At 43.4% G+C, this 288,358-nt stretch overlaps 7 protein-coding genes and 1 long non-coding RNA gene across 27 annotated transcripts in view; 3 read left to right on the top strand and 5 right to left on the bottom strand.

Annotated features, from left to right (window-relative positions):
- LOC131190397 (acetylcholinesterase-like) overlaps nt 1–1,442 on the bottom strand; it is a 9,795-nt gene extending 8,353 nt beyond the window's left edge. Inside the window, exon 1 of the mRNA XM_058167716.1 lies at nt 1,321–1,442. The gene's annotated coding sequence lies outside the window, so the exon portion shown is untranslated. The remainder of the gene's footprint in view (nt 1–1,320) is intronic.
- Nucleotides 1,443–59,627: 58,185 nt separating this feature from the next.
- LOC131191697 (uncharacterized) lies at nt 59,628–82,707 on the bottom strand. Of its 2 annotated transcripts, none has more exons than XR_009153558.1 (3): nt 82,625–82,707; nt 60,268–60,395; nt 59,628–59,764 (listed from the first exon to the last, which is right to left on the bottom strand). It is a non-coding gene; the product is annotated as an uncharacterized LOC131191697 (long non-coding RNA). The 2 variants fall into 2 exon arrangements; XR_009153559.1 differs by lacking the exon at nt 82,625–82,707 and adding an exon at nt 76,122–76,243.
- Nucleotides 59,643–76,554, top strand: LOC131191692 (C-type lectin domain family 2 member D-like). Of its 3 annotated transcripts, XM_058170102.1 has the most exons (7): nt 59,643–59,782; nt 60,291–60,365; nt 61,823–61,921; nt 64,584–64,676; nt 65,731–65,921; nt 71,272–71,372; nt 76,245–76,554. In XM_058170102.1, exons 2-7 carry the CDS (start codon nt 60,347–60,349, stop codon nt 76,366–76,368), a joined length of 627 nt encoding a protein of 208 aa, XP_058026085.1. In that variant the 5' UTR covers nt 59,643–59,782; nt 60,291–60,346; the 3' UTR covers nt 76,369–76,554. The 3 variants fall into 3 exon arrangements, with proteins under 3 accessions (XP_058026085.1, XP_058026086.1, XP_058026084.1); XM_058170103.1 differs by lacking the exon at nt 61,823–61,921; XM_058170101.1 differs by lacking the exons at nt 59,643–59,782; nt 60,291–60,365 and adding an exon at nt 60,418–60,617.
- A 51-nt stretch (nt 82,708–82,758) lies between the features above and the next one.
- Nucleotides 82,759–151,076, top strand: LOC131191688 (C-type lectin domain family 2 member D-like). 10 transcript variants are annotated; one of them, XM_058170087.1, is made up of 10 exons: nt 82,769–82,845; nt 84,077–84,296; nt 84,390–84,534; nt 97,797–98,114; nt 98,735–98,796; nt 100,611–100,709; nt 104,913–104,999; nt 118,175–118,359; nt 141,421–141,524; nt 150,012–151,076. In XM_058170087.1, exons 4-10 carry the CDS (start codon nt 98,038–98,040, stop codon nt 150,133–150,135), a joined length of 738 nt encoding a protein of 245 aa, XP_058026070.1. In that variant the 5' UTR covers nt 82,769–82,845; nt 84,077–84,296; nt 84,390–84,534; nt 97,797–98,037; the 3' UTR covers nt 150,136–151,076. The 10 variants fall into 10 exon arrangements, with proteins under 10 accessions (XP_058026075.1, XP_058026077.1, XP_058026078.1 ...); XM_058170093.1 differs by lacking the exon at nt 150,012–151,076 and adding an exon at nt 141,842–141,977 and having other exon boundaries at nt 82,766–82,845; nt 84,077–84,534; XM_058170088.1 differs by having other exon boundaries at nt 84,077–84,534; nt 97,966–98,114.
- Nucleotides 142,303–184,443, bottom strand: LOC131191679 (C-type lectin domain family 2 member D-like). 6 transcript variants are annotated; one of them, XM_058170067.1, is made up of 6 exons: nt 183,993–184,443; nt 177,396–177,476; nt 172,068–172,160; nt 169,668–169,852; nt 169,465–169,567; nt 163,523–168,667 (listed from the first exon to the last, which is right to left on the bottom strand). In XM_058170067.1, the coding sequence occupies exons 2-6, from the start codon at nt 177,412–177,414 to the stop codon at nt 168,480–168,482; spliced, it is 588 nt and encodes a 195-aa protein (XP_058026050.1). In that variant the 5' UTR covers nt 177,415–177,476; nt 183,993–184,443; the 3' UTR covers nt 163,523–168,479. The 6 variants fall into 6 exon arrangements, 5 of the variants coding, with proteins under 5 accessions (XP_058026049.1, XP_058026050.1, XP_058026052.1 ...); XM_058170069.1 differs by lacking the exon at nt 183,993–184,443 and adding an exon at nt 180,754–180,774; XM_058170068.1 differs by lacking the exon at nt 183,993–184,443 and adding an exon at nt 179,523–180,357.
- A 9,679-nt stretch (nt 184,444–194,122) lies between these two features.
- LOC131190396 (C-type lectin domain family 2 member D-like) lies at nt 194,123–202,072 on the bottom strand. Its single transcript, XM_058167715.1, has 6 exons — nt 202,054–202,072; nt 201,063–201,152; nt 199,338–199,424; nt 197,341–197,525; nt 196,460–196,507; nt 194,123–194,767 (listed from the first exon to the last, which is right to left on the bottom strand). Exons 1-6 carry the CDS (start codon nt 202,070–202,072, stop codon nt 194,660–194,662), a joined length of 537 nt encoding a protein of 178 aa, XP_058023698.1. The 3' UTR covers nt 194,123–194,659.
- An 11,024-nt stretch (nt 202,073–213,096) lies between these two features.
- On the bottom strand, nt 213,097–237,256 carry LOC131193265 (C-type lectin domain family 2 member D-like). Of its 2 annotated transcripts, XM_058173266.1 has the most exons (8): nt 236,752–237,251; nt 234,183–234,258; nt 233,099–233,203; nt 231,965–232,060; nt 230,440–230,526; nt 223,852–224,042; nt 216,264–216,367; nt 213,097–214,412 (listed from the first exon to the last, which is right to left on the bottom strand). In XM_058173266.1, exons 2-8 carry the CDS (start codon nt 234,199–234,201, stop codon nt 214,289–214,291), a joined length of 726 nt encoding a protein of 241 aa, XP_058029249.1. In that variant the 5' UTR covers nt 234,202–234,258; nt 236,752–237,251; the 3' UTR covers nt 213,097–214,288. The 2 variants fall into 2 exon arrangements, with proteins under 2 accessions (XP_058029249.1, XP_058029250.1); XM_058173267.1 differs by lacking the exon at nt 233,099–233,203 and having other exon boundaries at nt 236,752–237,256.
- A 25,385-nt stretch (nt 237,257–262,641) lies between these two features.
- On the top strand, nt 262,642–277,284 carry LOC131192465 (uncharacterized). Of its 2 annotated transcripts, XM_058171636.1 has the most exons (8): nt 262,642–262,722; nt 265,080–265,202; nt 267,282–267,584; nt 269,196–269,261; nt 271,111–271,398; nt 271,653–271,718; nt 273,821–273,865; nt 275,767–277,284. In XM_058171636.1, the coding sequence occupies exons 1-8, from the start codon at nt 262,704–262,706 to the stop codon at nt 275,814–275,816; spliced, it is 960 nt and encodes a 319-aa protein (XP_058027619.1). In that variant the 5' UTR covers nt 262,642–262,703; the 3' UTR covers nt 275,817–277,284. The 2 variants fall into 2 exon arrangements, with proteins under 2 accessions (XP_058027619.1, XP_058027620.1); XM_058171637.1 differs by lacking the exon at nt 271,653–271,718 and having other exon boundaries at nt 275,767–277,283.
- Nucleotides 277,285–288,358: the final 11,074 nt, after the last annotated feature.

The following is a 288,358-nucleotide window of genomic DNA, read 5'->3' as shown; positions in this document are numbered from 1 at the left end:
TAAAGTGGTACTAACACTTCACGTGATCTTTATTCTATCCCTCTGTTTATGCAACCCAGAACTGTGTTGGCTTTTTTGGCAGCTGCTTCACACAGATATGCTGGCTCATATCTAAATGGTTGTCCACTAGGACTCCAAGAACCCTCTAACAGTTACTACTATTGAGCAAGGTACCACATATCCGGTACCTGTGCATTTTGTTTTTTTTGGCCTAAATGTAGAACCTTACATCATCATCATCATCATCATCATCATCATCATTATTATTATTATTATTATTATTACAATGCTTCAAAATGCAACAAGTGAAGAATGGTTAACAGCTGGCTGGACATACTCGATAATGAAAGATCCAAAAAAGGGTACAGAACCAAGCAACTATCGCCCAATTAATTGTCTGCCAACAACATTCAAACTTTTTACAAGAGTACTGGCAAATTCAGTATTCAATCATCTGATGGAAAACAGTTTGTACCCAGTAGAACAAAAAGGAAATTACTTTTTTCACCACTTAATGAAAAGTGTTTTCACTATGGATGAAACATGTAACAGTGATACCCATTGTCATCTGGGCACTTGGTACCATGTCCAAGAATTTTACAAAACACATCAAGAAATTGCAGCTTCCTGCAATAACACCAGCAGAACTGCAAGAAAACTGCGCTACTCGGAACATCATATTAATCTGTATTTATATGTATTTTAACTGCCTGTGAACCGCCCTGAGTCCTTAGGGAGATAGGGCGGTATATAAATTTGAAAAATAAATAAATAAATAAATAAATAAATATATTTTAAGAAAATACTTGGTTGATACCTAGGATGCTGGCAGCAACCCGTATCAACCATTAGCACCAGTCAATCGTATTTGTGACACATTTTTAAATGTTCAGTTGACTTGAGTTTCATGTTTAATGAATAAAAGAGATGGTGATAATAATAATAATAATAATAATAATAATAATAATAATAATAATAATAATAATAATAATAATAATAATAATAATAATAGACAAATTCACCATCAGTCAATTGCAAAAGGCAGCTTCACTCGGAGCAGCTGACATCCTGTGACGATACCTCTAACATCATAAAACATCAGTATCTGCCTATCCCAGGTCCTTAGGAAGGATTTGATAAGTTGACAAAAATCCCAAATCCAGTCTGAACATCTGGCTAACTGTGCGATGAACCAGTAATAAAAAGTGTCTAATCCAGCCTAAACATTCACCTGACTATGCTTCGAGCCATAATATATTAAATAATACATTCCATTCAAACATAATTGAGTTAGTGAGTCTTAGGGTAAAAGGTACTTACAGACTGTAGACTGTCAATGGCAATGCTTGGAAGAAGATTTACTGATGCTATGACATTAGCAGCTACGTAAAGTGCTCAAAACACTGTGATTCACAAGTCAAGAGGATGCATTGGAGAATGCTTTTATACTCTAACCTTCCCGCCTACACTTTTATCCTCCCCGCCCATTCTAATTATACTTAAAACAAGGAACAAGGAAATCAATTATTTTGCATTTACACCCACGAGGAAATCACATGAAAAGAACATATCTAATGGTGGAATTCAAATAATTTAGCAACCGGTTCTCTGCCCTAATGACCAGCTGGGTAGGCGTGGCTTGGTGGTCATGTGACCGTGTGGGTGTGGCCAACTCAACATCACTCACGTCGATGGGTGCTTTGCCTTAGCTGTTACAATGTAATAAGGGTTAACCAGAGAGGCAGTTTCTGTAAGCAGGACAATAAAGGTTAGGCTAGAAACAACACCAGAATGTTTCCTTCCTGCTTTCTTTACAGGATTAGCCCTGTAAAGGGGGGAAAAAAAACAACCGGTTCTCTGAACTGCTTAGAAAGGTAGCAACCGGTTCTCTCGAATAGGTGCGAACTAGCTGAATCCCACCACTGAACATATCAGTTCTGAGAGTTATTCAGGAATTTTAGATGCTGCTTATACATCTGGAAAGGGACATAGTGGCTCAGTGGCTAAGACACTGAGCTTGTCGATTGAAAGGTCAGCAGTTCACCTGTTCGAATCCCTAGTGCTGTATAATGGGGTGAGCTCCCGTTATTTGTCCCAGCTTCTGCCAACCTAGCAGTTCAAAAGCACTTAAAAAATGCAGGTAGAAAAATAGGGACCACCTTCGGTGGGAAGGTAAAAGTGTTCCGTGCACCTTTGGCATTTAGTCATGCCAGCCACATGACCAGGAAGACATTTTCGGACAGCACTGGCTCTTCAGCTTTGAAATAGAATGAGCATCGCCCCCTAGAGTCGGGAACAACTAGCACATATGTGCGAAGGGAACCTTTACCTTTTTTTATACATCAGACCTAATTGTAAAATGAAAATAAGTTTCAGTTGACTATCCTGTCATTTCACATCCAAATTCCTCTTCCAATAATCAAAATAGTGATTAAAATCAAAAAGATTGAGCAAGCTGACAAGGAATTTTTGGAGTTAAAAGTCCACACATTTTAAAGTTGCCAAGGTTGAAAAACACTGATCTATAGGAACCTTTCGCAATATTTTTATCCTGGATGAACCCTTATAATAAATTTCAAGTCTTGAGGAACCCCTGCATAAAGATCACAAAAATATAAAAACATTGCACATATAGATTTCACAGAAGATAATGTTGAAAAAGCTCTTCGCAAACTGAATCCATCCCTATCTATTGGACCAGATGGACTATGTGCATACTTCTTAAAAAAGCTTTCCACTAATATAGCAGAACTCCTAAGCATAATTTTTGAAAAAGCTTTCACGACCAGTTCCCTTCCCAAACTTCATATCCAAAAAGCTTCTTCAGCTCTGACTGGATGGTGGGGAAAGGAAGGATTTATATTCCTTGCAGACAGCTGGTCCTTTGCATTCTTTTAGAGAGTCATTCAGGTCACCTGGAGGTTTATCTGTATACTCAGGGTCACCTGAGTCTGCGATCCTTTACAGCATCCTCATGGTCACATGATCAGTATTCAGATGCTTGGCAATTGACATATATTTAAGAGGATTGTAAGCAACCTGGGGCCACATGATCACATTTGCGACCTTCCCAGCCAGCTTCCAACAAAAAAAGTCAATGGGGGGGAGAGGAGCGGCATTTGCTTAATGACCACATGATTCCCTTAGCTGCAGTGATTTGCTTAACAACCATGGCAAAAAGGTTGTAAAATTAGGCACGACTCACTTAACAGCTGCCTTGCTTTACAGTGGAAATTCTGGTCCCAGTTGTGATCCTAAATCAAGGATTATCTGTAGATAAAATCTTGTCTCCTCTAATAATTTGGAATCCAGAGGCAAAGCCACTTTCTCCTATCTTCCTTGGGAAATCCAAATTCTTGTAAATATGGAAATGGTTGAAGGAAGAGAAAAAGCTCTTTTTTTGTTTCCCACACCATGGCTAATTAAGCTGACAAGGTGTGTCTAACAATTATTATTATTATTATTATTATTACTATCATCATCATCATCACACAGGGAATTTCCCAACAGGAATCTGTAGATTAATTTACACTTTCTACAGTGTAGAAAGGAGTGTTGCAGGAAGGAGTATCTACACTCTAGTCAGCAAAAGCTGTTGATGCTTTGGTATTGACCTCCTCCTTCCTGTTCTTCTCATAGGTGCCCAAACCACAGAGTCAAAATGCTCCTGGTCTCTCATATTCAGAACCTGCTGTTTCTTCTTTGCCCTTCTCAACTTACACAGAACCTCTTCCTGGGAAATCAAATGGCTCTGGGACCTGCTTGGCTGGTTCAGATGTACTTTTGCAATTTAGGCATTTAATGTTCCCAAATGTTTTCTATTTATTTATTTTATTTATTTAATCAAATTTATATACCGCCCTATCTCCCGAGGGACTCAGGGCGGTTAACAGCCACGTAAAATATACATAAATACAAGTTAAAACCCCAATTAAAAAACTTATTACATACGGCCGAATATTAAAACCCCAATAGAATAATAAAAACCCCATTAAAACCAAATTTAAAAATTTAAAATCCTAGTCCAGTCCTGCGCAAATGAAAAGATGTGTCTTAAGCTCGCAGCGAAAGGTTCGAAGGTCAGGAAGTTGACGAAGTCCTGGGGGAAGTTCGTTCCAGAGGGCGGGAGCCCCCACAGAAAAGGCCCTTCTTCTGGGCGTCGCCAGCCGGCAGTGCCTGGCTGACGGTACCCTGAGGAGTGCCTCTTTGTGAGAGTGTACGGGTCGGTGGGAGGCAATCGGTGGCAGAAGACGGTCCCGTAAGTATCCCGGCCCAATGCCATGAAGCGCTTTAAAGATAATTACCAAAACCTTGAAGCGCACCCGAAAGGCCACAGGTAGCCAGTGCAGTCTGCGCAGGAGAGGTGTCACATGGGAGCCACGAGGGGCTCCCTCTATCACCCGCGCAGCTGCATTCTGGACAACTGGAGCCTCCGGGTGCTCTTCAAGGGGAGCCCCATGTAGAGAGCATTGCAGTAATCAAGACAAGATGTCACAAGGGCATGAGTGACCGTGCATAGGGCATCCCGGTCTAGAAAGGGGCGCAACTGGCGGACCAGGCGGACCTGGTAAAAAGCTCTCCTGGAGACAGCCGTCAAGTGGTCTTCAAAAGACAGCCGACCATCCAGGAGAATGCCCAAGTTGTGCACCCTCTCCATTGGGGCCAATGACTCGCCCCCAACAGTCAGCCGCAGTTGCAGCTGACTGTACCGGGGTGCCGGCATCCACAGCCACTCTGTCTTGGAGGGATTGAGCTTGAGCCTGTTTCTCCCCATCCAGACCCGTACGGCTTCCAGACACTATATGAATGTAAGAAAGAAAATAGCTTTTCATGCTATATATTCTTCTTCCAAGCATATAATTCATTGGTACCAAACCTGATGCCATCCATCAAGACAGTTTGAAAAAAGGCCAGACACATTCATGGGCATAAATAAAGCTTCTGTATTTATTTATTTATCAAATTTAGAATTCGCCCATCTCCCTCACAGCTCTGTATTCAAAACTTAGGAGGAAGTAGGAAGAAGGAAATGGAATGATAGGATCTACTTCCAGAGCTGGGTTTCAGCAGGTTCTGACCAGTTCTGGAGAACCGGTAGCGGAAATTTTAAGTAGTTCAGAGAACCGGTAGTAAAAATTCTGACTGGCCCCGCCACCATCTATTCTCTGCCTCCCGAGTCCCAGCTGATCAGGAGGAAATGGGGATTTTGCAGTAACCTTCCCCTGGAGTGGCGAGGTAATGGAGATTTTACAGTATCCTTCCCCTGCCATGCCCAAGCCATGCCACACCCACCAAGCCACACCCACAGAACTGGTAATAAAAAAATTTGAAACCCGCCACTGTCTCCTTCCATAGAACACTGAACTCAGCCCATATAATGTTGAAAATATCTGTCATCAACTTGCAATTCAGCCTTCATTTTCAAGTACTCAAAGATGAACTTGAACTGTGAACCCTGGGAGCAATAGAGCAGGTCCATGACCTTAAATTCTCGACTGGAAAAAGTATCTGCGTGGTTTCTGTGGGAAGTCAACTATGGACTAATTCAGCAATGGAGCACCATTTTCTAACAAGGGTCAAACAGAAGAAAGTAGGCAGCAACCACATCAATTAGGTGGTGGAGTTAAGAGATGAGTGGTACATAGATATATATGAGAAGTCAAGATGAAATATCTCAGTTCTAAGAGATTAATACTTTGCAGGGGGGCTTGCAAATCTTTCTCAGCTGAAGGCTGCATTTGACCTTTGAGAGGAATGTAGGGCAGAGGAAGATAAAAGAGTGTAGGTGGAGTCCAAACCAACAGCATGTTTTAATTCACACTGAAACACTTACATTAAGCTCATATTTTTTTCCTGTAATTCTGCTAGGAAGTAGAGAGTTATCTCAAGACACCTCAAGGAAGATTCCAGTGGTACCCAGAAGAATTCATTATGCCGTCACATGCTCATCGGCAATGGAATCCTGAGGCAGGAACAGTCCCATGGCCACAGATTGGACTGATTCTTTCTATCACTGCTTTGTCACAAGGGAAGAAGCAGCAGCCACTTCCCAACTAGTCACCTGACCTCTTCTTCAAGGTCAGATGGTGGTGAATTCCTGGGGTTATATGCATTGTAGCAGGCTGAGAAGACGAACCAGATCAGAGTTGGGTTTCAGCAGGTTCTGACCAGTTCAGGAGAACCGGTAGTGGAAATTTTGAGTAGTTCAGAGAACCGGTAGTAAAAATTCTGACTGGCCCCACCCCCATCTATTCTTTGCCTCCCGAGTCCCAGCTGATCGGGAGGAAATGGGGATTTTGCAGTAAGCTTCCCTTGGATTGGGGTGGGAATGGAGATTTTACAGTATCCTTCCCCTGCCACATCCACCAAGCCATGCCATGCCATGCCATGCCACGCCCACCAAGCCACACCCACAGAACCGGTAGTAAAAAAAAAATTGAAACCCACCACTGAACCAGATAGAAAGATCAGGAATGGATGGATCTCTGCCGGAATAAGGCTGAAAGCATCTAATTATCTCGTGACCATCCTCAGATCAGAACTGGCCTACAGAATCCCAGTTGTCTATAATTGATTATTATTAAGGGAAATCTTTACTGGTATGAAAATTGGTTTTGTCAATGCATTAAATCCTAATGATTTTAGAAATGACCTCTAGTACTTTGCATACATTTAACTAAAGTATTTATTTTGACTAAAGCAGTGTTTTATGGTACTGGGTTAAATTTATACTTACACAATACTTTCTGGTGAGAATTATTTAATTTATTTATTTATTAGATTTGTTTGGCGCCCATCTCACTTTGAGGGGAGATTTTGAATCTCTTTTCCCCTGTTTATTAAGCTGCATAAAGGATTTCAGGACTGATAATAGCAGGCAGCATTTGCAATCTTCAATAATCAGGTTTGCTCAGGAAGGGCAGGATAGTTACCATGATACGCAAACATTGACAATAAAGGAGAACTCAGGCAGCAAATAAAAATTAAATGCCATGTAGGCTGCCAGATGTAGAAAGTAAAGGAGGATCTAATTCCCCTTCCAATGAGTTTACGTTTCGATGTGTGGCACATAGAGGTCTGGAAGAAGGGTGAGGCAAATATTAATGCAAATACAGATCCAGAAACGAACAAGCTGCAACAATACTTTCTTCCAAAGAATTTTGCAACGAAAGCAAGAGAGAACTTGCATTTAGAGTGAAGCAGGCAGAAATGGTGTCATCTTTAATACAAATCTCTGTGTGTGTGTGTGTGTGTGTGTGTGTGTGTGTGTGTGTAGGTCTTTGGTTATTCGAGCTTTCTCTCGCGTAAAATTGGAAGTCTTGGCGACGTTTCAACGAACTCTCATTCGTCATCTTCAGGCTGGTGTTTACAGCTTCGTGCTTCTAGGAGCAATGCTCCTAGAAGCACGAAGCACGAAGCACTTTGCTCACATAAGAACAAAGCCAAAGCCTTAAGATAATGAGTGAGATCTCATCTAAACGTTGCCTAAATATTTCCAATCTTACACAGGAAAAGACCCGAACATATCAAAACCTGTATATATATATGTGTGTGTGTGTGTGTGTGTGTGTATGTGTGTGTGTGTAGGTCTTGGCGTATTTGGGTCTTTTCCCATGTAAGTTTGAAAATATCTAGGCGATGTTTCGATGAGGTCCCACTCATCATCTTCAGGCTGGTACTTTTGGCTTTGTGCTTGTGCGAGCAAAGTGTGGTTGGAGCTGCCGTCTCTCTATAAATACTGATGGGGAGGTGTGGAGTGCTGGCTTTGTTGCTTTAAGCCGGTTGGTTGGCTGTGTTGTTACATCTTGATTGGTTGGTGGAGTTATGTTTGCAGATTGGTCAGCTGTTTCGTAGCATCCTGTGTGGGTGTGGTCTTAGCTGTGTGCCCATTAGTCTTAACGACCTGGGTAATGGACTGTGCTGCAACATCTCAGGAGAGCTCAGGATGTTGCAGCACAACCCATTACCCAGGTCATTAAGACTAATGGGCACACAGCTAGGACCTACATACCTATACCTGTGAAAACCTACGAAAACACACACACACACACACACACACACACACACACACGAGTCCCTCAGAGCTCTCTACTCTCTTCACTTCTTTCTAACGTTTACATGAAACCATGTAAAACTGCGGAAGGAGTGAAGTGATTTACTGGAGTGATTTTGCTGGATCAGGAGTTGCCAGCTATTTTCTGGGTTCAACTCCAGGTGCTACATTTCAATGATTCCATAGATGTGTGTCTGTGCAGTCACCAGTTATCCTCAGTTTGAGGCATCCCCATCTGACCATGTGACTAAAAAGTGAGCAAGCAAGAAAGGAAGCTAGAGGATTCTGCGGTCAAATGAGGCTCCCACATCATTGGCAATGCAGAAGGTTCGGAAGACCAGGTCATTCTCCCCGGTAAATAATTCTTAATCTCTTTCAAGATTTAAAGGACACTGTATTTTGCTCAGAAAATAATAACTGATCTATGGAACAAGTCTTTCAGCGCAATTCTGATGAGATATTAATATTATGCACCAGATATAGTACCCGGAGTTTAGCTTATCTTGAATGTTCTTATATCTTCAGCTTCCTGGCTCTGAAAGCAGCATCAGTGATAATTGCTCTGGTGATTCTAGAATATTTTATTCAAGCATTCCTGATTATCAGAACTGTTAACAATAAATCACACCTTGGGTCCTTGGAGATTATACTGCACTCCATGTGGGATATTTGAAATTTTCAACTGGAGCAATTGATTTAAAGCAAACATCTGGAAAGCATTTTGTGGAAGAAAGCTACCGTATTTTTCGGAATATAAGATGTACCAGAATATAAGAACCACCTTAGTTTTGGGGGAGGAAAATGGGGGAGCGGGAAATTCTGCCTATCAGGTATTCATCTGGCTAATCCTTAGCCTGGTCAGCTTCAACACATTAGTTCGCTTGCTGCTTTTGAGGTTGGGGATGGTTGGGGTTATGTGTTCTGTCCCCTGTCGCCTCCGTCCGAGCGATGACTTAATTAGCCGGCACTATCAGCTCTGGCAGCAAAATAGCGAGCGTCTGCCAAGTGTCTCTGTTATCTCCCTCGATGCCAATGCGTCACCCAGGAACAGACTTCAGCTCTTAGTTAATCAATTGATTTGCCTGCTACGAAGAGGCACAGCAGCTCTTGCTGCCTTTATATCCTGTGGGGTGGGGCTCCATGACTCAGCACTTCCTAGGCCTGCCCCACTCTTGTTTCTGTTATTCCCGCCTCTCCTGCCTATGAAACCTAGGGTCCAGCCAGGCCTGATTGCCATCAGCTGGGTCTGGAGGCGTGGCCTGGGGGGGAAGAGTCAGGGGACAGAGGCCTCGTTATCTCTTCCACCTGGCCTGCCTCTGGCTCCTGGAGCTGAGCCAGGGAAGCCGGTGCTCCCGAGGTAAGTCCTGATGGCCCTTCCCCCTCACTTTCCAAGTCACTTTCTGGCAGGAGGCCCGGCTCAGGGGGCGCAGACACAACACTATGCTTCTAAAGCACAGCTGATCTTCGGAGGGAGCGCCAGTGACTAAAGCAGGCAAAGTGGGGAAGAGGTAAGAGAAGGCAGCAGCAGTTATGGGTAGCCATTTTGGGCACCGCGCGTCTGGAGTTTGGAGGCTGAAAACACAACATGCAGGGCCCCAAAATACAAGCTATTGTCAGTGGCAATTTCTGCAGCCAGGAAGAGGATGTGTGGAGGCCGAAGGGTAGGGGCCAGTGGGTAGGCAGGGCTACATTCAGAGTATAAGATGCACCCAAATTTTCAGCCTCTTTTAGGAGGGAAACAAGTGCATCTTGTACTCTGAAAAAATGAAATAGTGCATAATGGCAAGCTCTAGTCATGAAATCCTATTTTGATGCCATGTCCATTCTGGTCTTTCCATGCTTTCCAACATCTTTCCACAATTCATGGCATCCAGTAGTTTTCCCAGAATATTTATGTGGCTCAAACAGTGGGGCTATAATTGAATTCCTCTATAAACTCCGAAAACCCCAATTCCTGCTCATCCATTGGCACTTTTATGTTTGGGAAAGTTTTTGTATACTATTCATAGTATGTGCATGCTAGCTGGCTGAGTTAGTTCACCTTGAAGGCAGATATAAATATCCTACCTGTCAGCCCTGGAGTCATTTTGATTGGCATCTTCAGGGTTGCCATAGCTGTGGCTGGGAGACCTGTGGGAACAGGCTGGGGGAGATAGAGATAACGAGAGCTTTGTAACAGAAATAAGATTCTTTCTTATTTTTGTTACAAACATTTTTGTTTCCTCTGAGAGCCAAGAATGTTCCCACCAGGTGTGAAGAGGCAGGGAGTGAGTTTGGATGAACTTTGAATTGTGATCTGATTGAGCCACGTGATGGTCTGAAGAGGTTTTTTACTAGAGAGAAACCCGGGGGATTTTAGATTCGGTTTTCCCCAGATGTGCCAATATGACATGCCTAATAAATCTGTGCTTTGAGGAAGATGTCTGCAGTGTTGGTTCCATTGTGGGTGTTACTTGGATACCACCCCTTTCCCAAAATGCCCCAATTCCAGGAAGGATTTCAACATCACAAATTAATTTCATCAGATTATATAATATGATAATCAATCATTACATAATGGCCAATTTGCACAGCTAATCTTCCCTTCATGGAGAAGAGATTTCATTAAAATGAAAGTTGCAATCATATCACTGCTGTCCTAGATGGGCAAAAACAATTACAGGGTGGTCCTCAACTTACAACAGTTTGTTTAGTGACCATTCAAAGTTACAACGCCACTGAAAAAAATGACTTATGACCATTTTTCATACTTAAGACCGTTGAAGCATCAGGTGATAAAAATTCAGATGCCTGGCAACTGGTTCCTATTTATGACGATCGCAGTGTCCCAGGATAATGTAATCCTCTTTTGTGACCTTCTGACAAGCAAAGTCAATGGGGAAGCCAGATTCCCTTAACAACCTTGTTACTAAGTTAAGAACTTCTGTGATTCACTTTTAAACAACTGTGGCAAGAAAGGTCCTAAAATGGGGCAAAACTCATTTAACAACAGTCTTGCTTAGCAACAGAAATTTTTGGCTCAATTGGGGTCGTAAACTGAGGACTACCTCTACTGCAGTCACAGTGAGGGGAAACTCTACTGCACTGAAATGACAGAAAATATTTTGTTACTAACACGCCTACCAATTTTATTCTTACGTAAACAAAAATGTGGTAATTTTCGCTGCAGTGAAATTGCCCACAAATATGGAGTTCACACTGAAAGCTTTTCGATCATTCATTAATAACTGAGACAGTTCCATTTGCAGTGAAGAGACCAAGAGAGCACCGCCATTCGGCCCAGCTGCCTGCTGCCAAAATGATCAGCGCCGAGCTGTGAACCATTGGAGCCCGCCACTCAGGCCTCTAGTTGAGTGCCACCTTTCAGCCTGTCTGGCTGCTGCCCAGCTGATCAACCTGGCACTCTGGTGTTTTCAAATTCCACTGCTCCTCCTACATTAATTTCCAATTAATTTAATTAATGTAATTTAATTTAAATTTTAATGTAATGTAATTTAAATTGTAATCTAACCCCTCACATCCTGGACATAAACTCTTTCAACTCCTACCCTCAAAACGACGCTATAGAGCCCTGCACACCAGAACAACTAAACACAAGAACAGTTTTTCCCCGAACGCCATCACTCTGCTAAACAAACAATTCCCTCAACACTGTCAAACTATTTACTAAGTCTGCACTACTATTAATCTTCTCATCGTTCCCATCACCCATCTCCTTCCACTTACGACTGTATGACTGTAACTTTGTTGCTTGTAGCCTTACGATTTATATTGATCAGTGGTGGGTTTCAAATTTTTTTACTACCAGTTCTGTGGGTGTGGCTTGGTGGGCGTGGCAGGGGAAGGATAGCATAAAATCTCCATTTCCTCCCCAATCCAGGGGAAAGTTACTGCAAAATCCCCATATCCTCCTGATCAGCTGGGACTTGGGAGGCAGAGAATAGATGGGGGCGGGACCAGTCAGAATTTTTACTACTGGTTCTCCGAACTACTCAAAATTTCTGCTACCGGTTCTCTAGAACTGATCAGAACTTGCTGAAATCCATCTCTGATATTGATATTGTTTCCTGATTCCTTATTTGTAGCCTATGACTATCATTAAGTGTTGTATCATTAAGTGTTAAATTTGTACCCTATGACTATCATTAAGTGTTGTACCTTATGATTCTTGATGAATGTATCTTTTCTTTTATGTACACTGAGAGCATATGCACCAAGACAAATTCCTTGTGTGTCCAACCACACTTGGCCAATAAAAAAATTCTATTCTATTCTATTCTAATTACATGAAGACATTTGTAATTGGTGGATTGGGAAAATACTCTGGACGTAATTTACTTGGTCAGTAAAGCATTTGATAAAGTAGACAGCCTTCATCTAGGTAAGACTGAAAAATGTGGGATAGACAGCATCACCACCAGATAGATTCGTAACTGGCTGACCAATCATACTCAACACACAGTCCTCAATGGAACTATATTTACATGGAGGGAAGCGTGAAGTGGGTTATTCCAAAGGTTTGCAAAGATCACTGCTGCAAATCATCAGTATTTCTTCTGCAAAAGGTGCTATTGCAGGTAGTCCTCAACTTACAACAGTTCGTTTACTGAATGTTCAAAGTTACAACAGCACTGAAAAATGTGATTTATGACTGTTTTTCATAGTTGCAACCTTTGCAGTATCCCCATGATCATGCGATCAAAATTCAGGTGTTTGATAACTGGTTCATATTTATGACCGTTGCTGTGTCCCAAGGTCATATGATCACTTTTTGTGAACTTCTGATAGGCAAAGTCAATAAGGAAGCCAGATTCACTTAACAACCAAGTTACTAACTTATCAACTACAATGATTCACTTAGCAACTGAGACAAGAAAAGTCATAAAATGGGGCAAAATTCACTTAACAATGTCTCACTTAATAACAGAAATTTTAAGCTCGATTATGGTCATAAGTCAAGGACTAGTTTGGCAGATGGAATCTCAACAGGCTCAAGGTTGACTCAGCCTTCCATCCTTCTGAGGTTAGTACAATGAGGAGCCAGATTGTTGAGGGAAATATGCTGACTCTGTAATTCGCTTAGAGAGGGTTGTAAAGCACTATGAAGCGGTATATAAATCCAAGTGCTATTGCTATTGCTATGACCAGGCTATCGGGTGAACTGACTCTGGAGCATGCCACATACAACTGGCCAACTGGGGGAAACAGTCACTCCTCAGATGCACACCAGCCACTTTCAAAATCTGTCCCTGTGCCTTATTGATGGTGATAGTGTAGCACACCTTAATGGGAAATTGTAGATGTTTGAACTTGAAGTGGTAGTCTGATGGGATCAGAGGAATTTGGTGTATGAAAACAGTTTCTCACTGACTGACGCCTGTGAAAATTGTGGCTTCAATTATGTGTTTGTACAGAGTCTTCATTTGAAGCCTGGTGCCATTGCACAGTTTCGGAGGGGTTAGATTGCGTAACAGCATGATTGGAGCGCCAACCTTGAGGTAGAGGACATGAGGTGGTAATCCTGGTGGGTTGAGAGTGTGCAAGAACTCTACAGGGTAATGTACAGCATCCTTGGCCTCCATTACCGAGTCCACAGATTCATACTTCATATGCTCAATCCACTCCAACCTGATGAATGTTGGGGTATATTCTATCAATCAAGCTGAACAGATCTCTCACAACATCGCAAAGGTTACTTGGAATAGTTATTCTTCCCTCCTCTTCCAAAAGCTTGCCATCACCAATATCAAGTAATAAGTTAGAAAGCTCTTCTGCCCTCAAATCATGTTGAAGGTAACACATGTTAACTCTCAAGGACAGGACTTTGACTTGAGACAGGCCTTGACTTCATCTGCATGTGTTGCTTGTAGCACAACAGGCAACGTCTGTCTGAAGTCACCAGCCAAAAGCACCATAACTCCCCCTCAAAGACGGTTGCTGCCCCTAATGTCCTGGAACATCCTGTTTTGAGCCTCAATACCTCCTTTGTGAGTCATGGTGCACTCAGCCCACATGATAACTGTGGCTTCGTGTTAATATAAGGAAACTGGCAGTTGGGACAGAGTTCCTTTCAGGTGCGGAGGGGGAATAGAACGTCTAACTCCTTAGCATTATAGTATGTTAATATAATACTGTATATAAAATACTAATGATGTGATGGTAATTTCAAAAAAATCCTTTCTTAGCGAGCACCTGGAAGCCAAGAGGAACATACGTGCCAAATTTTAAGTTTGTAGGCTTTACAGTTCTGGAGAGTTTGTGATGAGTGAGTGGTATTTGACTTTTATATATATTCCTGGTTGGGTGTGTGGGTGTATAATGGTCATCAGACCATTATATCCAACAACATCCTTGAGTTTGGTGGCATCCTGGCTAACATTTATGGAAGTTGGTCTCCCAGCCCAATCTGTGACTTTCACTTTGTTCCATGTTCAATTAAAAAAATATATTATCAATGCCCTACATAAACTCTGTTTATGAAGACACATGCATATTTTAGACGTTTGAACTCGAAGCTGTAGTCTGATGGGATCTGTTTGTCACTGAGCCAGGAAGGGTCCCATGGCCACAGATTGGACTGATGCTTTCTCTCACTGCTTTGTCACAAGGGAAGAAACAGAAGATGCAGCAACCACTTCCCAACCAGTCACCTGACCTCTTCTCCAAGGTCAGATGGTGGTGAATTCCTGGGGCTATATGCACTGCAGAAGACTGAGAAGAGGAACCAGATGGAAAGATCAGGAATGGCTGGATCTCTGCCAGAATAAGGCTGAAAGCATCTAATTATCTTGTGAGCATCCTCAGATCAGAATTGGCCTACAGAATTTTATTTTGCTTTTTAAGCAGCAAATAAATAGCATCCCTGATTGTACAAGCTTTTTAAACCAGGGGTGTCCAAACTTGGCCTCTGGTGGCTCAGCAGACTAAGTCTGTCTGTTATTAACACAGCTGCTTGCAATTACTGCAAGTTCAAGTCCCACCAGGCCCAAGGTTGACTCAGCCTTCCATCCTTTATAAGGTAGGTAAAATGAGGACCCAGATTGTTGGGGGCAATAAGTTGACTTTGTATATAATATACAAATGGATGAAGACTATTGCTTAACACAGTGTAAGCCACCCTGAGTCTTCGGAGAAGGGCGGGATATAAATTCAAATTAAAAAAAAAAGACTGTTGGACTTCAACTCCCAGACTTCCCCAGCCAGCGTGAGCTATAAATATGAGCAAGTTGCTGGCTGGGGAATTCTGGGAGTTGAAGTCCACCACTCTTCAAGGGATCAAGTTTGGACATCCCTGCTTTAAGCTTTCAACAACAGTCAGTAGTTTTGTATTGTTATTAATACTAATAATATAATCATTGTGGTCACTAATTATAAAAGATGTGGGTCTTTAAACCTAGAAGCAAACAATTCCAGAGAGCAAACTGAAACATCTTCCCACCTCTGTGTAAAACAATTTTTTTTTCACAGGCTGTGTTGTTATCTAGAGTTGGTAGGTGTCCCTTCATGGTGATTATCAGGTACCAAGGGGGAAAAATGACTATGAATTCCTGCTCTGAAGAAATTACATTTTTAAAAAAAAAAAAACCATACTGGGAGTGGCATTCATTTAATAAGAGACTGACCGCTATACAGAAAGAGATAGTGGTCAGGTTTATGAGAATAATGTTTTCTGTTTGCAAAATAGCTTTTTAAGCCTGTCTTTTTTTTTCTGACCAGAATTAGAGCTATCGTATCTTGTGATGCACAGGAAATAAGAACTGTCGTTCCAAAATGTGCGGTTTGAGCCAATGTAGCAAAAAAAAAAAAAAAAGTCTGAGATATTTCAGCAACTGAGAACTCTTTAGAATCTCTCCATGACTGTAAAAAAGCAAAGAAAGATCTGAAAAACAGCTGCTCTTATTCTGGTCAATGCAGGGCTGGCTTCCTAAACGCAATTCAGGCTTTGCCGGATGTAATATAACACGGTTAAGCAGCCCTAACACATCCCTTGTCTGATGTTCTGTTTCATTAGGACTGCGATTCTCAAAAATGCCCAATTAACAGAGTTTTTGTGCAACTGTTTTATTTTCTTGATCCAAACCATCGTCCAATTATAGTGTTGGGATCCCAGGGCCTGTTGAACCACAATTCCCAGCATTCCTTGCCTTTGGCCATGCTGATGGAGTTTGTGGGGAGTGATTGGACATCGATTTGAAAGTTTCTTCTCCATATTTATTACAGTTGAGGGCAGGGGTGAAATCTACTTACTTTCCCTACCAGTTCGGAAATGTGCATCATGTGAGATTTTGGACCCTCTGTGCATGCGCAAAGCCTTCTGCGCATGCACAGAGGGTAAAAACAGGTTACTTCTGTTGTATCTCGTCCGATCTCACCACCACAGCCGGGGTCTGCTTATCTGCTTCCGAACGCTGAAGAATGTCCTAGCAGGCCTCCCGGCCCCAGCCCTGGCTCCATGCCCAGACAGGCTGAAGAAGAGCAAGTATCTCCAGCCCCAGCTCTGGCTCCATGCCCAGGCAAACGGAGCAACTAGACCCCTCCTCCTCCTCCACAGCATGTGCGCCTGAGGAGGGTCTATTACCAACAGCTGCCGATTGGAGTGACCCTCGCTTCAGAAGGATTGATAGGCGGCGGCGTCAGAAGGAAGGGAGGGGCAGGCCTGGATAAGTGCTGAGTCATGGAGCCACACCCCATGGCCTATATAAAGGATCTGCTTTCTGGCAGTCTCTGAATCAGGCAAAGTCTAAACATATCTTGCTGAAGTCACTTTCTGATCTCCTGCCTGCCCTGAGGACTTTGCTAGGACTTTGGCAGAGCTGCAGAGGCACGCCTGATTCGGATTTCCCTGACCCGGCCGTCAGCGGAGGAGTGGGACACGACAACTTCCTGGTTAAAACCAGGAAGTAATGACATCCAGGCAGGTGGGCAGAGCTTTGCACTGCCACCGTTACCAGTTCACCAAACCACACGCCACTGCCATTACCGGTTCGCCCGAAATAGACAAATAACAGCCACTCGTACTCAATGGGCACATCATACTGGGTGGATGAAAATGGGGAGGGTGAAAATGAGAAAAGAAGAGATCAGATGAAATGGCATGTCCTAGATTGGGGTATGGTTGCCATCCTGGGCTACTGTAGTTTCTTTTGGGTGGGTGGGTGCAGAGGAGTCTCACCTGTTGAACCTCCTCGCCTGTTACTGCAGATCACAAACATAGAGAAAGGACCAAAAAATGAACTTTTAATTTTAGTTTCCTTTGTAAATTGCAACAGGGACTGTTAGCTTCATTTGCACTGTTGTCTGGAAACCACCTAGAGAAGAACACATTTTATTACAGTCGTTTTCTCTTAGAGATTTTCCTCCTTTCAGCGTAGGAGCACATAACCACAGCTGTACATGGGCAGAAAAAATATAGTTAACACTTAGGAGTAGTAATAGGTAGTGTAGATCAGCAACACTTCCGTTACTCATATGCGGGCGTATTAAGAACACCTCACTTACACCTAGCCCGTCTATTTTGGATTGCAGTTGACCATGGATACCGGTCTAGTCTATGCAGACATCAAATGCTCTGAAGATTCCTCATCCAGAAGAAGTGCAAATTTCATTGTTGTTCAACAGGCAGGTAAGTTCATTTATTTCAGGAAAAGCCTCTCAGACTGAAAAAGGCAACATACTTTGAAAAGTCCTCAGCTTTTTTTTATATACAGACTCTAAGTAGAAGCCCACAAAGCCAGTAGGGATAAGGGGTGCAGATAAAACCCCATATTAAAGTTGGCTGCAAAGTTGACTTGTTGACTTTGAGCCAGTCACAATATTTCCCAGGTCAATTTCTCCCCAAAGATTGTTGCTGTGTAGATAAAAGTGGGATGGCCCACTATGTATGTGTATTTAGCTTGGACAAAAACCATGAGATATAATGCAATATTGATTGTAATAACAGAAGCAAGTACAATATCTGAAATATTGCACGCAAGACTGGCTCTGCTTTGTTGCATCTTCTCATAGAGAAAACAGAAGGAAGTTCTTTGCACTGGACGTCCTGCAGGCTACCTTTGCTCCCAAGCAATTGTACAAAAGTTAATCATAGTTTAGGGGCCTTAATGAACCCAGTGACACAGAGCGTTGCAGACCTCAAAAAAACAAAAAAGGGGTTGCATTGTTTAGCCATGTATGAAAACACGAAGGATCGTTGGTAATGTGGATCTATAAAAAATCTTGTAGGAATGCAATGGGGACTAAGTATCGAGTGCGATTTGAAGATAGTTCTGTGTTTGTTAGCTTTGTGCTAAAAGTTAAGGTGCATTTTATTTTCCTTGTGGTTTTACAGATAAAATTCTAAGGGCTGCCAACCATTAACTCTAAAGGTTTATGTGGCTTGGAACAATAGATAGTTCTAAATTTCTGTTCTTCACCCACCCACGCCCACTTCACACAAGAAGTTTGATCGAAAGGCAGTTCAGCAGGGATCTTCCTCTCTGTCTTCTGAGGAAGATAGAGAGCCTTTCTCGTTCTTTTTCTTTAATCTCTGTCAGTTCAAAAATTGGTTCTCTGCTGCTTTCATTACAATTGTTTCACGTGTGCTTATTTATGTCTGTGGAGATTCTCAGTCATCCAGGACCTGGTTGCCCCAAAGGCAACTGGAGTTTCTGGTTTATTTTTTCTTTGAAGACGTTTCGCTTCTCATCCAAGAAGTTTCTTCAGCTCTGACTGGATGGTGGGGAATGGAAGGATTTATACTCCATACCTTGGAATAGTTCCAAGAAGGCTCCACACCCATTTGCACCACTCAGGTGACCTTGATGACACAGATAAACCTCCAGGTGACCTCAATGACTCTATAAAAGAATGCAAATGACCAGCTGTCTGCAAGGAGTATAAATCCTCCCATTCCACACCATCCAGCCAGCACTGAAGAAGCTTCTTGGATGAGAAGCGAAACGTCTTCAAAGAAAAAAACCAGAAAGTCCAGTTGCCTCTTGAGAAAGCACCTTTGGGACATGTGCTTATTCAGTTATTAAATTTACATACTGCCCATCCTAGTCTTGAGCAACTCTATCATTTATTATGATAAGATTAGGTTATTTGAGAGCCACTTCTCTCCCATAGTTTCCGCTTCTCCAGTAAGATCATACAGAGTGAGTGTACTTCAGAACCCTTTGATTAAACAGCATCAGGGTTCTGGGAAGTAAATCTTGACACCCATAGCATCTGTCTTGAAATCTCACGTTCAATCAGCTTGACTTGGCATATTAGCAAAAACTAAGAAAAATGTAACTGTCATGCATTTCAACCAAGCAAGATCTAAAATTCTCTGTCCAATACAGAGTGCCGTATAAACTGCAAAATTACTTGGCATGTGTTGATTTATGAGCAGCTCCTAGAAATTGTAATATAATGTTGTTATTTCTGATAACCCTTAATGGACTTTTGCTGTTTAATAGAAGAGGGATGAGATAGAAATTGGGTGAGGTATGAAATGAAGAAATACTTGGTTATATTTTAAGGGATGGTAATAAGCTGTTAGGGGACAAGGTGGCTCAGAGGCTAGGACATTGAGCTTGTCGATCAAAATGTCGGCAACTCGGCGGTTCGAATCCCTAGTGCTGCCGTGTAACGGGGTGAGCTCCTGTTACTTGTCCCAGCTTCTGCCAACCTAGCAGTTTCAAAAGCACGTAAAAATGCAAGTAGAAAAAATAGGGACCACCTTTGGTGGGAAGATAACTGCGTTCTGTGCGCCTTTGGTGTTGAGTCATGCCGGCCACATGACCACGGAGAGTCTTCGGACAGCGCTGTCTCTTCGGCTTAGAAACGGAGATGAGCCCCATCTCCTAGAGCTGAAAACAACTAGCACGCATCTGCGGGGGAACTTTTACCTAATAAGATGTTAATGTAGATTATACTTGCTTGGAATGAAAAGGGAGGGTTTTTTTCTGTTTTTTCTTTTTTCTCTCTCTTTTCCTTTTTCTGTACTTTTTAATTAATTCTGTAGTTGGCTAAGTTTTACTTGTATAATATAATCTTTAAGATAATTATTAGAGGGGAAAGAAATTTGACTATAGCCAGTACCATTGTTTGGAAATTTATTTATTTTAATATCTTTTATGTCCTTGCTATTTACTACACAGCAATGTACAACTAACATTCAAATTTAACTATAATTTCAACTGGGACACTGTGAGCATCTTAAACCCAGCCAAACCTGGCTCAGTGGCTAAGACGCTGAGCTTGTCAATCAGAGAGGGCGGCAGTTCAGCGGTTCAAATCCCTAGTATAGGTCTCCTGTGTGAGCAGGGGGTTGGACTAGATGACCTCCAAGGTCCCTTCCAACTCTGTTACTGTTATCATTATTAAGTCTAAAAACTCTAGGGAATTCTGGAAGCCTGGCATTCAGACAAATTAGCCATCAACAGGCACATAAATATAAACAACATTTGTATGCCACTCAAAAGAGACAGTCAAAAGCTAAAAACGGAACATCATCTCCTCAGCCAACAATCAAGATATAGATAAACAGGGATTAATATCAGAATTAATACCACACCAATAATCAAGCAATAAACAATACCCCAATTAAGGAATAACTAACTCAGATAAACAATCAAGTCCTAAACAACAGTTTAATCAAGAAACTAACAAGAAGAGAACAATATTCTCACGAACACTGACGGGGCAAGCCATTGTATATAAACAGAGAGCAAATCCTACTTCTTTCAGCACTGATGATGTTACCTACGTCAGTAATGAAATGTCTGCAAGAAAACAACCATGCTCAGAGAGCACCACGGGTGAAATCTACTTACCTTTCTTAACAGTTTGCTCGTCACATGCACGCGCAGACCTACTGAGCATGTGCAAAACCTGCGCCATCACAGAAGGTAATGAACACTACTTCTTGGTTAAAACCAGGAAGTAACAACACCCAGGCGGGTGGGTGGAGCTTCACTCCACCATCACTACTGGATCGCCGAACCAGCCACCAAGATTGCTACCGGATCACCCGATCCGGGGCAAACCGGAAGGATTTGACCCCTGGAGACCACCACGAATTCAACAATTCAACCCTGAGCTGCAAATATTTTTTTCTATTGGCAACATCTGGATTAAATAAAATGGATTAAAAGCGTTAAAAAAAACTTAATACAGGACAAAATGCAGTCTGCTGGGGAATACATAAATATTAAAATAGCAACCAATCAAGTGATTCATAAATCACCCTGATTCAATACTGCAGGGGAAAACCAAGTTTTTTGAATTATATTTTTATTCATGAAATAAAAAAAGCAAAAAGGAAGAAAAGGAAAACAAAGGCTTATACATATGTAATATAAACCAAGTTTTTAACACAGATTGGGGTGAAAAAGAGACAACAAAGTAGTAACAAAGAAAGCATGCCTACAACATATATTTTTAAAGGTGAGTGGCAAAATGAGAAGGAGGAAGCTTGTAACATTCAGAAAGAGAATCTGGAATATGGAAAGCGAAAGTTTATTTGGCAAAGGCTTGGAATATCACATGTGTGCAATGGAAGGTCAAGAGAACATGCTGGGCTGAGAGATTCAATAACTTGCCTTTCTAATATGACTTTGTTATAAGTGTCAGGCGATCTACAAAATACATAAGATAGAAGCTCCTACCCACTTACGTTAGAGTAACATTCCAAATATTTTTGCTTGAACTTTGCAGATCACAGAATATGCCATCATTGGCATTGGATTGTTCTATGGCTTTCCTGCACTGGGAATCTTCTCTTGACAGTGGCAGTGATATTGATGGGGGTTTATGGTAAGTATTGTAGGAGGAGAAAGCATGACGAAGCTCCATAAGCAAGAATCAAATGTACTGAGGAGACACTAAAAGATTCAAGGGTTAAAAGCAGTAGTAGTCAACCTGGTCCCTACCGCCCACTAGCGGGTGTTCCAGCTTTCATGGTGGGCGGTACGGGTTTTGTCCGATATTGAAGCACTTTCCTTTTTTTTAAATTTAATTGACTTTTTAAAAAAATTTCATAGCATTATTTAAAAACATTTTCATTAAGTTTTCATAAAATTCCCCATGACAATTTAAATTTCTGAAAATATACTATTTATATCGCCCGCACATAAGTTTAGTTCACGTTACCTAAGTGAAACTAAATGGCGCTATAGTGCGACCACAAACAAAAGAGCCTCGTCCCAGAATAGCTCGCACATCTCCCCCCCACACCACCCAGCTGTAACAGACAAGCAGAGCTGGTAACCGGCGCCCCCCCCCAAACCCAATCCACGATGCGTGAGAGGCATGCGCAGACGATGATACACAGCGCATTACTGTGGAACCGGTGGGCGGTTAGAAAATTTTACTACTAACAGAGATAAAAAGGTGGGCGGTAAGTATAAAAAGATTGACTACCCCTGCTCTAGATAGAGTGCAGAGAAGAGCAACAAAGATGATTAAGGGACTGGAGGCTAAAACGTACAATGATCAGTTTCAGGAACTGGTATGTCTCATCTAAGAAAGAGAAGGACTTGATAGATTTCCGATATCTGAGGGGCTGCAAGAGAAGAGGGGGTTGATCTATTCTCCAAAGCACCTGGGGACAGGACAATAAGTAATGGATGGAAGCTCATCAATGAGAGATCCAACCCAGAATTAAGGAGCAATTTCATGATAGTGAGACAGTGGAATGGCTTGCCTTTAGAAGTTGCTCCATCTTTGGAGGCTTTTTAAGAAGAGATTGCACAGCCACTTGTCTAAAATGATATAGGGTCTCCTTCATGAAGTTGGACTAGAAGACCTCCAAAGACCTTCCAACTCTGTTATTTTATTCTAAAATGAATTGACCCTGAGTGGCCACAGGTGGGAGAATCAGACAGAAACCAGTGACCCAATGAATAACATTGTTTACATTCAAATCTCAAAGATAATATAGCTGCCATTCAGACCTAGTAGGATGGGATAAATAATGAGAAGGCTATCCAGGTGGGAATATTAAAAATATCCCAATGTCATGCTGTAATTTCCACCTTGTTTACCTCTTTTTCATTGTTTGCAGGCTTAATACATTTATGTTGAAGCTTCAAAGTGATTTGATCGCTTTAAGCAAGCCAGGTTTTTGGCCACAACAATGTAAAACAGGACAATCGCATCTTAATATTTGACCATTCTTGCAGACAATCCTCTCAGTCTTTCTCCTAGTCCCTTGATGGCGAACCTATGGCACTCATGGCATGCAGAGCTCTCTCTCTGGCACGCGCGCTGTCGTCCCAGGTCAGATCTCTGTGGCGTTTCTTTTGTGAGCGTCTATTTCCCTGCAAATGACGAAGCAGAAGCTCATGAAAGAAAAAGATCTTACCTCTTGCCATGCTGCCCATGTTGAGATGCCCCGCCTCCCGCCGGCCAGCTGGTCTTCGGGTCTCTGCTGCGCTTGTGCGCATGTCCGCGCATGTGTGCGTTCACACGTATCTTTAGGTTTGGGCATGCGCACGCACTGTTTGGGCACTCAGTGTCTAAAAGGTTCACCATCATTGTCCTAGTCCATCGTCTTTTTCCTCAGGCGCTCAACTTTCTTAGTAAAGAGGTCAGGAGAACGCGAACAATTGCATGGTGTTTTGTGGTCTCTTAATTCGTTTAATGAAGAAATTGCCCCAAGTGAAAATACTAAAGCACCAGTTTGGTGTAGTGGTGAAGGCATTAGGCTAGAACAGTGGTCACCAACTGGTAGTCCGTGGACCACTTGTGGTCCACAAGAAAATTTTGGTGGTCCACAGAAAAATTATTTGCATTTTTTATATTGCACTAAATTTATTTATTTATTTATTTATTTATTTATTTATTTATTTGATTTCTATACCGCCCTTCTCCCGAAGGACTCAGGGCGGTGTACAGGCAAGAATAAAACAGACGGTACAATATACAAATTTAAAATGCAGTTAAAAAACTTATTTTAAAAATTGGCCTGAGAAGTAAAATATATAATAAGCTAAAAAACCCCATTTAAAATTAATTACTAAGAATTTAAAAATTTGTTAAAATCAATTTAAGCCAGCCCCGCGCGAATAAAAAGTTGTGTCTTCAGTTCATGACGGAATGTCTGAAGGTCAGGTATTTGGCGAAACCCGGGGAAGTTCGCTCCAGAGTGGGAGCCCCCACAGAGAAGGACCTTCCTGGGGGCCGCCAGCCGACATTGCTTGGCGGACAGCACCCTGAGAAGTCCCTCTCTGTGAGAGCGTACGGGTCGGTGGGAGGCATATGGTAACAGCAGGCGGTCCCGTAAGTACCCAGGCCCTAAGCCATGGAGCGCTTTAAAGGTAGTAACCAACACCTTAAAGTGCACTCGAAAGGCCACAGGTAGCCAGTGCAGTCTGCGCAGGAGCGGTGTTACATGGGAGCTACGCGGAGCTCCTTCTATCACCCGCACGGCTGCATTCTGGACTAACTGAAGCCTCCAAGTGCACTTCAAGGGGAGCCCCATGTAGAGAGCATTACAATAATCCAAGCGAGAGGTAACGAGCGCATGAGTGACTGTGCATAAGGCATCCCGATCAAGGAAGGCGCAACTGCGAACCAGGCGAACCTGGTGGAAGGCCCCTGGAGACGGCCGTCAAATGATCTTCAAACGACAGCCGCTCATCCAGGAGGACACCTAAGTTGCGCACCCTATCCTTTGGGGCCAATAACTCGCCTCCAACAGTCAGCCGCGGCTGCAGCTGACTGAATCGGGTGCCGCATCCACAGCCACTCCGTCTTGGAGGGATTAAGCTTGAGCCTGTTTCTCCCCATCCAGACCCGTACGGCTTCCACACACCGGGACAGCACTTCAACAGCTTCATTGGGGTGGCCTGGGGTGGAGAAGTACAGCTGGGTGTCATCAGCGTACAGCTGGTATCTCACCCCAGAGCCACTGATGATCTCACCCAACGGTTTCATATAGATGTTGAACAGAAGGCGAGAGAATCGACCCCTGCGGCACCCCACAAGTGAGGTCCCTCGCGGCCGACCTCTGCCCCCCTGTCAACACCGTCTGCGACCGGTCAGAGAGATAGGAGGAGAACCACCGATACACGGTGCCTCCCACTCCCAATCCCCCCAACCGGCGCAGCAGGATACCATGGTCGATGGTATCAAAAGCCGCTGAGAGATCTAATAGGACCAGGGCAGAGGAATAACCCCTGTCCCTGGCCCTCCAGAGATCATCCACCAATGCGACCAAAGCTGTCTCCGTGCTGTACCCGGGTCGGAAGCCGGACTGGAACGGGTCTAGATAGACGGCTTCATCCAGGTATTGGGGTAGCTGTCACGCCACAGCACTCTCTACAACCTTCGCAACAAAGCGAAGGTTGGAGACTGGACGATAATTACCCAAAATAGCTGGGTCCAGGGAGGGCTTCTTGAGGAGGGGTCTCACCACCGCCTCTTTCAAGGCGGCAGGGAAAACCCCTTCCAACAAAGAAGCGTTGATAAGCCAGCCTCGTGTCACCTCCTGAGTGGCCAGTACCAGCCAGGAAGGACACGGGTCCAGTAAACATGTAGTGGCGTGAAGTCTCCCCAACAACCTGTCCACGCCTCGGAGCCACAGGGTCAAACTCATCCCAAATGGACTCAACAAGACGTGTCTCCTCTCCTCGCTTGGATCATCCCAATTTCGGTCCAGACCATCCCGAGCTGAGCGATTTTATCGTATAGATAACCACTAAACTCCTCAGTACATCCCTGCAACGGGTCATCCCGCACCTCCTGATGAAGGAGGGAGCGGTCACCAAACAGGGCGGCCGGGCGGTTATCTGCCGACGCAATGAGGGTGGAGGCATATGGCGCCTCGCCTCCTCATTGCCACTAGGTAGGTCCTAGAATAGGACCTAACTAGTGTCCGATCAGCTTCGAACGGCTGGACCTCCAGGTGCTCTCTAGACGTCTTCTCCGGCGTTTCATCTCCCTCAGCCCCTCGGAGAACCAAGGGGCCAAACGAGATCTGCGCCGGGTCAGAGGTCGCAAAGGCACGACACGGTCCAAGGCCCCAGCCGCGGCCCGCTCCCAGGCCGCAACTAGTTCCTCAGTCGTGCCGTGGGCCAGATCCTCAGGGAATGGCCCAAGCTCCGTCCGGAACCTCTCAGGGTCCATCAGGCGCCTGGGACGGAACCACCATATAGGTTCCATCTCCCTGCGATGGTGGATGGCGGTTCGGAAGTCTAGTCGAAGGAGAAAATGATCGGACCATGACATCGGTTCTGTTACTAAATCATCTAATTCCAGATCATTTAACCACTGACCAGAGATATAAATCAGGTCCAGTGTGCCTCCCCCCATGTGCGTGGGGCCATCATTTACCCGAATCAGGTCCAAGGCCGTCATGGAAGCCTGGAACTCCCGAGCTGCAGTCGATAGCAAGCCAGCCGATGGCAAGTTGAAATCCCCCATGACTATGAGTCTGGGGGTCTCAACCGCCACAGAGGCAAGTACCTCCAACAGCTCGGGCAGGGCTGTGGTCACGCAGCAAGGAGCCAGGTACGCGATCAACAAGCCCAACTGATTCCTATGGCCCCACCTCACATAGAGGGATTCACAACCGGCAATCTGAGGAACAGTGGCCTCCCTCGGTTCTAGATCTTCCTTAATGACAACCGCCACCCCCCCACCCCTACCTTGGGCCCTCGGCTGATGAAATGCTCGGAAACCTGGAGGGCACAGCTCAACGAGGGGAACCCCCCCCCTCCGGACCCAACCAGGTCTCCGTAATGCCCATAAGGTCCGCGGACTCCCCCTGAATAAGATCGCAAATCAGGGGGGCTTTATTAGCCAGGGGGGCAAGTAGGTCAGCCGCAGTAAATGTTCGCATCACTGAGAAGGTCCGGCAAAAGGCCCATCCTGGGCTGGTCAAGATGATAGCAGATGACAAAGCAGATGGTAAAGTGACCATGACCAGTCTGTCCTGATGGGAAACAGAGGTAATCCATGTGCGGTAGATGACCAAACCGCTGACTCAGTCAATTCACCACCCCATACAAGCAACCCGGGGTGGACTATGGAAGAAGGGGGGGAGGAACGATGATAAAGATGTTATTTAGAGATGTTAAATAATGGAGGGGTATCCGCTGGGCCCGTGGGCCTTCCTCAGGCGCCACCAAATCAGGGGTCCTCAAGCTACATCCCCTGGGCTGGATACGTGCAATGAATGTTTGTGTTGCTGCAGAGAGTCTCCCCCTTTGGGGTCTTTTTGTGTGGGTTGGAGGGGGGCAGAAATTCTGACTTGGGGTCTGCTTGGCCTTGCTTTGGGCGAATGTTGGAGGGAAGCACTGCTGGTGGTGAAGAGCCAGAGGGTCTTATTCCAGTGGGACTGTCTCATGTCCTGGAACTGGCTGACCATCTCAGCCCACTGAGCCTCCAGGCGCCGGTACCTGGCCTTGCACTCCCGCAGGTCTTCCCTCTGTTTGGAAAGCCTATGCTCCTAGTCCTCAGCGAGGTTCTTCTACTGAGCCTCCTTCTTGGCCAAATCCAATTTGAACTGAGCCAGCTGTTTTGCCAACTCTTTCTTGTGGTGGCTGCTTAGCTCCAACAACTGCTTACTGTTGGGGCCCTAAGGAGCCTGGGTGGGCAGGCGAGGAGTGGCTGGGGCGAGTAGAGGCTGGCAAGGCACATGAGTGGCATCAAGTTGGCCACGCCCATCCAGTCACATAACCACCTAGCCACGCCCACCCAGCCGGTCATTAGGCAGATCATATTAGTGGTCCACGGGATTTAAAATTATGAATTTAGTGGTCCCTGAGGTCTGAAAGGTTGGTGACCCCTGGGCTAGAAACCAAGAGATGGTGAGTTCTAATCCCACTTTAGACATGAAACCCAGCTTGGTGACTTTGGGACAGTCACTCTATCTCGGCCCAACCCACTCACAGGGTATTTGTTGTGGGGAAAATAGGAGAAGGAAGAAAAGAAATATTGTGTGTGTTCACTGCCTTGAGTTATTTATAAAAATAATAAAGGCAGGATATCAATAAAATAATAAAGCTTGTGAGAAGCTATCAAAAAGGGCTAAATGGAGACTTAGTACTGGTTGAATATTATTATGAATCCCTAGCAGAATCCAGGTGGGACTCTCTCTTTATCCAGAATACAATATCTGTGATATTGTGCAATTTTAATTATGTAACTATAATTCTGGCTTAATGTTTTATAGGCCTGGGCTGCGGTTCCTCAACAGCGACAAACAGAAGCTCGCAAAACTCCCAGGAAATGGCTGGAATTTCAAATGCACATCATTGCAAACAAGATGAAAACAAAGCAAATAGCGAATTAGAAAAACTCAAGACTTGTCTAAGGCAACATTTGTGTGAGGCTACAAATGCATCTACAGGTAACTCTTTCTATTTTTTATTGATTGATTTTGTCAAGTATGTATTAGATAACATGTATAAACATGATTATGAATACATGAAATGGATATGAATAAAAGGGGATATTTGGACAGGGACAGTAGACACACTGGTGCTCTTATGCACACCCCTTAAAGACTTCTAAAGAATGGGGTGAGGTCGACAGTAGACAGTCTTAAGTTAAAGTTTTGGGGGTTGGGGAAAGAAACCACAGAGTCTGGTAGTGTATTCCAGGCTTTGACCACTCTGTTGCTGAAGTCATATTTTCTGCAATCAGGTTTGGAGCAGTTTACCTTGAGTTTTTATCTATTGTGTGGTCGTGTATTGTTGTGGTTGAAGCTGAAGTATTCATTGACAGGTAGGACATTGTAGCAGATATTTTTATGTACTACGCTTAGGTTGGACTGAAGACAGCGAAGTTCTAAGTTGTCTAAACCCAAAATTTGGAGTCTGGTGGCATAAGGTGTTTTGTTGCGAGCAGAGGAGTGGAGGACTCTTCTTGTGAAATATCTCTGGACATCTTCAATTGTATTAATGTCCGATATGCAGTGTGGGTTCTGTATTCTGGATATGCTGTATTCAAGAATTGGTCTAGCAAAAGTTTTGTATGCCCTAATTTGCAATTCAATATTACTGAAATGTTCCTATGACCCTTGTTCTACTTTCTCGGAAATTTTTATCTCCAAATATATCTATCACCTCTTACTGATTGTTTAATTGCATTTCTGGAATGCCTATTTCCCTCAGGGAGGCATCATCTACCTACTTTTGTTTTTCCCCTGAACTCTAACAGCTTTTTGTGCATGTCTGGCCCCTTTCTCAGGACTACATGCTATCTACTTCAAGCCAACTAGGATCTACTAACATTTAGGCAGCGATAAATTGATAAGCCTTGAAGGAGTCACCAAAAACAGAAAGAGAAACAGAGGGAAGGAGAGAAATCTCATAGCTATGTTGATGCAGTTCAGAGTCCATGATTCTGAAGATTCAGGGGTTGCCAGAAAGAAGAGGGAGTCAAACCTGAGGTGAAATGCTCCCGGTTTGGACCAGATCGCCCAATCTGGTAGCAATGGCAGCAGGTGGTTCAGAGAACCGGTAGCAAAAATCCCTGCCCCCCTCCTTCCCCCCGCATGCCCGCTGAGCTGCGTAATCATCAGAAGTTTTTTTTACTTTTAAAAGCATTTTTTCTTCGGCTGAAAAAATGCTTTTAATTTTTTTTAAAAAAAAGCCTCTGATGATCATGCGGCTCAGCTGGGATGTCAGAACCCTTTCAAAGCATTTTTTCTACAACCTCTTCAGCCGAAAAGGCTGTAAAAAAATGCTTTGAAAGGGTTCTGATGATCAGACAACTCAGCTAGGATCGTCAGAACCCTTTCAAAAAAAATTTCTACAAGCTGTTCGGCTGAAGAGGCTGTAAAAAAAAGCTTTGAAAGGGTTCTGGAGATCAGGCAACTCAACTGGGACCATCAGAACCCTTTCAAAGCATTTTTTCTACAAACTCTTTGGCCGAAGAGGCTGTAAAAAAATGCTTTTAAAAGGCTCCTCTGGATGCTTTTTTTTTTACTTTTAAAATGTTTACAAAAGTATAAAAAAAAGTTGGCCACACCTACCCAGTCACATTACCACCACCACCACCAAGCCACGCCCACAGAACCGGTAGTAACAAATTTTACATTTCACCCGAGTCAAACTATTCTCCAAAGCACCTGAGGGTAGGACTAGAAGCAATGGGTAGAAACTAATCAAGGAGAGAAGCAACTTAGAACTAAGGAGAAATTTCCTCACAGTGAGAACAATTAATCAGTGGAACGACTTGCCTCCAGAAGTTGTGAATGCTCCAACACTGGAAGTGTTTAAGAAAATGCTGGATAACCATTTGTCTGAAGTGGTGTAGGGTTTCCTGCCTGGGCAGGGGGTTGGACTAGAAGACCTCCAAGGTCCCTTCCAACTCTGTTATTATTATAAGATGAAGTGGAGGAAATCAATAGGGCTTAATCTGCCTTTCTAGCCCCACAGACCATCCCCAGTGGTGAGGGATCCCCATGCCTGCAAGCATACTAAGCCATGGACTTCAAACCCCTTTCTTGGACCTATGAAGCTGGCTCCCCATTGTGACTTGGTGGTCTATTTTTTTTTTTATTTATTTGTCATAACAATATATGTAGGTATCATACAAAAAGATTATATAATATATAAACACATATATGGGTAAATATAAGGAGGTATAAGCATATATGTATATAGGAAGAAGAAAAGAAAAACAATAGGACAGGAATGGTAGGCACGTTTTGAGCGCTTATGCACGCCCCTTATGGTCCCCTTAGGAATGGGGTGAGGTCAATAGTAGAAAGTTTTTGGTTAAAGCTTTTAGGATTATGGGAAGAGACCACAGAATCAGGTAAAGTATTCCAAGCACTGATGATTCTGTTACAGAAGTCATATTTTCTGCAATCTAGATTAAAGCGGTTGACATTAAGTTTAAATCTATTGGTTGCTCTAGTATTATTGCAATTGAAGCTGAAGTAGTCTTTAACAGGAAGGACATTACAATAGATGATTCTGTGAGTTAAACTTAGGTCTTGTCGTAGGCGACGGAGTTCCAAGTTTTCTAAGCCTAGGATTTCAAGTCTGGTGGGATAAGGTAAGGTCTACTTCAACCACCTCACAGCTGTAAATAATCCCAGTGATTTCATACTTGAAAATGCAAAATCTATGCACAAAGGTAGAAGGAAATGTGAATTCCCATAATTGGGAGAAATGGATTATGAAATTAATGGAGCTGGAGGAGATGACAAAATCAACTTCAGTTAAAGTTAATAATTTGACTGCTTTTCTGGAAACCCTTTTGGGCTTTTTGCTTGATAAAGAGAAAAATGAAGTTTTGACTTTGGGATCTGAAAATTAGATATGTTTTGGTTATATAAATCTTGTATAATGTTGTCTAATTTTAAAGAATGTTTTATTATAGATTTTTATTATTGTAGAAATATCTAGTAATAACATGTTTTGGTATTGATAATATAAATAATTTATGAACTATGTGTTTAATTCAAATGAAGTTTAAATTATATATTGTTGCTGTTATTAGTTAATTGTTTGATGTGTATATCTTTATAATTTTATATTTCTATCTTTTTCTTTTGTTAAACTAAAATAAGAGTGTATTTTATTATATGTCTATACTGAAGAGAGATGGAACTAATCTTTTTTAATGTTATTTTTGGTGTGTATTTTTTTCCTTATGTCACTTTGAAACTTACCCTGTTGTTCTCCTCTCCCACCTTTCCTTTTTGTTGTAATTTTATATATTTTAACCTTTTTATTTTATGAAATCTAATAAAGTTCTTTTAAAAAAAGGAAATGCTAACCTATGCAGATTCACCATGATATTGAGTGAATAACCCTAACCCAGTAAAAATTATCATATTTTTAAACGGGAACCTCTCCTTACCTTTCAAAGTAACTTTAAAGAGTTTGAAATATACCCATAGAGTTGATTACAAACATGCTTTTTAAAAAAGAAAATCTTTGTTTTCCTTCCTAGAGAATAGATCCTGCAGTATATGCCCTATAACATGGCTTCCGTATGAAGACAAATGCTACTGGATTTCTACTACAATCCAGTCCTGGAACCAAAGCCACAAGGACTGTGAGACAAAAAGATCTCAGCTATTGGTGATTTCTAGTACAGGAGAACAGGTAAAAGAATTTGTCACAGATGAAGAATCCATAAATTTATTACTTTTTCTTTTTTAATTTTAAACAGAAAGATTTAAGTGGATGGGCTAGTGTTTACTAGCAGGCTTCAGGTGATACTTCAGACGAAGTGGCACCAGACAAATGAATACATAATATGGACTTCCTCTGTTAACTATCTTGTCGTCTATTCCATCCTTTTCTACCTGAAGAATAAACAGATGTGGCAAAATTCACCTGCTAAGCTTCCCCATAGCATCAGAGGCATTATTGGGAGGAAGTTGGAGATTTATTTGGGAGGCTAATTTATTTGGGGAAATTTAACACAAACTGTAATAGAACATGGTTAGGGATTCCAACAGCCAACCTTGTAATGAAAATAAAATGATATTTTACAGGAATTCATCCAGAACAAAACAAACATGAGGGCATGGATTGGGCTCAAATTAAACTTTCCAGAGAAGAAGTGGATGTGGATCAACGGCTCACCATTAAACCAAACACGGTGAGATTTTAAACATCCAGAATTTATACTCAATTCGACAGACAACTCTGATGTACAAACAAAAAGGTTTATTGAATTGTGTTTGCAAAGGCAGGCCTCCATGTCCCTTCCCAATGTTGATTGAGATCGTGAAGCGCGCTTTTCAAGTTTCACACCATGCATTTATACATTTCCACACAATATACGTCACGCCTAAGATCCCTTACATTCTGCGTTTATGACAAACGTGATTACCCCTGCTTTGTTACAACAGGATCTATCTCAGTGGTTCTCAACCTTTATAGTGCTGCGACCCCTTTAATACAATTCCCCACGATGTGGCGACCCCTTTAATACAATTCCCCACAATGTGGCGACCCCATCCGTAAAATTATTTTCGTTTTGAATTTATCGCGCCTGAAGCCGTATTGGCTAGCGATCTGAACTGCTTGCGATTGCCTTGAGAACGGAGGCATTAAAGCAGAGACTCCTCCCCTATTAAGTTTATTGTGCCTGAAGCCAGATTAGGCTAGCGATTGGGAGTGAGAGGGAGACATCAGAGCAAAGATTTCTCTCTTTTTTAATTCATCGCGCCTGAAGCCGAATTCGGCTAGTGATTTGAAGGCCTGCAGCTAGCTTGTGGAGTCAACCATTGGAGCGTGATTCTTCGACTCGCAAGTATACTTCCCATATTTCCGATGGTCTTAGGCGACCCCTGGCAAATCGTCATTCGACACCCAACGGGGTCCCGACCCACAGGTTGAGAACCGCTGATCTATCTTGTCTTTTACTGTTTGTCCTTGAACATTCAGATTGAGCTGACACACATTGATTAGCTGTTTATCATTTGTGGTTTTTATTTGGCCTTGCTACTGAGGCTTGCAGTAAGAGTTATTGATTTAACATATTTTATACTTCTTCTGATACATTTTATAAAAGAGTAACTTTCCATCCATTCTCACAACATTGAGTATTAATATCTTTCTAGTACAAAGGAAACCTTCTGTAATGTAGTGTTTTTGCGGAAAAAGAGAGAAGTATAGATAATATAGATATCTAGAGTTTCCATGGAATCTAAAAGCAATTTAAAATGATTATAGGGTCAGCTTTCTCTTCATCAGGGAACCACTTCACAAATGAGGCAAAAATATATATGTCCCAGGCAGTAGTGAAATCCAATTTTTTTTACTACAGGTTCTGTGGGCATGGTGCGGCTTGGTGGGCGTGGCTTGGTGGGCGTGGCAGGGGAAGGATACTGCAAAATCCCCATTCCCTCTCCACTCCTGGGGGAAGGATATTAGAAAATCTCCATTCCCACTCCATTCTGGGGCCAGCCAGAGGTGGTACTCAAAATCACTGCTACCAATTCTCCGAACTACTCAAAATTTCCGCTACCGGTTCTCCAGAACCTGTCAGAACCTGCTGGATTTCACCCCTGGTCCCAGGATAACGTTGCAGGATCTAATCTGGGTCGGTCACAGGGACCAGAGGTTTAGTCTTCAGAGCTTTCAGATTCGTGCTGGAGCTGACCCTAAGGGAACTTCTCTCTACTGGAATGTATGCTTGGGGCTGTTCTGTGTGTGGTTTTTATGTGGTGCCTTCGTATTGGTTGATTATTCTGTTGATGGCCAGTGATTGGCTGTTGTTTCCTTGTGCTGCCAAGTCCTTGGCTTCTAAGTACTCTTAAGTACTTGGGAGCACAAGGAAGCAACAGCCAATTGCTGGCCATCAACACACTAGTCCTGCCTTAGGCATGAAATCTGGCTAGATGACTTTGGGCTAGTCCCTTTCTCTCAGCCCAATTCACCTCAAAGGGTTGTTGCTGTAGGGAAAATAAGAAGTGGGAGGAGTATTTTATATTTTCGCCACCTTGAGTTACCTAGGCATAAAGGCAGGATAAACTTGTAATAATAGTATTTTGCTTCCTTAGTTTATTGGAGGTCCAACAACAATGAAGTCTCTGATTTTGTTGGAAGAAATATCCATCTGGGTTCAGTTCCAAGTGGGGACAAAGACACTGGAAACATGGAGGCTGCTTGGAAAGATGGTTTAATGGTGGTCAGGATCACATGGCTTGAGTTCCTGAACAGAAAGGGGCTGAGATCCTGTGTGCTCCCTGGTTTTATGCTTTTTCTGAGCTTTGACCTTTCTGGGGCACAGGAAGAGTATCCTGATTGGTTGTCAGACTCCCAGGGGGTGGGGGTCTTAGCTAGCCTTGCTGGCTGTCTCTCAAGCTTGCTTGAGCCTTGCCATGTGGTGAGTTTCAGTTGTATTGTGTTGCAAATCATGGGGGGATTGAGTGAGCTTGGTTGAAGCCTTAATTGCCCATTGACAAAGGTGGGAGAATGAGTGAGCTTAGCTGAGGCTTTTAATGGCCCATTGACAAAGGTGGGGAGTCAGGAAGTTGCAGGAGCTCCTTTGTCTTTAAAATATGTTTCTCCATTTCTCATCCAGGAAGGTATAATATTCTGCTTTTAAAATATTTCCTAGAATATTTCATTCTTCTAGGAGGGGGGTGGGTGCTAAATTCCTACAATCCCTACTTTTTTTTTTTTTTCAAAATGTGAGTTTTGAAACATGCTCTTGGCAAAAATTAAAATTGATCAAATCAGTGGGTACTTTTAATTTTCCTGATGCAAACGAAGCCATTGATAGAGACAACAGAAAAAAAGATTCCTTCAGTGGCTCCCAAAAGCTTTCAACCATGAAGGTCTAGCAGCCAGGGGAAAAGTTCTGGTAAGAATTTTACAGTATCCAATTTTCTATGCCAATTAATTTCAGCTGTTAGATATCACTTTCTGAGAGCTTCCAGTCAGGTTTCAAGCAAGCACACATCCCAAAATTTTCACAGCCATGGTTTTCCTTTAAATTACAGGCTGTCCATTTCCAAGGGTTGGTTACTAAACCTGCCCTAGCTCTTACTTTAGTCTATCCAAGATTTTTTCCAGTCCAAATTGAGGTTAATCAGTGTGCAATCCAGGCTTTTTCCTTTCTTTTTTTTTTTTTAAAAATTACACACAATGAGCCCTGGGACTTCTACTCATGAGACCACCAGTGCAACATATCTTGCTTTACTGGGCAACTGGGCAGCATCATTTGTGAGTCATAGTCAGGGCTTGGGTTTTGGATATCACTTTTTCTGCTATCTCTTCAAGAGAGGAATTGCCTGAGGGGATGCCTCCCCATGGAATTAGCAGGAGATCTGACTCCTTGGGCTTTTAGTGCCACAGAGCAAAATCAACCTAAAAGTCTTGTGTGGAGGTAAGTGAAGGAATAGACTAATTCTGAATGGTGTGTCTCTCTGTGTGTGCCTGTGTATGCAGCTACTTTTACAATACAGGCAATACAAACATTTTGGACATATTTCCTCCCACCAGACAGAAATCTAAGGTGTTCAGAACTTGCTGTGGTAGCCATTCAAATACAATCCTTACATGAGTACTTTAGACTGATTACAATGTAAATGAGACAAGAAAGAAAACATTACAATGAATTTCCCACCCTCCCCCATAGTCTTTCCAGTTATCTTCTGGGAATTGAAAAGAGTCTTTTAGTCTTTACTTGTACATCTCAGGGTCCTTTCTTTCATATCTTTTGGGTGGCATGCTTGGTGGTCAGTCAGGTTTGGAAAGGTCTGCTCCAATCTGGTTGCTGTGATGACTTTCAGTGGGGGCTGGATTCAAACTCAATTCCTGGCTCCAACAAATGGAAGGTCTCCTCTGGGGGCAGCATCTGGAACCATGTGCTCTGCTTCCACAGTTGCAGAGTCATCTTTTCAGGGCTGAAAGACATTAGAACAGGATCTCCTCCCCACTTTTGTGGGTAATCTTCTCAGGAAAGGCATTGTAACAGGATTAAAAAAAGGAGGAGGGTAGATATCTTGCAGGCAGAGTTTGAAAAGAAACAACACATCAATATTGCAGTTACTAAAATATAATGCAGTTTCAACAAAATGGAGACACAACTGATGAAAAAGGAAAAAAACTTCACATACTTCAGGAAGAGGATGAACAGGTAAAATCATTTAAACACACAGTAAATGCAAGACTGAATTTTTTTTTTCTCTTGTAAGTGAACTTAAAACGTTTCCTCATAAACTTATCTTGTAAGTGAACTTAAAATGTTTCCTTATAAACTTGAGTTGTTACTTTAAGATAAAGAGGAGGAGAAAAAAGCAGAAATGAAAAGTTCTGTACCCTATTCCCGGTGGCCACACGAAAATAGGGCAAAGGCTTTCTTTCTTTTCTCTCTCTCTCTTTTCCCTATTTTATTGCTTCAACCTTTTGTTTTTGTTTTTCCCTAACAATTTAAAATTCTTGTCTCTAGAGATCAGATACATTTTACAGTTACAATTACTTCAAGGGCCCACAAAGACAGACATACACACATAAAAACAAGGAGGACAGAGAGGAAAACAAAACTCTGAGATTTACACACACACTGATCATTCCCGCCATAAATCTTAGGGAAGGCACAAATCTTAACAGACAGACCACGTGGTTCCATAGAAGACAGAGAAAGAGACAAACAAACAAAACAAAAACCCAAACATTCCTATTTATATATTTCCCTTTTCTTTTAAGTACCTTTATTTAGCCAAATTTGTTTCCTATTCTCATCTTTATTACACAATTTCCTCAATTTCTTTTTCCGCATACCAGGTAAAACTGGCAGCCTCCGGGCACTCCAGGCCCCAGCAGGTCTTCCAGGGATTTCCTCCACCCTCGAGCTACTGCTTCCCATGTTTCCTCTCCGATGTGAGGTTTTATTTTCACTTTGGCCTAGCCGGTGGATCCTCCTACAATTTTCAGAAAAAGGTTCTGGGAAGGACTTGACTCCTTCTGTCAAGTATGGGCACCTTCCTGTTAAGGGAGCTCCGTTTGGATCAAAAGGTGATCCCAGAGGACCTACTGCCCTGCCAGTAGGTACGAGCACCTCTTCAACACTGCTTCCTGCTTCCTTTTTAGCATACCAGGCAGTACTGGCAGCCTCCGGGCATCCAGGGCCCCAAGCAGATCTCCTGCTTCCTTTTTTTTTTCCTTTTCTCCTTTTTTACTCTCTTAATTGCTTCATTCACACTTACTTTCCTCTCGCTCGGCTTCCATTTCCAATAAACACAAAGTTCCACATTTGGCTTCCCCCCCTTGCTTTCTCTATCCTACCGGTCACGGCTCGGTGGAGCTAGCAGTAGGCAGAGGTGCGGCTAGAGGTTGCTCAAAGAGGTGGAATCAGACTGTTTCCCTAGGTGGAATCCCACTATCACACTTCTTCCTTCCCTAACAGAAGGTCCTGTGCTCTGGCAAAACCCCCATGCTCTCCAGACTTTTGGTCTTTCTGCGGTTAGGAAATGCACAGAGGATGCAAGATCCAGCTGTGATTGGGAGCAGGGCTCTCTCATTCACACACATGCAGGCATACACATATTTCCCATGCTTTTCCATGCTTAAAATTAAAATTTAGAGGTACTCACCTTCTTTCCAAGCAGTCTTTGTGCTCAAACTCAAAACCCTTTAAAACCTAGTTCCAAATGGCCAAGGTCCAGGAAAACTTACCCACAGACTCAATGGGTCTGCTGCTAGCAAGGAGGCTTACCTGGGCCAGGTCCATTGGTTAGGTTAGCTTGGAGTCCCATCTGGGGTGCCAATTGTTGGAAGAAATATCCATCTGGGTTCAGTTCCAAGTGGGGACAAAGACACTGGAAACATGGAGGCTGCTTGGAAAGATGGTTTAATGGTGGTCAGGATCACATGGCTTGAGTTCCTGAACAGAAAAAGGCTGAGATCCTGTGTGCTCCCTGGTTTTATGCTTTTTCTGAGCTTTGACCTTTCTGGGGCACAGGAAGAGTATCCTGATTGGTTGTCAGACTCCCAGGGGGTGGGGGTCTTAGCTAGCCTTGCTGGCTGTCTCTCAAGCTTGCTTGAGCCTTGCCATGTGGTGAGTTTCAGTTGTATTGTGTTGCAAATCATGGGGGGATTGAGTGAGCTTGGTTGAAGCCTTAATTGCCCATTGACAAAGGTGGGGAGAATGAGTGAGCTTAGCTGAGGCTTTTAATGGCCCATTGACAAAGGTGGGGGGGAGTCAGGAAGTTGCAGGGAGCTCCTTTGTCTTTAAAATATGTTTCTCCATTTCTCATCCAGGAAGGTATAATATTCTGCTTTTTAAAATATTTCCTAGAATATTTCATTCTTCTAGGAGGGGGGTGGGTGCTAAATTCCTACAATTTACTAAATGTAGCATATTTATGGAGGCCTCGCCTTTCTATATATGACCATTTTGCATGTGTTTGTGTGCCTTTATGTGTGTTTGTGTGCGTGTATGTGGTGGGAGGCTGTAAAAAGCAGGTGTCTTTTGATGGAACAGGTGGCTATTGTTTACCCTTTTTTCTAAACTGAAGGTACTTTTCTCTTTCCCTTCACAGATCCCAAACCTTAACGGCCAACTGTGGTACAATAGGAAAGAAGGGAATGGCTTCTGATATGTGCAGTACAGAACTTTACTGGATTTGTCAGAAACCCTCTTTATTCATCTGAGGATTTGCATGCAGAATTAAAAACAGAATCCTACCCACACCAGTAAATGTTGGCTGCCTTTTTCAGCAATGGCTGTTCCACCTCAGAGCAAAGTGGTACTATCTGAGGAAACATCTGCTAAATCTTTATACCAGCCTGTTGTATGTGAGAAAAGAAGCTTAAAGGGAAGTGACTTCTAAATGAAGAAGATTTTTTGGCATCCCCAGCCTATTAAAAAAGCCTGTGCATTATCGGTTCTGATTTTTCTTTCCCCAATGCGGTCGTTATCGATTTTTGGTTCGTAGGTGAAGCTGTTTTGGGTGCAGGAATTGTCGCTATTTTTTTACCTACTTTAGTTATAGTCCGCAGTAGTTGTCACTTTTATCGCTTGGGTGAAGTACTTCCATTTTTGCATATAACAATATATGGCTAGATATTCTGTTATTTAAATATTTTTCACACAATATATTCTATATTTAAATACACAAATATTTCTAATTGTTAACACTCTTTATATCTCTATTGTCTCTTTGTGAAATGATTCCTTTTCTCCTCCTACACTTTAGGTCATGTCCATCTAATTTGTATTTTATGTTTTGATTTTTTTTGCCAATGTGCAAGACAGAGCATTTGTTGGTTGAGATTTGAAGTTGCCACTTGTTAGACCAATCTGACACATAGTCAAGGTCTTTTTGAAGGGTAGTTGCATTGTTTGTAGTGTTGAATAGTTTAACATCAGCAGCGAAGAGAACACAATTGTTTTTAATATGATCACAATGGTCATTTATGTAAAGTATGAAGAGTGTTGGACCTAAAACACTGCCTTGGGGAACACCACTATTAACAGGATTTGATAGAGCGCTTCCTATTTTGACCTCTTGTTGTCTGTTTGATAGGAAGGCAGCTATCCATTTATGTAGAAGTCCAGAAATGCCATAGGATTTTAGTTTTAGAAGTAATTTGTCATATACCACCGAATCAAAAGCTTTATAGAAGTCTATGTAAACTGCGTCTATTGCTTTGCCCTGATCGAGATGTGTAGTCCATATGTTTTTGCAATGTAGTAGTTTTGGATTATAGGATAAATTTTTTCTGAAACCAAATTGCTTGTTAGAAAGTAGGTTGTTTGTCTGCAGGTAGAGGGTAATAGATTGGTTAATGATTGATTCCATGACTTTGCAGGTGATGCAGCATAAAGAGATTGGTCTGTAATTTTCAACTAGGCTAGGGTCTCCCTTTTTGAAGATAGGTATGACCTTGGCTTGTGACCACCTTGGTAGGGCAAGGTGCTGGTACTGAAAGATTTTTCAAAAATTCTAGCCTGGGAAAGATAAATAAGGTAGAACAGGGAAGTCATAATAAAACTCTTGTTTTAAATAAAGGAAATAGCTTCAAGATAAGAAGTATGGGAGTATGTAAATGCACCATCTGGCATCAAACAGCAAAAAAACCTGAACATTTTCTCATTATACAGTTCACTAGCAGCTGATACTGAGATATTTCCATTACAAGTATGATTAATAATGGTATGAAGCCAAGCAGCCACTTCATGAATTCAACATGTCCAGGAGGTTGAAGATGAAACATCCGTACTGGGTCGGAGTAGCACAAGACACATTAGATTTAGTCTTGTACAGATAGTCCTCGACTTACGATCACAATGGAGCCCAATTTTTTTTGTTACTAAGTAAGAGAATTGTTCAGTGTTTTGCCCCATTTTACAACCTTTCTTCCCACTGTTAAGTTAATAACACTGTTGTTAAGTCTATCTGGCTTCCCCATTGACTTTGCTTGTCAGGTCGCAAAAGACCATCATAAATATGAGCCAGTTGCCAAGCATCTGAATTTTGATCACGTGACCAGGGGGATGCTGCAACAGTCATAAGTCACTTTTTTCAATGTTATTGAAACTTTAGTCATTAAATGAATGACTGAAGGCAAATATACATGTCTGAGGATAATGTTGAAAGATCAAATCTGGGTAAGTCACCGGGACCAAAGGTTTAGTGCTCTGAGCTTCTGGACTCGTGCTGGAACCCATCCTCAGGGTTAGTGACCAACTCAGATTGGATCTTGCAATTAAGGTAAAAGTTCCCCTCACACACATGTGCTAGTTGTTTCCAAATCTAGGTACAGTGCTCATCTCTGTTTCAAAGCCGAAGAGCCAGCGCTGTCTGAAGACATCTCCATGATCATGTGACTGGCATGACTAAATGCCAAAGGCGCATGGAATGCTGTTACCTTCCTACCAAAGGTGGTCCCTATTTTTCTACTTGCATTTTTTACGTGCTTTCGAACTGCTAGGTTGGCAGATGCTGGGACAAGTAACAGGAGCTCACCCCGTTATGCAGCACTAGGGATTCGAACCACTGAACTGCCGATCTTTTGATCGACAAGCTCAGTGTCTTAGGCACTGAGCCACCGCATCCCTTGATCTTGCAATTAGATGAATTCAATTAGATGAATGACTATCAGAATACAGACAGTCCTCAACTTATGACTCTCAGTATTCTGAATATGCAGAAAATACCTGATTGGGATAAAGAGAATTATAGTGTTGTTAGCATAAAGCAGCAAATAAATCAGGCTAAAATTTTGGTAAGCAGACGATGCTGCATAGGTAACACATGAGCCATAGCACATATGTAAAAATTAAATAGTGGTGAGAATGCCCAAAGGTGCTTCTGGACTTTCTTGGTTTTTCTTTGAAGACCTTTCACTTCTCATCCAAGAAGCTTCTTCAGCTCTGACAAGATGATGGGGAATGGAAGAAAAAGTAAAAAAAAAACACCAGAATGTCCAGTTGCCTCTTGAAAAAGCACTTTTGGAATAACCATGACCTGGATGATTGAGAATCTCCATAGACAAGTGTTGGGAATGCAACCTTGTTTAATACTTTTTTGGGGTTAGAATTGAATGCAAATGGTGCAACTTCAGGACCATCTTTTATTCATCTCTGATTAGATTTTATACCTCTCACATCCATCCCACACTCAGCTGGGGAGTTCAATGCTTGGAGTAGACCTAACAAAGAGATTTCTATTTATACTTTAAAGCTTCTTCCTGTTATTTAAGCAAGCTGCTCTAGTTCAGGCCTCATGATCCCAAAGATAAAATTTAAAAACAAGAGGTTGGAGATTAAACCTTGTGATTATGAAATTTATTTACCCTTCAGAAACCAGACAATTCTTGAAGAAGAGTTCTGTAGAACTTCAAGATTGTCCATTTTGAGATCTGCTCCAGGCATTGTACACATATCGATTTTGTCTTTGCTTTTTTCTTCAGATCAACATTGGTATTGCTTTGGGGCAGGGGTGAAATGTAAAATTTGTTACTACCGGTTCTGTGGGCGTGGCCTGGTGTGTGGGTGTGAGTAATGTGACTGGTGGGCGTGGCCAACTTTTTTTTTTTACTTTTAAAAGCATTTTTTCTACCACCTGTTTGGCGGAAAAGGTTGTAAAAAAATGCTGTTAAAGAGTTCTGACGATCCCAGCTGAGCCCTGCGATCATCAGAGGCTTTTTTTTTTACTTTTAAAAGCATTTTTTGGCCAAAGAAAAAATACTTTTAAAAGTAAAAAAACCCCAAACCTCTGATGATCGTGCGGCTCAGCTGGGCATGGGGGGGGGGCAGGGATTTTTGCTACCGGTTCTTCGAACCACCTGCCACCATCGCTACCGGATCGGGCGATCTGGTCTGAACCAGGAGCATTTCACCCCTGCTTTGGGGGCACTGATCAGCCTATAAACAAGGGGCTGCACACTACTTGGCCTTGGATTAGGAAACTCCCAGGCTTGGGGAGGGGTGAAGGGAGAGCGCTCTAGGGCTGTGTTTCCCAACCTTGCTAATTTTAAGATATGTGTACTTCAACTCCCAGAATTCCCCAGCCAGCATGGGGGCTGAGGAATTCTGGGAACTAAACTCTACACTTCTTTAAATTGACACGGTTGGGAAACAGCGCTCTAGAATCATAGAGCACAGAATCACAGGGTTGGAAGGGATGTCAAAGGTCTTCTAATCCAGGGGTCTCCAACCTTGGTCCCTTGGTCAACTCTGGGAGTTGAAGTCCACAAGTCTTAAAGGGACCAAGGTTGGAGACCCCTGTTCTAGTTCAATAGAATACCTTATGCCACCAGACTTGAAATTTTGGGCTTAGACAATTTAGAACTATGCTGCCTTTGGTCTGATCTAAGCAGACTACATAAAATTATCTGCTGCAGTGTCTTATTGGTCAATGACTACTTCAATTTCAACCACAACAATAAACGAGCAAACAATAGATACAAACTTAAGGTAAACCGCTCCAAACTCAATTGCAGAAAATACGACTTCAGTAACAGAGTGGTCAATGCCTGGAATGCACTACCTGACTCTGTGGTTTCTTCCCCAAACCCCCAGAACAACAACATTAGACTGTCTACTGTTGACCTCACACCATTCCTAAGAGGTCTGTAAGGGGCATGCATAAGAGCACCAACGTGCCTACTGTCCCTGTCCTAATGTACCTTTTTATTTGTATCCATTTCATGTATTCATAATCATGTTTATACTTTTAGCTGTTATCTTACGTACACTTGACAAAGAACAGAACAGAATAACATAGTTGGAAGGGACCTTGGAGGTCTCCTAGTCCAACCCCCTGCCCAGGCAGGAAACCCTACACCACTTCAGACAAATGGTTAGCCAACATCTTCTTAAAAATTTCCAGTATTGGAGCATTCACAACTTCGGCAGGCAAGTAAAATATAAATATCAATTATTTTATATAAAACCAAATAAATAAAAATAAATAAAACTCCCAACTCAAGGCAAGATCTTATTCCATCTCGATCGAATGATGGGTCCAGTCTATTTCTGAAGAACTCCAGCGATGGAGCACCCACGATTCTGGGAGGCAAGCCGTTCCATTAATTGTTCTCGCAGAAAATGTCTCGTGACTTCCAGATTGGCTCTCTCTTCAACACGCTTCCACCCGTTACTTCTTGTCCTGTCCTCTGTTGCTTTATGGAATAAATAACCCTGAAGCTTCTTCCTACAGTAGTTTTAATGGGTAGGGCGGTGCCTAGGCATCGCCCACCCTCACAACAGTTCCCGGATTTGGCAGGCTCCAGCTTGTTCTTTCGGTGACGGGTCCGCGAGCTATTAAGTGTGGCGAAACGTGAGGAGAGAAAAGCCCTCGGGAGTTGCAGGCTCAGGTGAGGAAAGCGGGGGGGCTCGGCTTTGGGTGTGCAGCGGGTGGGGAAACTTCCCTGGAGGACCTCGGGAAGGCCAGCCCTGCTCTTGGCGCCTGCTGTCTGGGCTGTCGGCGGAGGGGTTTCCCCGCGTTTTCTCCCGCTGCGCTTCACGATGCTGCGTCAACTTTTCCATTCAGAGGCGAGAAGAAGAGAAAAGCGAAGAAGGGTAGAAAACTCCGTCCCTGACCGATTTTTGGTAGCCGCGTTAACCGCTCTGAGATCTGCTGAAGAGGCTCAGGAGCTGTAAAAGGCAGCAGATGGTAGGTGTTGACCGCAGGAAGGAAGGAAGGGAGAGGCAGGTTACCTTGGTAGCATCGACAGCTGCAAGATGGGGAGATCGAGCGGTTGCTTTCTCTCCGGGACTGAGAGTAAATATTATGAAAGAACCGGGATGGGCTGGCGTCTGTTTGGGGCGGGGTGGGGGTGGGGGAGGAGAGGATCAGGCCTAACAAGACCTCCCATATCGAGTGTATTTCATAGCTGACTTTCAGTGGAGTAAGTTGTACGGCTCCCTTTGAAGCTTGTGCAGAACCGTTCCTGCCCCTTTGCCTGAGGGGGAGTCGCTTTCCAACCACAACTTCGTGATGAGGAGTGAATTCATGCAGGGTTCCTCCGGAGTTGGGGGTTTGATTTTGCAAGCAGCGGGTTTGCTTCTTAACTGCCAGCAGGTGCACTAGGTTGGGTCACGCATCCGTGCTGCAAGCGCTATTAAGGACACGTGTAATGCGATGATTGTGACCATTACTTCATTGCATTTTGGTGTGTACGTGTCTTGTGATAACTTTCATGCTGTGGGAGGCATGAAGGAGGAGTGCGACAGGGCTTTGTAGCTGTTGGGCTGTGGAGGAAAAATTGTTCTTAAAACTTTCGATCTCTTCTTCCCATATCCCATCTCTTTATAAAGAAACCATAAAACCTTGTCATTAAGTCCTGGTCAGCAAAAACTATTATGGTATCTAACTTTGATTCAATAAAACTACATACCTTTTATTTTCAAACATCTTGATGCTTAATCCTTTCAATGTACTAGAACTTGATTTCTTGTTTTATTTTTATGGTTTTACCCAGTGGTAGGCAACGTGGTCCCTACCACCCACTAATGGGCGTTCCAGCTTTCATGGTGGGCGGTAGGGGTTTTGTCCAATACTGAAGCACTTTCCTTTTTTTAATTTAATTGACTTTTTAAAAAAAAATTCATAGCATTATTTAAAAACATTTTCATTAGGTTTTCATAAAATTCCCTGTGACAATTTAAATTTCTGAAAATATACTATTTGTATCGCCCACGCATAAGTTTAGTTCACGCAGTGGTGGGATTCAGACAGTTCGCACCACTTAGGGAGAACCGGTTGTTAACTTTCTGAGCAGTTTGACAAACTAGTTGTTGGAAGAAATCATTAGGCAGAGAACCGGTTGTTAAATTACTTGAATCCCACCACTGAGTTCACGTTACGTAAGTGAAACTAAATGGCACTATAGTATGACTGCAAACAAAAGAGCCTCGTCCGAGAATAGCTCGTGCATCTCCCCCCATACCACCCAGCTGTAACAGACAAGCAGAGGTGGTAGCCGGCGCCCGCCCCCCCAAACCTACTTTATAAATCACCATTACTGTGGAACCGGTGGGCGGTAGAAAATTTTACTACTAACAGAGATACAAAAGTGGGCGGTAGGCAAATCTCAAAAACCGTTACTGAAATATATGCAACCAAATAAAAACTGAATGCACAAATTGAAACACCAAGCAAGAAGAGAACCTTCTGCGCACAAATTCCAATCGTGCCTTTTATAATTTTGTTAACAATAAACTTAAAGACTCAAGATCCAACCCACCACTAAAAGATTCTAACAACAAAGAATGCAATGACGAAACAGTTAAAGCAAACCTCTTCAACATTTTCTTTGGCTCAGTTTTTGTTAACTCCGATAACACATATCCGACATTCCACAAACGTACTAGCAATGATTATGATGACTTAACTCATATAGATTTCACAGAAGATAACGTTGGAAAAGGTCTTCATAACCTAAAACCATCGCTATCTATTGGACCCGATGGACTATGTGCATACTGCTTAAAAAACTTTCCATTAATATAGCAGAACCCCTAAGCATTATCTTTGATAAAGCTTTCACTACCAGTTCCCTTCCCAAACTTTGGTCACTAGCCACAGTCATCCCTATCTTCAAAAAAGGAGACCCCAGCTTAGTCGAAAATTACAGACCGATCTCTCTGTGCTGCATCACCTGCAAAGTCATGGAATCAATCATCAACCAATCCATTACCTCACACTTAGAAACTTACAACCTACTCTCCAATAAACAATTTGGTTTCAGGAAAAAATTATTCTGTAACTTACAACTTCTCCACTGTAAAAACATATGGACTACAAATCTTGATCAAGGCAAAACAATAGATGCAATCTACATAGACTTCTGCAAAGCTTTTGACTCAGTAGTACACGATAAACTTATCCTAAAACTAAAATCCTATGGCATCTCAGGACCCCTTCACAAATGGATATCTGCTTTTTTGTCTAACAGACAACAAGTGGTCAAAATTGGCAATGCTCCATCAAATCCTGTTCCTGTCAAGAGTGGCGTTCCTCAAGGCAGCATCCTTGGACCAACACTCTTTATACTATACATTAATGATCTTTGTGACCATATCTCAAGTAATTGTGTTCTCTTTGCTGACGATGTCAAACTATTTAACACCACAGACATTACATCTATCATTCAAAATGACCTTGATCATCTAACCGCTTGGTCTAAAACTTGGCAGCTCCAAATCTCAACCAGCAAATGCTCAGTCTTACATATAGGAAAAAAGAACCCAAACACTAAGTACATACTAGATGGACATTACCTTACAGACGACCCCCATTCCGTTAAAGACCTTGGAGTTTTCATGTCAAATGATCTAAGTGCCAAAGCCCACTGCAACTACATAGCAAAAAAAGCTCTAGGAGTTGTAAACCTAATCTTGCGTAGCTTCTTTTCCAAAAACACCACACTACTAACCAGAGCATATAAAACATTTGCTAGACCAATTCTAGAATACAGCTCGCCTGTTTGGAACCCTCACCACATCTCTGACATCAATACAATTGAACGTGTCCAGAAATATTTTACAAGAAGAGTTCTCCATTCCTCTGAAAACAACAAAATACCTTATCCTACCAGACTTGAAATCCTAGGCTTAGAAAACTTGGAACTCCGTCGCCTTCAACAAGACCTAAGTTTAACTCACAGAATCATCTATTGTAATGTCCTTCCTGTTAAAGACTACTTCAGCTTTAATTGCAATAATACTAGAGCAACCAATAGATTTAATCTTAATGTCAACCGCTTTAATCTAGATTGCAGAAAATATGACTTCTGTAACAGAATCATCAGTGCTTGGAATACTTTACCTGACTCTGTGGTCTCTTCCCATAATCCTAAAAGCTTTAACCAAAAACTTTCTACTATTGACTGTTAAGTTCGGGAAGTAACGAGGCTGGAGACCAGGGTAGTGACAACAGCTCTTTAATATATGGTGAACCCAGCAACCAGGCTGGGGAAAAACCTCTCCTTATATACAGTTCTACCGGCGGCTTTAACCAATCAGCAACGTGCTTGTTTCCCGCCAAAACCATTTAAAGATACATTACACTCCTTCCCCCCAGAAAACACTTTACCCATATTTACATGATATTTACATATTATTTTTCAACGTAATCACGCAAATAGACTGGGCGTCTCCTGACTCTTTCGGACCTGCGCAGTACATTCCTGGGAGTGGGTCGAGCTGACCGGAGGGGCTGTTTGCTCCTCTCAGCCCTTTCTCTAGGCCATCCGGCCCTGGATTATTAGCAGAGTCGTCCCTGCTGTTTTCTACTGGAACCTGTGGGCGCCGCTGGACCTCCGGAATTTCAGCTAAGTCCTGCGAGTTCTCCGGTTTTGAGTCAGCTGTGGAATCAAACATTGTGTAGTCGGGGCCCGTTTCTATTGATTCAGATTGTTCAGCTATGCGTCAGATTTGGTCTATGTGGCGCCCATACTCGGCCGTCCCTTAATTCTACTAAGTATGATTTGGGACCTGTTCTGTTTAGGATTTGTCCTGCTATCCAGGTTGGGCCTTCACCATAGTTGTGTGCCCACACCGGTCGCCTATGTCCATTTCTCTTGTTTTCCTATTTCCCTTGTAACCCTCCGCGATAGTTTGGATGTAGACGGTCTAGGGGCACCTGAGCTGCCCATTAACAATTCGGCTGGGCTTCTGCCGGTTGTGACACAGGGGGTTCTGTGTTGGACTGCCAGGAAAATATCTATTTTTGTTTGCCAGTCGCCTGGCTTAAGTCTGGACAATGCCTCTTTAGCGCTCCGGACGGAACGCTCTGCAAGGCCATTCGTCGCAGGGTGGAAAGGCGCCGAGAGGGCATGTCGGATGCCCTCCTCTGCCAAGTATTCTTCAAATTGGGTTGCCGTGAATTGTGGACCGTTATCGGACACTAGCGTGTCGGGCAACCCATGGGTTACAAATAGGTGCCTTAGGACTGAGATCACGGCCTTGGCTGTCATGGATCTCATGAGAATGATTTCCAGCCATTTGGAATAGGCGTCTCCCACTTTGCGTGATCGACTGGCACCAGAATCCCCTGACTGATGAGCTTGTCTATCTCCTTGTCAATCTTAGGTTTAAGGGCAAAAGGGACTCTCCTTGCCTTTAACCTAATGGGGGCTACCTGGGGGTCTAAATTGAAGGAAATAGGGGTCCCCTTGTACTTGCCCAGGCAGTCCTTGAAGACATCTTCGAACTCGTTCATGAGTGTGTCTTTTAGGTTAAAGTCACTTCTGTAGATGCCAGTCACTCCCATGCCCAATGCACGGAACCAGTCTAGTCCCAACAGACTTGGCAGTGTCCCTTCGACTATCGTGATGGGCAGGGTCTTCTTGTGTGGTCCGTACTCGACACGGACGGAGGTGGTCCCTCGAACAGGGATGCGATTCCCTTGGTAGTCGTGCACTCGTAGCCGTTGTGTTTGCAGTTTGCGTTTGGCGATTCTCGGCAAAGCTTTTGCAAAAGTGTCCCAGGACATGATTGTGATCGCTGACCCGGTGTCCACTTCTAGTCGGCACGGCACTCCTTCGATTTTTGGTTTAGTGAAAATTTTCTTCTCGACGCGGGTTGCTGCACGGCCTATGATCACGGTCGTTCGATTTGAGTTCGCGCCCTTTTTGTTTTGACCAATCGCGGGTCGCCTTGCCGATCCCGTGCTCTGATTGGTTGGTTTGAATTTTCGGCGGGAAGGTTGGCGTGCTCGACAGACTTGAGCCAGGTGCCCCTTCTTCTCGCACCGCCGACATGTAGCGTCCTTGAACTTGCATCGTTGACGCTGGTGTTGCCCTCCGCAACTTCCGCATTCATCCCGGTCTTCTTTTCCCCTTCTCTCGGTGAGGCAAACTCCTTCCTCATCCTCGCCGTCTGACTCGGGCTGGATTTCTTCACTATGGACCGGTGTTGATTTCGCGCTTGTGCTCGCCGTTGGCGAGAGTGGCTTTTGCAGGGTTTCCGCCGCTTGGGTGGACATCTCATGAGCTCTGGCCGTCCAGGCGTTTGCCAGCGTTAGATTGCTTTTGATAGCAGCCGCCTCCATAGCGCATGTCTCTGACCCCACGGATGAGTTGCTCTAACAGCTCCTCATCCAAGTCTCGGTACCCACAGTCCTTGGAGGCTTTTCGCAGGGCGGCCATGTAATCGCTGATGGATTCGCCCTCTTGCTGTCTGCGCTCCCCAAATTCAAAACGCCGTACGTATTTGGACGGTGTTGGCGCGAAATGGTTCTTCAATAGATTTTGCAGAGTTTGCCACGGTACCGATTGTACCGGCGTTGGCTCTGCCAGGGCTTCCGCAATGTCAATGACCTCAGGACCGCAGTGGCTCAGGAAATATGCCCTTTTGCGGTTGTCTGGAACTCCTTGCAGTTCGTTTGCTTCTAGGAAACTTTCGAAACGGGTCATGTACGTTCCCCATTTCTCCCTGGCTGGGTCAAACGGTGCGGGTGGAGTGTAGCTGGCCATCTCCGCGTTTCTGCCCTGAGTTTGCTGGGTTCGGTTCTCCGTGCGTTCAGCTCGTTCCTGGTGCTCTTAGCCTCGAGATCCCACCTTCGTCGCCAGTGTTAAGTTCGGGAAGTAACGAGGCTGGAGACCAGGGTAGTGACAACAGCTCTTTAATATATGGTGAACCCAGCAACCAGGCTGAGGAAAAACCTCTCCTTATATACAGTTCTACCGGCGGCTTTAACCAATCAGCAACGTGCTTGTTTCCCGCCAAAACCATTTAAAGATACATTACATTGACCTCACCCCATTCCTAAGAGGACCATAAGGGGCGTGCATAAGCGTACAAACGTGCCTACCGTTCCTGTCCTATTGTTTTTATTTTCTTCTTCCTATATATAGATATGCTTATACTTCCTTATATTTACTCATATACTATATAATCTTTTTGTATGATACCTACATATATTGTTGTGACAAATAAAATAAATAAATAAATAAAATAAAATAAAATAAAGTATAAAAAGGTTGACTACCCCTGGTTTTACCTAAGGAAATTTCTCCTTAGTTCTAGGTTGGTTCTCTTCTTCATTAGCTTCCATCTATTGTTTCTTGGCTTTGGAGAATAGTTTGACTCCCTCTTCTTTGTGGCAACCCCTGAGATATTGGAACACTGCTATCATGTCTCCCCTAGTCCTTCTTTTCATTTTGCTTGGCAGTTCCTCCAACCATTCGAATGCAATAAGATTTGTTTGACATGATCTTTTTTTGACAAACCCATATTGGCTTCTAGTTATAACTTGTAGGTGTTACAGATTGGTTGCTTATGTTTTCTATGAGCTTCCCAGGTATTATTATCAGGCTGATTGATCAGTAGTTTCCTGGATCCATTTTTCCCTTTCAGCTCTTTTCTAGTCCTCTGGTAAATTCCCTGGGGCTCCAGAATATTTGAAAAATATGGTCCAGTGGTTCCAACATCATGTTTTTCAGGTCTTGCTCCTTCAGGACTCAGGGTGGCTTACACTATGTTAAGCAATAGTCTTAACAAATCCATTTGTATATTATATACAAAGGCCATTTATTGCCCCCAACAATCTGGGTCCTCATTTTACCTACCTTATAAAGGATGGAAGGCTGAGTCAACCTTGGGCCTGGTGGGACTTGAACCTGCCGTAATTGCAAGCAGCTGTATTAATAATAGACTGTCTTAGCAATCTGAGCCACCAGAGACCCTACAAGTTTAACTTGTATCCCTAGTCTGTCTTTTACAGATTTCCTGTTGGTAGTTGAATATGCTAAAACCACATTCAGTAAAATACATATTATCCAATCTCAGTGCTATAGAAACTTCCCAGCATCTGAATATCTAACCTGAGGCTTTCATAGCTGCTATGGGGAATTACCTGAGGATTGGGAAAGAGGTGATGTAGTTCCCATCTTCAAGAAAGGGGAAAAAACAGACCTAGGAAACTACAGACTAACATCAGCCTAACATCAGTCCCTGGGAAGATACTGGAAATGATAATCAAAAAGCAGATCTGCAAACAACTAGAAGCAAACAAAGTTATAACTAGTAGCCAGTACGGGTTTGTTAAAAACAGATCATGCCAAACCAATCTTATTTCATTCTCTGACAAAGTGAGTGCCGTATTTTTTGGAGTATAATACGCACCTTTGTCCCCCCAAAAAGAGAGTGAAAATCTGGCTACATACTCCGAATGTAGCCCTGCCCAACTTCTCAAATGGAGGTTTCAGAGGCTGAAAAAAACATCAGAAACGGAGCTTCAGAAAAAAAGCCCCAAACAGAGCTACAGACTTTTCAGAAAAGAAACTCCCAAATAGAGCTTCAGAGGCTTTCAGAAGCAGAAAAAAGTTTTTTCTGAAACAGAGTTTCAGAGGCAAGAAAAAAACCCCCCAAAAAGCAAGGAACAGAGCTCACAATCAAGGAACCTGTTGCTAAAATTCATCTCTGGGAAGAGCTGATTGGGGGTATTCTGGGAGGTCAATCCACCTGCCAATCAGTTTCTTTTTTCTTATTTTCCTCCCAAAAAACTAAGGTGCATCTTATACTCGGGTGCGTCTTATTATCCAAAACATATGGTAAATTAGTAGACCAGAGAACTGCTATGGACATAATATACTTAGATTTCATAAGGCATTTGACAAAATAGACTACAACCTACTTGTTGGTAAGTTAGAAAAAAGTGGGATAGATAGCGTCACCACCAGATGGATTCGTAACTGACTGACAAACCATATTCAACAAGTAGTCCTTAATGGGTCTACATCTACATGGAGGGAAATAAGCAGTCAGGTACCACAAGATTCCATCTTAGGTCCAGTACTCTTCAATATCTTCATAAATGACTTAGATGAGGGAATAGAAGGGGAACCTAATAAATTTGTGGTTAATACTAAATTGTCAGTAATAGCCAACAGCCCAGAAGACAAGCTCAGGATCCAAAAAGATCTTGACAGACTTGAACAACAAAATGAAATTTAATGTGGAGAAAAACAAGGTTTTACACGGCAGGAAGAACCAAAGGTATAGGGTGCAAATTAGGTGAAACCTGGCTCAAAAACAGTAACTGTGAGAGGGACCTTGGAGTCCCGGTAGATGATTGTTTTAATATGAGCTAGCAGTGTGTGGCAAAAGCCAAAAAAAAACTAATACAATCCGTGGTTGTATAAACAGAGGCACAGAATCAAAATCACATAAAATATTAGTATCACTTTATAAAGCCTTAGTAAAACCACACCTGGAATACAACATCCAGTTTTGGTCACCACATTGCAAAAAATATGTTGATGCTTTGGAAAAAGTGCAGAGAAGAGCAACTAAGATGATTAAAGGCCAGGAGACAAAAATATATGAAGAATGGTTGCAGGATTTGGGTTTGGCTAGTCTAGAGAAAAGAAGGACTGGGGACATGATAGCAGTATTCTATTATTTGAGAGATGGCCATAAAGAGGAGGGGGTCAATTTATTTTCCAATTCCAGAGAGTAGGAGAAAAAACAATGGATGAAAACTAATCAAGGAGGAGACGCAACCTGGAATTAAGGAGAAACTTCCTAACAGTGAGAACAATTGACCACTGGAAAAGCTTGCTGTCAGATTGTTGTTGGGGCGTCATCACTGGTGATTTTTAAAAAGAGACTGGACAGTAACTTGTCTAAAATAGTATAAGGTCGTCTGCTTGAGCTTGGGGTTACTAGAAGACCTTGTAGGTTCCTTCCAGCTCTATTCTGATTCTGATTCTCTACCAAGTACTGGTCTGAGACTAATTTGTTGACTGCTTGTCTATGGAGATTTTCAGTCATCCAGGTCATGGTTGTCCCAAAAGTGCATTTTCAAAAGGCAACTGGACTTTCTTTGTTTTTTTCCTTGAAAACGTTTTGCCTCTCACCCTTGAAGCTTCTTCAGTTCTGACTGAATGGTGGAGAATGGAAGGGCTTACATTCCTAGAAGTCATCTGGTCATTAGTACTCTTTCTGAGAATCATTGGGGCCACTTGGAGGTTTATCTGTGCCCTCAGATATACAAGAGCAAAATGTTCCAGAGGGCAGGAGCAATAGCAGAGATGGGCCCCGCCAACAAGAATACTCAGGCTGCAGTGGTGGGTTTCAAATTTTTTTACTACCGGTTCTGTGGGTGTGGCTTGATGGGCGTGGCAGGGGAAGGATACTGTAAAATCTCCATTCCCTCCCCAATCCAGGGGAAGGTTACTGCAAAATCCCCATTTCCTCCCAATCAGCTGGGAATTGGGAGGCAGAGAATAGATGGGGGCAAGGCCAGTCAGAATTTTTACTACCGGTTCTCCGAACTACTCAAAATTTCCACTGCCGGTTCTCCAGAACAAGTCAGAACCTGCTGAAACCCACCTCTGTCAGGCTGACTGGATCCACAGCATGCCTCCTCTGCTGGCACAAATGATACGGGCCAATCCCAGTAACCATGCCATGAAGGGCAAAAAAAATGCTTTTAAAAGAAAACAAAAGCCTCTGACGATCAGGCAACTCAGCTGGGATTGTCAGAGGAGCCTTTTAAAAGCATTTTTTAAACAACCTCTTTGGCTGAAGAGGTGGTAGAAAAAATGCTTTTAAAAGTAAAAAAAAAAGTTGGTCATGCCCACCCACATTACCCACCCCCACCCCACCAAGCCACCTCCACAGAACTGGTAGTAACAAATTTTACATTTCACCATGGAATCAAACCATTCCCAGATAACAGGACAAGACCACTCACACGGGCTTTCTCCATGCATGGTCCAAATTGGAAATGAATTCAAGTGACTTTGTCTACCAGGTGCCGAACAACTCCTCTGCCCATCCCTGCAAGAGATCGCCTGAGCCCCCCTGACCTAGGAGGCACTCTGAGGACGCAATAAGAAAAATACTGCTGTTTCGCCACGAGGTAGGCCTTAATAGCGACTCTAAGTCATTTCTGGTTGGGATCATCCCTTGTCTTCCTCAAGTGGGGCTCTAGGTCAGGGGTCTCCAACCGTGGCAACTTTACGACTTGTGGACTTCAACTTCCAGAATTCCTCAGCCTGCATGTGCTGGCTGAGGAATTCTGGGAGTTGAAGTCCACAAGTTGTAAAGTTGTCAAGATTGGAGACCGCTGCTCTAGGTGTCTCTTGGCCCTTTTCAGAACTTGTAGCTCTTCCGTAAACCATGGGGAGGGTTGGGAACAACGAGTCGAGAGCCAAATGGGCGCCATCTTGTCCAAGGCCGTGTCTGCCCTTAAATTAATTAATTAATTAATTTATTTATTTATTTATTTATTTTGTCACAACAATATATGTAACTATCATACAGAAAGGTTATATAGTATATAAAGGTATAGAAGAAAAGAAAACAATAGGACAGGAACGGTAGGCACGTTTGTGCGCTTATGCACGCCCCTTATGGTCCTCTTAGGAATGGGGTGAGGTCAATAGTAGAAAGTTTTTGGTTAAAGCTTTTAGGATTCCAGGCTGCTGCCAGAGCTTCAGCACAACTGTGCAGCAACACCTCTGGGATATCTCCCAGTTCCCTCTGGAACCCATCGGGATCTATCTGTTGCCATGGATGAACCATCCAAATGAGTCCAGCCTCCCTGCGGGGGTGGGGTGGGGGCAGCATGCAAGAGCTTCACGGACACCAGGGCGTAATCTGGTCACGACAAGAGGAATAATCTTACTTCCCCCACAAAGTCATGTTGCCATTGCTCTGATAAACAAAAAATCAAGTATGGGTATGTCTAGTTTAATAAAAAGAAGGACTAGGGGAGACATGATAGCAGTGTTCCAATATCTCAGGGGTTGCCACAAAGAAGAGGGAGTCGGGCTGTTCTCCGAAGCAATGGATGGAAACTGATCAAGGAAAGAAGCAACTTAGAACTAAGGAGAAATTTCCTGACAGTTAGAACAATTAATCAGTGGAACAACTTGCCTGCAGAAGTTGTGAATGCTCCAACTCTGGAAATTTTTAAGAAAATGTTGGATAACCATCTGACTGAGATGGTGTAGGGTTTCCTGCCTAGGCAGGGGGTTGGACTAGAAGGCCTCCAAGGTCCCTTCCAACTCTGTTGTTGTTGTTGTTGTTGTTGTTGTTGTTGTTGTTGTTGTTGTTATTATTATTATTATTATTATTATTATTATTATTATTATTATTATTATTATTATTATTATTATTATTATTATTATTATTATTATTATTAAGTCTAGCGTGTGACCACTGTCTTGAGCAGGGTGGATTTGATTTATATCAAGTTGATTTAAATCCTTTAAGTAAAAAAGGCTTGATTTAAAACTACTCGATTTAAATCATAATTTTTAAAGAGCAACTGTCATCTCTCTCCCGCAGCAGCTGCTCTTCTGACCTGCTGTTGACTCACCAACAATCCCAATATTGCAGAATATATAGCCTCCTGCTACGTAACTAAGCTCCAGTTTCATGCTGAATAAACTACATTATTAATGTATCTTAAATAGAAAACTATCTTTAGACAGATTTTTTTTACTCCAAAAGCATTTTATTAAAATAAATTTGATAAAAATTAGAAAAATCAGATTTAAATTTTAAAAATCTGATTTAAATTTTTTTTAAAAATCATTGATTTTTATCCACCTTAATCTTGAATCAGGCCAGTTATAATCTGAGATAGGCCAGTGACCACCATGGGCCACGAACTCCTGAGCTGCTAAGGAGAGGCAGCACCCAGGGGTGGCAGATTGAAGTCCCCCAGAACCATAAATCTGGGGAACTCCACAGCCAGCCCCAAGTTGGCCTCCAACAGCTCAGGCAGGGAGGTTGCTACATATCAACCAAGGTGGAAAGGAGGCCAGTCTTCGGGGCTAGGAGCCGTTGGGTCTGGCTTGGCGGGGGTGGGGGGGTCAGGCTAGTCAAGTGCTGATCATCGGAGCTTTTTTTTAACTTTTTAAAGCATTTTTTACTAGTTAAAAATGCTTTAAAAAGTAAAAAAAAAAGTTAGCCACGCCCATTCAGTCACATGACCACCACCAAGCCACACCCACAGAACCGGTGGCGAAAAAAATTAGATTTCACCACTGGATTAGGGGGAACATGATAGTAACATTTCAGTATTTGAGGGGCTGCCACAAAGAAGGAGGGGGTCAACTTCCAAAGCACCAGAGGGCAAGATAAGAAACAAAGGATAGAAACTAATCAAGGAGAGAAGCAACGTGGAATTAAGGAGAAACTTCCTAACAGTGAAAACAACCAGTGGAACAGCTTGCCTTCTGAAGTTGTGGGTGCTTCATCACTGGAGGTTTTTAAGAAAAGACTAGACAACCACTTGTCTGAAATGGTATTTCCAGCTCTATTCTGATTGATTGGTTAGAATTTGCTCAGGGAAATTTTAAAATTGAGAGGATTTTGACATCAGAAGAGAGCCAATTTGGTCTAGTGGTTAAAGTACAGGGCCAGAAAGTGGGAGATTGTGGGTTCAAGTCCTGCCTTAGCCATGAAAACCAGCTGAGTGACTTTGGGCCACTCACTCTCTCAGCTCAACCCACCTCACAGGGTTTTGGGGTAAAATAAGATGAAGGTGTGTTAGATATGTTATAGCCTCCGATCATTCCATGTCGTCTGTGGGGGGTGGGGGTTGTCCCTGCTCCGCCATTACAGATTTTGATGAAATTTTGTGTGAACATGCACACATGTCCCCAATGAACATTGGTAAAGTGTTACATGTGCTGATGCAATAATTGCGAAGATATAGCCATTTGTGTGACCCCAGACCACAGCCATCTACCGTATGACTCTGAAGTTCCAGCAACTCTGAGACATAATAACTCCGGCAATATTTTGTTGAGAGGCAACAAAACTTGGCCATCTTGTACAACTTTTCTGAAATCAGACCGCTTGACATGGAATGACCCCCCTTGAGTTATTTGTAAAAATAACAAAGGAGGGATACAAATGATGGAGGTATTTGCAATTATTAGAAAGATGAAGATGCAATGTGATGTGCTCTAAAGATAAGTTATATCTTTGCTCCACCAGGAGTCCTGCCAAACTGCTCCCTGGTTTTCTGTGGGGTAGTACCACCCCATCTAGTACCAAAGGCAAGTCACCAGATCTCATGAGCAACCAGGGGTGAAATGTAAATTTTGTTACTACCAGTTCTGTGGGCGTGGCTTGGTGGTGGTGGGTAATGTGACTGGATGGGTGTGCCAACTTTTTTTTTATTTTTAAAAGCATTTTTTTACAACCTCTTCAGCCGAAGAGGCTGGTAAAAAAATACTTTTAAAAGCCTCTGATGATCAGGCAACTCAGCTGGGATCGCCAGAAGAGCCTTTTAAAAGCATTTTTTACAGCCTCTTCTGCCAAAGAGGTTGTAGAAAAAATGCTTTTAAACGGTTCTGACGATCCCAGATGAGCCGCACGATCATCAGAGGCTTTTTTTTTTACTTTTAAAAGCATTTTTTCGGCTTTTAAAAGTAAAAAAAAAAAACCAACCTCTGATGATCACACAGCTCAGATGGGCATGGGGAGGCAGGGATTTTTGCTACGGGTTCTCCAAACCACCCTCTGCCATTGCTACTGGATCAGGTGATCAGGTCCGAACCGGGAGCATTTTACCCCTGCCTAAAACCCAAAGCCACTTGGTCTTCTTAGGGTTGAGCTGAAACCTGTCCTTTTCCACCCACACCAAAGCCTCCAAACCTTGAGAGAAAGCACCTTAATACAGGTAGTCCTTGAATTACAATAGTTCATTTAGTGACTGTTCAAAGTTACAATGGCACTGAAAAAGGGATTTATGACCATTTTTCACAGTTACGACCTTTGCAGCAACACCATGATCATGTGATCAAAATTCAGGTGCTCAGCAACTGGTTCATATTTATGGCCATTGCTGTGTCCCAAAGTCATGTGAACACCTTTTGCGACCTTCTCACGAGCCAAGTTAATGGAAAAGCCAGATTCACTTAACAACTGGTTTACTAATTTATCAACTGCAGTGGTTCACTTAACAACTGTGGCAAGAAAGGTCGTAAAATGGGACAAAACTCACTTAACAACTGTCTCACTTAAGAACAGAACATTTTGGGCTCAATTGTGGTCGTACGTCGAGAACTATCTATTATCATTTGGTTGGCACGGGCAGAGATATGTAACTGAACATAGATGGGACCTCAGAGATCATCTAGCCCCTCCTATTAGCCAGCATCTTTTTTTTTAAAGAAATGTGGGCATTTGATCATTTAAACTTTGGGAAAGATTGCTTTGAAGACAGCTTACAACTTTATTTTTTGAAGAAAAAACCCCCAGATAAATGAAAGTTGGTGCTTTGTCATGTGTTGACCTTCACAGTTGACCTTTATAATGAAAATAAGCTTGACTAACATAGTCAGCTGCTTTGTGAGGAGGCTGGCATAGCAGGAAATGTTTTTTTTTTAAAAATGCACCCATTTAAAACGTTACCCACCTACACTCTGAAATCTTCAGGGGTAACGGAAGCCTTTTTGAGAAGGCGTTTGGCTTAAATCTAGTTTGCATTCTGTTTTCAGTCATCACACAGAAAACACAGGAAAATGTTAAATATACACAAGATATTATGGCTCACATGGATTTGTTAATCAGAATGGGTTTATTGTTAAAGATGATGGGGTGGGGAAGGGGAATTTGCAAGGCAAATTCCTGTAGGCAAACAACGCAAGTCTTCTTCTTTTCTGTATTTGCATGAATTTTCTATCATTGTGCATCCTGCTCCTTAGGGTATACAGTACTGATTCATTAATTCATTTCCAGAGAGTATGAAACAATGAGGAGAAGGCTAGTCTGATGCAGCCTTGGAATTTAAATCTCTGGTCACCCACGGTTTTCGTTTGTTGATCTTTGGAATAGCTGCAGTCCGTCTCACTCAGAGGATCATCTGAAGGGTGAAACTGGAAACTAGAATGGGAAGATCAGGTATGTGAATTATTTCGGGTAGAGGAATACTTGAAGAAAAGGTAGAGCATGAAAATTAAGAGATAAATACTGTGTTTCCCCCCCAAAAAAGACCTATCCCAAAAATAAGACCTAGCACGTGCCTAATATAAGCCCTACCTCCAAAATAAACCTTAGTGAAGGAGGGTGGGCGTGGCCAGCATAGGTAATGAGTGCACAGAAGCCGATGGGTGTCTGGCAGCAGCCGCTGCCCACTCAGCACAGCAGGCGGAAATGTGGAGGAGGCAGGCAATCCTGACATGCCACTGAGGTGGGCCGGAGCGACAGGCAGCATGAGGCTCGTCTTCATGCGGCGATACAGGCAGCAGACAGAGGCAGAGGCAGAAGGGGAAGGCAGGCGATCCAGCCACGCAAACCACAGGAAAGCCAAGCAGTGGTGGGCCAGAGCAGCAGTATCTTTTCTATATTATCTCAATAATACATTCCAGTGCACGAATGAGTAATACCAATTTCTTTTCTTTCCATACAGTCTGAATCCTGATTTTTTGGGGGAGGCGGGGATGGGATGACCAGAAAGCTTGAAAGATGTCAGGAGGAATTACAGGTGAGGCCTTCAGATCTTTCTTTCATCTAGCTGAGAATTACAGAAATCAGGAGAAAAGCCCTAAGAGTACTAATGAAGTCAGAGAAAAACTCTTAATTGATTCTATGGCTAAAAACATTGGTTTCTATTCTAAGCAGAGGAATCACAATCAGTAAGGCAGGCATGAGTTGAAAAAGCAAATTTGAATGGGCCGAAGTTTTGATCTGCAACATTTGGAGATAACTGGACTCAAGCTAGAATTAAGGAGAACTGGTAAGAGAACTGGTTACCAGTAGCAGTGGTGGGTTGCTACCGGTTCACCCCAGTTCGGGAGAGCTGGTAGCGGAAATCTTGATGTGTGAGTGAACTGGTTCGCTCCACTCGTCAATTGGGCCCTCCCTCCTGCCCCACGCTATTCCTTTGTTTTTAACCCAGCGGTAAGGCGCAGCAGAGTAGATTGCCATGCCTCCGTTGTATTTTTATTCAATGCGCTTGTGCAAAACGTGCACGAAGCGAACCGGTGGTAAAACTGGTTAGAACCCACCACTGACCAGTAGGATTGTTTTCTTCCTTGGTTCTTCTGATAACAGGTGCACTGGGAGCAAACACTCAAATTCCAACCAACCAGGAAGAACATCTGAGAAGATTCTGCCAGATAATCTTCTAAGCTTTAAGAGTGTCAGCTTTGGAAGCCACACTAGGCCGAAGGCTTCCACACGCTGTCACTTTCTCCGGTGTGGGAAGTAGGAGAGGGGGGGTGAGGGTACAAGGGGTATTGGACATAACAACATTCTTCCTGCCGGTCAAGGTCAGGCCGGGCTCACATCTGGAGAAGGAGTGGCCGGAGTGATGCTTCGACATGGGACGGTTGAGGATTGGAGCATGTGACCGGCAGAGGGGTCATGAGGGTGGAGATTTTGGCGTTTGTATTACTGAGGGAGGAACCCGAATCCCCAGTTTCGGTTTTCATCCAATTGTGCCAGTTTACCTATGCTAGTAAAAGAACTTTGAAAGCTATTGGCTTCGGAGTCTTTTCCGCAGGAGGGGTTTTCTGGAATGCTGACAAAGAGGCTCTTTGAGTAAATCAGAGAGTTTCATACCTGAGATTCTATGTGGAATGTCAGCTTCAGATATAATTCGGCAATATACATCCCTGCTTGTGCAAAAGCAAGAAGGTCTTCCAATGTGCACCACAAAAGCAGTGGAAACACCCCAGATCCACGCCCAATTTTGTCCTATGACATGGGTGCCACCCCCTATGATACTCACCTAAAACATTGTAGTTCTGCCAGTGAACATTCAGTACTTCAAAATTTCGGGATCTTTATGGGTTTCGGCTACTTAAAATATTTCTTCAAATTGTTTTGACTGGGAAAGAGGGAGTCCTGGTTGGGTATTGTGGGCAGCGTCTTCTCAATAGCAAAACTAGACCATATCTCTATTTATTGCCATACTTGTGACGCTCTGCCTTTCTTTAGGGGAGGGAGATTCTGGATGTTGTGATAATCTGACTCCTGAGGTGACAACTGAATCTTCTGCTCGAAGGTCTGCGGAGCAGAAGAGGGCAAGAAATGCTGGTAAAAATAAAAATAAAAGCTAATGCCTGCCTGGGGACCTTTGTAATCCTGGAGGGGGAAGTAATGAAACACAGTGGGTGGAGCTGGGCCACATGAAGGCAAAAAAACCCAGGATCCTTTATCTTTTTTCCTCCTGGCTTTAAAAAGAGGAAGTTGAGGCTGTTCCTTTTTTTGAAAAGAAAAACTTCAGACCAAGCCAATTTTAGGGTAACCTCTGGTCAGTTTTCCATGTCACCACGGGTGGGCTCCTGGGGGTTCGGCAGGGTTTGGCTGATCCTCTAGCCAAGGATCGCCGGAGTTCAGCAAACCCCCAAATCTCCCCCCTGGCTAGCCACACCCACCCCGCCCCTCCCAGGAATCTCCACGTGGCCCGTTCATCATTCCAGGTGAGTATAGGGGCCACGTAGAGGTTCCGGAAGTCTGAAAACGGGTCTGTTTCTGGCCTCCGGAACCTGGGGGAAACAATTTTTGCCCTCTCGGGGGCTCAAGAAAAGCCTCCGGAGCCTGGGGAGGGCAAAAAATGCCCCGCTCCTGCCATGGTACAGGTGGCCAACTAGGCCACACCCATCATGGCCATGCCTACCCAGCAACAGGGCAGCAAACCTGTTGCTAAAGGATCTGAAGCCCACCCCTGCACATCACCTTCGTGAGTATTTTCAGGAGAGAAACCCTGCCATTGACTTTGGGCAGTGGGTTTGGAGGGGGAAATCCAGGTCAGCCATCAGAAGGGGAAGAAATTGATGTTAATATCTTTCAAAAGAACAAGATCTGGTTAATTGATGTTGGAGAAGATGAGGAGGTTGCATTGGAATGCTCTGTTTTTCACGGTGGTTTTCTGTGCAACATGGTTTCTCTTCTAAATATTCCTTCAAGCGCCTCTACTTCCCTCTTCCTCTTCCTCAGTTGTTTCCCATAACAAATTGTGTTGCCATGCAGTTGAGATTCCTTAGAACTGCTTTGCAAAGGGCAAGCACCTTTGCAGAGAAGATTTTTCTGGTACCTTTATACTACCTTTTAGCAAGGCAAAGTAGAGGTGCACTTAATTCCAAGTATGTTACTTAGAACTGCAAGGATGCCTCATTTGCTGGGAAACCCCTCTTAAGGAGGGCCTTCAAGGCAGAGCTGGGGCCTATGAACATCACTGCATTAACCAGGAAGGAATATCTATAATACTATAAAAAAGATGTTGAGACTCTAGAAAAAGTGCAGAGAAGAGCAACCAAGATGATTAGGAGGCTGGAGACTAAAACATATGAAGAACAGTTGCAGGAACTGGGCATGGCTAGTCTAGTGAAGAGAAGGATTAGGGAAGACATGATAGCAGTCTTTCAATATTTGAGGGGCTGCCACAGAGAGAAAGGGGTCAAGCTATTTTCCAAGGCACCTGAAGGCCAGACAAAGAATAATGGAGGGAAACTGATCAAGGAGAGATTCCACCTAGAAATAAGGAGAAATTTTCTGACAGTGAGAACAATCAACCAATGGAACAGCTTTGCCTTTGGAAATTATTGGAGCTTCATCACTGGAGGCTTTCAAGAAGGGATTGGACTGCCATCTGTCCGAAATGGTGTAGGATCTCCTGCTTGGGCAGGTGGTGGTGGACTAGATGATCTACAAGGTCCCTTCCAACTCTGATAATCTGTAATCTGCCACTGCCTGTACCCAGGATTCCTCAGTAGCACATTAGAAATATTTGATTGTGTGTGAAAAGTCTTGTATTTGCGTTCAGACATGCCCTGTCTTGTTTTATTGTCTCGTTTGCAGCTGATGTTTGTTTTTGTTTTGCCTAGCCTATTTTTCCAGCTCCTCCCTCCTGCATGTGTTCATTGTTGTCAACTTCCTTCCCACGTTGCCTTATGGAAAAAATATTTGCAGCTGTGGAAAACAGTTACTGGGAAATATATTTTGGGATATTACATTTTTGGACTTGACAGTCTCCCAAGGTGTTGCCAGCCTTTCCTTCTGGCAGGACCGTTGGGCATTTAAGAGTGGTGGGATTCAGATTAACTTTGTGTCTCCTATGAGAAAGATGGAGGATCCTAGCCACTCGTGATCTGCTTGATCTGTTCTGTGGGGAAAGAAACCTGAAAGCCACACGCAATAGACAACAAGGCTGTGTTTCTGGGCTCCTTCGAGTTACACTAACTGCTGCCTTCTGTCTTTCCTTGCGAAGGGATGGAGATCAGGGTTTATTTGTGAGTCAGACCAAAAACTTGAAGTGTCAACACATTAGACACTAATACATTAGTGTCTAATGTATTACATTAGACTTTCAACATTAGTGTCTAATGTATTACATTAGACTTTCAACCAAAAGCTGTCCAAATATTTACAACTTCCTTTCCCAAATTCCCCTGCCTTGCAGTTTCATATGCCAGCTGCAACTCACAAAACTGAAGATTCTAAGTTGTAACATACAGAGCACAAAAACTGTTCATACAAATTACAGCCAGTTCTTTGGGGTAAATGTTTGGTCTCTGGCATTAAGAGTAGCTGATCCTTTCCCTCTGCCTGTCTTAGTATGCCATAGTATCTGCCTGTCCTACATAGCCACTTATAGTATGACTACAACCTGGGCAGTTTACAAGACACCAAAACAAAACAAAAAATCGCAATAAAATCTTGAACTTCATCTCCTGATATTTTCCTGTCTGTTTTTCAGATCTCGTACATAAGTACATTTCAAAGAAAAAAATCATTATAGCAGCTGTTATTCTGATCATTGTTTTGATTATCATTATAATTTCATTGGCTGGTAAGTAGTGAGACATTTCTATTTAACTTTATCCATAGTTTCTATTGTTTACATCAAGATCGCTACATGCATTTAAACCATAGAATGATTTGGAAGGAAGTTGGCAGCAACTGTGTGTGTGTTTGTCAAATTGTTAAAAATGATGCTTTCTGCAGTGCAACTGAAGCTAGGACTTCTGTCTAATGTTTCCTTCTTATCCACAAAGGGAAGGATTTTATTGTACTGCTGTGATTGCCATCTTTTTTGATACTCTTAAAAATGCTCCAGGAAGGAAACATTGTTATATGAAAGGTAGGACAAACCAAGACTGTCTGGCTTTCCAGCTGACAAGATCGGCATCTTTAACTGCTGAGCCATGAAGCACCTGTATTTTAACTAAATGCAAGCTAAGATCTCTAAATTGGGGACTATCTTGCAAGCTAGCAAACAGTTGTTTGCATCAGGTAGGAGTTACAAGAAATGTACTGATACCTGTATTCAGGATTCAAATCTAAAATTACATTATAAAGTTGTATATGTATTTGTGTATAGATACATATTGTGTGTGTGTATGTGTGTGTGTGTAACATACATTCCGCAATTGTTCAAAGTTATGACCGCTCTGAGTAAGGAGATATGTGATCAGTCCTTGAAGTCATGGTATCACAGCATTCCCAGCGTTACATGAAAGCAATTTGGGCACTGGACAAATAGCGCATGTTTACAATGGTCACAGAGCTCCATCGTCACATGATCATCATTGGTGACCTCCACCGCCAGATTCTGTAGAGCAAAGTCAGTGGAGGAGCTAGCAGGAAGTTGCAAGTCGCAGTCACATAACCTTGCCCTTGATGAGCTGTGAATATTTGCTCAACAGCTGCAACCAGAATTGCCAGCCCCAAATGTGGTTGGTAAATGAGGACCACCTGTATTTACAGCTTAACTCACTTGGTTTCCTTAAACCCTGGAATTACAATTTAAATGAGGTAGCTTAATGTTGACTATTCAAACTTTGTTGTCAGAAATTATTGTTAATTGTGAGCTCTACGATTTGTCCATTTTGTTTTATTTCCAGTTAAACAGACAAAAACATGTCCGTCTTGTCATTCCCTTGCAAGCCAAAGTGTTGCCTGCCCAGATTCCTGGATTGGATACAAAGAAAAATGTTTCTATGCATCAAAAGAAGAAATGAATTGGTCTCTCAGTTTAACAACCTGTTCCTCATTTAATGCCTCCTTGGCTGTGATTGATAGTCAGACAGAATTGGTAAGGAATAATTAGACATCATGATTAATTCCATAATTGTCCCAAGATTCACAAATGTAAAAAGCAGTCAAATTATATTTGTTATATTTATTATCTATATACTGCTAAAATTCTCATGCTTATCTGTTCGTCTGTTCGTACCCTCGAGTATTACACTGCAACGATTTTTGAATCAAAGGTACCTAAAATCTGCTAATTTAGGAATTTTTTTTTATTTGTCAAGATGTATAAGATAGCAGATATAAGTATAAACATGATTATGAATACAGGAAATGGATATGAATAAATGGGGACAGTAGGACAGGGATGGTAGGCACGTTTATGCGCTTATACACGCCCCTTACAAACCTCTTAGGAATGGGGTGAGGAATGGGGTAAAAATTCCACCAATTACTCCTGTGGAATTGAAATTTCTGCGATGTCCAGGCCAGTTTTATTCACAAAGTTATGGTCTTTGCATCATCCCTATGCTCACATGAGTGTGGTTTCTGGTGTTCCTTGCCAGCTTTCCATAAGCAAAATCATGGGGAAGCCAGTAGGAAGTTAGAAGTCTCTCCCAGTACCATTGTTTTTTTTTGCCTGCCATTCAGATTAATCTCTTTAGCTAAATAAATACATTGACTTATTATTGAAGTTCATTTGCCACTACAATTATTTTTTTATTAGTGTGTGTGTGTGTTCTGGTCACATTGGACTGCATTTATTTTCTCAGAAAAATGATTGAACAGGTAAGTTGTTGTTTTTTTTATTTAATTTTGTCACAACAGTATGCATAAACATTGTCATAGTAAAAAAAGAAAACATATCATGAAATTATATATATATATATATATAAGTAAAGGATATGCATAGCTATATTAATTAGATATAATAAAGAGAACAATAGGACAGGAACGGTAGGCACTTTTATGCTCTTATGCACGCCCCTTATAGTCCTCTTAGGAATGGGGTGAGGTCAATAGTAGCCAGTTTTTGGTTGAAGATTTTGGGATTTTTTGTAGAGACTATGGAGTCAGGTAATGAGTTTCAAGCATTAACAACTCTGTTGCAGAAGTCATATTTTCTGCAATCAAATTTGAAGCAGTTGACATTAAGCTTGAATCTATTTTTGCTCTTGTAATATTGCGATTGAAGCTGAAGTAGTCATTTACAGGAAGGATATTGCAATAGATGATTTTGTGTGTTAAATACAGGTCATGTCGAAGTCGACGTAGTTGTAAGTTTTCTAATCCCAGGATTTCAAGCCTGGTGGCATAAGGTATTTTGTTGTTTTCGGAGGAGTGAAGAACTCTTCTAGTAAAATATTTCTGGACGTGTTCTATTGTATTTATGTCAGAGATGTGGTGTGAGTTCCAGACTGATGAGCAGTATTCAAGAATAGGTCTGGCAAATGTTTTGTATGCTCTAGTTAGTAGTGTAGAGTTTTTGGAAAAGAAGCTGCGTAAAATTAGGTTAATTACTTTTAGAGCCTTTTTTGCTATGTAGTTGCAGTGGGCTTTGGCATTTAGGTCATTTGATATGAGCACTCCAAGATCTTTGACAGGGTGAGGGTCGTCAGTAAGGTAATGACCATCAAGTTTGTACTTATTGATAGGATTCTTTTTTTCCAATATGTAAAACTGAGCATTTGCTGGTAGAGATTTGGAGTTGCCAAGTTTTAGACCAATCGGAAACTAAGTCGAGGTCTTCTTGAAGGGTAGAAGTATTGTTAGTGGTATTAAATAGTTTGACATCGTCAGCAAAGAGAACACAATAACTTGAGATGAGGTCACAGAGATCATTTATGTATAGTATGAAGAGCGTTGGACCAAGAACACTACCTTGGGGAACGCCACTTTTGACAGGAACAGGATTTGATATAGCGTTACCAATTTTGACCACTTGTTGTCTGTTTGACAGGAAGGCATTTATCCAATTGTGAAGAGGTCCCGAAATGCCGTGGGATTTTAGTTTGAGGAGTAGTTTATCATGTACTACTGAATCAAAAGCTTTGCAGAAGTCTATGTAGATTACATCTATTGCTTTACCTTGATCAAGGTTGGTAGTCCATATGTTTTTGCAATGAAGAAGTTATACGTTACAAGATAATTTTTTTCTGAAACCAAATTGTTTATTAGAGAGAAGGTTGTTTGTTTCAAGGTGGAGTGTAATGGATTGGTTTATGATAGATTCTATTACTTTGCATGAGACACAGCATAGAGAGATAGGTCTGTAATTTTCAACTAGGCTTGGATCTCCTTTTTTGAAGATAGGGATGACTGTGGCTAGAGACCAGAGTTTTGGAAGGGAACTAGTTTTGAAGGCTTTATTAAAGATTATGCTTAAGGGTTCAGCTATATTAATTGAAAGTTTTTTTAAAAAGTATGCACATAGTCCATCTGGTTCAATAGATAAAGATGGTTTCAGGTTGTGAAGGGCTTTTTCAACATTATCTTCAGTGAAGTCTATATGTGTTAGGTTGTTGTTAATATTATTGGTACAATTGGGGAATGTTGGATATGAGCCATCACTGCTTACAAAGACTGAGCCGAAAAATGTGTTGAAGAGGTTTGCTTTAACTGTTTCGTCAGTACATTCTTTGCCGTTAGGTTCTTTTAGTGGTGGGATGGATCTTGTTTCTTTAAGTTTATTGTTCACAAAATTATAGAAAGCACGATTGGAATTAGTGCGTAGAAGGTCTTCTTCTTGTTTGGTGTGGTAAGTGTTACATTCTGTTTTTATTTGGTTGCAAATATTCTTGTAGCAGTTTTTGAAGTTTGCTACATAACCCATTTTTTTTTCCAGAGGGATTTTTTTTTGGATTGCAGTTTTTTTATTGATATGGGTAATTTGCTTTTCTTTTTGATTTTGGTGGTGATTTGTGGTACGTATAGTTTGATGATTTTATTGATTTCAAGTAGGAATACTTTATAGTAGTCTTCTACAGTGATACAGGTTGAGAATAGATTTTGCCAGTCAAGAAATGAGAGATCATTGTTTATAAGGTCATAGTTGGCTTTTTTAAAATTGTAGTTTGGAGTACTATTGTTGTGATGATTTATGCGAGGGCGTATGTTTAGATAAAAGTCTATCATGCAGTGGTCACTGTTGGAAAAGGGTTCTTTTACTTGTAGTCCATAAATTGAGTTTGCATTATTACAAAAGATGAGGTCAAGGCAGTTCATGAGTCTAGTATTGTTAGTTACTAGTTGTTCAAGACCTAGGTTTGTAACTGCGTTGTATAGTGTAGTATGGATTGGTTCAGTTGTATATTCATTTGTTATCCAGTTTATAGAAGGTAGATTTAAGTCTCCCAGAAAGATGAGAGGATATGGGCAAGAGATAGCCCATGTTAGTAGTGAGGTTAACATATTTGCATGAGTGATGTCGTAGTCAGGGGCTCTGTAGCATAGTATGAATCTAAGTGTGGTGTTGGTGGACAGGTCACTTACAATAGTTTCAGGTAGAGAGAGTTTATGTGGAACTTGAATATTTTTTAAGTTCAGTGTTTTTAAGTTTGTTTTTAAGTTTGTCAAGTTATTTATTATTATTCCAGGGATGAAATGTAAAATTTGTTACTACTGGTTCTGTGGGCGTAGCTTGGTGGGGTGAGGTAATGTGACTGGGTGGGCGTGGCCAACTTTTTTTTTCTTTTACTTTTAAAAGCATTTTTTCTACAACCTCTTCGGCCGAAGAGGTTGTAGAAAAAATGCTTTTAAAGGGTTCTGATGATCCCAGCTGAATTGCCTGATCACCAGAACGTTTTAAAAGCATTTTTTTACAGCCTCTTCGGCTGAAGAGGTTGTAGAAAAAATATTTTTAAAGAGTTCTGATAATCCCAGCTGAGCCGTGCGATCATCAGAGGCTTTTTTTTTTTTTTACTTTTAAAAGCATTTTTTCGGCCAAAGAAAAAATGCTTTTAAAAGTAAAAAAAAAAAACCTCTGATGATCGCGCGGCTCACCTGGGCATGTGGAGGGGGCTGGCAGGATTTTTGCTAGTGGTTCTCCGAACCACCCACTGACATCGCTACCAGATCGGGCGATCCAGTCCAAATCGGAAGCATTTTACCCCTGTATTATTCTCTGTTCACAACAATGTGAAATAACAACTGCCGGTTCTTTAGCTGGTTTATATATGCATGTAAAGCAGTGGTGAAATCCAAATTTTTATACTACTGGTTCTGTGGGCGTGGCTTGGTGGGTGTGACAGGGGAAGGCTACTGCAAAATCCCCATTCCCACCCCCTTCTGGGGTCAGAGGTGGTATTTGCCGGTTCTCCGAACTACTCAAAATTTCTGCTACCGGTTTTCCAGAACCTGCTGAATTTCACTGCTAATATAAAGATCTTTCCATGAACCTAGGAAGTTGTCAGTATAGTATATATGCAGATCCAAGCAAGTGTGGCCCAGGGGTGGAATTTACTTACCTTTGCTACCAATTCGCAAATACGTTCGCATGCGCCACCTCCGTGCATGTGTAGGGCCTTCTGCGCATGCGTAAAGGGTAAAAAAACCTCAATAAATGGGACGTGATGATGTCCAGGCAGGTGGGCGGGGCCTCCTGCAGCCGCTGCTACCGGTTGGCCTGAACCGGATAGAACAGGCCAGTGGTGGGATTCAAATAATTTAACTACCGGTTCTCTGCCCTAATAATTTCTTCCAACAACCAGTTCACCAAACTACTCAGAAAGTTAACAACTGGTTCTCCCGAAGTGGTGCGAACTGGCTGAATCCCACCACTGGAACAGGCTAAATACCACCACCGATGTGGCCTTTTGTAATTGACAGATCCTCCCAGAGAAGTCAATCTAAGAGAACACTAAGTGTCAATATCAGCCTGAATGCACATAACCAAATAAATACATTAGCTACATAAAAGCTACCTAATATTTTTTTTGTTAACTTACTGAGTTATTAATAAATATTTAAGGAGGGGTATCATTATGAGTAAGAGAAACTCATATATTCTTGCTGAATCCTGGGCAATACATTTAAAGTTAATTTAAATTTAAAGTCATACATTTCTGCTGAAACCTGTGCAATGCATTTAAATTAAAGTTAAATACAGAGATATGTATCTCATTGCAGTACAAAGCTTAAATTAATGGACCTGTTTTAGCAGACTTTGGATACAAAAGACCCAATTTTTGTGTAGAAACCTCCCTAAAATAATGGACAATCCCATTGTATCTGAAATAGTTCTGACACGGCAGTTACATATACATTAATTTTACCTTAATTTTATGATTTTATACAAATGAAATAATTTGACACAAATGATGTATATTGGCATTCAATAGATAGTCAACAGACTTCTATCCCAATTAGTTTGCTGAATGGGGATTTTATATATATTATTTCCCTTCTCCTAGGAATTTTGGGTAGGAATTTTCAAACGCTTCGATTACTGGTTTGGTCTCTCAAGAGAAAACAAGATCTGGAAATGGTCTAATGGCACAGAGTTTAAAAATCAGTAAGTATGTTTTATTTGTTTATAGGACTTAGAGCTATTTACCTATTCAAAGCATTTATAGTTAGTACACTTCAGCTTGAGTGGCTGAAAGAATAATAAGAATCGAGATAATTTTTGGTTAAGCTTTTCTCCCCAACATATAAGACACAGAAAGGGGAGGAAAAAAGAAGAAAATTGTTCAAGCAATAGTATGTAACATCTGGTGGTCCCTGAACTGCTGGCCAGGTGAGATGGATTGAGAAGTACAGGATGGATGAGTGATACACCATCTCTAAGAGCAGATGCATCTGGTGCTAATTTTTATATTTTTGTATGTAGGGAGGAAGAGCTCATAAAATTGGAGTTTTCCCTGAACGGCAGTATCTATAAGGCAGGGTTCTTAAACCTGACAACTGTTGAAATCCACACCTCTTAACGTTGTCTCAAGATTGAGAGACACTGTGCTAAAGTATTAACAAGGAAATAGTAAAATAGCAAATGTGAGCTTATGAGTTAAGGATGGTACTGTATGTATGACGTATCATACTACCTCTGATCTGATTCAAATCCTTCATTCAAAATGTTGACACAGCATTCTTTGAAAAAAGAAACTTATTTGGAAAGCAAACAAATCAGGCTGATTTGACAATTGAATTAGGTGAAGGGATCTGATTTGGAGAGTCAGAATTAGAACAGAGAGCTGGAAGGGACCTTGGAGGTCTTCTAATCCAGCCCCCTGCTCAAGCAGGAGATCCTATACCATTTCAGGTAAGTCACTGTCCAGTCTCTTCTTAAAAACCTCCAGTGTTGAAACACCCACAACTTTTGAAGGCAGGCTGTTCTGTTGGTTAATTGTCCTCATTGTTACAAAGTTTCTCCTTAATTTTAGGTTGCTTCTATCCTTGATTAATTTCCATTCATTGTTTCTTGCCCTGTCCTCTGATGCTTTGGAAAATAAATTGACCCCCTCTTAATAATAATAATAATAATATTTTAATTTGTATACCGCCCTTCTCCCGAAGGACTCAGGCAGATAAAATATAAATACACACAGTAATTAAAAACATCCCTTAAAAAACTAATTCAAATGCCCAAAAATGTTAAAAAACGTACTCCCCCATAAAATAACAAAATTTTAAAAACCCATCCAATAAAAATAAAAATCAGGCTAGTCCAGCCATACGAAATAAATAAATTTTAAGTTCGCGGCAAAAGGTCCTAAGGTCAGGTAATTGTCGAAGTCCGAGGGGAAGTTCGTTCCACAGGGTCGGAGCTCCCACAGAGAAGGCCCTCCCCCTGGGGGCCGCCAGTCGACACTGTTTGGCTGACGGCACCCTGAGGAGTCCCTCTCTGTGGGAGCGTACCGGACGATGGGAGATGGGAGATCTTCTTTGTGACAGCCTCTCAAATACTGGAATACTACTACCATGTCCCCCCCAGTCCTTTTTTTCTCTAGACTAACCAAACCCAATACAATACAATTTATTACTATAGTCTTAGACCAGAACACTATTACTAATATTTCACGTGATCTTGATTCTATGCCTCTGTTTATACAACCCAGGATTGCATTAGCTTTTTTGGCTGCTGCTGCACATTGCTGGCTCACATTCAAATGATCATCCACTAGGACTCCAAGGTCCCTCTCACTCTTACTGTTTTTGAGCCAGGTCTCGCCTAATCTGTATTTACTGTATACTTTTGATTTTTCCTGCCTAAATGTAAAGCTTTGCTTTTCTCCACATTAAAATTAATTTTGTTGTATAGCGCCCATTGTTCAAATTTGTCAATAACTTTTGGATCCTGAGTTTGTCTTCTGCAGTGTTGGCTATTCCTGCCAGTTTAGTATCATCTGCAAATTAGATGAGTTTCCCTTCTATTCCCTCATCTAAGTCATTTATGAAGATATTGAAGAGTACTGGGCCTAAAATGTAGCCTTGTGGTACCCCACTGCTTACTTCTCTCCATGTGGATGTAGTACTATTAAGGACTACTCGTTGAGTATGGTTTATCAGACAGCTACAAATCCATTTGGTGGTGATATTGTCTATTCCACTTTTTCCTAACTTACCAAGAAATAGATTGTGGTCTACTTTGTCAAATAAATGCCTTATGAAATCTAAGCGTACTATGTCCATAGCATTTCGCTGATCTACTAATTTAGTGACTTTATCAAAGCATGAAATAAGATTGGTTTGGCATGATCTGTTTATAACAAATCTGTGCTGGCTACTAGTTATAACTTTATTTGCTTCCAGTTGTTCGCATATCTGGTTTTTTTTAATTATTATTATCTTTTCCAGTATCTTCCCAGGTATTGATGTTAGACTGATTGGTCTGTAGTTTCCTGGGTCTGTTTTTTCTCCTTTCTTGAAGATGGGAAACACATCACCCCTGTTCCAATCCTTAGGTACTTCCCCTGTGCTCCAGGATTTTTGAACGATTTGGTACAATGCAGTGATGAAATGTAAAATTTGTTACTACCAGTTCTGTGGGTGTGGCTTGGTGGGGGGTGAGGTTAATGTGACTGGGTGGGCATGGCCAACTTTTTTTTTTTTTTACTTTTAAAATCATTTTTTCTACAACCACTTTGGCTGAAGAGATTTTTGCTACCGGTTCTCCGAACTACCCACCGCCATCACTACCGGATCGCGTGATCCGGTCCGAACCGGGAGCCTTTCACCCTGGTACAATGGTTCTGAAATAACACCTGCCAGCTCCTTCAGAACTCTGGGATATAATCCATCAAGTCCCGATGATTTATAGTCATCAAGATCAGACAGTGACAGTGAGAACAATCAACCCATGGAACAGAAGTTGCCTTCAGAAATTGTGCGAGCTTCATGATTTTCAAGAAGAGATTGGACTACCATTTGTCAGAAATGGTATAGGTTCTTCCGCTTGAGCAGGGGGTTGGACTAGATGACCTATAAGGTACCTTCCAACTGTTAATCTGTTAAAAACAGGTGTTATTTTACCATTTTCTTGTTTATTTTAACTTTTATATCTAGTCTGTCTGTCAGAGTTATGTTTTTGGTAGGTTGGCTTATAGTTTCTTTTGGGTGAAGAGTGATGCAAAGAATGAGTTCAGCAGCTCTGCTTTCTCTCTACTGCCTGTTTCTTCCTTGCTATCTTCTCTTTCAGTGGACTGACTGTTTCCTTTACTTTTTTCTTGTTATTTATATGTTGAAAGAAACTTTCTTTAATTATCTTTGACTTTTATTGCAAGTCTTTGTTTATTCTGAGCCTTTGCTTTCCTGACTTCATCTTCATACCAATCCTGCGCAGTCTGCAATGGCTTCCTGTGGTCTTCCAGGTGCGCTTTAAGATTTTGGTTACCACCTTTAAAGCGCTCCATGGCTTAGGGCCCGGGTACTTACGGGACCGCTGCTGTTACCTGATGTCTCCCACCGACCCGTACGCTCACACAGAGAGGGCCTTCTCAGGGTGCCGTCCGCCAAACAATGTCGGCTGGCGGCCCCCAGGGGTAGGGCCTTCTCTGTTGGAGCTCCCACGCTTTGGAACGAACTTCCCCCTGGTTTACGTCAAGTGCCTGATCTTCGGACTTTTCGCCGTGAGCTGAAAACGCACCTATTTATTCAAGCGGGACTGGCTTGAAAGTTTTAAATGTCTTATTAATTTTAATTGGGGCTATTTATAATTTTAAAATTTTAAATTGTTTTAAATTCTCGGCCATTTGTAATATGCTTGTTTTAGTTTTGTTTTTAATGTGTATATTGTGGGCTTTTTAATATTTGGCTGTACACCGCCCTGAGTCCTTCGGGAGAAGGGCGGTATAAAAATCTAATAAAATAAATAAATAAATAAATCTTTGCAGATTCAGGCAAACTGCTGATATTCTGCCTTAGTTATTTATGTGTCCCTCTTTCCATTTTTTTGTACTTATCCTTTTTGTCTTTCAGTTTATCAGTTTATCATGTATTATGTGACACAGGGAAACAACACAATCTAGTTTGGATTAGCTGCTCTTGTGGCCCGCCAGCGGCTAGCAGAGCTGGCAGCAGATTCAGACAGTGAGGAGGTTGGGAAGGAATGTGGGCCAGTCCTGGAATCTGGGATAGGCTCAGATAAGGGCTCTTGAGTCAGAGTCAGAGAGGCGGCCAAAGCCATCTGGTAGTTCTTTGCTGTCTCAGGAGTCTGACATCAGCGAGGAAGAAAAACAGCAACAGCCTGTTCCCAATGGACAGAGCTGACAGAAGACAGGAACAATTAAGAAAACAGAGTCGACTTGGGAGTAAGGCTTGGAGATGATTGACCCCTCCCATAAGACATAAAAGAGGAGCGAATGGGATGTGAGCTTTTGCAGGAAGCAGTTAGTTCATCTGGTCGGTAAAAGCTTTGGAAAAGCTCTGTTTGACTCTGTGTTAAGTTTGCCCTTGCCTTGCGTGTGGCAATTAGTTCTCTGGCAGCATTCCAAGGGAGATAAAGTGAGTGTTTGTAAATACTCCCCAGACAGACTGTTTGAGAAGCCTTTTTGGACAAGAAATGACAATAATGCACAGCCGTTTGAATTAAAGAGGTTTGCTGGGACTAAGATTGTGCTGTATACTTTGTAAGGAAGCCTAGATCAGAACAGCTACCATGTTACAACTAGCAAATCGTTTATATTTGTCAAGTGAGATTTTCCTTCTCTCTGAAGCTGAGAACATGATCACCGTATGCTGTGCAAACATTCTAAGCATGAGAGATCTCTTCAAATGATTCTTTGTGTTTTGGGTTTGTGTCCCTGTGTATGCATATTATTTTTACCTTTTCTCTATGCTCTGTAAAGCTGGGAATCTTCTTGGAAGGATCATTCCTGCAACATTAATTAGAGTTATGATTGCCATGCAGATAGTAACTCCTTATCCATTATTCTTTTTTCTTTTGCAGGTTTCCAGTGCGAGGAGAAGGCTTCTGTGCCTATATAAATGAAAAAGGGGCCAGTAGTACCATATGCTCCATGGAGAAACTTTTTCTCTGCAGCCGGCCAGAAAACTGTAGGAAACCTGGATGAGACAACCTCATCAAAAAAAAAGAGGAAGCGTTTCGCTTCACAAGAACTTACCGGAGAAGCAAAAGTGTATGTAGTCTCTTTCGGCATACCTGCATTTGGTACTTGCCCTATAGAGAATCCATCTTCACATACTAGCCTAACAGAGTTTTCTGTTCCCCATTTCACCAATATATTTGCGTTACATCATTGCTTCGCATAGTGTTACGTTTTTGTCTGTATAACAGCAAATACCGCTTCACAGTGCTTTAAAGCCCTCTCTAAGTGGTTTACAATGTCAACATATTGCCCCAACAACCTGGGACCTCATTTTACCGATCTTGGAAGGATGGAAGGCTGAGTCAACCTTGAGCCCAGTCAGGATCAAGCTGCTGGCTATGGGCAGAGTTTGCCTGCATTCTAACTGTGCCACCATGGCTGTATAATAATAATTTATCTCTCTTGTGCTCCTCTGCATCATCCTCCAAGAAGCTGAGAGGTTACATCAAGAAGGGCGGCTGGTTGGATGGACCTCTTTTGTCCCAGCAGAAGACTGTCTCATTTCCTCTACTGCAAACCAAGATGTAATTTTTGCTTTTGTGGGCAAAGAGCCAGAAAGTCTGTGCATTTCAGATCTCTTTCTTTATTTTAGAAGAAAGAATATCTTTTTTTTACACTAAGTATTTGACTTTTCCTAAATTATTATTTTTTTAAAAAAATAATTTTTATTAAACTTTTAACTTTAAAAATAATAATAAAGAAAAATACAACAAAAAACAAAAACACATTAAAAACACATAACAGACATAACGTTATTATTTCCTCTCCTGGAACATTGTTTTGTTTCCATCCATATGCGACAATGATCCTTGCTGCCGTTAATATATGAAGTATTAGGTATTGCAAAGATGTGTCTATTTTTGGGTTAATTATTCCTAATAAATAGAGTTCCTGTTTAAATTCCATTTTTAGTTGGGTAATTCCCTCCAGCCAATTTTTAATTTTTTGCCAATTTTTTTTTTATCTTGGGGCGCATCCACTACTTATGGTTGTTATGTGCCTAGTTTGTAGCCACATCTCCAACAATTCGGTGGTAAATTTGAGAACATTTTGGCCAATCTCGCTGGTGCCAAATGCCATCTATGAAACATTTTATACAAATTTTCTTTATAGGCTACTGCCATTGTTAATTTATAATTTCTATCCCACAATTTGTCCCACTTTCCTTTTCTTTTCTTTTTTTTAATTTTATTTTTATTACGATTTTTTTCATAACAATTGTACATATTCAGCAGAGCTGTGACATCATTGTATATTTCAGATCTACCTTCCATATAATTTCTATATATATTATATACATCTAATCATCAATAGCCTTATATATATATTATTTTCTATTTCTATTGATTGTCCATGTGTACCGGTTTTCCCAGACTGCATAGTATTCTGAATCTTTTTCTTGTAGTTCTATGGTAAGCCTGTCCATTTCTGCACAGTCATATACTTTTTGGATAATCAGACTCTCTGGTGGTATGTTATCAAGTTTCCAATATTGCGCGAACGCAATTCTTGCCGCTGTTAGAATGTGCAAAATCAAGTATCTTGTTTTTTAATCTAATTTTGTCTTAAACATTCCCAAAAGAAATGTTTCTGGATTCAGTTCAATTTGGCATTTTGTTATCTCCTGTAACTATCCCTGTATCTTAATCCAGTACTTTTTTGCTTCGGGGCACGTCCACCAGGCATGAAAGAAGGTGCCTTGATGTTGATTACATTTCCAGCACTTTGGACTTAGGTTCGGGTACATTTTGGCCAACCTATCTGGCACTAGGTGCCAGAGGGTAAAGCATTTTATATTGATTTTCTTTGTAAGCAGTAGATTTGGTTAATTTTAAATTTTTATTCCAGATTAATTCCCAATTATCTAAATCTATATTGTGCCCTATATGCTTTGCCTATGCAATCATTGGTTCTTTCACCACCTCTTCCATTCTATCAAACTTTAGTAGGTATTTATATAATTTAGATATTAATTTTCCTTCTGGGCCTATCAATAATTTGTCTAGTTGATTTGGTTCCAAATCAATTGCAAATTCTTCCATGTCTTTCTTATATCTGGATTGCAATTGTAAGTATGGCCACCAATCTATCGATATTCCCTGTTCCTTTAATGTCTAAATGTTGTTAAGTTTTCCCTGTTTGTCTAATATTTCCGAATATCTTGGCATTTTATTTATGTCTAGTGTATTGGGGTAGATCATCGCCTCCATAGTGGATAACCAACCAGGAATTTTCATATAGTGTTTTTTCCTTATGTTTTGCCAATTCCATACCAATGCATCTCTTATTCTATGTCTGTAAAAATATGAATGTGTCTTACTTCCTTTATCCCACATGAAAGCGTGCCACCTATTTTGTAAGTCATGGCCTTCCAATGCTATAATTATTCTATTATTTAAATTGACCCATTCCCTTATCCAAGCCAAAGATGCTGCTTTGTGGTAAAGTTCCCATGCTGGAAGTCCAAAGCCATCTCTATCTCTACTATCTTGAAGAGTGGATAATTTAATTCTTGCCTTCTTTCCTGCCCAGACAAATTTTGTGGTAATTTTATTAAGTTCTCCAAAGAATTTTCTGTCTAATAATATGGAACTGTCTGGAATAAGTACAGCAATTTAGGTAGGACATGCATCTTAATAACTGCTATCCTACCTAAAAGTGATAGTTGTAACCTCCCCATCTTTCCAAATCAATCTTTAAATTTTGAGCTAAAACCATATAGTTGTCCTCCTTAAGTGATGAACATTTTGTTGTTAGCCATATCACTAAATATTTGATTTCTTTTACAATTTGTAAAGCCATTTCCTTTTCCAATTCTTCCTTCTGTTTGGTTATTAAATTTTTAACTATCATTTTAGTTTTCCCTTTATTGATTTTAAGTCCAGACACTTCCCCATATTTTTCTATTTCTTGTATTAGGGTGGGACCGGATTCCAAAGGCTCTTCAATGAGGACTACCATATCATCCGCGAAGGCTTGTACTTTAAACTCCTTTAACTTTTGTTCCTTTTATTCCTCGATTTGTTCTTATGCTATTTAGAAATACTTCTAATGTTAGGATAAAAAGAAGTGGCGACAGTGGACATCCTTGGCGTACACCTTTGGTTATTTGGAAGGTGTTGGTGGTACCTCCATTTATTATTACTTTTGCCTTTTGTGTCGAATAAATTGCCTCTATCATATTTTCGAATTTAGTTCCCATTTTCATATTTCTAATTTGCCTTATTTAGTGATTCGGCCAGTAAATATTTGTTCTTAATTGTTTTTAAATATTGTTATTATATTTATATTGTATTGGTGTGGGTATTTTAATATAGTATTTGTGCTAAAATAGGAATGGGAAAGCTTATAACTGTTTGTAGACCTGCTATATAAAGGGGAGGAGAAATGTCTTTTTTCCCCAACATCCAGCTGGGGTGGATTCTGTATGTTTAATGTTAAATTTATTTGATACCTGGGTCGTTTTCCTCCTTTTTTGTACGGCAATCTTTTTTTGTTGTTGTTATTAGTGCTGGATGCATATGAGGTAGATGGAGATGTTTCCTCTCACACTGCATTCATTAAACTTCTGTGGACTTGTATAAACCATGTTGTCAACCAATTTTATGTTTTCTAGATGTTTGTCAACAGGTTTGTTTGGCTTCTATCACAGTGATGCTATCTGAGTTCACTATTAAATTCAAATGTCTGGACAGTTTGCAGTTTTCCTGGCAAGATTTGGAAATGGTTTGCCCTTGCCGCCTTTTTCTTCTTCTTCCTAGGGCTGAGGGAGAAGGACTGGCCCAAGGTCATCCAGCTGGCTTTGTGCCTAAGGCAAGACTTTTTCTGACAGTGAGAACAATCAACCCATGGAACAGCTTTGCCTTCTGAAGTTGTGGGAGCTTCATCACTGGAGGCATTCAAAAAAAGATAGGACTGCCATCTGTCAGAAATGGCGTAGGGCAGGTGTCAGCAACCCGCGGCTCCGGAGCTGCATGCGGGCTCTTTGGGCCCTCTGCTGTGGCTCCCTGTCCCTGTCCGTCGCTCTTGCCTGCCTGACTCTTGTGGAGCTTCTTTCCGACCTTGTTGGTGCTGGGCGTGCCTCGGTCGCTTGAGAAGGCAATCTGCTCTCTGTCCCGAGACACTGGCCTGACCCCGCCACGACTGAAGCCGCCCTTGCTAACACGAGGGCTGGCAGAGTGGGAATGGGATCTGGGAGGATGGGACGCCGGAAAGGGGGACGGGCCTGCCGCGCCCAGTCACGCCTTTAAGAGGTTCAGGGCAGCGGGGAAAAAGGAGTTGGCTCCGCCAAACCTCACATGCCCACCCTGGGGGCCAGGCTCGGAGAAAGCCCTCCCCACAGACGCTCAAGCATCAGCCGATCTCCCCCCTCCTCTGTGTATGTATCTCTCTCACACTCTATTTCTGTCTCTGCGTTTTCTCTCCCTCCCCCCCTCTTGCCAAGTGTAGCAAGTTGACACCAGCATGCTCTCCTTCGGCGCTTCGCTACTTTTATTTTATTTTTTTGAAATCCGGACTGGCTCTCCTTCAGCCAACCCTTCTCCTCCTCCTCCCCCTACTTCTCATCTCGTGACCCCCCGGCTGGTGGAGGTAGGGCTGGGAGGGTGTACATGCGCGGGGGGAACCCTCTCCAAGCGGCACCCAAAGTGCAACAAAGGCGCGCGCGGGGCAGCCGGCTGCTCGCTTTTTTTTTTGTTGTTGTTGCATTTATATCCCGCCCTTCTCCGAAGACTCAGGGCGGCTTACACTATGTTAAGCAATAGTCTTCATCCATTTGTATATTATATACAAAGTCAACTTATTGCCCCCAACAATCTGGGTCCTCATTTTACCTACCTTATAAAGGATGGAAGGCTGAGTCAACCTTGGGCCTGGTGGGACTTGAACTTGCATTAATTGCAAGCAGCTGTGTTAATAACAGACTGTCTTAGCAGTCTGAGCCACCAGAGGCCCTGGTGGCTTAAGGAAGGTTTTAAAAGGACGCAAAAGGACGCGGCTTCTCTCCTGCACTAAGGGTCCCACCATTGCCTTGCCATGTCTTCCCCACCCCACCCACGAGAGGAGGGGGAGGAGGGTCGCCAGAGAGTGCAGGAGTGAAGCGGCCCTGTACCTGCCTTCGCGACACATTTGCGCGTGAGACAGCCTTCGCTTCTTGCCGCTTCGGGATGGAGTTCGCGTCCTCTGCACTCGGCTGAAGAGCTGGGGGGGAGAGAACACGGCAAGGTGATGACCGGAGCCTTTGTGCAAGAGAGAAGCCGCGTCCTTTTGTGTTAAAACCCTCCTTAAACGAGTGGCCAGTTGCTGCGCACGAGAGAGAGACAGATGCACACGCGCACAAACAAAGAGGGGAGGAGAGAGAGAGAGATACACACAGAGTGATACACAGAGAGAGGAGGGGGGAGAGGGAGAAAGCGATGAGAAGGAGGGAGAGAGAGAAAGATGAGAGAAAGGGAGATAGGGAGAAAGAGAGATTGGAGAGGGAGGGAGAGAGAGAGAGAGAGAGACCTGTTTCCCATAGAAAAGAAAACCTAGGGAGCCACAAAATCTGGGTATGCGTGTCTGGGGGAGGGTCATGTGACTCAGTGGGAGTGAGTGATATCGATTTGGCCGCTCTGAGTGTTTAAGGTTGCAGACCCCTGGGGTCTCCTTCTTGGCCTGGGGGTTGGACTAGATGACCTACAATGTCCCTTCCATCTCTCATAAACTGTAATCAGCCTCCCCATTTCTATCCTTGTATCTCAACTACCAAACTGAGAAAGTTAATGCAGAGATGAAAGGGCCATCTGCCTGGGATGCTTTAATTCAGCTTTCTAAAGGAGCCTCAAGTTTGCCAGTTCTTAGATTTGGCCCCATAAAAGGTATTGGCCACGCATAGATTTTGTCTTTTTCTCTCCCCCCCCCCCGCCGCCCGCCCCCACATCAGCAAGGGTATGACTTCTTTGTGGGGGGAGGAAGCAGCCTATAACTAGGGGGGCTGCAGACTATTTTTTTAATAAATAATTTTTATTGTAGTTTTTCTTTTCCATAACTAATATAGTTAATTCTAAGGTTAGTTTATTCATTTCGGCACATTCAAATATTTTCTGAATAATCAATCCCTCTGGTGGTAAGTTATGGTGGGGGGGGGGGCCTGCAGACTAATTAGCTTTACATTGTTCCAAGTGGGGTCAGAAGTATTCGCGGAGAAGGCACGAATGAAAGGAGAGCAGCCTTTGCCAACCTTAAGCCGGAGGGTCTGGGACGTTCTGGCAACTGAAATCCCAAATCTTGACAACATTGGGAAGCGCAACTCGAAGGAGAATCGCTTCTGTTGCAAAAGGAAAAGGGACGGGGATTGGAGGAGGAGTTATTGGGGAGGGAGAAGGGGAAGGGAGTATGATTTAGGACCAAAGCTGCAAAACCCGGGGAGAGGAAAGAAGCCCTCGGACGCCGCACGCTCAGGTGGGGAAGGGGCTCGACTCTGGGTCTGACCGGGTGGGGGGTGGGAAAGCTCCCCTCGCGGTCCTCGGGAAGCCAGCCCTGCCCTCGACGCGGGAATGTGGCAGCTCCGCTCCGGCCGCGCTTTTATAGGCAAGTCGGAACAAGGGCGAGGCGAAAAAGTTTTCCAAAGCTCCCTCCCTCGCCAAGCAATTCTTTTTCCTGCCAGCCGCGTTAATCAGTGTGTAAGATCTGCTGCAGGAGACCTAGTATTAAAAAAGGGGGGGGCACGCAGCACAATTGGTCGGAAAGGAGGGGCGCGTTTCCTTTTTTAGGCTAAGGTTGCCTAACCTGTTAGGGCTGCGTGGATCGTACTTCGGGGCTTTTTTGGCCTCCTTTGAGGCTTATGCAAAAAGCCTGCCCGTCCTTTAGCGCAGGAGTCTCCGATATTGGCAACTTTTAAGCCTGGAGGACTTCAACTCCCTGAATTCCTCAGCCAGCAAAGCTGTAAATGCTTTTTGCTTTGCCTAAATTTACTTGGTGTTTTGTATTTCCAAGGTGGGAGGGGCCAAAGGGCAGGATTTTCAAAGCCCCCTCTCGTAGGCCTGGCAGAAGTGACTTCTGCAACAGTTATTAACACTTGGAACACACTACCTGACTCTGTGGTCTCTTCTCAAAATCCCAAAAGCTTTAACCAAAAACTGTCTACTATTGACCTCACCCCATTCCTAAGAGGACCATAAGGGGTGTGCATAAGAGCACAAAAGTGCCTACCGTTCCTGTCCTATTGTTTCCTTTCATTATAACAATTTTTTTTTAATTTACATTTATATCCCGCCCTTCTCCGAAGACTCAGTCAGGGCGGCTTACATTGTGTAAGGCAAAATTGTTGCATACTTTTTTTTATAGTTGTTGCATACTTTTGCTCACATATATGCTTATATGATATATAGTTGTTTTATGTTGATGCTTGTGTATATTGTTGTGGAAAAAAAAGGGAACCCTTGTGCAGGGAACAGGAAGAGAAAAGTTTAACAGTTCTCAAAGAGGCCCTCATGCAAGCTCCTAGGTTAGGATTACCAACTGTTTGCAAATACAAAGGAAAATGTAACAGCTGGGGAGGGTCTTACCCAGAAAACAGGAATCGTCTGGTTTCTTATCTGTTTAATGCTGATGTGTTGTTTTTTTCAAGTTCTATCTGCAAGCTATCTATCCCACCCCTCCTAATCCTCCAACAATGCCTTTTCTCACCCAGAAAGGGAGGAGGAGGGGACCCCTTCTCATGTCTTTTAGCCCTGCAGATGACTCAAACCTGTGGAAGCCAAATAGATGGATCAAGATGCTTTCCCCAAAAGAGACATTCCATCCATTTGAGCCAGTAATTGGATTTGGATCAGCCTCCACTGAAAGTCACCAGAACACCAAAGTGGAGCAGAACTTCCCAATGAAGAAATGGACATGTAATGATTGGACATGTAAGGATCAAAAGACTTTTTTCAATCCCCAGATGGGAGAAGGGTGGAAATTCATTGTAAGGTTTTCTTTCTTGTTTTATGTATTCATGTAAGGATTGTATTTGAGTGACTATCTGCAGCAAGTCCTGAACACCTTAGATTTCTGTCAGATGGAAGAGAAACTTGCCCCGTGAAAGAACTCTACAAGCGCCAAGTGATTCCTGGAGACCAATTGAGAATGAACATTTTCAAAAATGTGGTATGTTGATATGCATGAGTTTTGTTTGGGATTTTTCTCTTTGCAGGAGAAACAATTTTTGTTTTTCTGACCTGATTGGTAGACTCTTTTACTCCAGAAGATCCAAAAGCAGCTGTGCAACCTTGCACTCTACAGATTGTGTTACTGAATGCTGTTGCTATTATTGTTGTACTTGTGAACTGCAACACTGTGATTAATATCATCCTCAGCTTCCTATGTCTGTATATGGTGTTACAGGTATAGATGTTAAAGGAGTGGAGGAGGATGCGGGGAAAACCCCAACTAAAAGATAAAATTCGGGACTGGTGTCAAACTGCGCTTGATGGTCAGGATAGGGAAGATCAGATCTCAGGGAGGTCTGGGATTGTGGCAAAAACTACAATCGAGCAGGGGAAACAGGCAAACTTATCTTTGGATGTTTGGATGTTTAGGGTTTCCCAAAAAGGGGTGTGTGGAGGTCTCGATTGGGAACGAATTGATATGTTAAATGGCAAATCTGCATGCTTAGAGCAGCTAGAAAAACTGAAAGGGGATTGTGACAATCTGGATTATAATGTCCATGAGTTAGAAATAGTTATTTGTGATGTTAAAATGGCGAAAGGAGCAGTATCCTCCCTCCCTGTATACCCCCCTTCTTTTTTGCCTTGGAAGAGAGAAGTAAGAAGGGGGGGTGCGGTTTGTTCTCTCTTTTACACATTTTTTCTTTGCCGAGCCTGTCTGAGAGAGAGGTAGGGCAAATGGGTAGCTTGTTCCTGCAACGCTGCATGCATATGGCAGCTAAGCAGATATATTTTCAATCCTGCTCTGAATTGCGATTCTGATTTTATTTTTTAAATGTTTGAGGTGTTTAAAATCACTTTAGATAACAGAGACTTGATGTTAAAGTTTGGGACAAATATATTTCAGAGCAGAGACCCAAAAATACCTCATGTAAGTGATTTCTTTTAATTTTGGGGGGGTGTTCTTTTTATCATCCTCTTTTATGTTTGTATGTCTGTGTGGGGTTGAGGAAATTTCTACGATAGTCTGGATATTTTAGCCTAGTGTTACCCGGAGGAGGGGATGGACTTTGAGGATCTTAACCCAGAGGTATGAAGGAAAAAGACAACTGGGCTTATTCCTCAAAAAAGAAAAAAAAAGAAAAAAAACTCTTAGATCCTACCTTAATGGATGTTCCCTTAAGGAGAGATTATTTTGTTTATGTGGATGGAAAAAGAAAATAGTAGAAGGTAGGGATGGATGTTTGGTTTGGCTAGCTAGGAAGCTTGTGATCCACTTACAAGTCTGTTCAGGTACTTATAGCTGGTTTAGCTTAGAAGAGTGTCTGGAATGATGGTATTGAAAGCTGAACTAAAGTCTACAGAGAGGACCCTTACATAGATCCTTGGAGATTCAGTAGTGCAAAGCCATATTAACAGCATCATCTGTTGATCTATTTGCTCAGTATACAAATTGCAAGGGGTCTAACATAGCACATCTCTAGTGATTTATTGAAGATAGGGGTGAAGATAGGGGCCAATTGGTCAGCAAAGACTTTTAAGCAAGAAGGAGTTATCTTGTCTGGACCTGGAGCTTTTCCTGGCTTTTGTCTGTGAAATAGGTCCTGCACTTCCTTTTCTGTGATCACTAGGGGTTATGATGGGATGGGGTCAGTTGTAGGAGGCTTGGCTGGTGTTGGTGTTGTTGTTGGTAAAAACAAGTTGTGCATTTCCTTGAAGCTTGAGGCAATGGTGTAGCTGGCTTATGATAGAAATGTAACACCCCTCAAGTTGGGTATTTATCGATGATAGGTAAATACAGTAATAAGGAAAAAGGGGGTTACTTTCCTGTATGAGGAATTGCTGAAAGAAGAGTCATGGGAAGTTGTTTGGAAAGAAAAGGTGTTAAAGAAGGAAGTCTTTTCACTCGTTTGTAGCACTGGAAGAGGGTGTTATGAAGAGGGTGTTGGCCCAGATATGAGCTGGGAAAAAGAAACCTGTAGTGTTTTTGTCTAAATGGATGGATTCTGTAGTGAGAGGTTGATCTTGTGCATGCAAGCAGTAGCTACTACCGTTTTTTGGTGGAGGAAAGTAGAGAATCAACCTTTGGTGGCATTGGTGGTGAAAAAGTCCACATCAAGTGCAGACAATTTTAATGCAGAAAGCCCAAAGGTGGCTTACCAATGCTGAGCTTTTGAAATATGAGGTTATCCTGTTATCACAAGAGGATTTAGTTCTCTCGACTGATAGAAATTGCAATCCAGCAGAATTCCTGTCAGGGGAGAGAAAAGAATGGGATAATGTGGAACAAAATTGTGTGGAACCAATCAATTTACAAGCAGAAGTCCAAGAGGATTTGGAAGATAGTCCTATAATGGGTGGTATCAATGTATTCATTGATGAGCCTTTCCAGGTGGAAAAGGGGAAGAGGCTGATCGGTCATGCAGTGGTGAATGGAGACACTACTGAGGTACTGGAAGCAGAATGGTTGCCATCTGATTGGTCAGCACAGATAGGTGCAATGTTTGCTTTATTATAAGAGTGAAAGTTGTTAACAAATGAAGTGGGTAATGTTTATACTGATTAAAAGTATGCGTATGGAATATTACACTCCTTTGGAGGATCTGGATAGAACTAAAGCAAGTGAATTTTATAATAACTTTATTTAGAAGAAAAAAAGGGGGGGGCGGTAAAGGCCCAGAATGGCTGGTTATAATGCACATTGAGGCACATAAGAAGGGTAATAGATTAGTAGATGAAGCTGCAAAGACAGCAGCATCATTAGGGGGGAATTGATGATCTGAATCCCTGCTTTGGAATTTGATGTGAAACCTGTATTCACTGATAAGGAAGGAAAACAAATGGTGAAAGAAAGGGTGAAACAGGTAGATGATAAATAGATAACAAAGGAGGGATTGCAAATCGTGAACAAACATGTTATGAGAAACATATTGAAGAGTGAACCTATTTGGGAATAAAAGTGTTACTAGTTTTGTTAAAAGGAAAACCATATATATATTTGTAAAGGCATGTAAACAACAGCCATGCAAGTGGGAGGTGGAACCATCATGGGAGAAAAATGGCCTTGGGAGGCACAGGAATTGAACTATTCTGTAGTGTTAGACATGGAACAGCAAGGTAACCTAACGGCCACCTCCGGAAAAGATGGTAATTGGGCCCTAACCTCGAACTTAGTGGGATCCGTCTGCTACACCCGAAACCGTACTACCGATTGTCACCAGGTAGGATCTTTATGGTGTTTATCCACCTGGAATAATGGCGAATGGTGGTCAGGTAAGGGATACCAGCCCACAAAGGAGGCTATGGCCCTCTCTAATGTCTCCATCCTCAGCTCATATATCGCCAAGCAACATAACACCTCCCTTGTCTGGTTAGCCCCTGATGGAATGTATTGGATTTGTGGAAAATTTGCATATGCTCAACTCCTAGCCAATTGATGTGGAGCATGTGTGCTTGGAATAGTGAGACCAGGATTCTTCCTGTTACCCCTCTGACAGCATCAAGTTTTAGGAGTAAAGAAAGTGTTAAATCCAGGCTTTATATTATGCGGAACAGATTGGCTCTGGACTATCCTCTGACTAAGGAAGGTGGGGTTTGTGGAAAGTTCAATCTGTCGAATTGTTGCATCGAAATAGACAGTGGAAAGGTTATCCAGGAAATTACTGATAAAATGGTAAAGTTAGCACATGTACCGGTTCAAACATGGAAGGGATTTAATCTGGGGGAGGTCTTCTTTGGATGGTTCCCTAAGCTACCTATATTTGTTAAAACTATATCCAATAGTATTGGATAGTGCCTTTTATTGGTTGAAAAGAGATCCACGGCCCAGGCTATGGTATTATGGGAATATGAACAGGTTAACACAGATGAGCAATGTTCTCTGGATTATGAGTTTGAGACTACACGTTAATCTAATGATAATAGTGTAGTCACAAGAGGGGGGAATGAAGCAAGACCCCAATGCTTTATAATACAAGTGCTTTATGTTTATTTGTTAGGATTATAACAAGATCAGATATTACCAACTTGTATAAAAGTCAACGTGTCACTTAGAAAGCAGAAGTATACTATTGGGCAGATATATGGTGGTGCAATGCAGTTTTTCCCTGGTGGGCTTCTCATGAAATGAGCCGAATAATGAGGGACATCACACAAGATTTCCTCGGGATGAGAGCGCAGAGTCAAGTCCAAAGCTCCCTTTTATTATAATTCATACAAGGGGATACATACATGTAGCATCATGATAGGTCAGTGAAGATGCATGTACAATAAAACAATATATGATTGGCTGAGGTGCTGCCTATTCAATGAGTGCTAAGCTGAGATAGATACCTGCTATGATAGAAAATTATTTATGTCGTTATATCTCTCGGTACCAGTGTGTGTCAGGGTGTTTGCAAGGGCAGAGATTCCTTGGGGATGAGTCATAGGTAGAGGCTAAGATTCTACATGGTCCTCTGTTTTTGTTTTTTCAAAATAGTCCTGCTCGGTATAGCAGAATTCACGAGTTGTATCTGCACTCAGGTGACTGACTGATGTTATCCTTTGCAGGTTCCATGCTTTCCAGCGGGAGGGAGATGAGGTCTTCGCTGTTGTTGTCCAACTCTTTGATATGTAGAAATGATGTTTTTGTATAAATTTGTGGCCTTCTGTACCGTGTAGCATTTGTGCAAAGTCAAAATACAAATCGGGAAACCATGAGCCTGGTACCTGAAGTGCTGAGGTGGAGTTAAGAAGGTCATGATACGTATCCAGGACAACCCAAGTCAGATTCTGCGGTTGATGGGCAGAATTTGATGTAGCAGGTGGGAAGTATGACAGCACCAGGGCGGATTGAAAGGACAAAAGGGAAAGTATCCGCATGATGAGGTGTCTCCCGTAGGAAGAGAGTCAATTGCTGGTATGACTCAGTAGGGAAGTGTCAATCTTTTGATGGTAGGGACGGATATGTCGATCAGGGACCGACAAGGTCTCACCGTTGGTTTGGATGGCAGCATAGCCCCGTCCCCAGGTGATGAGTTCAGCAGGACTTTTCAAATACAATCCTTACATGAATACATTAAACAAGAAAGAACCAACTGTCTTCTGGGAATTGAAAAAAAGTGTTTTGATCGTTACATGTTTAACAGACATGAGAAGGGATCCCCTCCTCCTCCCTTTTGGGTGAGAAAAGGCATTGTTGGAAGATTAGGGAGAGGGCCAAGGGGGAATAGATAGCTTGCAGGTAGAACTTGAAAAGAAACAACAACGTATCAGCATTAAACAGATAAACTAGTACAATATATTCTCATATGAGAAAAAGTAGCTGGATTCACATGCTTCAGGAAGGAGATGACAGGTGAAATCATTTAAACAAAAGTACAGAGAAGAAAGAAAGTTGAACTCTGTTCACCTGGGCAAAAAGTCATTTTTCTTCTTTCCAGCACTTTTAAAATTCATACCCACACAAAAGCAGGGACAAAGAAGAGATGACACAACTTGGGGAGGTGGTTTACATACAAATCTCAGTTTTGTTTTTTAACAAAGGTACTATGTGGAAGACAGAGAAAAAGACAAACAATCAATAAAAACCCAACTCCCACCCTTTTTAATCATGTGTGGAAGTTGTTCACTAACAAAATCCATACTATCAAAATCTTCCAAAAACAAATCACATTATATCTTAGCAAAATCACCATCTGTCTTACTTTGCTCATACTTTTCTAAAATCTTCTCAGCACTAGTATCTGAACATCCTCCTAAATCTCTCTTCACATCCTATAACTTTCTAACTTATTACGTCCTGTAACTTTCTAACTTATCTCAGAAATAGTTCCTAAAACAGGGCACATCTTGTGCTGCTAAAAAAGAAAAATAAACAATACAAACAGCAAATAAGGGGCACATTGAGTCTGATTCAAAAAAAAAAAACATTTTGTAAGCTTTTGGGTTTGTCTGTTTGTCTCAGGAAAAGCTGAGTGCATTTTTCAAAGAACAGATTTATGCTTAAAAAAATATGCATTCATACATAAGAATAGAATAGAATAGAATTTTATTGGCCAAGTGTGATTGGACACACAAGGAATTTGTCTTGGTGCATATGCTCTCAGTGTACATAAAAAAAAAGATACGTTCATCAAGGAACAACATTTACAACACAATTGATGATCAATATATCAATATAAATCATAAGGATTGCCAGCAACAAGTTATAGTCATACAGTCATAAGTGGAAAGAGATTGGTGATGGGAACTATGAAACGATTAATAGTAGTGCAGATTCAGTAAATAGTCTGACAGTGTTGAGGGAATTATTTGTTTAGCAGAGTGATGGCCTTCGGGAAAAAACTGTTCTTGTGTCTAGTTGTTCTGGTGTGCAGTGCTCTATAGCGTCGTTTTGAGGGTAGGAGTTGAAACAGTTTATGTCCAGGATCGAGGATCTGCAAATATTTTCACGGCCCTCTTCTTGATTCGTGCAGTATACAGGTCCTCAATGGAAGGCAAGTTGGTAGCAATTATTTTTCTGCAGTTCTAATTATCCTCTGAAGTCTGTGTTTTCTTGTTGGGTTGCAGAACCGAACCAGACAGTTATAGAGGTGCAAATGACAGACTCAATAATTCCTCTGTAGAATTGGATCAGCAGCTCCTTGGGCAGTTTGAGCTTACTGAGTTGGCGCAGAAAGAACATTCTTTGTTGTCCTTTTTAATGATGTTTTGATGTTAGATGTCCATTTGAGATCTTGCGATATGATAGAACCCAGAAATTTGAAGGTTTCTACTGTTGATACTGTGTTGTCAAGTATTGTGAGAGGTGGAAGTATGGAAGGGTTTTTCCTAAAGTCTACCACCATTTCTACGGTTTTGAGTGTGTTCAGTTCCAGATTGTTTTGGTTGCACCACAAGGCTAGTCGTTCGACCTCTCGTCTATATGCGGATTCGTCATTGTCTCGAATGAGACCAATCACTGTTGTGTCATCTGCGAACTTCAGTAGCTTAACAAATGGATCATTGGAGATGCAGTCATTGGTATACAGAGAGAAGAGAAGTGGGGAGAGCACACAGCCTTGCGGGGTCCCTGTGCTAATTGTACAGGTATTTGATGTGATCTTGCTTAGCTTCACCTGCTGCTTCCTGTTTGTTAGGAAGCTTGTGATCCACTTACAAGTCTGTTCCGGTACCTGTAGCTGGTTTAGCTTAGTTAGAAGAATGTCTGGAATGATGGTATTGAATGCTGAACTAAAGTCTACAAAAAGGACCCTTGCATAGGTCTTTGGAGACTCAAGATGTTGTAGGATGTAGTGCAGAGCCATATTAACAGCATCATCTGTTGATCTATTTGCTCGGTATGCAAATTGCAAGGGGTCTAAGAGCAGATTTGTGATGGTTTTCAGGTAGGAAAGCACTAGCCTTTCAAAGGTTTTCATGACTACAGATGTTAGAGCAACTGGTCTGTAGTCATTCAGTTCCTTGATGGTGGGCTTCTTCGGCACTGGGATGATGGTAGAGTGTTTGAAGCAAGAAGGAACATAGCACATCTCTAGTGATTTATTGAAAATAAATTTATTGATTTATTGAAAAGAAGATAGCCATGTGTCTGAAATGCTGTAGGGTTTCCTGCCTGGACAGGGGGTTGGACTAGAAGACCTCCAAGGGTACCTTCCAACTCTTATTATGTATGTTAACAGCTTCAAAAATACAAAGCTAAATGACACATTTTGAGCCAACTCTGTGCTTTGAAAACATTTATAAAGGTATAGGTTTAATCAGGCAGTTTAAACCTCAAAAAGTTCCAGAAAAAAGAAAAATTAAAAATTAAAATCAAAATCAAAATTGTTTTCATGGTTAAAAATTAAAATCAAAAGTGTTTTCAGGGTGGAAAAGAAAATATATCTGTATAATTTTTACATAGCTTTATACAAAAGCAATGCTTCCAGAGAGCCTAATTGTCCCTCCCTTCTCAGACAAGAAAGAAGAGAGAGAAAAAAAAATGGAGTGGGGGTGAATGGTTCTCCCCCTTCGCCCATCCCCTTCCCTGGCTCAAAAAGGAGTGAGGGGTGTGTGTGTAGTTAAGATAAGCCAGCGAGGACAGAGAAAATTTTTTTTTAAAAGTAACTCGCTGCTTGCAAAGACACTCTCATGCATATGAAGAAGAAAAATCCAAAAATAACTCATTGCTTGCAAAAGGAAAAAAAATTTATTTTCAAAAGTACCTGACTGCTTGCATACGAAACTTTATGCATACAGATACACACACACACACACACACACACATGCAGAGACAATTTCTCACACATGCACACATTTCTTGCAAATCCAAAAGACAACACAGAAATCTCACACCTTCTCAATGAGTTTTGCACATACACACATTCCATGCAAATCAAGCATCACAATTATCTCTACAATTCTTATGCAGGTCTGAAAATGGTTACACACATACATACACACCATTGAAGGGAACATATATACTAAAATACTAGAATTAGTAGGAAACTTACTAATGATATTTGATGTCTTGGTCTCTTGTTTGTATAACTGCACATGGTAAATATCTGTTTCCCATAACACTGACATATATATATTGTGCCCTTTTGTGGTTAGAACATAAATATGCCATCATGGATGGTTATGGAGGTCACACTGACTAAATTCCTGAATTGTTACTGATACCTCATCCCACCAATGACAGTCTCTGGAAATTGTCAGAGTCCATCATTTGATCTCTCCCCACCCCACTCTGGCTGAGAATCATCCTCCAGGAAATCAAGTGGTAATTAAGAAGACAAATGGAAAAGATAACACCACAGAAAGAAGTCAGATTACATTCAGTGACCCTTACTATTGTGTGACCCGATGTAAATCCAGAAGTTAGTTTACATTCACTGACTTATACTATGGGAACATGCAAACCAGATTCCAGAATACGCAGATACCAGAGTTGAGGATTTATGACTTTTTGTGTATAAGAGAACATGGCTTTCTGTCATGAGTCCGTAGTTCTTCCTTGCATGTATCTTGAGTATGTTCGGAACAGCTAACCATTTAAGCTTGATCAAAATTAAATGCTATTTTACTCAAGCCTCTGTTTAAGTCTCTTGATTGGCAGGTATGAGCTTAGACATATTAATAAATGGACTTTACACCATCAAACAACATTTACAGACCTGGGGAAGTTGTCTGAGAAAACTCAGCAGTTTAAATCATGAATGTGATTGTGGATCCTTTTGAGTCATTTTTTGATAAGGCGGAGGTCCTGACAACTCTCCAGGTGGCTAAGTGGCGTCTGCGAGTCCTTTTTCGTGTAAACTGAGGCATTCAAGGACTACGTGCTACGTGGACAGAATTTTTGCAGAGGCTCTTGGATTTTCATGGAAATAGGTACCCAATTTTTTCCATGTAATCACTTTGAGCGAGCCCTTTTCCAGATATGCTGGACATTGTTTCCAAATATAGGACAATAATTCAACAAGGTCAGATTTGGTCAAAATAGGGAGTAATTTCCCATTGTTTTTTAATATAACAATTGAGGACTTGGTTAGTTCTCTAAGTTCCTGCAAGTGCGACTGCTTGCGATTTAGAAAACCCTCCTCCCATACTCACGAGGGGATATTCGTCTTGCTTCGGACGATATCGTGTGCACAAGCCTCTTCCAGGCGATGAGAATGAGAGGTCCAAGGATGTATTCTTTGCAGAATCACATCGGGGTCACCAGTTGCAGTTTTTCCCTGGTGGGCTTCTCATGAAATGAGCCGAATAATGAGGGTCATCACACAAGATTTCCTCGGGATGAGAGCGCAGAGTCAAGTCCAAAGCTCCCTTTTATTATAATTCATACAAGGGGATACATACATGTAGCATCATGATAGGTCAGTAAAGATGCATGTACAATAAAACAATATATGATTGGCTGAGGTGCTGCCTATTCAATGAGTGCTAAGCTGAGATAGATACCTGCTATGATAGAAAATTATTTCTGCTGTTATATCTCTTGGTACCAGTGTGTGTCAGGGTGTTTGCAAGGGCAGAGATTCCTTGGGGATGAGTCATAGGTAGAGGCTAAGATTCTACACGGTCCGGCTGTAGTGGTCTACCATCTAGTGGTCAGCCATCTAAACAACCTGCATGTATATGAAACTGCAAATGCCCGTTCTATTCCCACAGTGCAAGCTTTCGGGAAAGTGCAGAAATATTTCTACAAACTGTTCTTGTAACTATGTGGCAAAGAGGAGGGGGCATCGAGAGTAACACGTGTATGCAGAAGGTGTATGATAAGAGTAGACCATATATGGGCTTTTGTTTATTTCAACCAATTAGGATAACTTCTTTTTTCTTATGGCAATGTCTATAACCAAAAAGTATAAAAGATTATGTTTAAGCCATGCTCGATGCTCAGACCTTTGTTTTCCACCCAAGTGGGGGTCTGTGTCCTATTTGCGCAAATAATAAATTAATTCTTGTTTCTCAAATCCTTCGTGGTCTTGTCTCCTCACTTTAAGACGTAAGTTTTCTGCAACAATGCTAACTACTGGATTGATTTTACTGTTTTAAATATTTCTAAGTTCCTTCTTGCATCCTGTGCAATTCTCCCAAACACCTTATTACATGCATGCTTTACAAACAGATCTCTCTGTATTTTTAATTATCCCTCCTGCCAACTTTCTGTTGAATAGCGAACAGAAGGATCGCCTTGAATAGAGTACCTGAAGGATCGCCTTTTTTCATTGGTGAAATTTTGTTACTACCGGTTCTGTGGGCATGGCTTGGTGGGGGGGTGGTAATGTGACTAGGTGGGAATGGCCAACTTCTTTATTTTATTTTTACTTTTAAAAGTATTTTTTCTACAACATCTTCGGCCAAAGAGGTTGTAGAAAAAATGCTTTTAAAAGATTCTGACAATCCCAGCTGAGTCACGCAATCCTCAGAAGCTTTTTTTTTCTACTTTACTTTTTCGGCCGAAGAAAAAATGCTTTTAAAAGTAAACAAAAAACAAAAAACTCTGATGATCGTGCGGCTCAGCTGGGAATGGGGAGGGGAGGCGGGCAGGGATTTTTTCTACTGGTTCTCCGAACCACCCGCCACCATTGCTACTGGATTGGGCAATCCGGTCGAAACTGGGAGCATTTCACCCCTGCCTTTTCCCCAAAGTTTCTACATACCCAGTTAGATCAAATAGGACAGGCATGTTGCAGATCCATCAGCCAAAGAATGTCAGCTAAAGGGGACTAAGAAGGCAAGTTTTTTTCTACAGCAGCCCTTGCTCTGTGGAATCCTCTCTTCAGAGTTTAGAATGGCCCTAACTCTTAATTAGCCTTCCATAAAAATTTAAAAACCTGGTTATGCTCCTGAGTCTAGGGCATGCTATATGCACCAAGGTTCCCCCTCCTGGCTATATTGTTAACAGGCCAGATGTTTTTAATGTTTTTTATTGTTTTAATGGGTTTCTTTACTGTTCTTGTTTTAAAATATTTTTAAGTTTTAATTATAATATGTTTTTGAATTGTGAGCCGTCCAGAGTCAGCTGAGATGGGCAGCTATAGAAATCAAATAAATAATAAACAAACAAACAAACAAATATGGGGTTCTTTCAACAGTCGCAAATGCAGTCTTCACACACATTAAAAATTGAATATGCATTTTATAATTACATTGCGTGCTTATGTTTACCCTTTTTCAAGGAATATGATGTAGATTTCAGTATTCCTACATTTGTTTTCAGCATTTGGGTGGGGTGTGAATGGACATAATATTTTAAACTTTAAAGCATTCTAAGTTTCATAAACATCTCCAAAATCTTCCTCCGATCATTCCATTTCTTCTATTCCATTCTGAATTGTTTCATTATTTTTATATTTATTTTCATTTGCTGTTTTACGCGCTGCTTAATTTTCCTTATCCAGTTCTAAAACTATTTCTACCACAATCCTGTGTTTCTGTGCTTTTTTTAGTCTTAATTGTTCATTGTTTTCTTTTACCATATTTCTGCAACTGTCTTTTCTTCCTATGTATATATTATGCAATATCTCTGTCACTTTCATTTCTTGCATCATTCTTAAATGCATTTTTCTAATCCATAGCCTTGTCATACTTTTTAAAAAAATAATGTGATAAATATGGATATATGTTTATATGATTATCTGAGCTCTCAGGATTAGATTATATATATATTCTTTTTTTTTATTTGCATTTATATCCCGCCCTTCTCCGAAGACTCAGGGCGGCTTACACTATGTCAAGCAATAGTCTTCATCCATTTGTATATTATATACAAAGTCAACTTATTGCCCCCAACAATCTGGGTCCTCATTTTACCTACCTTATAAAGGATGGAAGGCTGAGTCAACCTTGGGCCTGGTGGGACTTGAACCTGCAGTTATGCTGTTAATTTATTTATTTATTTATTTATTTTGTCACAACATCATACAAAAAGATTATATAGTATATACACATATAAACATATATAGGAAGAAGAAAAGAAAAACAATAGGACAGGAACGGTAGGCACGTTTGTGCGCTTATGCACGCCCCTTATGGTCCTCTTAGGAATGGGGTGAGGTCAATAGTAGAAAGTTTTTGGTTAAAGCTTTTAGGATTATGGGAAGAGACCACAGAGTCAGGTAAAGTATTCCAAGCACTGATGATTCTGTTGCAGAAGTCATATTTTCTGCAATCTAGATTAAAGCGGTTTACATTAAGTTTAAATCTATTGGTTGCCCTTGTATTATTGCAATTAAAGCTGAAGTAGTCTTTGACAGGAAGGACATTACAATAGATGATTCTGTGAGTTAAACTTAGGTCTTGTCGAAGGCGGCGGAGTTCCAAGTTTTCTAAGCCTAGGATTTCAAGTCTGGTGGGATAAGGTATTTTGTTGTTTTCAGAGGAATGGAGAACTCTTCTTGTAAAATATTTCTGGACACGTTCAATTGTATTGATGTCAGAGATGTGGTGAGGGTTCCAAACAGGTGAGCTGTATTCTAGAATTGGTCTAGCAAATGTTTTATATGCTCTGGTTAGTAGTGTGGTGTTTTGGAAAGAAGCTACATAAAATTAGGTTTACAACTCTTAGAGCTTTTTTTGCTATGTAGTTGCAGTGGGCTTTGGCACTTAGATCATTTGACATGAAAACTCCAAGGTCTTTAACGGGATGGGGGTCGTCTGTAAGGTAATGTCCATCTAGTATGTACTTAGTTTTAATAACAGACTGCATTAGTTTGTGAGCCACCAGAGGTATATTAATACTCGTGTTCTGTCTCCTTCCCCACTTTGGATTGACGAGCTGGCCTTCAGCCAGTGGATTCACAGCTCTTATCAGCTTTCAGCTCTTTTTGAAACGGTTCAGCTAAATTTTTGCTTCCCGTGGAGTGAGAACAGTCCCAAAGCTCCTTATATATCCTGTGGGGTGTGGCTCCTGCCCCACCCTTCCCTTTGATGACGCCGCCTCTCTAATCTTCTGAAGCACGGGTCAATCCAAGCTTATTATTATCAGCTGGGTCTGAAGGCGTAGCCTGAGGAAGGGAGGAATCAGGGGATGACGGCCTCATTACGTCCTCCGACTGGCCTGGTTCTGGCTCCTGGAGCCGGGCCAAAGGAATCGGTGCTCCCAAGGTAAGCCTTACCGGCCCTTCCCCCTCACTCTCGGAGTCACTTTCAGGCATGGGCCAGGTTTGGGGGCTGGAGTCACAACAACCCGTCATTATGACTCCAGTGTTTTTCTCAATATTACTGAGAGTTTCAGATAAGATATATAACTGTTATGGTCATTAATTACAACTACCTCACTTAAAAAGTCATTCTGTTCATTTATAATTTTTAACTGTACATTGTGCAGTATTTCAGGTTCAGATCATTACAAATCTAGTTAAAGCATCTGAGATTCTTAATATGGAAAAGATGTTTGCAGCGGGACTAAAAAACCCTGGGGTGGATGGGTCAAAACTTATTTCATACAACCAGGTGTGAGTTTTCTTGTCTAAAGCTGCCTTCCTCAATCAAGTCCCCAAGAGATGTATTGGATATCAGGTCCCATAACCTTTGGCCATTCCAGTCAATAAGATTCAAGTGGAGGGCAGCACTTTGAAGTTAAGTAGTTTAAGGAAGTATTTTATCTACAGTAGTTATCTAGCTATATAGCTATCTTTATCTCTCTAATTATTAATATATAATATATGAATGAAAAAACTCCTGTGCAGGAATAAGTAATACCAAATTCTTTTCTTTCCATGCAGTCTGAACCCTGATGTTTTGTTTGTAACACAGAAAAGTTGGAAGATGTCAGGAACAATTAAAGGTGAGGTATTCAAATCTTTCTTACACTTACCTGAGAAGGAAGCAGGAGAAAACCCCTAGAGTACTGATAAAATCAGAGGAGAAAACTCTTATTGATTATATAGCTAAAAATGTTGGTTTCTATACTAAGTGGAGGAATAACAAAAAGTAAGGCAGGCATGAGTTGAAAAAGCAAACTTGGGGAAGTTTTGATCTGAATATCTGGAGATGACTGGATTCAAGGTAGAATTGGGGAAAACTAGTAAGATAATTGGTTACCTGTAGGATTGTTTTCTTTAGTCATCCCTGCTTCTTATGCTGAGAACTGTACTGGAACCAAATACTCTAAAATTAATGAACCAGGAAGAGCATCTGAAAGGACTCTTCCAGATGATCTTCTGAGATTTGAGAGGCTCATTTTTTTGTTGTTGTTTACATTTATATCCCGCCCTTCTCCGAAGACTCAGGGCGGCTTACAGTGTATAAGGCAATAGTCTCATTCTATTTGTATATTTTTTACAAAGTCAACTTATTGCCCCCCCAACAATCTGGGTCCTCATTTTACCTACCTTATAAAGGATGGAAGGCTGAGTCAACCTTGGGCCTGGTGGGACTTGAACCTGCAGTAATTGCAGGCTGCTGTGTTCTAATAACAGGCTTCTTACCAGCCTGAGCTATCACGGCCCTTTTATTTCATTGAGTAAGAGAGTTTCACAACTGGGATTCAATGTGGACTGGAGTGTCAGTTTCAGATAGAATTCAGCAATATACATACCTGCTTGTGCAAAAGCAAGGAAACCTTCCAATGCGCACCTCAAAAGCAGTAAAATAGCCCACATCTAGGTCCGATTTTGTCCTACGACATGGAGACCAACCTGCAGGGGTGAAATGCTGCCAGTTCTATCCGGCTCGCGGGAGCTTTTAGTGCCGGCAGCAGGTGGTTCGGAGAGCCGGTAGCGCCAGCAGCAGGATGCTCTGCCTCCCCAAACCAGAACGTCATAACATCCCGGTTTTGACCATCTGCGCATGCACAGAAGGCTTTGCGCATGTGCAGATGACGGCGCGCGCACAGACATGTGAACATCAGCGAGCCAGTAGGAAAGGTAAGTACATTTCACCCCTGCCACCCCTAATATAAAATCACCTGAAATCTTGCAAAATAATCAACTCATAGGAGATTTTTGCAAGTCACTTTGAATTCTGCCTGTGAATATTCAGCAGTGCAAGATTTGGGGATTTTGTGAGGTTTCAGCTACTGTATTTTTCGGAGTATAAGACGCACCTTAGTTTTTGGGGAGGAAAATAAGAAAAAAGCTGATTGGCAGGTGGATTGGCCTCCCGGAATACCCTCAATCAGCTCTTCCCAGAGGTGAATTTTAGCAGCAGGTTCCTTGGTTGTGAGCTCTTGCCTTGCTTTTTTTTTTTTCCCCTGTCTCTGAAACTTCTAAAACTCAGAAAAAACTTCTTTTCCTGCCTCTGAAAGCCTCAGAAAAAGAGCTTCAGAAAAAAAGCCTCTGCAGCTCTGTTTGGGGGCTTCTTTTCTGAAGCTTTGTTTGGGGGCTTTTTTCCTGAAGCTTCGTTTCTGGTGCTTTTTTCAGCCTCTGAAACCTGCATATGAGAAACTGGGTGGGGCTATATTTGGAGTATAAGACACACCCAGATTTTCACCGCCTTTTTTGGGGAAAAATACTCCAAAAAATACTGTACTTAAAATATTTATTTAAATTGTTTTGTCTGAGAGGGAAACCCTGATTGGGTGTTGGGGGGGGGCAGTGTCTTCTCCATAGCAAAACTAGATCATAACTTTATATATTGTCTTTTGCCTTTCGATATTAGTTTCTGATCGTTGTCGTAGCTTGACTCCTGAGATGACAAGTACATCTTCTCCTGGAAGCTCTGATGCAGAGAGTGCGTGGAATGCTGGTAAAAACAAAGGTAGATACCTGCCTGGGATCCTTTGTAATCTTGGAGGGGGAAGTAATGAAACAAAATTGGTGAAGCTGGGCCACCCTATGTAAAAACCAGGATTTTGTTTCACTTTCTTTCCTGGTTTGAGGAGAGGAATTTGGGATTTCTTTTTGAAAAGAAAAATCTCACACAAAACTGACTTTAAGCCAACATGGTAGCTTTGGTAAGTTTCCCACATAATCTTCAGGACAGAAATCCTGCCCCTATTAGGGTTGGAGACAGAAGCCCAGAACATCCTTCCAAGGGGAAAGGAATTAATAATATCTTTGTCTCAAAGAACAAGATTTGGTTAACTGCTGTAAATGCTGTTGGGGACGGTAGCAACAGCTCTTAGACTTATAGACCGCTTCATAGTGCTTTACAGGCCTCTCTAAGCAGTTTTTACAGAGTCAGCATATTTCCATCTACCAATCTGGGTCCTCATTTTACCAACCTCAGAAGGATGGAAGGCTGAGTCAATCTTGAGCCGGTGAGACTCGAACTGCTGACAGCCGGCAGTTCAGCAGAAGTAGCCTGCAGTACTGCATTCGAACCACTGCACCAGCACAGTCTTGATGAGTAGGTTAGGATGGCATGTTCTGTTTTTCACTGCTGTCCTCTATGCCAGAAGTCCTCAACACCTGGGCTGCGAACTGCACTGGTCCATGGCGCGTCAGAAACCGGGTCCTGCAAACGAGCGAAACCCCATCTGCTGGTTTGAAATGGGTTAAAGAAGCCATCTATGTCGAAATTGAACAGCTCGCTCTCAATGGATAGGGATATGACATCATCTTATCTCCAGCCTACAACACAGTCCTTTTCAAAGTTCCAATAAGGCTCCACACCCATTTTCACCACTCAGGTTACCCTGAGGACACAGATAAACCACCAGGTGACCTTCACGACCCTCTAAAACACTGCAAATGACCAGCTGTCTGCAAGTAGTATAAATCCTTCCGTTCCCCACCATTCAGTCATCTGAAGAAGCTTCTTAGATGAGAAGTGAAACGTCTTCAAAGAAAAAACAGGAAGTCCAGCTGCCTCTTGAAAAAGCACCTTTGGAAGTGGTGGGATTGAGATTGAGTTTGTGTATCCCACAACTATGGATGGAGGTTGCAAGCCATTCCAGATCTACTTTATCTGTTCTGTGGAGAAAGAAACCTGAAGGCCACACACAACAGACACCAGGGCTGTGCTTCTATGCTCCTTGGGAGTCACACGAACTGCTTCTTCAACCTTTCCTTATAGAGCAGGGATGGGGAATTCTGGGAGTTGAAGTCCACAAGTCATAAAGGGGCCATAGTTCCCCACCTCTGTTTATAGAGGGAGAGAGAAGGAGATGAGGGACATTCAGGCAGGAGTGAAATCCAGCAGGTTCTGGAGAACCGGTAGCGGAAATTTTGAATAGTTCGGAGATCCGGTAGCAGAAATTTTGAGTAGTTCAAAGAACCAGCAAATACCACCTCTGGCTGGTCCCAGAGTGGGATGGGAATGGAGATTTTGCAATATCCTTCCCCTGGAGTGGAAATGGAGATTTTGCAGTATCCTTCCCGTGGAGTAGGGTGGGAATGGAGATTTTGTAGTATTCTTCCCCTGGAGTGGGGTGGGAATTGAGATTTTGCAGTATCCTTCCCGTGGAGTAGGGTGGGAATGGAGATTTTGCATTATTCTTCCCGTGGAGTAGGGTGGGAATGGAGATTTTGCAGTATTCTTCCCCTGGAGTAGGGTGGGAATGGAGATTTTGTAGTATTCTTCCCCTGGAGTAGGGTGGGAATGGAGATTTTGCAGTATTCTTCCCCTGGAGTAGGGTGGGAATGGAGAAAATTTGCAGTATTCTTCCCCTGGAGTTGGGTGGGAATGGAGATTTTGCAGTATTCTTCCCCTGGAGTAGGGTGGGAATGGAGAAAATTTGCAGTATTCTTCCCCTGGAGTAGGGTGGGAATGGAGAAAATTTGCAATATCTTTCCCCTGCCATGCCCACCAAGCCACGCCCACAGAACCGGTAGTAAAAAATTTGGATTTCACCACTTGCATTCAGGGTTTATCTTGATGGGATCAACAGCTAAGTCAGAAAACAACATCCAATTTACTATGCTGTAGTTGAAAGACAAATGCAATTTGTCAACATCCAATTTACTATGCTGTAGTTGAAAGACAAAAAGGACAAATATAAAAAGTGGAAAGAGGGGCAAATAACTAAGGCAGAATATCAGCAAATAGCCCGAGCCTGTAAAGATGAAGTGAGGAAAGCTAAGGCTCACAATGAACAAAGGCTAGCGACAAAAGTAAAAAATAACAAAAAAAGCTTCTTCCAACATGTTAAAAACAAGAAAAAAGTCAAGGAAACAATTGGCCCATTGCTGGGAGAAAGTGGCAAGAAGATGACAAGCAACAGGGAGAAAGCAGATCTACTTAACTCATATTTTGCATCTGTCTTTACACAAAAGGAAAAAACAATCCAACCTATCAAAAACAGCACTACAAAAAACAGATTAGAAACACAAGTTAAAATAGGGAAGAAAATGGTAAGTGAACACCTGTCTACCTAGACGAGTTCAAATCACCAGGACCGGATGGATTACACCCCAAGGTTCTGAAGGAACTGGCAGACGTGATCTCAGAACCACTGAACTATATCTTTCAAAGATCCTGGAGCACAGGGGAGCTGCCAGAGGACTGGAAAAGAGCTGATGTAGTTCCCATCTTCAAAAAAGGAAAAAAAACAGATCCAGGAAACTACAGACCTATCAGCCTGACCTCAATACCGGGGAAGATTCTAGAAAAGATAATCAAGCAACGAATCACCAAACACCTAGAAGCAAACAAAGTAATAACCAAAAGCCAACATGGGTTTGTCAAAAACAGATCATGCCAGACTAATCTTATCGCATTCTTTGACAAAATGACAAAATTAGTAGACCAGAGGAATGCTGTTGATATAATTTACTTGGACTTCAGTAAAGCATTTGATAAAGTAGACCATAACCTACTACTAGATAAAGTAGAAAAATGTGGGTTAGACAGCACCACCACCAGATGGATTCGTAACTGGCTGACCAACCGCACTCAACGTGTAGTCCTCAACGGAACTACATCCACATGGAGGGAAGTATGCAGTGGAGTACCCCAAGGCTCTGTTTTAGGCCCAGTACTCTTCAACATCTTCATCAATGACTTGGACGAGGGGATAGATGGGGAACTCATCAAATTTGCAGATGACACCAAGCTGGCAGGAATAGCCAACACTCCAGAAGATAGGCTCAAATTACAGAAAGATCTTGACAAACTTGAACATTGGGCGCTATCTAACAAAATGAAATTCAACAGTGAAAAAAGTAAGATTCTACATTTAGGCAAAAAAAACAAAATGCACCAGTACCGTATATGTGGTACCTTGCTCAATAGTAGTACCTGTGAGAGGGATCTTGGAGTCCTAGTGGACAACCATTTAGATATGAGCCAGCAGTGTGCAGCAGCTGCTAAAAAAGCCAACACAGTTCTGGGCTGCATAAACAGAGGGATAAAATCAAGATCACGTGAAGTGTTAGTGCCACTTTATAATGCCTTGGTAAGGCCACACTTGGAATATTGCATCCAGTTTTGGTCTCCACGATGTAAAAAAGATGTTGAGACTCTAGAAAGAGTGCAGAGAAGAGCAACAAAGATGATTAGAGGATTGGAGGCTAAAACATATGAAGTTGCAGGAACTGGGTATGTCTAGTTTAATGAAAAGAAGGACTAGGGGAGACATGATAGCAGTGTTCCAATATCTCGGGGGTTGCCACAAAGAAGAGGGAGTCGGGCTGTTCTCCAAAGCACCTGAGGGTAGAACAAGAAGCAATGGGTGGAAACTGATCAAAGAAAGAAGCAACTTAGAACTAAGGAGAAATTTCCTGACAGTTAGAACAATTAATAAGTGGAACGACTTGCCTGCAGAAGTTGTGAATGCTCCAACACTGGAAATTTTTAAGAAAATGTTGGATAACCATCTGACTGAGATGGTGTAGGGTTCCTGCCTGGGCAGGGGGTTGGACTAGAAGGCCTCCAAGGTCCCTTCCAACTCTGTTGTTATGTTATGTTATGTTAGTTTGACTAGAACCCTGAGTGGTTTATAAAACAATAAAAACATTTTAAAAAATCTAAACGGTCATCATGAAATGAACATCTAATATTTTCCTATCTATTTTTCAGCGGTCATACACAAGGGCCAAAAATTCACTGTAGCTGTAGCTGTAGCTGTAGCAATTGTAACTTTTTTCGCTGTTATACCATTGGCTGGTAAGTATTGACACATTTCTCTTTTAACTTTCTCCATAGTTTTGTTGCTGCTGTGGTTATCATTTAAATGAAGATCACCACATGTGTGAATTTAAACCACAAAACAATTTGGAAGGAAATAGCAACTGGGGGTGAGGTGTATCAAATGAGTCAAGGTGAAGATTGCTGCAGTGCTGTTGAAAATTGGACTTTGTACATTTTTCAAATGTTGCCTGGAAGGAATTTGATTCCACTTCTGTGATCGCCATCTGGACTTTTTTTTGGGGGGGGGGCACTCACAAATGTCCCAAGAAGGGAAGATTATTGTGTGACAAGCCAAAGCAGTTACAGAGTGAATGGAGGGGAGGAAGGAAGACTGTAAGATCCAACATAAACAAATTTGCGTTGGAATTTGTTTTATATCACACACTCAAGTAATCCATTCATAGTGTAGCTTTTTTTCAGAAGTTCTTTTATGATGCCTTTCTGCCAGCCTTAACTCCAGCAACTGCCAAGACAAGTCTCTGCAGTTTTCCTGGCAAAATTTTGGAAGTAGCTTGCCCCTATCTCTACCTCTTTCCTTGGGCTAAGAGAAAATGACTGGCTCAAGGTTGGCTTTGTGCCTAAGGCAGAACTAGAATTCACAGTCTCCCAGTTTTTAGTCTGATGTCTTAACTGCTACGTCAAATTTGATATTTTCTTATGATAGCTGATCTACTTTTATGTTTCTCCTGACCTGCTGAACTCTCACTTCCATATTTATTTATTTTTTTAAGCAGTGCTACCCAAACCTGGGTAAATTACCCAAAATTGGGTGAAAGTTGTCTTTCTTTGGGTAATGATATAAGAACCCTATTACCTTATTCCAATGGGGAAATTTAAATTCATTTAAGAGTACCTGACATTGGATAAAAAGAATTTTCAGGTAAGTGGTTTTGCGTGATTAAAGAAACAGGTTTTGGGAGCATTAATTTAAAGAATATATATGGTGATACAACTTGTAAGAAGTAGGATTCCAGGCAGTGAATAGCTATAGAAATACAATGACAATATATTTGGTAAAAAAAAACTAAAAATCACAATGAAATACACAATTGGGCATGCCAACATCTATGACACCTCCCAGGAGAAGCTCATGTAGCATCCTGGCCCCAGAGCCCAAGAGAATAGCCAGGTCTTCAAAGCTTTCCTAAAAGCTAACTTGAGCCAGTCAAATTTCAGGATGTGGGGGACCTAGTAGCAGTGGCACTTAGACTCATATACCGCTTCACAGTGATTTACAGTCCTCTCTAAGCAATTTTATAGAGTCAGCATATTGCTTCCAATAATGTGGGTCCTCATTTTACCCACCTCGGAAGAATGGAAGGCTGAGTCAACTTTGAGTCGGTTAGGATCGAATTGCTGGCAGTCGGCAGTCAGCAGAATTAGCCTGCTTTCTAACCACTGCGCCACCATGGCTCTAGTTCCCCAGGGAAGGCACCACAATAGAAAAGGCACCTCCTAAGTCCCATCTGATGCCAGTTTCAAAGAACATACAACAAAATAGGCAGTACTACTGTCAGGCCTGGAAACCATACTAGACTTTAGGGTTCCAGACGCTGCCACATTTTTCCCCTGAGGGGAAGAAGGAGGGCTGAGGGGTATGGTAACATTCTTCAAGCGGTCAAGGTCAGATGGTGTTCACATCTGCAGGAGGAGTGGCGAGAAGATATTCGAATGAACTGGGAGAACGTGGGACCATGTGACCAGCAAAGGGGTTAGGGAGGTGGGACTCTTGGGGTTTGTATAACTGGGAAAAGGATCCGGAAGTTCAGTTTTGGAATTTCACTCATCGTGTGCCAGTTTCCTCATGCTAGTAAAGAACTCTGAAAGACAATGGCTTCTGAGTTTTTTTTATGCAGAAGAGGTTTTTCTGGAACCTTGACAACTACACTCTTCTACACAAGCCATTTTCACTTTTGTTGACATTTATCCCTTGCAACAAACCACGTATCCTCTTCCTCCTTTTTACTACCTTTTGCACTCTTAAACTTTCTCCATCCATTTTTCACTTTTAATAAGAATTCTATCGGTACACAAATTCATCTACTAGTTCTAGTTTTTGGCAACTTCTGACAAGCAAAGTCAATGGGGAAGCTGGTCGGAAGTCCTCAAATTATAGTCATGCGATGTTGCTTGTGGTGATTTGTTTAACTACCAGCCCGAACTGACAGAGTAACTGCCTTTGTTACTTGGGCAGTCATGTGATTTTTTTCACTTTACAAACCTATTCTTAATGGTGGAATTGCCAGCCCCAAATGCGGTCAGTAATTGAAGGCTACCTATAATTGAGGACCACCTGTAAGAGACGACCAGGTTGACCCTGAGGGAGCACATCATCAATCTCAAGTCCCTTGGACCAGGGGTGGGTTCTACTTATCTTTACTACCAGTTTGCAATGGGACCGCCTGCGCTTGCTTGCTTTGCTCACATACGCGCGTGCTTCTGTGCATTCACAGAAGCTTTCTGACGACGTCTGGGTTGGTGGCTGGAGCCCCCCACCAGTTTTACTAGTGGTTCTTGAGAACCCACCACTGCTTTGGACCCATTTTGGATTAGGTCCCTGTGTTAGAGAGAGAAAAAAACAATTAATTACTTGTGTTATAATGTATAATATAAATGTATAATATAAATATAATATAAAGAGGAGGAAGTCAAAACTATTTTCCAAGGCACCTGAAGGCCAGACAAGGAATAATGGATGGAAACTGAACAAGGAGAGATTCAATCTGGAAATAAGGAGAAATTTTCTGACAGTGAGAGCAATCAATCAATGGAAGCTGTGGGAGCTTCATCACTGGAAGCTTTCAATAAGAGGATGGACTGCCGTCTGTCAGAAAAGGTGTAGGGCCATGATGGCGAACCTATGGCATGCGTGTCAGAGGTGGCACGCAGCGCCCTCTCTGATGGCACGTGAGCCATCGGCACAGTTCAGCTCTGCCACGCATCCGCACGTGCCTTCCGCTGGCCAGCTGGGTCCCGACCATGCATGCACAGGGCAGGGCATGTGTGTGTGTGTGTGCAGGGCATATGCGGGGCACGTGTGCGGAGAGCTGCCCGTACATGCATGCAGGGGCGGGGTGTGTGCAGGGGGCACACGTGCAGGCACGGGGGCTGCATGCACATTGCATTTTAGGGGTTCGGGTGTGCTTTGGGCACTCGGTCCGGAAAAGGTCAGCATCACTGGTGTAGGGTCTCCTGCTTGGGCGGGGGGTTGGACTAGATGACCTAGAAGGTCCCTTCCAACTTTTAATCTAATCTAAGTCCAGCCTACCTTGAATTCCATTGACTCCTATCTATCGTCAATTTGTTTGACAGTTGGTAGTTCAGATTCTTGTAGAGAATCTACATGCAATCATGCAATAAACTTGTATTCTTTTGAATCATCTTGCGTTCTCATTTTCTGCATTTAACACTAGCTGTATTTACAGGTAAACTGTTGCGACCCAGGTTCCTGGACCCGGACTCCTGGACTCAGATGATTCAGAAAGTGAGGGAGAAAACCTGGCAAGCCCTGCTTCTCTTGGGCCCTCTCTCTCCCTGGCACCCACTCAAAGGGAGGAGGAGGGGCCAGCAAGGCCTGATTCTCTCGAGCCTTCTTCTGATTTGGCAACGCCCCAAGAACAGTTTTGGAGTGATGCAAGACTGCGCAGACGTGACCGGCGCGCGCAGCAGAGGAAGCATTGGGATAAAGCCAAGGAATGATTGTCATGCATGTCTCTGCAGTGATATCTGCAGAGACTATAAATAGGAGGCGGGACTTCCTGGTTTTTTGTCTTGGACAAAGCAATGAATTTGGCGAAGCTAACTGTATCAATGTAGGGAAGAATATATTCGTGAGTAATTCTGGCCTTATCTATAATTTCCTCGTTATCTCCAGAAACTTGGCAGGCCCGTGGGTAGGCGTGGCCAGGACATTTATCTATGTAAATAAAAGAAAGGAAGGCCTCTGACTGACTCTTTGCTGGGAGTATTGGGGAGGAAACAGAACATTTTGTCCAAGACCTGACTAAAACATCTTCCACCAAAGATGGATCAGCAGCAGGTACAGCAGCAGTTAGAGCAGCTACAAGCGGCTAATCAACAGCTCCAGCAGCAAGTGGCTCACTTGGCAGGCCAACTTGCTGCCAGGAATGCCTGCAGCCCCCATCCTCCACTCCTCCTCCTCGTCGCAAGTGCCCGATAACCGTGCGGATAAGTTTTCTGGGCAGCCTGAGATGTTCCCGACCTTCTTGGGACAGTGCCAGCTCTACATGGCTATGAGGCCAGAGGATTTCCCAGGCGACCGGGCTAAGGTGGCCTCGTGATTAACCTTCTTTCGGCTCGGCTGCTCGATGGGCCACGCCCCTCTTGCTCCAGGACAGCCCCTGCTGGCGGACCAACAGCGTTTTGGCAGCACCTCGCACCATGTATGAGGACCCGTTCGAATGCTGGCGGCAACCAAGCAGGAACTCCGTCAAGAAGCGCCCCTGCAGGAGTACATCGCGAATTTCGTCTTTTGTGCCAGGACTCTGACTGGAATGATGCAGCGCTGGTGGGCGCGTTCAGGAGGGACTCTCAGAGGAATTGCAAGACGAGCTGGTGGAGGTGCCGCGGACCCTCGACAACTTGGTGCCCTTTGTCTCCGCCTCGATGCCCGTCTGCAGCGGCGACCGTCCCGTCGCACCCCGGGACCCTCCGTCGACATCTGCACCCCACTTCCTGCCACCAGCACCCGGGTGCCCGTTTTGTAACCGCTGCGGAAGAGCCCATGGAGTTGGGGCGGCCAGACCTCGCCTGACAGCCCAGGAGGCGGAACCGGGCGCCAAGGGGATTGTGCCTGTACTGTGGGGAGCCCGGCCGCCGCGCTTCTTGCCCCAGAAAGCGAAGTGGGGCACGCCTGCCGGTCCCGAATCACAGCGTGACCAATCGGGAAGCGGGCAGGCCCGACTGTTTAGGGGTTCGGGTGTGCTTTGGACACTGTCCGAAAAGGTCAGCATCACTGGTGTAGGGTCTCCTGCTTGGGCGGGGGTTGACTAGATGACCCAGAAGGTGCCTTCCAACTTTTAATCTAATCTAAGTCCAGCGTACCTTGAATTCCATTGACTCCTATCCATCCTCAATTTGTTTGTCAGTTGGTAGTTGAGATTCTTGTAGAGAATCTACCTGCAATCATGCAATAAGCTTGCATTGTTCCTGGACCCGGACTCCTGGACTCGGATGATTCAGAAAGTGAGGAGAAGACCTGGCAAGCCCTGCTTCTCTTGAGCCTCTCCTCCTGGCACCCACTCAAAGGGAGGAGGAGGGCCAGCAAGGCCTGATTCTCTCGAGCCTTCTTCTGATTTGGCAACGCCCAAGAACAGTTTTGAGTGATGCAAGACTGCGAGCGTGATCGGCACGCAAGCAGCGGAAGGAAAGCCAAGTCATAATTGTCATGCAGTGACATCTGCAGAGACTATAAATAGGAGGCGGGACTTCCTGGTTTTGTCTTGGACAAAGCAATGAATTTTGGCGAACTAACTGTATCAATGGAGGAAGAATATATTCGTGAGTAATTCTGGCCTTATCTATAATTTCCTCGTTATCTCCAGAAACTTGGCAGGCCCAGGAGTGACGTGGCCAGGACATTTATCTATGTAAATAAAAGGAAAAAGGGCCTCTGACTGACTCTTTGCTGGGAGTATTGGGGAGGAAACAGAACATTTTGTCCAAGACCTGACTAAAACATCTTCCACCAAAGATGGACCAGCAGCAGGTACAGCAGCAGTTAGAGCAGCTGGCGGCTAATCAACAGCTCCAGCAGCAAGTGGCTCACTTGGCAGGCCAACTTGCTGCCAGGAATGCCTGCAGCCCCCGTCCTCCCACTCCTCCTCCTCGTCGCAAGTGCCCGATAACCGTGCCGGATAAGTTTTCTGGGCAGCCTGAGATGTTCCCGACGTTCTTGGGACAGTGCCAGCTCTACATGGCTATGCGGCCAAAGGATTTCCCAGACGACCGGGCTAAGGTGGCCTTCGTGATTAACCTTCTTTCCGGCTCGGCTGCCCGATGGGCCACGCCCCTCTTGCTCTAGGACAGCCCCTGCTGGCGGACCAACAGCGTTTTTGGCAGCACCTGCGCATCATGTACGAAGACCCCGTTCGGATGCTGATGGCAACCAAGCGCCTTAAGGAACTCCGTCAAGGGAAGCGCCCCCTGCAGGAGTACATTGCCGAATTTCGTCTTTTGTGCCAGGACTCTGACTGGAATAATGCAGCGCTGGTGGACGCATTCCAGGAGAGAGGAACTGCAAGACGAGCTGGTGGAGGTGCCGCGGACCCTCGTCAACTTGGTGCCCCTTTGTCTCCGCCTCGACGCCCGTCTGCAACAGCGACCGTCTCGCACCCCCGCCCGTCGACATCTGCACCCCACTTCCTGCCACCAGCACCCCGGGTCGCCCCGTTTTGTAACCGCTGCGGAAGAGCCCATGGAGTTGGGAGCGGCCAGACCTCGCCTGACAGCCCAGGAGGCGGAACCGGGCGCCAAGGGGATTGTGCCTGTACTGTGGGGAGCCCGGCCGCCGCTTCTTGCCCCAGAAAGCGAAGTGGGGCACGCCTCGGTCCCGAATCACAGCGTGACCAATCGGGAAGCGGGCAGGCCCGACCTCGGGAAACCCTAGGTCGGGCGCGTACTAAGCCCCACTGGGCGTTGCAGAGTAGACTCTGGGCCCCTCGGCATCTGATTCTGGACACACGGATATGGTTGGGGAACCAATCGGACGGGCTCCAGGCACATGCGCTGGTGGACTCAGGGGCCACAACAAACTTTATGGACCAGGCCTTTGTGACCCAGTTTGCGGTCCCCGTGGTTCTGGTGGACCCTCCGATGCGGGTAGAGACAATTGATGGACGAGAACTGGTGTCTGGCCCCTTTAAATTCGCCACCCAGCCTTTGCGCCTGGCTATTGGGGACCATGGGGAGGCGATCCAGTTTTATGTCACGGCGGACCTTCATTTTCCTTGGTCCTTGGGTTGGCCTGGCTTGGACCCACGATCCTCAGGTGGCCTGGTCGCGGGCACCATCTCTTTCCCGAGTCTGCAGTCGTCGACCACATCCGCCACACCTGTGCTGGCCAGAACGTCCCCACCGCTGCCATCACCTTGCCTCCTGAGCTGGCGGACTTCGCCCGGCGTGTTCAGCGAAGGAGGCGGACCGACTACCCGCGCCGGCCCTCGATTGCCCGTGGACCTTCTGCCCAGCGCACCACTGCCTGTGGATGCCTGTATTCCATGTCGGGCCGAGTTGGCGCCCTCAGGGACTTCCTGGACAAAAATCTGGCCGAGGTTCATCCGGCCTTCAAAGTCCCCTCTCTCGGCCCCGGTCCTCTTCGTGAAGAAGAAGACAGGGGACTTGCGCCTGTGCTGTGATTACTGCCGGCTAAATGCCATTACGGTGCGGAATCGCTACCCCCTGCCGCTTATCCCGGAGCTGCTGGAGAGGTTGCGGGAGGCCACGATCTTCACCAAGCTCGATCTCCGGGGGGCCTGGTGCGGATGCGAGAAGGAGACAAATGGAAGACGGCATTCAGCACCCGATACGGACACTACGAATACACTGTCATGCCATTTGGGTTGACCAACGCTCCCGCCGTTTTCCAGCACTTCATGAACGACGTGTTCCGAGACATGTTGGATCGGTTCGTGGTTATCTACATCCTGATTTACTCCCGGTCCAGGGAAAGCCACCTTTGACACGTCGGTCTGGTTCTGCAATGCTTGAGGGAGCAACAACTCAATCTGGAGAAATCGTCTTCCGGACTTCCATAGAATTCCTCGGGCATATCATCTCGCCCGAGGGCATAGCTATGGACCCACGCAAAGTAGAAGCTTTGTGTAGCTGGGAAGCCCCTCGTCGGGTGATGTTGTGTCTTGCCCGCCCTCAGAGCAGCCGGGGCCTTCTTCCCAGTCCTGGCTCCACTGCAGAAGAAGGAGAATCTCCAGCCCTGACTCCATGCCCAGGCACCTCCTCCCCACAGCATGTGAGCCTGAGGAGGGTTTATTACCAACAGCTGATTGGTGGACCTCGCATCAGAAGATTGGATAGGCGGAGGCAACAGAGGGAAGGAGGGGCAGGCCTTAATGAGTGCTGAGTCATGGAGCCACACCCCATGGCCTATATAAAAGGATCTACTTTCTGGCAGTCTCTGAGTCAGGCAAAGTCAGAACTTATTGCTGAAGTCACTTACTGGTCTCCTGCCTGCTCTGAGGACTTTGCTAGGACTTTGGGCAGAGCTGCAGAGGCAAGCCTGATTCGGATTTCCCTGACCCAGCTGTCAGCGGAGGAGTGGGACACGACAGGTGAAGTATGTTCAGCGCCTGCTGGGCTTCGCCAACTACTACCGGACCTTCATCCCGGGCTTTGCCACACTGACGGCTCCACTTACCCAGCTCCTCAGGAAGAAGGTCGTGTTCCGGTGGGGTCCCCCGCAGCAAGAAGCAATCACAGCCCTCAAGAAAGCCTTCGTCACGGAACCCGTCCTGAGGCATCCCGACCCGCTCCGGCCTTTTGTGGTGGAGACGGATGCGTCCAATGTGGCTCTGGGAGCAGTGCTGCTACAGGCTCCGACGAATGGCAGCACACTTTTTCCCTGCGCTTACTATTCCCGGAAACTCAATCCTTCCGAGCGCAACTACACCATCTGGGGAAAAGAGTTGCTGGCTATCAAGGCTGCATTCAAGGCTTGGCGACATCATCTGGAGGGGGCCCGACATCAGGTGGAGGTCCGAACGGACCATCGGAATCTCGAGCACCTCACCACAGCTCGGAAGTTGAACCAGCAGCAGATCCGGTGGTCGTTGTTTTTTGCCCGGTTCAACTTCCGCGTGACCTACATTCCCAGCGGTCACAACCGGAGAGCGGATGCCCTGTCCCGCAAGCCAGAGTACCTCTGTGCCAAGGATCCCCTTCCTCCACGGACGGTGCTGCCGGCAGAAGCCTTGGCCGCAGTACGGGAACCAGTGGACTTGCGGGCCCAGGTGCGAGAGGCGCAGCGCCAGGACGCCTGGTCGCAGCAAAGGAGAGCGGAGGTGGATCCCATGTCTCCTTGGACCTTGGAGGAGGACTTACTCAAGTTTCAGGGGCGATTATATGTGCCCACAGAACCACTCCAAGCCCTCGTCATGACCCAGTGCCACGACAACCCTGCAGCAGGACATTTTGGGTTCTTCAAGACCCTCCACCTGGTGACACGCACCTTTTGGTGGCCCCGAGTGCGGCATGATGTGCATGCCTACGTGACATCCTGCGTACCGTGCCGGCAAGCCAAGGCCGCCACGGGGGCCCCTCTTGGGCTCTTCCAGCCCTTGCCGACACCCGACAGACCCTGGGGGGCGATCTCCATGGACTTCCGGATGGACCTGCCGCCGTCCTCTGGGTTCACCACGGTGCTGTTGGTGGTGGACATGCTCACCAAGATGGCACACTTCATCCCATGCCGCGGACTGCCCACAGCCGCAAAAACGGCCCACCTCTTTCTGCAGCACATCTTCCGCCTCCATGGTCTACCGGACAGGGTGGTTTCGGACCGCGGAGTTCAGTTCACAGCTCGCTTCTGGAAGAGCCTGATGGCCGCGTTGGAGGTGCAGGTGTGTCTGTTGTCATCGCACCATCCGGAGACCGACGGGAGTACAGAGAAGGTCATCGGTATCCTGGAACAGTATCTCCGTTGCTTCATCAACCAGCAACAGGACAACTGGGCTGATTACCTGTCCCTGGCGGAGTGTCAAGGTTCCAGAAATACCTCTTCTGCGTAAAAAAAGACTCGGAGGCATCCGTTCCTTTTCTCAAAGTCCTTTACTAGCATGAGGAGACTGGCACACGATGAGTGCAATTCCCAAAACTGAAGTTCCGGATTCGTTTCCCCAGTTATACAAACCCCAGTAGTCCCACCCCCCTGACCCCTCTGATGATCACACGGTCCCACGTCCTTCCAGTTCATTCGAGTAACTTCTTGCCACTCCTCGTGCAGACGTGAACGCTATCCGACCTTGACCACCGGAAGAATGTTACCCTGCCCCTCAACCCCCCCCTTCTCCCCTTAAGATAAAAATGTGGCAGCGTCTGGAAACCGAAAGTTCAATATGGTTTCCAGGCCTGACAGCGTCCCCTTGGAAAGAAGCTATATCCTAGGAAAGAAAACAAAAAGTCGATAAAGAAGAGTGTCAGTGGTTCACACTTCCCTTCTACCCCCCCCTCCCCCCTCCAAGAGGTTTCCTAGGTTTGTCAGGGAAAGTGTCGTGAAAATGTTTAATCAAAGTGTCCGCATGTACTTTCCAACTTTTGACCCAAGTAGATTCAGATAATGGATATCCCTTCCAGTGGACTAAATATTGTAACTGACCTCTATATAGTCTAGAGTCAAGTTTTGTTGATTTCATAGTGGGTTTCACCTTGGATTATCAAGGGTGGTGGGGAGCAGCAGGTTGAGGTCTCAGACCAGACTGTCTAGCAGGTTTTAATAAGCTGGTATGGAATACCGGTGTATTTTCCCAATATTCGAGGGAGCTTAAGTTGAATGATAGCAGGATTAATAATTTTACAATGGGAAAGGGCCCAAAATTTTGGACCGAGTTTCCTGCTGGGTATTCTTAATCTTAGATATTTAGTAGACAAAAGACTTTATCTCCAATGCGAAAAGGGGTTGAAGGAGCGGTGTTTGTCAGCTTGGGCTTTGTAATTCGAGCTGTGACAGCTAAGGCCTTTTGTGTTTTCCCAACCTTTCTTCAAGGAATTCATCCAGTCCATTAGGAAACCAAGTGGGGGTTGCAGGGAGTTCAGGCATTGAACGAAGTCCATGCCGCTGGTTATTTGAAAAGGGGTTAATCCCGTGCTGCTGTGTACGGCATTATTATATGCAACCTCTGCAAATGGTAACAAGTCGGACCAGTTTTCTTGTTGGTAATTTACGTAACACCGTATGTATTGTTCCACCATCAAATTTAATTTCTCAGCCGCTCCGTTAGTCTCCGGATGGAATCCAGAACTAAGTCCTTGAGACGACCCAATGGACCGTAGGAACTCTCTCCAGAACTTGGCTGTGAATTGAACACCCTGTCGGATATTATCCTTTTAGGGACTCCATGCAGTCTGTAGATGTGTTTGAGGAAGAGCTTTGCTAATTTTCTAGCCGATGGTAATCCGCTGCATGATGAAGTGGGCTTGTTTAGAGAACAAGTCCACTACGGTCCATATCACTGTATTTCCTCCACTAGGTGGGAGTTCAACAATAAAATCCATGGCAATCTCTTCCCAGGGTCTGGTCGGTTCGGCTACGGGTTGCAGGAGTCCAGGGGTTTTCCCTGGTCTGGACTTCATGGTGGCACAGGTAGCACAGCTCCTGACATAGTCTTCGACATCTGATTTCATTTTTGGCCACCAGAATTGTCTTCTAGCCAAGTGGAGAGTTTTTAAAAATCCAAAGTGGCCTCCTAGGCGAGAGTCGTGGCTTCTCTGTAGTATTGGCAACCGCATAGCGCGGGTACATAAATTTTGGTCCCCTTCCAGGGTATCCCATCCCTTAAGGTGAGGTCTTGCGAGTTTTCTTTAAACCAAGCATCATTAGTGAGTGCTGATTTTAAGTCCGCTAGTAGTTTATTTGGTGGGATGTTGGTACTGCGGTGTGATCGCGGTCGAGTAAGTGCTTGGTTGACCGGTTCGCTATCGGGGATCATTGCATGTATCACCTCTTCGCGTTTGCTGTCAAGATAAAAATGTGGCAGCGTCTGGAAACCGAAAGTTCAATATGGTTTCCAGGCCTGACAGGGAGTTTGCTTTTAACAACTCTCAGCACACCTCTACTCAGATGACCTCTACTCAGATGACCCCGTTCTTTGCCATCCGCGGCTCTTCCCTCTGGCACCACCGGACTCTCCTGTTCCCGAAACGCAGACCTTCCTGACGGAATTGCATGCGGTCCAACAGTTGGTACATCAGCAGCTGGATCGGGCAAAGGAGGACTACAAACAGTCTGCCGACCGCTCCTGATGGGCAACGCCCCCACTGGCGGTTGGAGACCGGGTGTGGCTCTCCACCAAACAGCTCCCGTCCGACCGCCCGGTAAAGAAGTTGGACCACCGATTCATCGGCCCGTTCCCTGTCGAGGCAGTCATCAACCCGGTAGCCTACCGACTGACCCTGCCATGATCCATGCAGATCCACCCCGTCTTTCACCTGTCCCTTCTGGTTCCTGAGGCCACACCGAGTCCCCTTCGGTGCCCAACAGCACCCGTCACTGTCGTCGAGGACGGGTCGGAGGAATACGAAGTCCACAGCGTATGAGACTCCCGCTGGCTGAAGGATCGTTTCCAATATTTGATCGCGTGGAAGGGATACGGGACTGATTTCTCCTGGGTAGATGCCTCCGACGTTCATGCCCCTGACCTGGTGCAGGCCTTCCATGAGCAGAACCCGACCGCATCCCGATCGTCAGCCCCGGGGGAAGGGCCCTGCAGTGAGGGATAGTGTTGTGACCCAGGTTCCTGGACCCGGACTCCTGGACTCGGATGATTCAGAAAGTGAGGGAGAAGACCTGGCAATCCCTGCTTCTCTTGCGCCCTCTCTCTCCCTGGTACCCACTCAAAGGGAGGAGGAGGGGCCGGCAAGGCCTGATTCTCTCGAGCCTTCTTCTGATTTGGCAACGCCCCAAGAACAGTTTTGGAATGATGCAAGACTGCGCAGACGTGACCGGTGCACGCAGCAGAGGAAGCGTTGGGATAAAGGCAAGGAATGATTGTCATGCAGTGACATCTGCAGAGACTATAAATAGGAGGCGGGACTTCCTGGTTTTTTGTCTTGGACAAAGCAATGAATTTGCGCAGGCAAACTATATCAATGGAGGGAAGAACATATTCGTGAGTAATTCTGGCCTTATCTATAATTTCCTCGATATCTCCAGAAACTTGGCAGGCCCGGGGGTAGACGTGGCCAGGACATTTATCTATGTAAATAAATTAGAAAAGGAGACCTTTGACTGACTCTTTGTTGGGAGTATTGGGGGAGGGAAACAGAACATAAACTCACTTGGTTTCCTTAAACCTTGGAATTGCAGTTTAAATGAGGTAGATTAATATTGACTATTCAAACTATGTTGTCAGAATTGTATTTGTCAGCTCTGTGATTTGTCCATTCTGATTTTCTTTTTCCAGTTTTAAATGCAAAACCGTGTTTGCCATGCCTTTCCATTGTAAGTGCTGCCTGCCCTGATTTCTGGATTGGATACAGAGGAAAATGTTTCTATGTATCAAAAGAAGAAAGGAATTGGGCTCTCGGTTTAAAGACCTGCTCTTCACTTAATGCATCCTTGGCTGTGATTGATACGCAGCAGGAATTGGTAAGGAATAATTAGACATCATCATTAATTGGACAATTGTCCTGGCATTCACGTAGATAAAAAGCAGTCCTGTTGTATTTATTGTTATTATCTGTATACTACTAAAATTCTCATTCTTCGTTTATAATCTCAAGGTATCCAAACGATATATTATATTGCAGCAGCATTTGAATTCAAACAGCATTTGAATACTTAAAGCTTACTTAAAGAATGGGTAAAAAAAAAATCCTGCAGCCATTGATCATGATGAAGTTATCCATAAAGTTCGACCTTTAGCAATTCTATGGGCCAGTTCTCCACATCTTCCAATCTTGCATTTTTCTTTGAATTTTTTTCTATATTCTAGCTGATGTCAGCTTTGATGGTGTCCAGCCACCATATTCTTGGACAGCTTAATTTCCTTTTACCGCTAACTCTTCCAAGCATAATTACTTTCTCCAGTGAATTCTCACAATGACATGGCCAAAGTAAGTGAGATGCAGTTACGTGATCTTGCCTTCCAGTGACATGACTGGTGTTATGCACTCCAATACTCACTTGTTAGTCACCTTTTGTCATCCAAAGAATATTCAGGAGCCTTCTCCATCTTCACCCTCAAAAGTTTATTTTCTTCCTGTTGTTGTGACTCCAGCCCCCGAATCTGGCCCCATGCCCGAAAGTGACTCAGAGAGTGAGGGGGAAAGGCCGGTAAGGCTTACCTTGGGAGCACCGATTCCTTTGGCCCGGCTCCAGGAGCCAGAACCAGACCAGTCGAAGGATGTAATGAGGCCGTCATCCCCTGATTCCTCCCTTCCCCAGGCTATGCCTTCAGACCCAGCTGATAATAATAATAAATAAGCTTCAGAAGATTAGAGAGGCGGCGTCATCAAAGGGAGGAGGCAGGAGCCCCACCCCATAGGATATATAAGGAGCTTTGGGACTGCTCTCATTCCATGGGAAGCAAAAATTAGCTGAACCGTTTCAAAGAGAGCTGAAAGTCTTACTCTGCGAGTCATTTGTTTGAACTTTGGCAGGCAGCTGCGATTTCTCTGCCAAGACTGATGAGAGCCGTGAATCCACTGGCTGAAGGCCAGCTCATGGGTCTGAAGTGGGGAAGGAGATAGAACACCGGTCTTGCTTTTTTAAAGTCCAACTTTCACAACCATTGGTAGCTACAGGGAACACAAGAGTAACGTACATTTGGCAGCCAAATGGCTGGTGTCCTTGCTTTTCCATATTTGGAATGTCATGTTCATCATTGCTGTGTGGCCCAGTGCAATCCCACATTTTATTTCTGGGCTGCCTTCACTGCGTCGAGCAATCTGCGATCCTAGGAAACTGAATTTTCCCACACATTCAATCACTTCAACTTCAATTTCTATTTTGGTGTTTCCATTCCTTGCAGTGGGTCATGAGCTCGGTCTTTTTGATGTTCAGAAAGAGACCAAAATTCTCACTTTCGTCTTTGATTTTCTTGATCAGATGTTCCAGGCCTCCTTTGGTTTCTGAGAGGAGCGTTGTATCTGTCGTGTCCCACTCCTCCGCTGACGGCCGGGTCAGGGAAATCCAAATCAGGCGTGCCTCTGCAGCTCTGCCAAAGTCCTAGCAAAGTCCTCAAGGCAGGCAGGAGACCAGAAAGTGACTTCAGCAAGATATGTTAGACTTTGCCTGACTCAGAGAATGCCAGAAAGCAGATCCTTTATATAGGCCATGGGGTGTGGCTCCATGACTCAGCACTTATCCAGGCCTGCCCCTCCCTTCCTTCTGTCGCCGCCGCCTATCAAGTCTTCTGAAGCGAGGGTCACTCCAGTCTGCAGCTGTTGGTAATTGACCTTCCTCAGACTCACATGCTGTGGAGGAGGGGGAGGGGTCTAGTTGCTCCATTTGCCTGGGCGTGGAGCCAGAGCTGGGGGTTGAAGGTATTTCCTCCTCTTCAGCCTGTCTGGGCATGGAGCCAGAGCTGGGGCCGGGAGGCATACTAGGACATTCCTCAGCGTTCGGAAGCAGATAAGAAGGCCCCGGCTGCGGTGAAAGCGGACGAGACACAACAGTATCGTCAGCATATTGAAGAAAGTTGATGTGTCTTCCACCAATCTTTATCCTGATCTTTGATCGTTCAAGATCTAGCTTCTTCATGATCATTTCGGGCATAAGGGGTAAATGAGAAAGGGAGACATTACTCCTGTGGAATTGAAATTTCTACGATGTTCAGACCAATTTTATTTGCAAAGCTGTGGCCTTTGCAACATCTTCATGGTCATGGTGATTTCCAACACTCCTTGCCAGATTCCCATAAGCAAAATCAATGGGGAAGCCAAAAGGAGTTGGAAAAATCTACCACTGCCACTTCCTTTTTGCACATCCATGGTCATTCTGATTAATCTGTTTAGCTAAATAACTCTTGATTTATTGTTGAAGTTCATTTGCCATTTATTTCATTTCATTTGCCATTTATTTGCCATCATCTCCTTGATGATGATGATGTGACCATCCAGCATTGGAGTAAAAAAACAAAACAAAAAACAGTCAACCTAAAATTTGATGTTTTTGTCCCATCAGACTGCACTACCTTTCTGTAAAAGGATGATCCAATGAGTCACAGGGTTCTTCTGTTGTTGTTGTTGTTGTTGTTGTTATTTCACAGCAATGTGAAGTCACGCCAGTTCTATCAGTGTCATATATATGTGGATCCAAGCAGTGTGGCCTTTTGTAATTGACAGGTGGATATTTTTTCAGTGTGTGGATTTTCTAAGTGCCCTCCAAGATTTTTGGGTAAGATACTCAGTGTTCCAATAGCCATGGAGGCCATCATGGCTGGTTTATGCCATAAACTTATTTCAGTATTCAATCTTTATGCTTTCTGATCTCCATTTTTTTCTTCTGTTCTGCTACCTCCTGGTATTGCCACATAAATTATCCACACTTACTTTTTTTAAACCACAGTTAAATCTAGTATGTTGTGAGCCAAGACTTTATCAGTGTGTATTTGGAGATCCCACAATATTTTAATCTGCTTGTTTTCAAGTACTTATGTTCCTACCAAATTTTCATTAGTGTCACACGATAATGTTTACACATGTTCTAGTGAGTCATTTGGTGACTGTGTTATATCATAGTTTATAATCTATTTGTGCAATCGTCTTGCACAAGTGAGTATATATGATCCACTGTTTCTTTTGCCTCTTTGTACAGAATGCGGCTGCGCGGGTTATTGAGGGAGCGGTTCGGAGCTCCCACATAACACCTATCCTGCGCAGACTGCACTGGCTACCTGTTGTTTTCCGGGTGCGCTTCAAGGTATTGGTTACCATCTTTAAAGCGCTCCATGGCTTAGGACCGGGCTAGTTACGGGACCGTCTACTGCCGGCCTCTATCTCCCAGCGTCCGGTACGTTCCCACAGAGAGGGACTCCTCAGGATGCCGTCAACCAAACAATGTCGACTGGCGGCCCTAAGGGGGAGGGCCTTCTCTGTGGGGGCTCCTACCCTGTGGAACGAGCTTCCCCTCGGGCTACGACAACTACCTGACCTTGGGACCTTTCGCCGCGAACTTAAAACCTATTTATTTCGTATGGCTGGACTGGCCTGATTTTAAATTTTAAATTTAAATTTTAATTGAATCTTTGATGGGTTTTAAATTTCTGTAATTTTATGGGGTGTAATGTTATTTTAAATTTTTTGGCAAATTTGAATCAGTTTTTTAAGGGTTGTTTTAATTATGGTGTATGTTTCTGTTTGTATTTTATTTGCCTGTTCACTGCCCTGAGTCCTTCGGGAGAAGGGCGGTATACAAATTAAAACATTATTATTATTATTATTATTATTATTATTATTATTATTATTATTATTATTATTATTATTATTATTATTATTATTATTATTATTATTATTATTATTATTATTATTATTATTATTATTATTATTATTATTATTATTATTACAACATGCACTTTGAATCGTTTGACGATTTTTCAATTGTGGACTTCATTGCATTAGTTTGAATAGTTTGCTCTTGAGCAGCCAAAATCAAATCTTCAGGGGTTTTTTTTCCAGTTCCAGTTGTAAATGTTTATTAGGTTTCACCTTTATCCACTTTAAACAGCTTAGAAAGGGCTGTAAAACACTATGAAGAGGTATATAAGTCTAAGTGCTATTGCTATTACTCTATGTAAATGGTCCAACAAACGGCCTTCCAATGACCAGTAAGGCTCTAGCCCATGCTACCCTAAAGGCAGCCACCCTCAGTCCCCCAAATAACAGCCCGTATATAACAAAGAAAGCCCGTAGAATAGGAGTATGCTCATACGGCAAGGTCCTGGGTACCAAGCATGGGTGAAATCTAAAAATTTTCCCTACCGGTTCTGTGGGCGTGGCTTAATTGGTGGGCATGGCTTGGTGGTCAGATGACCCAGTGGGCGTGGCCAGTAACAATAAATAATTAAAATAATAAAGTACACAAAACAATAAGGTACCAAAAACCAACTTTCACACTTTACACACACACAACACAACACAGCGCAACAGACTCGCACACAATGTAAAAGCAGCTGCACTTCACCCAAAATGGTCCCTGCAACAAGCAGGAATCTCACACAGCCACAAAAAGCTTAAAATACAACTTTCACACTTCTCACACACACAACACGACACAACTGACTCACACACATACAGGTTTGTGAGGTTCAGTGTGTTTGTGTAGTTAGAGTGAAACACTACAGAAACACACCAAATCTCAGAAAGCTGCACAAATATTTAATTTTGTTATTTTATTTATATTTTTAGATAAAAGCAGCTAAATTTAAATTTCCTTAACTTTAAATTGCTATGTCTAAAAAAAAAAAACCTCCTAAAAAAAAGCCCAATTAACTATTTTTTAAAGCTCCCCCCACCCTCCAGTTACTTACTCAATTAAAGGGACAAAGCAGGCAGATTGAGTTGCTCACCGATGAGATGGATTGCAGGCAGGCAGATTCAGTTGCTAAGTGATGTAATTTATTGCAGCAGCCAAAGCAAAGCAGGAACAGTGAGCGAGCCCGAAAGAAGCAGCAAGCTGCCAAGTAAGCAAGTGGGGACCGGGCAATTGGGTGGGCATGGGAGTGGGGGGCAGGGATTTTTGCTACCAGTTCTCCGAACTACCTGCCCTTATTGCTACCGGATCGCCTGATCCAGTCCGAACCAGGAACATTTCACAATGCTAGCGCCCATGCGATGCCACAACGCTAATGTGAATGGGTGGGGCCACACATGCAGGTGCACTGGCCAGCCACTCACGCGGCCCAGTGGCCAACAGCCCACAGCCTGGTAGTGGGCTGTGGCCCACAGGTTGGGGATCCCTGCTTTAGCAGGTCCATCACTCACCAAGGGCAGACCAATTGAATACGTCCAGCCACCCTCTGGAGGAGGGCAGAATAAGAGAATCTCAAGGCCACCAAGGCATTGTCTGACCATGACAGAGAATACTAACAGATTCCCCCACCAGGTCACAATGCCAGTGCTCTGACAAGATCATATCCAGAATATGACCACTGTCTTGAGTTGGGCTGTGGATGACCTGAATACACCCATGAACGTCACGGTGACCATGAAGTCTTCAAGATGTTTCTAAAACCAAATCCAGTGACAGCAGATTAAAGTGCCCCAGGACTATAAGCCTTGGGAACTCCAGTGCCAACCAGCAGCTCAGACATGGAGGTTGGTACACAACAGAAAAGCAGCAACAATTCTGGCGGATCCTGCAAGCCCAGCCTCAGAAACATGATTTCTCATCCAGAAACCTGAGCATGACTTATGAAGGACAAAAAAGATTCCCAAATGGGTAACGGCCACAACCACCCCTCCCCTGCCCTACAATGGATAGTGCCAAACCCAAAACTTGGTCAGGTACATCTCCAAGACGGAAATATCATAATGCATGCCAAATCAGCTTGCGCCTTTCTAATAAGATTGCAAATAAAGAGGGAGGGGCTTAGCAGCAGCAGTAACTAAATGCATGAGCAGCAATGTTGTGACCCAGGCCCAAGTAGGTAGTACGAAACTCACTGTAAAAACAAATTTTATTATAATAACAGCTGAGAATTAATTCATTCTCAGTGTAGTTCAACTAAACTAAAGCAAATTCCTCCTGACACGATTCCTCAGTCCTACCACCAACCTTGGTCCAATTAGGCAAACTGCCAAAGGCCTTTCTTGGCAAAAATTCAGAAAACACCGATACAAAACAAACGCAGCTAGACAAAGCTATCAACGTTGTTTTCTGGCAAAGAGCCCAAATGCCATTGCTGGTCTTTTAAGCCTTATAGGAGGGGCCAATCATCTCTTGGCCCTCCTCCCAAGTTGTCATCCTTGCTTGAGTTGCTCTTGCTTTCTGGCAGCTCTTCTCATGTGTGCATTAGGAACAGGCTCCTCCTGTTCCTCTGCCTCACTGCTGTCAGCCTCTGGAGGCTCTGGAGTCCGCACCTCACTCGCCGATGGCCCCGGCCCCACCTCTGCCTCCGACGCAGAGCCCTCATCCGGGCCTTCCCCAGCCTCCAGGACTGGCCCATGTTCTTCCTCAGCCTCATCGCTGTCTGACTCCGTTGCCAGCTCCGCAGGCTGCTGGCGGACCACAACAAGTAGTAGCCAAAGGCACAATCTTCTGAGGGATTGCTTTCCACATTCTGGACATGAAATCAGAGGGCTGGAACAAGCCATCAGTCTTAAGCATCAGGGGCATCTTCCCTGCAACAGCCTGCCCTTTGGCTCCTATTTAAGGGTCCAATTTTTTTGAATGTATTCCTTGACTTTTATTATGCAGATCTTTTACATTGTTGGCTATCAGGGTGATGTCATCAGCAGCATAGCATAAGTCATTGATGCTTCCTCCAATTGCTAAACCACACATCATCTTCACTTCAGCCTATCTTTTGACCAGGCTTAAATTCTGGACACTTTTATATATAAGTAGTCCTTGAGTGGCGCGGTGGCCTAGAGGTGAAGACATTTGCGTCTCAGTCAGAAGGTTGAGAGCTCAGTCCTAGGCAGCGACAGATGTTTCTCTCTTGGGGCAAAAAGACAAAATATCTACACACATACATATACAGGCAGTCCTCAACATACAACCATTTAAAGTTCAATCCACTTGAAAAAGAGGACGTACGAGCCAGATTCAAAGTTCCAATGGTCAGCCATTATGGCCATGTGATCAAACGTCAGATGCTCAGATACCAGGCCAAATTTATGGCTGTTTGCAATGTACCGCAGTCCGATGATTGTTTTATTACAATTTTGCAAAAACCCCAGCACTTCCATTTTTCAGTGAAACTGCCCATTGTGAGTCACTGCTTTGCTTAATAACCATGGCATTAGTTTAATGACTGCAATGATTCACTTAACAACTGCCACCAGAAAAGTTGAGTTTTAACCCACTTTACAACAGTTATGATGTGCGACCATAATGGGCAGGGTCCATTACAGTATGTTAAGATCTACCTTAAAGACTCTGCTTTCTCAAGTCTACAGCCCTGGGAAAGACTAAAGGAAAAAGAAAAAGAGGATAACAATCAATAAGATATATGGTCAATTACAGCAACAAGTGATCTACCTTTAGAAGACCTGAAAGAGGACAGGTCCTCCAAGAGAAGGTGAAATCTATCTGATCGGTAAGAGTCAATATCAACTTGATGGCACATAGCCAAATAAATATATTTTATCTAAATAAAACTTGCCATGAATAGTTTCGTTATCATGATGAGCTATTAATACTAATTTTTTTTTGTTGAGCTATTAATACCGTTTTGTCCTTGCTACACGTTACTCTGTGAACAGCTTGACATGCAGCTGAACCCACCTATCCTCCAATAAAACAGATCGTGTGCGTGGATCCGGAGGCTTTTATTAGAGGAACAGGATGGGTGAAACTGGAAAAGGGGAAATACATACAATAAGAACCCAATTACAAAATAGGCAGTGTTGAGTTGCTGCCGAACATAACAATTAACAATTACAGATACATCTAAATCTCACCAGCAATGCTGTGTGTATGGGATGTGGATTTTTGTCCTCCGATGAACATATGCCACAGATTAGGCTGGATTCTTCCAGGTGCTGCTATTTCCTTCCAAATATTAAAGGAAATGGAGTCTTCCCAGGATGCACTCGTTTGGGGAGTGATGGGTAAAAGGGTTGGGTCAGCTTTGAAAGATTACAGATTGGTATTTGGCCCCTGGCCACTAGATATACCATGTTTCCCCGAAACTAACACCTCATATATATTTTTTTGCTCCAAAAGATGCATTAGGGCTTATTTTCAGGGAAACACAACTTTGGGGTGATCAGCCTGGGCGGCCGCCCCATCCCCAGGTGCACACACAAGAGGGGACCAACAGTGGGGCACTCCAAGCAGCAGGCCAGGGCAGAGATACAGGGGGGGAGGCAGGCGATTTGGCCTGCTGGACACTCTGTCCCACTGTCTGTCTTTACTTGCTTGCGGCCATGACGGGGCAGGAGGCTATGTGCACGTCCAGGGGCCAGATTGCGTTGCTCCCCCCTCTGTGCCTCTGCCTCCACCTGCTGCAGCACTCATCTGCACTGCATGGGCTGCTCATCCCCAGAGTGCGCCAGCCAAGGGGTGGGTGGGCTGCAGTTGCTGCTGGACACCGTTGGCCCCTGCATGCTCACCACCTGTGCTGCCCCCCCCCCAGGACTGACAATCTTAACTGGGGCTTATTTTGGGGTAGGACTTATATTATGAGCATCTTAAAACGAGCATTCACAGTGCTGTCTCATTTCTTATCATCTTATCTTTCCTACTATCTTCTACTGGTTTCTTATGATTTATCAATTGTTGTTTGTAACTTACGATTATGATTGTAACTATAATGATGACTTATGACAGTGTCGGTGAACTTATGGCAGCAGGGGTGGGTTCTAAATTTTTTACTACCGCTTCTGTGGGTGTGGCTTATTTTGTGGGCATGAACAAAGGCACGCTGCAAGGAGACAGAACAATCTAACTTTTATTAAACAATCAACTGAGAGAGGCACAGCTCTCCTAACAAAAACCCCCCGAAGGGCTGCCTGACAGACGCTTAAAAACAAGCCGGCTGTCAGGCAGAAGGAACCAATAAGAAGTCTCCACTCTCCCGCTTTCTTGGCTGCTTGCGCGTCAGCCAATCAGGAACCCAGCAACAACCTTCGGCTTGGAATGGACGTGGCCACGAGGACACAACACCCCTCTCCTCCCGGATTGCACATGCGTATTCGGACAAATATGCAGGTCAGTGTCTGCGTCGCCCAGAGCATCTCAGTTCCGGACGGGGCATGGCTGGAAGAGAAAGAGGGGTAGCGGAAGGCTGTCCATTCGTGCCCTGGGCCGCGATGGTGACCGGAGGATCTTCTGACGCGCAAGGTAAGTCTGCCGACGAGAACACTCCGGTGGAGGGCGGAGGGTGAGCATCGGTTGAAGGCAAGGTAGCGGCAGATGCGTGTCTGGCTCTTGGTGAGGGGCCTGGGTGTGCAGGAGGTAGGGCGTTGGTAGGGTGTGTATCGTCTGGTAATTGAGAAGCGGTAGAGGCCTGGCTGGTGTCTTGTGCGGAGCCTGGTTGTGCCGGCTCGGGTTCGGGATCTGTGCATTCTCTTCTACGATCCAACATGGATAGGTCGGGTTCGTTGTGCATGTCAGACTCGAGCCTCTTGCGCAATTGATTTACATGCCGCTTCCAGGTTTGGCCATCTGCCAAACCGACCCTATAGGAACAGGGGCCGGTCAGTTGGAGTATTTGTCCTGGCAGCCAACGTCCCGGTCCCCCGTAATTTTGGGCATAAACCAAATCACCCACAGCAAAAACCCTCAGCAGTCTCTGTTCACGCATTTGCCCTTCAGGAGCATACGATGGATGTATGCGGTCCATTACTGTTCGGAGGCGCCGCCCCATTAAAAGGTCTGCGGGACTGAGGCCGGTTGATGGGCAGGGAATGGTATGTTGTGCCAGGAGGTAGTTGTTGATTTTCCGTTGCCAATCCGACGGGCCTAAACGGCTTAGCGCCTCTTTCACCTCCCTCACGGCTCGTTCTGCGTGGCCATTCGCGGCCGGGTGAAACGGAGCCGTGGTGGCATGGCGAATGCCCTGTTGTGCCAAGAAAAACTGAAAGGGTGCCGCTGTAAACTGGGGCCCATTGTCTGCCACCAATACATCAGGCAACCCGTGGGTAGCAAATAGGCGGCCCAGGACTCTCATAATGGCTTCCGAGGTTGTGGCTGGCATTAGCGCCAGCTCCACCCATTTAGAGTAAGCGTCGACCATTATAAAGAATTGCCGTCCTAGATACGGGCCAGCTAAATCTGCGTGGACTCTGGACCATGGCCCTCGAGGCTGTTCCCACTCTAAAATGGGTGCCGCAGGCGGGGCTGGCCTGGACTCCTGACAAGCAGGACAGCGACCCACCCATTTCTCGATATCCTGGTCATTTTCGGCCACCAGGCGTAACTGCGGCCCAGAGCCTTCATCCGGACCACCCCAGGGTGGGAGTCATGAAGGCGTGTCAAAACCCTATTCCTTAGGACTAGGGGCACTACCACCCGGTTTCCCCACAGCAAACAGCCTTGTAAAACCGATAATTCAAGCCTTCTGCAGTGGTAGGGCATGAATTCTGGAGGCGTGGAGCCCAGCCACCCTCTGCGCACCCAGTCTATGACTTGGGACAAGATTTTGTCCTTAGCAGTTTCTCTACGAATGTCAGCTGCAGAGATAGGTGAATCCCATTCCTCAATTAATAAGACCTCAATTGTAGGCGCAGGGTCGGCGTCTAGGTAGGGCAAGGGGCATCGGCTGAGCGCATCAGCATGGCTGATCACCTTGCCAGGCCTGTAGAGAAGTTGATATGAGTAATTGGCCAAGAACTCTGTCCACCTGGACATCCGGGGTGACAGGATAGGCGGAGATGGGCGGTTGCCCGCCAACAAACCCAACAAGGGTTTATGGTCTGTGACCAGGGAAAAAAAACGCCCATAAATGTAGTCGTGGAAGCGCTTAACGCCTGTGACTGCTGCCAATGCCTCACGGTCTAGCTGGCTGTAATTACGTTCCGCAGGGGAAAGGGTCCTGGAATAAAAAGCTATTGGTGCCTCGGTTCCATTAGGAAACACATGGCTGAGGACAGCACCAATGCCATGTGGGGAGGCGTCGCATGTCAAGGTCAATGGAAGGGAGCTGTCATATTGGACCAGGACAGCCTCCGAACCGAGGAGGTCCTTGACGGCTTGGAATGAAGCCGCGGCGGTCCTGGTCCAGACCCAAGGGGCCTTAGCATCTAAAAGACGGTGCAGGGGTTCCGCTACCGACGCCTTATGCGGTAGAAAAATAGAATAAAAATTTAGAAGCCCCAAGAATGCCTGCAGCTCAGCCCTATTAGTAGGGGTGGGGGCGTTTTTTATAGCCGCCACTTTGGATGGAGTGGGATGGATGCCCCGGGCATCCACTAAAAACCCTAAAAATTCTACTTGTGGGACACCGATCCGACACTTTTCTTTTTTTAGCTTCAGCCCTGCCTGTCTGAGGCGGCCTAACATGGCCCTTAGTTTAGTGAGGAGTTCTGACTGGTTACTGGCTTTAAGGGGACCACAATAGGGGTTTCCCATGGTGAGTAATCTATAGGGACCAGTATGCCTTGGGCAATAAGCTTATCTAGTTCCTTATCCACCTTAGGCCTGAGCGCTAGCGGCACCCTTCTAGCTTTAAGGCGAATGGGCACCACTTGAGGGTCCAAATTAAAGGATATCGGGGTTCCCCTGTAATTACCGAGTTGCCCGTCAAAAACGTCGGCGAATTCTTCGGCTAGTATGGCAGGAACATCCAAGCTGGTTGAGTGGATACCGGACACGTTAAGGTTCAGAGCAGCAAACCAATCGAGCCCCAGGAGACATGGCAAGTCCTTCTTGACGACTATCAGAGGCAATTTACCTGAAAAGGAATCATAAGTCACCCAGAATGAGCCCTCCCCCAGGGTTGGAATTATATTTCCTTGATAATCCTTCAGGATTACTGAGCAAGGCTTGAGGCGGTTTCGATGAAAGGAGGGAAGTAGGTCCTTTACTGTGGCCCAGGCAATTAAGGATCTAGAAGATTCGGTGTCTACTTCCATCCTACACGGTGCTCCCTCGAGAGACACAGTGAGGTAAATTTTATTACAAGGGGCGACAGAGGTGGCATGGGTAATAGCCACCTCTGAAGGCTCGACTTCTAGGGTGTCTGCGATCCAATTTTCTCGGCGGGTTGGTCTCGCCTTGGAAGATCGCCTAAACTGGGGCTCAGGTGCCCCTACAAGACTCGGGAGGGCAGCCCTACAAACCCTGGAAAGGTGGCCACGCTTCCCGCAGCGGCAGCAAATGGCCGTTTTGAAATGGCATTCATCCCTATTATGGTTGCCGCCGCAGCCGAAGCAAATGGTGTGAGATGGCTTTACAGGGGCCACCTTCCTTTTCGGTCGGGAAGAGTCCAACTGCTTGATGTCCTCTTCATCCCCGGATGCGGACTCCAGACAGGACTCCTCATAATGGACAGCCACAGAAGGCTCCATGGGGTTGGTGCCCGTCTGAAACGGGCGAATTTCATCTGCAGACTTTTCAGCCATCTCAGTTGCCTGTGCTTCGTCTAAGGCAGCCTGAAGTGTTAGGTCCTTTCAGGACAAAAGTCGCCTCTGAAGGCGAAGGTTTTGAACTCCGTAAATCAGCTGATCTGATTTTGATTTACTGAGGAAAAACCTGGACCTCTCAGATTCAGGTTTTCCCAGATGTGCCAGTTTACCTATCCTAGTAAATGGAACTTTGAAAGATGCTTGCTTCAGAGTTTTATTTGGAGTTGGGTTTTTTCTGGAATGCTGACACTTGCATCTTTTTTGAATCCTAAAGTGCAATGCACTTTAAATTTAAATAGAGATTTAAATTTAAATTGTATAATATATCTCTTGTACATAGAGATTTAAATTTAAACTTCTATGTACAAGAGATTTATTGTATAATTGCAATAAGAAGCTTGATTTAATAGACCTCCTTTTACTGGTCTTTAGATGAAACACATCCAGTTTCTGGGTAGATATCTGCCCAAAATAGCAGACCAGCCCCACTGTATCTGAAATATTCCTGGCTTGAAGTAATCGTTTCCTGTATGAATTTATCAGTCTCACATCGTTGTGGAGGAAATTTGGCCCATTCTTTCTGTTGCTTCAGTTCATTAAGGTTTGTGAGCATTTATTTATGCACAGTTATCTTGAGGTCCCACCACAGTATTTCAATTGGGTTGAGGTCTCGGCTTTGACTGGGCCATTGCAACACCTTGATTCTTTTTCAACCATTTTGTTGTAGATTTACTGGTGTGCTAGCGATCATTCTTATCACCTAATGTCGGCCAAACTTCAGCTATCAGACACATGGTCTCACATTTGACTCTAGAACAGGGGTGTCAAATTCAAGGCCCGTGGGCTGGATCCTGCCCACAATGCTGGCCTGGAAATAGCAGAAGACTAGCCCACTGTGCCTCGTTTTCAGCCTGGATGGCCTCCTGCAGCACTTTGCCAGCCAAAATGGGCCCCCGTGCCCCATTTTGGCCCGCAGGGTGCTACAGGAGGCATCCATTCCACCTCCTCCCAGCCTGCTGGCAGAGGAGAACTACAACTACAGCCCTCAAAGAAATCCAATTTGACACCCCTGCTCTAGAATATTCTGGTATATAGAGTTGTTCATGGTCGACTCAATAACTGCAAGGTGCCCAGGTTCTGTGGCTGCAAATCAAGCCCAAATCATCATCCCTCCACCACTGTGCTTGATAGTTGATATAAGATGTTTGTGCTGATGATATGATATGCTGTGTTTGGTGTTCACCAAATGTGGCAATGTCGATTATGGCCAAACATCTCCACTCTGCGCATGTCCAAGATGGCGTCGCGCCGCTGACTGAGAGATGCGGCGGCGAGCCTCCTGGACGTTTTTGGATGAGGGGGGACCCTTTTGAGATCTTGGGTCCCCCGCCCGGGTGGATGAGTGTCTCCTCAGCCCGGGGGTGTTGAGGTGGGTTTGGGGCGGCCCGGGGCGGCCCGGGGCGGTCTCCCATCGCGGCGGCGGCGCGGCGGCGGCGGCGGCGGCGGCGGCGGCCTGGCCTGGCCTGGCCTGGCCTGGCCTGGCCTGGCCTGGCCTGGCCTGGCCTGGCCTGGCCTGGCCTGGCCTGGCGGGGCCTGGCCTGGCCTGGCGGGGCCTGGCCTGGCCTGGCGGGGCCTGGCCTGGCCTGGCCTGGCCTGGCCTGGCCTGGCCTGGCCTGGCGGGGCCTGGCCTGGCCTGGCGGGGCCTGGCCTGGCGGGGCCTGGCCTGGCCTGGCGGGGCCTGGCCTGGCCTGGCGGGGCCTGGCCTGGCCTGGCCTGGCGGGGCCTGGCCTGGCGGGGCCTGGCCTGGCCTGGCGGGGCCTGGCCTGGCCTGGCGGGGCCTGGCCTGGCCTGGCCTGGCCTGGCGGGGCCTGGCCTGGCGGGGCCTGGCCTGGCCTGGCGGGGCCTGGCCTGGCCTGGCGGGGCCTGGCCTGGCGGGGCCTGGCCTGGCCTGGCCTGGCCTGGCGGGGCCTGGCCTGGCGGGGCCTGGCCTGGCCTGGCGGGGCCTGGCCTGGCGGGGCCTGGCCTGGCCTGGCGGGGCCTGGCCTGGCCTGGCCTGGCCTGGCCTGGCGGGGCCTGGCCTGGCCTGGCCTGGCGGGGCCTGGCCTGGCGGGGCCTGGCCTGGCCTGGCCTGGCGGGGCCTGGCCTGGCGGGGCCTGGCCTGGCGGGGCCTGGCCTGGCCTGGCCTGGCCTGGCGGGGCCTGGCCTGGCCTGGCCTGGCCTGGCCTGGCCTGGCGGGGCCTGGCCTGGCGGGGCCTGGCCTGGCGGGGCCTGGCCTGGCGGGGCCTGGCCTGGCCTGGCCTGGCGGGGCCTGGCCTGGCCTGGCCTGGCGGGGCCTGGCCTGGCGGGGCCTGGCCTGGCCTGGCCTGGCCTGGCCTGGCCTGGCCTGGCCTGGCCTGGCCTGGCCTGGCCTGGCCTGGCCTGGCCTGGCCTGGCGGGGCCTGGCCTGGCGGGGCCTGGCCTGGCCTGGCCTGGCCTGGCGGGGCCTGGCCTGGCGGGGCCTGGCCTGGCGGGGCCTGGCCTGGCGGGGCCTGGCCTGGCGGGGCCTGGCCTGGCCTGGCCTGGCCTGGCGGGGCCTGGCCTGGCCTGGCCTGGCCTGGCCTGGCCTGGCCTGGCGGGGCCTGGCCTGGCCTGGCCTGGCCTGGCCTGGCCTGGCGGGGCCTGGCCTGGCCTGGCCTGGCGGGGCCTGGCCTGGCGGGGCCTGGCCTGGCCTGGCGGGGCCTGGCCTGGCCTGGCGGGGCCTGGCCTGGCCTGGCGGGGCCTGGCCTGGCCTGGCCTGGCGGGGCCTGGCCTGGCCTGGCCTGGCGGGGCCTGGCCTGGCCTGGCGGGGCCTGGCCTGGCCTGGCCTGGCGGGGCCTGGCCTGGCCTGGCCTGGCGGGGCCTGGCCTGGCCTGGCCTGGCCTGGCCTGGCCTGGCCTGGCGGGGCCTGGCCTGGCGGGGCCTGGCCTGGCGGGGCCTGGCCTGGCCTGGCCTGGCCTGGCCTGGCGGGGCCTGGCCTGGCGGGGCCTGGCCTGGCCTGGCGGGGCCTGGCCTGGCGGGGCCTGGCCTGGCGGGGCCTGGCCTGGCCTGGCGGGGCCTGGCCTGGCCTGGCGGGGCCTGGCCTGGCGGGGCCTGGCCTGGCGGGGCCTGGCCTGGCGGGGCCTGGCCTGGCGGGGCCTGGCCTGGCCTGGCCTGGCCTGGCCTGGCGGGGCCTGGCCTGGCCTGGCCTGGCGGGGCCTGGCCTGGCGGGGCCTGGCCTGGCCTGGCGGGGCCTGGCCTGGCCTGGCCTGGCGGGGCCTGGCCTGGCGGGGCCTGGCCTGGCGGGGCCTGGCCTGGCCTGGCGGGGCCTGGCCTGGCCTGGCCTGGCCTGGCCTGGCGGGGCCTGGCCTGGCCTGGCCTGGCGGGGCCTGGCCTGGCCTGGCCTGGCCTGGCCTGGCCTGGCGGGGCCTGGCCTGGCCTGGCGGGGCCTGGCCTGGCCTGGCCTGGCCTGGCCTGGCCTGGCGGGGCCTGGCCTGGCGGGGCCTGGCCTGGCGGGGCCTGGCCTGGCCTGGCGGGGCCTGGCCTGGCGGGGCCTGGCCTGGCCTGGCCTGGCGGGGCCTGGCCTGGCCTGGCCTGGCCTGGCCTGGCCTGGCCTGGCCTGGCGGGGCCTGGCCTGGCCTGGCGGGGCCTGGCCTGGCGGGGCCTGGCCTGGCGGGGCCTGGCCTGGCCTGGCGGGGCCTGGCCTGGCCTGGCGGGGCCTGGCCTGGCCTGGCCTGGCCTGGCCTGGCCTGGCCTGGCCTGGCCTGGCAGTTTGTTACCATCGGCAGCCAAATTGGGCTGCAATTTCCGAGATTCGATGGACGGGGGTGAGCCGTTGCGGTGCTGAGTGATTGTATAAGGCGGTGACTATTTCATCTACTGCCCGAGACTGAGACTGAGACTGAGACTGAGACTGAGACTGAGACTGAGACTGAGACTGAGACTGAGACTGAGACTGAGACTGAGACTGAGACTGAGACTGAGACTGAGACTGAGACTGAGACTGAGACTGAGACTGAGACTGAGACTGAGACTGAGACTGAGACTGAGACTGAGACTGAGACTGAGACTGAGACTGAGACTGAGACTGAGACTGAGACTGAGACTGAGACTGAGACTGAGACTGAGACTGAGACTGAGACTGAGACTGAGACTGAGACTGAGACTGAGACTGAGACTGAGACTGAGACTGAGACTGAGACTGAGACTGAGACTGAGACTGAGACTGAGACTGAGACTGAGACTGAGACTGAGACTGAGACTGAGACTGAGACTGAGACTGAGACTGAGACTGAGACTGAGACTGAGACTGAGACTGAGACTGAGACTGAGACTGAGACTGAGACTGAGACTGAGACTGAGACTGAGACTGAGACTGAGACTGAGACTGAGACTGAGACTGAGACTGAGACTGAGACTGAGACTGAGACTGAGACTGAGACTGAGACTGAGACTGAGACTGAGACTGAGACTGAGACTGAGACTGAGACTGAGACTGAGACTGAGACTGAGACTGAGACTGAGACTGAGACTGAGACTGAGACTGAGACTGAGACTGAGACTGAGACTGAGACTGAGACTGAGACTGAGACTGAGACTGAGACTGAGACTGAGACTGAGACTGAGACTGAGACTGAGACTGAGACTGAGACTGAGACTGAGACTGAGACTGAGACTGAGACTGAGACTGAGACTGAGACTGAGACTGAGACTGAGACTGAGACTGAGACTGAGACTGAGACTGAGACTGAGACTGAGACTGAGACTGAGACTGAGACTGAGACTGAGACTGAGACTGAGACTGAGACTGAGACTGAGACTGAGACTGAGACTGAGACTGAGACTGAGACTGAGACTGAGACTGAGACTGAGACTGAGACTGAGACTGAGACTGAGACTGAGACTGAGACTGAGACTGAGACTGAGACTGAGACTGAGACTGAGACTGAGACTGAGACTGAGACTGAGACTGAGACTGAGACTGAGACTGAGACTGAGACTGAGACTGAGACTGAGACTGAGACTGAGACTGAGACTGAGACTGAGACTGAGACTGAGACTGAGACTGAGACTGAGACTGAGACTGAGACTGAGACTGAGACTGAGACTGAGACTGAGACTGAGACTGAGACTGAGACTGAGACTGAGACTGAGACTGAGACTGAGACTGAGACTGAGACTGAGACTGAGACTGAGACTGAGACTGAGACTGAGACTGAGACTGAGACTGAGACTGAGACTGAGACTGAGACTGAGACTGAGACTGAGACTGAGACTGAGACTGAGACTGAGACTGAGACTGAGACTGAGACTGAGACTGAGACTGAGACTGAGACTGAGACTGAGACTGAGACTGAGACTGAGACTGAGACTGAGACTGAGACTGAGACTGAGACTGAGACTGAGACTGAGACTGAGACTGAGACTGAGACTGAGACTGAGACTGAGACTGAGACTGAGACTGAGACTGAGACTGAGACTGAGACTGAGACTGAGACTGAGACTGAGACTGAGACTGAGACTGAGACTGAGACTGAGACTGAGACTGAGACTGAGACTGAGACTGAGACTGAGACTGAGACTGAGACTGAGACTGAGACTGAGACTGAGACTGAGACTGAGACTGAGACTGAGACTGAGACTGAGACTGAGACTGAGACTGAGACTGAGACTGAGACTGAGACTGAGACTGAGACTGAGACTGAGACTGAGACTGAGACTGAGACTGAGACTGAGACTGAGACTGAGACTGAGACTGAGACTGAGACTGAGACTGAGACTGAGACTGAGACTGAGACTGAGACTGAGACTGAGACTGAGACTGAGACTGAGACTGAGACTGAGACTGAGACTGAGACTGAGACTGAGACTGAGACTGAGACTGAGACTGAGACTGAGACTGAGACTGAGACTGAGACTGAGACTGAGACTGAGACTGAGACTGAGACTGAGACTGAGACTGAGACTGAGACTGAGACTGAGACTGAGACTGAGACTGAGACTGAGACTGAGACTGAGACTGAGACTGAGACTGAGACTGAGACTGAGACTGAGACTGAGACTGAGACTGAGACTGAGACTGAGACTGAGACTGAGACTGAGACTGAGACTGAGACTGAGACTGAGACTGAGACTGAGACTGAGACTGAGACTGAGACTGAGACTGAGACTGAGACTGAGACTGAGACTGAGACTGAGACTGAGACTGAGACTGAGACTGAGACTGAGACTGAGACTGAGACTGAGACTGAGACTGAGACTGAGACTGAGACTGAGACTGAGACTGAGACTGAGACTGAGACTGAGACTGAGACTGAGACTGAGACTGAGACTGAGACTGAGACTGAGACTGAGACTGAGACTGAGACTGAGACTGAGACTGAGACTGAGACTGAGACTGAGACTGAGACTGAGAGGTGGGGTCATAGATGTCAGATGGGCTTGCTGGTCGCGTACCTGGCTCCTTGCTGCGTGACAGCTGCCCTGCCCGAGCTCCTGGAGGTGCTTGCCGAGGTGGCAGTGGAGACCCCCAGACTTTTAGTCATGGGGGACTTTAACTGCCATCTGCCGCCTGCCGTCGACGGTAGCTCGGGAGTTCCTGGCCTCCATGACGGCCTTGGACCTGACTCAAGTAGTGGATGGCCCCACTCACATCGGGGGAGGCACACTGGACCTGATTTTTGTCTCTGGTCAGTGGTTGAGAGATCTGGACTTAAAGGAAATAGTCACTGAACCTTTGTCATGGTCAGATCACTCTCTTCTTCGCCTGGACTTTCTGACCGCTACCCAACACCGCAGGGAGACGGAACCATTACGGTGGTACCGTCCCAGGCGCCTGATGGACCCAGAGAGGTTTCGGACGGAGCTTGGGCCACTTCCTGAGGGTCTGGCTCACGGCACGGCAGAGGAACTAGCTGCAGCCTGGGAACGGGCTGCGGCTGGGGCTTTAGACCGTGTCGTGCCTTTGCGGCCTCTGACCCGGCGCAGATCCCAACCGGCTCCTTGGTTCTCCGAGGAGCTGAGGGGGATGAAACGCCGGAGAAGACGCCTAGAGAGTTCCTGGAGGTCCAGCCGCTCAGAGGCTGATCGGACACTAGTTAGATCCTATACCAGGACCTACCTAGTGGCACTGAGGGAAGCGAGGCGCCCACGCCTCCTCATTGCGCCGGCAGATAACCGCCCAGCTGCCCTGTTTGGGTGACCCGCTCCTCCTTCACCAGGGGAGCGGGATGACCCGCTGGGGACGCATGAGGAGTTTAACGGTTATCTATACGATAAAATCGCTCAGCTTAGGGACGGTCTGGACCAAAATTGTGGCGATTCAGACGGGGTATCTGAGGCGGTCTTGGTGATGTTGTGTGGGATGAGTTTGACCCTGTGACTCCGAGGACATGGACAGGTTGCTGGGTAGATTGAATGCCACCACGTGTTTACTGGACCCGTGCCCTCCTGGCTGGTGCTGGCCACTCAGGAGGTGACACGAGGCTGGCTCCAGGGATTACGAGTGCTTCCTTGTTGGAGGGAGTCTTTCCGGCCGCCTTGAAAGAGGCGGTGGTGAGGCCCTCCTCAAGAAGCCTTCCTGACCCGCTGTTTTAGGTAATTATCGTCCGGTCTCCAACCCGCTCATGCGAAGGTTGTAGAGAGTATGGTGGCATATCAGTTTCCTGCACCTGGAGGAAACTGTCTATCTGGACCTGCTCCAGTCCGGCTTCCGACCGGTTACAGCACTGAGACGGCTTTGGTCGCGTTGGTGGATGATCTCTGGAGGGCCAGGGATAGGGGTTATTCCTCTGCCCTGGTCCTATTAGACCTCTCAGCGGCTTTTGATACCATCGACCATGGTATCCTGCTGCGCCGGTTGGAGGGTTGGGAGTGGAGGCACCGCTTATCGGTGGTTCTCCTCCTATCTCTCCGACCGGTCGCAGACGGTGTTGACGGGGGCAGAGGTCACCCCGCGCGCCTCACTTGTGGGTGCCGCAGGGGTCGATTCTCTCGCCTTCTGTTCAACATCTATATGAAGCCGCTGGGTGAGATCATCAGTGGCTTCGTGTGAGGTACCAGCTGTACGCTGATGACACCCAGCTGTACTTTTCCACACCGGCCACCCCAATGAAGCTATCAAGTGCTGTCCCGTGTCTGGAAGCCGACGGGTCTGGATGGGGAGAAACAGGCTCAAGCTCAATCCTCCAAGACGGAGTGGCTGTGGATGCCGGCATCCCGGTACAGTCAGCTGAGTCCGCGGCTGACTGTCGGGAGCGAGTCATTGGCCCCGATGGAAAGGGTGCGTAATTTGGGCGTTCTCCTGGATGCACGGCTGTCTTTGAAGATCATTTGACGGCCGCCTCCAGGAGAGCTTTCCACCAGGTTCGCCTGGTGCGCCAGTTGCGCCTTTCTAGACCGGGATGCCTTGTGCACAGTCACCACGCCTTGTGACGCCTCGCCTGACTACTGCAATGCTCTCTACATGGGGCTCCCTTGAAGGGCATCCGGAGGCTGCAGTTGGTCCAGAATGCAGCTGCTGGTGATAGAGGGAGCCCTCGTGGCTCCCGAGTGACACCTATCCTGCGCAGGCTGCACTGGCTACCTGTGGCCTTCCGGTGCGCTTCAAGGTGTTGGTGAACGCCTTTAAAGCGCCCATGGCATAGGGCCGGGTTACTTACGGGACCGCCTGCTGCTACCGAATACCTCTCACCGACCGTGCGCTCTCACAGAGAGGGACTCCTCAGGGTGCCGTCGGCGCGACAGTGTCGTCTGGCGACACCCAGGGAAGGGCCTTCTCTGTGGGGCTCCGCCTCTGGAACGAGCTCCCCAGGACTTCGTCAACTTCCGGACCTCCGAACCTTCTCATGAGCTCAAAACTTACTTATTTATCTGCGCTGGACTGGGTTAGTTTTTTAAGTTATGGGTTTTTAATGGTGATTTTATAGTTTAGGGTTTTATATCGGTCGTTTGACCGTTTTTAGTTTTAAATTGGCCGGTTAAATATTTCATTTTAAATGTATTTTAAATTTATTGTGTACCTATGTGTTTTAATAAGGCTGTACACCGCCCTGAGTCCTTCGGGAGAAGGGCGGTCTAGAAATCTAATTAATAAATAAATAAATAAATAATAAATAAATAAAACTTTGGTCTCGTCTGTCCAAAGGTCGCATCTGTCCCAGAAGTCTTGTGATTTGTTCAGACGCAACTTTGCAAACCAGAGTCATACTGCCATATCCTTTTTAGAGAGAAGCGGTGGCAATCCTTCCAAACAAGCCATACTTGTTCAGATTTTTTCTAATTGTACTGCCATGAATTTTAACATTTAACATGCTAGCTGAGGCCTGATGTAACTCTTTTTTTTGTGTGTGGATTTTTTTTGTGATTTTTTTTTTTTTGCAATTTCTCTGAGCGTTGCATGGTCTGACCTTGGGGTGAATTTGCTGGGACATCCACTCCTGGAAAGATTGGCAACTGTCCTGTATGTTTTCCACTTGCGAATAATCTTCCTCATTGTAGAATGGCGAACTTTAAATTTGCAATAGTGGTGAATGTCTGTAGCTCAGGTATAGGATGAGGGTAAAGGTTCGTTCTCTGAGCTTGTGGGTTGGTTTCCGAGCATTTTGTTACCAGGCTAGGTAACATCTTTATGTTGAACTCCGCTGAAGATGTTACCTAGCCTGGTAATGAAATATTTGGAAACCAATCCACAAGCTCGGAGAATGAATCTTTATTCTCGGGTTTTAAATTGTTTGGAATGGTCTTATAACCCTTCCCAGATTGATGGGCAGCAACAGTTGCTTCTCTATGATCATTGCTGATGTCTTCTCTCTTTGGCATTGTGTTAGCACACATCTCAGTATTGGAAACTTACAATTTCCCTTTTATAGAGGTATAAAGGCTGATGATCAAGGGCACTTTATTAGCAGCACCTGGCTGCTTCTTGACCTCTTCATATTTATGGAAGCAGTAAGGATGTATTTAGTTTTTCACACATGGCTTCTCCATGTTGGCTTGCTTTCTTTTCTGTAAAATAAATGATAACATGGTGTAATATGTCATGTACTGTTTTTCATGTAAGGTTGTATTTACCTATTTTTAAGAACTGCTCAGGACGAGTTGATTTTTACTGTGTCCTGATACATAAAACTACAGCACTCAAAGAGGATGTACCCTGTTTCCCCCAAAATAAGACATCCCCTGATAATAAGGCCAATCAGGCTTTTGAGTGCATGGCAATAAGGCCAAGTGCTTATTTCAGGGTTCAAAAAAATATATAAGACAGGGTCTTGTTTTCAGGGAAATACGGTACTTACATTTTCATATGACTATATACATCAATTTAATTAATACGTTAATATTATCTTAATTTTATGTTCTTGTGCAAATGAAATAATTTAACACGATGCATTTTAGCATTAAACAGAGAGTTAAAAATAACAGGCTCTTTCTCCAATTAGTGTGCTAAATGGGGATTTACTATACATTTTTTCCCTTTTAGGATTTTTGGGTGGAAATTTTCCATCCCTTACATTATTGGTTTGGTCTCTCAAGAGAAATTAACCAGGTCTGGAAATGGTATAATGGTACAGAGTTTGAAAACCAGTAAGTATGCTGTATTTATTTGTTTGTTTGTTTATTGTTTTTTTTAGGGGGAAGGGGAGTGTCTGTTTGAGAGAGTGAACCATGTGACTGCAGGGATCTGGCTGCTAAGGTAAAGGTAAAGGTTCCTCTCGCACATACGTGCTAGTCGTTGCCGACTCTAGGGGCGGTGCTCATCTCCGTTTCAAAGCCGAAGAGCCAGCGCTGTCCGAAGACGTCTCCGTGGTCATGTGGCCGGCATGACTCAAAGCCAGAGGCGCACGGAACGCTGTTACCTTCCCACCAAAGGTGGTCCCTATTTTTTCTACTTGCATTTTTAGGTGCTTTCGAAACTGCTAGGTTGGCAGAAGCTGGGACAAGTAACGAGAACTCACCCCGTTACACGGCAGCACTAGGGATTCGAACCGCCGAACTGCCAACCTTTCGATCGACAAGTTCAACGTCCTAGCCCCTGAGCCACCGTGTCCCTATCTGGCTGCTACTATCAAGAAAATCCCTGAGAAAGAACCACTGTTTATCCTTGGCAATTTTAATGCTAGAGTTGGAGCTGATTATAGTTCTTGGCCCACTCGTTTAGGTCAGTTCGGTGTCGGGAAGATGAACGAAAATGGCCAACGCCTGCTGGAGTTTTGCTGCAACAATGTTTTTTTTTGAGTTAGCAATATATACTTTAAAACAAAGCCTCTGTCATGCTGAAACATGCTTTTGGAACTGCAACAACTGCAATTTACCTCCAGACCAGATCAGACGGAAAACTCTCCCTAGATTGAGAGCAAAGTCTAAAGTCCAGCTGAAATGCTTACGGGATTTCCTCTTCGATGACTATATGCCGTCATTGTTCGCTCTGCTGAAGACCTTCAACAACTTATGGACAGTTTTAGCAAGGCCTGCCAAGACTTTGGACTAACAATCAGCCTGAAAAAACACAAATCATGGGTCAGGACGTGAATTCACCTCCCCGTATTACAATCTCTGCACAAGAACTGGAGGTCGTCCATGACTTTGTGTACCTCGACTCAACTATCTCTGGCACTCTCTCTTTAGATACTGAGCTGAATAAACGTATTGGTAAAGTGGCCACCACATTTTCCAGACTTACAAAGAGAGTATGGCTTAATAAGAAGCTGACGGAACGTACAAAGATCCAGATCTATAGACCCTGCTTCCTGAGCACACTCTTGTACTGCAGTGAGTCTTGGATCCTTTACGCATGGCAGGAGAGAAAGGTGAATACCTTTCAAGTGTGCTGTCTCCGACGTATTTTTGGCATCACCTGGCAGGACAAAGTTCCAAATAGCGCAGTCCTGGAATGTGCTGGAATTTCTAGCATGTATACACTACTGAAACAGCAACGTCTACGCTGGCTTGGGCATGTCATGAGAATGGCTGATGGTCGGATTCTGAAAGATCTCCTGTATTATTATTATTATTATTATTATTATTATTATTATTATTATTATTATTATTATTATTATTATTATTATTAATAATAATAATAATAATAATAATAATAATAATAATAATAATAATAATAATAATAATAATAATAATAATAATAATAATAATAATAATAATAATAATAATAATAATAATAATAATAATAATAATAATAATAATAATAATAATAATAATAATAATAATAATAATAATAATAATAATAATAATAATAATAATAATAATAATAATAATAATAATAATAATAATAATAATAATAATAATAATAATAATAATAATAATAATAATAATAATAATAATAATAATAATAATAATAATAATAATAATAATAATAATAATAATAATAATAATAATAATAATAATAATAATAATAATAATAATAATAATAATAATAATAATAATAATAATAATAATAATAATAATAATAATAATAATAATAATAATAATAATAATAATAATAATAATAATAATAATAATAATAATAATAATAATAATAATAATAATAATAATAATAATAATAATAATAATAATAATAATAATAATAATAATAATAATAATAATAATAATAATAATAATAATAATAATAATAATAATAATAATAATAATAATAATAATAATAATAATAATAATAATAATAATAATAATAATAATAATAATAATAATAATAATAATAATAATAATAATAATAATAATAATAATAATAATAATAATAATAATAATAATAATAATAATAATAATAATAATAATAATAATAATAATAATAATAATAATAATAATAATAATAATAATAATAATAATAATAATAATAATAATAATAATAATAATAATAATAATAATAATAATAATAATAATAATAATAATAATAATAATAATAATAATAATAATAATAATAATAATAATAATAATAATAATAATAATAATAATAATAATAATAATAATAATAATAATAATAATAATAATAATAATAATAATAATAATAATAATAATAATAATAATAATAATAATAATAATAATAATAATAATAATAATAATAATAATAATAATAATAATAATAATAATAATAATAATAATAATAATAATAATAATAATAATAATAATAATAATAGCTTCGTTGGGGTGGCCTGGGGTGGAAAAGTACAGCTGCGTATCATCAGCGTACAGTTGGTATCTCACCCCAAAACCATTGATGATCTCACCCAGCGGCTTCATATAGATGTTGAACAGGAGAGGCGAGAGAATTGATCCCTGCGGCACCCCACACATGAGGCGCCTCGGAGTCCATCTCTGCCCCCCTGTCAACACCGTCTGCGTCCAGTCAGAGAGGTAGGAGGAGAACCACCGATAAACGGTGCCTCCCACTCCCAAACCCTCCAACCGGGCAGCAGGATAGCATGGTCGATGGTATCAAAAGCTGCTGAGAGGTCTAATAGGACCAGGGCAGAGGAGTAACCCTTATCCCTGGCCCTCCAGAGATCATCCACCAACGCGACCAAAGCTGTCTCCGTACTGTATCTGGGCCGGAATCCGGACTGGAATGGGTCTAGATAGACGGTTTCATCCAGGTACTGGGGTAATTGACGTGCCACCGCACTCTCTACAACCTTCGCCATAAAACAAAGGTTGGAGACTGGACGGTAATTTCCTAAAACAGCTGGGTCCTTAGGACCTAACTCTTGAGGAGAGGTCTCACCACCGCCTCTTTCAAGACAACGGGAAAGACCCCCTCTTGCAAAGAAGCATTTGTAATCCCCCGGAGCCAGCCTCGTGTCACCTCCTGCGTGGCCAGCACCAACCAGGAGGGGCACGGGTCCAGTAAACATGTGGTGACATTCAACCTTCCCAGCAACCTGTCCATGTCCTCGGAAGTCACAGGGTCAAAACTATCCCAAACAGTCTCAACAAGACGAGTCTCGAAACTCTCGCCTGGATCTACCCAATTTTGATCCAATCCATCCTGAAGCTGAACGATTTTATCGTATAGATAACCGTTAAACTCCTCGGCATGCCCTTGTAATGGGTCCTCCCGCCCCTCCTGTTGAAGGAGAGAGCGGGTAACCCGAAACAGGGCAGCCGGGCGGTTATCTGCCGACGCAATGAGGGAGGAAACATAAGAACGCTTTGCATCCCTCAATGCCACTAGGTAGGTCCTACTATAGGACCTAACTAGTGTCCGGTCAGCCTCAGGACAGCTGGATCTCCAGGCACTCTCTAGGCGTCTTCTCCGGCGTTTCATCTCCCTCAGCTCCTCGGAGAACCAAGGAGCTGGTTGAGATCTACGCCGGGTCAGAGGCTGCAAAGTTACGACACGGTCCAAAGCTCCAGCCGCAGCCTGTTCCCAGGCCGCGACTAGTTCTTCAATCGTGCCGCGGGCCAGGTTCTCGGGAAACGGCCCAAGCTCCGTCAGGAACCTCTCCGGGTCCATCAGGCGCCTGGGACGGAACCAACGCATTGGTTCTGTCTCCCTGCGGTGGTGAGTAGTGGTCGGAAAGTCCAGACGAAGAAGAGAATGATCTGACCATGACATAGGCTCGATAACTAAATCGTTTAAAATCAGATCATTCGCCCACTGGCCAGAGACAAAAATCAGATCTAGAGTGCCTCCCCTGATGTGGGTAGGGCCGTCCACTAATTGAGTCAGGTCCATGGCCATCATGGAAGCCATGAACTCCCGAGCCGTCGAGGATGCCACACCAGTATGGAGAATTAGTGCAAGGAAAACGCCTCAGAGGGAGACCACAGCTGCGATATAAGGATATCTGCAAGAGGGACCTAAAGGCCCTGGGAATGGACATTAACAACTGGGAAACCTTGACCTCTGATCATTCAGCTTGGAAGCTAAAGACGCAGCATGGCCTTCTCCAATTCGAAGAGACATTTGTTCGACAGGCTGAGGCAAAGAGGCAGTCCCAGCACCAAGGAAATCTGGGGGCTGGGCAGGGGACAGCATGTATCTGCCCTCAGTGTGGAAGGGATTGCCGCTCTCGAATTGGTCTTTCTCTTTTCAGAAATTCATAGTCTCTTGAGACTGGATACCATAGTCTTTTGAGACTGAAGGATGCCAATGAATGTTTATAGAACTATTTCCCTTTCCAAAGCATTTATAAACATTACACTTCAGCTTGAGCAGCTGAAAGAATAAGAAGAATTAAGAATAAGAAATGAGAATAAGAATTTTTGCCTGCGCTTCTTTCCCCTCAAAATAAGACACAGAAACGGGAATTGTTCAGGCAATAGAATGTACTATCTGGTGGTCTCCGCACTGCTGGCCAGCTGTGATGGACAGATGTTCAGGATGACTGAGATGATACACTACTTTCAAGAGCAGATGGGTCTGGTGCAGAGGTGGGCTGTTCCCAGCTTGTTCCAGTTCGAGCATACCAGTTGTTAAGATTCTGCGCAGTTCGGCAAACAGCAAATACCACCACTGGTTGGCCCCCCACCCCGCCCCTCCTAGTCACTCCTTATCTCACCTCGCCTGCCTTAGCCGGTACCTAGAGTCACACCTGAGGCATAGCTGCTGCTGCTCTCTGGTTCCCTGGCTTGCCTCGACCACGCGGCCCAGCTGATATCTGTCTGGTGAGTCTTCCTTCGCTTCTCGCCTAGCTGCCTCCCATGCGGTCCCGGCAGCCCAGCTTGCTTTCCTGCCTTCCCTGCGGCCTCCCACGCGGCCCAGCTACCTGCCTGTCTGATGAGCCTTCCTTTGCCTGTTTGCTGGCATGAATGGCCTATTACAGGACCTTCCTAGGGCTCCCCCAGCTTGTTATAGGCTAAAATGGAGGGTCCCTGGGCCTGATCCGCCCTCCCAGGCCCCGTTCGGGCCTTCCTAGAGTTCCCCCAGCTTGTTACAGGCCAAAATGGAGGGTCCCTGGCCCCAATCCGTTCATCCAGGCCCCGTCCAGGCCTTCCTAGCACTCCCCTGGCCTCTTACAGGCTGAAATAGAGTATTTCTGGCCCTGATCCACTCGTCCGAGCCCCGCCTGGGCCTTCCTAGGGCTCCCCAATGCATGTTAAAGGCTGAAATGCAGGGTCCCTGGGCCCAATCCACCCTTCCCACCCCAGCTTTACTGTACTTAGTTTTCGAAGAGCTGCAAAAGAGGCTGAGCCACAGGGCAGAGAAGCCAAAGTCTTTTATTCAGAAGCCGGTGTAGCTGTAAGAATGTGAGATTTTATTTATTATTTATTTATTTTTATTTATTTATTTATTTATTTATTTATTTATTTATTTATTTATTTATTTATTTATTTATTTATTTATTTATTTATTTATTTATTTATTTATTTATTTATTTATTTATTTATTTATTTATTTATTTATTTATTTATTTATTTATTTATTTATTTATTTATTTATTTATTTATTTATTTATTTATTTATTTATTTATTTATTTATTTATTTATTTATTTATTTATTTATTTATTTATTTATTTATTTATTTATTTATTTATTTATTTATTTATTTATTTATTTATTTATTTATTTATTTATTTATTTATTTATTTATTTATTTATTTATTTATTTATTTATTTATTTATTTATTTATTTATTTATTTATTTATTTATTTATTTATTTATTTATTTATTTATTTATTTATTTATTTATTTATTTATTTATTTATTTATTTATTTATTTATTTATTTATTTATTTATTTATTTATTTATTTATTTATTTATTTATTTATTTATTTATTTATTTATTTATTTATTTATTTATTTATTTATTTATTTATTTATTTATTTATTTATTTATTTATTTATTTATTTATTTATTTATTTATTTATTTATTTATTTATTTATTTATTTATTTATTTATTTATTTATTTATTTATTTATTTATTTATTTATTTATTTATTTATTTATTTATTTATTTATTTATTTATTTATTTATTTATTTATTTATTTATTTATTTATTTATTTATTTATTTATTTATTTATTTATTTATTTATTTATTTATTTATTTATTTATTTATTTATTTATTTATTTATTTATTTATTTATTTATTTATTTATTTATTTATTTATTTATTTATTTATTTATTTATTTATTTATTTATTTATTTATTTATTTATTTATTTATTTATTTATTTATTTATTTATTTATTTATTTATTTATTTATTTATTTATTTATTTATTTATTTATTTATTTATTTATTTATTTATTTATTTATTTATTTATTTATTTATTTATTTATTTATTTATTTATTTATTTATTTATTTATTTATTTATTTATTTATTTATTTATTTATTTATTTATTTATTTATTTATTTATTTATTTATTTATTTATTTATTTATTTATTTATTTATTTATTTATTTATTTATTTATTTATTTATTTATTTATTTATTTATTTATTTATTTATTTATTTATTTATTTATTTATTTATTTATTTATTTATTTATTTATTTATTTATTTATTTATTTATTTATTTATTTATTTATTTATTTATTTATTTATTTATTTATTTATTTATTTATTTATTTATTTATTTATTTATTTATTTATTTATTTATTTATTTATTTATTTATTTATTTATTTATTTATTTATTTATTTATTTATTTATTTATTTATTTATTTATTTACGGCCCTATACCATGGAGCGCTTTGAAGATAGTTACCAGAACCTTGAAGCGCACCCGGAAGGCCACAGGTAGCCAGTGCAGTCTGCGCAGGAGGGGTGTCACATGGGAGCCACGAGGGGCTCCCTCTATCACCCGCGCAGCCGCATTCTGAACTAACTGGAGCCTCCGGGTGCTCCTCAAGGGGAGCCCCATGTAGAGAGCATTGCAGTAATCCAGACGTAAGATTTAAGGTAAACAGCTTTCCCCATCTGAATAAAGAGCTTCAGCTTCTCTGCCATGGGGGCCTGCAGGCTTTTTGTTTTTTTGTTTACATTTATACCCCGCCCTTCTCCGAAGACTCAGGGCGGCTTACAGTGTATAAGGCAATAGTCTCATTCTATTTGTATATTTACAAAGTCAACTTATTGCCCCCCCAACAATCTGGGTCCTCATTTTACCTACCTTATAAAGGATGGAAGGCTGAGTCAACCTTGGGCCGGGCTCGAACCTGCAGTAATTGCAGGCTTTGTGTTCTTAATAACAGACTGTTCTTAATAACAGGCCTTACCAGTCTGCGCCATTCAGTGGCTTAGTTTTTACCCAGTCTAGTCAGGCTTAGTTTGGGCCCAGTCTGCTTGCTGCTGACTGGCTAGTTCGAATGAGCAGCTTCAGGGATTGGGGCGTGGCAGCCAATCAACAAGGACCTTGCAGTTCAGCCCGATGAGAAAAGGTTGCCCTCTCCCCTTCTTGGAAGAGCTTTATAGCTCCCACTGACTTAAGAAAGTTCAAAACATTCTTAAAGATCCATCTCATCATGGGCACCCTTTTTTTAAACTATTACCATCTGGCAGACGGTACAGAATAATAAAAACAAGGACAAAAAGGCTGAAAAACAGCTTTCTATCCCAGAGCAGTAACTATGTTGAATTCTACTGTATAGTGCAAAACTAATGCAGTATCAGGGGGGATTCAATTCAATTGTGTACAATGTGAAGGATGTGTGTATGTTTTTTATATAGTTTTCTGATGTATGATGTACACTGAAGACGGCATTTAATTTCGTTGTACGAGGTGCAATGACAATAAAGTAAACTTAACTCTATTAAGAAGTTAATAGTGAAATGGCAAATGTATACATGTTAAAGATCAATTGTGTGTATTTGTGATCTATCAACTATCCCTGATCTGGTTCATATCCATCATTCAGAATGTTGACTCGGCCTTCTTTGGAAAGGATGTTTATTTGAACATCAACCAAATCATCAAATCAGCAAAGCTGGCTGAGGAACTCTGGGAGTTGAAGTCCACCAGTCTTAAAGGGACCAAGGTTGGAGACCCCTGATCTAGTGCATTCTGAAAGTGCAGCGTGGCGGATGTTCCCTATTCCCTAAAGATGGGAACCTTCTTGAAAGGATCATTTTTGCAGTGTTCATTGAAATAGTAATTCCTGGTCTTTTTTCAGGTTTGCAGTGCGAGGAGAAGGTTTCTGTGCTTACGTAGACGGAAAAGGGGCCAGTAGTACCATATGCTCCATGGAGAAACGTTTTCTCTGCAGCCGGCCAGAAAGTTGTAGTAAATCTGGATAATGCAACCTCATCAAAAGAAGGGAGCTCCTGGCTTGACCGGAGTTTATTGGAGAAGTACGTGTGTACACAGTATCTCCTGTCACATTCAGATTTGCTAGTTGCTACCTAGTTGCTACCTGGGATTTGGGGGTTCTCCGAACTGCACAGGACAATTCAGTGCAAAATTAACTCAAATGAGAAGGAAGTGAATTGCAACAAGCCTTGTCTTGCTTTAAGTTTGAACCTTCTCAAGTTAGAAGTCGTCAAGACTGGGGTGAGCTGCATTTCTACTTGTCCCTCTCTTGAGTTATCCCGCTTTGAATTGTTTCACAGCAAGTTGTGGGTGGTCAATGGTGAGTTGGCTGTGGCAAGTTTTCTTATTCCACCCCCGGATATTGTCCCATCTGGGCAATTTCACCTTTCCCTGATACATCCATGTATCCCACTAATTCTCACTGTGTTACATTTTTTATCTGTATAAAACTCTTTCTACATCATCTTCTAAGAAGCTGAGCGTCACATCAAGAGAGGCAGCTGACTGGATGTGCCTATTTAGTCCCAGCAGAAAACTGATTTATTTCATCTATTGCAACCCGAGATTTAATTTTTGCTTTTCTGGGCAAAGTGCTCCCAAGCTCTCTGCACTCACATCTGCTCATAGCTGTGGAAGAAAGAATTTCTTTCTTTTTATGTTACACTAATTTTTACTTATACACTTTTTTCACGGTGGCAAATGTAAAGTTACATGTAAATAGTATGTTACAATCCTCATTATGAGCCCTTCCTAAAACCTTTTTTTATTTAACTTGCCTTTTAATTCAACACTTATTTCTTGGCTATCTGACTTATTTTAATGATCACTTTGTACAATCTGTAATATTAAGATACTTTAGTTTCATATTTTATTTTATTCGCTATCCTATTGAATTTGTTTTTTTTTTTTTTATAAAAAAGTTTTATTTTTACAATCTTATCAAATAATTCATCCAATGTACAGTTATATACAATTAGTCGGGCCTGCCCAGTCACCACCCCCCTTTTTAACCTTCTTCCCTCTTCTACCTTCTTTTACTTTCCAAACCTTCCTCTCCTTCTCTTATCTACATCCTCTCCTCCCTCCACCCTACACTCTTCTCCCTCTTCTACCCCTCTTCCTTCCTCTTCTCCTCTTTCCTACCTCCTACTCTCTCTTTTTTCCCTCCCCACCGTTCTAAAATGGCAACTGGTCAGACCCGACCCTACATTAATTATATTTATACATCTTCAATAATCCCTGTACATTAACCATCACTCCATCACTAACCTCAACCCCCAATTCCTTCCCTTTACCCCCACCCCACCCGACTTCCCAGAACAAAATGCAGGGTATCAAAACTAACAATCATAATCTAAAATAATTCCTAAATTATAATCTCTAGTCTCTCCACGCTTATTCACACTCTCAATTCCCCTCTCCTTCAAAAATATATCTAATACTATTGAATTTGTTATTTGACCAGCTTCTGTATTGTATTACTACTGTAAAGTTTCCCTTGAACCGTGATTGGTTCCTGTTGACTTCATGGACACATTCATGCAGGTTGTGTGTCAGGACTATGGTAGCAATTTGTCTTCTTCCAGGGTGTTGTAATCTGTGCCGATTGGCCTGGATCCCTAATAGTGGCTTGTCACCACCATTAGGTGGCTTACTGAAGGTGGTTAATGCACTGAGGAAAGATTCTACCTCTACACTGTGCCTTACTCCTTTCCTTGCCATCTTTGTTAACTTTAAAGTTTAAAGTCAATATTTATGATCAATGTTTGATTATTGATTATTGATTATTATTGGACTATTGCAATGCTCTCTACATGGGGCTCCCCTTGAAGAGCACCCGGAGACTCCAGCTAGTCCAGAATGTGGCTGCGCGGGTTATTGAGGGAGCAGTTCGGAGCTCCCATGTAACACCTATCCTGCGCAGACTGCACTGGCTACCTGTTGTCTTCCGGGTGCGCTTCAAGGTGTTAGTTACTACCTTTAAAGCACTCCATGGCTTAGGACCGGGATACCTACGGGACCGTCTACTGCCAACATCTATCTCCCAACGACCGGTGCGCTCTCACAGAGAGGGGCTCCTCAGGGTGCCGTCAGCCAAGCAATGTCAGCTGGCGGCCCCCAGGGGGAGGGCCTTCTCTGTGGGGGCTCCTACCCTATGGAATGAGCTTCCCCCTGGACTCCAACAAATACCTGACCTTAGGACCTTCCGACGCGAACTTAAAACCTTATTTTGTCTTGCTGGACTCGCTTAAATTTTATATTATTAAATTGATTTATGGGTTTTAAATTTTTTAGTAAATTTTAGAGGGAATATTTTTATCTATAAGTAGCCAAATTAAATAGGTTTTTTAAGGGTTGTTTTTAGTTTTGTATTGTTGTTTTTTTTCTGTATTTTATTTGTGGCTGTACACTGCCCTGAGTCCTTTGGGAGAAGGGCGGTCTATAAATAAAAATATTATTATTATTATTATTATTGTTTGATAATGCTTGATGTGGTTGGCATATAATATAAATAAATAATAATCCTATGATTCTTGTATTTCCTGCACCAGACAACGTTTTGAATTTTATTTGGAGAGTAGAGAATGTTAACATGGCATCTGCCTGCAACTCATTAAAGCAGCTGCTTCCATTTTCAGCATTGCAAAACGAAGCATATTCAAAGCACTGCATAACTGAAATGTTCACCCAATATAAAAAAATAAAACAAAAATGAGAACACATTTTGAAATCCAGGTCGTAACCTCACAAAGGTAAATGATGAGAATTAGCATGGAGCAGTGGTTCAGATCAGTGGTGAAATCCCAATTTTTTTACTACCGGTTCTGTGGGCATGGCTTGGTAGGTGTGGCAGGGGAAGGATACTGCAAAATCTCCCTTCCCAGCCCACTCCATTGAAGGACTGTCACACCTAATCAAGAATCCCCATCCTGATTCTACTGCATCCTGAATAGGAAGAAGGAAGTTTGAGATATGGGACCCCCTAACACCAAATTTGAGCAAAGAAGGAAACTAACTGTGGGGTCCTTGGTGTTCTCTGAGCTTGGTTGTTTTCTTGCAGACATTTCATTGCCCAGCTAGGTAACATTATCAGCACTACATGGGTAATGATTTTTTATTTTTTTTCTTAATTTATGGATCTAGTACTTGCTTAGGGAATATACCATCTCTTCATTTATGCCTGTTTAGGAGTCAAAAAAGTAAATTACCTTCTTAAGTTTTCCAACAGCTTTGTGGACAGTGCAACAGAGTTTGAAGGCTGCCTTGAAGTGTCTTTTCCCAACTACCAATTTACAACATCTTCTAGAGTAGTGGGTGGCTGGGGATTCCTGGGAGTTGAAATCCACTTATATTAAGGTTGCCGAGATAGATAAACACTGCTTTTAGAGGTATCCAATCACCATTGTGCCAAAGTAACATGAATAAGGGGAGGCCTTCCATCACGAAAACTGGATGGGTGATGTTATGAAGATGCTGTAAATCTCTAGTGTGGAATTAGCCTACATCATGGCTAACTGGGAAACTTCTTAGATTCAACATGCTAAAAAATGCCTAGCTTGAGAGAAACTATTCATAACGAAGAGTTGCTTTGAGTAATGAAATGTGATTCCTTAAAACACCCTAGGAAACAAAGCAATTGTCTACAGTAATTGGCCTTTAGATATGCTTTTATTTTTATGATTAATATAGCTGCCCATCTCATTCAAGTAACTCTGGATGGCTTACAAGATTCCCAAACATAACACCCAAGGTGCTAAAAGATCAAACTATTGATTAGTAACCAACAATAGCAGTAGAATTGATCTCTCCCTGACTCCGATGTCTGGGGGATCAGCCAGGACTTCAATGCCTTGCAAAAGGCTAACAAGATAGGGCTTGTCTTGGGTTTTTATGCTATTTAATTAGGAAATTGCATCAAGGTTGCAAAGCATCTTAGTATAGCAATAGCACTTATATACCACTTCATATTGCTTCACAGCCCTCTCTTAAGTGGTTTTACAGAGTCAGCATATTACCCCCAACCATCTGGGTCCTCATTTTACCCACCTCGGAAGGATGGAAGGCTGAGTCAACCTTGAGCCTGCACCACTGCACCACCTCGACTCTGTATGCTTTGCATGTTCTTCCTTCAAATCTTTCTTTTGTGGCCCACCAGCGGCCAGTGGAGCTCGCAGCAGATTCAGACAGTGAGGAGGCTGGGGAGGAACTTGGGCCAGTCCTGGAGTCTGGGGAAGGCTCTCATGAGTGCTCTGCATCGGAGGCAGAGATGGGGCCAGGGCCATCTGACAGTTATCAGCTACCTTCGGAGTCGGAGGTAAGGTGGGGCTGAAGAACAGCTGGAGCCAGTTCCCGATGTGCACAGCGCAGAGCTGTCAGAAGGGAACAACTAAGGAACAGAGGTCGACTCAGGAGTAAAGGCACAAAATGACGCTGAATGGCCCCTCCCACTGAATAAATAGGAGCAAAAGGGGAGTGGTGTTTGCAGGAGACAATTAGTTCATTTATTAGTGTGAAGATTTGCTTATCTGAGTTGGTGCCTCATAGAGACCCCTTCCCAAGTATTTCCTTGTACAGCGTTGCACCTGGAAGCTATCGGCCTGGCGACTATCCAAGGACTGATAAGGTCTGTAGTTGCAATTCACCCTTGAAAGACTGTTTGCTGGCACTTTGCTGGATATGAATGCTAGGAATTTACATTCGCCGAATAAAAAGGGGTTTTTTGGGAGGACAAGGAGTCAGTTTTGTGATTTGGTGAAGCCAGAGCACTTTCCACTGGCGCTGCACTTAGAGTGAGGCTTTGAGTAAAGGAAGCATTATGAGTTTTTATGACAGAGGATGGCTTCAAATTGGGATCTCACCCAGAATTCATCATCTGAACCAGCGGTCTCCGACCTTATTTGCAGACTGGTGGGGGTGGGGGAGGAGAAGGGGTGGTTTTGCATGAGCAGCGGGTGAGCACGCAAGTGCGCAGCTCTATTTGCACAAGCAGGAGGCACGCGATCACTGCTCACTAAATGGTGCTGTGCATGCACTCTCATCTAATCCATGTGCAAGTGGAGCTATGCATGCATGCGTGCCTTCCTCCTATTTCCATGGCTGTTCTGAATAGGCCGTAGCCCGGGAATTGGGGAACATTGGTTCATTGATCTGAACCAATGTTCCATGCTAATACTCATATATAATATATATAACAACAGAGTTGGAAGGGACCTTGGAGGTCTTCTAGTCCAACCCCCTGCCCAGGCAGGAAACCCTACACCATTTCAGTCAGATGGTTATCCAACATTTTCTTAAAAATTTCCAGTGTTGGAGCATTCACAGCTTCTGCAGGCAAGTCATTCCACTTATTATTTGTTCTAACTGTCAGGAAATTTCTCCTTAGTTCTAAGTTGCTTCTCTCCTTGATCAGTTTCCACCCATTGCTTCTTGTCCTGCCCTCAGGTGCTTTGGAGAATAGTCTGACTCCCTCTTCTTTGTGGCAACCCCTGAGATATTGGAACACTGCTATCATGTCTCCCCTAGTCCTTCTTTTCATTAAACTAGACATACCCAGTTCCTGCAACCGTTCTTCATATGTTTTAGCCCCCTAATCATCTTTGTTGCTCTTCTCTGCACTCTTTCTAGAGTCTCAACATCTTTTTTACATCTTGGTGACCAAAACTGGATGCAATATTCCAGGTGTGGCCTTACCAAGGCATTATAAAGTGGTACTAACACTTCACGTGATCTTGATTCTATCCCTCTGTTTATGCAGCCCAGAACTGTGTTGGCTTTTTTAGCAGCTGCTGCACACTGCTGGCTCATATCTAAATGGTTATCCACTAGGACTCCAAGATCCCTCTCACAGGTACTACTATTGAGCAAGGTGCCACATATACGGTACTGGTGCATTTTGGTTTTTTTTTTGCCTAAATGTAGAACCTTACTTTTTTCACTGTTGAATTTCATTTTGTTAGATAGCGCCCATTGTTCAAGTCTGTCAAGATCTTTCTGTAACTTGAGCCTATCTTCTGGAGTGTTGGCTATTCCTGCCAGCTTGGTGTCATCTGCAAATTTGATGAGTTCCCCATCTATCCCCTTGTCCAAGTCATTGATGAAGATGCTGAAGAGTACTGGGCCTAAAACAGAGCCTTGGGTAACTCCACTGCATACTTCCCTCCATGTGGATGTAGTTCCGTTGAGGACTACACGTTGAGTGCGGTTGGTCAGCCAGTTACGAATCCATCTGGTGGTGGTGCTGTCTAACCCACATTTTTCCACCTTATCTAGTAGTAGGTTATGGTCTACTTTATCAAATGCTTTACTGAAGTCCAAGTAAATTATATCGGCAGCATTCCTCTGGTCTACTAATTTTGTCATTTTGTCAAAGAATGTGCTAAGATTAGTCTGGCATGATCTGTTTTTGACAAACCCATGTTGGCTTTTGGTTATTACTTTGTTTGCTTCTAGGTGTTTGGTGATTCGTTGCTTGATTATCTTTTCCAGAATCTTCCCCGGTATTGGGGTCAGGCTGATAGGTCTGTAGTTTCCTGGATCTGTTTTTTTCCTTTTTTGAAGATGGGAACTACATCAGCTCTTTTCCAGTCCTCTGGCAGCTCCCCTGTGCTTCAGGATCTTTGAAAGATATAGTTCAGTGGTTCTGAGATCATGTCTGCCAGTTCCGTCAGAACCTTGGGGTGTAATCCATCCGGTCCTGGTGATTTGAACTCATCTAGGGTAGACAGGTGTTCACTTACCATTTTCTTCCCTACTTGTGTTTCTAATCTGTTTTTTGTAGTGCTGTTTTTGATAGGTTGGATTGTTTTTTCCTTTTGTGTAAAGACAGATGCAAAATATGAGTTAAGTAGATCTGCTTTCTCCCTGTTGCTTGTCATCTTCTTGCCACTTTCTCCCAGCAATGGGCCAATTGTTTTTAACATGTTGGAAGAAGCTTTTTTTGTTATTTTTTACTTTTGTCGCTAGCCTTTGTTCATTGTGAGCCTTAGCTTTCCTCACTTCATCTTTACAGGCTCGGGCTATTTGCTGATATTCTGCCTTAGTTATTTGCCCCTCTTTCCACTTTTTATATTTGTCCTTTTTGTCTTTCAATTTGTCAGATAGTTCTTTATGCATCCATGCTGGTTTCTTTTGAGATCTATTATTTTTCTTCTTCATTGGTATTGTGTTAGACTGCGCTTTTATAATCTCACTTTTCAAAATTTCCCAAGCTTCTTGAGTTGTTTTTCCCCTGAGGATTCTCATCCATTGAATCCTTCTCAAGCTCTCTCTAAGTTTATTGAAATTAGCTCTCTTAAAGTCCAAGACTCTAGTTTGACTTTGTTCTACTACTTGTGTTTGCTTAATGTCGAATTCCAATATAGCGTGGTCACTTGCCCCCAAGGTTCCTGTAGCTTCAACACCTTCTATCATTTCATCTCTGTTAGTGAGAATTAAGTCCAGTATGGCTGATCCCCTTGTCGCCTTCTCTATTTTTTGGGAAACAAAGTTGTCTGCTAGGTTTGTTAGGAACCTGTTGGATCTTCCACTTGGTGCAGAGTTTGTTTCCCAGTTGATGTCAGGGTAGTTAAAATCCCCCATTACTGGAGACTTCCGGGTGGCTCCGCTTCGTTAATGGCGGGCGATCTCAGTCGCCAGTTCTGTGTGATTCTGTAGAGCTGTTTAGACAGCGTTAATCTGCTGTCAACAGCTCGTAAATCTCTGCCCTCGGGCAAAGAGGGGGAGATGAGCATTTGAGCTGAAGTAGAGTCCCCAAGGAAAGCCCCAGAATGATTTCTGGTGGTTTGTTGGGAACACTCCTTCTATAGCTCGAAAAAAGCTCCAGAATCCAGAACGCTTCTGCAAATGCAGAACAAAACGCAGCGTCCATCTCCGTGACTGAAAAGGATTATTGATAGATTGCCAACACGGAAAGAGCCGAAAACAGGAGGGCTGGCATTTGATTGTAAGATGATTTTAACTCCCTGACAGAGAAGGTATTTGTATTCAAGAGTGGAGATGATGAAAGATGGCGTTTTGTGTCTTGAAAGTGAAAGCTAAGATAAGCGAAAGCTAAGGAAATGCTGATTACAATTGCTGGCGTGGAACCTTTAAGAAGAATATAAAAAGATTTTTTTTTTAAATGGAATTCTTTTTTTTTTAAATCTCTTTTTTTTATTATCTTTTTCTTATAGTGTTTAAGAAGAAAAGTTTGTTGATTTTTTTTTCTTTTTATTCCTTTTTTTTTCTTCTTCTTGGTATTATTTAGTTTAAAAATGGCGGGCGATCTCAGTCACCAGTTCTGATTTGTGACCTGATTCAGAGGGAGTCCGCGGACTTTATGGGCATTACGGAGACCTGGCTGGGCACAGAAGGGGGTGTACCCCTGGTTGAACTGTGCCCTCCGGGTTTCCGTGCATTCCATCAGCCGAGGGCCCAAGGTAGGGGTGGGGGGTGGCGGTTGCTATTAAAGAGAGTCTGGAGCCGAGGGAGTCCACTGTTCCTCAGATAGCTGGCTGTGAATCCCTCCTTGTGAAGTGGGGCCATCGTAATCAGATGGGGTTGTTGATCACGTACCTGGCTCCTTGCTGCATGGCTACAGCCCTACCTGAACTTCTGGAGGTGCTTGCTGGCGTGGCGGTTGAGATTCCCAGATTTTTGGTCTTGGGAGATTTCAATTTGCCATCGGCCGGCTTGTCATCAACAGTGGTTCAGGAGTTCCAGGCCTCCATGACGGCCTTGGACCTGATTCAAGTAACTGATGGCCCTACACACATTGGGGGAGGCGCGCTAGACTTGATTTTTATCTCTGGTCAGTGGGTAAATGATCTGGATTTAGGAGACATAGTGATTGTCATGGTCAGATCATTTTCTCCTTCGCCTAGACTTTCGAACCGCTGCTCACCACCGCAGGGAGACGGAGCCGACGCGTTGGTTCCGTCCCAGGCGCCTGATGGACCCGGAGAGGTTCCTGACGGAGCTTGGGCCATTTCCTGAGGATCTTACCCACGGCACGACTGAAGAACTAGTTGCGGCTTGGGAACGGGCCGCGGCTGGGGCTTTGGACCGTGTCGTGCCTTTGCGGCCTCTGACCCGGCGTAGATCTCAATTGGCTCCCTGGTTCTCCGAGGAGCTGAGAGAGATGAAACGCCGGCGAAGACGCCTAGAGAGTATTTGGAGGTCCAGTCGTTCCGAGGCTGATCGGACACTAGTGAGGTCCTTTACTAGGACCTACCTAGTGGAAATGAGGGAGGCGAAACGTTCCTACGTTTCCACCCTCATTGCATCGGCAGATAACCGCCCGGCCGCCCTGTTTCCAGTGACCCGTTCCCTCCTTCAACAGGAGGGACGGGATGACCTCCTGCAGGGACGAGCCAAGGAGTTTAACGGTTATCTATGCGATAAAATCGTTCAGCTTCGTGATGGCTTGGATCATGATTGCGATGATTCAGCCGAGGTGGCAGAGACTCGTCTTGTTGAGGTTATTTGGGATGAGTTTGATTCTGTGGCTCTTGAGGACGTGGACAGGTTGCTGGGGAGGTTGCATGCAACTACGTGTTTACTGGACCCGTGCCCTTCCTGGTTAGTACTGGCTGCTCAGGAAGTGACACGAGGCTGGCTCCAGGGGATTATAAATGCTTCTTTGGTTGAAGGGGTTTTCCCCACCGCCTTGAAGGAGGCGGTGGTGAGACCCCTCCTGAAGAAGCCTTCCCTGGACCCAGCTATTTTGGGTAATTATCGTCCAGTCTCCAACCTTCGCTTTTTAGCGAAGGTTGTAGAGAATGTGGTTGCATGGCAGCTTCCCTGGTACCTGGAGGAAGCTGTCTATCTAGACCCGTTCCAGTCCGGCTTCTGACCCGGTTACAGCACGGAGACGGCTTTGGTCGCGTTGGTGGATGACCTCTGGAGGGCCAGGGAGAGGGGTTGTTCCTCTGCCTTGGTCCTATTAGATCTCTCAGCGGCTTTTGATACCATCGACCATGGTATCTTGCTGCACCGGTTGGAGGGGTTGGGAGTGGGAGGCACCGTTTATCGGTGGTTCTCCTCCTATCTCTCCGACCAGTCGCAGACGGTGTTGACAGGGGGGCAGAGGTCGTCCTCGAGGTGCCTCACTTGTGGGGTACCTCAGGGGTCGATTCTCTTGCCTACCCTGTTCAACATCTACATGAAGCCGCTGGGTGAGGTCATCAGTGGTTTCGGGGTGAGTTATCATCTTTACGCTGATGATACTCAGCTGTACTTTTCCACCCCGGACCACCCCAACGAAGCGGTCGAAGTGCTGTCCCGGTGCCTGGAAGCCGTACGGGTCTGGATGGGGAGAAACAGACTCAAGCTCAATCCCTCCAAGACGGAGTGGCTGTGGATGCCGGCACCCCAGTACAGTCAGCTGCATCCGCAGCTGACTGTTGGGGGCGAGTTAGTGGCCCCAAAGGAAGTGGTTCGCAACTTGGGTGTCCTCCTGGATGGTCGGCTGTCCTTTGATGAACATCTGCCGGCCGTCACCAGGAGGGCCTTTTACCAAGTGCGCTTGGTTCGCCAGCTGCGTCCCTTCCTTGACTGGGATGCCTTATGCACAGTCACTCACGCTCTGGTTACGTCTCGGCTGGATTATTGCAATGCTCTCTACATGGGGCTGCCCTTGAGGTGCACCCGGAGGCTGCAGTTAGTCCAGAATGCAGCTGCGTGAGTGGTAACAGGAGCCGCTCGTGGCTCCCACGTAACACCACTGCTCCGTAGTCTGCACTGGCTTCCTGTAGTCTTTCGGGTGCGCTTCAAGATCCTGGTTACCACCTTTAAAGCGCTCCATGGCTTAGGACCCGGGTACTTACGAGACCGCCTGCTGTTACCTTATGCCTCCCATCGACCCGTACGCTCTCACAGAGAGGGCCTTCTCAGGGTGCCGTCCGCCAAACAATGTCGGCTGGCGGCCCCCAGGAGTAGGGCCTTCTCTGTGGGAGCACCAACACTCTGGAACAAACTCCCCCCTGGCTTACGTCAACTGCCTGATCTTCGGACCTTTCGTCGTGAGCTTAAAACGTATTTATTCATTCAAGCAGGACTGGCATAAATAGTTGATTTTAAATTGGGGTTTTAATAATATTTTAAATTTTAAATTTTAAATTTTTTAAATGTTTTAATTATCGGCCGTATAGTAATAGTTCATTTTAAATTCTTTTAATTGTATATATTCTGTGTTTTTATTCTGGCTGTACACCGCCCTGAGTCCTTCGGGAGAAGGGCGGTATAGAAATTTAATAAAATAAAATAAATAAATAAATAAAAATGGCCTTTAAGCAAAGAGATTTAACCACTTCTAAAATATTGGAAATTTCTTCACTTCAGGTACGGAAATTGAGAGAGGATATTAAAGAAAGTCTAAGGAATTTTTTACAGGAGTTTATGGAGGCTCATCTTTCAGAAATAGATCAAAAATTTAATGAAATGGAGAAAGAAATACTGGATTTTAAAGATTTGGTGGAAGAGCAGAGGAGGGAGATGAAAAAATTAAAGGAATCAATTACCCCATTATTGTTATCTAGCACACAGACAGAAGAAAGACTGGATGAATTTAACCAAATTAATTTAGATTTGCAAAGGAAAATAGATGAAGTTCAAATTAATCTGAATTTAGAAAATAAAATAGATGATATTCAGGTTAAGGTTGATAAGGCAGATGAAGAAAGGGTTATATTACAATATAAATTAATGGAATATGCTATAAGGGTGAGAGGATTAAAAGAGTGTAAGGAAGAAAATTTGAAAGAGATTTTTATTCAGGCCTTTGCTCAGATAGAGGGAGTGGAACCAGAAGATTTTGAAGTTAATATTGAAAAAAATTATCGTGTTAATTCTTGGTGGGCAAGGCAGAAGTGTTTACCGAGAGATGTGGTTATTTATTTTACAAATAAGAAGATTAGGTATGGAATTTTGCAAGCATTTTATAAAAATAAATTTCAAATATTAGGACAAGATATAATAATGATGAAGGAAATTCCTCCTAAAATGTTAAGAAGAGAAAAGAATTTGCCTTTTAGTGGATGAATTTAAGAAACATCAGATATATTTTAGATGGGAGGTTCCAGCTGGTTTAACAGTGAATTATAAAGGAAGAAAGTATTTTCTCAATACAATTTGTAAAGCACGAGATTTTTATTCAGGCCTTTGCTCAGATAGAGGGAGTGGAACCAGAAGATTTTGAAGTTAATATTGAAAAAATTTATTGTGTTAATTCTTGGTGGGCAAGGCAGAAGTGTTTACCGAGAGATGTGGTTATTTATTTTACAAATAAGAAGATTAGGTATGGAATTTTGCAAGCATTTTATAAAAATAAATTTCAAATATTAGGACAAGATATAATAATGATGAAGGAAATTCCTCCTAAAATGTTAAGAAAGAGAAAAGAATTTGCCTTTTTAGTGGATGAATTTAAGAAACATCAGATATATTTTAGATGGGAGGTTCCAGCTGGTTTAACAGTGAATTATAAAGGAAGAAAGTATTTTCTCAATACAATTTGTAAAGCACGAGATTTTTATACTAATGTATTAAAGATTGGGAATTCTTTTGGAAAATGTGTAAGACAGAAGAAGGGGAGGGAGAATGTTTAACTCTATTATATATGATTATGGTTAATTTTTGTAAATGATTTATTTTGGATATAAATGTGTAATTTTAGGGGTACTATTTGATATATTTGAGGTATAAAGGAATAGGAAGATGGAATATTGGTTAACTTTGGAGGATAGATAGTAAAATTTAGGAATTTGGATTAAATATTATATTTAAGAGATGGATGTAATGTTGTTATATGGCTAATTAGAATGTAATTGTTATAATAGATATATTTTGGATAAGTTATAGGTGTAATTTTAATAATGTTATTTGATATAAGTAAGGTAAAGTGAAGATTTTAATTATTACAATTGATATATTGGATATTTGTAATATTATTTGTTGTATATAAATGTTAAAGATGTGAAAAGATGGACTATTGTTTATCCTTGAAGGTTGGACAGAAAAATTAAAGAAATTAAGTTGGAAATATGAACTATTCTTGAGAGACTGCTTAAGGAAGAAAGACATTTTAGAAGAACCCTTGGTGAATATTGGAAGATGGAACGTTGTTTTGATATTGATTGATGAAGGTTGGATATTAAAAACTATGTACTTTATTCAAGAACAAACACTAACTCAATCGGAAATTTCTGAGAACTCTAGGAGTGGAATGGTCTGATATATAATGGATTGGAAGAAAAGTATCTTCTTTGTCTCTGGAAGGGGAGTGGAGGTTTTAAGGAGTGATTATGGATTATGATTTGTGCTATATTTTAATTTTGTTGTTAGTTTTATACCCTGTATTCGGTTCTCGGAAGTCCCGGGGGGAGGGGAGGAAGGGGAAGGGAGGGGGAGGGGGGATGAGGGTAGAAAATGGATTGATAGTTAATGTACAAAGATGATTGAAGATGTATAATTAATGTAAGATCGGAGCTGCCTGGCTACCACTTCAGAATGATGGGAAAGAAGGAAGTAGAAGAGAGAAGGAGGTAGGAAAGAGAAGAGGAGGAAGAGGAAAGGAAGGAAGAGGGATAGAAGAGGGAGAAGAAAGGAGTAGGGAGGAAGGAGGAGAGGATGTAGATAAGAGAGGGGGAGGATGGTTGTGGAAAGTAGAAGAAGGTAGAGAAGGAGAGTAAAAGGAAGGGGGTGGTGACCGGGCAGATCCGATTAATTGTATATGATGGTACATTAAATATGTTATTGGATATGTTATTGGATAAGAATGTTAAAATAAAACTTTTTTAAACAAAAAAAAAATCCCCCATTACTACTGTGATGTGCTTCCTACATACCTTAGTTAGCTGACTAGCAAAAAGTTCATCTACTTCCTCTGTTTGGTTGGGTGGCCTATAGTATAGACCTATGGCAATATCGTTTTTCACCCCTTTTATATTGACCCAAATACATTCAAGATGATTTTTATCATTGTTGTGCTCTATTTCTGTAGAGATGTAGTTATTTCTTATATATAGTGCAACTCCACCTCCTCTTTTATTTGGTCTATTTCTTTTAAATAATTTATATCCCTCTAGCTGTATGTTCCATTTGTCAGTTTCATCCCACCAAGTTTCCGTAATGGCAACAATATCATATCTGCCCTCATTTACTTGAATTTCTAATTCACCCTGTTTATTCCTCATACTCTGTGCATTGGTGTATAGACATTTGAGTCCATTTGGATTGACCTTGTGTTTACTGTCTACATAACCTGTGTTGACTGCCCCTACTTTCTTGCCACCTGTTGGTTTAGTGCACATGGTATGGCACTCACTGTTAAATGCTTGGTTTTGCTTGATAGCAGGGCTGATAGTCTTACCCATACAGACATCTATGTTACATGCACTGATAACCCTTTTAGTTTTCGATTGCTGGGGACAGAAATTTTCTGTATCAGTTAATTCTCTGTCCCCACTGTTCAATTTAAATGTTTATCCAGAAAATCTGTGAATTTATTGCTAAGTAACTCAGTCCCTTTCTTTGATGGATGCAATCCATCTCTTTTATACAATTTTTCATTGGACCAGTTGCAGACATCATGACTAATAAAACCAAAGCCTTCCCTTTTACACCACTCCTTTAGCCACACATTAAACTCCACTACACGCTGGCCTTTACCTTTTTGTTCCTTATGTACTGGTAAAACCTCTGAAAAGTTACGTCTACAACCTAAGCTATTAAGTTCATACCCCTTGTGAGCCTTTTATTTTTGTTTTATTCTGGGTGAACATTTACAGTGCTTTGGATATATACTTTGCTTTGCAATGCTGGAAATGGAAGCAGCTACTTTAATGAACGCTGGCAGATGCCATGTTAGCACTTCTGCACCTTTCACACGAAATGCAAAACACTCTCTGGTGCAGGAAACCAAGCAGTATTTATTATATATCAGTCATATCAAACATCAAACAATAAAAATACATTAAAATAGCTTAAATATTAACCAAAATGGCAAGCAAGGGAGCAAGGCACAAACGGAGTAGAGGTAGAAGGCTCTTCCTACAAATCTTCTGAGAAACACTGGTGTCAGTTATGCTGAGTTCAGAGTGGGGCTCCCCTCATGAGCTTCCATTGACGGAGGTTGGATTTTAACTGGGATCTTCTGCACAAAATTCAGTTATCTAAACCACTGCTCCATGCTAATTTTCATTATTTGTCCCTTTTGAGGCTACGGCATGGATTTTAAAATACGTTCTCATTTTTTGTTTTTGCTTTTTAACACTGGGTGAACATTTAAGATTTACAGTACTTTGGATATACTTTGCAATGCTGGAAATAGAAGCGGCTACTTTAATGAGTTGCAGGCAGATGCTAAGTTAGCACTTCACCTTCCACATGAAATTCCAAAACAGTATCTGGTGTAGGAACTATAACCATTCCAGGATTATTACTGAATTTATATGCCGCCCATCAGTGGTGGGTTGCTACCGGTTCGCCCCGGATTCAGCGAACCGGTAGTGGTGGCGGGAGGCTCCATCCACATGCCTGGACGTCATATGTGCAGAAGCATTGCATGTGCAAGAGTGCGCATGCCCACGAGTGAACCTGTAGCGACAGGATTTGAATCCCACTACTGCTGCCCATCTTGCCTAGCTAGAGGTGGCCTTCAAATAGTAATGGAAGCAAGGAAAACATTAACTATTAAGATCATTAAGTACTAACATTAAAAAATAACAAAGATGGCAAGGAAAGGAGCAAGGCACAAACGGTGTGGAGGCAGAATCTTTTCTCAGTCCATTAACCACCTTCAGTGTGGGCGACATGCCTCCATTAGGGCTCCAGGCCCTTGGAAGAAGACAGTGACAATTCATTACCATAGTCCTGATCCCAAACCTACACAAATGTGTCCATGAAGTCAAGAGAACAATCTTGGCTCAAGGGAGACTTTTTTACCTTAATAACATAAGATAATACAGAAGCTGGTGGAATTGTGAAATGTAGGCTTGGAAAATAACCCAGGGAAATCTGTAAACCTAGTTTTGTGCTGGCTGGAAGGGTTATAAACTGTTTCAACTCCTACTCTCAAAACAATGTTATAGAGCATTGCGCACCAGAACTAGACACTAGAATAGTTTTTTCCCGAACGCCATCACTCTGCTAAACAAATAATTCCCTCAACACTGTCAAACTATTACTAAGTTTGCATTACTATTACTATTCATCTTCTCAATGTTCCCATCACCCATCTCCTCCCACTTATGACTGTATGACTGTAACCTTGTTGCTGGTATACTTAAGATTTATATTGACTGTTTCCTAATATGATTTGATTGCTTATTTGTTCCCTATGACTATCATTAAGTGTTGTACCTTATGATTCTTGACGAATGTATCTTTTTTTTTACGTACACTGAGAGTACATGCACCAAAACAAATTCTTTGTGTGTTCAGTCACACTTGGCCAATAAAGAATTGAATTGTATTGTATTGTAAATGGTTATCACATGACCCCAGGAGAGTGCAACTATCAGAAGTACACACCAGTTGCCAAGCACCTAAATTTTGATCCCATGATCATGGGGAATATTACGAAAGTTGTGTGAAAACCAGTCATAAATCACTTTTTTCAGTACCGGTGCAATTTCAAACTGACTAAAAGAATGGTTTTAAGCTGAAGACTATTGTATTTTTACACATATATTTCTGCTGTATGGATATTGGCTAGCTGATTTAATCATTTCTGGGATTTATGCTATTCTCGCCCATGAGCTTGGCTCTCTTCCCAAAATTTAGCAAAGGCCATACAGGTGATATAGATATAGATTTCTCCTTAAATGAAATCTCTGTGTTTAAAGATCATTGAAGGGAGTGTGGAATGACTAAAAATAAGCATTATTCCTTTTAAGACTCTGCCATCCGGGAAGTCAAGAGATTTCTATAAGCTCAATGGAATATACTCTATGATAGAATAGAATAGAATAGAATAGAATAGAATAGAATAGGAATGAATGGAATAGAAAATAGAATAGGAATGAATAGAATAGAATAGAACAGAAAATAGAATAGAATAGAATAGAGAATTGAATAGAATAGAATAGGAATAACAGAATAGAACAGAACAGAACAGAACAGAATAGGAATAGGAATAGAATGATGAAGCAGTTGCAAAAGTGAGTGTAATACTACTCTTCTATTTTCCCACCCACTTTTGTTGAAAAACATGCAATCTGCAGCAGAATCTGTGGGGCTGTAAAAGTAGCTTAACCCTAACTTCTGATTGCCACCTAACAGCAATAACTGTTTTAGCAGTTAATAGGCAGTTCTTAGCAATCAAATCTGCATCCACCTCTTAATATTGTTTTGTGTATCTTCCCCTCTTTCACCTGTAGAACTTCATCTTTGGAGGAAGAGAAATTGCCTTCTTCCCAGTCAAGTATGGCATTAGATTTATCAGTGCAGATTGCCAAGGGGGTAAAGAGGAAAAGAAGGAGACTCAGGGGTGGGCTGCTGGGGCTTCTCAGGGGCTCGGGAGAACCTCTAGCTAAGATTCTGTGCAGTTCGGAGAATCCCCAAATCCCACTCCTGGCTGGCCCCACCCACTCTGCCCCTCCCCTCCCAGGGGTCCCCACACAGCCCATTTTGAATGCAGATAAGTGCAGAGTGCACACCAAGGCTCGGGAAGGGCGAAAAACGGGCCTACCAGAAGTTCAGGAAGGCCGGAAACAGGCCTGTTTCCAGAGGGCCTCCAGAGCCGGGGAAGGCCGTTTTCACCCTCCTGGAGGCTCGAGGAGAGCCTCTGGAGCCCAGAGAGGGCAAAAACGCTCCCCCTGCTGTGCTGACTAGGCCACACCCACCATGGCCACGCCCACCCAGCAACTGGGCAGAGAACCCCTTGCTAATTTTTTTGAAGCCCATCCCTGAAGAGACTTACTTGCTGTAGGATTGTGCTGAAATAAATACTTCAGTTTCAGCTATCTAGAGATTGCTGACACTTTTGAAATGTTCCAAATGCTTGGAATTTTCTGTTTGTGGCATCTCAGGCTCGTTTTTCTCTCTGGGTCAGTGGTGGGATTCAGCCAGTTCGCACCACTTCGGGAGAACTGGTTGTTAACTTTCTGAGTAGATTGGCAAACTGGTTGTTGGAAGAAATCATTAGGGCAGAGAACCGGTTGTTAAATTACTTGAATCCCACCACTGTTCTGGGTCCTTTTTTTGTTCCTGTCACAGAGCTTTGCTGCCTCTCATCATTAGCAGGCATTCAGTGCAGTTAAGACTCCAGGCTCTAAAATACTGACTAGAAATAGCAATAGCACTTAGATTTATATACCACTTCACAAAATGTTAAGACCTCCCTGAGATGCTGTCACTCAATGGTCATATTGCTCTGCCCTCCCCACCATATTTCTCCCAGCCAGGAACTCCCCTTCATTCCAGCCTTGTTGTAACTTTCTGGCCGGCTGCAGAGAAAACGTTTCTTCATGAAGCATACGGTACTACTGGCCCCTTTTCCATTCAGATATGCACAGAAGCCTTCTCCTCGCACTGGAAACTTGCAAAAAGAACAAGGAATTACTACTATCTGCGTGGGTAGAAATTAGCACTGCAAAAATGATCCTTCCAGAAAGGTTGGCAGCTTTAGAATACAGGGAACATCAGCTAACAGATGTTACATACTATTCCCTGAGCACTTTTCTTATCTTTTCCTCCCCTTTCAGTGCCTTATTTTTTTCAGAGAGACCCTTAGGTAAAAATTACTATTTTTATTATTATTTCAGCCATTCAAACTGAAGCATGATGTACCCTATTTTTTGACCTGTAAGATGCACTGAACTATAAGATGCACCTAAATTTACAGAAGAAAAACAAGAAAAAAATAGTTTTTGGTATCCGCATGTTGCATTTTCGCCCTCCAAGGCCCCCAGAAGCACTCTGCAGTGCTCTGCATGGCCCACTTTCACCAAAAACATGCCTGTTTTTGGCCTGCAAGATGCTTCTGGGGGCCTGGAAGGGTGGAGTACTGCAGAGTGCTTCTCAGGGCCTGGGAGGGCAAAAACACAATGCACCGAGGACTTGGGAACCCAAAAATGGGCCCGTTTTTGGCAAAAACGGGTCATGTGGAGCACTGCAGAGTGTTTCTGGGGGTCGGGGAGGGCAAAAACGCGATGCACAGAGGGTTTGGGAGGCCAAAATCACTCATATTCAGTCTATAAGATGCACCTAAATTCCCCCCCCCCTTTTAGAGGGGGAAAAGGTACGTCTTATACTCTGAAAAATACGGTATGTAAATACTTTGAATAGTTAAATAACTCTATAAATCCTAAAAGCAAAGAAATAAAACATTACTTACTGATTTTTAAACTCTGTGCCATTGGACCATTTCCAGATCTGGTTAACTTTTCTTGAGAGACCAAACCAGTAATGAGAGGAACGGAAAATATCCACCCAAAAATCCTAGGAGAAGGGGGAGAATGTATAGAAAAATTCTCATTTAAAAGACTAATTGGAGGAAGAAAGTGTAAGAAATTAATCATGATGTCTCCTTATTCCTTACCAATTCCTTCTGAGTATCAATCACAGCCAAGGATGCATTAAATGAGGTACACGTTGTTAAACTGAGAGACCAATTCCTTTCTTCTTTTGAGACATAGAGACATTTTCCATTGTAGCTAATCCAAGAATCTAGGCAGGGAACACTTACAAGGGGACGGCAAGGCAAACATGTTTCTATCTTTTTAACTATAAATAAAGCAAAATGGACAAATGATAGAACTCACAAGCAACTACAGTTCTGACAACAAGGTTTGGTAGTTAATATTAAGGTTCCTCACTTAAACTGCAGTGTGTTCTCCCGTTACTTGTCCCAGCTTCTGCCAATTTAGCAGTTCGAAAGCACGTAAAAAATGCAAGTAGAAAAATAGGGACCACCTTTGGTGGGAAGGTAACAGCGTTCCGTGCACCTTTGGTGTTGAGTCATGCCGGCCACATGACCACGGAGACGTCTTCGGACAGCGCTGGCTCTTTGGCTTTGAAATGGAGATGAGCACCGCCCCCTAGAGTCGGGAACGGCTAGCACATATGTGCGAGGGGAACCTTTACCTTTAGCAGTCCTGGGTTAGACACAAAACCCAGTTGAGTTACCTTAGGCTAGTCACTCTCTCTCAGACCTAAGAAGGAGAAGGTGGCAGGGGCAAACCACTTGCCAAAAAAAAGTGTTTTTGACTGTTGCAGCATTCCAGTGGTCACACAATGAAACTCTGGATGCTTGGCAACTGGTTCATATTTAAGGTGGTTGCAGCGTCCCGGGATTAGCTTTTGCCATCCTTCTGATAAGCAAAGTCAATGGGGAAGCTAGATTCACTTAACAACCATCTTATTAACTTAACAATTGCAATCATTCCCTTAATTGTGACAAGAAAGATCGTAAAATGGGGCAAAACTCAACAAATGCCTCACTTAACATAAATTTGGGGCTCAATTGCGGTCATAAGTTGAGAACGACTGTATTTGGGTTTGTGCAATAAAACGAGAAATGGTCAAGAATGAAAAGGCATTAGTAACTTTCAGTATCCATTCTTCTAATTTGGCTGAGATGGCTAAAATCTCAGCTTTTTTAAAAGACAATACGCAGGAAAGATATTTAATTGAATGGAAAAAATGGATTGATTATCTACAAAATAGATATCAGATTAAGAAATATCAGATTGCCTTTGAATAATTAGAAAGTTATTTTATGTAATGGGGAGGGGGTTGGGAGATGAAAAGCTGTGGATGTGGTTATTTGGATTGGAAGGGAAAATTTTGTTCTATGTTTGGTTTATGTATAACAATACCTTGTGATTGACCGGGAAGCCGGGGAGGAGGGGAAGGGGTTTTGGGAGGGGGGGAAAAAGGGGGAAAAATGTTTTTGTTTTTTAAAACTCTTTCAATAAAAAAAAAAAAAGAATGAAAAGGCATTAAAATCAAATGGAAGTTTGTTTATGTTAGATCATGTTATCTTCTTCCTGTCCCCAGAGCCATGGTGGCTCAGTGGTTAGAATGCGGTATTTCAGGCTGACTCTGACCACTGCTAGGAGTTCGATCCTGACCCTCCCAAGGTTGACTCAGCCATCCATCCTTCCAAGGTGGGTAAAATGAGGACCCAGATTATTGGGGGCATTATGCTGACTCTGTAAACCACTTAAGAGAGGGCTGTAAAGCACTGTGAAGCGGTATATTTGTCTAATTGCTATTGCTATTTCTATGTTGGCTTGTCCTAACTTTTACGTAGCAATCTTGCCTTCCTGGGGCACTTGCGAGTGTCAAAAATGTCCATAGGCAATGATAGCAGTGCAATAACTTTCTTGCTTTTTTGGATATGCAGGCAACGTTTGACACACCTACAAAGACACCCTAACACTCTTCTGGAAGGCACGGAAGACCTAGCTTTGCCAGCAGGCCTGGGGAAATCAGAGCCCATTAAATGGCTTGCGTGATGTGTTGTTGCCGGGGTGGGGGGCTTTTATATTATTTTATTACTTTATTTTTATTAGTTTTAGTTTTTAGATATGATGTTTTTATATTCCTGTAAGCTGCCTTGAGTTGCCAAGTGTGAATAGTTGGCAATATAAATTTTCTAAATATAGATAGATAGATAGATAGATAGATAGATAGATAGATAGATAGATAGATAGATAGATAGATAGATAGGTAGGTAGATAGATAGATAGATAGATAGATAGATAGATAGATAGATAGATAGATAGATAGATAGTCAGTCTGGGATTCAACTGGGATTCAACTGCACTGGCACAAACATCATTTTGATTTATTTGACATTCCCTACTCCTCCTTGCTGCTACTTCCTTCCATATCATTCTGTGGCTTAAATGTAATCATTCATACATGGGATGACCTTGATTTAAACAACAACAAAACAATGGAAAATATTAAATCGAAATCTCTCCTTACTTACCAGCCAATGAAATGATAATAATGGTAAAAGCTGCAATTACAACAATAGCTCCTACAATGAGTAGTTTGCCTGAAATGCACTTAGGTATGAGAGCTGAAAAACAGACAGAAAAATATTAGGATGTGAAGTTCATGATTTTATTTATATTATTCTTTGACAGACTAAATTATTAGACCCATGAAATGCTATGGACTAGTATATTTAGACTTGAGCTTCTCGATTGAAAGATTGTTCGACAGCTGTTTGAATTCCTAGTGCCGATGAACAGGGTGAGCACCGGTTACTTGTCCCAGCTTCTGCCAACCTATCAGTTCGAAAGCACGTAAAAAATGCAAGTAGAAAAATAGGGACCACCTTCGGTGGGAAGGTAACAGCGCTCTGTCCGCCTTTGGCATTTAGTCATGCCGGGCACATGACCACGGAGACGTCTTCAGACAGCGCTGGCTCTTTGGCTTTGAAACGGAGATGAACACTGCTCCCCTAGAGTTGGGAACGACTAACACATATGTGCAAGGAGAACCTTTACCTTTACCTTTTAAGGCATTCAAGAAAGTAGATCACAATCTTTGTAGACTAGAAAAATGTGGGATAGACAGCATCATCACCAGATGCATTTCTGTTAAGTGAAACATTTATTAAGTGAATTTGCCCCATTTTATGACTTGGCTCTGGAGTGGCTAATAGCCTACATCCTTCTCACATTTGTGGGAGACACACAGTTAATATGAATCCCATCACTCTTAAATGCTGAACAACCCTGCCAGAAGAAAAAGCTGGCAACAATTGTGGGCATCTTATCCAAGTCCTAAAATGTAATATCACAATATATAGTTCAAGTATAGTACAGCAGAGTGGAAAACAGAGCCCGCCATCCCAACTTCCTCATCTTCTCCAAAAGCATTACAAAAATTAACTGGATCTTATTCTTTGAGACAAAGGTATCAACATCAATTCCTTCTTCCTCTTTGGAGGGATGATCTGGACTTCCCTCTAATAGCCAAAACTCAGTGGCAGGGTTTTTGCCCTGGAAATGGAAAATACCTATTATTATTATTATTTATTACATTTCTATACCGCCCTTCTCCCGAAGGACTCAGGGCGGTTTACAGCCAGAATAGGAACACAAACAATATACAATTAAAACAAAATAAAAAAACTTATTATACAATTGGCCGAAAATTTAAAAACATTTAAAAACTAAAAAACTCATTAAAATTCATCCAGAAATTTAAAATTTAAAAAATTTAACAAAAACTTAAGCCAGCCCTGCGCGAGTAAATAAATACGTTTTCAACTCGCAGCGAAAGGTCCGAAGATCAGGTATTTGGCGCAAGCCAGGGGGAAGTTCATTCCAGAGGGTAGGAGCCCCCACAGAGAAGGATCTTCCCCTGGGGGCCGCCAGCTGGCATTGCTTGGCGGACGGCACCCTGAGAAGTCCCTCTCTGTGTGAGCGTACGGGTCGGTGGGAGGCATGGGGTAAAAGTAGGCAGTCCCGTAAATACCCAGGCCCCAAGCCATGGAGCGCTTTAAAGGTAGTAACCAAAACCTTAAAGTGCACCCGAAAGACCACAGGCAGCCAGTGCAGCCTGCGCAGGAGTGGTTACATGGGAGCCGCGTGCGGCTCCCTCTATCACCCGCACAGCTGCATTCTGGACTAACTGAAGCCTCCGAGTGCACTTCCCTCTATCACCCGCGCAGCTGCATTCTGGACTAACTGAAGCCTCCGAGTGCATTTCAAGGGGAGCCCCATGTAGAGAGCATTGCAATAATCCAAGCGAGAGGTAACAAGAGCATGAGTGACTGTGCATAAGGCATCCCGATTAAGGAAGGGGCGCAACTGGCGAACCAGGCAAACCTGGTGAAAAGCTCTCTTGGAGACGGCCGTCAAATGATCTTCGAACGACAGCCGTCCATCCAGGAGAACACCCAAGGTACGCAGCCTTTCCCTTGGGGCCAATGACTCGCCCCCAACAGCTGACTGTATCGGGGTGCCGGCATCCACAGCCACTCCGTCTTGGAGGGATTGAGCTTGAGCCTGTTTCTCCCCATCCAGACCCGTACGGCTTCCAAACACCGGGACAGCACTTCAACAGCTTCGTTGGGGTGGCCCGGGGTGGAAAAGTACAGCTGAGTGTCATTAGCGTACAGTTGGTATCTCACCCCAAAGCCACTGATGATCTCACCCAGCGGCTTCATATAGATGTTGAACAGGAGGGGTGAGAGAATCGACCCCTGCGGCACCCCACACATGAGGCACCTTGGAGTCGACCTCTGCCCCCCTGTCAACACCGTCTGCGACCGGTCAGAGAGATAGGAGGAGAACCACCGGTAAACGGTGCCTCCCACTCCCAACCCCTCTAACCGGTGCAGCAGGATACCATGGTTGATGGTATCAAAAGCCGCTGAGAGATCTAATAGGACCAGGGCAGAGGAATAACCCCTGTCTCTGGCCCTCCAGAGATCATCCACCAACGCGACCAAAGCCGTCTCCGTGCTATAACCGGGTCGGAAGCCGGACTGGAACTGGTCTAGATAGACAGCTTCATCCAGGTATTGGGGTAGCTGCCGTGCCACAACACTCTCTACAACCTTCGCAACAAAGCGAAGGTTGGAAACCAGACAATAATTACCCAAAATAGCTGGGTCCAGGGAGGGCTTCTTGAGAAGGGGTCTCACTACCGCCTCTTTCAAGGCAGCAGGGAAAACCCCCTCCAACAAGGAAGCATTAATAATCCCCTGGAGCCAGCCTCATGTCACCTCCTGTGTGGCGAGCACCAACCAGGAAGGGCACAGGTCCAGTAAACATGTGGTGGCGTGAAGCCTCCCCAACAACCTGTCCACGTCCTCGAGAGCCACAGGTCAAACTCATCCCAAACAATCTCGACAGGACGCGACTCCGCCCTCTCACTTGGATCATCCCAATTCCGGTCCAAGCCATCCCGGGGCTGAACGATTTTATCGTATAGATAACCACTAAACTCCTCGGCACGTCCCTGCAAAGGGTCATCCCGCGCCTCCTGATGAAGGAGAGAGCGGGTCACCCGAAACAGGGCGGCCGGGCGGTTATCTGCCGACGCAATGAGGGTGGAAGCGTAGGTACGCTTCGCCTCCCTCAGTGCCACTAGGTAGGCCTTAGAATAAGACCTAACTAGTGTCCGGTCAGCTTCGGAACGACTGGACCTCCAGGTACTCTCTAGGCATCTTCTCTGGCGTTTCATCTCCCTCAGCCCCTCGGGAAACGAAGGGGCCGGCTGAGATCTGCGCCAGGTCAGAGGCCTCAAAGGCACGACACGGTCCAAAGCTCCAGCCGCGGCCTGTTCCCAGGCCACAATTAGTTCTTCAGCCGTGCCGTGGGCCAGATCCTCAGGAAACGGCCCAAGCTCTGTCAGGAACCTCTCGGGGTCCATCAGGCGCCTGGGACGGAACCAACGCATTGGTTCCGTCTCCCTGAGGTGGTGGGTGGCGGTCCGAAAGTCCAGGCGAAGGAGAAAATGATCTGACCATGACACCGGTTCTGTTACTAAATCATGTAATTCCAGATCATTTAACCACTGTCCAGAGATATAAATTAGATCCAGTGTGCCTCCTCCAGTGTGCGTAGGGCCATCAATTACTTGAATCAGGTCCAAGGCTGTCATGGAAGCCTGGAACTCCCGGGCCGCTGTCGATGACAAGCCGGTCGATGGCAAGTTGAAATCCCCCATGACTATAAGTCTGGGGGTCTCAACTGCCACCCTGGCAAGCACCTCCAACAACTCGGGTAGGGCTGTAGTCACACAGCAAGGAGCCAGGTACGTGATCAACAAGCCCAACTGATTCCTATGGCCCCACCTCACAAAGAGGGATTCACAACCGGCTATCTGAGGAACAGTGGCCTCCCTCGGCTCTAGACCTTCCCTAATAACAACCGCCACCCCCCCACCCCTACCTTGGGCTCTCGGTTGATGAAATGCTCGGAAACCCGGAAGGCACAACTCAACAAGGGGGACACCCCCCTCTGAGCCCAACCAGGTCTCCGTAATGCCCATAAGGTCCGCGGACTCCCCCTGAATAAGGTCGCAAATCAGGGGGGCTTTATTAACCACAGACCGAGCATTACATAACATCAACTGAAGACCCAAGCTCTGAGGATCATGGCCGCCCGGGGAACGGGTAAAGACTAAGGGGCCGGAGCATGTGATCGCTTTTAAACAGCGAGCACGTGCTCCCAAAAATCGATACGGCCCCCCGCTTCTGCCATATCTGCCTCTCCCACTTACCGTACAGATAGAACGACCCTCTAAACCTGGAACAAACCCCTCCCCCTCTGCCTTCGGACCAGATGATGTAGTGCCGCGAGCAAGTGCAGGGACTGGACCCCTCCCTGACGGGTTACTCCCCCCACCCATCTTATCCCTCCCCCCCTTAAAAAACCCTTCTTTAAAAACCTATTTAAAAACCCCCAAAAATTCTTCTTGGCCGCATGCCACCTCTCTGGGTCCCAAGACCCTTCGTTAAGGTAGGCCCTCGATAACCTGGAGGGCCATTCCTGCGAGGCGGGGGAACCTCGCAGTCGTAATAGCTCAGTAGGCAAATATCTCATGGAAGAATAAAAAATAAAACGGCAGAAAAGGTCCGTCCCCAAATCCTGCACTGCTGAAAGTTTACAGGCAAAACTCAAGGTGACTGCCAAAAACCTCATGAGCGTTGATCAGTTTGCAACGTTTCACATTAGGAAGTGATGCCCCTGTCATAGGACAAAATGGAGCCTAGATCTGGGATATTTCCATTGCTTTTTGGGGGGACATATTAGAAGACCTGCTTGCTTTTGCACAAGAAGTTATGTATGAACTTCTAAAAAATTTTATACCGGTTTTGTGGGTGTGGCTTGGTGGGCAAGACAAGGCTTGGTGGGCAAGGATACTGTAAAATCTCCATTCCCACCCCACTCCAGGGGAAGGATACTGCAAAATCCCCATTTCCTCCCGATCAGCTGGGACTCAGTAGGTAGAGAATAGATGGGGGCGGGGAAAGTCAGAGGTGGTATTTATTTAACTACTCAAAATTTCCGCTACCGGTTCTCCAGAACTGGTCAGAACCTGCTGAAACCCACCTCTGACATAGATCATCTGGAAGATATTGCAAATCAAAACTTTTGCCCATCCAAGTTTGCTCTTTCAATTCATGCCTGTCTTACATCTTTTACAATTCCTTTGCTTAGAATAGACAGCAAAGTTTTTAGCCATAGAATTAATTAAGAGTTTTCCTCTGACTTCATCAGTATTCTAGGACTTTTCTCTTGCTTTCTGTAGTTCTCAGATAGATGAAAGAAAAACCTGAATGCCTCACCTTTAATTTCTTCTGGCATCTTCCAAGCTGTCTGTAATCAATCAATCAATCAATCAATCAATCAATCAATCAGGATTCAGACTGCATGGAAAGGAAAGAAATTGGTATCACTCATTCCTGCGTACACTATTGTTGACATATTTAAGATTTAATATAAAGATTAAATGGAAAGACCAACTAATAACAGGAGGTATCAGTACTGACAACGAACAAATGGAAGTATTGGACAGCTTTTGCCTTTTAGGATCAACTATTAATAGCAAAGGAACAAGCAGTCAAGAAATTAGCTACATAGCAGTGCTTGGCAGAAGAGACATGAAGCTTCTATAAAAATAAATAAAGAGATCAATTTCTAAGACATTATTTGGGAGATTAAGCATGAAGATTGTTAAAACTAAAAGTAAAGTTGGTTTATACAATTAAGATTAGAGTATATGTTATCTTTGGTAACCTTTAATGGACTTTTGCTAACTTGACTAAGTGAAGAGGTTTTAAAGATTTGTTTATAGAAAAGAGATGAGATACGGGAAGTAGAGATAAATGGGAAGACAGGGGTGGGCTGCTGGGGGTTCAGTAGAAAGTCTAGCTAAGATTCTGTGCCATTCGGAGAACCCCCAAATCCCACTCCTGGCTGGCCCTGCCCACTCCACCCCTCCACTCCCAGGAGTCCCCATGTGGCACGTTTTGGATGCAGGTAAGTGCAGAGCATGCATGGAGGCTTGGGGAGGGTGAAAAATGGGCCTGGGCCTCCAGAGCCTGAGGAGGGTGTTTTCGCCTTCCCAGAGGCTCGAGGAAAGCCTCCAGAGCCCAGGTAGGGCAAAAACGCCCCTCCCCCATTGGTTTAGGTGGCAACTAGGGCACGCCCACCCAGCAACTGGGCAAAAAAACTCCTTGCTAAAATTTTGAAGCCCACCCCTAGAAGACTTTTTTTTTTAATTTGAATTTATATCCCGCCCTTCTCCGAAGACTCAGGGCGGTTTACATTGTGTTAAGCAATAGTCTCATCCATTTGTATATTATATACAAAATCAACTTTTATTGCCCCCAACAATCTGGGTTCTCATTTTACCTACCTTATAAAGGATGGAAGGCTGAGTCAACCTTGGGCCTGGTGGGACTTGAACTTGCAGTAATTGCAAGCAGCTGTGTTAATAACAGACAGACTTAGTCCGTTGAGCCACCAGAGGCCCTTATTTGGCTGAAATGTTAGAAGTGATAATTTATTAAAACTGTTTATACTTATTATGGAGAAGAAAGTAATTTTTTTCCCATATTTTCTTTCTTCCTTCATTCTCTGCACTTTCTACTTCCTTATTTATTTTCTTACTTTGGTTTTAGTTCTTCTCTTTTTAACTGTAACGTTCAATAAAATTATCACAAAAGCATTTAAAGAAAAACTATTTTTCCTCCATTGAAGTGGGAGTCCTCACAATCACAAAGACCTCACAGTCACAAAAAGCGCTGTGTTCTTCATGCCGCCCACAGCAGGAACCTCATCACAAGACCAGAAAACACACCTACTCACCAAAATGTACTAAACGAGTCCTACTAATAATTCCACCACAATATCCTTAGCATACGTATGATCCAAAGTAGTGCACACCCCGTTTGCAAAATAAAGCCCCCCAAACACGCAGGACCCCTGCACAAACTCTAGTCTCTCTGAAGCAAAACTGTTGTTGGAAAAAAATTAACCTTCAGGCAATGGAGCCTGGCATGCAACTGCACCGAGTCTCAGGCATGAAATACAAGTAGTCCTCGACTTTTTTTTTTTTTTTTACATTTATATCTTGCCCTTCTCCGAAGACTCAGGGCGGCTTACAGTGTGTAAGGCAATAGTCTCATTCTATTTGTATAGTTACAAAGTCAACTTATTGCCCCCCCAACAATCTGGGTCCTCATTTTACCTACCTTATAAAGGATGGAAGGCTGAGTCAACCTTGGACCTGGTGGGACTTGAACCTGCAGTAATTGCAGGCAGCTGTGTTTTAATAACAGGCTTCTTACAGCCTGAGCCACCACGGCCCTTACAACAGTTACAAACTGACTTACAACAGTTTGTTTAGTGACCATTCAAAGTTACAACGGCACTGAAAAAAGTGACTTATGACTGTTTTTCACACTTACGACCATTGCAGCATCCCCACAGTCACGTGATCCAAATTTAGACATTTGGGAATTGACTCATGTTTATGACGACTGCAGTGTCCTGGGGTGATATGATTCCCTTCTGTGGCCTTCTGATAAACCAGGTTCACTTAACAACTGCAGTGATTCACTTAACAAATGTGGTAAGAAAAGTCGTAAAATGGGACAAAACTCACTTAACAAATTTATTACTTAGCAACATCAATTTTGGGCTAATTGCGGCCGTAGGTTGAGGGACAGGGTTCCCCCTTGCCTATGGCAACTCAAGAGCAGGCCAAGAATGCTTTGCAAGTTGACTTTGAGGACTACCTGTATTAAGAGAATGAAGTTCTTTTATTGGATACAGAAACAAATGATGTATTTAATACATCAGAAAACAAGCGAGCAAATGATAAAAAACACCAGTTATATGTGTGACTTGAACATGTGTGAATAGAAAACATTGATTCTAGATAACCATGTTTCACCGAAAACAAGACCTATCCCAAAAATAAGCCCTAGCTTTTTATGCATGCACCTAATATAAGCCCTACCCTGCAAATAAGCCCTAGTTAAGATCCTGCCCACTCCATCCCATTGTCTGGTGGCTCACTGCCGCAACAGGGCAGGGCAGCATGTGTTACACGGGTGCCACTGCCATGAAGTGAGGCAAGGCACATGGGGGTTGGAGCTGTCCCATATTGCCTTATACATTGTAAGCCACCCTGAGTCTTCGGAGAAGGGCGGGGTATAAATGTAAACAAAAACAAAAAAATTATCAACACCCCACCTCAATTTTGTGAGGTCGGCACAGCAGGCAGCGATCCTTCCCGGTGCACCTTGTTTCTCCCCCCTCCCGCTTCTGCCCGCCTCCTCCTCCTGTAGTCTCTGGGCTGCTTACTCAGCCGGAGGGAAAACTCAAAGGGCGCTCCACCGCCCGGCTTGCCCACTTCCCCGGGGATGTTGCCCGGGGGAGGGGGGCGCTCTCTTCGCAACTCTCTTCAGCAAGTGGCGCACTGGATTCGTATTAGTGGTCCCCGGGATTTAAAATTATGGACTTCGTGGTCCCTGAGGTCCAAAAGGTTGGAGACCCCTGCCCTAAAGCCCCCAAACCCACAGAACCCCTATATGAACTCTTAATTTCTCTGCCTCAAAGTTATTGCTGGAAAAATAACTGGGGATTAACCCTCACACTTAAAAAAGACGGGCAATTTGAAAGACATAATTTTACCTTTGCAAAGGGGGTTTCTTTGCCCACCTTGGAAATACAAAACACCAAGTAAATTCAGGCAAAGCAAAAAGCATTTACAGGCAGTCCTCAACTTACAATCGTTTGTTTACTAACCATTCTAAATTACAATGGCACTGAAAAAAGATTTTCCATTGAAACAGTGGAAAGCGATGTTATTAAAACTAGTTTATAAAGCTGAAGTCATTTCTTTAAACATTTTTTTCCTTCGTTGCACATTCTAATTCTCCTTTTTACTGTTTTTTAAAACTTTGTATTATCTCTTTATCTGCTATGTTCAATAACATTATTACAAAAGTGTTTTAAGGAAAACGATTTTTCCTGCATGGCCCAAGTCGCCAAAAGCTTTTACTGTGTGCTTCATACAGCACAAACCTCATCACAACAGTAGAGAAAAGGTACTACTAATCATTGCATTACACATATCCTTAGCATGTGCAACACCCCCTGCTTGCAAAATAAAGACCCCAAACCCAGAGAACCCCTACATGAACTCTTAAATTTCTTCACCTCGAAGTTATTGCTGGAAATAACCCCCGAGGATTAATCTTCACGCTAAAGCAGGGGTCTCCAACCTTGGCAACTTTTAAGCCTGGAGGACTCAACTCCCAGAATTCCCCAGCCAGCAAAGCTTTGCTGGCTGAGGAATTCTGGGAGCTGAAGTCCTCCAGGCTTAAAAGTCGCCAATGTCGGAGAGTCCTGCGCTAAAGGACGGGCAGGCTTTTTGCATAAGCCTCAAAGGAGGCCGCGCAGCCCCGAAGTACGATCCACGCAACCCTAACAGGTTAGGCAACCTTGCAGCTCTTCGGCGTAAAAAAGGAAACACGCCCCTCTTTTCTGACCAATTGCACTGCGTGCCCGCCCCCCCTTTTTTTTAATACTAGTTTCCTGCAGCAGATCTTACACACTGATTAACGCGGCTGGCAGGAAAAAGAATTGCTTGGCGAGGGAGGGAGCTTTGGAAAACTTTTTCGCCTCGCCCTTGTTCCGACTTGCCTATAAAAGCGCGGCCGGAGCGGAGCTGCCACATTCCCGCGCCGAGGGCAGGGCTGGCTTCCCGAGGACCGCGAGGGGAGCTTTCCCACCCCCCACCCGGTCAGACCCAGAGCCGAGCCCCTTCCCCACCTGAGCGTGCGGCGTCCGAGGGCTTCTTTCCTCTCCCCAGGTTTTGCAGCTTTGGTCCTAAATCATACTCCCTTCCCCTTCTCCCTCCCCAATAACTCCTCCTCCAATCTCCGCCCCTTTTCCTTTTGCAACAGAAGCGATTCTCCTTCGAGTTGCGCTTCCCAATGTTGTCAAGATTTGGGATTTCAGTTCCCAGAACGTTCCAGGCACTCCGGCTTAAGGTTGGCAAAGGCTGCTCTCCTTTCATTCGTGCCTTCTCCGCGAATACTTCTGACCCCACTTGGAACAATTTAAAACTAATTAGTCTGCAGCCCCCCCACCATAACTTACCGCCAGAGGGATTGATTATTCAGAAAATATTTGAATGTGCCGAAATGAATAAACTAACCTTAGAATTAACTATATTAGTTATGGAAAAGAAAAACTACAATGAAAATTATTTATTAAAAAAATAGGCGGCAGTCCCCCTAGTTATAGGCTGCTTCCTCCCCCCACCAAGAAGTCATACCCTTGTTGATGTGGGGGCGGGGGGGGGAGAAAAAGGCAAAATCTATGCGTGGCGAATGCCTTTTATGGGGCCAAATCTAAGAACTGGCAAACTTGAGGCTCCTTTAGAAAGCTGAATTAAAGCATCCCGGGCAGATGGCCGTTTAGAATAGAATAGAATAGAATTTTTTATTGGCCAAATGTGATTGGACACACAAGGAATTTGTCTTGGTGCATATGCTCTCAGTGTACGTAAAAGAAAAGATACGTTCATCAAGGTACAACATTTACAACACAATTGATGGTCAGTATATCAATATAAATCATAAGGATTGCCAGCAACAAGTTACAGTCATAAATTTCATCTCTGCATTCACTTTCTGAGGGAGCAGTTCGGTAGTTGAGATACTAGGATAGAAATCGGGAGGCTGATTACAGATTATGAGAGTGGGAAGGGACCTTGTAGGTCATCTAGTCCAACCCCCAGGCCAAGCAGGAGACCCTACGCCAGGGGTCTGGAACCTTAAAACACTTAAAGAGCCATCCGAGCCCCTTTCCCACAGAAAAAACACCGGGAGCCGTAAAACCTGGGTGGGCATGTCCAACTCGATATCACTCACTCCCCGAGTCACATGACACTCCCCCAGCCACGCCTACCCAGATTTTGTGGCTCTCTAGGTTTTCTTTTTTATGGGAAGCAGGTATCTCTCTCTTTCTCTCTACCCCCCCCTCTCTCCCTCTCCCTCTCCAATCTCTTTCTCCCTATCTTCCTTTCTCTCATCTTTCTCTGTCTCCCTCCCCCTCTCTATCTTCCTTCTTCCCCCCTCTCATCTTTCTCCCTCCCTCCCTCTCATCACTCTTTCTCCCTCTCCCCCCTCCTGTCTCTGTGTATCACTGTGTGTGTCTCTCTCTCACTCTTCTCCCCTCTGTATCTCTCTCTGTTTGTGCGCGCTTACATCTGTCTCAGTCTCTTTCGCGCGGCAACTGGCCACTCGTTTAAGGAGGGTTTTAACAGGACACAAAGGGACGCGGCTTCTCTCCTGCACGAAGGCTCCGGTCATCGCTTTGCCGTGTTCCCTCCCCCCCCCCCACCCCAGCTCTTCGGCCGAGTGCGGAGGACACGAGCTCCAGCCCGAAGCGGCAGGAAGCGAAGGCTGTCTTACGCGTAAACGTGGTGCGAAGGCAGGTACAGGACCGCTTCTCTCCTGCACTCTCTGGCGACCCTCCTCTCGTGAGTGGGGGGGGGGGACACGGCAAGGCGATGGTGGGAGCCTTAGCGCAGGAGAGAAGCCACGTCCTTTTGCGTCCTGTTAAAACCTTCCTTAAGCGCGCCTTTGCTGTACTTGGGGTCTCGCTTGAGGAGGGTTTCCCCCCCCCCGCGCATGTGCAACCTCCCAGCCCCACCACCGCCAGCCAGAGGGGTCACGAGATGAGAAGTAGGGGGAGGAGGAGGGTTGGCTGAAGGGAAGCCAGTCGGGATTCCAAAAAGAAGAAATAAAAGTAGCGAAGCGCCCGAAGGAGAGCTTGCTGGTGTGAACTTGCTGCGCTTGGTGAGAGAGGGGGAGGGAGAGAAAACGCAGAGACAGAAATAGAGCGTGAGAGATACATACCCCCGGGTTGGGCAGGTGAGGTTTGGCGGAGCCAGCTCCTTTTTCCCCACTTCCTATTTTCAGACTTTTCACGCAAAGTTTGCCAAAATATTCCCAGGTGCTCCTCTCTTTCCAGGGGATGGTTTGGGGCTTAACTTATACTTTGGAAGATCTCAGCAATGTTAGATCTTTTCTTCCAGTCTTCCTTTGTATATTATTTGTTTTGTTCTTCACAACACTGTTTTTATGCACCGATTCCTCTGTCAACAATACTGAACAAGTCAGGCTATGAGTATTAGACATTAAAAATATTTGCTAGGCTATCCCACTTCGTTTACATTTCAGCCATCCATTATCCACAAACTTTCCCGCAATAGCAGTGAGAGCTCTTACTGCCATGCATTTCATTTAAATGAAGAACTTTGCAGCCTGCTTGCCTGACTTTTCTTTTCCATTTTATTTCTGTCTGGTATTTACTAACACCCCCCCCCTTTCATATTTGTTCACTGCAAATCTAGTAAGAGTTACCTGCATGTCTGAAAACTCATTAGCCCGAAGATCAAAGAGGTTCATTCCAGCAAAGGTTGAAGTCTTTCAGGGTTGTCTGAAATCTGTAGTGAGAGAAAGACTGCCAGGGCAGAATGAGACGGCACACAACAGCCAGGGTGGCAGGGATAGGTGGGTGTGGCCAAGTAGAAGCAGATGGGTGGGTACAAAGGCATGGGAGTGGCTAGTTTACTGCCACTGACATAGTGCAGCCAGTTGGTGAGGATGGATGGATGTGACTGGGTAAGTACCAGGGGTGAAATCCAGCAGGTTCTGACAGGTTCTGGAGAACCAGTAGCGGAAATTTTGAGCAGTTCAGAGAACTGACAAATACCACCTCTGGGTGGTCCCAGAGTGGGGTGGGAATGGAGATTTAGCAATATCCCTTACCCAGGATTGGGGAGGGAATGGGGATTTTCCGGTATCTTTCCCCTAGAATGGGGAGGGAATGGAGATTTTCCAGTATCCTTCCCCTGCCATGCCCACCAAGCCATACCCACAAGTCACACCCACAGAACCGGTAGCAAAACAATTTGGATATCACCACTGGTAGGTACCAATGGTTTGGTACAGACGGGTCAGAACAAATACACATATGGCTAACTGGACATGGGACCAATTCAATGCCCCACCAGCTCCTCACCTCCGCAAGCTGCCGATAGCCAGGTGTGTGCACACGCACACACAAAGACACACACAGCACACTAAAAACCTGCCAACCATGCCCAGGTTTGGGCAGAAGGACCTCTCTTTTGTCATGCTGGGCGCTCATGTGCATACACACAAACACACACCATTCTGAGTTTGGGGATAGAAGTCCCCAAGCTCGGGAATGGTGTGCATATGTGTATGCATGTGTGTGGGTTTATGCATATGCTTGGCTGCTGGCAGTTTGGGGAGATGAGAACCTGGTAGGGTGCCAAGTTGGTCCCATGTCATTAGCTGGTGTGACTTGTTTCACATTGACCCAGCCACACTCACACAGTTGTTCCCTGCACAACAAAGAATGTTCTTTCTGCGCCAACTCAGAAAGCTCAAACTGCCCAAGGAGCTGCTGATCCAGTTCTACAGGGGAATTATTGAGTCTGTCATCTGCACCTCTATAACTGTCTGGTTTGGTTCTGTAACCCAACAAGACAGACACAGACTTCAGAGGATCACTAGAACTGCGAAAAAACAATTGCTATCAACTTGCCTTCCATTGAGGACCTATATACTGCACGAGTCAAAAAGAGGGCTGTGAAAATATTTACAGACCCCTCACATCCTGGACATAAACTTTTTCAACTCCTACCCTCAAAACGACGCTATAGAGCACTGCACATGAGAACAACTAGACACAAGAACAGTTTTTCCTGAATGCCATCACTCTGCTAAACAAATATTTCCCTCAAAACTGTCGAACTATTGACTAAATCTGCACTACTATTAATCTTCTCATTGTTCCCATCACCCATCTCCTTCCACTTATGACTGTAACTTTGTTGCTTGTATCCTTATGATTTATATTGATATTGTTTCCTGATTGCTTATTTGTACCCTATGACTAGCGTTAAGTGTTGTATCATTAAGTGTTAAATTTGTACCCCATGACTATCATTGTTTAAGTGTTGTACCTTGATGAAGGTATCTTTTCTTTTATGTACACTGAGAGCATATGCACCAAGACAAATTCCTTGTGTGTCCAATCACAGTTGGCCAATAAAGAATTCTATTCTATTCTGTTCTGTTCTGTTCTATTCTACGCAGCTGGCCGTGCATACCTGGCCATGTCACCTGGCTGCAGTGAGTCAATGCTGAGCTGACTGAACCCACTCCTTCATGCCCACCCATCTATGCTCACCCAGTCACACTGACCTGGCCACTGTGAGTCATCCTAGATTTGCCACTGAATGCTCTCCTTTTTTTTTTCCTTTCCCCAATTTACCAAATATCTCATGTATGGTGTCCCAGTCCCAACTCACTTCTTACACTGACCTCCTCAGTTCAGACGAATACGTTACTTCTACTGTAACACCAGTTAAAGGGAAAAGAGAGAAAAAACGCAGGAAAAGATTTACAGATGCAATTAGGAAAACACAAAGTAAGGGAAACTGCAAAAAAAGTATCATCAAAGTCATCCCGAAGTCAATAGAGAGGCTGTAAAAAATATATGCATCTAATAACCCCTAGGTTAATCAGGCAGCTACAGCTGAATACAATGAAAAGATATCATAAATCACATCAATGCCTTGGACTAATAAGTATTTGTCTGGTTTTAAATATGAACCTCAGATTGATTACTCCAGGGAAAATGTTGTTGCTCTCGGACCTCAGTTACCCTGTGCCTGGTGCTGTGCCCTGAAGGATGAGACTCCCGGGATGTGCTGCAGTCCAGCTCCCTCCCCTTGAGCCTTACTCTGAACCCTTGCACAGCCTTCTCACCCACCAGCATCCAATGGCAGAGCACTTTCTTTCTGCTGCCTGGAAGTTGCAACAATACACGAGCACACAATAGATTTAAACTTAATGTCACCCGCTCCAATCTTGATTGCAGAAAATATGACTTCAGTAATAGAGTTGTTAATGCTTGGAATAAACTACCTGACTCTGTGATCTCTTCCCAAAATCCCTAAAGCTTTAACCAAAAACTATCTACCATTGACCTCACCCCATTCCTAAAAGGTCTGTAAGAGAATAGAATTAGAATAGAATAGAATTTTATTGGCCAAGTGTGATTGGACACACAAGGAATTTGTCTTGGTGCATATGGTCTCAGTGTACATAAAAGAAAAGATACGTTCATCAAGGTACAACATTTACAACACAATTGATGGTCAATATATCAATATAAATCATAAGGATTGCCAGCAACAAGTTATAGTCATACAGTCATAAGTGGAAAGAGATGGGTGATGGGAACTATGAAACGATTAATAGTAGTGCAGATTCAGTAAATAGTTTGACAGTGTTGAGGGAATTATTTGTTTAGCAGAGTGATGGCCTTCGGGAAAAAACTGTTCTTGTGTCTAGTTGTTCTGGTGTGCAGTGCTCTATAGCGTCGTTTTGAGGGTAGGAGTTGAAACAGTTTATGTCCAGGATGCGAGGGATCTGCAAATATTTTCACGGCCTCTTCTTGATTCGTGCAGTATACAGGTCCTCAATGGAAGGCAGGTTGGTAGCAATTATTTTTTCTGCAGTTCTAATTATCCTCTGAAGTCTGTGTTTTTCTTGTTGGGTTGCAGAACCGAACCAGACAGTTATAGAGGTGCAAATGACAGATTCAATAATTCCTCTGTAGAATTGGATCAGCAGCTCCTTGGGCAGTTTGAGCTTACTGAGTTGACGCAGAAAGAACATTCTTTGTTGTCCTTTTTTAATGATGTTTTTGATGTTAGCTGTCCATTTGAGATCTTGTGATATGATAGAACCCAGAAATTTGAAGGTTTCTACTGTTGATACTGTGTTGTCAAGTATTGTGAGAGGTGGAAGTATGGAAGGGTTTCTCCTAAAGTCTACCACAATTTCTATGGTTTTGAGTGTGTTCAGTTCCAGATTGTTTTGGTTGCACCACAAGGCTAGTCGTTTGACCTCTCGTCTATATGCGGATTCGTCATTGTCTCGAATGAGACCAATCACTGTTGTGTCATCTGCGAACTTCAGTAGCTTAACAGATGGATCATTGGAGATGCAGTCATTGGTATACAGAGAGAAGAGAAGTGGGGAGAGCACACAGCCTTGGGGGGGCCCCTGTGCTAATTGTACAGGTATTTGATGTGATCTTGCTTAGCTTCACCTGCTGCTTCCTGTTTGTTAGGAAGCTTGTGATCCTGTAGCTGGTTTAGCTTAGTTAGAAGAATGTCTGGAATGATGGTATTGAATGCTGAACTTAAGTCTACAAAAAGGACCCTTGCATAGGTCTTTGGAGACTCAAGATGTTGTAGGATGTAGTGCAGAGCCATATTAACAGCATCATCTGTTGATCTATTTGCTCGGTATGCAAATTGCAAGGGGTCTAACAGCGGATCCGTGATCGTTTTCAGGTAGGAAAGCACTAGCCTTTCAAAGGTTTTCATGACTACAGATGTTAAAGCAACTGGTCTGTAGTCATTCAGTTCCTTGATGGTGGGCTTCTTTGGCACTGGGATGATGGTAGAGCGTTTGAAGCAAGAAGGAACATAACACATCTCTAGTGATTTATTGAAAAATATGGGTGAAGATGGGGGCCAATTGGTCAGCACAGACTTTTAAGCAAGAAGGAGTTATCTTGTCTGGGCCTGGAGCTTTTCCTGGCTTTTGTCTGTGAAATAGGTCCTGCACTTCCTTTTCTGTGATCACTAGGAGTTGTGAACCCAATGAAATGGGGTCAGTTGTAGGAGGCTTGGCTGTTGTTGGTGTGTCTGAGATGGGGGTTGTGGAGATAGGTGGTTGTAATTTCCTTTCAAACCTGCAGTAAAACTCATTCAGGTCATCTGCCAGTTGTTGATTACCTTCAGCCTGGGAAGGAGGTTTGCCATAGCCGGTGATATTTTTAAGAGTTTTCCACATGTTTGCTGGTTCATTTGCTGAAAACTGATTCTTTAGCTTTTCAGAGTAGCTTCTTTTTGTTGCTCTGATCTCCCTTGTTGGTGCATTTCTGGCCTGATTGTACAGCATTTTATCACCTTTTCTGTAGGCTTCCTCTTTGGAATGTCGTAGCTGCTTAAGTTTAGGTGTAAACCAAGGTTTGTTGTTACTGTGTATTCGCAAGTTCCTTGTAGGTACACATAGGTCTTCACAGAAGCTGACATATGATGTTACAGTATCTGTGAGTTCATCCAGGTCTGCAGAGGTATCTTTAAAAATGTTCCAATCAGTGCAGTCAAAACATGCCTGTAGCTTTAATTCTGATTCCTCCATCCAGGTTTTCACTGATTTAATTATTGGTTTTATGGCTTTAAGTCTTTGCCTGTAAGCAGGTACAAGGTGAATCATGCAATGATCAGAGTGTCCTACAGCTGCACGTGGTAAAGACCGATAGGCATCTTTTAGTGTTGTGTAGCAGTGGTCTAGAGTATTCTTGCCTCTGGTGGGACAATTGACATGCTGAAAGTATTTTGGTAGTTCTTTCCTTAAGTTTGCTTTGTTTAGATCTCTCAAAACAATGACCAGTGAATCAGGGTGTTTGGCTTCAGCCTCCATGATTTGGTCAGCTAGAGTTCGTAATGCCTTGTTTACACAGGCTTGTGGTGGGACATAAACAGAAATTAGAAGAAATGAGGAAAATTCACGAGGCGAATAGTAAGGTTTGCAGTTGATAATTAGAGTCTCTAAATTGTTGTCACAGAATTTGTAAATTATGTTAAAATCTTGACACCAGTTTCTATTAATATATAGGCATAAGCCTCCTCCTTTCTTTTTACCAGATGTTTCTGGAATCCTGTCTGATCGTTCAATTTGAAATCCTGGAATGTTCAGGCTGCTATTTTCAATTGATTCATTTAACCAGGTTTCAGAGAAGCATAGGACTGCTGAATTGCGAAAATCAGAATAGTATTTGTTTAAGAGGAGTATTTCATCCATCTTATTTGCAAGTGAGCGTATATTTGTTAGGAAAATTGAAGGCAGAGGAGTTTTAATGCGAGTTCTTAGCCTGATTAAGATCCCAGATCGTTTACCTCTTTTCCTTTGTTTCCGTCGTTTGGTTTTTTTAGTAATCCATGGCTCCGTGGGAATTGCCTCCTCCTGTGTTAGAATCTCCTCCGTGTTTGTAAAGACAGGCGGGGGTGAGATTAAAGAAAGCTGCTCCTTAAAGATATGTTCCTTAATTTTTAGCAGATGGTCTCGTGAGTAGGAAATCCGTAGTGAGTCACAGAGAACAATTAGAAATAAAGAAACAATTAGAGAGCATTTCACCGAGGCAGCCTTCGTCGGCGTCATCTTGGAAGTAACTGCGTGCTTAAGAGCCCAAGCGTGCCTACCGTTCCTGTCCTATTGTTTCCTTTCATTATATCCAATTAATATAGTTATTACATACTTATACTTATATATATGCTTATATATTGTATAGTTATTTCATACTTATGTTTATATATACTGTGTGACAAATAAATAATAATAATAATAATAATAATAATAATAATAATAATAATAATAATAATAATAAGACAACGGATGCTTCCAAATGACATCTTTTGGAGCCAGAGAGGTGAAGGAGGGAAATTTTATGCCAACCCATCAAACTTAAAAGGAAAACTTCTGGTTTCAATTTATATTTATTTTAAGAACCTTCTGAATTAAGATAACAATAGGTTGCCAATATTTCTTTGCTTTGTCACAAGTCCATCTGAGGTGATAAACAGTACTTTCTTTACAATTGCATTTCCAGCATACATTTGAAATTCCTTTTTATGTGCTTGACAATTTTTCAGGCATTAAATATACCAACAATACCTCACCTTATAAACATCTTGTTTCAGATTATAACTCAGTATAAATTTCATTCCATTCGTCTGCCTATTTCCTCATTGGTCAATCTTGATATTATAGCCAAAAATCTTTGCCTGTTAAACGACACAGTCTTTAACATACTCATGTTCTAAATTCAGTTTCAACATGTTATAAACCTTAGCAGGAACATATTCATCATGAACACACAATGTAATTTCAAATTCATTTTTGTAAATTCAAAATCATGGTTTTTTTCTTATTTAACTTAATTGCAAATACGTGACAATGAAAAATATGCCCCTCTATCTCCAGTTCCTTTTTCTTCTTCAAACTAGGTTCACCTTGAGTAAAACATACCATTTCACCATAAATCCACCAGGTTGGCCTTATTGTCATAGCTTTTCTAAAGAAAGAAGCCGCCACGCTCTGATTGGCTGTTACGTTTCAGGCGCGAGTATATAAGGAGCTGTCAAATGTGCTGATAGCCACTGTTCCTGTTAGCCAAGTAGCCTCGCTAGAGCGAATCTGTTAACACGCTAATGTTAACAAATACGTCTTGCCTCAGTCTGTTCATCCCTACCAGGGACCTAACAGCAATGCTGTTATTCTGTGATTCTCAAATAAGAACAATATCAGGTAAAACAGTCATCTTAATTACAAAAATTAATTGTATTGTAAAAGATAATTGTATTTTTTTTCCTCCTCGATAAGACCTTTTTAATGTCATCCCAAACAGTCACATAACTTAAAACAGTCCCTTTTAATAATTTAAACAGTACAGTCAAAAGACAAACAGAGGTAGACGCAAGCATTTCATATTGACTCATCAGTACCTGTATTACAATAACACTGTTAAAATCAGTCTCAGATATAAGATCTAGCAAGAGAATTAATTAATGAAGCCTATAGTGTAGGGGTGAAATGCTACCGGTTCGCACCAGTTCGGGTGAACCGGTAGTGGCAGCAGCGCAAGGCTCCGCCCACCTGCCCGAACGTCGTTACTTCCTGGTTTTAACCAGGAAGTAACCTGTTTTTTACCCTCTGTGCATGCGCAGAAGGCTTTGCGCATGTGCAGAGGGTCCAAAATTGCATGTGACATGAGCACATGGCACACACACTTCCGAACCAGTAGGGAAGGTAAGTAGATTTCACCCCTGCTATAACATATGCAGGAAAGCAGCAAATGCCAAGCCTTATGCCTAGGGGAGGCGTAGATTGACATAAAGCCATTTCTGCACGCACAAGGGGGTCTTCAAACAGTTAGTGGCAACTGCCTCAGCAAACCGCAGGAAACAAGAGTTCGGATGGCATAGTAGAACTTTAAAGGATAAATATAGTCACATAATTATTCTGAAATAAATTAGAATTTGTATTAGTCAGTGTAACCCTAAGGTAGTTAGGCTTTTGCTCCAGTTTAAAACCTGATATTCTCATCAAAATTTCCAGATCGTGTATAGTCATATACTTAGCTAGCATTTTTGGTTTTTTTTTAAAGCTGGCTAAAGCAGCAAAGACATTCAGTGCCTTCATTAAATATTGCATTTCACTTTTTAGAACTTTGTTGTGCCTTGCTCGCCCCCCCCCCCACAGCCGGGCCCCTCTCATCTCCTGCTATCTCAGCCAGAGACTGATAGTACAGAAGAATGTCCTGGCATGCCTCCAGCCCCCAGCCCTGGCACCATGCCCGGACAAACTGAGCAACCAAACCTCCCTCCGATAGCATGTGCGCCTGAAGCCAGCCATGAGCTGGGATTACCAACAGCTGGAGATGAAACGATGCAATGGATAGATCCACGCTTCCGGAGAATGGAGAGGCGACGTCAGCAAAAGGAAGGGAGGGGCAGGCCTGGATAAGTGCTGAGTCATGGAGCCACACCCCATGGCCTATATAAAGGATCTGCTTTCTGGCATTCTCTGAGTCAGGCAAAGTCTAATCTGGATTGCTGAAGTCACACCTTGGATTCCTGCCTGCCCTGAGGACTCTGATAGGACTTTGGCAGAGCTGCAGAGGCACACTTGATACGGACTTCCCCGACCCGGCCGTCAGAGGAGGAGTGGGACACGACAAACTTGTAGAATCAAACCAAAATCATCAGCAACAGTTCTCAATTTTTACACTCCTTTTTTAATCTTCAAACGTAGTATTTTCTCATTCTGCCTAATATCTCTAGTCAAGACTTCCGAAATTAAAGTAAAAAAAAGGAGATAAGGGACATTCTTTTTGATCTCATATGGCTCAGTTAAATCTCCATTAACAATAATATGAGCTTGTAGAGCTATATATATATATATATTCTTAATCCTTTTAATACATTTCTCCCTAAAGTTCATATTTAGGAGCTCCCCACTTTTGATGAGGTTGTCTTATCCAGCATTGCTAGAACTTTGTTACAACTGCATAAAAAACCTTTCTCCATGGAGCACCGTGAACTACTAGCCCCTTCTGCATTTATATACGCACACAAGCCTTCTCCATGAATCGGAAACCTGCAAAAAGGAGAAGGAGTTACTATTAGCATGACAGAGATAACCGAGGACAGAAATTAGCATTACAGAAAGGATCCTTCCAAGAAGATACCCAATTTTACAGCCTAGCGAATTTCAGCCAATGCTGTGCCTCCAGGATGCACTGGATCAATGTTGGGAAATAGCTTGAGGGAGGGGTCAAGCGGGGCCCCCAAGCTTGGAGTCCTTATGCTGCCATAAACAGCTTAAGCATCACACAGAATTCATGAAACCTTATCTAGTCATTCCCAGGGGAAGGCAAACACTCTGGGAGATTCTTTTAATATAGGTCCATGATGGCAAACCTATGGCACGCGTGCCCGAGGTGGTACGCAGAGCCCTCCCTGTGGGCATGCGTGCTGTCGCCAGCTGCTCTTCCGGGTTCCATCACACGCATGTGTGCCGGCCAGCTGCTCTCTTCCGGGTTCCGGCGCACACATGCGCGCCAATCAGCTGGTCTTTGTGTGAAGACTAGCTGGCTGACACATATGCATGCGTCAGAACCCAGAAGAGAGCAGTTGGCCAGCGCACATGCGCACAATGGAACCCGGAAGAGCAGCTTGTCGGCGTGTGCATGCGCACCAGCCAGCTACTCTCTTCCAGGTTCCAGTGCTCCGGCGTGCATGCGCTCCCAGTTTTGGTATTCTGTGCCGAAAAGTTTAACCATCCATGACATAGGTGACAAACAATAAAGTTCAGCTTGAGGCTATTCACAATTTTTCAACCTTGGCAAATTTAAGAAGTGGGGACTTCAGCTGCCAGAATGCACCAGGCAGTCATTGGTAGCTGGGAATTCTGGGAGTTGAAGGCCTTGTATCTTAAAGTTGTCAGGTTGAGAAACCCTGCCTTCTGAAATGTGTCTTTTAGGGGGGGAAACAAACAAACTGCAGTGTTATGGTAAACTGGGCTGCTCCTTCCTGCTTATAAAAGTATCAAAATTGGCGCCAGACCCATCAGCTCTTGAATTTGTATACGATCTCAGCTATCCTGAACATCTCAGTCCCTCATTGTTGGCCAGTAGTGCATGGACCACCAGATGTTACATGCAGTTGCCTGAGCAATTCTCTCTCCTCACCCCCCACTTTTCTGTTTCTTATATTTTGAGGATAGAAGCTTTGCTAAAAATTATCTTGATTCTTATTATCCTTTCATCCATTCAAGCTGGAGTGTTACGTATATAAATGCTTCAAATAGGAAAATAGCTCTCTAGATCCATAAACAAAATGTACTTACTGATTTTTAAACTCTGTGCCATTGGACCATTTCCAGACCTTGTTAGTTTCTCTTGAAAGACCAAACCAGTAATCAAATGGATTTAAAAAATGTACCCAAAAATCCTAGAAGGAAAATAATGTATAATGAAATTCCCCATTTAGCAGACTAATTGGAGATAGAAAGGGTTTGTTATTTTTGACCATTGAATGCCAATATACATAATTTGTGTCAAATTGTTTCATTTGTAGAAGATCCTAAAATTAAATTAACATTAATGAATTAATGAAAGCAATGTATGTGTAGTTGCCTTGTCAAAACTGTTTCAGAGACAGTGGGCTTGTCCCTTCTTTTGGGAGAAATGTACACAGAAATTGGATCTTTTGCATCCAAATCCACTAAAAGGAGGTCTGTAATGATATATATTTATCTCTATTTAAATTTAAGGTGCATTGCACAGGATGAAGAAGGAATATATTACTTTCTCTTACTCACAATGATTCCTATGCTTAAATATTTCTTAACATTAATATCTCATCAAGATAACAAAAAACTTTATGCAAATAATAACAATAGCACTTATATACCGCTCCATAGTGCTTCTACAGCCCTCTCTAAGCGGTTACAGAGTCAGCATTTTGCCCCCAACAATCTTGTGTCCTCATTTTATTGACCTCAGAAGAATGGAAGGCTAAGTCAACCTTGAGCCTAGTGAGATTCAAACTGTCAAATTGCAGCTGGCAGTCGGCAGAAGTAGCCTGCAGTACTGCACTCTAACCACTGCACCATGACTCATATAGTCTTTATTGGGTTATCTGCATTCAGCCTGATGTTGACTCTTAGCCCCAAAGGATAGGGTGCGCAACTTAGGTGTCCTCCTGGATGAACGGCTGTCGTTTGAAGATCATTTGACGGCCGTCTCCAGGGGGGCCTTCCACCAGGTTCGCCTGGTTCGGCAGTTGCGCCCCTTCCTTGATCGGGATGCCTTGTGCACGGTCACTCATGCGCTCGTTACCTCTCGCCTGGATTATTGTAATGCTCTCTACATGGGGCTCCCCTTGAAGTGCACTCGGAGGCTTCAGTTAGTCCAGAATGCAGCTGCGCGGGTGATAGAGGGAGCTCCGCGTAGCTCCCATATAACACCGCTCCTGCGCAGACTGCACTGGCTGCCTGTGGCCTTTCGAGTGCGCTTTAAGGTGTTGGTTACGACCTTTAAAGCGCTCCATGGCTTAGGGCCTGGGTACTTACGGGACCGCCTGCTGTTACCACATGCCTCCCACCGACCCGTACGCTCTCACAGAGAGGGACTTCTCAGGGTGCCGTCCGCCAAGCAATGTCGGCTGGCGGCCCCCAGGGGAAGGTCCTTCTCTGTGGGGGCTCCCACACTCTGGAACGAACTTCCCCCGGGTTTACGCCAAATACCTGACCTTCGGACATTCCGTCGCGAACTGAAGACGCATCTTTTTATTTGCGCGGGGCTGTCTTGAATTTTATCTTTTATCAATTTTTAAACGGGGTTTTTAGTATGGAAATTTTTTAATGTTAGGCTAATTTAAATAAGTTTTTTAAATGGTATTTTAATCTGTATATTGTATTGTTTTATCTTGCCTGTACACCACCCTGAGTCCTTCGGGAGAAGGGCGGTATAAAAATCAAATAAATAAATAAATAAATAAATACTGTTCTCATAGATTTCACCTTCTCTCTTTGATTATTCAGGTGTTCCAACGGTGAACCAGTTGCTGCTGTAATTAGTTATATGTTTTACTGCTGGTCATCCTCTTTTGTTATTATTATTATTTTCTCTCCCCTTTGACCTTTCCCAGGGTTATAGACTTAAGAGAGCAGAGTCTTTTAAGATAGTCCTCGACATACAATTATAATCTAAATCTCCCATTATGGTTTTATGTCTTGACATTTGTAAAATGGATTGGTTAGGTACCTCACCCAATTTTACAACATTTTTGCAGCAGTTGGTAAGTGAATCACTGCAGTCATTAAGCAAATCATGGTTGTTAAGCAGACCAATGATTTGCTATGGGCATGGCGGTGTCAAAAACTGGAAGTGCCAGATTTTAGCAAAACCATCATAAAACACTATCATGGGACTGAAGGACTTTGCAAACGGCTTACAAATGGAACATTAAAAATGAAACTGAAATCTTGATTTGGTTGCTCAAAAAGAAGCTATTCAAACATTCAATCAAAGTCAGAATTAAAAAAATTATCAAATAATTCAAAGTGCAGATCATACAAAGAAGCAGATGAATCAGTAGTTTATATATTCAACTTGCACAAGAAGATTACACGAATAGATTATAAACAACATAACACAGTCAAGATTGTAGAACATGTGTAAAATTAACATTTGCCGATAGTGAAAAATTGGTAGGTATTTGAGCAGGTTGAAATATTATGGGATTTCCAAATACAGATTGATAGCTTGGTAATATTTCAATTCCAGAGGAGCAATGGGTCCTGGATTTTTTATGCATTATTTAATTTAGGAGATTTTTACGTATCTATATTCAAAAACCGTGGTGTAGTACATTATTTGGGCTAATCTGAGGGTACAAACAGACAAACAGGTAATGGGAGTTTTACTAGTATACAGGTAGTAATAAATGTAAAATGCTTTTTATATTTGTAAGTTTCAGGACAATTATGCAATTAATCATGATGTCTCCTTATTTCTTACCAATTCCTGCTGAGTATCAATCACTGCCAAGGATGCATTAAATAAGGAACAGGTCTTTAAACTCATAAACCAATTCTTTTCTTCTTTTGATATATAGAAATATTTTCCCTTGTATGTAATCCAGGAATCCGTGCAGGATACATCTTGGCTTGCAAAGGAAGGAGAAGGTGGAGATAGTTTTTTAACTGGAAGTGAAACAAAATAGACAAAAATAGAACTCACAATTAACTACAATTCTGACAACAAAGTTTGAATAATGAATATTTAGCTACTTCACTTACATGGAATTCCAGGATATTTTAAGGAAACCAAGTGAGTTAACCTATAAATACAGGTAATTCTCACCTACCAACTGCAATTGATCCTGACAATTCTGTCACTAAGAAACACAGCTGGAAAGTGAAGAATCATAGATCGGACACCAGGGACTAGAAGTTTTGTCTTCCGAGCTTTCATACTCATGCTGGAGCCCATCTTCAAGGAATTTCTCACTAGCAGAGTGTGTGCAGTTCTGTATGTGGTATTTATAGTGCCTGTTGTAAGTGGCTTTTTAGATGTTGATTGGGGTGTGTTGATGGCTGGCTTTTAAATCATTAGCTGTCCTTTGTTTGTGCTGCCCAGCCCTCGCCTTTTAAGTACTTGATAGGCTGGTGGTAATTTATTTATTTGTCAATCATATAAAAGATAACAGGTAAAAGTATAAACATAATTTGGATACATGAAAAGAGTAAGTCAAAAGGAATATTGGTACAGGGACAGTACGCAGGTGGTACAAGGACGGTAGGCACGCAGGTCCCTTACAGACCTCTTAGGAATGGGGTGAGGTCAACAGTAGACAATTTAAGCTTAAAGTTTTGGGGAAGAAACTACAGAGTCAGGTAGTGCATTCCAGGCATCGACCACTCTGTTACTGAAGTCATATTTTCTGCAATCGAGTTTGGAGCGGTTTACCTTGAGTTTGTATCTATCGTGTGCTCGTGTATTGTTGTGGTTGAAGCTGAAGTAGTCATTGACAGGTAGGACATTGTGGTAGAAAATTTTATGTACTATGCTTAGGTCAGACTGAAGTTGGCATAGTTCTAAGTTGTCTAAGCCCAAAATTTGGAGTCTGGTGGCATAAGGTATTTTATTGCGAGCAGAGGAGTGGAGGACTCTTCTTGTGAAATTCCTATTGATTTGTGAAATTCCTTTTGAATTGAATTGTGAAATTCCTATTGACTAACTGGGGGGGGGGTGACGACGACACAGGGTTGGGGGGACACGGACTGTTTCTCAGGCTTCAATCACTTCCCTGGCTGTTTTTGTGCCCACTTGTTCAACAATCCTGGCAGCTACAAAATTGAGTGTGTCCCTGTTCATTAGTGTGAGGCTACCCATGTAAGAAAATAAGATAAAGCTGAGTTCATGAACAGGAATGAATGAATGAAAGAACTAAAAATGGATTGTCCATCAGAGTGAATGGAACTGAAAATAAAAATGATTAAATGACTTGGAATAAACTTGAAGAGAGAGAATATCAGAAAAAGTTATGGGAGTTTCTTATGAAAATGATATTATATTGAAAACTGGGATTGAAATGAATTCGACAAATGTAAGACCCATGAAAAACGATGAATTAGAATGAAATGCTGTGACAATATTGAGAAATGTAAGGCTACCTGTATCGATCTGGAGAGATGTAGAATATGGACATAGTTTGCATATACAGTGGTGGGAGTTGAGTTTGTTAGGAGAAACATAACAGTAGACTAGCTACTACTGCAAGAAAAGACCCTGCTTGGTGTAGTGGCTAAGGCATCAAACTAGAAACCAGGAGACTGTGAGCTCTAGTCTTGACTTAGACGCAAAGCCTAAGTCAGAGAATTCAAGTCCTGCCTTAGCCATGAGAGCCGGCTAGGTGACCTTTGGCCAGCCCTTCTCCCTCTGCCTTAGAAAAGAGGCAACGGCAAACTATGGTACGTCCAAAAATCTTGAAATAGGAATGTCTCATTACTTACCAGCCAATAAAATTACAACAATGATCAAAATGACCACAACAGCTGCTGCTATGATGAATTTCTTGTCTGCAATGCGCTTACAAGGAACTGAAAAACAGAAAGCAGGAAAATATTAAGAGATGAAGTTCATGATTTTATTGTAATTGTTTAGGATTATAGTCAGAAAATATCATACTACATCAGACAGGCAGGCAGGCAGGTAGAAGAGGAAAAGAACCATCCGCTACTAATGCCAGTATTTGCACTTTATGGCAAGAGACTGCATTTACCCCGAATGACTGGCTATAATTTGTATGAAATTTTTGTGTTCTGTATCTTAGAACTGCCTCCTTCGCTGGCATACAAAACTGTAAGGCGGTGGAATTAGCAAAGGAAGCCCAAGACATCTGGAGAGTTTTATTTGGAGAAGACAGATGTTTTTGGACTTGTTGACAGTTCATGCTTGTGGTTTGACTTGCACCTGTTGATCCCATCACAGATAAACCCTCAGTTTCTCTCATCTCCCCTCCCCTTCCCTCCACAAGGAACAACAGAAGATGGCAGACAAGAGTACTTCCGAGGAGCACAGAAGCCCAGCTCTGGTGTCTGATGTGTGTGGCCTTCAGGTTTCTTTCCCCTCAGAAGAAATCAAGTGGATCTGGAGTGGCTTATAGCCTACATCCTTCTCACATTTGTGGGAGACACAAAGAATAGAATAGAATAGAATAGAATAGAATAGAATAGAATAGAATAGAATAGAATAGAATAGAATAGAATAGAATAGAATAGAATAGAATAGAATAGAATAGAATAGAATAGAATTCTTTATTGGCCAAGTGTGATTGGCCACCCAAGAAATTTGTCTTGGTGCATACGCTCTCAGTGTACATAAAAAGACAAGATACATTCATCAAGAATCATAAGGTACAACACTTAATGATAGTCATAGGGAACAAATAAACAATCAAATCATATTAGGAAACAGTCAATATAAATCGTAAGGATACCAGCAACAAGGTTTCACTCATACAGTCATAAGTGGGAGGAAATGGATGATAGGAAAGATGGGAAGATTAATAGTACTGCAGACTTAGTAAATAGTTTGACAGTGTTGAGGGAATTATTTGTTTAGCAGAGTGTTCGGGAAACTGTTCTTGTGTCTAGTTGTGCTAGTTTTTAATCTCAATCCCATTGCTCTTAAATGCCCAACAGTCCTGCCAGAAGAAACAGCTGGTAACCCTTGTGAGAGTGTCAGGTCCAAGTCTGAATATTTAATATCATGTATTAGTATACTGAGTTATAATACTGTAAAATAACTCAACTTCCTCATCTTCTGCTGCAGCACCACAGCAATTAATCAGGTCTTGTTCTTTGTGACAAAGGTATTACCATCAATTCCCTTCCCCTCAGATGGACAATCAGAACTCCCTTCTCTACCTGCAACTACCAAAGTAGAAGGGGGAGTGTTTTTGCCCTGAAAATGGGAAATACCAAGGTGACATGGGAATCACACCAAAGCTTCAATGTTGGCATAAAGTCGGCTTTTATGTGAGAGTTTTCTTTTCAAAAAGAAAAAAAACAGCCTCAACTTCCTCTCATCAAAACTGGGGGTGGGGGGGAGAATCTTGTTTTTTACATACAATAGGTTTAGCGGAGTTTACCCACTTTGTCTTATTACACCCCCATCCCTTCCCAGGGATTACAAAGAGCCCCAGGTAGGTGTCTGTTTTTACCAGCATTTCTTACTTGCATCAGGGCGTCCAGAAGAAGATTCAGTTGTCACCTCAGGAGTCAAAGGATCACCACATCCAGAATTTCCTTCTGCTCCTTCTGTCCCTAAAGGAAGACAAAAGTCAATAAGAGACAGATATTTATATCCGGTTTTGCTATTGGGAAGACACTGTCGCCAATGCTCAAGAAGGGCTCCCTATCTCATGAGAGTCGATAATCTTGCAAGAGTTCAAGTGATTATATTGGGCGATGGTGCTCATCTATTCTCTGCCTCCTGAGTCCCAGCTGATCAGGAGGAAATAGGGATTTTGCAGTAACCTTCCCCTGGAGTGGGGAGGGAATGGAGTTTTTACACTATACTTCCCCTGCCACGCCCACCAAGCCATGCCATGCCCACCAAGCCAAGCCATACCCACAGAACTGGTAGTAAAATAAATTTGAAACCCACCACTGCTCACCATTATTATTTTTACAAATAACTCAACGTGGTGAACATACACAATTTTCCTTATTCATCCTACAGCAACAACCATGTGAGGTGAGTAGGACTGAGATAGAGTGACTGGCCCTAGGTCACCTAGCTGGCTTTCGTGGCTAAGGCAGAACTTCAACACAGTCTCTTGTATTCCACATAGAATCCCAGGTCTGATAGTCTCTGATTTACTCAATGAGCCTCTCCCCAGATTAAAGATCATCTGGAATAATCTTTCAGATGATTTTCCTGATCCATCATATTTAGAATACTTGATTGTGGTTCTTACCATAAGAACCAAGGATGACCAAAGAAAACAATCCTACCTCTCAGCCCTTCCTAATTCTAGCTTGAGTCCAGTCATCTCCAAATACTGCAGATCAAAACTTTTGCCCATCCAAGTTTGCTTTTTCAACTTGTTCCTGCCTTAGTGCGATTTCACGGCTTAGAACAGAAACCAATGGTTTTAGTTATAGTATCAGTAAATTTTAATTGCCTTCATCGATTGGATAAAGAAAGATATGAATGTCTCACCTGTAATTTCTTCTTGCATCTTGCAAACTGTCTGTGTTACAAAAAAAAAAAAAAACAGGATTCAAATAATATAGAAATATAAGAAATTTTAAAAGGGCCTCTGTTGGCTCAGCAGACTAAGTCTGTCTGTTATTAACACAGCTGTTTGCAATTACTGCAGGTTCAAGTCCCACCAGGCCCAAGGTTGACTCAGCCTTCCATCCTTTATAAGGTAGGTAAAATGAGGACCCAGATTGTTGGGTGCAAAAAAAGTTGACTTTGTATATAATATACAAATGGATGAAGACTATTGCTTAACACTGTGTAAGCCGCCCTGAGTCTTCGGAGAAGGGCAGGATATAAATTCAAATTTAAAAAAATTGATATCACTCATTCCTGCACATAATATTGCTGACATCTTGCTGTAGAGAAGATACTTCCTTAAACTACATAACCTCTTCAATGTGCTGCCTTCCATTTGAACCTTTCTGACTGGAATGGCCAGAAATTAGGAGATGTGATACCCAATATATCTTTTGAGTACTAGATTGATGAAGGCAGCTTTATATAAGAAAAATTCACATCTGGTTGTATGGAATGTATTTTGACCTATCCATCCCAGGATTGGTTGGAGGAGACCTCTTGGCTAAGAGAAAAATAGTAAGGTTTTGTGAAAATGAATGGCCTTAACTAGCAGGTTCAATGTCAGGTAAAGTGGCCATCAGAGGGAAGCCTAGATTTTAATACAATATGACAATTAATGTTATTTTGCCAAAAAGAAAGAAAGAAAGAAAAAGAAAGAAAGAAAGAAAGAAAGAAAGAAAGAAAGAAAGAAAGAAAGAAAGAAAGAAAGAAAGAAAGAAAGAAAGAAAGACCCAAACCAAAAGCCAAACAAATAGAAAAATGGTTGGGACATAAGCATGCAGAAATGTTTTCTAACTCTCTAGCAACATCGACAATTACAAAAATTATGTAAGATCGTGGTTAACCTAAAAATTAAAGCAAAAGCTTCTGTATTGTCTGATAGTAGTAGAGAGAATTGGCTCCTCCCTTTTATGTATCAGGAACCAACAGGAGCCCTAACTTCTTCCGAGTGCCTATCAGGTGGCTCTGTGTGATTTGAGAGAAACAAAGAAAGCTTATAATTTGAGAGAAATTCCTGGGAGGAACACACATTTAATGCCTTTGACATAGGTAGATATGACAGACCAGTTTAGGGGGTCAGCCACCAATGGTTTTAGTGTATACTCCCTTCTCAACGTCAGACCTGTGTAACTGGAAGAAATAATGCACCCTTGAGAAGATCTATTTTTATTTATTTATTTATTTATTTATTTGATTTTTATACCGCCCTTCTCCCGAAGGACTCAGGGCGGTGTACAGGCAAAGTAAAACCAACAACAATGTACAATTTAAAATACCATTTAAAAAAAACCTATTTAAATTAGCCTGAAAAGTTAAAAATTTACCATAACTAAAACCCCATTTAAAATTTTAAAATTTAAAATTAATAATTTAATTTAAAGTTAAAATTTGGTTCAAGCCAGCCCCGCGCGAATAAAAAGATGTGTCTTTAGTTCGCGACGGAATGTCCGAAGGTCAGATATTTGGCGTAAACCTGGGGGGAGCTCGTTCCAGAGTGTGGGGGCCCCCACAGAGAGAGAATGCATGGATTGTTCTCATTCTCAATCTAGAGAGAATGCATGGATTGTTCTCATTCGTTTCTAGAAGACCTCATGGCCTTCTAGACATGCCACTTCATGGCAGACAACTAAATGCTTCTCAATATTTTATGAACACCAGAAGAAGAAACATTTGGTTATAGGGGAAGGCAGGAGAAGGTGGCAGACAGTCCATGATTCGGGACAAGGACAAGATCCCTACTGAATTTTTTTCCCTTAAAAAAAATTTGATTGGGGAACCCTCAAGTTCAGAATTATTGGACTAACATTCCAGACAGCCTGAAAAGGGTTGGCTACATTTTAAGGTTTTTAAGATCTACACAGATTTGGATCCAAACACGTCCAAAAATCAGAAAATGTTAAACATGTCTATAAATCAAAATTTACTTATTTATTCAATTTAAATGCAGCCCATCTCACTAATTAAAATGACTCTGAGCAGCTTACAATACAATAAAAGTAGAAATATTAAAAACATTAAAATTAACAGGAATTAGATAAAACTAGGACCGAGGTGAAATGCTCCAGTTGCCCAATCTGGTAGCGATGGCGGCAGGTGGTTCAGAGAACTGGTAGCAAAAATCCCTGCCCGCCTCCCACCCCAGCTGAGCCATGCAATCATCAGAAGTTTGTTTTTTTTACTTTTAAAAGCATTTTTTCTTTGGCTGAAAAACTGTTTTTAAAAGTAAAAGAAAAAGCCTCTGCTGATCGCGCGCTCAGCTGGGATCGTCAGAACCCTTTAAAAGCATTTTTTCTACAACCTCTTCGGCTGAAAAGGTTGTTAAAAAAAAAGCTTTTAAAAGGCTCCTCTGGCGATTCCAGCTGAGTTGCCTGATTGCCAGAGCCTTTTAAAAACATGTTTTTACAACCTTTTCAACTGAAGAAGTTGTAGAAAAAATGTTTTTAAAAGGTTTTGGCGATCAGGCAACACAGCTGGGATCATCAGAACACTTTAAATGCTTTTTTTTCCTCTGACAATTCCCAGCTGAGTTGCCTGATCATCAAAGGCTTTTAAAAGCATTTTTTTACAACCTTTTTGGGCGAAGAGGTTGTAGAAAAAATGCTTTTAAAAGTAAAAAAAAAATGTTGGCCACGCCCACCCAATCACATTACTCAAACACCCCCACCAAGCCACGTCCACAGAACCGGTAGTAACAAATTTTACATTTCACCCGTGACTAGGACCCAAGTACATGCACAGTAGAAAGGTGGGATCTTCTCACTAACTCCACCAGCCACTTCCAACGTGAAGTGCCTCCATTCAGAGCCCCATGCCAATCGGCGGAGCCAGGTTTTGTGGCCCTTCCAAAAGGCCAAAAGGGTAGAGGTGGATCTCAACTCCAGAGCCAAGACGTTCCAAAGGTTATGAAGACGATACTAAGAGAAAGCTGGGGAAAACTGAGGGAGTGGCAGCAATGCCAATATCTCAGCTGTTGGAAATTGCTGATAACGTTCTTGTAAACAGAGATAAGGGAAAAGAAAGATGAAATTAAAGTAAGAAAGAATGCAGTCATATTGACACAGGACTCAAGAGAGGAAAATAAACAAGAAGGTGATAGAGCAGTGGTGGGTTTCAAATTTTTTTTACTACCGGTTCTGTGGGTGTGGCTTGGTGGGCGTGGCATGGCTTGGTAGGTGTGGGTTAGTGGGTGTGGCAGGGGAAGGATACTATAAAATCTCCATTCCCACCCTACTCCAGAGGAAGGTTACTGGAAAAATCCTCATTTCCTCCAATCAGCTGGGACTCGGGACACAGAGAATAGATGGGGGCGGGGCCAGTCAGAATTTCTACTACCGGTTCTCCAAACTACTAAAAATTTCCGCTACCGGTTCTCCAGAAGTGGTGAGAACCTGCTGAAACATACCTCTCGATAGAGGTCTGGGTGGACAATGAAGATTGAAATCAGAAATGAAGTTACAGCTGCTTTTGCTTGTATTGGCAATAAGAAGTAATTAAAAAGTGCTGACCGAACAAGAAAAAGAAAAGTGGAGTGAAGGAGAGGAAATGAAAGCATATTGAAGGAAAGGGAGAAAAAAATCTTCCTGTGAGGATTTGAGGCAAAGAATGGAAATGATTCGGAAAGGGAAGCTGGGAGAAATTGCAACAAATCCTGTTTCCCTCACAGAATAGAACCACTTGCTGCAGCCAAGTCACCATAGCCAACTCACTGAGAGAAAATTTAACAGTTCAACTTAATTATTCAAAAATAAATAATACATTATTTTAATTTTTGTCATTCACATTTCATTGAAATGTAAAATTTGTTACTACTAGTTCTGTGGGCGTGGCTTGGTGTGTGTGGGAGTAATGTGACTGGATGGGTGTGACCAACTTTTTTTTTTTTACTTTTAAAAGCATTTATTTCTACAACCTCTTTGGCTGAAGCGGTTGTAAACAAATGCTTTTAAAATGCTCCTCTAACGATCCCAGCTGAGTTGCTTGATCATCAGAGCTTTTCTTTTCTTTTAAAAGCATTTTTTCCCCTTAAAAGAAAAAAAAGCCTCTGACGATCAGGCAAGTCAGCTGGGATCATCAGAGGAGCCTTTTAAAAGCATTTTTACAACCTCTTCAGCCAAAAAGGTTGTAAAAAATGCTTTTAAAAGCATTTTTTTACAACCTTTTTGGGCGAAGAGGTTGTAGAAAAAATGCTTTTAAAAGTAAAAAAAAAATGTTGGCCACGCCCACCCAATCACATTACTCAAACACCCCCACCAAGCCACGTCCACAGAACCGGTAGTAACAAATTTTACATTTCACCCGTGACTAGGACCCAAGTACATGCACAGTAGAAAGGTGGGATCTTCTCACTAACTCCACCAGCCACTTCCAACGTGAAGTGCCTCCATTCAGAGCCCCATGCCAATCGGCGGAGCCAGGTTTTGTGGCCCTTCCAAAAGGCCAAAAGGGTAGAGGTGGATCTCAACTCCAGAGCCAAGACGTTCCAAAGGTTATGAAGACGATACTAAGAGAAAGCTGGGGAAAACTGAGGGAGTGGCAGCAATGCCAATATCTCAGCTGTTGGAAATTGCTGATAACGTTCTTGTAAACAGAGATAAGGGAAAAGAAAGATGAAATTAAAGTAAGAAAGAATGCAGTCATATTGACACAGGACTCAAGAGAGGAAAATAAACAAGAAGGTGATAGAGCAGTGGTGGGTTTCAAATTTTTTTTACTACCGGTTCTGTGGGTGTGGCTTGGTGGGCGTGGCATGGCTTGGTAGGTGTGGGTTAGTGGGTGTGGCAGGGGAAGGATACTATAAAATCTCCATTCCCACCCTACTCCAGAGGAAGGTTACTGGAAAAATCCTCATTTCCTCCAATCAGCTGGGACTCGGGACACAGAGAATAGATGGGGGCGGGGCCAGTCAGAATTTCTACTACGGTTCTCCAAACTACTAAAATTTCCACTACGGTTCTCCAGAAGTGGTGAGAACCTGCTGAAACATACCTCTCGATAGAGGTCTGGGTGGACAATGAAGATTGAAATCAGAAATGAAGTTACAGCTGCTTTTGCTTGTATTGGCAATAAGTAATTAAAAAGTGCTGACCGAACAAGAAAAAGAAAAGTGGAGTGAAGGAGAGGAAATGAAAGCATATTGAAGGAAAGGGAGAAAAAAATCTTCCTGTGAGGATTTGAGGCAAAGAATGGAAATGATTCGGAAAGGGAAGCTGGGAGAAATTGCAACAAATCCTGTTTCCCTCACAGAATAGAACCACTTGCTGCAGCCAAGTCACCATAGCCAACTCACTGAGAGAAAATTTAACAGTTCAACTTAATTATTCAAAAATAAATAATACATTATTTTAATTTTTGTCATTCACATTTCATTGAAATGTAAAATTTGTTACTACTAGTTCTGTGGGCGTGGCTTGGTGTGTGTGGGAGTAATGTGACTGGATGGGTGTGACCAACTTTTTTTTTTTTACTTTTAAAAGCATTTATTTCTACAACCTCTTTGGCTGAAGCGGTTGTAAACAAATGCTTTTAAAATGCTCCTCTAACGATCCCAGCTGAGTTGCTTGATCATCAGAGCTTTTCTTTTCTTTTAAAAGCATTTTTTCCCCTTAAAAGAAAAAAAAGCCTCTGACGATCAGGCAAGTCAGCTGGGATCATCAGAGGAGCCTTTTAAAAGCATTTTTACAACCTCTTCAGCCAAAAAGGTTGTAAAAAATGCTTTTAAAAGCCTCTGATGATCCCAGCTGAGCCACGCAATCATCAGAGGCTTTTTTTTTTTTACTTTTAAAAGCATTTTTTTGGCCGAAGAAAAAATGCTTTTAAAAGTAAAAAAAAACCTCTGATGATCACGCGGCTCAGCTGGGCATGGTGGGGGCAGGGATTTTTACTACTGGTTCTCCGAACTACCCGCTGCCATCGCTACCGGATCGCACGATGCGGTCCGAACCGGGAGCATTTCACCCCTGATTGTGTCCCTCCTTTTGCATCTTTCTTTGACGATTCTATTCCATAATTTCTTTGATATTAGTATAACTCCAGTCCCGTGTCCAGTCCCGTGGCAAGTTAACCATGGCAAGTTGTCTCGCAGTGAGTTGGCTGTGGTGAGTTGGCCATGGAAAGTTGGCCATGGCCCTTTCTAGACCGGGATGCCCTATGCACGGTCACTCATGCTCTCGTGACATCTCGTCTGGATTACTGCAATGCTCTCTACATGGGGCTCCCCTTGAGGAGCACCTGGAGACTCCAGGTAGTTCAGAATGCGGCTGCGCGGGTGATAGAGGGAGCCCCTCGTGGCTCCCATGTAACACCTCTCCTGCGCAGACTGCACTGGCTGCCTGTGGCCTTCTGGGTGCGCTTCAAGGTTTTGGTAATGATCTTCAAAGCGCTCCATGGCATAGGGCCGGGATACTTACGGGACCGTCTGCTGCCACCGAATGCCTCTCACCGACCCGTGCACTCTCACAGAGAGGGACTCCTCAGGGTGCCGTCGGCCAGGCAGTGCCGACTGGCGACACCCAGGGGAAGGGCCTTTTCTGTGGGGGCTCCCACCCTCTGGAACGAACTTCCCCCAGGACTTTGTCAACTTCCTGACCTTCGAACCTTCCGCCGCGAGCTTAAGACACATCTATTTATCTGCGCAGGACTGGACTAGAATTTTAAATTTTTAAATGTTTAAATTTTAAATTTGGTTTTAAATGGGTTTTATTATTTATATCTCTATTTTAAATATTCGGCCTATGTAATACGTTTTTTAAATTAATGTTTTACCCTGTATATATATATGTTTTTTTATATGGCTGAGTCCCTAGGGAGATAGGGCGGTATAAAAGTGTGAATAATAAATAATAAATAAATAAATAAATGGCAAATTGTCATAGACCAGGGGTGTCAAACTCAATTTCATTGAGGGCTGCATCAGGGTTGTGTTTGACCTTGGGGGGGGGGGCAGGGTAGGCATGGCCAGCTCAACGTCACTCGTATCAGGGGCGCCTGTGGCGGCCCAAGGGCTCTACCAGCAAAAACTGGCTCCTAAGCTCTGTTTCCAGAATCGACGGCCTCCTGCAATCCTCTGCCAGTGAAAACAGAATTTGGGAGGGCTGCATGCAGCCCTTCCAAGCTCCATTTTCATTGGCAGAGGCACCGTGGGCTGGTCCTTTACTGTTTCCAGGGCAGCCCTGCAGGCCAGTTCTAAGCATCCTGTGGGCCGAATCTGACCCATGGGCCTTGACTTTGACATCTTTGTCATTGTTGTGATCCGTCAGCAGCCTACGGAGCTGTGGCGGAATTGGACTGCAATGAGCCTGTTCCTAATGCCCGCAGGAGAAGAGCTGCCAGAAGGCAGGAGCAGCTCAAGCAGAGAGGTCACCTTGGGAGAAGAACCAAGAGATGATTGTCCCCTCCCATAAGGTTTAAAAGGAGACCAGCACCGGTGTCTCAGTTTGCCAGAAAGCAACGTTGCAGCTGCGCTCTTTGCTCTGTTCTCTGTTCTGGACATTTATCAGAAAGGACCTTGGCAGTTATCCAAACTGAACTCAGGTTTGTGATAACTGAAGAATATTTGTTTGTTTGTGAAGCCTTTGTTTTGTTTCAAGTTACCCGGTGCTGGGAATGAATTAATTCCCAGCTGTTTGAATAAAGTGTATTTTTCTTAAGGACTGAGTTTGTTGCTACCTACTCAGGTCTGGGTCACAACAGTCATAGAGTCATTTCCCCATCTGAGCCTCTGTTACAATGAAAGTGGGGAAAACCTTCTTCACTATCCAGAGGGATTTCTTTTATCAATGGGTTGTGTAGAGGTGATCTGGTCAGTTTCACTAAATAACCAAATGTCTTTTTGCCTGGGAGGGATTTGTTATGCTTAATGATAGGGGTAGCTAAATTTCACACAGGCTGGCAGTCCAAGACTTAAACCTCCTGAACGTGCCAAATTTGTGAAGGGACTGCTTGGCTTCCTGCAATCATTTATCAGTCTAGCTGTGATGGAAATAATTCAATAATGTAAAAGTGTTCAGTCTTTTGCTGTTTTGTGATCAGTTCTACGCTTATAATACTCCAATACTTCCCCCTGGTTTACGTCAAGTGCCTGATCTTCGGACTTTTCGCCGTGAGCTGAAAACGCACCTATTCATTCAAGCGGGACTGGATTAAAATTTTTATTGGGGTTATTTATATTTTAAGATTTTAAACTGTTTTAAATTTTTGGCCATAATATAATATGTTTTCTTTTAATTTCTTTTAATTTGTATATACTGTATTTTTACTTGGCTGTACACCGCCCTGAGTCCTTCGGGAGAAGGGCGGTATAAAAATCGAAATAAATAAATAAATAAATAAATAAATACTTCTTATCTCAAAACTCTTCTGTTTTTGAAAAAGAATTTTATTATGATTTCCCTGTTCTATCTTATTTACCTTTCTCTGACTCTGTTTCTACAACACAGACCCAGGAAACTACAAACCAATCAGTCTAACATCAATACCTGGGAAGATCCCGGAAAAGATAATAAAAAAACAGATCTGCGAACAACTAGAAGCAAAGAAAGTTATAACTAGTAGCCGGTACGGGTTTGTTAAAAACAGATCATGCCAAACCAATCGTATCATTCTTTGATAAAGTGACTAAATTAGTAGGCCAGCAAAATGCTCTGGACATAGTATACTTAGATTTCTGTAAGGCATTTGACAAAGTAGACACAATCTACTTCTTGGTAAGCTAGAAAAATGTGGAATAGACAATATCACCATCAGATGGATTTGTAGCTGTCTGATAAATTATACTCAACGAGTAGTCCTTAATGGTACTACATCCACATGGAGAGAAGTAAACAGCGGGGTACCACAAGGCTCCATCTTAGGCCCAGTATTCTTCAATATCTTTATAAATGACAGTCTCAGAATGATAAGAGCCCAAATTCTCCTTAACATAACATAATAACAGAGTTGGAAGGGACCTTGGAGGTCTTAGTCCAACCCCCTGCCGAGGCAGGAAACCCTACCTGGAAACCCAATGTTGTACCTTGATGAACGTATCTTTTCTTTTATGTACACTGAGAGCATATGCACCAAGACAAATTCCTTGTGTGTCCAATCACACTTGGCCAATAAAATTCTATTCTATTCTATTCTATTCTATTCTACACCATTTCAGACAAATGGCTATCCAACATTTTCTTAAAATCCTTGCTTACCTTGCTTTGAGGATCCTTTTAACAGCCCTTCTGGATCCCCACGAGATTACTTCTGTCACCTGTCCCAAAGCATTCATGCCCACAAAGGTAAATTCTTCACCATAGATACCAACAAAGGGACGGTGTCCTTTAAATCCCCTATTCAGAGAACTTGCATTTCTTTCAATACGTCTGCTGTTGTTTCTTGTGAACTTTGCCAGGCTGCCCTGTTATACCTGCTACTTATCAGCTGTGCTGGGGGTGGAGAGGAGAATCTTCTACTTCCTACTTTCATTTTTTTTTTTCATTGGAAGTGTGCCAAAATATTACTAGGTACAGTTGCCAGGAGATGGTTTTCGGGGCTAGGTTTTACTTTGGAGTGTCTCAGCTATGCTAGATCATTTTCTCCAATTTTTCTTTGTCGTATTTTTTGTTTCATTCTTCATGACAATGTTTTATCTGATAATATTATATTTTCTTATTCATTTCTTTGGTCTTTTCTTTGGCTGTAAGTCAGTCAAGTAGATAAGGCTCAGCATTCCCAGATCCTCCAATTGCTTTTCCTAGCATTTAGTTTCTAGTCTTCTTTTGAATCTATACCCTCCTCCTCAGTGGCGGGATTCAAATAATTTAACAATCGGTTCTCTGCCCTAATGATTTCTTCCAACAACTAGTTCAACAAACTGCTCAGAAAGGTAACAACCGGTTCTCCCGAAGTGGTGCGAACTGGCTGAATCCCACTGCTCCTCCTGCTGCCATGGGCTCAGTGGTCTTGTCAGTCCAGTTCCTCAAATGGGGCACAGCCTCCGACACATGGACTGATGCTGAATGGAGACGAATTATCATTATTCCCATGATGTGGAATGCACTGTTTGCTGAAGCCTATAATACCATTTATCTGTGGAGATTCTTGGCCTCGCAGACCGCAGACCGCAGACCGCATAAATTGCTTCAGCCCGGGGGGGGCCATAGTTTGAGGCCAGAGGGGGGCAACGACATGCAGGTGGAGGCCCAGGGCAAGGCCGGAGCGGGGAAATGGCGCATTCCCCAACCAGCCGAGGTGAACAGCAAGCAAACGGAGGCTCCAGGGCAAGGCCAGAGCTGGGGAATGGTGCATCCCTGGGCCCCAACATGAGGTGAAGGGCAAGCAGGCAGCTTGCTTACCTTTAGTGAGCAGAGCGGGTGAGGTGCGGAGGCAAGGCGCGGAGATTAGCTGGGCTGCATGGCGAAGGCAAGATATATTGGGTGAGGTGGGTGGGGCAGGGTGAGTGGGTGGGCAGGGTGACCAGTGACTGGGTGGGCGGGGTGACTGGCGACCGGGAGCAGGCAGTTCTCTGAACTACTCAAAATTTCCGCTACCGGTTCTACCGAACCGGTCTGAACTGGCTGAATATCACCTCCCTGCATGCACCCCACCCAATCTACACATACACGTGCACCCCCATGCCCTCCCTCCATATATGTATGCACATGCCCCCTACACGCCCCCCGCCCCCCATTTGCGGCAGAGACCTGAGGACCAGCTGGCTGTCACGAGGCACGCACACATGTGCGGCAGAGCTGAACTGGGGCGATGGCTCACATGCCCACAGAGAGGGTGCTGCATTCTACCTGTGGCATGCATGCCATAGGTTCGCCATCACAGCTATATACTTTCCCTAGGCGTTGTATATAATACCTAGGCATTACGGAGAATGACAAAAACTATTTATGCAAAATATGAAAAGAGTCATAAAAAGGGTTAGGCTTGCGATTAGGGTTAACCAATGTTTATTAAAAAGATATATATGAAAATTTAAAAAAGCAAAATAAAGTACAGGGCTTTCTTACTGAAAACAAACAAGAGAAAAAGACCAGTACTGACTAAAAGTCTATAGAAGTTGAATTCTGCCCATCTTAAACTTGCCAAAATTGGAAAACACTGCTCTGAATGTTTTAAATAGGCTCCTTTTTGTCTACCATGAAAATGGAGCCTCCTTGAAGCATCCTGAGAAAGAAATAATTGACTAGTCTTTTTATGTGCTCCATTTATTATCCATCCAGAGCAGGGGTGAAATCCAGCAGCTTCTGACAGGTTCTGGAGAACCGGTAGTGGAAATTTTGAGTAGTTCAGAGAACTGGCAAATACCACCTCTGGCTGGCCCCAGAGTGGGGTGGGAATGGGGATTTTGCAGTATTCTTCCCCTGCCACACCCACCAAGCCACACCACACCCACCAAGCCACGCCCACAGAACCGGTAGTAAAAAAAAATTGGATTTCACCACTGATCCAGACCAGTGTTTTCCAATTTTGGAATTGTGCCATTATCATTAATATAACTGCCCATCTCATTTAAGCAGCTCTGGGTGTTTTATCAGATTAAAAACAAACAACCTTCCCAAACATAACAATCTACTTGTGCCCAAGGATAAACTAAGGATTAATTTAGTAGTATCAATAGTAGCAGAGCTCATCTTCCCCCTCCCCACCATCCCAAACGCTTGGGGAAACAGCAAGGATTTCAATACTTTGGCAAAGGCCAACAAGGTTAAGTACATCTTATGATGTTTTTATCCTATTTAATTAGAAAGATAACAGTGGGATCCTTGGGGCTCTCTGAGCTTGGTTGATTTCTTGCATACATTTCATTATTCAGTCAGCTGTCCGTCTTGATGTACTGTAAATCTCACCTTCTTAGAAGATGATGTAGGAGGAGCACAAGAGAGATGAACTTATTACACATATAAAAACGTAACACAGTGAGAAGTAGTGATGTAACATGGATATGTGAAATTTCCCAGAAGATCCAGAATAGCTTTGTTAAGATAGGATCTGAAGATGCATCCTCAGGATTACAACTAAAGACTATATGGCCAGTAGCAAATCTGGATGTGCCAGGAGAGACTACAAACGTATGCTTCTGCAATGAATACTAGTCAAGACAAGAGTTCCTTCTTTGGATGAGGTTGTGTTATCCAGTTTTCCTGCAACTTTCTGGCCGGCTGCAGAGAAAAAGTTTCTCCATGGAACACATGGTGCTATCAGCCCCTTTTCCATTTATATATGCACAGAAACCTTCTCCTCGCACTGGAAACCTGCAAAAAGGATAAGGAGTTACTATTTGCTGGATAGTGGCAACCGAGGGCAGAAATTAGCATTGCAGGAATGATCTTTCCAAGAAGATTCCCAGATTTAGAGCATAGAGAACATCAGCCAACATTGGGCCTCCAGGTTGCACTGGATCAAATTGATTATGGAGTCTGGAGTTAGTTTTGTCCGACAAACCAGGGATGAAATGCTCCTGGTTCGGACCGGATTGGCCGATCCGGTAGCGATGGTGGCGCGTGGTTCAGAGAACCGGTAGCAAAAATCCCTGGCCCCACCACCCATGCTCACCCAATCGCCCGGTCGCCTGCTAACCTGCTTGCCCGCTTGCAGCTTCTTTCTAGCTCGCTCGCTTTTCCTGTCCGAATGGTAGGAATAGGTTTTAAACAAATGCTTTGAAAAGGTAAAAAAAGGCTCTGACAATCACAGCTGAGTTGCGCAATCATCAGGGCCTTTCTTTTTACTTTTAAAAGCATTTTTAACAACCTAGAACAGGTTGTAAAAAAATGCTTTTAAAAGTAAAAAAAAATGATCGCGCGCCACAGCTGATCACACACACCCCGCGTGCTGTTCTACTTACCCCATGCCTCCTTTTGGTGTGCACTATGTGCATGCGCGCACCTTGTATTTGGTGCGTAGCACACACATGCAGCATGCATTTGGCACGCGGCACGCATGTGCAGCCAGCGAACCAGTAATAAACCGGTTCAGATTTCAACACTGTGACAAACATGTCTGGAGGATACATGACTGGAGGGCAAATAAATACACACATAAAGCAGAAAGCATCTATTTGGAGGCATATCTCATTCTTGGAAGGAGAAGGTTGTCATTCAACTCTCAGAATCCCCTTACCAGCATGGTTCGCTGGAGAATCCCTGAAGAGTTCTTAAAGTTGCCAAGTTTGAGAAACACTGCCCTATAGAAAGTGCCTTTTGGAAATAAAACTGCAATTATATGACCAGCTGGGCTGCTTCTCCCTACTTACAAAAATATCAAAATTGGCAGGAGAAACATCTGCTCTTGGAGGTGGTGTATCATCTCAGCCATCCTGAACTTCTCAGTCCATCACAGCTGGCCAACAGTGCTGGGACCACCAGATGTTAGATACTATTGCCTGATCAATTCTGTTCTACCCCTGCCCCCTGCTTCCCTTTCTGTGTCTTATATTTTGGGGGGAAAAGAGTAGTCAAAACTTATCTTGATTCTTATTCTTTCAACCAATCAAGGTGAAATGTGATGCATATAAATGCATGACTAGGAAAACAGTTCTATAAGTCCTATAAACAAACAAATAAATAAAACACTATAGGAAGTTAGCACTCACCCCCTCCTAGAAGAATGAAATATTTTAAGAAATATTAAAAAGGGCAGAATATTATATTTCCCTGGATAAGAAATGGAGAAACATGTTTTAAGGACAAAGCAGCTCCCTGCAGCTTCCTGCCTCCCACCACCTTTGTCAATGGGTCAGAGGCAGAAACTCATTCTCCCCACCTTTGTCAATGGGACCATCATCTGCAACACAATAGGACCCATCTAGCAACCACATGGCACCTGGGAAGATTATATTAGCCAGCAAGGCTAGCTAAGACCCCCACCCCCTGGGAGTCTGACAACCAATCAGGATACTCTTCTTGTGCCCCAGGAAATTCAAAGCTCAGAGAAAGCATAAAGCCAGGGAGTGCACAGCATCTCAGCCCTTTTCTGCTCAGGAACTCAAACCATGTGATCCTGTCCACCATTAAACCATCTTTCCAAGCAGTCTCCATGTTTCCAGTGTTTTTTCCCCCACTTGGAACTGAACCCAGATGGACATTTTCTTCCAACAACACACTTACCAATTTTTAAACTCAGTGCCATTGGACCATTTCCAGGTCTGGTTAACTTCTCTTGAGAGACCAAACCAGTAATGAAACGGACTGAAAATTTCTACCCAAAAATCCTAGGAGAAAGGAAATAATATATAATAAAATCTCCATTTAACATTGGGGAAAGAAAGTTTCTGTTATTTTTGCCTGGCTATTGAACGCCAAAATACATCATTTTTGTCAAATTATTTTATTTGTACAAGATCATAAAATTAAAGTAAAATTAATGTATATACACCTGTCTTTTCAGAACTATTTTAGAGACAGTGGGCTTGTCCAGCGGTGAAATCCACTTACTTTTGCTACCAGTTCGGGTACGCTCCCACGCAGAGATGATTAAAAAATGGGATGTAATGAGGTCTCAGCGGCTGAGCAGAGCCTCTCGCCACCGGCGGTACCAGTTCGGCGAGGTGGATAGAACCGTGGGGATTTCACTGCTGGGCTTGTCCATTATTTTGTGGAGATATGTACACAGAAATTGGGTTTTTTGCATTCAAGATCTACTAAAAGGAGTGGATTAAATTAAGCTTTTTACTGCAATGATGTATACATATCTCTATTTAAATTTAAAGTGCACTGCACAGCATTCAGCAGGAATATATGAGTTTGTCATAATGACACCCCTCCTTAAACATTTATTAATATTAATAACATCAAGATAACAAAAATGTTCATGGCAATTTATACTGTATACTTTATACTATACTGATACTTTACAACACCCTAGGTTCTTGGGAAGAACTCAATGCATATTAGGGGACTGGAGGCTAAAACATATGAAGAACAGTTGCAGGAACTCGGTATGTCTAGTTTAATGAAAAGAAGGACCAGGGAAGACATGATAGCAGTGTTCTAATATCTCAGGGGCTGCCACAAAGAAGAGGGAGTCGGGCTGTTCTCCAAAGCACCTGAGGGTAGGAAAAGAAGCAATGGGTGGAAACTGATCAAGGAGAGAATCAACTTAGAACTAAGGAGAAATTTCCTGACAGTTAGAACAATTAATAAGTGGAACAACTTGCCTGCAGAAGTTGTGAATGCTCCAACACTGGAAATTTTTAAGAAAATGTTGGATAACCATTTGTCTGAAGTGGTGTAGGGTTTCCTGCCTGGGCAGGGGGTTGGACTAGAAGACCTCCAAGGTTCCTTCCAACTCTGTTATTCTATTCTATTCTATTCTATTCTATTCTATTCTATTCTATTCTATTCTATTCTATTCTATTCTATTCTATTCTATTCTATTCATATGACTGCCAATACCAGCAAAAGAACCGGCAGCTGTGACTTTACATTGTTGTGAACAGGTAATAATAATAAAAATAAATAGACAACCCTGTGACTTCTTGGGCCATCCTTTGAGAGAAAAATAGTGCAGTCTAATATGACAAAAATGAACATTAAATTTTAGGTTGACCAATTTTTTATTCCCATAATTGTTAGATGGTCCCTTCATCATCTAAGCCAGGGATGTCAATTTCACTGAGGGCTGTATCAGGACTGTGGTTGACCTTGAGGGACTGGGTGGGTGTGGCTGACCAGGTGGGTGTGGCCAGCTTGACGCCACTCCCCAAACTGCTGGCATGTTTCCTCTTCATACTGGGTAGACCAGGCCAAGCTACATTGTCCTGATCACACTGGGTAGACCAGGATGGTCTCGCAGGCCAGAATTGACCACATCACAGGCCAGATCCGGTCTGCGGGCCTTGAGTTTGATCCCCCTGATCTAAGCTGAGTATATATCATAAATAGAAAAATAATTGTACTGGCAAATGAACTTCAATAATAAATCAATACTTACTTAGTTAAAGAGATTTATCAAAAGGATTATGGGTTGGGGGGGGAAAAAGCAATAGTAGTGGGAACAACTTCCTGCTGGCTTCCCCATTGATTTTGCTTATGGGAAGCTGGCAGGGAGCATTGGAAATCACAGTCGTGTGAGTGGAGGGATGCTACAAAGGCCACATATATTTGCAAATAAAACTGATCTGGTCATCATAGAAATTTCAGTTCACAGGAGTAATGGACCCCAGATTGTTTACGTATTCTGTAAATTAGCCAATTTTAAGTAAGTTGATTCAAAGTTTGCTGCAGTACAATAATTTGTGTTAACTTGAGGACACAAACAAGCAAATGAACAGAAGGAGAGGTTTAGTAATATATAGGTTAAGGATAGGATAGGATAGGATAGGATAGGATAGGATAGGATAGGATAGGATAGGATAGGATAGGGGAGGGTAGAGTAGAGTAGAGTAGAGTAGAGTAGAGTAGAGTAGAGTAGAATAGCGGAGGGGAGGGGAGGGGAGGGAGGAGGAGAAGAGAAGAGAAGAGAAGAGAAGAGAAGAGAAGAGAAGAGAAGAGAACCTTTGGTCACAAATGCTTCTGACCATGACCAAATTGGGTTCCGACCAAAAAATTCACAAAATTTTTGAATCTGGTCACAAACACATACTCGGGTGGCAATCAAACACGGCTGCCGCTGATTTCCCCTTCTGTGCCATTATTTTTGTAAGTGCCAAACAACAGCGACCTCGTGTGGCCGCTACATTAATTTTGCATTAATTTTGGTTAGGTTCGTGTCACAACCAAATTGGGTTGCGGCCAAAGTTATGGAACAAAATATGGTTGTGACCAGAGATTCTACTGTAGAATAGAATAGAATTCTTTATTGGCCAAGTGTGATTGGACACACAAGGAATTTGTACATAAAGAAAAATAAAATACATTCATCGAGAATCATAAGATACAACCCTTAGTGATAATCATAGGTTATTAATAAGCTATCAAATCGTACTAGGAAACAAATAAAACAATATAAATCGTAAAGATACAAGCAACATGGTTATAGTCATAAGTGGAAGGAGATAGGTAATAGGAAGGATGAGAAGAATAATAGTAATACTGTTAGATTCGGGCAATAACGAGGCAGGAGACCAGGATAGTGACAACAGCTCTTTACTATATGGTGAACCCAGCAGCTCGGGCTGGGAAAACCCTCTCTTTATATACAGTTTAGCCAGAGGCTTCATCCAATCAGCAACGTGCTTTTTTCCCGCTCAGTTTTCCCTCCACAACTTTTAAAGATACATTACACTCCTTCCCTCCCAGAGAACACTTTACCAATATTTACATAGAATTAACATCTTATTTTTCAACGTAATCACGCAAGTAGACTGGGCGTCTCCTGACTCTTTCGGACCTGCGCAATTCATTTTCTGGGAGTGAGTCGAGCTGACCGGAGGGACTGTTTGTTCCTCTCAGCTCCTCCTCTAGGCCACCCGGCCCTGGATTATTGCAGAGTCGTCCCTGCTGTTTTCAGGAGGAACGGTTGGCGTCGCTGGACCTCCTGGAACTCAGATAAGTCCGCGTTTGCCCGGGTTTGAGTCAGCTGTGGATTCAAACATTGGATAGTCAGGGCCTGTTTCGTCTGATTCTGATTTACGGTTATCGTTTCCTTATTTGGTCTATGTGGCGCTTCCATACCCGGCCATCCTCTATCTCTACTAGATATGATTTTGGTCCTGTTATCTCTAGGATTTTTCCTGCTAACCAGGTCGGGCCTCGCTGTAGTTGTGTGCCCACACTAGGTCGCCTACTGCCATCCCTCTTGTTTTACCGTGTGCCCTTTGTAACCGTCTGGTGTGTAGTTTGGGTTTAAACGGTCTAGTGGGCACCTAAGCTTCCGACCCATTAATAGCTCTGCGGGCTGCGGCCAGTTGTTACACAGGGGTTCTGTGTTGGACTGCTAGGAATGTATCGATTTTGTTTGCCAATCGCCTGGCCTGATTCTGGACAATGCTTCCTTTGCGCTCGAGCGAAGCGTTCTGCAAGGCCGTTAAATCGCAGGGTGGAAAGGCGCCGAGAGGACATGTCGGATGCCCTCCTCTGCCAAGTACCCTCAAACTGGGTTGCCGTGAATTGCGGGCGTTATCGGAGACTAAAGTGTCGGGCAACCCGTGGGTTACAAATAGGTGCCGTAGGACTGAAATCACGGCCTCGGCTGTCATGGATCTCATGAGAATGATTTCCAGCCATTTGGAGTAGGCATCGACTACTACCAGAAAGGTTTGGCCGTGGAAGGGGCCGGCAAAATCGATATGGATCCTAGACCAAGGGCCCTGGGGTCTCTCCCATTCCCGAATCGGGGCCGTTGGGGGTAGCGGTCTGGACTCCTGGCAGGCCTGGCATTTCCCTACCCTTTCAGCAATTTCCGTGTCCATTAAGGGCCACCACACATAGCTTCTCGCTAGACCCTTCATTCTCACGATCCCTGGGTGGCCTTCGTGAAGGAGCTCCAATACCTTTTCCCTCAATTTCTCCGGGATCACCACTCGATCCCCCCATAGCAGGCACCCCCCTTGAGCTGAGAGTTCCCCACGTTTCTTTACAAATTCTTTAAAACGCGCCCGGTAGCGGCCAACCTCTTGTACCCAACCAATTACAGTCCTTATTGTAATGTCCTTGTACGAAGCCGAGCCACCTCTTTGGATGTGACTGGGCCAGAGTCCAAAGAGTCAATTAGCAGAACTGGTGTCCCGGAGTGGGGTCTTGATAGTCTCTGGTAACGGGCATCTGCTCAGGCGTCTGCATGCCTAATTCCTTCCTGGCCGGTGTAGTAGTTTGTAAGAATACGCCGCTAGAAGATAGTCCATCTGGTCAGTCTGGGCGAAAGTGCCACGGGCGTTGGGCGTCGCCTGCCAACAGGCCTAGCAAGGTCTATGGTCCGTGATGATTTCAAATCACGACCAAATACATATTCATGGAATTTCTTTACTCCGGAGACTATAGGCAAGGCTTCCTTATCAAGCTGGCTATAATTCCTTTCAGCTGATGACATGGTTCGGGAGTAATATGCAATAGGGGCTTCTGTGCCATTTGGCAACCTGTGGCTGAGCACAGCCCCCACCCCATAGGGAGATGCATCGCTGCTTAACACTAATGGCAGCGTGGCATTGTATTGGATAAGGAGGCTATCACCGATAGGAGATTCTTTACCCTTCGAATGCCCTAGCTTCCGCCTTTCCCCAAGACCATGCAGCCGTCTTTGCTAGTAATTTATGCAGCGGCTCGGCTACTGTTGCCTTATTTCTTAGAAATACCGCGTGAAATTGACCAGACCTAAGAATGCCTGTAACTCCGTTTTGTTCTTTGGAACCAGGGCCTTCCTGATGGCCCGTACCTTGCTTTCAGTGGGGTGAATCCCTTTCCTGTCTATCCGGTAGCCCAGGAATTCCACAGATTCAACCCCGATCTGGCATTTGTTCAGTTTAACTGTGAGACCGGCAGACCGGAAAATGCCCAAAACTTTTCGCAGCCTTACCCCTAATTCCTCTAGATTCTCAGCGGATACCAGTACATCGTCAAAGTATGGTACCACCCCTGGTAGTCCCTGCAATAGCCGCTCCATTAGGTTCTGAAATAACCCTGGAGCCACACTAACCCCAAACTGTAACCGGGTACACTTAAAAGCCCCTCTGTGAGTCACAATTGTCTGCGCTTCGGCTGTGCTGCTATCTACAGGCAGCTGTTGATAGGCTTGGGCCAAGTCTAGCTTGGCAAAAACCTGCCCTTGCCCCATTGAGTGCAGTAAGTGCTGTACCACCGGACGGGTAAGCACTCTTTGCAACGCTTTGTTAAGCGTTGCCTTATAGTCAGCGCAACCGGACCGACCCGTCCGGTTTGACTGGGGTGACTATAGGGTCTCCCACTTAGCATGGTCAACTGGCACTAGAATTCCTGGTTTACTAGCTTGTCCAGTTCCCGGTCAATCCTGGGCTTTAGGGCTAACGGGACCCTCCTAGCCTTTAGACGGATAGGGGCAACTTGTGGGTCTAAGTTAAAAGAAATAGGGGTCCCGTGTACTTGCCCAGGCAGTCTCTGAAAACGCCCCAAATTCTTTCATGAGTCGTCTTTGAGGTTGACTTCGTTTCTGAAGATTCCAGTCACTCCCATGCCCAATGCTCGGAACCAGTCCAGTCCCAACAAGCTTGGCAGGGTCCCCTCGACTATGGTGATGGGCAGAGTTTTCTTGTATTGTCCATACTCGGCGTGGGCGGACGGTACCCCTCGAACAGGGATGCGATTCCCTTGGTAGTCTTGTACCTTTAATTTCTGTGGTTTCAGCTTGCGCTGCGATGGCGGGTAAGGCTTTCACGAGTGTCCCAGGACATGATCGTGATCGCTGAGCCGTGTCCACCTCCAATCGGCACGGCACCCCTCAATCTTTGTTTCGTAAGATTTTTTTCTAGGCGTGTTGCTGCGTGACCAACTCTCACGACAGTCTGATTCAACCGCCTTTTTGAATTGACCAATCACGGGCGCCGCCGTTCCCGCGCTCTGGTTGGTCAGTTTGAATTTTTGGCGGGAAGGTTGGGGTGCTTGACAGGCCTGTGCTATGTGCCCCTTCCTTTCACACCGCCGACAAGTCGCATCCTTAAACTTGCATTGTTGTCGTTGGTGTTGCCCTCCACAACTCGCGCAGTCACCCCGGTCTTCTTTCTCCGGCCTCCCGGTGTGGAAGACTCCTTCCTCCTCCTCACCGTCCGACTCGGCCTGGACCTCTTCATTGTGGACCGGGGTTGATTTCGCACCAGCTGTTGGTGCGACCTGCTTTTGTAGGGTTTCCGCCGCTTGGGTAGACATCTCATGAGCCCTGGCTTCATCCAAGGCGTTTGCCAGCGTCAAGTTGCTTTTGGACAGCAGCCGCCGTCGCAAACGGATGTCCCTGACCCCACGAATGAGTTGCTCCAGTAATGCCTCATCCAAGTCTCGGAACTCGCAATGGTTCGTGGCTTTCCTCAGGGCTGCCATGTATACGCTGATGGACTCGCCCTCTTGCTGCCTACGCTCCCTGAATTCGTACCGTTGCACATACTTGGACGGCGTTGGTGCATAATGGGCTTTCAATATGGTCTGTAAAGTCTGCCACGGCACCGATTGTACCGGCGTTGGCTCCGCTAACGATTCTGCGGTGTCGAAAACCTCTGGACCGCAGTGGCTCAGGAAATACGCTCGCTTCCTGTTGTCTGAGACTCCTTGGAGTTCGTTCGCCTCGAGGAAGCACTCGAAACGAGCCATGTATGACCCCCATTTTTCCTTAGCTGGGTCGAATGGCGCTGGCGGTGTGTAGCTGGACATCGCTGCTTTCCGCCCCTTGTTTGCTGGGTTCGCGTCTTCCTGGTGACTTCAGCTTTTTTCCTGGCGCTCTTAGCCTCGAGATCCCATCCTCGTCGCCAGTGTTAGATTCGGGCAATAACGAGGCAGGAGACCAGGATAGTGACAACAGCTCTTTACTATATGGTGAACCCAGCAGCTCGGGCTGGGAAAACCCTCTCTTTATATACAGTTTAGCCAGAGGCTTCATCCAATCAGCAACGTGCTTTTTTCCCGCTCAGTTTTCCCTCCACAACTTTTAAAGATACATTACAAATACAGTCTTAGTAAATAAATAAAGTAAATAAATAAATATTGTAGATAATAATAGTAAATGTAATAAGACTGCTTTTTACATTTGTGAATGCCAGGACAATTCTGCAATTATTTATGATGTCTCCTTATTCCTTACCAATTCATTCTGAGTATCAATCACAGCCAAGGAAGCATTAAATGAAGAACAGATCTTTAAACTGAGAGACCAATTCATTTCTTCATTTGATGTATAAAAACATTTTCCTCTGTATCCAATCCAGAAATCTGGGCAGGCAACACTTTGGCTCGCAAGGAGAGGACAAGGCAGATATGTTTCTGTTTTTTTAACTGGAATTAAAACAAAAACAATTCAAACAATTTAATTACAATACTGAAAAAAGTCTGAATCGTTAACATTAAGCTATCTCACTTAAACTGAAATTACAGTTTAAGGAAACCAAATGAATTCATCTGTAAATAGAGGTAATCCTCACTTACCAACTGCGACTGGAACTGGCAATTGCATTGCTACAACTCTGTTGCGAAGTGAAAAAAAATCACATGACTAATTTATTTGGCAATTAATTTGTCAGTTTCAGCTGCACTTGTTAAGGGAATCATGATCAGTTCTTAAGTGCAACCTTACATGACTGTGACTTGCGATTTCCGGCTCACTTCCCAATGATGTTGCTAATCGGAAGCTCGCTATCTTCTTCTTCCTAGCATATTCTCGGAAGTACAGGGTCCAGTTTTACAACTTTCATCACATAACTACCGTATATACTCGAGTATAAGCCGAGTTTTTCAGCACGTTTTTTGTGCTGAAAAGCGCCCCCTCGGCTTATACTCGAGTCTACGTCTTCGGGAACCCCGCACAGGAGGGGTACGAACGGACTCCATAGGAGGGACGGGAGCGGCCCGCCGAGGTCTCGGGATTTGTGCCCCAGGCGGCCCCATTCCCGTGTCTGGTGGGCGGACGGCGCAAACTTGGCGGGCTGTGCATTGGCGGGAAGCCCTGGTGGTGCAGTGAGAGGGCTGGGCAGGGCGCCAGCCTTCTCGGCTGAGGAGGAGGTTTCCCGACCGCGAGCTTCGCCGCGAGCCACCCAAAGGCCAGAAGAAAGGTCATTCCATCGAGATGGAGCGGCTCCTTCCTCTCCGCCTTACCCATGCTGTGCGAGCCCGGCTGGGCTGCAACACCGCCGCCGCCGCTCCTTCCTCAGCCTCCCGGGCTCGCGCTCTAGCCGCCAGCTCAGGCGGACTCGGCAGCTCCCCATCAGCACTCGCACGCGGTCGGGCAGGAGGTCGGGCTCGCTCTGTGGCGGTGGCGCCTCCGCCGCCACCGCCCGAGGCGGAGCCCGAATCCTCTGCCGCCTCGCGCGTCGATGCGGATGAGCTACGAGCGCGGCGCTGAGCGGAGGCTGAGGAAGGAGCGGCGGCGGCGGGTTGCAGCCCAGCCGGGCTCGCATAGCATGGGTGGCGAGAGAGAGCCGCTCCATCTCGATGGAATGACCTTTCTTCTGGCCTTTGGGTGGCTCTCGGCGGCGAGCTCGCGCGGTCGGGAAACCTCCTCCCTCCTCAGCCGAAGGACTGCACCGCCAGGGCTTCCCAGCGCCAAGGCATAGCCTGGCGGGAGTTACTGCGGCTCACCCGGCTCCCGCCCCAACTGGTGGTGTCGGGCAGCGCTGCGCTTTCTAGCAAAAGGTCGCCGCCCAAAACTCCTCGCCTTCTCCTGGGAAGGGCTGGATGGCTAGCCTGGAAGGGTTGAATAAGCCAACCTACCTCCCTCCCTCCTTCCTCTCCCCCGCAAGCGAAAGAGCGTTTTCCCGTTGGAAGAGAGAGAGAGAGAGAGAAAGAAAGGAGGGGCCGTTCCTCCCCTTCTTTCATTCTTTCTTCTCCCTCCGTGCTTCAGAAGCTGGGCGTGTGTGTGCGCGCCTGTGTGCCCAGTCCCCTTCTCTTCCGCGGTGCTGGAAGAGAGAGAGAGAGAGAAAGGAGGGGCTGTTCCTCCCCTTCTTTCATTCTTTCTTCTCCCTCCGTGCTTCAGAAGCTGGGCGTGTGCGCGCCTGTGTGCGCAGTCCCCTTCTCTTCCATGGTGCTGGAAGAGAGAGAGAGAGAGAGAAGGAGGGGCCGCCTCCCTTCTTTCATTCTTTCTTCTCCCTCCGTGCTTCAGAAGCTGGGCGTGTGTGTGCGCGCCTGTGTGCCCAGTCCCCTTCTCTTCCGCGGCGCTGGAAGAGAGAGAGAGAGAGAAAGGAGGGGCCGTTCCTCCCCTTCTTTCATTCTTTCTTCTCCCTCCGTGCTTCAGAAGCTGGGTGTGTGTGTGCGCGCCTGTGTGCCCAGTCCCCTTCTCTTCCGCGGTGCTGGAAGAGAGAGAGAGAGAGAGAGAAAGGAGGGGCCGTTCCTCCCCTTCTTTCATTCTTTCTTCTCCCTCCGTGCTTCAGAAGCTGGGCGTGTGTGTGCGCGCCTGTGTGCCCAGTCCCCTTCTCTTCCGCGGCGCTGGAAGAGAGAGAGAGAGAGAAAGGAGGGGCCGTTCCTCCCCTTCTTTCATTCTTTCTTCTCCCTCCGTGCTTCAGAAGCTGGGCGTGTGTGTGCGCGCCTGTGTGCCCAGTCCCCTTCTCTTCCGCGGCGCTGGAAGAGAGAGAGAGAAAGGAGGGGCCGTTCCTCCCCTTCTTTCATTCTTTCTTCTCCCTCCGTGCTTCACAAGCTGGGCGTGTGTGTGCGCGCCTGTGTGCCCTAGTCCCCTTCTCTTCCGCGGCGCTGGAAGAGAGAGAGAGAGAGAAAGGAGGGGCCGTTCCTCCCCTTCTTTCATTCTTTCTTCTCCCTCCGTGCTTCAGAAGCTGGGTGTGTGTGTGCGCGCCTGTGTGCCCAGTCCCCTTCTCTTCCGCGGCGCTGGAAGAGAGAGAGAGAGAGAGAGAAAGGAGGGGCCGTTCCTCCCCTTCTTTCATTCTTTCTTCTCCCTCCGTGCTTCACCGTGCTGGGCGACCTGGAGCAGCTGCTCTTCAGCCAGATGCTCGGTGAGTCAGCCCGTCCCCTTCCTTCCCGTGGGGGTCTGCCTTGCTGGTGAAGGTTATTGGGGCTTTTGAGCAAGGGAGGAGGGACGCGAGCACCGCCTTCGCTGGCATTCCGGGATTTCCCTTTGTTTAGAGCTGGGAATCCTCCTTCCCCCTTTTGCACTCCCTCCCTCCCTCCCTCTCTCTCTCTCTCTCTCTCACACACACACACACACAGACTTCTAAAGTCGATTGGCACAATGCTAAGCAAACACAGCAGTGGGTCAAGGGTGAAGGGCTAGGAACCTGGCAGGTGAAAGGTTGAGCGACATGAAAGGCAAAGACCACAATTGTTTTAAGAAAGAAGCTTTAGCAGGAGGGGGATGGAGGGTGTTTTAAGTTTTGGCAAACAGCCAGGCCAACTGTTTTGGAGAAGGCCCCACAACTGGCCTTAACATTTTAGCTGCTGTCTTTTTCCTCACACTTGGGTTTAATGATATTAGAGACCCTTATTGCCCTGCCAAAAAAAAAAAAAGAGCCACCCCAACGTCTATGAAAATTAACCTTCTCTGCCAAGAGACACTGTGCAGGGTATTTTCACTATTGGTGTGCATACAGGCTTAGATTTGTGCTGGGTTCTTAGTGCTTAGAGCACTGACCTTCAGAGGCACCCTGGTCCCTTGGAAGCTAAAGGAGGACTCATTTTCATGCTTGCAGTTGTATTGTCAATTTCTGTGAGACAATGTTGTTGAAGTAACTCACTCACTCATTCATTCATTCATTCATTCCTTGTGTGTCCAATCACACTTAGCCAATAAAAATTCTATTCTATTCTATTCATTCATTCATTCATTTTATTTTGTCAAATACATATTAAATAATTATATAAATATAAGCATGAATTGAATACATAAAAGGAATACAACTAAAGGGAACATTAGGACAGGGACGGTAGGCACGCTGGTGCTCTTATGCACTTACAGACCTCTTAGGAATGGGGTGAGGTCAATACTAGATAGTCTTTGGTTAAGGCTTTGGGGATTTTGGGAAGAGACCACAGAGTCAGGTAGCACATTCCAGGCATTAACAACTCTGTTACTGAAGTCACATTTTCTGCAATCTAGATTGGAGAGGTTCACTTTTAAGTTTGAATCTATTGTGTTCTCGTGTATTGTTGTGGTTGAAGCTGAAGTAGTCATTGATAGGAAGTACATTGTAGCAGATAATTTTATGAGCTATGCTCAGGTCATACCAAAGGCGGCGTAGTTCTAAATTTTCTAAAGCTGGGAATCCTCCTTCCCCCTTTTGCACTTTTATTGTTTTTCGTTCAAATAAATATTCATGTTATTTTACTTGGCTCTATCTTTATTTTTTACATTGACCAGTAGCTGCCTCATTTCCCACCCTCGGCTTATACTCGAGTCAATAGTTTTTCCCAGTTTTTGTGGTAAAATTAGGTGCCTCGGCTTATATTCGGATCGGCTTATACTCGAGTATATACGGTAATTCAGGGTAGAGTCGGGGCGACTGGATGAAGCTGAACATTTACTTGCCAGATGCTCTTCCTGATGCCCTGTGGCGTTCACAGCAGATTTTTTTTTCTTTGCGGACGGGGAGATTAATATCTGCTGCTATTTAGGATTGAACTTTCAACCTTCCAAATGGGAGGCGATTAGCTTCACCACTAGGCCACCACGACACTCAATCGGAAGCTGGCTATGAAGGTCACAAATGGCAATCAGGTGACTGTGGAATGCTGTGCTTGTTGTAAATGTATGCTAGTTGCCAAGCAACAAATTGTAATCACATCGTTGTGGAGCTGCTGTAATGGGCACAACCTCAAGGACTGGTCATAAGTCTCCTTATTCAGAGCTGCCTTAACTGGGAACAACTGCTGAACAAGTGGTCACTAACTGAGCACTACCTGTATGCACAAACATGTATATAACTTTATAGATTTATATCCTGAATATGTAAAAGCAAGTTCATTGCACATATGTCAATATAGAGAAAATCGAGACCTAGCAAGTGTTGAGTGCAGAGTCTACCAGGGTGTCTGGGAAAGTATAATAACAATAACAGAGTTGGAAGGGACCTTCGAGGTCTTCTAGTCCAACCCCCTGCCCAGGCAGGAAACCCTACACCACTTCAGACTAATGGTTATCCAACCTCTTAAAAATTTCCAGTGTTGGAGCATTCAAACTTCTGCAGGCAAGTTGTTCCACTTATTAATTGTTCTAACTGTCAGAAAATTTCTCCTTAGTTCTAAGTTGCTTCTCTCCTTGATTAGTTTCCACCCATTGCTTCTTGTTCTACTCTCAGGTGCTTTGGAGAATAGCTTGACTCCCTCTTCTTTGTGGCAACCCCTGAGATATTGGAACACTGCTATCATGTCTCCCCTGGTCCTTCTTTTCATTAAAGTGTCTGGCAGATTCTAATTAAAGAGATATGAAATGTGCTAATGCAATCAATTTGAGAAGTTCATTGTGGTTTTATGCTGTACAGCAGAGGTGGGTTTCAGCAGGTTCTGACCAGTTCTGGAGAACCGGTAGCGGAAACTTTGAGTAGTTCGGAGAACTGGTAGTAAAAACTCTAACTGCCCCCCCCCATCTATTCTCTGCCTCCTGAGTCCCAGCTGATTGGGAGGAAATGGGGATTTTGCAGTAACCTTCCCCTGGATTGGGGTGGGAATGGAGATTTTACAGTATCCTTCCCTTGCCACGCCCACCAAGCCACACCCACAGAACCGGTAGTAAAAAAATTTGAAACCCACCACTGCTGTACAGGTAAAAAAAAGATCAGATTTCACTCTTCAGTAAGTCATTTACATAAATATGAATATGTAAAAGCACGTTCACTGCACATTTGTCAATATAGAGAAAATGCATGATAAAGTATAGAGTATTTTACAGGAATATGTAAGATGATTCCTGAATGTAGTAAGAGTTGATAATGATGAAAGTGAAACGTTTAAACCACTGCTTCCCAAATTTTTTCCTTCAATACGCAAAAGTGCTTCTCAGAATGTCTTTTTCACCCAAGGTAGGTAAAACACTTCAGGTGAATGTAAATGTTGGGATCGATAACGGATTTATGTGTCTTTACTCACTTTTACTCAAGTTTTGGTAATTTATCCATGTTGGAAGCAGTAAATGAATTAAATAACTAAATATGGAAGTGAGAGTTGAATTTGTTAGGAGAAACATAAAAGTAGACTGCAAGAAGCTAGCTACTGCTGCTTGGTGTAGTGGTTAAGGGATCAAGCTAGAAACCAGGAGACTGTGAGCTCTAGTCTTGTCTTAGGCACAAAGCAGGAGTGAAATCCAGCAGGCTCTGAAAGGTTCTGGAGAACTAGTAGCGGAAATTTTGAGCAGTTCGGAGAACCGGCAGCAGAAGTTTTGAGCAGTTTGGAGAACTGGCAGCGGAAGTTTTGAGTAGTTCAGAGAACCAGCAAATACCACTTCTGGCTGGTGGGGTGGGGATGGAGATTTTGCAGTATCCTTCCCCTGGAGTGGGGTGGGAATGGAGATTTTGCAGTATCCTTCCCCTGCCACACCCACCAAGCAATGCCCACCAAGCCACGCCCACAGAACCAGTAGTAAAAAAAAAGGATTTTACCACTGGCACAAAGCCTAAAACTGAGTTCAAATTCAGCCGTGAAATTCAGCTGTCCTTGGGCCGGTCCCTCTCCCTCTGCCCCAGAAAAGAGGCAAGACCAAACTACTTCCAAAACCTTGAAATAGGAATGCCTCATTACTTACCAGCCAATAAAATTACAACAATGATCAAAATGACCACAACAGCTGCTGCTGTAATGAATTTCTTGTCTGCAGTGCGCTTACATAGAACTGAAAAACAGAAAGCAGGAAAATATTAAGAGATGAAGTTCATGATTTTATTGTAATTGTTTAGGATTATAGTCAGACAATATCATACTACATTAGACAGGCAGGTAGAAGAGGAAAAGAATCATCCGCTACTAATGCCAGTATTTGCCCTTTATGGCAAGAGACTACATTTACCCCAAATGACTGGCTATAATTTGTATGAAGTTTTTGTGTTCTGTATCTTAGAACTGCCTCCTTCCGGCTCCAGCTGGCATACAAAACTGTCAGGCGGTGGAATTAGCAAAGGAAGCCCAAGACATCTGGAGAGTTTTGTTTGGAGAAGAAAGATGTTTTGGGCTTGTTGACAGTTCATGCTTGTGGTCTGACTTGCACCTGTTGATCCCATCACAGATAAACGCTCAATGTCTCTCATCTCCCCTCCCCTTCCCTCCACAAGGAACAACAGAGGAAGGCAGACAAGAGTGCCTCTGAGGAAGACAGAAGCCCAGCTCTGGTGTCTGATGTGTGTGACCTTCAGGTTTCTTTCCCCTCAGAAGAAATCAAGTGGACTTGGAGTGGCCAATAGCCTACACACCCTTCTCATATTTGTGGGAGACACAAATCTCATTGCTCTTAAATGCCTAACAACCCTGCCAGAAGAAACAGCTGGCAATACTTGTGAGTGTGTCATGTCCAAGTCCAAAAATGTAATATCACAAATAAAGTTATAATCAGTGGTGGGATACTGCCGGTTTAACAACCGGTTCGGTGACCCTGTGTTTTGCTGCGCGCGCGTACTCAGTTTTGACAAAACTAAACTTCCGCATTACTTCTGAAGACTAACACAGCTGAGGCACGGCAATCCGTTCTGCCATGCAAATCAGATGAGAGGATAAAGGTAAGTAAAGCGCGTAGGAGCAGCCGGGCCTGCCCACTTGATCGTCGGAGCGAACTGTTTCTCTCCCAGCTGATTGTCAGAGCTACTGGTATACCCAAACTGGTCCGAACCGGCTGAATCCCATCCCTGGTTATAATACTGTAAAACAGGGGTCTCCAACCTTGACAACTTTCTGACTTGTGGACTTCAACTCACAGAATTCCTCAGCTAGCTTTGCTGGCTGAGGAATTCTGGGAGTTGAAGTCCACAAGTCTGAAAGTTGCCAAGGTTGGAGACGCCTGCTGTAAAATAATACTGCCTTGAAAATGGGAGACACCAAGGTGACACAGCAATCACACCAAAGCTTCAGTGTTGGCCTAAATTGGCTTTATGTGAAGGTTTTCTTTTCAAAAAGAGAAGAAACAACCTCAACTTTGATTCATCAAAAGCAGAAGAAAAAAAAAAGAAACCTGGTTTTTGCATCCAGTAGGTTTAACAGAGCTTCACTCACTTTGTCTTATTACACTTACACCCCCCCCCCACAAAGCTTACAAAGGGTTCAAGGGAGGTGTCTGTTTTTACCAGCATTTCTTGCACGCTTTGTATCAGAGCTTCCAGAAGAAGATGCAGTTGTCACTTCAGAAGTCAACGGATCACAATATCCAGAATCTCCTGACCCTAAAGGAAGCAGAAAAAAACCAGACATGGTCCAGTTTTCTTATTAGGAAGACACTGCCCCCAATAACCCAACTAGGCAGTGGTGGGATTCAGCCGGTTCGCACCAGTTCGGGTGAACCGGTAGTTAACTTTCTGAACAGTTCAGCAAACCAGCAGTTGGAACAAATCTCCTTCCAACAGCCTTTTGTTTTTCCCACTTTACGGGGTTAATCCTGGCAGGAAGAATCCTGGTTGGATTAAGAGCTATTTACATAAGGGTTGGCATAGCCGTAGAAGAAATGGCTGGAGAGGCAGGATGCAAGCTGGGCATTCTGATTTTTTTTAAACCGCCTTTATGGGGGCATGTGATCTTTCCTTGAATCTTAAATGATTTCCTTAGGATATCTAGTGAGGTGAGTGAGACCACCTGGTATCTTTAAGTGGTGCAAATGGCTCTAACGATTGCTTCTCCTGGGTGGGGAAAGGTGCTTTGTCAGTTCACTGAGCACAGGAACCTCTTGTCTATGGGGATTCTTCGGTCATCCAGGTCATGGATGTCCCAAAGGTGCTTTTTTCAAGAGGCAACTGGACTTTCTTGGTTTCCAGAAAAGGTTTTCCTTTTCAAAAAAAAAGAAACATCTTCAACTTCTCTCCTCAAAACAAGTGGGGGGGGGGAGAATCCAGGGGTGAAATCTAGCAGGTTCTGACAGGTTCTGGAGAACTGGTAACAGAAATTTTGAGTAGTTCAGAGAACTGGTAGCGGAAATTTTGAGCAGTTTGGAGAACCAGCAAATACCAGCTCTGGCTGATCCCAGAGTGGGGTGGGAATGGGGATTTTGGAATATCCTTCCCCCATGAGTGGGGAGGGAATGGGGATTTTGCTGTATTCTTCCCCTGCCACGCCCACCAAGCCACGTCACGCCCACCAAGCCACGCCCACAGAACCGGTAGTAAAAAAAATTGGATTTCACCACTGGACGAATCTTGTTTTTAGGTGCGGCCCAGCTCCAGCCATTTTGTTTCATTACTTCCCTCTCCAAGATTACAAAGGGTCCCAACCTTTATTTTTATCAGCATTTCTTGCCGTCTTTGCATCAGAGCTTCCAGAAGAAGCAGGAGTTGTCACCTCAGGAATCCAACAAACACCACATCCAGAATCAATATCTACCAATATTAGAAGGCAGAAAAGAGGTATATTTTTTAGGAAGATGCTGCCCCCGATACCCAAGCAGGGCTACCTGCCTTTCCTGGTCAAAACAATTTAAACACATATTTTAAGTAGCTGAAACCTCACAAGATCCCCAAGCCTAGCACTTCTGAATGTTTGCAGGCAGAACTCAAGGTGCCTGCCAAAAATCTCTAAGTGTTGATCATCTGGCAAGATTTCAGGTGATTATATTAGGGGATAGTGCCCAAGTCATATGACAAAACTGGGCCTACATCTGGGATATTTCCACAGGGTTGTGGTTTTTTTTGTTTTTGTGCACACTGTAAAATCTCCCTGTTTTTGCATAAGCAGATGTATCTGTTGCTGAATTCTATCTGAAACTGATACTCCACTACAGAATCCCAAGTGTGAAAGTCTCTTGACTTACTCATGAGCCTCTTAAAACTTAGAAGATCATCTGGAAGAATCCTCCCAGATGCTCTTCCTGGTTCATCAGATTTAAAATATTTGGTTCCAGTACAACTCTTGAGAACCGAGGATGACTGAAGAAAACAATCCTACCTCTCGGTTCTCCCTAATTCTAGCTTGAGTCCAGTCATCTCCAAATTTTGCAGATCAAAACTTTTGCCCACCCAAGTTTGCTATTTCAATTTGTGCCTGCCTTACTTATTGTGATTCCTCTGCTTAGAAGAAAAACAAATGATTTTGGCCAAAGGATTAGTTAACTTTTCCTCTAATTTTGTCCTGCTTTCCTGATTGCTTATTTGTACCCTGTGACTATCATTAAGTGTTATATCTTATGATTCTTGATGAACGTATCTTTTCTTTTATGTACGCTGAAAGCATATGCACCAAGACAAATTCCTTGTGTGTCCAGTCACACTTGGCCAATAAAAATTTCTATTCTATTCTATTCTATTCTATTCTATTCTATTTACTTCTCAGCTAGGTGGAAGAAAAACCTGAATGCCTCACCTTTAATTTCTCCTTCCATCTTTCAAGACATAATTGTCTTTGTTACAAAAAGAAAAATAATCAAGATTCAGGCTGCCTGGAAAGAAAAGAAATTGGTATTACTCATTGCTGCACAGAATATCACTGACATATTATTGTGGAGAATATACTTCCTTAAAATACACTTCTTCAACATGCTGTCCTCCATTTGAATTAGTGACTGGAAGGACCAGAGGTTAAGAGACCAAATATCCAGTGTGTGAAATAGCAGGTGGCCCAGGAAATCCCCAGCTTTCATCCCATTTCTTTAAGCCCTCTCTCCAACTGGCCCAGTTGGCTATAAAAATTGTGCTGTGAAATAGCTGAAGGTGTGTGTGGGGGGGGGGGTGAGGAGGAGGAGGAGGAGGAGGTGGTGGTGGTGGTGGTGGTGGTGTTCGTGTGTGGAAGTTGTGAGAAAATTTCTATCCAAATTTATTTTATTCTTTATACTGTTTCCATCTTCCCTTAAAATATTAACAGAATCCACGGTGGTCTGAGAATCAGTGTCTCCAACTTAATTAAATTAGCAAATTTCCTCAAACCTTGAAATAAGTTACCAAGACCTAATCCACATATCAAAGGTTAAGGTCTGCTAACACAACATAGTTAATTATGTCTCCCAGAGGAACTGCACACAAATAAACATACCTACACACACACCCCTCAACTGTCACCCTAGAATTAGCACGTACAAGCTCCCCTTATAAAAGTTTGCCACTGTACCCTCATTTCTTTACAGCTTGTCCCTAAAAGCAAACTGTTTTGCTTTTAGGAATAAATATTTCTTCTTTCCTCACAGCTGTCTGGATCCCATTTTTATTTATTCTTGTGCAACCCCGGCTCCAGTTGGAAGCCCAAATTATTCTTCTGACAAAGTAAAGTAGCTTTTTTTCCCTCTAGCAGTTTTCACAAGGAGTAGGAGTAGGAGTAGTGGCAGTGGGGAACAGTAGGAAAGGGGGTGAAATGGTGAGTAAGGACTAATACTCTGTGAGTATGTGAGTGCTTGTGAGTGTTGCCTAGGCAGCTATGTTGTTGGGCCACCAAATAGGGCATAATTTAAAAACCTCATGACATCTCTTAGATACAAGATGGAGGAAGGCAGCTTTAGACAACAAATCTTGTCACATCTGATTGTATGAAATGTATTTTGACCCATTCATCCCGACATTTGTTTAGTCTAACTAACTACGGGCATTTAAGGTGTTCCCCACTTTTAGTATCTCAGATGCTTTGGCTAGATTTGCAATGGACTGAACCTAGAATGCATGTAAAAATTATGAATGGATGAACAAAATGAACAAAATGACCTGACCATAGCTCATAAAATCATCTGCTACAATGTCCTACCTGTCAATGACTACTTCAGCTTCAACCACAGCAATACACGTGCACACAATAGATTTAAGCTTAATGTTAACAGCTCCAAACTCGATTGCAGAAAATATGACTTCAGTAACAGAGTTGTTAATGCCTGGAATGCACTACCAGACTACCAAAACCCCCAAAACTTTAACCTAAGAGTGTTTATTGTTGACCCCACTCCTAAGAGGTCTGTATGGGGCACGCATAAGAGCACCAGCGTGCCTACCATCCCTGTCCTAATGTTCCCTTTATTTGTATTCACTTTATGTATTCAATTCATGCTTATAATTATATGTATTATCTAATATGTACTCGACAAAATAAATAAATAAATAAAATAAAACGTTTAGTCTTCCATCTCCTGGACATGCCAAATTTGTGAAGTAACTGTTTGTCTTCATGCAATCAATTCATGCTAGTGAATTATTTAGTGAGAAAGTACTCATCCTTTTGCTGTTTGGTGCCAGGTAATGCACTTACAAGACTCCAATGCTTGTTATCACAAAGCTATTCCCTCTCCTTTTTTAATAGGTTTTTATGATGATTTCCATGTGCTATCTTATTTTTCTGGCTTGAACAGAGCTCTGTTCAGTAACAGCGTTGTTTCTGCTCAGAGAATTAAATCTGGTAAAGATCTTTATTTAACATAACATAACATAACATAACAACAGAGTTGGAAGGGACCTTGGAGGCCTTCTAGTCCAACCCCCTGCCCAGGCAGGAAACCCTACACCATCTCAGTCAGATGGTTATCTAACATTTTCTTAAAAATTTCCAGTGTTGGAGCATTCACAACTTCTGCAGGCAAGTCGTTCCACTTATTAATTGTTCTAACTGTCAGGAAATTTCTCCTTAGTTCTAAGTTGCTTCTTTCTTTGATCAGTTTCCACCCATTGCTTCTTGTTCTACCCTCAGGTGCTTTGGAGAATTTGGAGAATTTCTTCACTCCCTATTTAATATCATTTAGCTAGTAGAGTTAAAGAACCCTAATAGAGTTCTCCAAGTTTTACTTATTTGTCTTTCTGCAAGATTTATAGTACCCCCTCCCCCAACTAAAACAGTGTGACTCTGGGTGATATACAGCATTAAAAAAAAATCAAATACTAATACACCCCCCACAAACCAAGAGAAACAAAGAATCCTAGCTTGAGAGGCTCAGAATGATAAAATCCCAAATTCCCCCCCTTACCTTGCTTTGAAGATCTTTTTTACAGTCCTTCTGAGTCCCCTTAGTACCTCCACGAGGTCACATGCCCAAGAACATTCGCGCTAGGAACGGCCAATTCCTTGTCATCGGTGCAGACAAAGGGAAGGTGTCTTTCATTAAGCTTCCATTTGGATAGTTTGCCTTTCTTCCAAATCAGCTGCTATTTCTCTGTGACAATTGTCAGGCTCTCAGAAAATCAAAGGACCAGGTTGCAGGTCAGCATGGCAGCTCAATCTTGCCTATACAAAAGAACCTAATGTTCAGTTTGAAATTGGCGCCAACAAATTGGCGCCAAGAGGAGTTGGACTTTAGACCCTTTACATAGCAACTCTAGGCTGATGAAACAGCTCCACCCACAGCTGTTCCTGCTCTTCTCCAGCTACCATGGGGAATTTCCTACTTTGTATTTTCAGGTTTTTCACTGAAAGTCTCCAAAATAAGAGATCTTCTCTTGCCGGGAGATAGTTTGGGGGCTTATCTTTCATTTTGGAGGATCGCAACAATTCTAGACCCATTCTTCCAGTCTTATGTTGCGGTTGCTTCTTTTAGTCTTCATGCATCTGTTTTTATGCAACGGATTTCTCCTATTTCAACAATGCTGAACAAATCAGAGCATGGGTATAGAACGTCACAAACATTTGCCGGACTGTCCCTCCTCTTCCACGTTGCAGCCATCTACTATCGACAAACTTTTTCACAACAGCAGTGTGAAAAAGCAGTTGCCATATGTTTCATTTAAATGAAGAACTTTGTAGTCTGTTTTCCTTGCTTTTCTTTTCTGTTTTATTTCTGTTTGCCGTCCCACTTCATGTTAGGTAAAGGTAAAGGTTCCCTTCGCACATATGTGCTAGTTGTTCCTGACTCTAGGGGGCGGTGCTCATCTCCATCACAAAGCCAAAGAGCCAGCACTGTCTGAAGACTACTTCATGGTCATGCGACGCCAAAGGCACATGTAACGCTGTTACCTTCCCACTGTAGGAAGTCAGCACTCACCGCTCCCCTAGAAGAATGAAATATTTTAGGAAATATTAAAAAGGCAGAATATTATATTTCCCTGGATGAGAAATGGAGAAACATGTTTTAAAGACAAAGCGACTTCCTGCCTCCCTCCACCTTTGTCAGCAGCAGAGGCAGAAACTCAACCACCTTTGTCAATGGGCCATTAAGGCCACAGCCAAGCTCACTCATTCCCCCCCTCCCATCTTCCTCAGGGCCATCATCTGCAACACAATGGGACCCATCTAGCAACAGAAACTCACCACATAGCAAGACTCAAGCAAGCTTGAGAAACAACCTACGAAGTTAGCTAAGACCCCCGCCCCCTGGGAGTTTGACAACCAATCAGGATACATTTCTTATACAGGAACAGGAAATACTTAGAGGTGGGGCCCAACAGGGGGTATAAACTCAGGCACTCAGCATTTTGGCTTTTCTTTTCCTCTCTGGTTCTTCACCCAACACCTTGAAGCATGTGATCGCCTTTTCTACTCAGGAACTCAAGCCATGTGATTCCTGTCCACCATTAAACCATCTTTCCAAGCAGTCTCCATGTTTCCAGTGTCTTTTTCCCCACTAGGAACTGAACCCAGAAGGACATTTCTTCCAACACCATCAAAAGTGGTCCCTATATTTCTACTTGCATTTTTACGTGCTTTCGAAACTGCTAGGTTGGCAGAAGCCTTCGTGTTGGTTCATTGCAAATCACGTAAGTATCCCCAGCAGCAGGTCCTCAAATTGTTTAGCATGAAGATCGAAGAGGCCGTTTCCTGAAAAATTTGTGTCGTGTCCCCCTCCCCCTCCGATGACCGGGTCTAGGAAGTCCGTATCAAGCGTGGCCACGAAGCCTCTGCAGCTTTGCCAAATTCCTTTCAGATTTCTCAGGGCAGGCAGGAATCCAAGTTGTGACTTCAGCAAACTAGATGAGACTTTGCTTGACTGAAGGAATGCCAAAAGCAGGTCCTTTATATAGGCTGTGGGGTGTGGCTCCATGACTCAGCATTTATCCAGGCCTGCCCCTCCCTTCCTTCTGCTGACGTCGCCTCTCAGATCTCCGGAAGCGAGGATTCTCCCACTTTGAATTGTTTTCTGCTGTTTGAGAAAGGGAGGGGTCAGAAGGAGTAGGCCCGAGTAATTCCAATCCGTGGCTGACTTCCTCTGATGGCTGAGCCAAAGGAACACACGCTGTACGAGTGAGGTTTGTTTGTTCATTCCTGACATCCTGTCCGGGCATGGGGCCAGGGCCGGGGGCTGGAGTCATGACAGGCCGTTCATCTTCATTATCAGACTCAGAGTCTGATAGCAGACCCGGGACAAGATGGGAGGGGCCCAGCTGAGGAGAGGAGGGAGGACGAGGCACAACAGTTTGGAGTCTTCCAGGGGTGTCTGAAACCTGTAATGAAAGAAAATCAGCACGATGACTGTGCCAGTGGGATTGGCCACCCCTTGCCCTTTTTTGACCTTGCCTGCAGCTACTCCAAGAGTCTTCAGTTTAGTACAGCCTCAAGACGAAGAACGCATGGAAGATACCACTGGCCAGGCTTTGCATGGCACTCAGGGAGAATGAAAATGATTGCTCCAACTCAAATGAAACGATATTGCTCCGTAAAGGAAAAGATTAACTGCCATTTCCTGACTTGGCTTGAAGACAGAGGTGGTTAAGAGATAAAAAACACTGGCAGTTGGTTATATGGCTTGCTTTACCCTTTGCACAATCATTCTGGTAAGAGGCAAATGCATGTAAGATGCCAGATGTCCAAATATGAAAAATATGGTTAATACTGGAGACTAGTGATATACAGTCAATCACAGAGTAACAGAGTTGGAAGGGTCCTTGAAGGTTGTCTAGTCCAACCTTCCACCCAAGAGTCCAATCTAGGATAAATAGTTGTCCGATCTTTTTTTTTAAAAAACTCTCCAGTAATAGAGTACGCACAACTCAAATAATCAAATACTAAGCAGCTGACTTATTATGGGGAAAATATAACGCTGATGTGCAATGCAATTAAAGAAGAAGCAGTAATATTTGATAGGATTTTAGCACATTGTTCAGTTTAATGAGAGGGGGTTGGTTTTACAAGGGTGTTGTTGGAGAGAAATGTTCTGGAAAGTCAGAGTGTTCAGCTATATATAGGAAAGCAGAAAGAGAAGAGAGTTCCTATCATAGGAAGAAAAGTAGCCCAAGAAAAAAAGGTGAGTATTGGTGATAGGAAACTCATTTCACAAGGGAACAGAATCAGCCATCTGTAGACCAGACATTCAATCTAGGAAGGTATGTTGTCTCCCTGGAACAAAAATCAAAGATATGGTTGAGAACTTAACCAAAATAATCAAACTCACAGATTACTATCCCTTTTTTCTCCTTTATGTGGGAATGAACATGACAAAGAACCTGAAAACAATATCAAGAGACTATGAGCAACTTGGCAAGAAAGTCAAGGGGCAAAGAACACAGAAGAAATAATAGAGAAGGTTGAAGCTGCAGGAACTTTGGGGGAGAGTGACCATGACATATTAGAATTCAGTATAATGTTGACACAAGCAATAGAACATAGTCTGTTTTAATCTGGCTGTACTCCGCCCTGAGTCCTTTGGGAGAAGGGCGGTATAAAAATCTAAATAATAAATAAATAATAAATAAATAAATAAATCGTCAAACCAATATCTTAGACTTTAAAAGAGCTGATTTCAACAAACTTAGAGAGAGCTTGGGAAGGAGTCCATGAATGAAAATCTTAAATGGGAAAATAACCAAGAAGCTTGGGAAACTCTATAAAAACATTATTATAAAAACCCAGTCCAGGACAATAGCGCTGAAAAAGAAAAATGAGAAATCCAAGAAGAAACCAACATGGCTGTACAAAGAACTCTCTGATAAACTGAAAGACAAAAAAGGATAAGTATAAAAAATGAAAAGAGGACACATAACTAAGGCAGAATACCAGCATATAGCCCGAATCTGCAAAAATGAAATTAGGAAAGCTAAGGCTCAGAATGAACTAAGATTTGCAACAAATGTCAAAAATAATTTTAAAAGTTTCTTTCAACATATAAAAAGCAAGAGAAAAGTAAAGGAAACAATTGGTCCACTAATGGGAGACGATGGCAAGGAAGTGACAGGCAGCAGGAAGAAAGCAGAGCTGCTTAATTACTTCTTTCTACATCTGTCTTCACCCCCCAAAAAAACAAAATAGCACAGGCAGAACTGTAAAAGACAGATTAGGAACCCAAATTAAAATAGGCAAGAAAATGGTGAGAAAACACTTGTCCACTCTAGACAAGTTCCAATCACCAGGTCCAATTCTGGGAGTTGGAGTCCACAAGTCTTCAAGTTGCCAAGGTTGGAGACTCCTGCCATAGATAGAAAGTGGTCTTGAGAAACAGGCAGAACATGCACAAAGAGCTGTTATAGTTCAGGGAGGGAAAGAAGAAGTTAGGTGATGAATATCTCTTAGAGGGAAATGGGCAGTCCACAAATGCAAGAATGAATGAATGAATGAATGAATGAATGAATGAATGAATGAATGAATGAATGAATGAATGATAAGACAGGTCTATCAGGGGATAGTAATGTTGGAAGAAATGTCCATCTGGGCTTAGTTCTAAGTGGGGAAAAGGACACTGGAAACATGGAGACTGCTTGGAAAGATGGTTTAATGGTGGATCACCACCATTAAATCACATGGTTTGAGTTCCTGAGCAGAAAAGGGCAGAGATGCTGAGAGTCCCTGGGTTTTATACCCTCTCTGACTTTGAACTTCCTGGGGCGCAGGAAGAGTATCCTGATTGGTTGCTGTCAGAGGTCGTAGCTAGCCTTGCTGGCTGATGTAATCTCCCCAGGTGCCATGTGGGGAGTTTCTGTTGCTAGATGGGTCCTTTGTGTTGCAGATGATGGTCCATTGACAAAGGTGTGGGGGGTTGGGCTTCTGCCTTTGGCCCATTGACAAAGGTGGGGGGAGGCAGGAAGGTGGGAGCTGCTTTGTCTTTAAAACATGTTTCTCAATTTCTCATGCAGGGAAATATATTCTGCCTTTTTAATATTTCCCAAAATATTTCATTCCTCTAGGAGAGGGGTGGGTGCTAGCTTCCTACAGTAACTTCTGAGAAATTATAAAATGGGTCACAGGAAACTTTGAGCCAACAATTTGACTATACCTGTAAAAGCATCACACAAATGCTGCCTTAGATAAGATCTGAATGCTTGTAATTGGCCATTTGTTTTACTTTCATTGTGAATGCACCGATGTGTATTTGAAATTCCAGTCACTTCCTCACAGTTTTGTGGGCTTCTGTGTAGCACCATTGAAGAACTGCAGCCCAGGCCTATGAAGGAATTAACCAGAATTAGAGTTACATAATTAGAATGTACAATATCTCTGATATTGTATTCTGGACCAATGTGAGAATTGGTCATGAAGTTACATTTTCATCACAGTCATAATTGTGGATGGTCACTAAACAAGCAGTCTTAAACAGGGATTACCTAAGTAGAAATATGCCCCATGCTTCAGGATTGGAACAGACCAACTTTCCTTCTCATACAAACCTCAGAATTCTGTTCAGGTATAAAATGAACTCAGGTTTATTTCAATAGAAAGGTTTGATTCTTACTTTTTTATTCTTTCCTCCTTTGGTTTGTTTTTTTCCCCTTTTTTGTTAATTTTTCATTTATTTCCTAGTAGCAGTGTGTTGGAAGAAATATCCATCTGGGTTCAGTTCCAAGTGGGGACAAAGACACTGGAAACATGGAGGCTGCTTGGAAAGATGGTTTAATGGTGGTCAGGATCACATGGCTTGAGTTCCTGAACAGAAAAGGGCCTGAGATCCTGTGTGCTCCTTGGCTTTATGCTTTTTCTGAGCTTTGACCTTTCTGGGGCACAGGAAGAGTATCCTGATTGGTTGTCAGACTCCCAGGGGGTGGGGGTCTTAGCTAGCCTTGCTGGCTGTCTCAAGCTTGCTTGAGCCTTGCCATGTGGTGAGTTTCAGTTGTATTGTGTTGCAAATCATGGGGGGATTGAGTGAGCTTGGTTGAAGCCTTAATTGCCCATTGACAAAGGTGGGGAGAATGAGTGAGCTTAGCTGAGGCTTTTAATGGCCCATTGACAAAGGTGGGGGGGAGTCAGGAAGTTGCAGGGAGCTCCTTTGTCTTTAAAATATGTTTCTCCATTTCTCATCCAGGAAGGTATAATATTCTGCTTTTTAAAATATTTCCTAGAATATTTCATTCTTCTAGGAGGGGGGTGGGTGCTAAATTCCTACAAGTGTTAACAGTTAGTCTAGATTATTTAAGGTTTTTCCTTTAGGATATTTCAGACTTCTTTCTTTCTTTCTTTTTTGTTCCACTTTATCTCTACTTTCAAGATCAATGCAATTATTATTTAAAAACAAAATCCTGGGCCTCAGAAGCTGTCCTAAGAGGTCCTTGGTGCTCTCTGAGCTTGATCGTTTTCTTGCAAAAGTTTCATTTCCCAAGCTAGGTTAACATGTCAATGCTAGTAGAGAATTGGGTTTCCATTCAATTTATATACTAATGGCTTGTCCTGTCAGTGTTGGTGATTCTGTGGTTGGGCTGCTTAACTGTTAATTTGTTTGGCAGTCCTTTGATTAGGGGTATTGTTTACTTCTTGATGGTTGGTCTGCTTTTCTTAGTGTTAATCTCTGCTCATTGGGTATTATTCAGGGGTGAAATGCTCCCAGTTTGGACCGGATCGGCCGATTTGGTAGCGATGGTAGTGGCTGGTTCAGAGAACCGGTAGCAAAAATTCCTGCCCCCCCGCCCCACCACCCATGCCCACCCAATCGCCCAGTTGCCCGCTTCCCCATTTGCCCCCTTGCCCCCTTGCCACTTCTTTCCCGCCTGAATGGTAGGAATAAGTTGTAAAAAATGCTTTTAAAAGGTAGAAAAAAGGCTCTGGCAATCACAGCTGAGCCGCACGATCGCCAGAGCCTTTTTTTTTTACTTTTAAAACCATTTTTTTACAACCTATTCGGCCGAATTGGTTGTAAAAAATGCTTTTAAAAGTAAAAAAAAAAGATTGCACGCCACAGCTGATCACCTCCCCACGGTGGGCGCTGTTCTACTTACCCCATGCTTCCTTTTGGTATGCACTGCATGCGCACATTTCACATTTGGTGCATGGTGCACACTGCACATGCGCGCTCACTGCATGCATTTGACACGCAGCCTGCATGCGCAGCCAGCGAACCGGTAGTAAACCGGTTCAGATTTCACCACTGGTATTATTGATTGCTGGTGGGGAGGTGCTTTGGTCTTTTTGTTCCCCTTTTAGCTTGTTGATTGTCTGTTTTGGACATTATGTAGATATTGTTGCTGCAACCACTTGATTGTTTGGAATTTATTTTTCAAAGGTGCAATAAGTCGTGCCTTTCATTTCTTAATCAGTTTATGAGACTATTATCTTTACTAGATAATAGAGCTTTTTTGAAGCTCTGCGTCATTTTTAAGACTTCCTGTCCTATTGTTCCCTTCATTATAGTATTATACTTTTACTTATATATACTTTTTTCTCTCATAATGGGTTATTGTTTATGTTGATGATTGTATATACTGTTGTGACAAAATGAAATAAAACAAAAAACAAAAAACGTTGCTGGAGGCAAGCTAAAATAAGAAAGTGTGGGGTATCTTTTCTTCTTAATTTTGGAGGAGAAACATGAGGATAGAAGGTTGTGGTTCTATTTCACTAGTTTTAAAATCATCTGTAGCCTTCAGTTGCTTTGTTGTGGGTGACTGAAATTCCCTGATTTTCATGAACTCTTATTGCCAGAAATAGAAAATATATATATATATATATAATTTGACCACTAGAAGGCACTACAAAAATCCTTAAACCTGAGCTCAAGTTTGTTATTAAGGAAGCTCTTGAAAATTCTTTACATAGAATTACTCATTTTGTAAACAGGGTGTCAAACTGGCAGGAACCTCACAAAGAGCTCAAAAACGAACTATCACACTTTACACAAAAATAACACAAAAGCTACACAACTGACTCACACACAATGCAAAAGCAGCTGGACTTCACACAAAATGGCCCCCTGCAACAAGCAGGAACCTCAAGACAATCAGGCACAGCTGATTGTCTCACAGCTGATAAAAAAAATGCTAAATAAAAAGTTTAAAAGTACCGTATATACTCGAATATAAGCCGATCCGAGTATAAGCCGAGGTCCCCAATTTTACCCCAAAAACTGGGGTAAACTGGGGACTCGAGTATAAGCCGAGGGTGGGAAATGAGGCACCTACCGGTTGGGGAAACCCTCCCTCCCTCAGCTGAGAAGGCTGGCGGCCCCGCCCGCCTCTCACTGCACCGGCAGGGCTTCCCCGCGCCGTCCGGTAAAATGTGAAAAAAAGAAGAAAAAAAAAACTCGAGTATAAGCCGTATATACTCGAGTATAAGCCGAGGGGCTTAAAAAAAAACAAAAACTCGAGTATAAGCCGTATAGACCCGAGTATAAGCCGAGGGGACGTTTTTCAGCACAAAAAACGTGCTGAAAAACTCGGCTTATACTCGAGTATATACTCGAGTATATACGGTAGTTCCAACAATGGAACAGCTGATTGTTGCAATTTTTAAAGGATTTTTGTATTACCGGTTTGGGCAAATGGTAACACTTTTTACTACCCTTTCAGGCGAACCGGCTCGAACTGGTAGCATGTCACCCCTGCTCTCAGCATAACTGAAACAAAGGTAAAGTAAATTTTACTCTTGTAAATTCACAACTCTTAGGAGGACAAGTTTGGGACTTTTTCTTCATGGACTTCTTCATGGACTTTTTCGTCGCCTTCGACAAGACCTAAGTTTAACTCACAGAATCATCTATTGTAATTTCCTTCCAGTTAAAGACTACTTCAGCTTTAATTGCAATAATACTAGAGCAACTAATAGATTTAAATTTAATGTCAACCGCTTTAATCTAGATTGCAGAAAATATGACATCTGTAACAGAATCATCAGTGCTTGGAATACTTTACCTGATTCTGTGGTCTCTTCCCATAATCCTAAAAGTTTTATCCAAAAACTTTCTACTATTGACCTCACCCCATTCCTAAGAGGACCGTAAGGGGCGTGCATAAGCGCACAAACGTGCCTACCATTCCTGTCCTATTGTTTTTCTTTTCTTCTTCCTATATATATGCTTATACCTCCTTATATTTACCCATATATGTCTTTATTTACTATATAATCTTTTTGTATGATACCTACATATATTGTTGTGACAAAATAAAATAAATAAAAATAAAAATAAAAATAAGATACTAACAAATTTTAGAATTCTTTGAGAAAAAGGGATCTGATAGATATTTCAGAGAAGAAGTTGATTTTATTCTATGAGGAAGAGTTCCAAATTAATCTACAACTTTTAACAGAACAACTTTGGAACTTTATTAACAGGATTGAGAATTTTTTGAGAAAAAGGGAATTGATAGATATCCCTGAGAAAAAAAGATTTTATTCCATGAAGATAAATTGGAGAGAATTACTTAAATTTAATGAGCTATGTAATTGGAGTTAATTGCATTTTTATTGGTATCATATAAATAATAGAAAGACATTTGAATGCAGTTTTGGGTTTAAAAAGCAGATTTGAAAATGAAGGTTTTTTCCCCTTTATATATAGTGCTTGAGTAATTTTTAAAGTTTGTAAAATATTAAAAGAAAAAGTTGTATTAGAACGTATTGATTTTAGAAATGTTTATAAAGAAAAGTTTACTATTTTAAAATTGTTTTTAAAACGTTTTTCCCTTTTGGATTATTTATGAATTTTGTTAATATAAATTATGACAGTCTATAAAAATTAATGAGCAAAGAGAAATAAGTACCATTTCCCACAGCAAGGAAAAGCACAGAAGATTAAATTGATTTCTTTATCCAAATAAGAGAATACAGTTAATTTTGTTTCCATTTGGAAATCGCTTCCGGATTTTGTGCTTGTGATGGGGAAGAAAATTGAAACTTTGATTTTGTTTTTGCTGATTAGATAGATTTCTTGCTATAGAAATGACTAATATACAATATTGTGTGAAAGTAAAAAGTTCTTACTTATAGAACCTCATCATGCTCTCTCTTCCTACAATACTCACCGTAATCCCTTGTTGCTATCACAGCCAAAAGAACATTCCCAGAGCAGGAAAGCCACAGCATGATCCAAAGCCAATGAGGGCGTATTCCTTTCCTTATATCCAATTAATATAGTTATTACATACTCATACTCATATATATGCTTATATATTGTATAATTATTTCATGCTTATACTTATATATAATGTGTGACTAAATAAATAAATAAATAAATAAATAAATAAATTCGGTGATCTGCAAAATTCAAGCAAAGTCATTTGGAATGTTAGTCTAGCACAGGTGGATATGAGCTTTTATCTTATGTATTGTGCAGATTGCCTGATACTTCTACTAAACTAAATAATGAAAGTTGCATTAGAAAGCCAGGTTATTGATTCTTTTAGCTCATCATGTTCTCCTTGACCTTGCAGGTTTTGACACATGTGATATTCCAAGCCTTTATCAAGTAAAACATTCACTTCTTTATATTAAATTCAGTGGGGTCAAAGTCCAGTGGTGGGTTTCAAAATATTTTACTACCAATTCTGTGCATATGGCTTGGTGGGCATGGCAGGGGAAGGATACTGTAAAATCTCCATTCCCACCCCACTCCAGGGGAAGGTTACTGCAAAATCCCCATTTCCTCCCGATCAACTGGGACTCAGGAGGTAGAGAATAGATGGGGGCCGGGCCAGTCAGAGGTGCTATTTACTAGTTCTTCGAACTACTCAAAATTTCTGCTACGGGTTCTCCAGAACTGGTCAGAACCTGCTGAATACTACCTCTGGGTCAAACAGATCCCAAGGGACTACCAGATGACTTGATAAGGGCTAATGTGGTTCCCATTTTCAAAGAAGGAAACATAATGATCCAGGATACTACAGACCTACCAGCCTTAGTTCCTGGGAAGATTCTGGAAAAGATAATCAGGCAATGAATATGTGAACACCTAGAGGCAAGCAAAGTTATAACCAGAAGCCAACGTGGATTTGTCAAAACAAATCATGCCAGTCACATCTTACTTTGACAGTGTGACAAAATTAGTGGACCAGCAAAATGCTGGTGGGTATAATTTACTTGACTTCAGCAAGGCATTTAATAAAATAGACCACAATCTACTACTTGATAAGTTAGAAAAATGTACATTAGATAGCATCACCACCAAATGGGTTCATAACTGGTTGACCAACTGCACTTAAGGCATAGTCCTTAACAGAACTGCATCTACATCAAAGGGAAGCATGCAATGTGGTATCTCAAGGCTGTGACTTTGGCCCAGTACTCTTCAATATTTTCATGAAAGGTTTAGATAAGAGCATAGAAGGGCATCTCATCAAACTTGGAGATGACATCAAGCTGGCAGGAATAGCAACACTCCAGAAGAAAGGCTCAAGATCCAGAAGGATCTTGACAGATTTGAACATAGGGCCCCATCTAACAAAATGAAATTAAATGGTAAGTAACAGAATGTTCTACATTTAGGCAAGAAAAAACAAATGCATAGGTACAGAATAGGTAGTACCTGGCTCAATAGTAATAACTATGAGACAAATCTTGGACTTCTAATGGACAATCATTTAACATGAGCCAGTACTGTTCTGTAGTTGCTAAAAAAGCCAATGCAGTCCTAGGATTGCAGTCATTAACAGATGGATAGAATCATGATCACTTGAAGTATCACTTTATAATGCCTTGGTAAGGCCATACTTGGAATACTGCACCCAGTTTTGGTCGCTACAATAAAAAAAAGAATTGCAGAGAAGAGCAACAAAGATGATTAGAGGACTGGAGGCTAAAACATATGAAGAACGGTTGCAAGAACTGGGTATGTCTAGTTTGATGAAAAGAAGGACTAAGGGAGACATGATAGCAGTGTTCCAATATCTCTGGGGTTGCCACAAAGAAGAGGGAGTCAAACTATTCTCCAAAGCACCTGAAGGTAGAACAAGAAGCAATGGATGGAAACTAATCAAGGAGAGAAGCAACCTAGAACTAAGGAGAAAATTTCTGTCAGTGAGAACGATTAATCAGTGGAGCAGCTAATGATTGTGTGGGCTTCCATTTTCACTTAGAAATAAACTGCTATAAAAAGACTGAAAAGGGATGCTTTTCAAAAAAAAATGTGTTGCCTTTCTCAGTCCGAGAGGCTGTCCTGAAATTAATGAACTTACCTGCCTGTTGAACAACATCTAATTTTGCACTTCTTCTTCTGGATGAGGTTTCTTCGGAAGACTTGATGTTTTCGTAGATTAGGTCAGCATCCATGGTCAACTGTAACCCAGAATAGAAAGGCTACGTGCAAGTGAGACATCCTTAATGTGCTTGCGTATAACTAGAGGAAATGGTGTTAATCTACACTGCCTAATGTATAGTTGTGGTTATATGTTCCCACTCTAAAAGGAGAAAAATCTCTACCATACAGTTCTACTGTTGTATGTTTCCAGACAACAGTGCAAGTGAGGCTAAGAATCATTGTTGTAATTTACAAAGGAAACTATGATTTAAACATTCATTTTTCTTTTTCTATGTATGTTTAACAGGCCAGGAGATTCAATAGGTGAGATTTCTCCCCAAAAGAAGCTACATTTGCTCAGGACACTTGCACAAAAACTCTGGTAATTGGATGTTTTGAGAATTGCAGTCCTGGTTTAACTGGAGAACACTAGACAAGGAATGTGTTATAACTGTTTAACCGTGTTGTAGAGGAAGTCCTCAACTTACGACCACAATTGAGCCCAAAATTTCTGTTGCTAAGTGAGGCATTTGTTAACTGAGTTATGCCTCATTTTATGAACTTTCTTGCCGCAGCTATTAAGTGAATCTTTGCAGTTGTTCAGTTAATAGGACGGTTGGTAAGTGAATCTGCCTTCCCCATTGGCTTTGCTTGTCAGACGTTTGCAAAAGCCGATCACATGATCCCAGGACACTGCAACCGTCATAAATACGAACCAGTTGCCAAGCATCTGAATTTTGATCACGTGACCATGGGGATGCTGCAATCGTCATAAGTGTGAAAAATGGTCATAAGTCACTTTCAGTGCCGTTGTAACTTTGAATGGTCACTAAATGAACTGTTGTAAGTTGAGGACTACCTGTTGTGACTCAGGTTCCTGGATGCGGACTCCTGGACTCGGATGATTCAGAAAGTGAGGAAGAAGACCTGGCAAGGCCTGCTTCTCCTGGGCCCTCTCCCTCCCTGGCACCCACCCAAAGGGAGGAGGAGGGGCCGGCAAGGCCTGATTCCCCCGGGCCTTCTTCTGATTTGGCAATGCCCCAAGAACAATTTTGGCTTGATGCAAGACTGCGCAGACGTGACCGGTGCGCGCAGCAGAGGAGGCGTTGGGACAAAGTCAAAGAATGATGAGTCACGCAGTGACACCCACAGAGGTTATAAAAGCAGGAGGCGGGATTCCTGGTTTTTTGTCTTGGACAAAGCAGTGAATTTGCGCGGGCAAACTGTTTCAATGGAGGGAAGAATATCTTAGTAAGTAACTCCGGCCTTATCTATAATTTCCTAGTTATCTCCAGAGACTTGGCAGGTGTGTGGGTAGATGTGGCCAGAACATTTATCTATGTAAATAAACTAGAAAAAAAGGCCTTTGACTGACTCTTTGTTGGGAGTATTGGGGGAGGGAAACAGAACAACTACCTATGCTACATCTGTCGTAGTCTGTATTGGATTTAGAAGTCCAGCCCTGCATTGGTCAGGTTATAGCAGCCATCTTAAAGCAGGTGCTTTCTTCTTCAATCATGGAGATTCTAAAGAGTTCTTCTATCTCAGTTGCTGAAATACTTCAGTTCTGAGGAATGAGACATTATTTGCTGCATCAGCTCAAACCACACATTTCGGAATGGCCGTTCCTATTTCCTGTACCTCAGAAAACACGTTAGCTATTAACTGATCAGAATAAAAGTCAGCCTTAAAAGCTCTTTTGCAAACGGGAAGCATATTATTCTAATAAGCCTGACCATTGTTTCTTTCTCCATAGTGTGCAATCTCTTATAAACTAAATGCCTCACATCAGTTTTTTCAGGCTGCAATTTCTTCAGAACAGGAATTCATTGTGGTTTTGGTTTTTTTGAAGGCAATGAACACCTACCAACTCTAGATAACAGCACAGCCTGGTTTTAAAAAGTGTCTTTTTTACAGAATTTTTTTTGAATTTTGCTCTCTGGAAAGGAAGGCCGTTGCTTGAAAAGGAAAAATGGGTTTCCAATTTCTTTGCTTGTAGGTTTGAAGACCCCCCCCCGAGTCTTTTAATCCCGGGTGATCGTAATAAATCTAATTAATAATAGAACACTACTGACTGCTGTTGAAAGTATAAAGCTTTCATCGTCAAGGATGTTATTTGCTGCTTCAACAGCAAAGTAAAACACTGCAATATTCATGTGTCTTCATAAAGAGAGTGGAAAGGTACTGAGATTTTATTTTTTTTAATTGAACATGAAAGGGACAAAATGAAAGACATAGATTTGGGGCTGGGCCGCCAACTTCCATAAAAGCTTTACTGGCCGCCAGCAAACTCAAGCACATCGTTGGATACAATGATCTGAAGACAGACCCTCCCACACACATACCCAGCCCAGAATCATAAAATAAAATGGATGTGAGATCCTACGGCCATATAATCCTCAGACGGAGCCTTTCATTCTTTATCAGCAAGTGAAGAATCAAAGAGATGCCAAGCCATCAATCTTGGAAACAACAGATCTGGCTGATAACAGCTTCCCTGTTGCAGTAAGGAGTGGGTGGAACAAGATGCCTGCAACAATATTTAGAAGGAAATCAGCAAACCACATCCCCCCCTTCAAAACTGGAAGGGCAAACCACACTGTATATAAACATGAAACAAACCCCACACTCCCTAACATTGATAACATTACCAAAGAATCAGGACTTGCAGTTCAAAAGATTTATTGCTCAAGCCTGTTCACAAAAATACTGGGATGCTGTGGCTCAGGGGCTAAGACACTGAGCTTGTCAATCGAAAGGTCGTCAGTTTAGCGGTTCGAATCCCTAGTGCTGCCGTGTAATGGGGGTGAGCTCCTGTTACTTGTCCCAGCTTCTGCCAACCTAGCAGTTTGAAAGCATGTCAAAAAAAAATGCAAGTAGAAAAATAGGGACCACCTTTGGTGGGAAGGTTCCATGTGCCTTTGGCATTTAGTCATGCCGGCCACATGACCACGGAGACGTCTTCGGACAGCACTGGCTCTTCGGCTTTGAAACGGAGATGAGTACCACCCCCTAGAGTTAGGAATGACTAGCACATATGTGCGAGGGGAACCTTTACCTTTACATTTATTCACAAAAATATTCACCTTAAAGTTCAATAGTAAATTGGCACCAGATAAGGTCAATGGAATTAAGAGGGGCTGAACTTAATGTAACCATGCTGTGTTGATGAGGTCTTAACTTCACTCTCTAGGTCTGCCTGCTCTTCTTTACTCCCAGCTAGGTAATGAAATATCTGCAAGCAAAGAACCGCCCTGAGTCCTTCGGGAGATAGGGCGGTATAAAAATTTGATTAAATAAATAAATAAACTAAGCTCAGAGAGCACCAAGGACTTGACAGCTATTTGTTTAGAAAGAGATATTTTCTGAAGTTAAATGTTCCTCTGCTTCAGTTAACTTCAGCTCTTGGAAATTCCAGAAATTAATCAAAGGCTAATGAGGAGATGGAATATCTCATTTTTCCAGGCTTAGTCCATGGACTTCTATTGCATTACCTCTTTTATTTTAAACGAACTTGTTTCTATCTCTAGCAGAGGGAGGGACTGGATTAATCCATTATGTAAATGACTGACAGACATGCCTTAGTTGTGGAGATCTGTAAGTCTGAGGCTACAAAATAGTGTGCTGGGTCCAGCTTGCCCGGCTTGCAAGTGACAGTTGTTCTATTTTGTGATCCGATTGAGACTTTTTTGAGCTGATAAACCTTATTTTTTTTCCTGTCATCTTGGGAGCTGACTTTGCTTTTCAGGTTTACATCATTTCCTGGTGTGAGAAAAGGTTTCCTTCTTTCTTTAGTCAAGTCGAGATGAATAGCTTTTTTTTTTTTTTTTTTGGTAGCCACAACCATGTATCATTTCCTGAAAGCCAATCCTCTGAAAGACAGTGTCAACCATCTCACTGATTCACCTGGCAGAAAAAAAACACTCCTGGACCATTATTTTACCAAGGGTATAATTTATTAGAGCTTAAATAGTTACAGAAGTTGCGAGGCTGGTTCTGGCAGTTCCCCCCCTCCCTCCCTCCCCCCAAACAATGCAATTAGCTTTTCCCTGGCCATTCCCTCCCCCCATCATTATCAACAATGTCCAGTTAGGTGTTTGTTTGGGTAACAGACTTTCAGTTTCATGGGCTTTTCTGCTCTGTATTTCAATGGCTGACCTTGGCTAGCAGGTGCTCCTCGTTCCTCAACCGGCATGACTTGGTTTCCCTTCTATTCCCTGCCCCATCTCCTCCCTACATTCCAATCCTCTTCCATCCCTCCCGTTACTACTGTCAGGCTGTCAGCTAAGCTTGCCTTGCAAAATGGCAGCTATGACAGACAGGAGTATAATAATCGTCAATCATTCATATTTTTTTATTCATGGTAAACCTAACAGCAAGTGGAAAGAACATTTGAACTCAGAAGGGTGTGTTTGCGTCTGGTTTCCATATCTACAGTTGAAAGAAAGGTCTTTCTTATCTTGCGTTTTTTGAAGCGGGTTAAAAATGAACTTGACACTGCATTGGGTTCTAAAGATGAATACCTTATTGCCAAAGTTTCAAAAATGCTTCTGAAGTTAAATTTAGAAAGTGAACGTGTTAAACACTGTATGATTCAATACACCTATGTGTAATGTTTCTCAGTCTTAGCAACTTTTAAGATGTGTGGACTTCAACTCCCAGAATTCTGTGAGCTGCAGTCCACACATCTTAAAGTCGCCAAGGTTGAGAAATAATGTTAATGTCGCCAAGGTTGAGAAATAACTGAAAAGATAAAAGAGCACACTTTCAACTTCTGCTTCTGAACCCAGTAACTCAGTTTTTCTAATCGCCATGGGATTTCCTGTATCCTGCTCACACAAAGGCTAGCCTCAGAAATATTTTTTGGAACAGCTACATTCCCCTAATCCAGAGGTGCCCAACTCCTGGGCCGTGCCCCACTACCAGGCCTTGAGCCTTTTGGAACTGGGCCACGGAGGTGGCAGACGAGTGTGTGAACCTGCCGCACACATTGTTCCCCTCTACACACACATACAGCGATCCACAACCGAAAATGTTGGAGAACTCTGCCCTAACCTTAATATTTTCCCATCTACACATGCTTTCATCAGCAGGTTCTCTAGGCTGCCTAACAAGCATTTCTAAAGAAAGCCTAACATTATTTGTCCTCCAGGAGCAAGACAGATTCTAAAACTGAACAAATTGTCAGCTGTACAGCCAGCAATATTAGAGAAGGCGGCGGAGTTCTAAATTTTCTAAGCCCAGGATTTCAAATCTGGTGGCATAAGGTATTTTGTTGTATTCAGAGGAGTGGAGAACTCTTCTTATAAAATATTTCTGGACACGCTCAATTGTATTAATGTCCGAAACGAGGTATGGGTTCCAGACAGGCGAGCTGGAACCCACCCGATCCGGGGTGAACGGGTAGCATCCCACCACTGATACCCAGATTCCTTCTAGTGCATCTTTAGTGTATAAAATGGGTAAATATAGTTTCTTCTGGTAAAATATATAAATTGATTTTTTTAACTTATAGACCCAGAACTTTCTTTAGGAATGCAGCGTCTCTTCACTTTCACCTGTTTAGAAGTCAGACGGTTATACCGGATGCAGAGGAAGGGACATAGTGACACGAATCAATCATTGGTGGGATTCACATTTTTTTACTACCAGTTCTCTAGGCATGGCTTGGTGGGCGTGGCATGGCATGGCATGGCTTGATGGGCATGGCAGAGGAAGGATACTATAAAATCTCCATTCCCTCCCCACTCCAGGGGAAGGTTACTGCAAAAACCCCATTCCCTCCTGATCAGCTGGGACTTGGGAGGCAGAGAACAGATGGGGTGGGACCAGTCGGAGATGGTATTTCCCGGTTCTCTGAATTACTCAAAATTTCTGCTACCAGTTCTCCAGAACTGGTCAGAACCTGCTCAATACCACCTCTGGAATCAATCTAACTTTTGCTATTTCCTTCTATTAAGAGTTGCTTGTACTATTTTGCTACGGTTAGGAATTACTTGTTAGGAATTAATTCTGTAAAAGAATTGTATCCTTTGCTATCTAGTTTCTCGCTTCTGTTTTTCACTTCAGAGCTAGGCACATTCTTGGAGATAGAACAAAACAGTTACCCAGGAACATCCCGCTCCATAGATAAATGGGACCAGAGAAGGGGCCTGCCTAGGAAACACACAAGGCTACAAGGGATGCTCAGAGCAAGCATGGACACAGAATACACCATGGCTAAGGGGGTCGTGGGCAAGGCATTGCCCACATTGGGTAATTAATTTTTGTCTCTGATTGGCTAAATGAGTGTATAAGATCCTAGACACATTTTCCTAGGTGTGGCTCTTTTCCTTCAATGCTTTTTGTATCTACAGTAGGACCTCTGGTCATGAACGCTTCTGACCATGATCAAATCGGGTTCCGATCAAAAAATTCACCACTTTTTTTTTTTTTTTGGTGGTCAATTTTCCCTTCCGCATCTTTTTTTTTTTTTTTTTTGGTAAGCGCCAAATTTCCAAAATTAAGTTTGGGTCAGAACCAAATTGGGTTGCGACCAAAGTTATGGAACGAATTATGGTCGTGACCAGAGGTTCTACTGTATGCCTATGGAATACGTTCACCCAGCTCTTCTTTGTACAAATAAAAGCTGTTATTTTCCATGCCTCTTTTCGAGTCTCATTCTGGCATTCTGGTGACTCAAGTGCAGTCTGTCTCGACCTTCTGCGGAGGAATTCATTGACTTTATAAGAAAGGAAGTTACATATTCTGACCAGAAATAGAAAGCACTAATTTTCAGGAAAAAGAAACAGGATGAAGAAATAACTCATTTTCATTTTGTCACATGACACATTGTGTACTAAGTTTTATTTTCTGAATCTGAAACACTTTATTTATTTATTTTTGTCAATCATATATAAGATAACAGGTAAAAGTATAAACGTAATTTGGATACATGAAAAGAGTAAGTAAAAAGGAATATTAGGACAGGAACGGTAGGCACACAGGTGCACTTATGCACGCTCCTTACAGACCTCTTAGGAATGGGGTGAAGTCAACAGTAGACAGTCTAAGGTTAAAGTTATGGGGGTTTGGGGAAGAAACTACAGAGTCAGGTAGTGCATTCCAGGCATTGACCACTCTGTTACTGAAGTCATATTTTCTGCAATCAAGTTTGGAGTGGTTTACCTTGACTTTGTATCTATTATTTGTTTGTGTATTGGTTTTTAACTTCTAAGATTTTATTTCAATCGCTGTCAAGTTTATGAATTTCTGAAATCCAAGGTTGGCCTGTGTAGAAACACATTTCTTCTTTATTCTTTCAGACAGAACCAGCTGTTTCTTTTGTATCCTAATTTTTCAAAATATTATATATAAAAAAGAAAAGTTCAGAAGATTTTTCCTCATTCACATATTTGATGTTTTTTCCCATTGATCAGAAAACCAAAAGCAAAAAAACCCAGAAATTACTGGAAAAAATGGGGACAAACCAAGGGTTCCTGCCTCTCTCCCTCCCAAAATAATTCTTGCTTTCCCCTCAGGCTTTCAACTTTCTAGCTCAGTGTGTCCCAATCTCAGGAACTTTACAATGTATGGACTTCAGCTCCCAGAATTCTCCAGTCATCCTACTGGCTGTTTGAATTCTGGAAGCTTAAGTCCACATATCTTAAAGTAGCTAAGGTAGAGAAAGATTGTAACCAGGAATGGTCAGCTGTGAATATCAGTAGTACCAGATAATTAATGGATAATTCTCATAAACTATTTTTTAAAAAAAACAACATTTGTATTGTCTTTTTTCAATTACTGCCAGAAACTAATCAACTTTTAAACAAACGCAAACCAGGAGGGGAAGACTGTAGTGATTTAGCCAGCTGGTATATCAATCCTGAAAAACTCATGTCCTATAAATAATTTCTCTACTTCTTAGAAAACTGCAATTAAAATTCAATGTGAAACTGGCTAAAAGCTGTGAAGAAACAAACTATTTTCTTAGACGTTGATTTAAGACCACATGAAACAAAACAAAAAATCACTTTTTTTTTTTTTTTGCATTTCTCATTTCTCAGTCACAAGAGAGTCTCCAACCACTGCGGTTCGGTGAACATAATCTGATATTTTGAATGATAAGACACCAACGTGCCTCTAGAGCTGTTGGTTGCTGCTTCTTGAGCAGTGCCAGTAAAAGATGAGTGAAATTCTTTCTGCCGTTTCCTTTAATTCAGTATCTGCTGCTTTTTTTGCTGCATACAACAGACATCTGCTGTGAATCCCCTGTAGACCTACGATAAGGAAGTTTCGAAGTCTTTCAAAAGCTTAATGGGACTAGAGAAGATGGTTATCAAGAGACTTTGCCCAGATTCTGAGCTCTGATCTTGAACTAGTCACTCATGCCCTTGTTACTTCCCATCTGGATTACTGCAATGCTCTCTACAAGGGGCTCCCCTTGAAGAGCACCAGGAGGCTCCAACTGCTACAGAATGCGGCCACGCGGGGGATTGAGGGAGCGTCTCGTAGTTCCCATGTAACACCTCTCCTGCGCAGGCTGCATTGGTTGCCGGTGGTCTTTCGGGTGCGATTCAAGGTTTTGGTCATTACCTTTAAAGCGCTCCATGGCATGGGATCGGGATATTTACGGGACCGCCTGTCAGTAACCTCCCATCGACCTGTGCGCTCCCACAGAGAGGGCCTCCTCAGGGTGCCGTCAGCCAGACAATGTCAGCTGGCAACCCCCAGAGGGAGAGCGTTCTCTGTGGGAGCTCCGGCCCTGTGGAATGAACTACCCGTGGGGCTACGTCTTCTCCCTGATCTTCGGACCTTTAAGCGCGAGCTCAAAACTTTCTTCTTTCACCAAGCAGGGCTGGCCTAATGATAAATTTTAATCGAGGGTTTTAGTGGGGTTTTTAAGGGGATTAATCTATTTTATAATTTTTATTTATTAATTTTAAATTTCTCGGTTTATTGAATCAGATTTTTACTATATATTGTATTTTAAATTTTTTGACATTTATATTTTATTTCTGCTGTACACCGCCCTGAGTCTTTGGAGAAGGGCGGTATAAAAATATGATAAAAATAAAAATAAAATAATAAAATAAACTATATTGATGAAGATAAGCGAATCATTGCAAATTAGATTACAGTATCCACGTTTTTCAAAATGCAAGCTTCAGCTAATCATATGACAACACAGAGCCCTGGCCAAAACAAAGCTGCTGAGGAACTCTGGGAGTTGAAGTCCACAAGTCTAAAAAGTTGCCAAGGTTGGAGAGCCCTGGTCTATATTGTGTTCTTAAAAGGCACCCATTACTTTAGAAGTTATTTGCTTCAAAGTAACTGCCCTTTTCTGTAGGCCAAATTCGCAAAATACAGTTAGCAACCTCTGATTAGCAACTTTTACAAGATGACCTAGACCAGTCTTCTATAGCAGGGGTCTCCAACCTTGGCAACTTTAAGACTTGTGGACTTCAAATCCCAGAATTCCTCCGCCAGCAAAGCTGGCTGAGGAACTCTGGGAGTTGAAGTCCACAAGTCTTAAAGTTGCCAAGGTTGGAGAGCCCTATTCTAGAGCATCTACAGCCAGGAGCACTCGATGAATCACAAATCACCATGCTGGATGAAAATGCACAGGTACCATATATGTGGTACCTTGCTCAATAGTAGTAACTGTGAGAGGGATCTTGGAGTCCTAGTGGACAACCATTTAGATATGAGCCAGCAGTGTGCAGCAGCTGCCAAAAAAGCCAACACAGTTCTGGGCTGCATAAACAGAGGGATAGAATCAAGATCACATGAAGTGTTAATACTACTTTATAATGCCTTGGTAAGGCCACACTTGGAATATTGCATTCAGTTTTGGTTGCCACGATGTAAAAAAGATGGTCTTGCTAATCAGAGGTTGCGTGTGCACAGCGAACTGGTAATAAAAGTAAGTAAAACCTACCACTCATCTAACCCAAGTGCTTTCTTCCTTTTGCATTCTGCTTATAAAATTTTGTTGTTGTTAGTTGCGAAGTCATGTCCGACCCATCATGACCCCATGGACAATGTTCCTCCAGGCCTTCCTATCTTCTACCATCCCCTGGAGTCCATTTAAGCTCACGCCTACTGCTTCAGGGACTCCATCCAGCCACCTCGTTCTCTGTCGTCCCGTTCTTCTTTTGCCCTCCATCTTTCCCAGCATTAGGCTCTTCTCCAGGGAGCCCTTCCTTCTCATTAGGTGGCCAAAGTATTTGAGTTTCATCTTCAGGATATGGCCTTCTAAAGAGCAGTCAGGGTTTGTTAAGTTTGGGCAATAACGAGGCAGGAGACCACACGAGTGACAACAGCTCTTTAGTTTATTGTGACCCAGCAAAAGACCAACAGCAAAAACCCCTCTTTAAATACTATTTTGGCTGAGGCATCAGCCAATCAGCAACGTGCTTGTTCCCGCCCAAACTTCCCTCCTAAAGTTTAAATACATAACAGGGTTGATCTCCTCTAGGATATAAAATTACATCTCCTCTAAATATTGATCTCCTCTAAATATAAAATTACAATTAGAATAATCTTTTTCCAATGTTTCAATCAGCAATGTAAATGTTCTACCCCTCATTATCATGCTAACTGTCTTCCACAAATAGATCCTGCTTAGGTAGGACCGGACAAAAATGGCCTTTTAAAGTTCTCCAACAGTTTTGTAGGCAGTGCAATTGAGTTTGAATTCTGCATCTTTCGCCATCCAGCAACATCTTCTAGAGCAATGGCTAGCTGGGGAATTCTGGGAGTTGAAGTCCACCCATCTTAAAGTTGGTAAGGTAGAGGAGCTCTGTTCTAAACCTAGCCAATCATCATGAAGCAACATAAATGAGGGCAGCTTTTCTATTACCAGATCTGGTTGGGTGATGCCATGAAAGTCCTATAAATCTTTAGTATGGAAATAGCCTACTACATCAATCAAAGTAAGATAAAGAATATTTGAGAAGGGGCACCAAGAGTCATTATCAAATAGGAGGTACAAATAATATATTGATCAGGTATTAATCATCCTACTCTGAACCCATTTTGCATGATGGGCATTACATAGTCAATGATCATAATCATTGATTGGAAGTTAATCAGCAACTGATTAACTTCCAATCAAGATGCTGGTGTACAATTTAGGAGACTAATCACATGGAGATTTGCAGGGTCAATTTTATATCTTTATAAATTGACATTGACATTGTAATTCATCACGTCCAATCCCTGGGGTGGGGGATCTGTAGGGAGTGATCAGTATCAATGAATAAAGATGCCAGAATATAAGGGTAAAGGTTCCCCTCGCACATACGTGCTAGTCGTTCAAAGCCAAAGAGCCAGTGCTCTCATGTCTCCATGGTCATGTGGCCGGCATGACTCAATGCCAAAGGTGCACGGAACACTGTTACCTTCCCACCAAAGGTGGTCCCTATTTTTCTACTCGCATTTTGTATGTGCTTTCGAACTGCTAGGTTGGCAGAAGCTGGAGCAAGTAACGGGAGCTCACCCTGTCACATGGCACTAGGGATTCGAACCGCTGAACTGCCGACCTTTCGATCGACAAGCTCAGCGTCTTACCCACTAAGCCACTACGTCCCATTGCCAGAATATACTTTTGATAATTCAGCCAGAGAAGTTTTTCCTGACTGAAGTTTACCATTTTTCAATGGGAGAGTAAATTTGAAGATCTCAGAAGGGGACACTCAGAAGCCAAATCTGCAATATCTTCTGGATTTAAGAGAGATCAGGCCTGGTTCCTCATTAAAAAGAAAGAAACAAAAATATTCAACTTATGTTTTTAATGGTGTGCAACCAGCACAAAAAGGTGATGTAGATGTAATAGGCCACCAGTTTCATTGGTACTGGAAATCCTAGAATTCTTCAGCCACCATGCTGGCTGAGGTATTCTGGTGTTGAAGTCCACATATCTTAAAGGGGCTAAGGCTGAGAAACATTGTACTTAGGGCATCTCGTAACAATGGTGGTTCAAACATTGTTTAAAGACTTTCAGCAAAATAAAGCACTGGACCCTCTAGGTTATTCAGTCTTTGTGGAAGGAAATTGAGGCCATCGCTGCCCATCACAGGGTTGCTGGGGGATTAAGACACAGAGAACAACCAAGTAAACCATCTCTGGAATGGTTGGATGCCAAAATCAGGAATGATTAAGAATAAGCCAGTACCATCAGTAAGTTTACTTAACAAATGCAAAAGGCACAAGTTTGCCAAAATTGAAATCTACCCACATCTGTCAACCTCTGGGTGTAACCAGTGGTAGGATCCAGCCGGTTCGCACTAATTCAGCCAAACCAGTTCTTAATTTTTGCGTAGTTTGGTGAACCGGTTGATCCCACCACTGACTGGCCCCGCCCCATCCCTCCCTGCCCACCGGGGTTTTCATTCAGAGTGGGGAGGCTGCAGGGGCGTGACTGGCAGCCACATTGACCATCTGGGAGGCAGCGCATTAGAATTAGAATTAGAATTTATTTGATTTCTATACCGCCCTTCTCCCAAAGGACTCGGGGCGGTTTACAGCCAACATAAAAAATAATTTTATAAATAGAATTAAAAACATTTCAATTGTTTTGGATCGTCTGTGCTGATCAGCTGGAAGGCTGCCCCCCCCCATGGCCCATTTTTGGCTGGGACGTCCTCCTGCAAAATCCTGCAGCAACCACGTGCAGGAAGCAGGTGGCAAAATATTTCTTTTCTTATGGACTCCGTTTCATTCCCAGCTGTGTGGTTGTTAAATAAGCTGCTTTTTACATCAGAGAACACTGAAAACCATAACTGGAGGAAATGAACTGTGGGCTGGAGGGGAGGTTAGGGAGAAGCATGTCAAATTATAGCAGAGTTGGAAGGGACCTTAGAGGTCTTCTAGTCCAACCTCTGCTCAAGCAGGAGGAAACCTTATACAATTTCAGACAAATGTTTGTCCAATCTCTTTTTGAAAACTTGCAGTGTTGGAGCACCCACAACTTCTGGAGGCAAGTTGTTCCACTGATTAATTGTTCTAAAGAAGTTTAACTACAGTTGAGATTTAATTTCAGGATGAAATCATCTTCGGCAGATAGTCCTGGCAGCAAAGGCTGAAGTTGGGGTTCAGGTCAAGGCTCAGCTAGAGAACCGATTCGGCCACATCCACCATATAAAGCAGAAGATCCTCGTACCAGCCTAAAACCCAAAATGGAGAGAGCAAAGCCAGGATGACAACTCTCCATTGTATTTGGCCAGTGGCTGTCTTGGCAGCAATAATGCACTGCCCCTTCCTGAAACGGTGCAGTCCAGTCTGGATGCCCCAGTGATCTTCATCCAAATATCAGATTTGGCCTCTTTTAGCTTCCAAGCCTCAAAAGATTTAACTTATAGGGGCATGACTGGTTATGGGGATTTCCTGTGACAAACGAAGCGCACAGATTGCAACACCGTTGTGGGAAAGATGTGAAGAGAAGATTGAACATTGGAAACTGTCTCACACCATCTCCTCAAATGGTTTCCCTTTATTTCTTGAACAACGCAAGAGGTGTTTTTTTTCCGGTGATGTCATGTCCTATATAAAGAGAGGTTGTCTCCATTTGGAGGACAATTTGTTTCAGACTGTAGAAGCATCTGCACTTAGTTGGAAGTTAGTGCAGGAGATCACACAGAACCATGGAATCATTTCAAAGAGGTGAGGAACGGAAAAAGTCTTTATAGTTATTTTGGTTTTCTGATTCAGGAGAAGAGGAAACTGAAAGGTTTGCTTATCATATCGTACCAAATTGAGCTTCAAGAGGTAGGAGTTTCGGCAAAATTTCTTGATGGAGAAGAAAAAAATGTAGGCAAGTAGACATGCCGTGAAGTTCCTTCTTCCATTTATCTAGTTCCTCCCTGTAGCTCTGAGTGAATGCCCCGTTTAATATCACTAATGAAACCAAAACATTTTTGCTTTCTAGAAAGAAACTAATCTTTGAATTCTTACTTCAGATTTGACATTGGTTTTTTTTTTCTGTTCAGTGATTTCTAACACTCCATTTCTTAAATTCTGGCTATTTCTTGAATTTCTAAATATTTCTTAGATCTTTATCAATATGGAAATTGTTCTGTACTCAGCAACATATGTTTTGTAAGACTTTGGTTAGCAAGATCTGTGGAAACCAGCCAGTGTGGTTTGAAAACTGTCGATTATGACTTAACCAACTCACCCAATTTTATTTCATTCAACAAAATTTGAATTCAACTCACAAATATGAGCCTTGCTTTTTGCTTTTTGAAGAAATCTAGCATTTCAAACACGCTCTCAAGACCTTTTTCTGACATATTTTAGAATAACTTCTTAGTGGTGTGTTGGCCTAGTGGTGAAGAACCTTGCCTTCCACTCAGAAGGTTGAGAGTTTGATTCTACGTAACAGCAGATATTTCTCTCCTTGGTCACAAAAATAAATAAATAAATAAATATGTTGTGAATACCTCAACACTACCAAAAATTAAGGGATTACAGGGTTGTAAAAAGGGAGTTTTATTTTAAAATCAATATTAATGCCCTAATTGTTGCAAATAGAGAAAAGACCAGGGGCTTTCTTTCATTGATATCAATGGGAAAGATCTAAATTCATTCCTGGAATTTTATTTTACTTTGTGTCCACAAAAGTTTTGAAATTACAGCAAGTTTCATTCATTAAAATGAAAATAATAGAGAAGATTGTGATTGTTCTTTTCTCTGTAATCATGCAAGATTTCTTTAATTACATTTTTATTAAATGGAAATAACATTAAATAGGCAACCCAAAGGGTTCTCTTTCTCATAGAAACCAATTTGGTTTAGTGGTGAAGGCACCAGGCCAGAAGTTGGAAGACTGTGAATTCTAATCTCACTTTAGGCATTTAAGCCCACTGGGTGAATTTGCCCCAGTCCCTCTGTCTCAGCCCAACCTAACTCACTGATTTGTTATTATGGTGAAAACAGGAGGGGTAAAGAATTTTAGGTGAGTTCACTGCCTCAAGTTATTTATAAAAATAATAAAGGTGAGATTTTGAAAAAAAAAATCTAAATAAACTAATCTTAATCTAAATATACCAGGATGGGCAAGAAAGCAACTGAATTTATTGGTAAATTAAACAACTTATGATCCATGGTGGGTCTTCTTTTACCAATATTAATTAAACTTGAGAGTTAAACAGAATGACCACAGGTAGGCAGAAAAGCAGTGAGAACGGGAAAGATTTCTGATTTTCTGTCAAATTCCCCTTTGACTTTCCTTATGGGAAACTGGCAGAGCTTAATGGAAATGATGATCATTGTTGATAGCCCATCACGTCAGGGTGATTGTGTAATAGCCTGGAAGCAGCCACAACTTTGCCAAATTTCAAACCAAGTATTGGACACATTCTTTAAGTTAGCCCATTTATAATAACAACAACAACAACAACAACAACAACAACAACAACAACAGAGTTGGAAGGGACTTTGGAGGTCTTCTAGTCCAACCCCCTGCCCAGGCAGGAAACCCTACACCATTTCAGACAAATGGTTATCCAACATTTTCTTCAAAATTTCCAGTGTTGGAGCATTCACAACTTCTGCAGGCAAGTTGTTCCACTGATTAATTGTTCTAACTGTCAGGAAATTTCTCCTTAGTTCTAAATTGTATCTTGTTTCAACATTTCTTGCTCTATGTTACAAGGCACTGTTAACTGAAGTTACAAATAGACAGGAGAGTTTTAGTATTATATAGCTCTGAGTTTTTGCAGTAGATTGGCTAAATTCCTTAATTTCTGATTTTTTAAAATATTTAGCAAATAAACCATCTCCAGCTTAAAGGGAACTGTATGCTTTAAACATCGTGTGAGTTCTATTTCATTACAACAGCTGGATTTAATATTTATTTATTCTGCACATCTGCCTCTCCCTGTGCTACTGTAGACCAGCTAGTTTTAAGGTAAGAATCAGCCAGCTTGGCCTAAGAACATCATATCCACCCTGATGGGTTAAAAATAGCTACCATTCCTGTTTTGAAAAACTGATTTTTGTGAATCAACTTGTTTCAGATACTCCCAGGAATTTTGCACTACCTGCACTGCTACTCAGGAAAGGAAATGGATGGATTTTTTATTTCCTCTGGATCTTTGCAATTATTGTTTCCAATTCACTTGCCTGTGACAACCAAACAAGTGGGTATTTGTTTCCAATTTCCATCACTAATGTACAAATTATCTTGGCGTTGTTATTGTGACTTTTTCTAAGGATCTTTCTAGCTGAGATGCCAAGACTTGAATCTAGCTACTTCTCTTTAAAAAGTGTAATGTAATGTAGTGGTTAAGTGGACTCCTAGAAGGGAGGTGTGTGTATTCCAGAGGAGTAAGACACAACTTGGCCCAAATCTCATGTGTAAGAAAAAGAGGGTGAAGACAGCCATTCCTGTTTCATGTAGAGTAAGCAAGCACACTACAAGCCACCACTGTGCAGAAACGATTTTATTGGAAAGTGAATAATACAACAGTAATATTCTTAAAGGAATATTATTCCAAAAAAAAAATAAGAGACTAAAAGATACAGGAATATAAAGTTCATAACAGTATACACTGGGGAGTCATAGGAAGTGTCAGAAAAATTAAGGTGATAGCCCTCTTGTAGAAAATTGCTAACTTACAGGTAATCCTCAAGCTATGACCAAGGTAAGGACCAGAATCGCCCTTGCTAACCAAGGCGGTTGTTAAATGAATCGCACCCGATTTTACAACAAATCATGCAGTCATTAAATTAATCCAGCTTCCCACATTGACTTCATTTTTTGGGAAGGCAGCTGGGAAAGTCGCAAATGGTAATCACACGACCCCAGGACACTGCAACCATTGTAAATGCCTGTTAGTTGCCGAGCATATAAATTTTGATGACTGTGTGGATGCTGCAATGGTTATAAGTGCGAGGATTGATCATAAGTCATTTGGGGGTGGGGATTTGTAGCTTCAGTTACTAAATGAATGGTTGTAAGTCAAGGACCACCTGCAATTAGTTGATTTCTCCTATCCTTAAACTATATAGATTATATCAGGGATGAAATCTACTTACCTTCTCTACTGATTCAGAAGTGCGCACCTTCACGCGCCACCTTCACATCTGATTCTGGACCCTTTGCCCATGTGCAAAGCCTTCTGCACATGCGCAGAGGGTCAAAAACAGGTTACTTCCTGGTTAAAACCAGGAAGTAATGATGTCCAGGCGGGTGAGCAGAGCCTTGTGCTGCCGCTGCTACCGTTTTACCTGAACCGGAGCAAACCGGTAGCATTTCACCCCTGCATTATATTCAAGATTCTTTCCTGTGAGACAAGGCTGAAAGCAGCAGAAAATCTGATATATTTCTTCTCTTCTTTCTTCCCATTCAATAGTATAAAGCAGGGGTCTCCAACCTTAGTAACTTTAAGGTTTGTAGACTTCAATTCCCAGAGTTCCTCAGCCAGCAAAGCTGGCTGAGGAACTCTGGAAGTTGAAGTCAACGAGGCTTAAAATTATTAAGATTGTAGACTCCTGGTATAAAGCATCAGAGGTGAGTGCCACTTAATTTTTAATTTTTAAAACCAATGTCCAGGTACCATTGTATCAAAATTTAAATTAGCCTGGAATTTATCTATATGTGTATCCTATCTGTACCCTCAATTGCATCTTCCTACCTCTACCTCTATCTTTATAATCATTCTCCTGATCAATGTTTAATCAATGCTTCTTTTATCAAACTCAAAATTGCATTGGGATAATTCCTTTTGGAGGGGTCTGGACACCACATTCTAGTTCTGAAACCACCTGCAGTTTTATTTATTTATAGTCTCTTTTTAAAAAATTTTTTAATTGTTTTATTGTGATACATCATCTGACAAACACACAACATACAACATATAAATATCTCCTATTTTTAAACAACATTTCTTAGTGGTCTTCTTTCATTTTTATACCTTTCCCCCCATATCTCATTTATTATTTTATTTTCTTTCTTATCCCAGAAAATGGGATGTTTATAGTCTCTTATGTTGCGTTTCTGCCATACAGAACTGTTACTTTTATTATATGCCACCTCTTATACAGAATCCTATTGATCCATCCCTTCTGAGTTATTTTTCTCAAATATTAATTCATTGCTTTTTGACAAATTAATATAGGCACTGCAGTTTCGGGGCCAACAGCGGTATAATTTTGGCCCAGACAGACTTGCATCTTTGAGATGGTAGGTAACTATGAATTTCTTCTTCTCTTAACAGAGGATGATGACTGTCCTCACAGGAACATATTTGTGGAGGAAGGAGAATCGGTGAAATTTCCCCTCTGTGCTTCTGAAGCTGCTGAATATTTGTGTATCTGGAACAATATAGCATCCATGTGGCAAGATGGGTACTATTTTTTTGACAAAGAGTCCCGACCACTTCTTTCTCATTTAAGAGACAATTTTTCCACAGAAGGAAACAAAGTTGAACTAAAAAATGCCAGCCACAACTCCAGCGGGCTTTACAGGTTTCTGACTAAGTCTGAAAGCTGTATGGTGTCAGTGCAGATCTCTGTATCAAGTAAGTTCGTACAGGTGCTATTTAAAGTGCAAGTGCTGAGAGGCTGGGTCTGAGGGGAGGTGTGGGGGCATACCATGGATCCAACTCTCATTTTTTACAACCCCCAGATTATCCAAATCTGGGTAAATTGAGAAGTGGCAGTCTGATTGCTAATTCTTTTCCTGTTAAATGTTTTTTTTTTAATTTATATCCTACTAAAACCCCCGTGTCTTTTTGATTGTTTCTAACCTTTGATCGGGCAAAACAGTGCATTAAAGATAAAGGTAAAGGTTCCCCTCGCACATACGTGCTAGTCATTGCCGACTCTAGGGGGCAGTGCTCATCTCCGTTTCAAAGCCAAAGAGCCAGCGCTGTCCGAAGACGTCTCCATGGTCATGTGGCCGGCATGACTCAACGCCAAAGGCGCATGGAACGCTGTTACCTTCCCACCAAAGGTGGTCCCTATTTTTTCTACTTGTATTTTTACGTGCTTTCGAAACTGCTAGGTTGGCAGAAGCTGGGACAAGTAACGGGAGCTCACCCTGTTACACGGCAGCACTAGGGATTCAAACCGCCGACCTTTCGATCGACAAGCTCAACGTCCTAGCCCCTGAGCCACTGCGTCCCTTATAAAACAGTGCATTATAAGGGAACAATTTTTGAATCAAGGCACCTCACATAGAACTAACTTAAAGAATATGTCCAAAATCCAGAAGCCATGACTCCCCTGTGACTGACATTGGGCAAAGTTGTGGCTACTTCAAAGCTGTCATGCCACCACACTGCCATGGCCAACTGCTGTATTGTGTTCATTATTTCCAATATTTCCTGCTGTTCATACTAGGAAAATCAATGGGGATGATGGCAGGAAGTCAAAAGTCGCTCTCGGTACTTATTGATTGCCTATAGTCATTCTGTTTTGTTTTGTTTTAAGATAATGAAATATATTTGAAACAATCACCCAACAGGTCACAGGTTATCCACCGGTAGTAACAGCTAAAAAATTTCCCAAAATATACAAAATATACAAGCAGTCCTCAACATAGAGTCATAATGGAACCTGTCCATTATAAGTCATGGCAGTGGTAAAGGGGTCACCCAAGTGAATGGGTTGATTTTATGACCCTTTTTGTGCCAGTCATTAAGCAAGCAAATTGTTTACTCTGGACCAGCTTTGTGAAAATGAGAAAGAAATGCTGGTTTTTAGCCAAAAAAAGTTATAAAACATGGCCACGTGATTGTAGGATACTGCAGTTGGCTATGAATGCAGGCTGGTTGCTAAGCGCCCAAAGTGTAACCATGTGATGGGGAGTGGTATATGTGGTCCTGGGGAGGTCTGTCCTAAACTGATGGCTATTAAGGAGATATAATGGATTCTTCCAGGAACATCTGCAGATTATAGTTTAAAAGATGATGTCCACAACTGTGCAGTCTAATCACTGCTGGATTTTTTATGTGAATTGATGCACATAAAAAAAGTAGGCATAGCTTCAATACCTTTGTGACCGCCATCTTGAATTTTTTGATCATACCCTGAGGGCAACCATGGGTTCAGTAGACCAGAAGGTGCAAGATTGTGATACACTATTTTCTCTCTCTCTTTTTCTCAATCTCCCCTCTGGTTTCTTTCAGATGAAAGGCCTACTACCAGTTCCTCTCCTCAATCTGGAACCTTCAAAAAACGATTGACAAAATGGAGTAAGTAGAGGCAGGGGAAACAAGAAAAGATACTTTTGTCTTTCTCGGAGTTCTGCCGTCAATTCTTAAATAGGAATGAGGAAAAAATAGTTCTGTTTGCATTTTAATGCAGATTTAAGGGATTAGCACAGGGGTGAAATCCTCCCAGTTTAGACCGGATCGCCCGATCCGGTAGTAATGGTGGCGGGTGGTTCAGAGAACCTGTAACAAAAATCCCTGCCTCCCGCATGCCCAGTTGAGCCGTGCAATCAACAGAGGTTTGTTTTTTTTACTTTTAAAAGCATTTTTTCTTTGGCCAATACACTGGGGAGTCACAAGAAGTGTCAGAAAAATTAAGGTGATAGCCCTCTTGTAGAGAATTGCTAACTTACAGGTAATCCTCAAGTTATGACCAAGGTAAGGACCAGAATCGCCATTGCTAACCAAGGCGGTTGTTAAATGAGTTGCACCCGATTTTACAACAAATCATGCAATCATTAAATGAATCCAGCTTCCCACATTGACTTCATTTTTTGGGAAGGGCAGCTGGGAAAGTCGCAAATGGTAATCACATGACCCCCGGACACTGCAAACATTGTAAGTGCCTGTTAGTTGCCGAGCATATAAATTTGATGACTGTGTGGACGCTGCAATGGTTATAAGTGCAAGGATTGATCATAAGTCATTTGGGGGTGGGGATTTGTAGCTTCAGTTACTAAATGAATGGTTGTAAGTCAAGGACCACCTGTAATTAGTTGATTTCTCCTATCCTTAAACTATATAGATTATATCAGGGGTGAAACCTTCCCTACCAGTTCAGAAGTGCACACGTCGTTCATGCGCCACCTTCACGTCCAATTTTGGACCCTTTGCCCATGCGCAAAGCCTTCTGCGCATGCACAGAGGGTCAAAAACAAGTTACCTCCTGGTTAAAACCAGGAAGTTACAATGTCCAGGCGGGTGGGCAGAGCCTCGTGCTGCCGCCGCTACTGATTCACCAAACCACGTGCCGTCGCTGCTACCATTTCGCCTGAACCGGAGCGAACCGGTACCATTTCACCTCTGCATTATATTCAAGATTCTTTCCTGTGAGACAAGGCTGAAAGCAGTATTTCTTCTCTTCTTTCTTCCCATTCAATAATATAAACTAAAGCACCAGAGGCGAGTGCCACTTAATTTTTAATTTTTAAAATCAATGTCCAGGTACCACTGTATCAAAATTTAAATTAGCCTGGAATTTATCTATATGTGTATCTTATCTGTATCCTCAACTGCATCTTCTTATCTCTACCTCTATCTTTATAATCATTCTCCTGATCAATGTTTAATCAATGCTTCTTTTATCAAACTCAAAATTGCATTGGGATAATTCCTTTTGGAGGGGTCTGGACACCACATTCTAGTTCTGAAACCACCTGCAGTTTTATTTATTTATAGTCTCTTTTTTAAAAACTTTTTAATTGTTTTATTGTGATACATCATCTGACAAACACACAACATACAACATATAAATATCTCCTATTTTTAAACAACATTTCTTAGTGGTCTTCTTTCATTTTTATACCTTTCCCCCCATATCTCATTTATTATTTTATTTTCTTTCTTATCCCAGAAAATGGGATGTTTATAGTCTCTTATGTTGCGTTTCTGCCATACAGAACTGTTACTTTTATTATATGCCACCTCTTATACAGAATCCTATTGATCCATCCCTTCTGAGTTATTTTTCTCAAATATTAATTCATTGCTTTTTGACAAATTAATATAGGCACTGCAATTTCGGGGCCAACAACAGCGGTATAATTTTGGCCCAAACAGACTTGCATCTTTGAGATGGTAGATAACTATGAATTTCTTCTTCTCTTAACAGAGGATGATGACTGTCCTCACAGGAACATATCTGTAAAGGAAGGAGAATTGGTGAAATGTCCCCTCTGTGCTTCTGAAATTGCTGAATATTTGTGTACCTGGAACAATACAACATCCATGTGGGAAGATTGGTACCATTTTTCTAACAAAGTGTCCCGACAACGTCTTCCTCATTTCAGAGAGAATGTTTCCATAGGACTAAAAAATGCCAGCCACAACTCCAGTCAGCTTTACAGACTCATGTCTAAGTTTGGAAACTGTATGGAGTCAATGCAGATCTCTGTATCAAGTAAGTTTGTACAGGTGCTATTTAAAGTGCAGGTGCTGAGGCTGGGTCTGAGCGGAGGTGGTGGGGGCATACCATGGATCCAACTCTCATTTTTTACACAAAAAAGTAGGCATATACCTTTGTGACCGCCATCTTGAATTTTTTGATCATACCGTGAGGGCAGCCATGGGTTCAGTAGACCAGAAGGTGCAAGATTGTGATACACTATTTTCTCTCTCTTTTTTTTTCTCAATCTCCCCTCTGGTTTCTTCCAGATGAAAGGCCTACTACCAATTCCTCTTCTCAACCTGGAACCGTCAAAAACCAATTGACAAAATGGAGTAAGTAGAGGCAGGGGAAACAAGAAAAGATACTTGTGTTTTTCTCGGGGTTCTGCCGTCAATTCTTAAATAGGAATGAGGAAAAATGGTTCTGTCTGCATTTTAATGCAGATTTAAGGAATTAGCACAGGGGTGAAATGCTCCCGGTTTGGACTGGATCACCCGATCGGGTAGTGATGGTGGTGGGTGGTTCAGAGAACCAGTAGCAAAAATCCCTGCCCACCCCCATGCCCAGCTGAGTCGCGTGATTGAAAGAGGCGGTGGTAAGGCCCCTCCTCAAGAAGCCCTCCCTGGACCCGGCTGTTTTAGGAAATTACCGTCCTGTCTCCAACCTCCGCTTTGTGGCGAAGGTTGTTGAGAGTGTGGTGGCACGTCAATTACCCCAATACCTGGAGGAATCTGTCTATCTAGACCCGTTCCAGTCTGGCTTCCGACCCGGGTACAGCACGGAGACGGCTTTGGTCGCGTTGGTTGATGATCTCTGGAGGGCCAGGGACAGGGGTTGTTCCTCTGCCCTGGTCCTATTAGACCTCTCAGCGGCTTTTGATATCATCGACCATGGTATCCTGCTGCACCGGTTAGGGAGTTTGGGAGTGGGAGGCACCGTTTATCGGTGGTTCTCCTCCTATCTCTCTGACCAGTTGCAGACGGTGTTGGCAGGAGGGCAGAGATCGACCACGAGGCCCCTCACATGTGGGGTGCCGCAGGGGTCGATTCTCTCGCCTCTCCTGTTCAACATCTATATGAAGCCGCTGGGTGAGATCATCAATGGCTTTGGGGTGAGGTACCAACTGTATGCTGACGACACGCAGCTGTACTTTTCCACCCCAGGCCATCCCAACGAAGCCATCAAAGTGCTGTCCCGGTGTTTGGAAGCTGTACGGGTCTGGATGGGGAGAAACAGGCTCAAACTCAATCCCTCCAAGACGGAGTGGCTGTGGATGCCGGCACCCCGGTACAGTCAGCTGCAGCCGCGGCTGATTGTTGGGGGCGAATCATTGGCCCCAATGGAAAGGGTGCGCAACTTGGCCGTCCTCCTGGATGGACGGTTGTCTTTCGAAGATCATTTGACGACCGTCGCCAGGAGGGCTTTTTACCAGATTCGCCTGGTTCGGCAGTTGCGCCCCTTCCTCAACCGGGATGCCTTATGCACGGTCACTCATGCTCTGGTTACCTCTCGCTTGGACTACTGTAACGCTCTCTACATGGGGCTCCCCTTGAAGGGTACCCGGAGGCTCCAGTTGGTTCAGAACGCAGCTGCGCGGGTGATAGTAGGAGCCACACGTTGCTCCCATGTAACACCTCTCCTGCGCAGTCTGCACTGGCTACCTGTGGTCTTTCGGGTACACTTCAAGGTGTTGGTGACTACCTTTAAAGCACTCCATGGCTTAGGGCCAGGGTACTTACGGGACCGCCTGCTGTTACCGAATGCCTCCCACCGACCTGTACGCTCGCACAGATAGGGACTCCTTAGGGTGCCGTCCGCCAAGCAATGTCGGTTGGCGGCCCCCAGGGGAAGGGCCTTCTCTGTGGGGGCTCCCACCCTTTGGAACGAAATTCCCCCTGGACTTCGGAAACTGCCGGACCTTCGGACTTTCCGCCGAGAACTGAAGACCTATTTGTTCGCGCAGGACTGGCATAGGATTTTAATAGGATTTTAATTAGTTTTAATGTTTTAACATTTTAAAATTTGGGGTTTTATTCTAAATGTTTTAATTCGGCCATTTGTATAATAAGTTTTTTAAATTATGGTTTTATGTATATCCTGTTGTTGTTTTTTATCATGACTGTGAACCGCCCTGAGTCCTTCGGGAGAAGGGCGGTATAAAAATTTAATAAATAATAATCATCATCATCATCATCAGAGGTTTTTTTTTTTTTTACTTTTAAAAGCATTTTTTCTTTGGCCGAAAAAATGCTTTTAAAAAAAGCCTCTGATGATCACGCAGCTCAGCTGGGATCATCAGAGGCTTTTAAAAGCATTTTTTCTACAACCTCCTCGGCTGAAGAGGTTGTAGAAAAAAGGCTTTTAAAAGCAAGATTGTGATACACTATTTTCTCTCTCTTTTTTTTTTCTCAATCTCCTCTCTGGTTTCTTCCAGATGAAAGGCCTACTACCAATTCCTCTTCTCAATCTGGAAAATGGAGTAAGTAGAGGCAGGGGAAACAAGAAAAGATACTTGTGTTTTTCTCAGGGTTCTGCCGTCAATTCTTAAATAGGATTGAGGAAAAATGGTTCTGTCTGCATTTTAATGCAGATTTAAGGAATTAGCACAGGGGTGAAATGCTCCCGGTTTGGACTGGATCACCCGGTCGGGTAGTGATGGTGGTGGGTGGTTCAGAGAACCAGTAGCAAAAATCCCTGCCCACCCCCATGCCCAGCTGAGTCGCGTGATCATCAGAGGTTTTTGGGTTTTTTTTACTTTTAAAAGCATTTTTTCTTCGGCCGAAAAAATGCTTTTAAAAGTAAAAAAAAAGCCTCTGATGATCACACAGCTCAGCTGGGATCATCAGAGGCTTTTAAAAGCATTTTTTCTACAGCCTCCTTGGCTGAAGAGGTTGTAGAAAAAATGCTTTTAAAAGTAAAAAAAAAAAAGTTGGCCACTCCCACTCAGTCACATTAACACCCCCCCCCTCACCAAGCCACACCCACAGAACTGGTAATTTTACATTTCACCTCTGGATTAGCACTTCCCAAATCTAAACATTGGATGCCTTGAACTGCAATTCCCATCATCTCAGGATAACATGGAGCAATGCTGAGTTGGAAACAAGGCATTGAGTTAGAGCAGTGTTGGCCACCCTGGCGGTTTTAAGATGGCTGGACTTCGATTCCCAGAATTCCTCAGCCATCATGGCTAGCTAGGGAATTCTGGGAGTTGAAATCCACCCAATCTTAAAGCCACCACCAACATCCCTTTAGCAAATTGTATGGGTAATTTCAACTGAATCAGAGCATTTTCTGCAACTTTCCTTCATGACATTGCTTCCTTTATGGTGTATTATACATTTTTTTTTACTTTACTTATTTTTCCCACCATTTATTTCCTTACATATTGGTCATTGATGGGAAGGTAAAGTTCACCTTTTGTATTGTGTACTTAGATGTTCCCACACTAAAATTCACCCCAGTTTTAAACAGGCAGTGGGTTTGAAATGAAAAAGCTGAGTCATCGTAAGTGGTTTTCAGAACCTTATAGCAGGATATCCTGCAGAATCTCTCACATGTGACCCTGAATCACTCTGTCTGGTTTCCTCTTTATGAACAGAACCAAACCAGAACCCATGAAGGGGGAAATGTTAAGAAAACATGTAAAGAAGGAGAAACAGTTTGATAATGGTTTTTTTCCTGTTTCTTCCCAGTTCCTAGAAGAAAGGTCTAGAACTGCAATGGCCAGAGATATCCACAGCGTCTGCTCCAAAAAAATCGAGATGGCAACTATGAAGATGAGGTCAAAGTTCTATGACACCCATAAAAATGTCATAGAGCTTCAATTACCCTGTTGCAGATGCTGTCTTGATTTTTATTGGACTACTACTGTGTTTCCCTCAAAATAAGACCCTGTCTTATATTTTTTTGAACCCTGAAATAATCGCTTGGCCTTATTTCCATGCGCTCAAAAGCCTGATTGGGCTTATTATCAGGGGATGTCTTATTATGGGGGAAACAGCGGACATCCTGCAGAGATACCTGACAGTGACAAATTTACCAGTGCTTCCTCATCTCTCCTCCCCTCCTCTTCCTTCCTTCCTTCCTTCCTTCCTTCCTTCCTTCCTTCCTTCCTCCTCCCTCCCTCCCTCCCCAACTATTCTTGCTGAACCAAGGACTGAATCACTAGTTTGGTGTGATATGGTTGCTTGCTCACATGGGGGAAAAGGTGCCCAAGGGTTTTATCTCATATTTCATCATTTGATCCATCCTCAACCATCCAGCTGTTGGCTGATTATCTGGGCACACAGGCTTTTGTGAGTGAAGTGATATTGCAGTGTATGCAATAAATGAATGTTAGGTGGCTTGATCTACGTACCTTCTTCTTTCCACTTACAGGTGGTGTGATGTGGCTCCCCTTTCTAGCAATAATTTTCAGATGCCTATGAATGGACCGAAGACACCGCCCACTGGCCTTGATGGACTTTCCTGCGCATCCTATTTTATTTTTTTTAAGTTATTTTCTTACTGTGCAATATAGAATGCTTATATGTTTGGTAACGACAGAAATGCATGCAAAAAGGGGAAAATGGAAGTGTGACCAAAGTCACCAGTTTTTTTTTTTTTTTAATCAATTCAATGAAGAATTGCAGCAGGGGTGTCCTCAGGTTGTGGTTCAGAAAAATTATGAAGATGGCCCTAACGGTTGAATTAAATCTCTGCCTATTTCTCATGTGGGCAAAGCACATAACAAGCAGTGGAGCTTTGGTGACTTCATTGCGGCCGCCATTTTGAGTTTGGACCACAATCCTTTGGACACCTCTGAGGAGGGAAGATGTGACTATGCAATATGGCACAGAAGTCAGTCTTCCTTGTCTTTGACTCTTAGCAACCGGCAGCAACTGTGAAGACTTCCTTTAACCTTGTCTTATTGCTTGGTCTACAGTAACTCCCAAAACTATCTGATGACTGCACTGCACAATTCACATTGTTGCACAGGAGCTGTGCAATTCTTTGAGCGTTTTCCAATAGCGTTCTCCCCCTCAGAGAACTCGAGGTAAATCTCACTGCAGTTTGGAATGTGTGACTTGTTCCATGCCCAGTTAGCAAGTGTGAGGGGAGGAAGCCCATCTTTCCCCATTAGACCTCTCTGGATTGGTTTCAATCTAGACCCGGCACTGCCAATAAGCCCTAGATTTTGTTCGACAGATGTCCCCAAAACAGGTAATCTGAACTTTTGATCGACCATGTGCTTATTGTCGGTTCAAAGCAAAATTCCCATTTCTGTGACATTTATACGGGTAGTTCGCGACTTACAAATAGTTGCTCAGTGATCGTTCAAAGTTACGATGGACACCTAAAAAAAATGGTATGGCTTGTGGCAAAAATGCCCATTGGCTAAAATGACTGCATTTTTGCCTAACGGCTGTGGTGATTTCCTTTATGACCAAAGGTTGTATGACAAAAAGTCGTAAAAATCGGATCAGTCGTGATGATTCGCTTAACGACTGACATGATTTATGCCTATAATTCTGGGCTCAACTGCGGTCGTAAGTCAAGGATGACCTGTAATTGTAACCTTACACTCGGGAAGAACAACAGAAGCGGGAGGTGAGCTACTGAAGAATAAAAATAAAAATAGTCTTTGGAAGTGGGATGCCAAGGTGTTGCAATAAACTGGAAAACTCTTGATTAATGATGATTTATGATTGTAACTTTGTTGCTTATATCCTTATGACTTATACTGATATTGTTTCCTGACTGCTTAATTGTAGCCTATGACTATCATTAAGTGTTGTATCATTAAGCGTTAAATTTGTACCCTATGGCTATCATTAAATGTTGTAAGTGTTGTTGTACCTTGCATATGCACCAAGACAAATTCCTTGTGTGTCCAATCACACCTGGCCAATAAAAAATTCTATTCTATTCTATTAAAATGAAAAAAATAATAATAGCCAGCTCAATTACAATGCACTAAGCCAAAATGTGATTTCTTTGGTAGGCACTTGGGCACTATTGCTTGTTCAGTGAATTATGGTTAAAATAAATCAGCAGTATTGAATCTTTTATCTGATGTGGAGAAGGGCAGGAATGCATAAAATTAAAGTCCAGTCTATAATCATGGGTTTAAACAATGGAAAATAATAAGCAGGTTCACATATTTATTTATTTATTTTGCATTTATATCCCGCCCTTCTCCGAAGACTCAGGGCGGCTTACACCATGTTAGCAATAGTCTTCATCCTATTTGTATATTATATACAAAGTCAACTTATTGCCCCCAACAATCTGGGTCCTCATTTTACCTACCTTATAAAGGATGGAAGGCTGAGTTAACCTTAGGCCTGGTGGGATTTGAACCTGCAGTAATTGCAAGCAGCTGTGTTAATAACAGACTGTTTTAGCAGTCTGAGCCACCAGAGGCCCTATCTCAATAAACCACAGGCTGCTTCACCATGCTTCACTAAATAAACCATAACTGGCTAGATTCATAAGGAAGTATCAAACTGAAACCTGATATTGAGTTAAACCGGGAAATTTTTCCCGCTACATTTGCCTCCATCACAAAATCCTGAGGATCATCTCCAGTGACCAGCAAACATTTTCAGTGTGGCCAAATCTTACCGAAAAGGCCAATTGTGAGGTTCAGACTCCCAATACTGGCTTGGCTCACTCATCATTCAGACATGTTCTGGCATGCTAATCTTGCTTTGTGTATTATGTAAATCCAGCAAGTTGTAGTTTATGCCTTCAACCATGTTTAAGCAAGCCATGGCTTAGCCTTCTGTGTTAATTACAACAAATCCTGCAGCACCTTATAATCAAACTCTTTATTAGACGTCGAGCATTTGTGGGCTAGAGTAACCTTGGCTTGCTGTAGGTGGACAATGAAGATGCGAGCATGTTTGCTTTACAGTCTCTAATAGACGACCAGCAATGATTCTCAGGAGACATGAAGTGTCAGACCTATAGAGATACTCACTAGGGACATCAACAGCTAGAAAAACTCTGACTTCTTCAATAAAGGAGAATATTTGTAGCTCGGGTTGAAATGAGGGGCCCTTGGTGCTCCCTGAGTTTGGTATTTTCTTGCAAACATTTCATGACCCAACTAGGTAACAGCTCAGAGAGCACGAAGGAACCCTCTGAAGTCTTCTTCAGGGGAGATGTTCAAGGAAAAAGAAAATCAAACCATTGTTAATGCTTTCAAGACTGCCTGTTGTAGAACCTGAATTGGACCAAGTTTGTTCTCCAACTTCCTGGTCCAACCATCTCCAGCCAATTGCTTTCCAAAATACATTAGCCTTCCATTCCAGCATTCCAGCAAACATGGAATGTTTTGACTTGCTAAAAGTCTGTAGAGATTCTCAGTCATCCAGGTCATGGTTGTCCCAAAGGTGCTTTTTCAGGCGGCAACTGTACTGTCTTGTTTTTTCTAGTGAAGATGTTTCGCTTCTCATCTAAGAAGCTTCTTCCACTCTGACATGGGTAATGGAAGGATTTATATTCCTTGCAGACAGCTGGTCATCTGCATCCTTTTAGAGGGTCATTGAAGCACTTGGAAGTTTATCTGTGTCCTCAGGGTCACCTGAGCGGTGCTTCTGATTCCTGTAGTCTGCAATTTTTCTTCTGGAAATCCATTCCTACTCCCACACCATTCCAAGGGTGCTCATCCCAAATTGTATAGTTAGTTTCCTCCTGAAAAAGCACCTTTGGGACTTTGACTTGTAGTTGAGATTTACAGGAGTAGAAGTCCAACTATTTGGACAGCAAGCAAGCAAGCACTTGAGGAAGTGGCTTTGTTCAGACCAACAGCCGGTTCCTGTACCCATTTCAGAGAGTGCAATCTTCTAAGCACATAAGCCGCATGTCTCGTGCCAATGCTGTTAATGCCAAAAATGATTCATGTGAGCATTTCTAGCCAGCAGTGGGCTTACAACCCCTTTCCAGAAGCTGCAGAGCAAGGGCGAAGCAATGCAATGGTAGACTTTTTAGCGTTGAGTCCAAGGACCTTTGAGTCCTAGAAAGGAGGGTCCATCCACCCCATAACAAATACTTTAGTGCAGGGGTCTCCAACCTTGGTCCCTTTAAGACTTGTGGACTTCAACTCCCAGAGTTTGAGACCCCTGCTTTAGTGGCTGAGAAGGGGAGGACCTGGCCCGTTGCAAAGAAGGAGTGCAGAAGATCAGCAACAAATTTTAGAGGTCCACACCACCTAACTTGGGTGGTTTTCACAAGTCAGGAAACATTGCTCAGTCGAGGAGGAGAAGGGAATTTCCATCTGATGCACCCTTGCCTCTCGCGGTCTGGAGTAAGAGGAGGCAACATTCTGTAAAAAGAAGAACAATCTCTGACTTTCTTCAACATCTAGTGAGCAGAAAAACCGGGCATTTGAAGGCCAATCTTGTCTGTTTTCATACTTGCAACTTGATAAATTAGATTATATGTGTCAGATTAATGCTGAGTCTGTAGATCAACAGACAATCATCCATCTCCTACAGAACCTTAGCTTGGTTTTTGCTCCAGCCTAGTTGGAATAAAAAGAGCCATGGTGGCGCAGTGGTTAGAATGCAGTACTGCAGGCTACTTCTGCTGACTGCTGGCTGCCAACAGTTTGGCAGTTCAATCCTGACCGGCTCAAAGTTGATTCAGCCTTCCATCCTTCCAAGGTCAGTAAAATGAGGACCCAGATTGTTGGGGGCAATATGCTGACTCTGTAAACCACTTAGAAAGGCCTGTAAAGGATTGTGAAGCAGTATATAAGTTTAAGTGTTATTGCTAAACCAGATCACACTCCCATTTAGATCCTCTTCGAGCTGCAATAGAACGTTTCCTGCCTACCAATACTGAGACAGGTGGGGTGGGAAAATCTAAAAACTTCTTGGTTGTGGTCCATGAGCACAATTTTGACATCCGCCTGTCTTGAGTCTGCACAAGGATGTCACAGATGCTGCCTGTGCATTGTATCCAGGAAGCATCAGTTTCTTGGACCAAAGGCCACATATTGGCTAATAATAATAATAATAATAATAACAACAACAACAACAACAACAACAACAACAGAGTTGGAAGGGACCTTGGAGGTCTTCTAGTCCAACCCCCTGCCTAGGCAGGAAACTCTACACCATTTCAGACAAATGGTTATCCAACATCTTCTTAAAAACTTCCACTGTTGGAGCATTCACAACTTCTGCAGGCAAGTTGTTCCACTGATTAATTGTTCTAACTGTCAGGAAATTTCTCCTTAGTTCTAGGTTGCTTCTCTCCTTGATTAGTTTTCACTCATTGCTTCTTGTTCTACCCTCAGGTGCTTTGGAGAATAGTTTGACTCCCTCTTCTTTGTGGCAACCCCTGAGATATTGGAACACTGCTATCATGTCTCCCCTAGTCCTTCTTTTCATTAAACTAGGCATACCGAGTTCCTGCAATCGTTCTTCATATGTTTTAGCCTCCAGTCCCCTAATCATCTTTGTTGCTCTTCTCTGTACTCTTTCTAGAGTCTCAACATCTTTTTTACATCGCGGCAACCAAAACTGCATGCAGTATTCCAAGTGCGGCCTTACCAAGGCATTATAAAGTGGTACTAACACTTCACGTGATCTTGATTCTATCCCTCTGTTTATGCAGCCCAGAACTGTGTTGGCTTTTTTGGCAGCTGCTGCACACTGCTGGCTCATATCTAAATGGTTATCCACTAGGACTCCAAGATCCCTCTCACAGGTACTACTATTGAGCAAGGTACCACATATACGGTACCTGTGCATTTTGGGGGGTTTTTTCACTAAGAGGTTGGGGGATTTCCCCTCCCCAAAATTCATAGAGCCGGATAGATAAATATCTAGATGGGAATCTATTTCCTTGGTGATTCCATTCATTAAAAGAGAAAACAAACAAATCATCATCTCTTTAAGACAAGTCCCTTTCTTTAGAATCTTTGTAGGAGTCGGGTCAGAAAGTCAAGATGGCAATCTCAGCAGCATGACTGCAATTGCCACCTCTAAAGCAGGGGTCTTCAACCTTGGCAACGTTAAGTCTGGAGGACTTCAACTCCCAGAATTCCCCAGCCATCGAAGCTTGAAAAAGTTACTTATGAATTGTTGTCAAGGTTATGACTGCCTTACCACCTCCACAGTATGTTGGGTGTTGGCAACCAGCTCACATTTACAATTGGTTTCAGCATCCAATGGCCACGTGATCACATTTTGCAATGTTTTTTGCCATTTCCCAGTCAAAACAGTGCAATGGATAAGCTGGATTCAAACTTATGACCACATGATTCACCACGTAATTTTCTTAATGACCATGAATAATAATAATAATAATAATAATAATAATAATAATAATAATAATAATAACAACAACAACAACAACAACAACAACAACAACAACAGAGTTGGAAGGGACCTTGGAGACCTTCTAGTCTAACTCCCTGCCCAGGGGGTTGGACTCACTTAAGATCTGTCATAAAAACACCCATAAAATCGAGCTTGGTTATATGACTACAATAACGTACGACCAAAATTTCAGGCTCCATAATGGTCAAAGTTAAGGATTAAGGTACCTATCTTTTAGTAGATCCTGCAAATGTTGAAAATCCTGATGCTGACCATAATTGACAACCATAAAACTTTCTGTTGCTAAGCAAGACAGCTGTTGAGTTTTGCCCCATTTTACAACTTTCCTTGCCCCAGTTGTTAAGTGAATTACTGAAGTTGTTGAGTTAGTAACAGCGTTGTTAAGTGAATCTGGCTTCCCTATTGATTTTGCTTGTCAGAAGGTTGCAAAAGGTTATCCCATGACCCCAGGATGCTGCAAACGTCATCAATATGAACTAGAATTGCCAAGCATCCAAATTCTGATCACGTGACTATGGGAACGATGCAACGGTCATGAGTGTGAAAATGGTCATTAGTCACTTTTTCAGTACTTCAAATGGTCATTAAATGAACTGTTGAAAGTTGAGGACTACCTGTATTGTTTTTCCCCCCAAGGAAAAGGCATATCAGGGTCATATTTAACTCTCCATTTAGCAAACTGGATAAGCAATATGGCGAAGGGCTGGAGGAGAAACACAATATATAGCCATTTACCTCTGCTATGATGAATCCGAGGAGACAGAGAATCAGGCCAGCTAAGCTCAGTCGGATGATATTGGTCACTATATAATCTCTGCCACGTTCCGTCTTTACCAAAGTGACTGGAGCTGCCACAAGAGACATAATAATAATAATAATAATAATAATAATAATAATAATAATAATAATAATAATAATAATAATAATAATAATAATAATAATAATAATAATAATAATAATAATATCAGCGTTGGAAGGGACCTTGGAGGTCTTCTAGTCCAACCCCATGCCCAGGCAGGATATCCTACACCATTTCAGACAAATGGCTATCCAACATTTTCTTAAAAATTTCCAGTGTTGGAGCATTCACAACTTCTGCAGGCAATTGTTCCACTGATTAATTGTTCTAACTGTCAGGAAATTTCTCCTTAGTTCTAGGTTGCTTCTCTCCTTGATTAGTTTCCACCCATTGCTTCTTGTTCTACCCTCAGGTGCTTTGGAGAATAGTTTGACTCCCTCTTCTTTGTGGCAACCCCTGAGATATTGGAACACTGCTATCATGTCTCCCTTAGTCCTTCTTTTCATTAAACTAGGCATACCGAGTTTCTGCAACCGTTCTTCATATGTTTTAGCCTCCAGTCCCCTAATCATCTTTGTTGCTCTTCTCTGCACTCTTTCTAGAGTCTCAACATCCTTTTTACATCGTGGTGACCAAAACTGAATGCAATATTCCACGTGTGGCCTTACCAAGGCATTATAAAGTGGTACTAACACTTCACGTGATCTTGATTCTATCCCTCTGTTTATGCAGCCCAGAATTGTGTTGGCTTTTTTGGCAGCTGCTGCACACTGCTGGCTCATATCTAAATGGTTGTCCACTAGGACTCCAAGATCCCTCTCACAGTTACTACTATTGAGCAAGGTACCACATATCCGGTACCTGTGCATTTTGTTTTTTTGGCCTAAATGTAGAACCTTACTTTTTTCACTGTTGAATTTCATTTTGTTAGATAGTGCCCAATGTTCTAGTCTGTCAAGATCTTTCTGTATCTTGAGCCTATCTTCTGGAGTGTTGGCTATTCCTGCCAGCTTCGTGTCATCTGCAAATTTGATGAGTTCCCCATCTATCCCCTCATCTAAGTCATTGATGAAGATGTTGAAGAGTACTGGGCCTAAAACAGAGCCTTGGGGTACTCCACTGCATACTTTGACAAGATCACCACCATGATTTCCTCAAGAGACCCAAAGAATTCACAAAAACTTTCCATTTCTGAGTGTCTCAAATTGCAGAGCTGGTCAACAACCAGCAGCTGGGAATAGCAAGGAAACCAAGCTCAGTGGAACATATAGAGGGACTTCCTGCAGTGAGAAGAATGGCTGGACAAAGGAACTGCCGTGATCTGCCATTCTTCTGCGAAAGAGGGGGGTGATACAGTAACAGTAACAGAGTTGGAAGGGACCTTGGAGGTCATCTAGTCCAACCCCCTGCTCACGCAGGAGACCTATACTAGAGATTCAAACAGCCAAACTGCCAACCTTTCTGATCGACAAGGAATTTATACTTGACACATTTATTTTATTTTCCTTTCTCTGTATCCCATACCAGAGGTGGGTTTCAGCAGGTTCTGACCAGGTCTGGAGAACCGGTAGCGGAAACTTTGAGTAGTTTGGAGAACCGGTAGTAAAAATTCTGACTGGCCCCGCCCCCAACTATTCTCTGCCTCCCAAGTCCCAGCTGATCGGGAGGAAATGGGAATTTTGCAGTAACCTTCCCCTGGAGTGGGGTGGGAATGGAGATTTTACAGTATCCTTCCCTGGAGTAGGGTGGGAATGGAGATTTTACAGTATCCTTCCCCTGCCACGCCCACCAAGCCATGCCACACCCATCAAGCCATGCCCACCAAGCCATGCCATGCCACGCCCACCAAGCCACGCCCACCAAGCCATGCCATGCCCACCAAGCCACACCCACAGAACCGGTAGTAAAAAAAATTGAAACCCAACACTGTCCCATACCCTGCTTGCATTCTTGTATAACCTTTCACCTGATTTATAACCGTTGCCTGGCGCCCTGGCTGCCTGGTAGTTTCTCACCTCTTGGGGAATGTAAGGGGATGGTGGGCCATGTGAACTGTATCGCCTAGAAGATGGCCCTGAGAAAGTTCTATTATCTCTTTCTCAGAGCAGCCGGTACAATAACATCTTCAGACCTACAGATTGGCTGGATCCACATCGGAATGTTGGGAGGGGTCTCTAATTTCTTTTATTCTACTTGTATGCCCTGAGGGATCTCAGAGCCTGCTTTGAATCTGTATTGCTATCAAAACAGGGCCTCTGTGGCTCAGACTGGTAAGACAGTCTGTTATTAACAGCAGCTGCTTGCAATTACTGCATGTTCAAGTCCCACCAGGCCCAAGGTTGACTCAGCCTTCCATCCTTTATAAGGTAGGTAAAATGAGGACCCAGATTGTTGGGGGCAATAAGTTGACTTTGTATATAATATACAAATGGATGAAGACTATTACTTGACATAGTGTAAGCCGCCCTGAGTCTTTGGAGAAGGGCGGGATATAAATGCAAAAAAAAAAGAGGTTCCTTTTGAAATTCTCAGTTTCAAGAGTCTTTACTTTCTTGAATAAGGGGAAGAGGCCGGGCCTTACATGCCTGCTTCAAGGGGTGGCTGACTCCACTTAGTAAGAGACATATAATCATCGAATTATAGGATTGGAAGGGATCTTGGAGGTCTTCTAGTCCAATACCTTGCCCAAGTCAAAAGTCCTTATATCATTATAAAGTGTTAGTACCACTTGATAATGCCTTGGTAAGGCCACACTTGGCATATCACATCCAGTTTTGGTTGCCACAATATAAAAAAAGATGTGGAGATTCTAGAAAGAGTGCAGAGAAAAGCAACAAAGATGATTAGGGAAGTGGAGACTAAAATATATGAAATGGACATGTCTTAAAAGGTAAAGGTTCCCCTCGCACATATGTGCTAGTCGTTCCCGACTCGAGGAGACGGTGCTCATCTCCATTTCAAAGCCAGCACTGTCCATGATGTCTCTGTAGTCAGGTGGCCAGCATGACTAAATGCCAAAGGCGCACAAAATGCTGTTACCTTCCACTAAAGGTGGTCCCTATTTTTCTACTTGCATTTTTTACATGCTTTCGAGCTGCTAGGTTGGCAGAAGCTGGGACAAGTACTGGGAGCTCACCTTGTTATATGGCACTAGGGATGTCTTACTCTAGTGAAAAAAAGTCTAAGGGTGACATGATAGCAGTCTTCCAATATTTGAAGGGCTGCCACAAAGAAGAGGGAGTCAACCTATTCTCCAAGGCACCTGAAGGCAGGACAAGAAGGAATGGATGGAAACTAATCAAGGAGAGGACCAATCTAGAACTGAAGAGAAATTTCCTGACAGAAAATTAAACCAGTGGAACAGCTTGCCTTCAGAAGTTGAGGGTGCTCCATCACGGGAGGTTTTCTAAGAAGAGATTGGACAACCATTTGTCTGAAATGATATAGGGTTTCCTTCTTAAGCAGGGGTTGAACTAAAACAGTGGTCACCAACCGGTGGTCTGAAAATTTTGGTGGTCCGCGGCGCACCTGGGTGGAGGAGCTGCTCCAGGATGAGCAATGGCCAGCCCTGTGACTAGAGCTCTGGAATATGGGACTGGCCAGGCAGCTCATGGTGGGGCTGGAAATCTTAGCTGTAGAGGGAGTTGTGCAACTTGCAACTTTGCAGCACAGCCCTCGCCGGCTGGAATGAGGTAATGGTTCAAGGGAGGTGGCGGTGCAGGCGGGCCAAAGCAACGGGTGGCAGGAACCCCGGGCTGTTTCTTCCTCCTGCTGTAGATTCCTGTCGGCTGAACCCACCAGTGGCTGCCCCCGCTCCTCACCCTCCCTTCCCAGTCATTCCTCGCCTGGCAAGGGAAGGGGAGGGGGATGGAGATTTGCTCCATATTGCAGAGCAGGAGCAAAGCTTAGTCTCTTGCTGGATCTTGCCGGCTCTTGTTGTGCTCCTTGCACCTCAGTCTCTCAGGGAGATGCTTGACTTCCTCTCAGCTCCAAGACGCTGGCTAGCCCATGAGATGAGAGAGAGAAAGAGAATGAGAGGAGTGAGGAGAGAATGAGAGAGAGAGAAAGAGGGGAGAGAGAGAAAGAGAGAGAGAAGGAGAAAGAATGAAAGAGAGAGAGAGAGACAGAAAATGAAAGAAAAAGAGAGAAAGAGGCAGAATGAAAGAGAGAATGAGAGAGAGAGAGAGAGAAAGAGACAGAGAGGGAATATGAGAGAGAATGAGTGAGAGAGGGGGAAAGATAGAAAAAGAGAATGAAAGAGAAAGTGGGAGAGAGAGAGAAAAAGAGGGGAGAGAGGGGGAGAGAGAAAGAGAGAGAGAATGAGAAAGAGGGGGAGAGAAAGAGAGAGAGAATGAGAGAAAAACAGAATGAAAGAAAGAGAATGAGAGAGAGAGAGAATGAGAAAGAGTGAGAGAGAGGGGAGAGAGAGAAAGAGAGAGAGGAGATAGAATGAAAGAGAGAAAGAAAGACAGAGAGACAAAGAGAGACAGAGACAGAGAATGAAAGAAAAGAGAGAGAGAAAGAGGCAGAATGAAAGAGAGAGAATGAGAGAGAGAGAGAAAGAGAGAGAGAATCGGAGAGAATGAGAGAGATAGAGAATGAGAGAAAGAGACAGAATGAAAGAGAGAGAGAAAGAAAGAGAGAGAATGCGTGGGAGGGGGGGAGAGAGAAAAAAGAGAATGAGAAAGAGTGTGAGAGAGAGAAAGAGAGAGGGGAAAGAGAGAGAGAAAGAGAGAGAGGGAGAGAGGAGGGAGAGTGCCTGAAGGATCCCATCCCATCACTGGGAGTCCAAGCGCTTTAGCAAACAGCCCACTGGATTCGTATTAGTGGTCCGTGGGATTTAAAGTTATGAACTTGGTGGTCCCTGAGGTCCAAAAGGTTGGGGACCCCTGAACTAGAAAACTTCCAAGGTCCCTTCCAACTTCATTATTCTGTTTTATTCTATTCTCGTGGATAAATGAATATCAAATCTTTTCTTGATTATTCAATCAAGGTCAATAATTCAATTGATTGACATTAAACAGGCAGAGTTATCTGATGTTGAAACAGCATTGTATGCTTCAAGATTTGGAAGGTCCATGCCAATATGTCTTCTTCTAAAGTCAGACAAATATTGTGAGCTGGTTGCCCAGCACCCAAAATATGAAAATATATGAGGTGGTAAGGCAGAAAGAGAGGAATAAATTGTGGAACCTTTAATAGTTATGCAATAAATGAGGGAATTACCTCCAACTGATGTGGAGTGGTGTCGTAAGCTACTCCTGTTGAATTTTCCTCTGCTACTTTTAGAAGGACCGAAAAGGAAGTTGACAATTAGCTCTTTTTTTCCCTTTGGTTGTGTAACTCGCAGAACTCCCCATAACTAAAATGTCACAGCTTTCATCGCAGAAATGTGGAAACATTACTAAACATAATTTCTAATTTAGTCTGCGTCTTCCAAACTTTGCATTTGGAAATTTTCCAGTTCAGTTTGCATCTTGCATACTTTCAAACTCTATATCCAGATCAGAAGAAATCCCTCTGTTCAGATAGCAACACAGTGCTTGCTTATAAGCTGTGATGGCACAGTGGTTAGAATGCAGTACTGCAGGCTAATTCTGCTGCCTGCCGGCTGCCTGCAATTTGGCAGTTCGAATCTCACCAGACTCAAGGCTGACTCAGCCTTCCATCCTTCCGAGGTGGATAAAAGGAGGTCCCAGATTATTTGGGGGCAAATATGCTAACTCTGTAAACCACTTAGAGAGGGCCGTAAAGCACTGTGGAGCAGTATATAAGTCTAACTGCTATTGCTATTGATGATTTTTTGTAATTAAATACCAGCAAAGATCAAAAC

Source organism: Ahaetulla prasina, chromosome 2 (assembly GCF_028640845.1).
Source record: "Ahaetulla prasina isolate Xishuangbanna chromosome 2, ASM2864084v1, whole genome shotgun sequence".
Classification (NCBI taxonomy): Eukaryota; Metazoa; Chordata; class Lepidosauria; order Squamata; family Colubridae; genus Ahaetulla; species Ahaetulla prasina.
The sequence above is the reverse complement of the archived record's forward strand: the minus strand, read 5'-3'. Positions and strand labels throughout refer to the sequence as shown.

Excerpts from the sequence above, each read along its gene's own strand:
- LOC131191692 (XM_058170101.1), top strand. The coding sequence starts at position 60,551 with ATGGGCCGAAGTTTTGATCTGCAACATTTGGAGATAACTGGACTCAAG. Across the intron at positions 65,922-71,271 it reads TTGATAGTCAGACAGAATTG|GAATTTTGGGTAGGAATTTT; the intron begins GTAAGGAATAAT and ends CCCTTCTCCTAG. Across the intron at positions 71,373-76,244 it reads GGCACAGAGTTTAAAAATCA|GTTTCCAGTGCGAGGAGAAG; the intron begins GTAAGTATGTTT and ends TTTCTTTTGCAG.
- LOC131191688 (XM_058170087.1), top strand. The coding sequence starts at position 98,038 with ATGACGGCCTCATTACGTCCTCCGACTGGCCTGGTTCTGGCTCCTGGA. Across the intron at positions 98,115-98,734 it reads AAGGAATCGGTGCTCCCAAG|TCTGAACCCTGATGTTTTGT; the intron begins GTAAGCCTTACC and ends CTTTCCATGCAG. Across the intron at positions 118,360-141,420 it reads TTGATACGCAGCAGGAATTG|GATTTTTGGGTGGAAATTTT; the intron begins GTAAGGAATAAT and ends TTTCCCTTTTAG.
- LOC131191679 (XM_058170065.1), bottom strand. The coding sequence starts at position 182,143 with ATGAAAGGAGAGCAGCCTTTGCCAACCTTAAGCCGGAGTGCCTGGAAC. Across the intron at positions 169,853-172,067 it reads TATTATCATTTCATTGGCTG|TTAAAAAGATAGAAACATGT; the intron begins GTAAGTAAGGAG and ends CTTTATTTATAG. Across the intron at positions 169,568-169,667 it reads TTGATACTCAGAAGGAATTG|GATTTTTGGGTGGATATTTT; the intron begins GTAAGGAATAAG and ends CCCTTCTCCTAG.
- LOC131190396 (XM_058167715.1), bottom strand. Across the intron at positions 196,508-197,340 it reads TTGATACTCAGCAGGAATTG|GACTATCTTAAAAGACTCTG; the intron begins GTAAGAAATAAG and ends TTGTATGTCGAG. Across the intron at positions 194,768-196,459 it reads AGTCTATAACCCTGGGAAAG|GATTTTTGGGTACATTTTTT; the intron begins GTCAAAGGGGAG and ends TTTTCCTTCTAG.
- LOC131193265 (XM_058173266.1), bottom strand. Across the intron at positions 224,043-230,439 it reads TGTTGTAATTTTATTGGCTG|TTAAAAAAACAGAAACATAT; the intron begins GTAAGTAATGAG and ends TTTTAATTCCAG. Across the intron at positions 214,413-216,263 it reads GGCACTGAGTTTAAAAATTG|GTTTCCAGTGCGAGGAGAAG; the intron begins GTAAGTGTGTTG and ends TCCTTTTTGCAG.
- LOC131192465 (XM_058171636.1), top strand. Across the intron at positions 271,719-273,820 it reads AAACCAATTGACAAAATGGA|ATGAAAGGCCTACTACCAAT; the intron begins GTAAGTAGAGGC and ends GGTTTCTTCCAG. Across the intron at positions 273,866-275,766 it reads TTCTCAATCTGGAAAATGGA|GTGGTGTGATGTGGCTCCCC; the intron begins GTAAGTAGAGGC and ends TTCCACTTACAG.